General features: G+C 43.4%; 3 protein-coding genes and 1 pseudogene across 4 annotated transcripts; 2 read left to right on the plus strand and 2 right to left on the minus strand.

Annotated features, from left to right (window-relative positions):
- Positions 1-329: 329 nt before the first annotated feature.
- AKAP17A (A-kinase anchoring protein 17A) lies at positions 330-34,642 on the minus strand. 2 transcript variants are annotated; one of them, XM_077480792.1, is made up of 5 exons: positions 34,498-34,642; positions 30,037-30,811; positions 27,402-27,550; positions 11,893-12,133; positions 330-3,446 (listed from the first exon to the last, which is right to left on the minus strand). In XM_077480792.1, exons 2-5 carry the CDS (start codon positions 30,796-30,798, stop codon positions 2,607-2,609), a joined length of 1,992 nt encoding a protein of 663 aa, XP_077336918.1. In that variant the 5' UTR covers positions 30,799-30,811; positions 34,498-34,642; the 3' UTR covers positions 330-2,606. The 2 variants fall into 2 exon arrangements, with proteins under 2 accessions (XP_077336918.1, XP_077336919.1); XM_077480793.1 differs by having other exon boundaries at positions 34,486-34,578.
- A 39,046-nt stretch (positions 34,643-73,688) lies between these two features.
- On the plus strand, positions 73,689-133,686 carry LOC143982241 (acetylserotonin O-methyltransferase-like). The gene is made up of 8 exons (XM_077480795.1): positions 73,689-73,831; positions 91,162-91,336; positions 100,887-101,016; positions 105,454-105,522; positions 111,532-111,650; positions 113,488-113,628; positions 121,108-121,230; positions 133,365-133,686. The coding sequence occupies exons 1-8, from the start codon at positions 73,727-73,729 to the stop codon at positions 133,574-133,576; spliced, it is 1,074 nt and encodes a 357-aa protein (XP_077336921.1). The 5' UTR covers positions 73,689-73,726; the 3' UTR covers positions 133,577-133,686.
- Positions 133,687-162,063: 28,377 nt separating this feature from the next.
- LOC143982240 (acetylserotonin O-methyltransferase-like) lies at positions 162,064-242,032 on the plus strand. The gene is made up of 8 exons (XM_077480794.1): positions 162,064-162,192; positions 170,881-171,055; positions 189,239-189,368; positions 196,783-196,851; positions 227,788-227,906; positions 229,646-229,786; positions 232,584-232,706; positions 241,716-242,032. The coding sequence occupies exons 1-8, from the start codon at positions 162,088-162,090 to the stop codon at positions 241,925-241,927; spliced, it is 1,074 nt and encodes a 357-aa protein (XP_077336920.1). The 5' UTR covers positions 162,064-162,087; the 3' UTR covers positions 241,928-242,032.
- Positions 192,376-192,905, minus strand: LOC143982242 (mediator of RNA polymerase II transcription subunit 28 pseudogene; annotated as a pseudogene).
- Positions 242,033-288,358: the final 46,326 nt, after the last annotated feature.

Below are 288,358 nucleotides of genomic sequence, written 5' to 3' on the forward strand. Positions count from 1 at the left end.
TGTTCTCTAACTCCATGCCCAGGGCACGATACGAGCAGATCTTGCGGTTCTTGCACTTCAGTGACAATGAACTTTGTCGTCCACGTGGAGACCCTGAATACGATCGGCTCTACAAAATTCGGCCCCTCATAAACCACAAATCGGATGTGCAGGAAAAGTCAAATTTTGTATATGAATTCAGATGCCTATATCTCTGGGTCTACTGAGCACGTTGGAATGTTGTATTCGCCGAGGAAACCTCTACTTTTAGTTTATCTCGTCATATGCTCCGTTATAATTGCCCATGGTGGTGTTAGTTTGGTTGTAATTAAAACAGACAGGAGTCTCAATTTTTTAAAATCTGAAAAAGAAATACTTTATTACCTGGACCTGAAACTTTTTGCAGTCCTATATGGTCCCTACAACAGACTCCACAAGGAGTTTTACTTTATTTATTTTTAACAAACTGATATTTGAACCATACAGTTTCCTATTTAAAGGACAACTAAACCCAACGCGTGCTGCCCAACATAAAAAGCAATAATTAAAAAATAGATTATAAATAAATTTTCCATACTTGTTACACTTTGATACATTTAAGACAATCTGTCATAAATTAAAATATGTTTTGTTTTAGTAAGTATCCAAGTGCAGGTTTAAGGTAAGCACTACAAGGGTGTTTTTTTAGATGCTCGTTTCAATACATATTATTTCCAAGCTCAAAGTGGTTCTAAAGGCTGAAGGTTTGTGCGTTAAGGTCAAAAACCTTCAGTATGGCGTTCCCCCACAATACTTACCTGAGCTTGATGGCAATCCAGTGGTGTGCAAAAGTCACTGCTCTCCCAGGCCTCTGCCTCCCGATTGGCTGAGACAGACATCGGCTCCTGCTGCTGTCAATCACAGCTAGTGAGGAGGGAGTGGGGCCAAGCCCTGTTCTGTGCGTCTTATGGACACAGAGCGGGGCTTGGGAGTGAGCATGCACTAGTGCCCCCATAGCAAGCAGCTTGGGGACAACTTGGAGTAGGAGGGGTCAGGAGAGCCTGCGTTGAAAACTGAGAAGAGGAGGATCTGGGCTGCTCTGTGCAAAATCACTGCATGAAGTAGGAAAGTATGACATGTTTTTTATAATTAAAAAATATATCTCTTTAAAGCACACAAACTCATTTAAATATATGATTCAATATCCGTAAAGGACATAATCAACTTTGTGTGCACCAAATGCTTTTTCAAACCCAGATATCAATGACATTATCACTGGCCTGCACATACCTAGCGCAGACAGACGATTTTAAACAAAGACTGGTTTTCCAGAAGGACCATTCAGCAAAAGCCAGTCGCTGAACATATTAGCGGTACACATGCTCTATGTAAGTGTATGCAAATGTACGGTTCCTGATGAGCCAGACAAATTTCTTCTATACCCAGCTTAACATGTAGTAGTGATCAAACATATTTTTAGTCTGTAGTAGTCACAGAGGTTGGGTAAAGGAGTTTTTTGATCATTTAAGTACCAATGTCAAATGACTCCAGCCACAGGCAGCCTCTGAGCTATGCACTATATATTTTACACAATTGGACTTCTGTACAATCCTGCAAGATTAACCATTACTACATTTTTCTTGTGGCACTTAAACCACAGGGAGCCATTTGTTCAACCTGAATGCTCTTCCTCAATCACTCGCTGCTTCACTAGCTAGGCCGGTCATAGACATTGTATAGTATAAAGGTGGGGTGGGGGGGAGGAAGCCATCATCGCCGGTAAAAGGCAGTGTATCGCAAGCAGCCACTAGCGATAATCTCAAGTAAATTACGGCAGGCTGGTTATACTCAAGCTGATCGATCAACTTGGTACATTTAGCCTGCCCATGCACAGTTCGAATCTCAGCCGGTTCCTGCTGAACCGGCTGAGATTTGATCAGTCTATGGCCGGCCTTACTGAAAATCACCCATGCGGCTCTAGCCTTGGCTGCTCTGAAGATGTTCAAAAAATAAACTGTCCCTTAGTGGCTACAAGGTTCAGGCAGATCCTGCCCAGGTCTCATTAAATAAAAAGATCACCAAATTGGCAATCCTAATATTTACAGGATAATACAACGCAGTCAGAAGCTTGAAAGCCAGCATTTCACTTGTCTACCCCGCTGACCTATGGCAAAGCTAATGTGCTGACTGATATTACCCACTTTCCTGAAATCTGCTCAGAGGGTAACTCTGAAGCATAATATTTATTACAGGCTCTACAATGTCTGTCAGCATTGTATTATACAAAATTGTAAATACATGGTTCCAAATGGTTTTATGCTAAGAGGATAACGGAAACCCAACAGAAGCACTCTTTTATTTAATGATTCCCCATTGTTTGCTGTAGTTGGGCTATAATGTATTGTTGTGCAGTTTTCCAGGTCTTATTTTTTTTCAGTAGCTCTTTTTTATAGGCTAATGGTTGCTTTGGTTTACTGGCCCTTTAAAGGAAACCTAACAAATTGGGAAAAAAAAAAAAAAAAAAAAAAAAAAGATATTACAGTAGCATTATAAACTATGTACAGCTGGCTCTACAGACCACAGACTAAACATTTTAGAGTCTAAACTGGCCAACAGTTCTACATGCAGAAGACTGCTGCAGCTTGTATTTAGCTACTCCAAGAACCCCTATCTCTACTATACGATCTCCGATAATGCCTCTCCTGCCTATGACTGGGCTTCGACTTTAGATCTCGGCTTCTGTGTCTATGTTTCCGGCTACTGCTTCTTGTGTGTGGGCTGCAGTCTCTAGTGGAATGCTTCTTGTGGAGCTTCTTAGCTTTTTTATGATCGTCCTCTTCTCTACTTAAGTCTCGCTTCTGTTTTAATTTAGGCTTGTGTTCTCGGTCCTGAGAGCGTGAATGTCTTCTAGTTAGGTCTGACGCAAGATGAGCATACGGCTCGCCTTTGCTTTGGTGAGTTTCGACTTCTTTTAGCCATAAAGTGGGATCTTTACTCGCTGAATGATTATGTAGGATATTATTGCCGAGAATGCTGGTGAGAGAGTACAATGGTCTAGCTGGATTAACATCACTCATTTTACACTCCTGGGGTGCAGCGGCTTCCAGACAGACGCCATTTACCGTATGTACGTTGGAGTTTGCATAGTGAATGTGCGGCCTGAGTGACCCATATTCTGATAGGGTTCGTGTTGAGGTAGATGTGAAAGCATTTAAGTAGTCTCGGGGAAGATTTTCATTGGGTGCCAGGGGAGAACACTGAGGCTGCTGGGATTCCTCTAACTGAGATGCAGAACACACATTTCGGTTTAGGAAACTGCTCACAAGCTTCTCTCTCAGTTCTCTCTCTTTGCGGAATAAAATTAAGGTACGTTGCTTCTCCTCTTCCACTCGTCTTAGCTCTGTCTCCTGCTGCCGTCTTCTCTCTTCCAGCTGGAGAAGGCGATTCCTTTCTGCTTCCGTTTCCTCCTGTTCACGAATCTTTGCAGCCTGCAAAACAAAAAAGACAAATGTCTATACAATGCATTTGAAATACTCCAGCCAGCTCCTGTGCTTTATGTATAGAGAAAGAGAAATCCAGAAACCCGCAATTCCCACACAACTTTATTAGAGAGGATCGTCCACCCAACACCTGTTGCTGCCCTGCATCCTGTAATGACAGAAGCAACCACAGAGTGCGGTAGACAACGCAAGCAACACACACACACACACCTGAAAGAGTTGCATTCTCTGTAAGGACTTGTTTCCTGTATGCCCGTACATATGTTCCATGCATTCCCGTGTAGACCATCCCACTGATCTTTATTGGGACACAGCTGCTGTGTACCAATATGACATCCATGTGGGTGCATGTCCCCAAACTCACACTATCTGCATTTGGGACCTGCATCCACATAGATGTCATGCTGGGACACAGTAGCTGTGTCCCAATAAACATCAGTGGGACTGCCTGCACAGGAAAGCATCCCCATGTGGGAAAACATGGCCCTGCACAGGGATACAATATTGTATGGCCAGTGTGTACAAGGCTTCAAAAGCCGTTTAACATTTTTTTGGCCTCGTCTACGTAGTGCCGGTGTTCTGTCAAAATAGCCAATTCATTTAGATCTCCAATCAAATCACTTCCAGTTTACTGTAACCCATCAATAATTGGAGATTGACAACTTGCTGTTTTAACACAATACCAGCAACCACGTACACTACGGTACACGATATTATTAGCGGATATTGTTAGTCCGTTCCAATACAAACCAATAAAATGGCCGCCTCCGAGGTAGCGACAACTTTCTCGTTACCCACTGTTGTGTCAAAAAAACAAAACCTTTGTGTACTGGAGTGTAGATGGATGCCGGTGTTTTGTCAACACAGCAAGACATCAAAATCTCCAATTACTGATAGTTTTACATTAACCGGAACTGACGTGATTGGAGATCTCAATGAATTGGCTTTTTGACAATTGAACCAGAAGAGATATCATGACATTGCTCCAGTCCTTCTAGACCATAGAGATGAGTGGCCACCTTTCCTCTGCTCATCTCAGTTACCAGCCGCGACAACCGCTGGATCGGTTCTCATGGCTACCGGTCATCCAGGCAAGCCTGAGAACCAACAGGAAGCGGCTGGTGGGAGGCAACCGTCCTGCCACTTTTAAAAGTGATCCAGCAGTGATTCGCCGGCTAAAAAAAAAAAAAAAGTGGGGCAGTGGCAGCCATAACCCAGATTTTCCATTTCTGACCGAGGACCTCTTGTCTATGACCTGGTCAGCAAGTGGTTAATATACCAGAATTAAAAAACAGCTGCTAGTGTCACTTTAGGTTTCTATAAAAGCCATGGTTTCTGTAAATTAATTTTCTATTGGTTTTTGGGCCCTTCGGGCCTCTTAAAGCGACTCAAAATAATATCCTTATTCTCCAAAAATAATCCACACATACAATTCTTAATAGCCCCCATAATCCACTTTTCATTAAATCATTTCTTACAGTGTTTTTCTGCCTCCTTGTAATGCCATCCATGATTTCCCAAACCTCTCCTTTTCCCACCAAGTTCCATTTGTTTGGAACAAGCAACGCACATTTCACTGATGTACACGGTTTTATTAACACTACAAATCCCATAGTCCATCTTGGGTGCGAGCAAGAGGGTGGCTACATGTCTAATTACAGTATGACCATGGAGAATTCATGTAGTCGCCCTCTAACATGAAGTCAGAGCACAGCAGCAAAAAATAAATAAAAAAAAAATAGATAATTTTTAGCGTTATCGCCACCTTGTATAGCACATCAAGATCTCTACTGGAAATGCACTGTCTAAATGATTTGCTATTTTGTGGACAAAGCGGAGCTACAAGGAAACAATACCTCGTCAACAAGGGAGCCCACGGATTATGCTGCAAAGTGTGTCCGGATAAGTTTTGTAGGTGCCAGCTATTTTTAATTCTGTGCCAAATATTTTTGGAGTTTACTCACAAACACCAAAGCAATTTGCTACAGTAGGTTCGACACTTAAAATGTATTAAAAAAAATAAAATAAAAAAAACACTTGGAGAGTCACTTCACTGTATTTTTACATTCTATGCATTAAAGGTGAAAAACCTTCTATGCTGCGGCTCCCCCCAGACCCCCCTTTTACTTACCTGAGCTCGATCCAATCCAGCCACGAGCACAGCGGCTCCAGACGTTGTTGCTCTCCTCACTGGACAAATTGATAGCAGCAGGAGCCATTGGCTGCTGCCAAAGAAATCCTGTGACGCGAGGCAGAGTCCCACTGTCTGAGTCAATGGATACACCAGCTGGACTCGGGAGCGAGTATATATATATATATCTACATTATGATAAAGCAGCTTTGATTAAAGTGTTACTACACGCACAACAGTAAAATCGTTCTGTATATGCAGTAAAGCATGCTTGTTATACGCACTGTGGAACCAAAGGGGTTAATCCTCCACATTGTGTAAAAAGGCTGTTTGATCCTGTCTTCTCCAATCCTTCCCTTCTTTTACTGTCCTCAATCCTTCTCTTGATAGTACAGAGCATTGGGGGCACTCTGCACATGCTCAGGTTGGTGTTTATTGCGAGAGAGTATTTTTTTTGAGAGGTTGCATGTGATCAGCACAGGGCCAATCAGCACTGTCCAGACAAAGTCAGGGGGGTCATGCAGCCTCATGTCAGTCAGAGGAGAATGAAAACACCTCCTACAAGGTTTAACCAGTGCTCAGCGGGACACAGAGAAGTCATAAGACTTCTATATACTGCTGATGCGAAAAAGGCATTCAGCAGTTCATATTTACTAAAATAATTGCATTTCCATGTTCTGTGTACTGTGGGAGACCACATATAGTGAATGCAGGTTCTGGGCTTAGTAACACTTTAATTATTCCCCTTCCCAGCAGCTCATACTCGCATTTTTTGCTCCTTTGCTTCTCTGCTCAGCCGATTAGAGCTGAGAAAGCAGCTTTCTTAGCTTGAGCCGCAGTAGTCAGAGCTTACATAGGGATGAGAACTCTTTCTCCACTTCTCTAGGTAAATGTGTACATGTCAAGGCTTTTACACTTTTTGTAGATTAATTTATTTTCTCTGTACTGAAGAAATTGCTGCACCCAGCACTACACAATCATGTTTCCGCCCCCTCTGTCCCATTTACACTGTGCTCTTTCCACGCTGCAATAGCAATAAAAACCCAGACATGTGCTGCTGCAGCACCACCAGTTTGGGTATTTTTCTTTTTGTTTAATAGGAAAGTATGACAGTTCTGTTCATGTAGTGCGACTTTACAATCTCTGGCAATCGAATAGCATCAAAGTAAGTGCACGAACCTTGTGTCCAAAGTCACATGTTAGGGTTGGGGAATAGGGTTAGAGTTAGGGCACTTTCACACTGGGGCGATGGCAGTAAAGCGTCACTATTTTTAGATGCTTTAGGGCCACTAGCGGGGCACTTTTAACCCCCGCTAGCAGGCGAAAAAGGGTTAAAAGCGCCCACAAGCACCGCTGCAGAGAAGCTTTGCAGGCACTGGCCATTGATTTCAATGGACAGGGGTGCTTAAGGAGCGGTGTATACACCATTCCTAAAGCGCCTCGAAGATGCAGCTTGCAGGACTTTTTTTTAACGTTCCGCAAGCACACCGCTCCATTGTGAAAGAACTCTGGCTTTCATACTGGAGTGACAGGAGAGGCACTTTACAGGCGATATTTTTAGCACTATAGCGCATGTAAAGCACCTCGGTGTGAAAGTAGCCTTAGGGGTAAATCATTGGGGTTAGCAGTAATTGTTAGGGATAGCGTTCTAACCCTTAACAAATACCACCAACACCATCATTTAAGCCTAGCCCTTAGGCCCAACATTAAACCCTAACCCTAACCTTAAAACCCTTACCCCAACCCTAGCTTTTAACCCTAATCCTATCCCTTAAAATTAAACCCTAGTCCCAGCCCTTAACCCTAACACTAGCCCTTAACCCTAAAATTAAACCCTAACCCTAGCCCTTAACAATAGCCTTAAACCCTAGCCCTTAACCCCAACATTAAACAATAACCCTAGCCCTCGGTATTGCTGAAACTTGGCTTCATTCCTCACATGACTGGGCTATTAATATTCCTGGCTATGCATTCTTTCGGAAAGAGAGTAAAAAGGAAAGGTGGAGGGGTCTGTCTGTATGTGAGAAATAATCTCAAAGCGAGTGAGAAAGAGGACCTGGTGGGCGGAGAGTGTGATGAGTCTGAGGCATTATGGGTAGAACTGCATACAGATGCGCATAGTTCAAAGTTAATCGTTGGAGTTTGTTATAGACCACCCAATGTTAATGAGGAGGTGGAGACTCAGCTCCTTGCACAGATAGAAAGGGCTGCAAGGGCTGACACAGTGATAATAATGGGGGATTTTAACTACCCAGAAATTGACTGGGGTAATGGCACTGCTGGGACAGTTAAAGGGCAAAAATTTGTAAACCTATTACAGGACAATTTTATGGTACAGTTTATTGAGGCCCCCAACTAGGAATGATGCTCTGTTGGACCTGGTAATCTCAAACCATGCAGAACGTATTACTAATGTTCAGATAAAGGAACATCTGGGTAGCAGTGACCATAACATGATTTCATTTGATGTTAGCTGTAAGCAAAAATCACATACGGGTAAGATAAAAACACTTAATTTCAAGAGAGCAAATTTTCCAAGGATGAGGGCTGCTCTCCAGGACTTAGACTGGGAGAGAATATTGGCACCAATGGGCACAAAACAGAAATGGGAATTCTTCAAAAAGCTTGTTTGTGATCTCACGGCAAAGTATATTCCCATGGGCAATACGTTTAAAAGGTTAAAAATAAAGCTGATGTGGCTCACGGCCAAAGTTAAAAAAAGCTATAAACTATAAAAAAAAGAGCTTTCAAAAAATATAAAAATGAAGGAACACTAGTGTCATTTAAATGTTACAAGGAATATAACAGAATATGTAAAAAGGAAATCAAGGATGCAAAAATTCAAAATGAAAGATTGCAAAAGACAGTAGGACTAACCCCAAAAAATTCTTCAAATATATTAATAGTAAAAAGGTTAAGTCTGAGCATGTAGGCCCTTTGCAAAATAATCTGGAGTGGGTGACTGGGGACAAAGAGAAGGATAACTTAAATACTTTCTTCAGCTCTGTGTATACAAAGGAGCATGGGGGAGCTCATGTCCACAATGGGGGTGGTACTGACGCAGCCCCTAATCCACAATGGCTCATAAGTGATATGGTCCAGAAATATTTGGACAGAATAAAGGTGGATAAAGCACCAGGACCTGATGGCATCCACCCACGGATCCTAAAAGAATTGAGCTCTGTAATTTCAAAGCCATTGTATCAAATTTTTAGGGACTCATTAATGACAGGAATAGTTCCACTGGATTGGCGCAGGGCCAATGTGGTGCCTATATTTAAAAAGGGAACAAAGTCTTTACCAAGTAATTATAGACCCGTTAGTTTAACTTCTATAGTTGGGAAGATACTGGAGGGATTAATAAAAGACCACATAGACTAGTTCTTGCAGGAAAAAAATATTTTGAGCAACAGACAGCAGAAGTTGTCAGACAAACCTGATTTCTTTTTATGAGGTGGTACAGTAAGTAAAACCTTGGACAGAGGGGTGGCAGTGGACATGATATATTTGGATTTTGCAAAAGCGTTCGATACAGTTCCGCACACACGGCTCATGTGTAAGGTAAAGTCTACAGGTTTGGAAATATCAGTTTGTAGATGGATAGAAAACTGGCTAAAAGACAGAATTCAGAGAGTAGTGGTTAATGATTCTTACTCTGAATGGTCTAAGGTTATGAGTGGTGTACCCCAAGGTTCAGTGCTGGGACCCTTGCTTTTTAATATCTTTATAAATGATATTGGGTCTGGGATCAAGAGTAACATTTCCGTCTTTGCAGATGACACCAAGCTATGCAGTGCAATAACGTCCTTACAGGATGTCACCAATTTACAAGCCGACCTCAATGCTCGGTCTAATTGGGCGACTATGTGGCAGATGAGGTTTAATGTTGAGAAATGTAAGGTTATGCACTTGGGGGCTAAGACTATGCATGCATCATACACGCTAGGGGGAGTACAACTGGGTGAATCCACAGTGGAGAAGGATCTGGGGGTTTTGGTAGATCATAAGCTCAATAATAGCATGCAATGCCAAGCTGCGGTTTCCAAAGCGAGCAAAGTCCTTTCCTGTATTAAGAGAGGTTTGTACTCCAGAGAGAGAGATATCATTTTGCCCCTGTTCAAATCATTAGTAAGACCTCATCTGGAATATGCCTTTCAGTTTTGGGCACCAGTTCTCAAAAAGGATATCGGGGAACTGGAGAAAGTGCAGAGAAGGGCAACCAAACTGATAAGAGGCATGGAGCAACTCAGCTATGAGGAAAGATTAGAGGAACTGAATTTATTCACTCTTGATAAGAGGAGATTAAGGGGGGATTTGATCAACATGTACAAATATATAAAGGGGTCCATATAGGGAACTTGGTGTCGAGTTATTCACTTTAAAGTCAACAAAGAGGACAAGGGGGCACTCTTTACGTCTAGAGGAGAAGAGATTTCATCTCCAAATACGGAAAGGCTCCTGCACTACTTTGATGCTACTTGAGTGCCAGAGAGTGTAAAGCAGAACTGTTATACTTTCCTATTTGCCTAAAAAAACATTAAAAATGCAAAACACATCAAAATCGCAATATTGTAGTAATGAACATGTTAAGTGCAGTATTCACTTTCAATAGGCTGCCAATGCAACACAATGCAAGAAAAAAAAATAAAAAATAATAATAATAATAATAATAATAATAATAATAATAATAATATGTGCTAGCATGCATCCCATAGTACATTATGAAATCTTTCCTGAGAACGAAGCCCTCAAGTGGTGAGCAGTCACTGTTGATAGGGCTTCCATCTTCCCCCGGTCTTCCTTTTGGGATCACTAGCTCCAGTCCTTTGGCTGGCTGAGCCGCAATGACATCACTCCTGCACATGTGAGTAACGGTTTATGGCACAGAGCTCTGCATGGACGGCAGAGATATACCACACCTTCCAGTGTGAATATCTCTGAAACACTGCAATATTCACTGTACCTACAGGTAAGTCTCATAAGTTCAAAAGCAGAGTTTTCTACTGCTTTAATGTACTGCACAGCTTACCATTAGTGTGTTGTGCTGAACTGCAATGCAAGTGTATTGGGGGTACATGTGCCAGGCACATTGGGGTGCCATTCAACATGGCAAGCGCCGATCATGTACTGCCCCCATGCAAAGGTGTGAAGCCAGCCTAAACTGCAAAATGTCTTGTGTAACAATTATATCCTGTACACATTAAAGTGGTAGTAAAGTCTGTATTTTGACCTACAGGTATGCTTATAATAAAGCTTAACTGTGCAAAAAAAAAAAATGAATACCTCCTAAACTACACTGTTTAAGAGACACTCTATGGAGCAGCAGCTGGTGGCATCACTGGCACATGCGCTCTGAGGGAGCGGCGTACCTGTACTGTTCTTCAGAGCTTTATGCCACAGACGTGACTCCCATGCATGCGCATTCAAATGGCCGCAACCCACGAACCCGGAAGGAAGATCGAGGGAAGATGGAAGCCTTGGCATCAGCGACAGTGCACCGCTGGTGGGCATCGTTTCAAGGCAAGTCTTTCATAATGTGCTAGTATGCAATGCATACTAGCTCATGAAAAAAAATAAAAAATAAAAAAAAAAAGCACACACACACAAACATACAAGGTAAAGGTATAAAGTTTAACTAGAACTTTAAATAACATTTTCCAGCAAATGTAGAGATTTGTTTTAATAAAATGCATAAATTCCTAAGTACTGAATTCAATTAGGAGATAAATTATTCTGCTTTTGGTCAATTTAAATATATTTTTTTTTTATAGGCTTTAGTTTGAAACATGGTGCTTTTTTGTGTGCAAATCTTACTTTTATAAATTGAACATTTATTACGGGTGCATTTATGACACAGGCCTATCGCCCACTACTTGCATGCTTAGTGGAAGCCTCTCTAGACTAATGAAATGCATACCCATCTGTGCTAGAAAAGAGGGACAGGTGTGTCTGCAACTGGTAAACACACACACACATGTGTGTGTGTGTGTGTGTGTGTGTGTGTGTGTGTGTGTGTGTGTGTGTGTGTGTGTGTGTGTGTGTGTGTGTGTGTGTGTGTGTGTGTGTGTGTGTGTGTGTGTGTGTGTGTATTCTATACTAAAATGAAAAACATTTTTTTTTTTTTTTACATCAATACAGATTCCTTATTACCAGCAAAAAGTGCATCAAATCAGATTAATCATCATGAGCGGCTTTCATAGCATTGTACGATCTTAAAGACAATAGCCTGGCGATTGTAGAAGCAGACCACGAATTAGCCGGTTCTTTAAATCCATTATGTAAGAACAGAAACCACTCGCTCACCTTCACTCTGCTTAGAAGCTCTACAATTAACCTGATGGACTGCAAATTCCTCTGAGACAATAGGAGCTTTCTCTCTTCAAATCGGATTTTCTCCTGCAATCTCTTTTGCTCCTCCGCTTGCAGTTTTTGCAGCTTTTTCTTGTGTTTGCGAGCTTCTCGTTCTCGTTGTTTATCCTCCTTTCGTCTGATCTTCTCTTTACGCTTATTCTCCTTCTCAATCTCTTCTAGTTCTTTTTGTTTTCTAAAATGATCAATGTTAGTTATTGTCGCATAGTCATGGAAAACACACAAAAAAAAAAAAAAAAAAAGAAGAAGGTGTACATACTGAATATCTTCCCCTCTATGGGTAAAGCTCCTAATTTCTTTCATTCAGAAGCAATCAGCCCCCCCCCCCCTACACACACACACACACACACACACAAAACTCAGCTTATAGTAGGTACAATCCCAATAGAAAGAACCGCCACCTGCTCACGTCTGCACCCTGCATAAATACCAAGGGGGTTTAAACCAACAATACCTAGCAGATAATTTTACCAAATTAGGATACACACAGATCTCTCATATCCCAGCGTTTTCCCAACACTTTGTCTAGTACCATAAGGCTCAGTTCACATATTTGCAAACTGGATGTGTTTTGAACCTCATCCGATTAACATGACCTGCAAGAACATAGATTTCCATTGACAATATTCACATATATGCCCAAATTTAGAGTCCTGTGCATTTTTTTAGCACTGCGGTGCGGTTCAGGTGCGAATTCCATGCTCACCGAAATCTATGAGAACGCTTCTGTATCACAGGTGTGTTCAGGATTTCAGCACAGATTGCTCTCATTCTACAAAAAGTTGACACCCTTTGTCTACTATGTATCTGACCAACACTGAAATCGCAGCTGTGACAAAACTCCGGTCCTGAGCCTTGCAAATTTGCATCATAACGGCATCAAAAAATGCACCTGAACCGCAGAACACATATTTGAGGTAAAAGTGGACATACAATTCGCACCGGACATGTGAAAACCCTAAATAAAGAGAAACGTATTTTCCTTGGAACTATTGATCAGCATTAAAGCTGAACTCCATCTTTTGTTAGACTTTACAGCGTGACCCAAACAAACTATGTCCCTCACTAACATATGAGGCCGCAGGATGTACGGTATTCACTGTATGTAGCGGAGACTTCATACAGTATACTGCGCTGTGTTCCAGTCGAGGCTTCCTGTCTTATACCCAAAACACAGAAGAGTCTATCACAGCAGTGCTCAGCCATTCAGAGAAAGTGGTGTATTCTAGCAATGAATACAAAGCTTCCTCTGACTAAGTCAGAGAGGTGGGCTGATGATGTCACAGCCTCTGACCACTCAGAGGAAGCTTTGTATTTATTGTTAGAATACATTGCTTTCTCTGAATGGATGAGCATCGCTGTGTTCCGGGTAGAAGACAGGAAGCCTCAGCTTGAACCCAGGCCTCAGCTACATACAGTTTATACCGCACATCCAGCGGACTCACATTAGTCCCGCTGCGCCAAACAAACTTTGTAAAGTCTAACAAAAGAGGGAGTTCAGCTTTAAAGTGTAAACGATGGACAAAATATAAAATAAGTATGATGTAGTCTGTTAATCGCAATAACAAAGCAGTCAGGTTTTTTTTGTCCCCCCCAATTATCCATTTTCATTACCTGTTGATCCTGCTAGTAAGTCCGTTGTTTTCCAACTTACTATAAAAGACCAAGCTGTCCAGAAATAGTGGCAAACAGAGGGTTGAAGAAAATGAAATTTTCTGCTTTGAGACACAAGATTCATGCATTCCCTTCTGTCAGAACGGCGATCTGCCTTGTTTACATAGGCAGATCGCCATCCTGCTCGATGATCGGCGGGTGCCGGCGAACATCGAGTCTGCGGTACCTGCCACTGGGCTCACAGGACGAGCGAGCTGCCAGTGGCGCGCATGTACGTCCCCTATTCGGAAGAGCCGGATCACGAATATATACGCGATCTGGCGCAGAGGTACCGCCTAGAAGCAGTAAAACTCCTATGTGGTGGACCTTAAAGTGGAGTTGCCCCCCAAAAAATAAAACTATTTAAAATTCTTAAAAAAAAATCAAAAAAAAATAATTGGCAAAAAATTTTTTTACTCACCTCTAAATACCGGTTGCTAGGGGGTCCCTCGTAGTCTGCCTTCTTCATTGCCCGGGCTGGTGACATCACTTCCCCTCGCGCCGCACATTCACCTGGGACCTGTCACGTGTCCCAGGTGACTGTACGGCGTATCACGGCGCCCTGCGCCGCTCGCACATGCGCAGTGGGTGCCCGGCTGTGAAGCCACAGCCGGGTGCCCACAGTATGCATGACGGCGCCGTGAGCGGAGCGGGGAGCGAGGGGGGGGCTTCGTTCCCCCGCATCGCTGGAACCCGGGACAGGTAAGTGTCCGATTATTAAAAGCCAGCAGCTGCAGTATTTGTAGCTGCTGACTTTTAATTTTTTTTTTTTTAGGGGGTACCCCACTTTAAGTGGATTACCAATATGTACACCACTATATATGAACACAAATCTTTTCCATCTATAGGACTTTTCAGAAATTTCAATACAGAGCATGTCAAAATGGCAGAATTTTGGGCCACAGGTTGAACTCCCATGTTAAAAACAAAATAGTATTAATTATAGTAATCATAAGAATAGTAATCATTTACCAATGCTTTAGTAAGGTGGACTTAATTTTTTTTTTTGCCTCAGTTGAGTAACTCAGAAAACTCAACACTTAAAAAGTATAAAGAGTCCAGCAGGTATATATGTGTGTATAGAAGTATGGGAGGTACATTTAAGCCTGTTGCTTACAGTGTTCTTTGTTGGATTTGATGCTTTTATATATCTTTGTTTTCCCCAGCGTGTCACCACATTCCCAGTCCCTGAGCTCTGTATCATTTTAACTGAAGTAATCGTCCCCTAGAAAGTCTATGGGGACTTCTGTTGTCAGAAATTATCCTAACCACACAGACAACTTCTCATTCAAGCATAAGATTTCTTTAAATGCTTTTGATGCAATAAATCTCTTGCAGACAGGCAGGTCTTATGCACAATACATTTTCATAGGTTTGTTCGTTTTATTTTATTTTTTTTTAAGGTTTTTGGTCACCTGGTATACAGTTCAAGCTAGAAACATTTAGAACAGCTTTAATATTTTCTCAAAATTCTGCTGCAAGATCAGTTCTCACGCTTTCCTTCAGGACTGCAGAGAAAGATGCAATGTATCCGCCAAGATCTGGTTGTACTAAATCTAGTAATACACTAATGCCGGCCATACACGGTTCGAATTTCGAAAGAATTTTCTTTCGAAAATCATATCTAAGAATTTTCGTATGAATTTCGCACCATTAATGGGCTGCAGCAACAGCCAATTTTCGTACAGAAATAAAATTTGAGGAATCGGACATGTTGGAAATTTTTTGAAAAACAAACAATTTTCTAATCAATGATGGGAGAATCGTGCGAGAAATGTGATAAGAAAAGAAAATTTACAGAGAGAAAAGATGATTCCCGGCCAAGAAAAATCTTTTCTGTAGCAACACAAGGTGAAATTGAAGGCTTGGTCGGCCGAATTTCAAAAAATCAATGGTGGCAACAAAGAAAAAAAAAATAGAAATAAATTCTGATTTTGAAAAGAAAATTTGTTCGAAATTCGACCATGTATGGCCTGCATAAGCCCTTGTACACATGGTCAGAGATTCCGACGGAATGTGTCCCATCGGACCGTTTTGTCGGATAATCCGACTGTATGTGGTCTCTATCGGACGAGTATCCGACGGACCAAGTTTTCCAACTTGTCCGTAAAATTTTCAGACAAAATGCTCCGATCATGTGAGGTCTACTCCGACGGACAAAGTGCCATGCATGCTCAGAACAAATTCCTAGACCAAAGCTATTGGCTACTAGCCTGAACGTAGTCCCATCATAACTAAATAACATCATCAGGTTATGTATAGTCGGATTTTCCAACAACTTTGTCCGACCATGTGTATGCAACAGTTTCGGACAAAATCCGTCAGACAAAATCAAAAAGGATTTGGTTGTCAGAATGTGTCCGATCGTGTGTACAAGGGCTCATAGTATGTTCCTATATTGCAGGGCATGCACTGATGTGGTGTGGCGTTTTCAGAATTGGAGAGATAAAGGCAAGGTTTGAAAACGGCGCTGGTTTGAACTTGTGAGGCACAGTATGAATATCGTTAAATACAACTGATTTAAAGTTTTTTTTTTGGTTTTGTTTTTTAATATACATTGTGGAAAATTATTTAATCCCCTGCAGATTTTGTAAGTTTGCCCACTTACAAAGAAACAAAGGGTCTATAATTTTTATCAAAGGTGTATTGTAAACTAGAGACAAAATATCAACCACAAATCCAGAAAAAATAAAATAAAATAATAAATAAAAAAAACACACAGTAACCACTTGCCGACCGGCTCATGCCGATACACATCGGCTAAGTGGCACATTCCTGCGAATCGCCGTACGGGTAAGTTTTCCCCCCGTTAAGACCCGCCGGAAGCGTGCGCCCCCGCCTGCGATTGCAGGAACGAGCTAGAGCGGGGATTTGTGTGTATAAACACACAAATCCCCTGTTCTGTTAGGGGAGAGGAGAAATATGGTTTGTTCCTAGTAAGTAGGAACAACAATATGTCTCCTCCCCCAGTCAGTCCTATCCCCATACAGTTAGAAACACTAACTAGGGAACACATTTAACCCCTTGATCGCTCCCTAGTGTTTACCTCTTCCCTGCCAATGACATTTACACAATAATCAGTGCATATTTATAGCACTGACTAATCGCTGTATAAATGTCAATGGTTCCAAAAACATGTCAGAAGTGTCTGATCTGTCCCTCACAACGTCGCAGTACTGCAAAAAAAATAATAAAAATTCGCAGATCGCCACCATTACTAATACAATTTTTTTTTTTTCATAAAAATGCCATCAATCTTTCCCATAGTTTGTAGACACTAACTTTTGCACCAACCAATGTGTGCTCAATGTGATTTTTTTTTACCAAAAATATGTAGAAGAAAAATTATATTATACATATACAACACACACACAGAGATGAAGAAAAAAGTGTTTTAAAAAAAAAAATAAAAAAATTTGGGGATATTCATTATAGCAAAAATATATTGTTTTTTCCCCAAAATTGTCACTTTTTTTTTTATTTATAGCGCAAAAAATAAAAACAGAGGGAGGTGATCAAATACCAAAAGAAAGTCTCCCTGTTAGTAGAACACAAAAGCATTGCAGGAGGGATTCCCCCATCAACATTGACAGTGTTGATGAGGGAATGGAGCAATTTTCTTTCTTTCAATCCATGGTTAATGGAAAGAAAATTGCATAATCTATGGCCTGCCAATCAGAGCTGGAGCTGTTCAAACATTCTCCTTGTAAATTGCATAGCTCTGGCTCAGACTGCTGCAGTTCTTACAAAGAACACCCTAGGAGGATGATTTACTTCTTCTGCTTTCTTAAAACAACTAAAATGTAGGCCTTCCCATAACTTCAATGCACAAAGAGATTATTCAGCCAATTTAAAACATAAAAGTTTGGCCTTAACCTTTTGACACCCATGTAATACAGATATGCAGCTTCATAGAGGTGCGTCTTCTTCTGAGACACTACATATATGTGCATCAGTGTTTGTGCTGGAAACATGCTCCATAGTATGCTCCCAGCATGGAGACCAGCTGCCACCTACAGTTACTAGTCTCGTACCAACAATCGGGAGCATGACACATGACTGCTGCGAGTCAGTTGTACTTGCTTTCTCCTACACTATCATTTTCTCTTAGAAGAGAAGAACGTAAATATGAAATGTAATAAATTTATATATATATATATATATATATATATATATATATATATATATATATATATATACACACATACATATACACACACACCACACACACACACATATATATATATATATATATACACACATATATACATACATACATACACACACACCGACGGGGTGGAATTGACTAACTGCCACTTACATTACCAGTGACACCAATACACTGATCGAAGTTAACACTATACATTGTCATATTATTGACACTGACTGGGAAGGGGGTTAACATCTAGGGTGATCCAGGGGTTAAATGTGTGTTAAGTGTAGGGGTGTTGAAAATAATTGTGGAATTGATGAAATGAGATGCAGCCCTGAATGATTCTGCATCGATGCAGAGAGCGGCTGCATCGCGATTCCACAAATTACGTCATCTCGGCACGCCCAGTCCCTCCTGGGACTGCCCTGGCAATGAACTCTAAAGTAAAAAAAATAAAAATAAATCACTACCAGCCCTTCCGTTTATGGATCCCTCCTACTCTGTCAGGGTCAATGTAAACCAATGCCTAAATAAATTATCTCCATTCTTTCATGGCCAGTCATGTGACCTCCACCGACCGCTCTCCTCCTCCTCCTTCGGCTGTAGCTTTAGATCAGAGAAGGAGAGCAGTCATATGACCGGCCATGAAAGAACGGCTATAATAAGGTATTTAGAGGCACTGGTTTACATCGACACTTACACAGTAGGAAGGATCCATGAAATGATTATTTTTTAACGTTAGAGTACGCTGGCAGGGCTGTCCCAGGAGGATGGGGTCTCCTGGGAGTGCAGGGGGGCTGTGGAATGTAAAAGGGGGCTGTGCCATTTTGTATTTACTGTTCTGAATAAATACTGTTGTCTACTGTGTAGAGACATGCAGGGTTTTTTTGTTTAACAGCAGATGAAAAAAGAAAAAAAAAAAAAGAAAAGAGGGGGGGGGGGGGGGCTGGGGGGAGTTGACTGCTTGAAATTTTTTATTTTTTTTAATGCAAACCATGGGCAGCAATAGTGATGCATTGCGGAATCAAATCTAATCATTGACGAAAGCATGGCTTTGCGCATGGCAAGATAGGAAGTGTCTCCTCAGAGCTCCCGCTTTGGCCGCTCCATTCCACAGCTCTACCAACAGCCCTTTCAGCTCCTTCTCCTCCCGATGGGCACGTGCAGGTAGCAGACTGGAATGATCATGCAAGCAGAAACTGACTGACCTCCGCAGGGATATAGGACACTGCATAGAGGATATTGAGCACACTGTGGAGGACTCTGTCACTAAACTCAATGAGCATGAGGTGATCCTGCAGAAACACACTGTACAGATTCAGCAACTCTTCTAAGGTCTGGATGACCAAGAGAATAGAAACCGTCGCTACAATATCCGCATAAAGGGGTTGCCTGAATCAGTGGAAACCAAAGACCTAGCGACTGCAGCTACTGCAATATTCAATCAACTCCTAGGTCTGGCTAAAGATTCTGCAATTGAAATAGACGGTATTCACAGATACCCAAGTCCCCGCAATCCTAATCCAGCATTCGCGAGAGGTAATCTGCAGGAGCCACTTTAAAAATCAACGCCGACATCATGCAGGCAAAGTTGCAGGACTGCATTCTCTTTAATGAAACCCCGGTCATGCTGCTTACTGATCTCTCCAAGCAGACCGACTATGAAAAAAGCCCTTAAACTTGTTACAGATGCCTTGCAAGTCAAGAGGATGAAATACAGTTGGGGCTTCCCATTCCAACTCTCTGCATCTTACAATGGTAAATCTGCAATCTCCCGCACGCTTGTAGACCTGGCCAATTTCCTGGGAACTTTTCAACTGCCTCAAATTTCCATCCCCAATTGGCCCCCTTAAGGCTGCGGCTCCTGGTCTACTCTTGTCGACTGGATGGATGGAAATCTCAAGCAAAGAAGAAACACGCTCACTCCAATACATCCAAATCCCCGGCTGGCTGAGACCCTCAAGTTTAGCGCTGCTAATATAACGGTAAAATGCCGCTAAAACTAGCAGTGTTTTACCGTCAACGCCTGCCAGCTCCAGTGTGAAAGCAGCCTTAAAGTGGAGTTGCCCCCCAAAAAATAAAACCACTTAAAAATCTTAAAAAAAATCAAAAAAAAATAATTGGCAAAAAAAAAAATTTTTACTCACCTCTAAATACCGGTTGCTAGGGGGTCCCTCGTAGTCTGCCTTCTTCATTGCCCGGGCTGGTGACATCACTTCCCCTCGCGCCGCACATTCACCTGGGACCTGTCACGTGTCCCAGGTGACTGTACGGCGTATCACGGCGCCCTGCGCCGCTCGCGCATGCGCAGTGGGTGCCCGGCTGTGAAGCCACAGCCGGGTGCCCACAGTATGCATGACGGCGCCGCGAGCGGAGCGGGGAGCGAGGGGGGGGCTTCGTTCCCCCGCATCGCTGGAACCCGGGACAGGTAAGTGTCCGATTATTAAAAGCCAGCAGCTGCAGTATTTGTAGCTGCTGACTTTAAATTTTTTTTTTTTAGGGGATACCCCACTTTAAGTAATAAGTGATACAGCAAATTTCTTACATTTAAACATTTATTAAAACAAACCTCCAATCAGTTCACTTGTATAATTTAGATAAAAAACAAAACAAAAAAACTATTAAAAAAATATATACACAAAAACAGGTAATCAAAACTTTTGGACAAAAAATAAATAAATAAATTGGCTAACTTTACTTTTTTTTTGTTTAATTAGTGTATTTTTTCAAAAAAAAAAACTTGCGTTTGAAAGATCCCTGGGCAAATGCCGTGTGACATAAAATATTGCAACAGCCGCTATTTTATTCCCTAGGGTCTCTGCTAAAAAAAAATATATATATATATAATTTTTGGGGGTTCCAAGTGATTTTCTGGCAGAAAATACAGGATTTTTACTTGTAAGCAACAAGTGTCAGAAAAGATTTAGTCTTTAAAATGGTTAAACTCACACACAGAGCTCAGTTTTCATAAGTGTAAACACTGTATCTCTTTGCTCTTTTCTTGGCAGACTGCCCAGAGAGGAAACAAGTCACTTCACTGAAGACTCAGGCAACTTGCATTGACTTCTATTACAGAAGTCATTTGCAAGTTGCATACCGGCCTTTTTATCAGCACAATTAATTAAAAAAAAAAAAAAAAAAAAAAAAAACCGCCAAATATTGGCCGATATATCGGTCGACCTCTAGTATTGTCATACTCTTGTTCGAGTTTGCCGCTATTGGTCCTAGGGGAGTCAGCCCACATTATTTGTAATTACACATCTGTTATTGCACTTTTTATGTATAGTCTAGGGTGGGTAGCCCTGTATATGTGTTTACAGAGCCTTCATTGCCTCCGTTTTCAGTAATCGTTTTAGAGATATTTATACTGACCACTGCAATTTTTCTGCATGGTCACTAGAGGGAGTAGTTTCCCCTCCTTTGTGAGTACTGTCTTCCTTATTTACATTGCTCTGGCACAATACATCATTACAGTGGACTCCCTCGCACCATGATACCAAGCACACAGGCGGTTTTAATTGTTTATATGCCTGCCTTAGAATTGTGGTTCATGCGGCCATTTGTACTGCCTTCTGTACCCTTCTAATCCTTTCTTCCCTCCCTATTCTGCTCCCCCTCTCCTCCTTACCATCCTTTTACCTGCCCGAATTAGGTGTGCCAAGATGCAGTAAAGGTAAGCCCCAAAAAACACTGTATCTCCATACACTATGGACCATGGCATCCCCCATAGCCCTCCAGATATCCTCACTTAGCTGCCAAGGATTTAAATACCCCAGAGAAACAGACAGCTCTTATATCATTTTCACAAATCTGGTACTCAGATCTTACTGCTTGAGGAAAAGCACTTTCGTTCAAACTCTGTACTGTCCCCCCAAACAAGCATTTTAATACTTGGTAGCGTAGCACGAACCCCTCAGCCAGATCTAGGGGTGTCGCAATTGCATTCCACAGCTCCTTTACTCTAGAAATTTTAGATTCCTGTACTGACCGACCCCTTGGGCAGATATTTGTTTCTAAAGTTAAAATTAATGCAGACTATCTTTACAATTGCTGATATATATCATCCCAAATCGGGAACAGCTCAACTTCCTCTCCTTGTGACAGTGTGTTTGCATACTCCCAACTTTCTGAAATGGGAATGAGGGACACCTGTTGGCAAAAGTATGTAGGCATAGGACAGACCCCCCTGCCATGCCACCCCCAAATAGAGAATTGTACAAAAATAAATATATATATATATATATATATATATATATATATATATATATATATATATATATATATATTAGGGATGCACCGAATGGGTTTTTTGGTGCCGAAACCGATACCGAAAATGAAAAATACACTAGGCCGAAAACCGAAACCGAAACAGCACCGATACCGAAAATGACTGTTTTCAAAAAATATTTTTATACAGGAGATGGTCAGAGGCTGGGGACATGGTACAGGAGGTGGTCAGAGGCTGGGGACATGGTACAGGAGGTGGTCAGAGGCTGGGGACATGGTACAGGAGGTGGTCAGAGGCTGGGGACATGGTACAGGAGGTGGTCAGAGGCTGGGGACATGGTACAGGAGGTGGTCAGAGGCTGGGGACATGGTACAGGAGGTGGTCAGAGGCTGGGGACATGGTACAGGAGATGGTCAGAGACAGAGAACATGGTACAGGAGGTGGTCAGAGACTGGCGACACGGTACAGGAGGTGGTCAGAGACTGGCGACCTGATAAAAGAGATAAGTGCAGCCAGTGTTGCCCCCTGTGATGCAGCCAGTGTTGCCCCCTGTGATGCAGCCAGTGTTGCCCCCTGTGATGCAGCCAGTGTTGCCCCCTGTGATGCAGCCAGTGTTGCCCCCTCCCCACCCCTGGTGCCTCCCATGATGGGGGTGAATAGCGCAGGACTGATGCAGCCAGCGATGTCCCTCTGCAGTGAAGAGAGCCGTTTGGTTGAATAGAGCGCCGGGAACATCACAGCTTTAATTTCAATAGCTGTGTGTTCCCCGTCGTGCGCCATCACACACAGCCCCTCCCCCTTGTCCAGGCACTTTGATAGACAGATCACCCGTCCAATCTGGACAGGTGATCTGTCTATCAAAGTTCCCCGGACAAGGGGGAGGGGCTGTGTGTGACGGCGCACGACGGGGAACACACAGCTATTAGCTGTGATGTTCCCGGCGCTCTATTCAACCAAACGGCTCTCTTCACTGCAGAGGGAGGGACATCACTGGCTGCATCAGTCCTGCGCTATTCACCCCCATCATGGGAGGCACCAGGGGCGGGGGCGGGGTTCTGCCCCAGGCCCCGCCCCATTTTCGGCCGTTTTTCCCTTTCGGCAAATTGCCGAAAAGGGCATTTTCGGCCGATATGTTTCGGCGGCCGAAATTTCGGTGCATCCCTAATATATAAAAAATAAAGATCCTCTTCCTTTAAAGCATGTTATACAGCACAATGCTTGTGCTGTGTATTTTGGCCCCCTGTATCACCTGAAATACCCAGCTGACTCCGATATATCAGGGTTGCTGAGCCCCGACACCATTGTCAGCGTATATGCCTCCGTCATATGCTGCTATCTGCAGCTCTCCTGTCTCCACTGTCCTCCTCCCCCTTCCCCTCCCTGCCTGCCATCTCTCACTTTCGCTGATCTGCTCCTCTCCCCACTGCTTCAAAACTAACTGATCTGTACATCATCCCTCTGTCAGATAAAAAGCTGCATCCTAGTGCCTATGCTTTATATATTAAAAAAATTAAAATAAATAATAAATACATAATTTCTACCTATTTTAGCAGTATCTTCCAGCGATCACATGACTCCAGGCTCTCAGCTCCTCCCCGGCTAACTTCAGCAGGGAAATCTCGGCTCCACCTACTGGAGACATCACACGGGGAGAGCCGAGAGCCTGGAGTCACCTTATCGCTGTAAGAAACAGGTAAAAATCTTTTTTTTAATAAAGCACAGACACTAGGATGCAGCTTTTTATCTGACAGAGGGGGTGATATAAGGATGAGATAGATGGTGGCTTAACCACTTTAAGCCCATAAGTGCTTTTTTTACCACTACTATTCCTTTATACTGGCCTTTGTAATTTACAAATGTAGCAATTTAGACATTGGATGAAAAGTTTAGCACTGGGAAAAACACTTTTTGATAGTGTACCTTATATACAACTATGCAGATCAAACCAAAATGAGGGACAGATGAGGAGGAAAGAGGAGACTTTCAAATCAGGGACAGCCCCTCAAAATCAGGGACAGTTGGGAGTTATGCATTTGGAAGCTTTTGGGACCCTCAACTTGATGGGGGGGGGGAATTTGAATATTCCCCTTATACCAAGACTGGACTCTTCCACTGGTAAGACACACATTTCTCCTACCACAATAACTAAGATATGCTCTGTCTTTTCCAGTCTCTCCCTGGTAGATGGCTGGAGGGTACTTCATCCCACAAAACTACACGTTTTTCTCTTCACCACACGGTTCATATAGTAGAATCGATTATGTTTTCCTCTTATGGTCACTTTTGGATTTCAATCCTTCCTCCACTATTGGACTTAAAGTATGGTCTGATCACACTTCAGTGCATCTATCTTTGGGTAGGCTACCCCTCCCTACACGTAGACAAGCTTGGCGACAAAACGGCAATCTGCTCACAGCCTTAGCTAGCATGACTGCGATCTCTAAAGCTATTGGGGACCTCATACAAACCCATACTGCAGACACGACTCCCCCTATGATCAAATGGGAAGCTCTGAAATGCGTTTTGCGTGGAGTCTTCATCCAACATGGATCTCTGTTGAACCATGTCCGCACAATGGATATCAAACGCCTGTTTGCCCTCATCTCTTCTCTAGAGGCATCATATAAGTGCACTCTAGATCCTATAACCCTGGCAGAGCTATCCAACGCAAGAAGAGATCTCCTATGATTGCCGACAGAGCGCTCCTTGACAGCACATGACAAAGCGAGACGCCTGTAATATACTCAAGCCAATAAAAGGTGGCAAACACTTGGTACTGCTTATTCACCCGAGACAATAAAAGCTACACATTTCCCATATCCGCACCTCTACCAACAATAAACTTGCCCCCACCCCATGGAGCCTTGGCACTCCCCTCAAAGACTTGTCAGGAATTGCTAAATGCATAAAAGGACACTTTGCCCGAGATCCCACATAGCACTCTTGAATAACTAGAAAAGCCAATCACTACCTTGGATTTTCTATCTGTAATCAAGTGCCTTAAAAAAAAACTGGCAAAAGTTTGGGCCTGGATGGGTACACGCCCCGCTTTTATAAGACCCTCTTCTAGCCCCGATGATGGCACAGGTATTTAAGGAGATAGTTGAGACTCATCCTTTGCTGTCCCAGTTAATTCAAGCACAAATAGCAGTTATCCCCAAACCAGGAAAAGATCACACGAGTTGCAGCAACTATAGACTCATTTCAAGTCTGAATGTGGACCTAAAATTATTGCGAACGGTGTAGCCCCTTTACTTCCAAACCCGATACAGAGCGATCAAGTCAATTTTATCCCTGGTCGGGAGGCTAGGTATAACAAGAAAAAGACTCCAATTAATCTCATATGCACAACGTACAACACATCCTCACCTGTCTATTGGCTTGTGATGCAGAAAAAGCATTTGACAGGATGAAACCATCATCAGGTCACTGTATTCCAATCCCTTGGGGAGGGTCTCAGCCAATGGATAACAATCTGAAGTGTTCTAGATAAATAAATGGGACCAGACAAAGTTGTCTCTGGTCACCATTATTTGTCATAACTATAGAACATCTGGCACATGCCATACGCAACAATGATTCTATCCATGGCACACCCTCGGCTCAATGCAAGCTTTCTCTATTCGTGGATGATCTGCTGATATACGTCATGCAACCCCATATTAGTATTCCCTCCTTCTTACAAGAACTTCAGCGCTTCGGTTCTCACAGTAAACTGAGCCAAAACTGAAACTCTGAACATTTCTTTACCAGCTCCTACTCTAACCATGATCCAAAATAATTTCCCTTTTCACTGGCAGTCTAAATCAATTAAAATACCTGGGGACAGAAATACCAGATTTGCATAACTTAGTCCCTGAATTTCAGCCCTCTACTGACCAAAATCAGGCAATCCCTAGAATCATGGCACCATCTTAAGATACCATGGTTTGGTCCTCAAAATGGATATTCTCCCAAAATTATTATACTTATACCAGGCTCCCCCTGTGACTCTGCCGGCAGCCTTCTTCCAAGCACTGCGCTCCATGGCGATCAAATTTCTATGGCAACATCACCCCTCCAGACTAAGATACAAAGTGCTAAGCTCTTTGGGGGGGGGGGCGATTGGGTCTTCCGGACTTTGAAATCTATCACGCTTCAGCTAACTTTTCCAGATTACTCAAATGGTTTCCCCATCCAATGAGCAAACCCTCCACAGTGGTTGAACACGATATGGCACCAGTAGACCTCTGTGCACTACTATGGGGATATAATGCTAAATTCCGCACCATGTCAATGATCTCCCCGCTAACCTTAGCGGCATTATCAGTATGGTATCGTCGGTGGGACCTTTATCCCTCCTTCCGGGTTCAGCTAAATTGCAGAAGATGAACCTTCTCAGGTTCTTCATGTCAGCTGCACGACACCTCATTACTTTTGTTAAGTTTTGAAAAACTGAGGTGGTTCCCTCCCCTCCATAGGTGGATTGACATAATTAACGACATCATGCTCATTGAAGAGATGCAGGCAAGAGAAAAAGACAAAATAGGACAAACATCTTAAACTGTGGTAAGTCATGACCCATTAGTCTTCTTCTTCCCTGTTTTTGGATAGACTCTGCCTAAAGAGACCATCTCTCCAGGTGGATTAAAATATGTTGCAGTGGACTACATATAGTGAATGCTATAGCACGATTTCTCACCATAGAGTTGTTCAGCAGGTAGAATATTCTGCTGAAGATACATACTGTATCTATTAACCCCTCCCCTCCCTTTTCTCCTTCTTGACTTTCTTTTCTGTACTTGTCCCCCATGCACAACCTACCCAATTTAATTTACCAATTGTGATTTTGTGATTCACCATTCTTGGTGTATGTTATTTAACGTTACACATGTCCTTATGTGGTATGTGTTTACCACTATCCCCCCTCCCTCTTTTCTATTTTGTGTCCCTAACTGCTTGATTTGAAAATAATTCAACAGAAAAATATATTCAACCTAATTTATTTGTTAACAGGATAATAGTATCGAAAGACCAGTGAAGATGTGCACCTCTAGTAATGTGTGTTGCTTCACAGGGATAAGAGACAGATCATTTCCCCCATACAGAGCTTCTTGTTGATTGTGGACACAGGGCTCTGGGCTGTGATTGGACAAGCAGGTTCTGACCATGAATCAGTGCCCGGAACTGGCCGACAGGCTCACGCTGTGTAAAACCTGTGTAAACCCAGAAACAAGCAGCGACGTACCCGTACATTGCTTTGCCTGCACAGGCCGCCTGACCGCAGTACATTACGGGCGGTTCATAAGTGGTTAAACTAGTGCCTTTGCTGCCCACCTTCTGGCAAGAATGAAAGAGATAGGTGTAACATATGATAAAAGAATAAAACAGTTTCCTGTATTGCTAATGTTTTATTCATCTGACCCTTACCGTTCCTCTTCCTTTTGTTTTTCTTCAGCTTCCTTCTGTTTTCTCTTCTGCTCCTCTCTCCGCTGTTCAAGTTCTTGCAATTTCTGACGCTCAAGATGGCGCTTTTTAATAGACGTTTCAGTAAGATGCTTTGTTTTATCGAAGGAAACCTGCAAGTTGAAAAAGGTCAAAGATTTAGGAAAAATAATGTTTTGTTATCTCCATTTATTTTATTTTGAAGTGAAAAAGAACATTCTGTAAAATGAATTATGCCTGCTGACAAAGTATTTATATTTTAAACGGCAAGTAAAAGTACTGGAACTTTCGGTCAAGTACTTGCCAATACCGAGTACCATTACCTGGGATTTGTACAGGAATGTGGTGCGATTCCTGTACACCGACTTAAAAACTGCTCCTACAGGAGTTTTGCCTGTAGAAGCAGCTCAATAACGTTAAACTCTCCTAAACTGTGTACAAAAACGGTCTATATGACCGTTTAAAAAAAAAAAAAGAAAAATGAAAAAAAAAAAAAGCCCAGTATGCAAGGAGTCTAAATGGATGAGAAAAAAAAATAAGTGTATCTTGTAATTATCACATCAGACAGAATACATAACCCTGCGGTTTATTTCTAGACTTCCCTAATTTGGTGCCATTAAGCCAGATGATTGTTGGCTTTGTAATTAACAGCAGCCAGTGACACTTGGGACCGATGGCGGAGATACAAAAATACTTAGCAACTTCTCCCAAAGGAATGGCAAGTTGTTACAGACGTGAAGAGCTACATACACCACTGTATGTTCTATACTTTCAAATCTTTCCATGGTTCCACTCTATACATGGTGCAATATGATCTGTACGCCACACCTCTTCAGTCTATACATTTTGCTGTATTCCCCATACTCAACAACGTATTTATCTGCAATTTCTCTCAGAGTAACTAAACATACAAGACTGTGTTCACTATTAAAATTAACCTGTCCGTCAGTGTTAATTTTGTATTACAAATTTCAGTTTCGTTTTAGTTATAGTCTTGACTAAAAAGCCATTTTAGTTTTACTTACTTTTACTAGTCATCTGAATTGTTTGTCATATTTTAGTTGACCAAAATCTAACGGGTTTAGTTCAGTTGCAATGCATTATTTAAAGCATAGGTTACCCCAAAACATCATATTCCAGATATGTGCCTGCTGTACCAAGTTCTTGTATGATAAAGACTCATGTTCTCCTTGTATTGCTTCCTTTACGTCAAATCCCTGGTGTTCCTACCAGTCCCTCTGCTTTCCTATTAAGAACTGACCACATTAAGCAGGAGAACACACCGTGGTCAGTTCTCTAGCTATGCTGGGAACTGCAGTGTACTCTCCTCAAATGATCAGACTTGTCCCGACACCCCCCGATGCACAGCCATTCACCGGGAAGCTCAGTGTGCTGCTGCTTTTCCTCCCCCAGCTCTTATGCAGAGGAGAACAGAAGAAATGTGATAACGTGTGTGTGTGTAAAATATATATATATATATATATATATATATATATATATATAGTAAGGGATTTATAATGTATTTCTATATCTATACAAAAATATTTTGCCTTTCATTTCTATGTTAAACTGAATGGGTTGTTTTATAAGGCGATCATTTTCAATTCTCTAGAACTGCCAAACTCATATACTCCTGGAGTAAAAAAAAAAAAAAAATCTAATAACATGTTATTTATGATATTAAAGTGATACTAAAGTCTTTTTTTTTTCCTTTAAACATAACAAACATGTTATACTTACCTGCTCTGTGAAATGGTTTTGCACAGAGCAGCCCTGATCCTCCTCTTCTCGGGTCTCTCTTCTGTGTTCCTGGCCCCTCCCTCCTGTCCAATGCTATGGGGGGCACCCGAGCCACTGCTCCCTTTGTCCATTCAGACATGGAGCCATAGCTGAGCACCACCCCCTCCCTCTCCTGATTGGCTGACTTTGATTGACAGCAGCAGGAACCAATGGTACAGCTGCTGTGTCTCAGCCAATCAGGGAAGAGAGTCCCGCACCGCCGAGGCACTCGTGCACTTCGCTGGAGAGAGATGGGGTTCAGGAAAGTATTAGGGGGGCTGATATACAAAGAAGGATTATTATTGTAATGCATAGAGCGCATTAAGATGGAGACAGATTTACCCATTGTGATATATAACATCTTCATAAATAAAACCAAGTTTCACAAACAGAAATTATGCTTTTTGACAAACAGAAGTGCAACTTGAAAATATAACAAAAAAAAAAAACACTGTAAACTCTATTGGCTGTATTGCCATTGCACATATTACCTAAACACTGTATAATACCAACATGGGGGGGGGGGGGGGGGGGAGAGAAAAGCCTTTTTTTTTCCCCTTTCAGCAGCTTAGTACTTATTCTACTTATTATACCCCTACTTATTCTTATGTAGTAGTGCAGCGCTCCAACATCAAATTTCAGTTTCGTTTTGGCGAGTCTTTTGACTAAAATTACATTGTAATTACATAGTCGTATTTTAGTCAACTGCTAGCGACAAAAATATTTGGACGAAATTAACACTGCTGTGCACAGACATCTAAATTTTTCAATTGTATATTTATTATTACCAAGATTAATTGTGTGAACAAGCAAAGCCTGCTGTCCTGCTTCGAAAACTCACCTTTATATTACAAGCAATATGTTTGCCATCGTCCCCTTTATACATTAGCTTCATGCCACGCAAAACATTCATGGCCTTTATAAAACCCATATACTCCTTGTACTGTACATAAGCTTCAAAGTTTAAGTGTCCTCCAAAACTGAAGGTATGAAAGCTTCTACCCGTCATTTCTTCTCTGTAAGGGTCAAGCATGGGGATGTCTACATTCCTGATTTCTCCAAAGATGCTGAAGACCTTTATGAGGACTTCTTCACTTGGCTTCTCAGAGCCACAGTCTTTAACAGCAAACCACTTGCATGGAAGGCCTTCCAAATAGATTGTGTCTGGTCTCTCTCCTGGCATATTTTCATCCATGTCTCCTGCATCACGGAAGAAAGAGTCCCAGTCATGTCTGGTGGGGAAATCTATTTTATACTCGGCAGCTCTGACTTTCAAGATGTCGGAGAACCCACTCAGTTTTATACTCTTACCATCCAGAGCACTTATAAAAGCCTTCACCAATCCCTTATTCTCTACTTCCCCTTCAAAGCGGATGAAGTCCATGGTGCTTTTGGAGATTCGTAAAGTGGAAAATTGGTGGTTATTCACCATGCCTTTAAGACGCTCCATCACTTCCCAGTTTGAGATGGATTTTCCAGGTTGCTTTAGCTGAGGCAGTGCCACTCTGATAACAATCTTGGAGATGGGCTTTAGGTACAGCCCATGCGACCCACATAGTACGACAGCTTCAGAGGTATCATGCACTATGGTAGCAGCTGCCATAGTATTCACTTTCCTGTTGATTGATAAAAAATGTTTATGAACAGCACAAATCAATTTAGGCCATATCCTACACAATATGCATACTAAATTTTACCCATTGTCACCAGGCCTGAAAGAAACAGGACATCCACAATTTTGAAATTAAAAAGGAAATATTCCAATCAGGACACCCATGACAGCGACAGCTATCCAAGCCCTGGTTCACACCAGTGCAACTTGTCGTGCATCTTGAAAGTTCAAAAGTTGCATGACAAGTCGCATCGCATTACCGCAATGGAACTGTTCTAATTGGTGCGACTCAAGTTGCAGCGAATTAGAAAAAGGTTTCTGCTCAATTTTTGTGCAACTTGAATTGACTTCTGTTAATGAAGTTGCAATGAATGTCAGCAAGCCACACAGGATAGCCGGCTGCCAGAGTCATGTGACTTTGAAGCTGCATAGATGTAAAAGAGGATGTCACTTAACTTCCTTTTGTGTCTATGGGACAGCAAATAAAAGGTAAAAATCCCCAGCGGAACATGTACAACAGAAAAAGAAGCATGGTGGGGTTTTAACCATTCTCTACTTGATTCAAAATTGTAAAAAGTTTTGGCTTAAAACATATATAAAAGTAATGCATGAGACTATTCCACCTTGGGGAAAAAAGGGAAAATGTTTAAAACATGAAAAAGTATCTCTAGCCGCAATACTCCCCTTAACTTTGGTGCAGCTGCCCAACAATCCCCCCAATTCACCAGCTCAGCGTCACTCCTCTTCTGGGTTGCATGGCAACAAGCATTACTCAACTTATTTCCTGTAAATCCAGGGCGTGAAGACCCTTCCTGGATTCATGGAAGAATGCTACAGGAAGTGGCGTCACATCTTTACGCCACTCTTCTCTATGTAGCATTCAGGATCTGTCCATCTCCAGCGGAGGGGGGGGGGGAGGAACCGTCAATTACGTGACCAAAGACGTGCATAGTTGGGCTTTGACCCCTTGCTGCTGCAGTCTCCACCACTATGCAGCTGAGAACAAAGGTCATGTGATCACTTAAAAAATTATAATTTATATTTAAAAAAAATAAAAAAAAACACATATTTTGTCTTGCATTTCTATTTGCACGAAATGAATTGCTTTACAACAGGGGTAGTCAACCTTAAACATGTGGAGATCTACCTGAACAACATGGGAGAAGTCAAAGATCATCAGGCACAGTGTCGCCTCCTAACACCCGATTTAAACCTCTAATGCCTGTACTACCATGTCACAATCATGGGTTTAAATCCGGTGGTGAAGAGGCAACACCCCCTCACCACTTGTTAAACACGCTTGGATCGCTTTTCCGAGGAGCAGCTGTGCCTCCTGCACTTGTGAATGAGCCTGTAGTAGCATTCTACAATGACACCCTTAGGTTCACAGCTAAAGTTAGGGGGTGCTATAACCCTGCAGTTGAATTTACTGTCCCCAATCTCTACCCCCATCAGCTGCTAAGGCAGCAATCAAAAAGGTATACACATGCCACAACAGGAATTAAACACCCTGTTGCTTTTGGTGGGTGCTACTGCCTGCTAATCACGACTCATTCAAGTAAATGGAGCCACTCTGCAAGCGCCCTGCAACTCCATGCTTCTGTGGGGTCCAGGAGATTAAGGCAGGTGGTGAGAAAGCAACACAACACTGCCCGCTATAACCCCTTGTTTGCCGTATTGCACGAGGTTGCAAGATACTTGAAGAGGGGCCTCATTCACTTAACTGGGTCATGCTTAGCATGTGCTACACCCACCAACCATGACAGGGCGTATAACTCCTGCTGCGGCTGTGGCATGTACACCCCTGGCCAATGCAGCTAAAGGAGGTTCGGTTGGTGCGGGGGTGGTAAAAACACATCTTAACTATGGTGTTTTACCACCCCTCAAAATGCAAATGTGAACGAAAGCTTACTGTTCTGAGCCTCCTATAAGGCTGCTTTCACACTGATGTGGTGTATCTGCATTGTTGGCACAGGGCAGGGCATCTGCCACTTTCCTGGGTTAGCTGCGCTTTGCCATACACTTCTATTATATCCTGCTGGTGTGGTGCACTTTCTGAAAGTGCACAAAAACTCCTGCATTCAGAAAGTGCAGCAAACCCGCAGGATATAACAGAAGTCTACGGCTAAGTGCAGCAAACCCACAGGTACACTGCCCTGCACCCATGGTGTGGGTAACCCACAGTGTATCAGTGTGAAAGCAGCCCTATACTGTTATGCCTGGTGTATTCCTTCACATTGACCTGAAGATCTCTTCCTTCCTGCTGCTGGCACCACTCTGGAGACCACTAGCCGGGCGTGCAGTTGGCATCACTCTGCATGGGGCAGGAGCCGACACTACAGAGGAGACATCAGATTATGTGGCTCTTGCTCATTACTACAGCTCCAACTTTACAAGTAGTCCCTCTGCATGGCACTCTATTGGATGCTCCAGACTGCAATCTACTGGTAGGTGCAGGTTGCTGACTCCCCACATTACAAGGTAAAGGCTCACATATTTTAATAGGCCCTCAAGTGGTTTGTGCCATAATTTGTCAAACCCTGTCAGCGACTTATAAGTGTGGTGGACAATCTGACACTAACAGATACTGGGTGGGGACTAACTACCTACCATCTCTAGTGACATTAATACAGGAATAATAATATACACTGTAGTCACTGTACTAATAATACTGGCTGGGAAGGGGTTAACATCTAGGGCGATCAAAGGGGTTAGACGTGTCTGCGTAGCGCGTGCTACTTTTTACCAATAGATCGCTAAGTTTCTCATCTCTGCTTTGCATTTTGTTTTTGATTGCCAACACAAAGCTCTGGGATGTGAATACACAGCTGATCAGCAGGTCCGGGCTGTGAATCATTGGCCTGGACTTCTTGACAGCCTCCTGCTGTCTACAATCACTGCAGGTGACACGCATATGCGCGCCCTAAACCCAAAAGTAGGCAGCAACGCACAGGTGTACCGCTTTACATTGTGGGTGGGTGGGTGGGTGGGTGGGCAGGAAGCATAATAAAAAAAGGAAGGCTTTATTATCATGGGGCCAAAAATACAAAAGACAGCTCCACAAAAACAAAATAAAAACCTCATGTGGAGCTTCCAGTGACGAACGTAGAGATGTGGTCAGTGTGTTGTGGTTAGATGTATATGTGGGCTTGGGGCTCATTAGCACCAGTCTGCAAATGAAAACACACGCGGGTTGCTGTATGTTGCGTATGGGCGCTACAATGCACTGTGACAAGACATTGCACTTTTTTTTTTCTGGTAACTTTATTGACATATCACAAAATGACACCTCATTCAGTTCTATGCACCAAAGTAGGTTGGGGTGTGCGCTGCGGTGACGTGCCATGTGGCGGGTAAAAATGAAGACGTGATATTTTTGTACCCGACCTGTCTGATGTGAACCCGGCACAATTGTTCTCTATGGGCCTTGTGTTCAGCCCTGGGGTGAGCACTGATTTATATATAAATCCAGGAACATTTATAAAGGGAAAGGATTCCAGGGACATCCCTTACAAAGAACACAATGTCCCTGGAAATAAGTGTCACCTAAGAATGGGAGGGATCCCTGCACAGTCACAGATGGTCTGCAGCATTCACAATGTCCTGAAAGCATCTCATATGAGAACTTGATAGAGACGAACTGATCAGCGTCCACATATAACACATCTCCCTCCCTACCGAATACTGTACCTCCTCCGTCAGCCAGCTCCACAGACACCGCTCATACATCCAGCAAGGAAGAACAACGAGCCGCCGTGCATTGTGGGGAAAGGGGCGGGACCAAAGCGCCCCTTCACCATTTCCGGTGTAGTAGTCGTACGCCACAGTTTCCAGGGCGATAAAGCGCGTGTTTCGTCAGATTTGGCGACCCGTCATAATGTGTAACGAAAGTGACGTTTCGTCATTGCCATTGTAGTGTCATATTTTGCTGCCTATCACAGCATGCTACGGAAGTGACGTTGCCGCCAGAAATTGCGTACTGCGCATGCACAAAGCGTTCCAAACACTCGCGCCGTGCGTTCCAACATAGTTTCGGCAATACAGTTCAGCGAAACCATCACATAATGTTACGGAAGTGACGTTCCAGACAACACAAACACTGGGCCGTGCGTTACAACACTAATACTTCCCTTGTTACCTAGTATCATTTTTTACCAACCATGCTGAGCTACGTGCCGTGTTAGGTTCTGCATTGCTGGGACTTGTAGTGCCTATCCTGAGCTACATGCTTCAATGTTCAGTGTCCTCATCCCTATCCCCCTGCTTCAATGTTCAGTGTCCTTATCCCCAAGCTTCAATGTCCAGTGTCCTCATCCTTATCCCCGAGCTTCAATGTTCAGTGTCCTCATCCCTATCCCCGAGCTTCAATGTTCAGTGTTCTCATCCTTATCACCGAGCTTCAATGTTCAGTGTCCTCATCCTTATCCCCGAGCTTCAATGTTCAGTGTCCTCATCCTTATCCCCGAGCTTCAATGTTCAGTGTCTTCATCCCTATCCCCGAGCTTCAATGTTCAGTGTCCTCATCCCTATCCCCCTGCTTCAATGTTCAGTGTCCTCATCCTTATCCCCCAGCTTCAATGTTCAGTGTCCTCATCCATATCCCCCTGCTTCAATGTTCAGTGTCCTCATCCTTATCCCCTAGCTTCAATGTTCAGTTTCCTCATCCCTATCCCCCTGCTTCAATGTTCAGTGTCCTCATCCTTATCCCCCTGCTTCAATGTTTAGTGTCCTCATCCTTATCCCCCTGCTTCAATGTTCAGGGTCCTCATCCTTATCCCAGAGCTTCAATGTTCAGTGTCCTCATCCCTATCCCCGAGCTTCAATATTCAGTGTCCTCATCCCTATCCCCCTGCTTCAATGTTCAGTGTCCTCATCCTTATCCTCGAGCTTCAATGTTCAGTGACCTCATCCCTATCCCCCTGCTTCAATGTTCAGTGTCCTCATCCTTACCCCCTGCTTCAATGTTCAGTGTCCTCATCCTTATCCCCGAGCTTCAATGTTCAGTGTCCTCATCCCTATCCCCGAGCTTCAATGTTCAGTGTCCTCATCCCTATCCCCCTGCTTCAATGTTCAGTGTCCTCATCCTTATCCCCCAGCTTCAATGTTCAGTGTCCTCATCCATATCCCCCTGCTTCAATGTTCAGTGTCCTCATCCTTATCCCCTAGCTTCAATGTTCAGTTTCCTCATCCCTATCCCCCTGCTTCAATGTTCAGTGTCCTCATCCTTATCCCCCTGCTTCAATGTTTAGTGTCCTCATCCTTATCCCCCTGCTTCAATGTTCAGGGTCCTCATCCTTATCCCAGAGCTTCAATGTTCAGTGTCCTCATCCCTATCCCCGAGCTTCAATATTCAGTGTCCTCATCCCTATCCCCCTGCTTCAATGTTCAGTGTCCTCATCCTTATCCTCGAGCTTCAATGTTCAGTGACCTCATCCCTATCCCCCTGCTTCAATGTTCAGTGTCCTCATCCTTACCCCCTGCTTCAATGTTCAGTGTCCTCATCCTTATCCCCGAGCTTCAATGTTCAGTGTCCTCATCCCTATCCCGAGCTTCAATGTTCAGGGATAGGGATGAGGACACTGAACATTGAAGCTCGGGGATAAGGATGAGGACACTGAACATTGAAGCAGGGGGATAAGGATGAGGACACTGAACATTGAAGCAGGGGGATAAGGATGAGGACACTGAACATTGAAGCAGGGGGATAGGGATGAGGACACTGAACATTGAAGCTCGGGGATAAGGATGAGGACACTGAACATTGACGCTCGGGGATAGGGATGAGGACACTGAACATTGAAGCTCGGGGATAAGGACACTGAACATTGCAGCAGGGGGATAGGGATGAGGACACTGAACATTGAAGCATGTAGCTCAGGATAGGCACTACAAGTCCCAGCAATGCAGAACCTAACACGGCACGTAGCTCAGCATGGTTGGTAAAAAATGATACTAGGTAACAAGGGAAGTATTAGTGTTGTAACGCACGGCCCAGTGTTTGTGTTGTCTGTAACGTCACTTCCGTAACATTATGTGATGGTTTCGCTGAACTGTATTGCCGAAACTATGTTGTAACGCACGGCGCGAGTGTTTGGAACGCTTTGTGCATGCGCAGTACGCAATTTCTGGCGGCAACGTCACTTCCGTAGCATGCTGTGATAGGCAGCAAAATATTACACTACACCATCTTTCTACACTCCGCACTCACCCACAGTAGGGATACACTGAGAAGCGGGAAAGCAGACATCTTGTTACACCCACCGTAGTTTTGCATTTTACACTTATTTTTAAACGTAAACCGAGCTTTTATAGTGAAATACTGTACTTAGAACTCCGTCTAAAAGGTTAGATGTTGATTTTAAAAGCAGCGAACTTCTGTCAGATTAGCAAACCTGTGAGATCAGCAGGCTAACCGCTGCTTTTAAAAAGTAACATCTAAACAGTCAAACAGAGTTCTAAGTACTGTATTTCAGTATATAACCTCAGTTTACAGTTAAAAATAAGTGTAAAATGCAAAACTATGGTGGGTGTAACAAGATGTCCGCTTGCCCTTGTTTCACCAGATTAGGTGACACTGTCACGTCACATTCGGCTACCCATCACATTTTGCTACCCGCTGGATTGCGCATGTGCGACGCAGCCATATACATTCCAACACCATTGTAAGACCACTTTGCCACAGGGCCCCTCGCAGGCTCGCTTCGCTTGCCTTGCTTCGAGCACGGCCGTCTGGCATAATTATAATCTAACATCCACTTGGATGGTGGGGCTTGAACCTGAACTCAGGAGTGTGGCCACAAAATTCTGTGCAAGCGCAGATCGTTAAGTGTTGGAAAGCATATGGTGGCGTTGCGCATGCGCAGTCCAGCAGGTAGCCAAATGTGATGGGTCGCCATATATGATGAAACAACCGGAATGTGTAATGGAAGTGATGTTACATCGCCGCCATCTTGCTACACCCCACACTCGCCCACAGTAAGGCTAGAGCGGGAAAGGGGTGTTTCGTCAGATTAGGCGACCTGTCAGAATTGGTAATAGAAGTGACGTTCCGTCGCCGCCATCTTGATATACCAAGTGGACACCTTGTTAGACCCACCAGAGTTTTGCATTTTACACTTAGTTTTAACAGTAAAGTGAGTTTACACATTCTGAGGGGTAGAACACTGATGCATGGAACAGGTGTGCTATCAGAAAGCACAACCCATTAGAGTATGTAACGGAAGTGACTTTCTGGTGTGGCCATCTTGCTACACCCCGCAGTATTCCTATAGTCAGAAGGCAGCAAGCGGACATCTTTTTACACCCACTGAAGTCTTGCATTTCACAGTTAGTTTTACCAGTAAACTCAGCTTATATAGTCAAATACAGTATTTGGAAGTCCGTGTGACTATTTTGATGTGAAATTTTAAAAGCATCTGTCAGATTTCGTAAGAATGTGTAATGGAAGTGATGTCCCGTCGCCGCCATCTTGCTACACAACGCACTCCTCCAAAGTAAGGATATAGTGAGAAGGGGGCAAGCGGACATCTCTGTCTCCTGTTCATTCATCTGTAATAGTTTGGCCATTTTAGGGATTAACAGTCCTGCAAACTTTTTGTAATAAAGGGCCTTTGGGTCTGCCAGCAGTTTTTGGTAATAGGAAGAGAACAGCTGCAAAACCTCCTTGGGGTGAAAGGTGACATTACCTTTAGAGTCTCGCAGCTTGTAAGTGTGTGTGGTTGTATGGATTGCTTTAACTTTCTCGCAAAACATGGCTGAAGCTGAGTTGCTATGTAATAGGAAGCGAGCCTTGGACCATCGGAGGTTTTTTTCAGTTTGCTCCAAGAGAAGGGTATCTAGAGCACTTCTCTTATGGTTAATCTGACTCAGCAACTCTTGAGTAGGGGTTCGGCCATGTTGGTGATAAAGTCTCTCGTGAGGGAGCGAATGTCTCTGTGTCTGGCGTATAGTGGGTGATTATAGGAGGAGAAATGTGTCTCCTGAAGGAGAAGAACATCAGCTCCCAATAATTTGTAGGAACAAAAGTCCTTTCCCCATTTATGCGGAGAATTGAAGCCCTTCAGGTTATAAGTGATCACCTTAAGACCCATATCATTCCAATGAGATCAAGCCTTAATTTAAGGACAAGTCCAAGACGCGAGGTCAGCCAATGCTAATCTGTGCCAACTAGACCATTCATAGCCAATAGCCGAAATTGATGAGATGGGCAAATTATGGGCAAATTATCCTGTATCTTATCTACTTTAGAGTTCCATGCAAGTGAAATAATATGCATGACATGCACATGAAGTATAAAAAACAGAACAAAAAGAAACTGAAAAAATTAAAACATGCAGAACAGCCTGCAAAATGTTATAACTGTAGTCAATGCCAATATTTGGTAGTATATTAGCCATGGAGGTTAGGGGAGAACCCTTCCTTCTGACCAAGGGAACCATTTTAACACGGACCAAGTGGTCCAATACTCCAATCAAGTGGTGTAGTCCGTCTAGGTAGTCTTGCAACTGTTGTGGGACATGTACCGTAAATTGGACAGTCATAGGTAGACCGATTTGGTGGCATCAAACATCCACAACCAACTTGATTAGAGTAGGGTGCGACAGAACTTCCACACTGAGTGAAAACAAACAGCAAGTTACTGAGCATGCTGGCTGTAAGCATATGGTGACAGCTTTCGTGGGCCAGCAGAGAGAGATAATATGTAGAACTTAAAGAGGAAGTAAACCCTGATGGGTTTACTTCCTCTTTGATTCCCTTTAAAGGTAAAGCATAATGGACTACTATGCATCACATAGTAGCCCATTATGTGTCACTTACCTGACACAGGAGCCAGCGATGTCACCGCTGTCCCCTGTAGTTCCAAGCGTCCATCTTCTTGGTTGATCTCGCTGCTCCGGCGATGTGATTCGCCGGAGCAGCGATGACGTCACTCCCGTGCATGCGCACGGAGCCGACACTCTCGGCATATCGCCGCGATCTTCGGCTTACCCAGTGCGCCTGCACGTCGCTGTCTATGGTGCATGCGCCGTAGACAGCAGTGGCTGTCTTCAGGTAAATATCTCCTAAACTGTATAGGTTTAGGAGATATTTTTTTGGACCTACAGGTAAGCCTTAATCTAGGCTTACCTGTAGGTCAAAGTGGTTTGTAAGGGTTTACAACCACTTTAATGTTGGTTGCGACAATCTCTCCTAGGGAAGGGTGCATCCCAGATGGCAGATGGACATGGGGTAGATGGCATTCTTGGGTAGACAGTCACATCAAGAAGTCCCAGTTTCACTAAGAGGCCTTTGCCTTCTGGGATTGTGGTTACCGTATAGGTGGTGCCATTATGGGGAATTTGCAGTTTGAAGGGGAACCCCAGCGATAACAAATCCTAGCTTATTGGAGCACTGTTGTTATTTCCTTCATCCTCTGGTGCTTGTCCAAGGTGGTAGGTGAGATGTCTGGTAATATTTGCACTGTGATGCCCTCTAGCTGTATATGCAGCAGTAAAAATAAGTGTGAAATGCAAGACTCCGGTGGGTGTAAAAAGATGTCCCTTTGGAGACTTCAGATTCTAGGCTTACTGCGGACGAGTGCGGAGTGTACCAAGATGTCCAAGACGGAACGTCACTAAGATTGCATTTTCTAATGGGTAATTGCTTTCTAATAGAATGTTTCATCAGATTAAGCGACCCGTCAGAATTTGTAACGGAAGTGACGTTCTGTCGCTGCCATCTTGTTAAACCCCGCACTCGTCCACAGTAAGTATACAGTGAGAAGGCGGCAAACAGACATCTTGTTACACCCACCGGAGTCATGCATTTCACACTTATTTTTAACAGTAAACAGTTTATATAGTGAAATACAGTATTTAAAAATATGTCTGACTGTTTAGATGTTGAATTTTATAAGCATCGGCGAGCCTACTGATCTCACAGGTTTGCTAATCTGATAAAACAAAAACACTGCTGCTTTGAATAACCAACATCAAAACAGTGTGACAGATTTCAAAATTCAGATTTTCACTAAATAAGCTGAGTTTACTGTTAAAATTAAGTGTGAAATGCAAGACTCTTCTGAGTGTAACAAGATGTTCGCTTGCCGCCTTCTCACTGTATCCTTACTGTGGATGAGTGCGGGGTGTAGCAAGATGGCGGCGACGGAACGTCACTTCCCGTTATAAAATCTGATGGGTCACCTAATCTGACAAAATACTGGCCTGTAGACTACTAGGCGTGCTTACATCATTCACTCACTGAAAGCCAATTCTCCATTTTGATTGTGGGCTACGCTGTTGGAAATTGAACTAATATAACATGCATTTTATACGTAGACGTTTAATACGTTTCTGATAATGTGCTTTCAGTATTACACTAAAAGGAAAGTCTCATAGAATTTTTTTTTTTATTATGTGAACTGGCAAAGTGTGACTGGGATAGATATGAGTGCATCTTTCTGTAGCGGCCATAACCCTTTGTAGGGCAGCCTAGACTTATTGGGCTTACCGGTTACCTCTGCTTGGCTCGTTCTTCCACTTCTAGGGGTTCCCAGGGTTGATACCCAACAACCTGGATGCTGACACCAATAAAGTCCTTTTGAAAGGTTTTATTTTGCAGGGGTAACATGCAACAACACAGTCTCTTGTAGGAACAGAGGGCAAGGGTGAAGAACTCAGGCACCTTGAACTGCAGACATAACAAAGTCTCTAGTATCACCCAGAGAGTAGCCACTCGCAGCTGGGCACTTCAAGGCTGAACAGATCTCTAGCCAGAGATCGTGGCAATCAGCACGTTGATTCAGAACTTGTAAAATTCTCTGAACGTGAACAAGTTGTAACTGAAGGGGAACAGGAACCTTTTTCCTCAGTACCTGGAACGTTCTCTTGTTTCCTTGGTAGTACTGGAAAAACTAGACATGTGCAGAGTAAAATATTTCGTTTCAGAATTTCGTTTTCGTCCGAAAACTTAATTTATTTAGTTACTCCGGAAAATTGTTTTATTTATTTCGTTTTCGTTCAAAAATTTCATTCGTCCGAAAATCCACATGAATTACGTTCGAATCTGTCTTGGAAGGCTTATGGTGTCTGTCAATGTATAAAGAAGATTCGACGGAGCTAACTATATAGCATACTTTAGAACCCTATTAAAGTCTATGGGACTCCAACGTTCAAAATCTAAAGTGCTAATTTTAAAGGCTAATTTGCAAGTTACTGTCCTAAAAAGTGTTTGGGGACCCGGGTCCTGCCCCAGGGGACATGTATCAATGCAAAAAAAAGTTTTAAAAACGGCCGTTTTTTCGGGAGCAGTGATTTTAATAATGATTAAAGTGAAACAATAAAAGTGTAATATTCCTTTAAATTTCGTAGGGGGGGGTTGTCTATAGTATGCCTGTGAAGGGGCGCATGTTTCCCGTGCTTAGAATTGTCCCTGCACAAAGTGTCATTTATGCAGGAAAAAAAGTCCTTTAAAATCACTCGCGGCTATAATGAATTGTCGGCTCCGTAATACAGAGAACACTCATTGAAAGTCATTGATAAAAAAATAAATAAATAAATAAATAAAAAAAGCGTGGGGGTCCCCCAAATTCAATTACCAGGCCCTTCAGGTCTGGTATGGATATTAAGGGGAACCCTGCCTCAAATTTAAGAAAAAATTTGACGTGGGGTTCCCCCTAAATATCCATAACCAGACCCTTCAGGTCTGGTATGGATATTAAGGGGAACCCCGCGTCAAATTTTAAAAAAAATTGACGTGGAGTTCCCCCTAAAAATCCATACCAGACCCTTTATCCGAGCACGCAACCTGGCAGGCCGCAGGAAAAGAGGGGGGGACGAGAGAGCGGCCCCCCCTCCCTCCTGAACCGTACCAGGCCACATGCCCTCAACATTGGGAGGATGCTTTGGGGGTCTGTGACCCCTCAAAGCACCTTGTCCCCATGTTGATGAAGACAAGGGCCTCATCCCCACAACCCTGGCCGGTGGTTGTGGAGGTCTGCGGGCGGGGGGCTTATCAGAATCTGGAAGCCCCCTTTAACAAGGGGACCCCCAGATCCCGGCCCCCCCCCTGTTTGAAATGGTAAGGGGGTACAAAAGTACCCCTACCATTTCACAAAGAAAGTGTAAGAAATGGTTAAATAAAATAAACACACTTTTGAAAAATTCCTTTATTAAAAATAAAAAAATAAAAAAAAGATTCCAGCGGCGGTAATCCACTCTTGCTATCCAGCGACGGACGGTCATCTCTCCAGCGATGTCTCATCTCATCCAGCGCAGCGCAGCATCCTTCTGTCTCCTCCACGGAGACACTACAGGCATTCCGGCGGATGACGTTTCTTATATACGGAGGGCGGGGCCACCCGTCACCTGACCCCGCCCCCTCTGACGCAAGGGGAAACCCGGGGTTCCCTGTGACGTAGGGGTGACCCGCACCCCTCTGATGTAACACAGGCAGGTTTCCGTTACATCAGAGGGGGGGCGGGGTCACCCATACGTCACGGGGAACCCCGGGTTTCCCCTTGCGTCAGAGGGGGGCGGGGTCAGGTGACGGGTGGCCCCGCCCTCCGTATATAAGAAACGTCATCCGCCGGAATGCCTGCAGTGTCTCCGTGGAGGAGACAGAAGGATGCTGCGCTGCGCTGGATGAGATGAGACATCGCTGGAGAGATGACCGTCCGTCGCTGGATAGCAAGAGTGGATTACCGCCGCTGGAATCTTTTTTTTATTTTTTTATTTTTAATAAAGGAATTTTTCAAAAGTGTGTTTGTTTTATTTAACCATTTTTTACACTTTCTTTGTGAAATGGTAGGGGTACTTTTGTACCCCCTTACCATTTCAAACAGGGGGGGGGGGCGGGATCTGGGGGTCCCCTTGTTAAAGGGGGCTTCCAGATTCTGATAAGCCCCCCGCCCGCAGACCTCCACAACCACCGGCCAGGGTTGTGGGGATGAGGCCCTTGTCTTCATCAACATGGGGACAAGGTGCTTTGAGGGGTCACAGACCCCCAAAGCATCCTCCCAATGTTGAGGGCATGTGGCCTGGTACGGTTCAGGAGGGAGGGGGGGCCGCTCTCTCGTCCCCCCCTCTTTTCCTGCGGCCTGCCAGGTTGCGTGCTCGGATAAAGGGTCTGGTATGGATTTTTAGGGGGAACCCCACGTCAATTTTTTTTAAAATTTGATGCGGGGTTCCCCTTAATATCCATACCAGACCTGAAGGGTCTGGTTATGGATATTTAGGGGGAACCCCACATCAAATTTTTTCTTAAATTTGAGGCAGGGTTCCCCTTAATATCCATACCAGTCCTGAAGGGCCTGGTAATTGAATTTGGGGGACCCCCACGCTTTTTTATTTATTTATTTATTTATTTTTTTATCAATGACTTTCAATGAGTGTTCTCTGTATTACGGAGCCGACAATTCATTATAGCCGCGAGTGATTTTAAAGGACTTTTTTTCCTGCATAAATGACACTTTGTGCAGGGACAATTCTAAGCACGGGAAACATGCGCCCCTTCACAGGCATACTATAGACAACCCCCCCTCTACGAAATTTAAAGGAATATTACACTTTTATTGTTTCACTTTAATCATTATTAAAATCACTGCTCCCGAAAAAACGGCCGTTTTTAAAACTTTTTTTTGCATTGATACATGTCCCCTGGGGCAGGACCCAATCTCCTATTCTATATCGAACTGTTGTAACAACGAAAACTAACGAAAATAAAGCATTTATTTATGTCGGATTTTTGTTTTTTTCGGATTTTGTGCTTTCGTTATCGTTTGTCAAAACGAAAATAGCTGAAATTCGGACGAAAATGCGTTCGGACGAAAACGAATGCACATGTCTAGGAAAAACGTGGATTCGTCAATGTCCTTCCCAACTCAGTAACCAGGCACTTCTCAGGATGCCACTTGTCGGCCCTCCTCCAAAGAGTCCTCCCCAGTCACTTTCACAAGCTGTGGTGCCCCTCCAAACCGAGAGCACACCCGGACACCTTAAATCCTCCCTCAGTTACTGCTTCTCGGACGAGCCGGTTCCGAGACTTGGGAACAGACGGATCCCTATCCCAGACCAGGCGGGTCTATTGGGGGTAACCCATAGCAGCATGTTGTGGGATGTCGAACACCCCGTGACCAGAACCCCTCGCGGGGCTACCCCGGTCCTGGAAACAAGACCAGACCACACGGGCCTCACAAACTCTCCTCTCCCAAACACGTGACCTCAACATCTTAAGTACCACTCCTTCCCAGACTCCTCAGCGGGCCCCGGCACACCCACTGATTGGTTCAGAGAAAGCTGATACCCAAAGTGTCCAACCAGGCCTGGTTCTGGCCTGTCATGTGCACCTCACTGTCCACATGACCAAGCAGAACTTCTAACACAGCCCAGCCAAAATGATTTCAGAGTTAACCTACATAATTAACCCTCAGAACCCCTACTGTTCTGAGGCAAAAACTACATTTACACATGAATGATATTTTGTCCAAAATGTCATCCGCTACATTTCTTTAGTGGTATTGAGCAAATAGTTCCATTTTGGTGCAGTGACACTATAGAAAGAAGTGCACATTGAAGTGACAGGAAGTAAAGTTTGTATCTGTTCAGTGGGCACTTCCTATTATAGGGTGACAACTCTGGTTCCCTGTCTCTTGGATGTGCTCCTGCGTTGTCACATGAACTTCCAGTGATGGATACAAGTTGCCATTTAAAATACATTATTGGCCACCAACTGTTTTCCCTGTGCATTTCCCGCATTGCCCTTGCAATCTGCAATGGGTGTCAATGGCAAAGTTCAGGACACCTGAAAATGCAGGTCACATTTGCAGTGCAATTTGCCTGCATCGGATTGCATGGTACAGAGGTACCATGCACTCCTGCTGCAGTGCATTTCTAAAAGTAGTGTATGCATTACTTTCAGCATGGTGCAGTGTGATTTCAGCCCATTTGAAATTAGGCAATAACACATTCCTGTGTGATTTATAGTGTGAATGGGCCCTTAAATTGTAAAAAATGAACAAAGATCCCAGTGCAAAGAGAGCCTCTAATTGTAGCATAAAATAGAGACGCAATCCGCCATTAACCAGTCCCTGCCCAGTCTATAGCAGATTTATGGCCGGGCGGGCCTTTCGTCCCTCCAGGTGGACATATATGACGTCCTCCCCTTCTTTGCCGTGCACTTATTGGTGGTGACTGTTGAGCCATGTCCCTTGGAAACAATGCATCACCTATCAGGGTAAAGAGCCATGGAGGTTGACTCTTTACCATGTGATCCACTGTGTCCATTCACAGCTGATCACATGTGAGCAAATGGTGGTTATTAGCATTTCCTTTCCTCAGTGCTGTCACTGTCTGAGTAAAAGGAAAGCCGATAATCGTATTTCCTGTGACAGGGAATTTACACTGATAATCAGGGAACTGATCATCAGTTCTCTGCTAATCAGTGCAGCATATCAGTTCTGCCTCATCAGTGGCAATCAGTGTCACCCCACCAGTGGCCATCAGTGCAGCCTCATCAGTGGCTTTTAATGATGCCTCATCAGTGGCCATCAGTGCAGCCTCATCAGTAGTCATCAGTGCAGCATATCAGTGCCACCTTATCAGTGCCTATCAGTGCAGCCTCACCAGTGGCTATCAGTGCAGCCTCATCAGTGGCCATCAGTGCAGCCTCATCAGTGGCCATCAGTGCAGCCTATCAGTGTTGTTCAATGCAGCATATCAGTGCCCATCAGTGCAGTATATCAGTGATGCCTTATTAGTGCCACCTCATCAGTGGCCATCAGTTGCCGCCTTATTAGTGCCCAGCAGTGCAGCCTCATCTGTGCATGTCACTGAAGAAGAAAAATTACTTATTTACAAAATTCTATAAAGATAAACGAAGATGAAAATATTGCACAGGGAAGAATTGGTAGGTGAGGCTGCCAGATCACACACAGTGAGGATCTTCCGCTGTAGCGCAGCTTGGAGCTGAAATGCCAGCCACTGCTCCTGAACCAGCTCTTACAATAGAAATCACACTAGTTCAAATTCCCAGCATTGGACCAGTGTGTTGTCTATCATCGGTGCCAGTCAAGGAGGCGGAACTTTGTTTGACAGCGGGCAGCATTTCAGCTCCAAGCTGTGTCACAACGGAAGTTCCCATCTCCACCCAGTTCCTCCTGTGATCCCCGTGCAGTCTTTTTTGTTTTCATCTTCACCACAGTAGACAGTTAATGGCTGATCACTTCTGGCACAAGGGATGCAGCCTTTTTTATGGGGCATCAGAGTGGCCCGGGAGCAAATACCTCCATGCTCCCCTGCCCAGTCCGCCCTGGGTGGCAGTGCTCTCTCTAGTATGGTCTGAACACACCCCCCAAAGGAGAAGGTTCCCAGTCTCTGAGGCAAGGTCTTGTGCGATTAGCAGTCACTGTGGTCAGCTATAACAGGCTTCCATTCAGTTAGCAGCTCAGCCTTTTTCCAATACCACTGCTAACCTTTTTGATTTCCCCTTCCTTTCCTCTCAGCAGCCTCCATACACACTTATGCTTTGTTGCATTAGCCAATCACCATCCTCCAGGATTGATCCAGACCCAACTAAGATGGCTTTCTCCTGCACCGTGGTTTCCTTAATAATGGTTGCTGCACTTTTGCATTAAGGGATATTCTGTTTAACCCTGTCCACACCGTAGAAGGATAATACAGCTGAAACAAAGGAAGAAGTTCCACAGCAGTTATCAGCTATAGTCCAGGTTACAAGTATAACAAAAATCTTTCCACTTCCCTTAAATCCCACTCCCTGGTAGGGATGAGCTTTGAGTTCAATTTCAAACTCATGTTCGACTCGAACATTGCCTGTTCAGCGAACAGTGAACAATTTGGGGTATTCACGGCAAATTCGAAAAGCCACGGAACACCCTGTAGAAGTCTATGGGAGAAATCTAAAGTGCTAATTTTAAAGGCTAATATGCAAGTTATTGTCCTAAAAAGTGTTTGGGGACCTGGGTCCTGCCCCAGGGGACATGTATCAATGAAAAAAAAAGTTTTAAAAATGGCTGTTTTTTCGGGAGCAGTGATTTTAATAATGCTTAAAGTGAAACAATAAAAGTATAATATTCCTTTAAATTTCATACCTGGGGGGTGTCTATAGTATGCCTGTAAAGGGGCGCATGTTTCCCGTGCTTAGAACTGTCCCTGCACAAAGTGTCATTTCTGCAGGAAAAAAAGTCATTTAAAATCACTCTATAATAAATTGTCGGCTCCCCGTAATACAGAGAACAGTCATTGAAAGTCATTGATTAAATTTTTTTTAAAAAGTGTGTGGTTCCTCCAAATTCAATTACCAGGCCCTTCAGGTCTGGTATGGATATTAAGGGGAACCCCGCGTCAAATAAAAAAAAATGACTTGGGGTTCCCCCTAAATATCCATACCAGACCCTTCAGGTCTCCAGCCATACCACCAGCTCGGAGACAACCTCCTTCCTATAGTGCAACCATTACTGTATTCCAGCTAACCTTTCTACTGGAATACACGAGAGGGGCACATACTACCGATGATCCCCCCCTAACACTTCCACTCGTATGTTTTCTGACACCATCAAAGACCAAAAACACCACCACAGCCCACAAGGATAACACCTTAACCTTAAGGGCCCCTCCACACCCACAGGGCCCGCTGAATCCCATCTTGCAGACCAATCCCTCACAGGTCAATCCCCACTGCTGAGAGTTGAACCCCATCTCCTCTTAAATACAAGCCAACATTGGATTCCATCTCAACGTGTGGTATGACCATACCCCCATTCCTGGAAACAAATCTCCCCACCACCTTGTTAACTTTTATGCAAGCCTTGTTGAGTCTCGCTACTGATCGTGCCATGTGCCAAGCCTTCCGAGTAAAAATATTGGACCACAACAGCAACATGTCAGGAAAAGTCGTGCAGAGTTTCAAGAAGTCTGATTTCACATCCAAAATCATCTGCTCTCCTGGCCCCCCAAAAGACATAGGAATTCCCCATAATCCAGACAAGACGTTTTTGCACTCTATCTTAAATACAAAGGACAGAATACTACATAGCACCAACACTCTAACATTTTCACTGTACCACAGATGATGAACACAACAAACAAAATGAAAAAACACCCCTTTTTACCCCTTGTTCATAACCCTCCCCCCACTCAGCCAACAGATGCAGCCAAATGTATGTCTGAAATCTCTTCAATTCCCACCTACAAATTCTCTTCACTGCCGCCTCATCCAACCCATACCAGGCTGCCTCTTAGGCTGCCCGATGCATAAGGAGTGCAAGGAGAATTGTGTGTCATCCAAACCCGCTGCCTGAAGGCTTTTCCGAAAAACTGCAACGAACTGAAACTTCGACAAATATGCCCCATCTCCATGTATCAGGAATGGCCCTTCTAGGTCTGGTTGAACCGCCAAGAACTCCCGCACCACCCTTACCAGGCAAACCGGAGAACTCAGCCATGGAAACAGCTGCACACTCACTCTTTTTCCCTTTTGGTCCTTCTTTGATCTCCGAAGCAGTAACAAGATCCTTTCCTCCACACAATTCACGTCCCAGGCCATAAATCCACTTGATACTCCCTTAGACGGGCTTTACCAATTCCCCAACATGAAATGCCACAAGGAACGCCAATTAAAATCCCACCCGCAATAAAGAGACCTCATACTCTGATGTACACAAATCTAGCTGGCCACAAATTGCCTGAAGGTTAGCAAATGACACTGGATTCTTAGTATTCTTATGCCTATGCACCTTCCTATAACCCTTGACCACCTGACGTACCCAAAAATTCTTTGTGAAATCCACCATGCCCTGTAACTTGAAGAAAAAGGCCAGACCCACTAATTTCCATTCAATGGCAGACACCGACCCCCGCGTTCCATGTTTCGCGACATAAAATATAGAACTAGCAGTTTCATATCGACATCCCCTTGTACTACCCCCCGCCTGCTGAACCAAAACCAATCATTCCTGCCATACCTTGGCGTATGCATTCCATGTGGATTCGCTCAATGACCTTCTGATCCATCCCGCTGCGACTCCAAGGCAATCTCCCACAGCCAACCCGGGCAAGGAATCTCTTCCTTCTCTGTCGAAGGAGCCAACTCTCTGAACCTCTCCAACTGAAACCGAGATAAGGTGTCAGCCAGAGTGTTCTCAACACCTGGCAGATGAACAGCATATAGAAAGATTTTAAAAATTCAGGCATCGCAGCACCAAGTGGCGCAGCAGACTTATTACTGGCTGTGACTATACTGAGATGCGGTTGATCACCTGCACCACTCCTGTGTTGTCACCATTCAACCTAATTTTCAGGTTCCTACAAGACCCCCCCCCCCCCCCATATCTCCATAGCCAGCACCGCCGTTAAAAGTTCCAAAAGCACCATGTTTCGAGTCAAACCAGCTTCCACCCAGGACCTAGGGGAAGGTCCTGCGCTCCTTTGTCCCTTAAAAAATGCCCCATACCTGGTAGACCCAGGTCAACTCCAAGTCAAAATTACTCACCGGGCCAGGCATCCAGACTGATCAACCGTTGTATGCTTCCAAGAACGTGTGCAATACTTTTAAATCCTCACGATGCTCCATATTCAGCCTAATAAAATGGGTCGGGGACTTAATCCCAGCTGTCGCTGCAGCCATCCTCCGGCAGAAAACCCTCGCCATCGGGATAATGCGGCAGGCAAAATTCAACTTACCCAATAATGATTGAAGTGTCCTATGCTGCACCTTGTGCTGCCCCATGATCCCTCAAATTTCCAACTTGAGTGCCCCTATTTTGTCCTTGGGCAAGCGGCATTCCATGATGCCAGAATCCAACACTATACCCAAAAAACAAAGCTCTGTGGTCGGGCTCTCAGTCTTTTCCGCCACCAACAGAATACCCAACTTACCCATAACGTGCTTCAACATACACAGGAGAATCGCACACACATTGGACGAAGGTGGCCCCACACAAAGAAAATCGTCCCAAATAATAGATGACCGAATAAAAGCCCCACAAATCTCTAACCACCCATTCCAAAAATGAACTGAACATTTCAAACATGGTGCATGAAATGGAGCAGCTCATGGGCAGGCAGAGATCCACATAAAATTCCTCTTGCCAGCAGCACCCCAGCAACCAAAAACTGTCCGGATGAACAGGTAGCAAGCGAAAAGTGCAATCAATGCCAGCCTTTGCCATCAGCACCCTCTGCCCATATCTCCTCACCCACCAGCTGCGTCAAACAAGGTGTATGACACAGTGCAAGCTTCGGGGTCTATTGAATCATTAAAGTGGATGTAAAACCGATTTTTTTTATGTCATAATGTAGAGCATAAGATTTCCTATCATTTGAGCCCAGTCTTGCCACAAAGAGTTAATTCATCTCTGAGCAATCATCTTTTATTGTTCTGTCAGATAATTCTTGACAAACAGAGAAAAACTTTGTCAAATCATCCCCCTTGCTGTGAGTGACAGGTGATTTTCATATCTCTTGCACTAGCCTAAGAGACATGCATTATTTTTTAATCCCCACCCACTCCTTTCTTCTGCTGCTCTGCCAGAATTGGATGTCCCCCATTTCAGCATGATTTGGCATGCTGAAGTCATGTGGTTTATTTCCTGTCTTTTCACTGGATGTTAGAGATCATAGCAAAAATTCAGTGTAAGAAACACACAGGACAATATGCATATTGAAAAGGGGAGTGTAGAGGTGGGCGGGGAGTCTACTGACATCATGACTCCACCCACCGATCTCCAGACACCAGACCCACCCACAGAATCTGCAGTTTTTTGGGTCTCATAGCAGACAGAGGGGAGACATTTGACAAGTAAAGATACATGCAGGAGGCATGTATATCCTTCTAGATATTAGTAATGATGGGATAGGATGACATTGGGTTTACATCCACTTTATCTGAACCCCCTTTAGGGAAAGATAGTTGGTGAATAAGACGAAACTTGTTAGGTTCCTTCTTAGGCACCACCCTCAGAGGTGAAACGACCAAAGTCTGCAAAGGCTTCTCAGAGAATGGACCACCCATGCGCCCCAGTGCAACTTCCTTAGCCAATTTTTCTGAAACCACCCCCGGGTGATGTAAAGCTGATCTCAAATTCCTAGGCATAGGTGGGACATGTGGCAGGGAACATGGAATCCTGAAAGCCTCCGAGAAACCTGCGGCCAGGATTCTCGTGGCTTCCCGATCAGGGTATCTATTTAGAAAAGGTTGCATCCTTTCCCCCTTCACCGGGGTCATCCCTTTTGTGAGCAAACTCAGCGGCACGCTTACATTTTTTAAAGAATTGGGACAGGGGATGTGCGCTCCTGCATCAGATGTTTGAAATTACAGGACCCCCAAATTTACAGGAGCCCTCAATATACTGCCAGCAGATCCCCCATTTTTTTCCGGCCGACAGTCCTGAGGAAGGTGCACCCCAGGCCCACCTAGAAAAAAATTGTCCCGTGGCTCGATTCGAGGACATAAGCCGCATCCAAAGGCTGATGTCTTTGTGGTCCCATCTGAGCGATGGGCGGACAGTCCTACACTGCCTGAACTGTTTATCATACCTCAGCCACGCTGACCCCCCCATAAACCCAATGGGCATCACAGACAGCATCCATGTAGCAGAACAGAGCTGAACAATGTTTTGGGTTCATCTCCCCCATAACACTCACCATAATGGCAAACGCCTGTAACCAGTTAACAAACGACCAAGGAATCAACCTGTACCTCTGCTTCTCCTCATCCTCCTTCTTGGAGTCATCCAGCTTGACCGTATCCAGATTAAATTTTTTTCAGAGGAAGTATGGAGAAGATCTCCACATACTCACCCTTGCAAATTTTGTCCCAGACTTCTTGTTTAAAATGTGCCCCTAATGGCCCTTCAAAGCACACATACACTTTGCATTTTTCCACGTCCGCAATCCTCATCTCATCCTTGCTACCTGTGCCTTCCTGTGACACTGCATCTTCCCCAGCTTTGGAACTCACTGCTGCAGCTTCCGTTGGAGGCACGGGAGGCTCTGCCAGGGCTGCGGGGACCCCTGTGACCAGGGATGGTGTAGGGGGGGGGGGCTCCTGGTGTGGTGTGCAGCTCTAGGGGAGGGCCCAGGTGAGAAACGCTCCAGAGTTTTAGACCGCCGAGCCGGTGGGAACACCTCACTGCTGACTATCCCGATGCCTGGACATCGATCAGGGAAGACACCTGGCTATGAAGCCATTCAGGTCCTCGAGTCACGGCAGCCGCCTGCAATCGCGCTAGGATGGTGGGAATAATGTCTGAGGACAGCAGTGTGTGAAAACTTCTTCCTCCTCTCTGTCTCTTCCTCTGCTGCCTGGAAGTCCCCACCTCCTCCTTAAATAATACTCCACCCCCTCAGTCTTTCTCAAACCCTTCCAACCCCTTCCTGTTACTTCCTGCACTACTTTCTTCTTTTCTTTCCATTCCGGGCCTCACTGATTCAAGGGTACCACGCTCTCCCTCCTGCAGCCAGTTAACCCTGTGTAGCGGTACCCCCATAAATGCTGCTGAAATGTTGGATTATCTGTCATCCTGCCCTGCCCGGAATTCATTTCTCAAACACACAGAGACATAGAACAGTCCACATGCTTTGTTTTTTTTGTTTTTTTTATTGAGGGGATTGAACATGGATGGGGTAAGGAACATATGGAATGCCCAGGATAATTGGTAGAACTCACCTGCGACAACTATATACAGTCCAGTATATACTCTCCATTTCTCCTCCTGCATATCACTTCCTCTCTAATCTTCAGGTCTTACTCCTTCAGCACATTGCTAAACTCCAGGCACAGCTAGCACAAAGTAGTTAGGCCTGACACTGGCTCAGCCAGGCATTTAGTAATTGCCCTTTGCAGGCAGGGACCGCGGGCCCCTATAACCTATAGTGTAACAAAATAGAACGTTTCTGGTGTTAGCTGTCCTACACACAGCTACTGAGCCCAGTAAGCCATCTTCAGGCCCTGACAGCCCTCCTGGCTGCAGCTGCCTCTCTCCACTGCCCCATTTACCACAGTCCACCCTTCTGGTCCTGCACCCATCTCAAACTGCATTCTCCCAGTCCTCTCAGGTGTGCCTCCCCAGTCCTCCTGACTGTGCCTCACTCACCAGCCTTCTTGGCTGGGACCAGTTATCCTCCCTGGAGTCTCTCAGTAGTGCTCTCTCCCACTGTCCTCTCTGCTCTCTCATGTGTCTTCAGTCCAGGACCTCTTCATGCGTTCCTGAAGGTGGTTCTGACTGCACCCGAGCCCAGGCCCAAGGCCACCCACCCTCAGACTGGGGAGCTCCCTCCAAGGCCCCAATAGCCTCCACACTCTCTCACTCCAGCTCTTCTACCCGACAACTCCTCCAAAACTGGGCTGACCCTGGGTATTTAAGGAGGCCTATCCCCTGCCAATCCAAGTTGGGGATTGGTCAGGGCTCCTTAGAATACCCCAGGCAGCTCCACCTTTCCTCTACTCCTCTCTTTCCAGAGCATTCTAGAAGCCTCTGGAAAGAAGAGGGAGGTCTTAGTGATCCTGCCTTTGAGTCACCCAACTTCTACCCTGAGCAACTCCCAGCCCAGACCAAACACAAACAAACAGGCCTGGCTGCCTAAATTTACCTACACTAGCATCTCTCAAAAATCCCTACCTCTAGCACCTATCTAACTAAAGGGTGCTACACCTGTATGGTCCAGGAGGGAGACTCCCAGCCCCAGCCACCTTACAGTGAGCCAATCCTGAGGAGGAGGGGGGACAGGGGGAAGGGGGGGCCAAAATAGCCACCTGGTAGCAAGGGAGGCCTGAAGGGGAGGAGGAGAACCCCACAGGGCCGACCAACCCATGGAGCACCCGTACCCTGCATGGTGCCCTGGAAAGGGGGGGGGCAGCTACTTACCAGTCTCATGCATGTGATGCTCCACTGACAGATCCTCCTCCTCACCGATAGATCCTTCTCTGTGACATGAATTCCGACTCCCAATCAAAAACACTCCTACAAGGCATTTAACTCGCTAGCCTGCCCTGTTTCTGACCCAACACATAGCTAAAGATCTGTGTGTGCTCATTGGCGAGACTGGGGTGACTACTGGATGACTGAAGATCTCTGCAGGAAAAAGTCCCAAGAAAAAGGAAAAAAGACTATAGAACCACATGCCACAGCATAAACTAGGTCTTTACTCCTAAGACACTAGGCAAAAATGACCGGTTTGCCTATAGCAGAGAGGGGGTTAATACCAGCAAGGACTGCCCATAGGCAGTGCCAAGTTTCTTTTCTGACAAGTGTATTACTCCTATGGGTGGTATATGGTTCAGAATAAGAAGAGGCCATCAATGAACAAAAGAGAAATTCAAAAAAAGAAAGAAATGTTGAGACTTTATATGAGACCGTGACAATCCAGAACACAGGTCTCCATCCCTATTTATTTGAGAAAAAAAATTGGGGACAATTGGGGCAATTGGGACTTTATATGGAACACATCACTGGGCAGAATAAGTCATCAAATGTAGTTAAAATAGTATATTTATTTGCTGGTACCACATGAGAGCATAATGCAATAAATGATACAGACATAAAATCAATAAGTATGGTACAGGGTAGATAAAACATGATAATTTGGTCACATTATAGTAAAATAATAATATGTTAAACACTGTAACACATGATACATGACAGTAACATTCAGCACTACACCCAACATGTATGTACACAATCAAAATTATATTAGTATAAAGTTAATGGCTTGGACATTGAGGCCCCTTGGTAGATACATGATTGCTGTGACATAACATCAAATATAAATTCCCGACGCGTTTCGTGGAAGTTTGTCCACTCATCAGGAGCAGCTACATGGGGATCCCTATAATATAATATAATATAAGTTATTGTTAGTAATATCAAACTACAATAGGAAGAGAGGGGGCAAAATAACTGGTCTTAAAACTCTTACCTATGAGTATATTGTATACAAATAGTAAAGCATATGTGATAATATTCAAGATGATGGAGGGCATCAGGGGATGAGGAAAACATCCCCCCGGGAGCTGAGGAGGTAGCCAGAGGGCAGCAAGGCATGGCAAGCCAGCAATCACATATGAAAGTGAACGACAGAAGAGTTCCCCTTGCAACATTGTAGTGTAGCGTATGAACCCAAAAGGGTAACTGTAATAAATAATTTTGTATAATAGTGAGCGGATTAAGTAGTATACTAAAAAACCACAAGATGAAGGGTAAGTGTGAAAAAAAGTACAGAGAGAACAAATAAAAGGGCATATTGAAAGCACACCAAGTGTACAAATAGCCACAATGCAAGACAATTAGAAAATGTGGACAAATAATGAACCCACCAAAAACACTAGATGCCATATATAACCAGCAGTGAATAACCCAGGTGAAGAAAAAAGCATGTAGGATAGAAAATGAAAGTGTCAGAGTGCATAAGATACAGAATCCGTGAATACCTGGAGATGCCAAATACCAGCCAGCCATCAAGGTCCCCCCAACGTCACGCTGGGTCGTACTATAAGAGAGGAACCGCGCAGCAGCCACATGCAGGCGAATAGTGCCTACATATAGCAAGCTCCCGCCTCCGTCAATGAGCACGCCAGATCGACAACCAACACGTCAGCATGCGGCGTCAATGTGACGTGAAACGTGCCGGCGTAAGGAGCGTGGCGTCGACACGCAACGGGAAACCGCCTCGAACCCCGCAACCAGAAAGATCAAGGGAGTGGGGGACAATCCCAGTGCGTATCGCAGCTCCCGGGAATAGATGGAATCCACCCCCAGAAGTTGACCTAACAAAATTGCAATGAAACAAGGCTCACCCAATATAGAAAATGACATGTAACGGCACTAAGATGTAAGACACCAGCAATACATGGAGTAAGTAAGATAAATAGTGTGTGTTCCCATCCCTGTTTATTTGAAAAAAGAAAGAAATGTTGGGACTTTATATGAGACTGTGACCATCCAGTACACAGGTCTCATCCCTATTTATATGAGAAATAAAGGGGAAAAAATTGGGGACAATTGTGGCAATTGGGACTTTATATGGAACACATCACTGGGTAGAATAAGTCATCAAACGCAGTTAAAATAGTATATTTATTTGCTGGTATCACATGAGAGCATAATGCAATAAATGTTACAGACATAAAACCAATAAGTATGGTACAGGGTAGATAAAACATGATAATTTCGTCACATTATAGTAAAATAATAATATGTTAAACACTGTAACACATGCTACATGATAGTAACGTTCAGCACTACACCCAACATGTATGTACACAATCAAAATTATATTAGTATGAAGTTGATGGCTTAGACATTGAGGCCCCATGATTGCTGTGACATAACATCAAATATAAATGCTCAACGCGTTTCGTGGAAGTTTGTCCAGTCATCAAGAGCAGCTAAATGGGGATCCCTATAATATAATATAATATAATATAATATAAAGAGAAATTCATTTATTCTGGTCATTAGAATGAATGAATGCTGAAGCACAAAATTACAGTCTGTTTATTGTGCCACCTGCACAGTGTACACCTGAAGCTACCCCAATTGCTGGTGTTGTTCTGGTCCTATACCACAGGCAGCTGCAGCAGTTACAGTCAGTGTATTGTGCCCCCTGCACATTGTACACCTGAAGCTACCCCAATTGCTCGTGTTCTTCACATCCTATACCACAGGCAGGCAGCTGCAGTAATTACAGTCGGTGTACTGTATCATCTGCTCAGTGTGCACCTAAAGCTACCCCAATTGCTGGTGTTCTCATCTCCCTGCAGGCCATTAGTATGTCTGGAAGGCCAACAAGGAGAGGCAGACAGTCACTGGCCAATAAAAGAGGGCAAGCAGGCTCTGTGTCTAGAGGCAACAGTGCTGGTCGTGGACGCAGTGCATCGTCATCAGCACATGGCCATGGGACACGCTTGTCCTTCTTTTCGGCAGCTGGACGTGTTGAGCCGTAACATGCCGAAGACTTAGTAGAGTGGATGACCAAGCCCTCCTCATCCTCCTCATCCTCTCTCACACAGGCTCAGGGTACTCCTTCCCTAGACCCACCGTGTCCTCCTGAGGAGTCCCCTGAACTGTTTGAGCACAGTGTTGGGTACATGCTCCAGGAGGATGCCCAACCTTTTGAAGGCTCTGATGATGATACCCAGCTAGAGGAAGGCAGTAGCGTGAGCCCAAAGAGAGGGGATGCCCAAGAAGGACAGCAATCTGGCAGTCATGTTCCACCAGCTGCAGCATACGGCAAGGTTTGCTCCAGTGATGAGGAGGGAGGGGATGATGAGGTCACCGACTCCATGTGGGTGCCTGATAGGAGAGAGGAGGAGGAGGAGGCACATCTCCAATGAGGCAGGATGCCCTCCAGGGGCCAGCTTAAGAGCAGCACATCGACTGAATCACACCGCAGAGCTCCGCCTTTGCAGGGTGCTGCCTCTGCGCATCATTCCAAAAGTTCTTTGGTGTGGGCCTTTTTTGAGATGAGTGCATCAGATCGCACTGATGCTATTTGTAACATATGTTTCAAGCGTATCTCGCGTGGCCAAAACATCAGCCGCTTGGGCACCACATGCTTGACCAGACATATGCTGACCTGCCATGCAGTTCGTTGGCAAGCGTACCTTAAAGACCCACACCAAAGAACAAAGCGGACCTCTCCTTGCCCCTCATCAGCTGGGATCTCCAACCCCACTATACCTTCAGTCCTCTCTGAAACCTGCACTGAGAAAAATTAAGGTGTAGAATTGGGTGTGTTACAGCCAAGTACTTGCGGGCACTCTGCTAGCAGTACACTGACGTCTGATTGCAGCAGGCAAATTTCCCTGCCCCAGCTGCTGGACCATCGAAAGAAGTTCACTCCCAGCCATCCACATGCCCAGCAGTTGAATGCTAGCTTGGCTAAATTGCTAGCACTTTAACTGCTGTCTTTTCAGTTGGTAGACTCGGCCCCCTTCCATGAGTTTGTGCTGCGGTTCGTCAGTGCATATTAGCGCTGACTCATGGTCCAGCAGGCATGGACAGGGACGTTACCTATCTTTCACGGCGCATTGGGTGACTCTTCTGGCAGCTGGGAAGGATGCAGGACAAGGTTCAGTAGTGTTGGAGGTTGTTCCACCACCACGCCTCCAAAATGCTACTACTGGTTGTGACACACCTCTCTCCTCCACCCCCTCCTCTTGTTCGTCCTCCGTGGCCTCTTCCTGTTCTTTGTCCTCGGAACCAGCGGTGCTCCGTAGGCGTTCAAGGGGCTACGCAAGTACGCAGACAAAAAGATGCCATTCCGTGCTTGCGCTGGTGTGCTAGGGGGACAGGAGCCACACTGGGGTAGATATTCTGTTAGCTCTGCAGGGGCAGGCTGAGAGGTAGTTGACGCCACACCAGCTTAAACAAGTAATGGGGGTTTGCGACAATGGCACCAACCTCCTCTCCACCCTCCAACAGGGACAACTGACCCATGTGCCCTGTGTGGCTCACGTCCTTAACTTGGTGGTGCAGCGGTTCTTGGGCAGGTACCTGGGCATGCAAGATGTCCTGAGGCAGGCCAGGAAAGTCTGTGTGCATTTCTGCCGATCATATAATGCCAGTGCTTGGCTGGCTGAGCTCCAAAAGGAATTGAACCTGCCCAAGAACCGCCTTATCTGTGACATGCCCACCAGGTGGAACTCAACATTGGCCATGCTGCAGCGGCTGCACATGCAGCAGAGGGCCATCAATGAGTACCTGTGTGACTACGGCACCAGGACAGGGTCAGGGGAGCTTGTTTTTTCTTCCTCACTCCAGTGGGCCATGATCAGGGATGCATGCACTGTCCTGTCACCAGTTGAGGAGGCCACAAGGATGGTGAGCAGTGACAGTGCATGCATCAGTGACACAGTACCTCTTGTCCACCTGTTGGAGCACACGCTGCATGGAATAATGGACAGGGCACTTGAGGCAGAACAGAGGCAGGAAGAGGAGTACTTCCTTGCTTCTCAAGGCCCCCTTTATCCAGATAGTGTTCCTGCTGTTCCGCCGATCACACAGGAAGAGGAGGAGGAGGATTGTGTCAGCATGGAGGTGGAGTCTGGCACTCAGCATCAGCAGCAGTCTTTTAGGGATGATTTACAGTCCCAAGAAACCCGCTGACTTGTACGTGGCTGGAAGGAGGTGGCTGCGGATCATGTTGTCCTTAGTGACCCAGAGGACTCCGGACCGAATGCCTCAGCTAACCTATGCTGCATGGCCTCCCTGATCCTGCAAAGCCTGTGGAAGGATCCTCGTATTCCGCAGATCAAGGAGACTCTCCTTGATCCACGGTACAAGGGTAAGGTTGCGGACCTTATATTGCCGTGGCAGAGGGAGCAGAGGATGAGACATCTCCAGGAGGCCTCGCAGAAAGGTCTGTGCAACGCGTTCCCAGAGACTGGGAGGTTACAAATTCTTGGTCCTGGACCACGTGTTGCTAAGGCTTCGGTCAGTCACAGAAGGAGCGGTGGAGAAGGTGGCTGCCTGACTGATGCATTCAGACAATGTTTTAGTCCGCAGCCCCAAGGTATGATTGGTTCCAGCAACCATCGCCAGTGTCTGATTTACATGGTGCAGGAATACCTAGGGGTCAGATCAGACTTGGACACCTTTCCCACCGAAAATCCTCTGGGTTACTGGGTCTTGAGGATGGATCACTGGCCAGAGCTTGCACAGTATGCAATTGAGCTACTGGCCTGTCCTGCATCCAGCGTTCTTTCGTAACGCACATTCAGTGCTGCTGGAGGCTTTGTAACCGATCACAGTGTGCGCCTGTCCACCGACTCGGTTGATCGACTGACCTTCATAAAGATGAATCAGTCTTGGATCACCAGCAGCTACCAAGCACCTGAAGCTGATGTAACCGAATAATTTTTTTTGAAATGTCACATCCTTCAAGACTGCCTATGCTGATGCTGAGTGACTATCCTGTTATGCTGACTGACTATCCTCTTCCTCCTCAATGATCCTGCTGATAGCTTGGAAGAACATTTTTGGTTCTGGGCGCCGCCACCAGTGGCTAAGGCCCAATTTTTCAGCCCCTGTTTAACAGGGGCATGTAATTACAATTTTTGATGCAATACTTTGCAGCAGGGCTCATTCCTACACTCAAACCAGAGTATCTGTGAGGGGTTGCAGTGTCGTGGCACCAGCACCATTGCATAAGGCCCAATTTTTCAGCCCCTGATTAACAGGGGCGTGTAATTACAATTTTTGATGCAATATTTTGCTGAAAGGGTTCGTTGCTGCTCTCAAATACAATATTTGTGAGTGGTTGCAGTGTTGTGGCACCAGCACCAGTGCCTAAGGCCCAATTTTTCAGCCTCTGATTAACAGGGATGTGTAATTACAATTTTTGATGCAATACTTTGCAGCAGGGCTCATTCCTGCACTCCAACTAGAGTATATGGGAGAGGTTGCAGTGTCGTGGCACCAACACCAGAGCCTAAGGCCCAATTTTTCTGCCCCTGTTTAACAGGGGCGTGTAATTAAAATTTTTGATGCAATACTTTGCAGCAGGGCTCATTCCTGCGCTCCAACTAGAGTGTATCTGTGAGGGGTTGCAGTGTCGTGGCACCAGCACCAGTGGCTAAGGCCCAATTTTTCAGCCCCTGTTTAGCAGAGGCATGTAATTACAATTTTTGATGCAATACTTTGCAGCAGAGCTCATTCCTGCTCTCCAACTAAAGTTTCTGGAAGAGGTTGCAGTGTTGTGGCACCAGTGCCTAAGGCCCAATTTTTCAGCCCCTGTTTAACAGGTGCATCTAATTACAATTCTTGATATAATATTTCACAGCAGTGCCTACTGAGAGTAACTGTGAGGACTTACAGTGTTGTGGCACCAGCACCACAACCACAAAAGGCCCAATTTTTCTACCACTATTCAACAATGGCATGTAATTACAATTCTTAATATAACAGTTCACAGCAGGGCGTTCCAGCGCCCACCAAGAGTAACTTTAAGGACTTACAGTGTTGTGGCAACACGAACACCTTAGGCACAAATTTCTGCAGAGCATATAAGGTAGGCCCCCTACTTTCAAAATTCAACTTACAAATGTCTCCTACTTGCAAATGGAAGGAGACAACAGGAAGTGAGATGAAAAAAGACAGACGGCAAAACAATTATACAGGGGTGATAACCCTTCCCATGTTTTCCAAAAAGCTTAAAAATAGAATTTTTGACTGGAGCTACACTTTAAAAATGTACCAGTTCAAAATTACAAACAGATTCTACTTAACACAACAAACCTACGCAGTCCCTGTCTTGTTTGCACCGCCTGTATACTGCTGTTCTGAGTATATAGGGCCTGGGGGCCCCACGCCTTTCCTTTTTTTAATTTGGCTACGGGGTTCCCCTTAATATCCGTACAAGACCCAAAGGGGCTGGTAATGGGCAGGGGGGGGGGGCATCCATATTGCCGGAACCAGACATTACATTAAAACCGCAAGCAGTTTTAAATTACTTTTTTTTCCCATTAGAAACGTAATTTTGTGCAGGGACTGTTCTAAACCTGGGAAACATGTGCCACTTCACAGGTATACTATAGACACCCCCAGGCACGATATTTAACAGAAACGTTTTTATTGATCAAAGCAAAGCAGCATTACAACTTATGCACAGTTCTCAATACATTCATATTGAGCAGAGTTCGAACCTCAGTCTTAGTGTATGACAAGTAAGGGAAGAAGGAAGGTGTTACAATTAGACAGTAATAGAGTGGGCACTCAACCATGGATCCCAGATACCGCTAAATTTCTTGGGGCATTTCCGTCCCATATATGTAAGTTTATATAGTGGCAGCACTGAGTCCACCATCGAGTGCCACTGGGAAACTGTAGGGGGAGACGACTGCTTCCACATCTGCAGGAGTACTTTCCTAGCATAAAAACAGAGATAAAACAGTAGGAGACTTCTATGAGTATTCTGAACGACATTATCCGTTATGCCAAGGAGAAGCACCTTAGGATCCATGGGCACTGAGAGACCAGTAACAGCATTGATATCAGCAAGTATGTGTTGCCAATACCCCTGAATAATTGGGCACTCCCAGGTGACGTGGTAGAATGTACCAGTCGCCTGCTGACACTTAGGGCAAAGTTCCGACTGGGTGGGATAAATCCTAGCCAACCGTTGGGGAGTGTAGTAGGCTCTATGTAAAAATGTTAGTTGAATGAACCTATCTCTTGCGGAGATTACCCTTGGGAGGTAATTTTGAATAGCGGAGTCCCACTCCTCCTCAGAGAGGGACGGGATGTCCCCTCTCCAGACTAAAAGTAGGGGCGAATCCTCACCCGGGCGCTCACAGGTGAGGCGTAGATATATAGAAGAGAGAATCCTGTCCACCCCACGGGAGGCAAGAAACCTCTCCACCCCGTGAGGCTCAACCAGGACCCTCCCGGGGAATTGGGCCTGCGAGGCATGTTTCAGCTGGAGGTATCGGAACAACATCCAGGAGGGAAGATCATAGACCTCTCTAAGGTCTGGAAAGGGAATGAGAGTCCCATTAGGCATGATATGTGCAAGGTTGATTATTCCAAACCTGGACCATAGGCCAGGGTCTGGGATAGAGCCAAAATGCCGAAGTTTGGGGTTGCCCCATAGCGGTGTATGAGGGGAAACAGAGTCAGCGGCCTTAACAGTGGCAGCGACTCTGTCCCAAACTTGGATGGTAGTTCGCATTGGGATCGTTACATGGGGACTAGACTTAGATCCTCGGTAAACCAACCCCGCCAAAGCTGCGTGTGAGCCCAGGATCGCCGCCTCTAACGTAACCGCCGGGTTAGATTTAGGCAGAGAGAACCACCAGCGAACTGTGACTAACACCGCCGCCCAATAGTACCGCCGGAAACAGGGTAGCGACAGTCCCCCCAAGGACAATGGCATCTGCAACTTGGCCCTAGAGATCCTCGGAACCCTACCACCCCATACAAAGGAGGAAATCACCCCGTCCAACTTACGGAAGAAAGTGTTAGGTATCGGGACGGGGGTGTTACGGAACACATATAAAAATTTAGGGAGAAACATCATTTTAAGTAAATTGACCCTTCCTACCGGTGTCAAGGGCAACGTCTTCCAGATTTGACATTTCGCTAATAAGGCACTCAGGACTGGGTATAAGTTATCCGCCAGGAAATGGGAGAGGTCTCTGGAGATCTCAATCCCCAGGTATCGGAAACGGGAGACCAGCTGTAGAGGGGACGAGGAGGGCGGGGGGGGGGGGGGGTGTAGAATCGGAGAGCAAAAACAGACTGGATTTACCCCAGTTAATCCGGACCCCCGAGAATCTACCATACTCGTCAATTATGGATAAGGCCGACGTAAGCGAGTCCGAGGTATCCCCGAGGTACAATAAAGCGTCGTCCGCATAGAGCGAGACCCGCTTCAACAGGGGGCCTACCCTCAACCCCTCCACTCCCCCCGCAGAACGCAGGAGAATCGCCATGGGCTCAATGGCCAGGGCGAAGAGTCCCGGAGACAGGGGGCAGCCCTGCCTAGTGCCCCTACCAAGACGAATAGGGGAAGAAAGGACACCACCGGTGCGTATGCGGGCCCTAGGGGAGGCATACAGTTGTTGTATCCAGGCCACAAATTTAGGACCAAACCCGAAGCGGTCGAGGACCTGCCAGAGAAAGCCCCACTCCACGGAGTCGAAGGCCTTCTCCGCATCCAGAGAGGCCACCGCTCCCGCACCCTCCCCCTTCCCCACCCACGCTATATTCGTGAAAAGGCGGCGCAAATTAATATCAGTGCCTTTCCCGGGCATGAAACCAATTTGATCCCCATTGATTAGAGCCAGTATTACCGTGTTCAGCCTACCAGCCAGTATCTTCGCCAGTATCTTAGCATCGACGTTTAACAAAGATATCGGCCTGTAGGATGAACACAGCTCCGGATCCTTCCCTGGCTTTGGTATTAACACAATGACGGCCTCCGAGAAGGAGTCGGGAAGTACACCCATCTCCAAGGCCTTGGTGAGGTTAGCATGATAATAAGGGACCACCACTTCCATATTAGCTCTGTAAAACTCAGAGGGGAGTCCATCAGGACCTGGAGTCTTCCCCGCCTGAAGGGACTTAATTGCCTGCTGAACCTCGAGTACAGAAATAGGACTCTCCAGGGCCAACGCAGCCTCTCGGGTCAGGGCAGGGAAAGCCACCCGGTCCAGAAAGGAGGTAAATTGCCCCTGGGAGTACACCGCTTGGATTCATACAGATGGGTATAGTACTGCTCAAACCTAGCGTTAATTTGGGTAGGGTCAGAAAGGAGAGAACCATCAACCTCTCTAATGTTGGCTATGCAGGGGCTACCCGTCCGCTCCGCGGCCAGCCAAGCCAGCAACCTCCCCGGCTGTTCGCCTTGCTCGAAAATCCTTTGCGTCTGGGAGAGGAGGAAGCGACGTCAGGAAGCGGTGCGGAGTAACGCCAGCTCCCTATATGCGGTGAGCATATTCCCGTGAGAGCTCGGGCTAGGGGAGCGGGCGTAGCGGTCTTCTAGGGCTATTGCTTTACGCTCTACTTCCGATAGCGCTCCCAGGCAAGATATTTAAAGGAATATTTCACTTTTTTTATTACATTTTAAGCATCATTAAAATCAGTGCTCCCGAAAAAAAGGTCAGTTTTTAAAACTTTTCCGACAACAAATGTTCGATGGGAGCTTGTTGTCGGAAATTCCGACCGTGTGTAGGCTCCATCGGATATTTTCCACCGGAATTTCTGACAAACAAAATTTGAGATATGGATCTCAAATTTTTCGACAACAAAATCCGTTGTCGGAGATTCCGATCGTGTGTACACAATTCCGATGCACAAAATTCCACGCATGCTCGGAATCAAACAGAAGAGCCGCACTGGCTATTGAACTTCAATTTCCTCGGCTCATCATACGTCACCATGTTCTTGACATTCAGAATTTCCGACAACATTTGTGTGACCATGTGTATGCAAGACAAGTTTGAGCCAACATCCATCGGAAAAACAACATGGATTTTGTTGTCGGAATGTGCGATTGTGTGAACGCATTAGTGTGATGTTTATTGTTGCAGTCTGTACACCATTGGAGAGAATTCTCATTATTTCATGTACCCCTGGACACCCTTACCAGGACACGTTTAACTACTTGACCTTCAGAAGGTTTTACCCCCTTCAAGACCAGACCACCATGCTATTCAGCGCTGTGCAATTGCATTCGGAGTCCATGGAAGATTTGCCACAAGTTTTTAGAAAACGCCAAACAATATATATTTTTTAAACAAAGTTGCCTGTTTAATTATTATTTAAGATACTTATATAGTGCCGTCAATTTACGCAGCGCTTTACATATACATTGTATATTCACATCGGTCCCTACCCTCAAGGTGCTTACAATTTAAGGTCCCTAACTCACATTCATATACTAGGGCCAATTTAGACAGAAGCATGTCTTTGGAGTGTGGGAGCAAAGCAGAGTACCTGGAGGAAACCCACACAGGCACAGGGAAAACTCCTGTGCCTGCGTGGCAGGTAGTGTCATGGTTGGGATTCGAACCAGCGACCCTTTTTACTGCGAGGCGAGAGTGCTACCCACTACACCACTGTGCCACCTGATATGTCTCACACATGCCATGGGTATATGAGGAATTACACCCCAAAACACATTCTGCTACTTCTCTAAAGTATAAGAATACCACATGTGAGAGACTTATTGGCAGCCTAGCCACATACAGGGGCCCAACATCCAACGAGCACCTTCAGGCTTTCAAGGGGCGTTAAATACTCATTGGATTTCCAGACTCATTTTCGAAAGCCCTAAAATGGTAGGACAGTATAAACACACACCAAATTACCCCTTTTTGGAAAGTAGACACCCTAAAGTGTTTGCTGAGAGGCATGTTGAGTCTTTGGAAAATCTTATTTTTTGCCACGTTTTTGGAAAATGGAAAAAAAAAGAAAAAAATTTTTTTTTTCATTCAGCCTAATCGATGTGGATGAAGAAATTTCTGTCAGAAAAAAAGTGTAAAAAGTATATCCCGAGCATAGGAGCTACTGCCCCCCTGACCACCCCATGCTCCTAATGAGGGGCATTCACATTCTTTTTTTTAAGTGTGGATGGAGAAATCTCCCCCTACAGCCCTGCAGGCACTGACATTTGTATTCTGAGAGCAGCACACTAATGCTGTCAGAATACACAGAACAGTGCTGTAGCTGCAGTCAACAATAACAAACAGTAACAATAAAACATTAACTCAATAAACACACAACTTTTTTGTAATGTAGCTTTTCAGAAAATTTACTTTTCTAACCTCTCTCGTTCACATCACTGGGGCTCAAGTAAGTATTATGGGGCCATTGCACACAGAAGTTTTTTTTTACCTTCATGTATAGAATGCATGAAGGTAATAAACCTTGAGCCTTTAAGGATGCTTATGATGCTTAAACTGCAACAATAAAAATTAAAAATTCCTTTAAGCATAGAGCCGGGGGGGGGGGGGGGTCCCCTTAGTCTGCCTGTAAAGTGGTGCATTTGTAGCATGCAAAGAACATACTTAAATAAAGAAAAAAACAGCGTGGGGACCCCCCCCCAGTTCATACCAGGCCCTTTGGGTCTAGTATATATTTTAAGGGGATCCCCAAAATCCATACTAGACCCTTATCAGGGCATGAAGCCTGGCAGGTCAGGAAAGGGGGGGCGAGCGAGTTGCCCCTCCTCCCGAACCATACAAGGCCACATGCTCTGCCCCCCCACCCCAAAGCACCTTGTCTCCATGGGGCCTCATACCCACAACCATGGCCGGTGGTTGTGGGGGTCTGTGGGCAGGGGGCTTATCAGAATCTTGAAGCCCCATTTAACAAGGGGTCCCCCACATCCCAGCCCCCCCATGTTAATGAATATGGGGTACCCTACCCATTCACCAAAAAAGTGTCACAAAGTAATAAAAACACACAGACAGCTTTTGACAATTCCTTTATTTAAAAATAAAAAAATAGTGTCCCCTAAGTAAATACATCCATCAATCACGCTACCACACCCAAAAAAGAAAAAGAAAATAAAAGCCGCTCTTGCCGATATGAAGGCTGCCTGCCTTCTGCAGGCTAAGCCGTTTGACATTTCTTATATAGGGAAGGGGCGGGGCCACCTGGGTGTGTCACCTGGTATCACCGCCTTCTTCTGACATCATGGACCCAGCATGCATTGGTCCATGATGTTAAAAGGGGGGCAGGGCCCCCTGACAACATCAAAGCGCGGAGGAGGGTGGTATGGAATGGGGGGGACCCCACACCGTTTTTTTTTCAGCTGTTAGCAGGGAAACCCTGCCTCCCTCGCCCCATGCCTTAATAACCAACTTACATTGCACCTTGATTGGGCAAGGCTTGGGCACTGTGCAGCACCCAGTACATTCCAGGGTGTTTGGTGGGGCGAACACCTGGTGCAATGCAGTGTAAGCTGGTAGTTAATGAGCGGGGCCAGGGAGGCTGGCTACGATGTCCTTAACAACTGATGAGTCATTTGCTGTCAATGGGTTTCCCCGCTGACAGCTGAATAAAAAAAGGTGGTGGTTAAAACCCCCCAGTTAATACCAGGCCCTTTTTTGGGCATGCAACCTGCCCCCCCCTCCTAAACCATACCAGGCCACATGCCCTCAACATGGGGGGGTGGGTGCCACCCCAAAGCATCTTGTCCCTATGTTGATGGGTCTCTTCCTGACAACCCTGCACTGTGGTTGTCGAGGTCTGCAGACGGGGGGGGGGGGGGGCTTACTGAAATCTAACAAGGGGGCCCTGAGATCTCGGCCCCCCCCCATTTGAATGGGTATGGATATCTTTTAACCAAAAAAAGTGTGAAAAATAGGAGATGAGTTTTTGACAAATCCTTTATTAAAAAATAAAAAAAAACAATGTCCCTCAATGTAAATCCATCATCAATCATGCTGTCCGCCGTACCGCTGACCTGAAAAAAACAAAAAACTCACTGCTTTCTAGGCAGACCGCTGGCCAAATTAATCCTCCATGCTTATATAGGTAAGGGTGGGGCAACCTTGCTACGACATCTGGTGGCCCCGCACCCTTGTAATGTTACAGACCGGTGCATGCTGGGTCCATGACGTCAGAAGACGTAGCCAGGTGGCCTTCCCCTTCCCCATATACCCTTCCCTATATAAGAAATGTCAAACAGCTGAGCCTGTAGAAGGCATGCAGCCTTCATGTCGTTGAGATCGTCTTTTTTTTCGATGGCAGCGAGCAGCGTGTTTGACTGTAGATCTACATTGGGGGGGCACTATTTTTAATTTTTTTAATAAAGGAATTGTCAAAAAACTGTATTTGTGTTTTATTACTTTGTGACACTAGGTAGGGGTAATATTCACCCGACTCCCTTTCTCTTGCACCCTTTGGAATGCCCGCTATGTCTGTAACAAACTCGCCTCTCTCCATGATCTCTTTATCATTAACTAATTTAATCTATTTGCCATTACCAAAACCTGACTTGATGAATCCCATGGTGGTCTTTTTGGACTCACTCCCCCAAACCCAGTGGATACAAATGAGGGGGTGTTGGAATCCTTTTAGCCCCACATAGTATCTTTCAGGTACTTCATCCAACTCCCTCTCTGTCACTCTCCTCATTTGAGGCACACTGCATTTGTCTTTTCTCCCCAGTTTCTCTAAGGATAGCTGTGATCTACTGGCCCCCTGGACCAGTATCAACCTTTCTTGATGACTTCTCTGCCTGGCTACCCTACTTTCTCTGTTCTGAAATCCCCACTATCATTCTCAGAGGCTTCAACATCCCTGCTAATACTAAAACCCCTGCTACTTCCAAACTTCTCTAACCTCCTCCTTTGACCTGAAGCAATAGATACTTGCTTCTACAAACTCTGAAGGCAATACCCTTGACCTTGTTTTCTCAAACCTATGCACTCTGTGCAACCTCTCCAACTATCCTTACCTTCTCTCTGATTCTCTCTACCTTATTAGTTTCATTCTCTTGCTCTCTTCCACCTCCTCTCCCTCCGACCGCCTAACAGTTACCTGTAGAAACCTACACCATCTCAACCCTTCGCTTCTCTACTCTGCTACTGACTACCTCTATGAAAAAATCGCACCCTTGCCCTCCCCTGACCTAGCCACTTCTGTCTACAATATTTCACTTCTAGCCTCGCTAGGCACACTGCCCCCCCCTCACTATACACAGAATCAGGGCCCGTCCCCTTCAACCTTGGCAGACAGATGACACTAGAAGTCTGAAAAAACACAGCCGTGCTCTTGAACGCCTGTGGTGTGAGACGAAGTCTCAGAAAGATTTCAATCAGTATAAATCTGCACTTCAAAAATACAATTCCTGCCTCCTCACTGCCAAGCAGACCTATTTTATCTCCATCTCATTAACACCTTATCATGCTGTCCCCATCAACTCTTCTCTACCTTCAAATCTCTACTTCGTCCTCCACTGCCTCCACCCACCAACTCATTTACTGCCCAGTAGATCACCAATCACTTCAAACAGAAGATTGCTACAATTCTCAAAGAGATCTCTACTGTTTAGGTACCCTCCATGCTTTACACTTCATACCCACAGGTACAGTTATTACTTCCCTCTCTCAACCCCACCACTATGGATGAGGATGCTAAACAACTTGATAATGTCCATTTTACCACCTGCCCTCTGCATCCTGTTCCCTAGCAAATGCTACGATCACCCTCTGGCTCTATTCTACACTCACTAACCTACATTTTTGATCTCTCCCTCTCTTCTGGCATCTTCCCCAACTCTCTAAAACATGCACTTGTCAGCCCCATACTTAAAAAGCCTTCACTGGACCCAATCTTAACAACCTATGCCCCATCTCCTTGCTCCCCTTTTTATACAAACTTGAACGGCTGGTCTACAACTGACCACCTTGCTGAAAATAGCCTTCTTGATCCCCTCCAGTCTGGATTTCATCCTGAACACTCCACAGAAACTGCTCTCCTAAAACTAACAAAAGATCTACTAACGGCCAAAACCAATGGACACTATTCTGTACTCCTACTCCTGGACCTCTCTGCTGCCTTTGATATGGTTGACCACCCTCTCCTCCTCAAAAAACTCCACACCTTTGGTCTCTGTGACTGTACTCTTCGCTGCTTCTCTTTCTACTTAACCAACCACACCTTTAGCATTACTTACAATTCTACTTCCTCCTCTCCTCTTCCTTTCTCTGTTGGGATCCCCCAAAGTTCTGTTCTTGGACCTCTGCTATTTTCAATCTGCACTTCCTCCCTGGGTCAGCTGATAGCCTCCCATGGCTTCCAATATCACCTCTATGCTGACAACACCCGAATCTATTTCTCTACCCTTTAGCCCACTCCTTCAGTCTCCTCACGTGTCACTAATTTACTATCACATATATCAGTCTGTATGTCACACCACTTCCTCAAACTTAATCTATCCAAAACCAAACTTATCATTTTTCCTCCCAACGTGCCTCTTCCCCTGATCTCTCTGTCAAAATCGATGGCACAACTATAAGCCCATCCACACACACCAAGGTCCTAGGTGTAGCCCCGGACTCTGAACTCTCCTTTAAGCCCCACCTCCAATCACTTTCCAAATCCTGCCACCTCAACATCTCCAAAATACGCCCTTTCTAACCAATGACACAACAAAAATTCCCTTCCTGGTCATCTCTTCCCACGACTATTGTAATTCCCTTCTCATTGGCTTACCTCCATATAGTCTATCCCCCCTTCAATCCATCACGAATGCTGCTGCCAGACTCATCCACCTAACCAATCACTCGGTGTCTGCTACTCCTCTCTGTCAAGCCCTCCAATGGCTTCCAAAAATTAAATTCAAAATACTAACATCTACTTATAGATGGCTTTTAGGTGACTTTTTAGTCCCAAAGGTAAACATATATGTGCTGTCCCTTAAAGTTCACATAGAATATTATATAATAATTAGGGATGAGCTTCGAGCTCGAGTCAAACTCATGTTCGACTCGAACATTGCCTGTTCGCCTGTTCGTTCGCTGAACAGCGAACAGTTTGGAGTGTTTGCAGCAAATTCGAAAAGCTGCAGAACACCCTGTAAAAGTCTATGGGAGAAATCTAAAGTACTAATTTTAAAGGCTTATATGCAAGTTATTGTCATAAAAAGTGTTTGGGAACTGCCCCAGGGCACATGTATCAATGCAAAAAAAAGTTTTAAAAACGGCAGTTTTTTCGGGAGCAGTGATTTTAATAATGCTTAAAGTGACACAATAAAAGTGTAATATTCCTTTAAATTTCCTACCTGGGGGGTGTGTATAGTATGCCTGTAAAGGGGCACATGTTTCCCGTGCTTAGAACTGTCCCTGCACAAACAGTCATTGAAAGTCATTGATAAAAAAAAAAAAATGCATGGGGTTCCCCCCAAATATCCATACCAGACCAGGTCTGGTATGGATTTTAAGGGCAACTGCACGCCAAATTAAAAAAAAAAACATACAAGGCCACATGCCCTCAACATTGGGAGGATGGTTTGGGGGTCTGTGACCCCTCAAAGCACCATGTCCCCATGTTGATGGGAACAAGGGCTTCATCCCCACAACCTTGGCCGGTGGCTGTGGGGGTCTGTGAGTGGGGGGCTTATTAGAATCTGGAAGCCCCCTTTAACAAGGGGACCCTCAGATCCTGCCCCCCATTTGAAATGGTAGCGGTACATTGTACCCTAACATTTCACAAAGAAAGTGTAAAAAATTGTTAAAAAAGACACAGACACTGTTGGGATAAGTCCTTTATTAAAAATAAAAAAATGACAAAAAGATTCCAGCGGTGGTAATACACTCTTGGTATCCCACGATGGCTGATCATCTCTCCGAGGTCCAGTGATGGGTGATCTCTCTCGATGGTCAAGCGCAGTGCATCTTGTCTCCACCGGAGACACTGCGGGAATCCCAGCAGCCTGACAGGACTTAGATGAGGAGGATGGGGCCACCCGTCACCTGACCCTGCCCCCCCCTCTGACGCAAGGGGAAACACGGGCTTCCCCAGTGATGGGCAGGTGACCCCACCCCCCTCTGATGTAACGGAAACCTGACTGTTCTCTGTATTATGGGGAGCCGACAATTCATTATAGCCACGAGTGCTTTTAAATGACTTTTTTCCCTCCAGAAATTACACTTTATGCAGGGACAGTTCTAAGCACGGGAAACATGCGCCCATTTACAGGCATACTATACACACCCCCAGGTATGAAATTTAAAGGAATATTACACTTTTATTGTTTCACTTTAAGCATTATTAAAATCACTGCTCCTGAAAAAACTTCAGTTTTTAAAAGTTTTTTTTTGCATTGATACATGTCCGCTGGGGCAGGAGTCGGGTCACCAAACCCTTTTTAGGACAATAACTTGCATATTAGCCTTTAAAATGAGCACTTTTGATTTCAAACGTTCGAGTCCCATCGACTTTAATAGGGTTCTAAAGTTCACGTGAAATTTTAGGCCTGTTCGCAGGTTCTGGTGCGAACCGAACCAGGGGGTGTTCAGCTCATCCCCAATAATAATTAACGAAACATATATAAAGTGCATTAGTGTAAACAAATATGCAACAGAACCTCAGCATATAATTTATTATCCCAAACAATGAATAATGTGTACAAGTGTTAAATAAGTGAATGGCATTTAAATAAAAAAAACTAAAGTCCATGATAAATCGTCAAAAATTATTTGCTGTGGATGAAACACTACAATTCATGTGATCCTCCAAGTGTGCCCACATTTCCAAGTACTCAAGTTCCTCAAGTTCCTTATCAGAGATATGGGATCTTAAATTACAGGAGGTCAATTCAGCTCACAAACAACACATGTACAGTTTCCATCTCTTAACAGCTCCAATAAATCCAGGAATAGGCTGCCCCCAAAATTAGGTTGGGTGTGGAATCAAATGTCTAAGCCCGGCTTAGTTCTTTATAGTATTATATGTGCAGATAGAAAGCAGCTTATGATGACAGACCAAGCCACTGAATATCACACCAACATGAGCTCCTCCGAACTTGACAATCTAAAGCAATTGCTGGGTTATAGGGATGGCTTTTTAGTCTCAAAGGTAAGAATATATGTCTAAAATACTATTTTCTTTATATTTAGTATTTTTACTTTTGTACTTGACTGTTCATTGTTTGGTTGTAACTTTTACAGTATATATACATCCACTAAACAGCTCCATATTGCCTATTAGACATTCATTTTGCAGCAGAAGTCATGTGAACATTATTCCCCCTTTTAGAGAACTATTTGTTTAGTCATTGTTTCATCTGATCTAAGTACTGAGGTAATATGAGGCCTTCCAAAAATATTACTAAATTAAAAATGTATAAACTGGATACAGCCCATTAGGGGAAATTCAATAAAGCTGCTGTGCTACTTTTCTGGTGTGGATTGCTCTTGTTAATGTGTTGCACCTAATAAAAACAAAAATCTGTGACAATTCTGGTCCTGATAGCAACTTGTATGCCAAATTCAGGTAGTCCTAATTTGCTCCACTTCAGTGGCGGCCGGTCCATAATGAGTGCAGGCGGTGCCCCCCATAGTTTGCATGCAGTTTGCATGTGGGGCTCTGGTTTCATAGTTTTTTTTTACAGCCTGTGGCTCTAATTGGCTTGAAAAAAAGTTGGGAACCCACTTGTGACACTAGTGAATCAATATTAGCTATCAGTTTATGGCTTCTCCTCCCAGACCATCAGGACAGGAGGTGGATTTAAAGAAGACCTGGTTATCCAAGAGGAGAAGCTAGGGAAGCCATGATGTCATGACCCTGGAGGGGGGAGTTTGTTTGCCACCACCCCAAAAAAGTTTAGCACCTCCCACCACTGATCCACTTCTACATTGTGGTGCAACACCTGAGCCAAGTTCAAGATAAAATAGGACAGTTTGGGTGGAATTCAATAAAGCTGCTGCACACCTTTACTGGCATTAATCCCCATGGCTTCCAATACCATCTCTACACTGACGACACACAAATCTATTTCTCTGCCCCTCAGCTCACCCACTCCGTCTCTTCAAGTATCACTCATTTACTAACAAATATATCAGTCTGGATGTCACACCACTTCCTCAAACTTAATATATCCAGAACTGAACTTATAATTTTTCCTCCCCCATGTGCCCCTTCCCCGATCTCTCTGTCAAAATCGATGGCACAACTATAAGCCCATCCCCGCATGCCATGGTCCTAGGTGTAGTCCTGAACTCTGAACTCTCCTTAAGGCCCCACGTTAAATCACTGTCCAAATCTTGCCGCCTCAACCTCTACAACATCTCCAAAATATGCTCCTTTCCTTTCTAGCCAAGACACAACAAAGCTCTTAATTAATTCTCTGGTCAACTTTCGCCTCAACTACTGAAACTCCCATTCTATTGGCTTACCTCTACATACTCTATCCCCCCTTCAATCCATCATGAATGCTGTGCCTGCTACCAGACTCAGTAACCTTACCAATCACTCTGTCTGCTACTCCTCTCTGTCAATCCCTTCACTGGCTTCCACTTACTCAACTAATTGAATTCAAAATACTAACAACAACTTACAATATAAAGCCATCCACAGCTTAGTCCCCAGCTACATCATTTACCTAGTCCCAAAATACCAAACTAATAATTCTCTTCGTTCCTCTCAAGACCTCCTGCTCTCTAGCTCCCTCATCGCCTCCTCCCATACTCGCCTCCAGGACTTTTCCAGAGCCTCTCCAAACCTATGGATCTCCTTACCCCAATCTGTCCAATTATCTCCTACTCTTTTAGCTTTAAGATGATCACTAAAAAAGTCTCCTCTTCAGAGAAGCCTATCCTACCCTTACCTAACAACTGTATTTACATTTTCTCCAGCAGCTCCTCCCCCATAGTTATTACCATTTGTTTCACTCGACCCTCCCTTCTGGATTGTAAGCTCTAACAAGCAGGGCCCTCTGATCCCTCCTGTATTGAATTGTATTGTAACTGTACTGTCTGCCCTCATGTTGTAAAGCACTGCGCAAACTGTTGGCTCTATATAAATCCTGTATTATAATAATATTAATAGTAATAATAATCCCTCTTTTAGTAATGTATTGCAACAAATTCATAAAGAATCTGCAAAACTTTTGGTTCTGACCGGACTCCTGCACTAAATTCAGGCAGTTTTAAAATGTGTCACTTTTACATTATGGCTCAGTGAATGCGCCAAATAGAAAATGGCAGTTTTGTATGTCACAAAAGTGGCCTTAAGACCATCTCTGTTTTGGCAAAGAGACAGATTTTGCTAAAGTGTCTCACATGCATTTTAAAAGTGTTGCAGCATGTACTAAATTCAAGCACAAGTTCTAGACAGGTACCTGAATTTGGCACACTCTGCGCCTTTTTTACGATGCATGAGAGACTCAAAATCTGTCTGGCATCCTTTATGAATTCCAGGGACTGTTTCTTGTTGATACCCTATAGCATAAATGGCAAGTTAACATTTAAAGGGTAACTCCACTTTCATGGGAACAAAAATAGCAAATAAAAAAAAAGGTAATATAGCATATACAGTTGAGACACTAGTCATATTGTAATTGAATTTTATAAAAAAAAAAAAAAAAAATTATTTTCAATTTGCAGCTCTGTAATGTTCAGTAAAATGCAAAGCAATATGGCTACCCGCCCCCTAGAAACATCATTTCCTGATAGTGTGATTGGCTCATTGATTTTCCCAGAAGTCTACACTAAGATACAAATAACATATCAGGTACCCCCTGCAACAAAAATAAATAAATTTTGGTGAGATACTCCCAATAGAAAATCACATCTAAAGGGATCCTGCCATTTTCCTTATTAGATCCCTGCAGGTGCAGCAGCTGATTAGTGATTATGAAACCAATCAGATTAGATTCACTTACTGCATGAACACAGACAAACCCACTGGGTTTTTTTTCCGGATAGCAAAAGTTAAGCCTCATACACACGATAGGACTTTGTACAAACTTTCCCTTGGATTTTTGTACAAAGGGCGTCGGCCCTGAACTTGTATTGCATACACACAGCAGGACTTTTTCAGCCAACTTTCACCAAATCACATGGTTTTTCTGCTCTTTACCGCCACCTTTGGTCAACTTTTGTGTTGGCTGATCGTTTGCATTGGTTCTGAGCATGCCTGTTTGTACTTTGTACAAAAGTCCTATGGTTTTCTGTACACACGATCAGACTTTGCTCCATCGGACTTTTGTTGCCAGAAAGTTTGTCCGTTCGCACAGCCAACAAAAGTCAGATAAAAACCAAAAAAGTTTGTCCGATGGAGCGTACACACGGTCAGATGTTGCTCCGAAACAGCTAATTTGCATGTTTGTTGTCAAAAAGTCTGATCGTGTGTATGGGCCTTTAGAAATCTGCAACAAAGTTTGTTAAAATCTCTGCAATGTGCACACAGACCACACAGAGGGGAATGTTTTTCCTCTCAACAAAAGTAGAGTTACTCTTTAAGCTACTGGATATTAAATAATCAATTCTCCAAATTGCTCTTATTGCTGGGATTAAAATGAGCCCCTACAACAACATGTCATTTACATATGCTCACATTTCAATATATTATATTCTCTATCTTACATGGGTATATACTGAGGTACTATATACCATTTTATATCGGAGCAAACATTTCCCAGCACACTTATCAGCTAGCCTGGAAAACAGCAAACTGACCTTGTTCAAAAGTTCATGGTAAAAACTGAGGTTTTAATTGCACACATTTGCAAATATATGTGGAAGCCGCAGTGCCTCACCAAGGCTCCTTTGTACACTGCAGTCTTAACTCTAAATTTGAGAGTCTTCAAGTTGGAGCATATATATCATATATATACCATTTTATTTGATTGAACTATGGTATTGATGGGAAAAATGGGAAAAGAAAAATTGGTGGGGGTGGTGGTGATGGGGTGGGGATAGGCGTGGAGGCAGCTTTATCTGTTGGCAGATCACTCCGACCATCAAAGTTTGGGAAGGAAAGAAATTACAATATATTATATTATTGAGGTATTTAAGATCAGGTGGAAAATGTTGTAGGCCCAATTCACACTATGTGAGGTGACTGACCTTTTACTGCACTGTATTGCACAATTGTTTTCTGTGTGTCCCATTCACAACAAAGCCCAGCGATCTGCAATAAAATGTAGGCATGCTGTATTCTATCACAGAGCACCGCACAGGATGAAATGTCACTATACAGCAGTGTATCAGTTTTGTGCACTTCAAATAAAGTCTGTATCAAAAAAAGAGCTGTGTGATTCGCTGAATCATGCACCACACCACCCTGTACTGCATTCAGCATTGACAGCTCCAGGAGAGGTACACCTCTGAAGTTTAACTTAACTCTCCGGCAGCTGTCCATTCAGAGTGAACTGAGGAATAAAGGTGTAAAATAATACTGCGCTGTGAAAAGATGTGTTCTACCCAGCTGCCAACACTACTGAAGACTACACAGACTACACAGTGACATGCAAAAATTAAAACAAAAAAGTGTGGCGCTTAGGTGGCAACAAACCACATGAACCAATAAGGCACTAATTCAAGCAAAGAAAATTACATACACTTCGAAAAAAGGAAATATGTGTAAATTCCGTTATATATCAAGAGATCTAACTCCCAGGTGGAAGAGTGCATGAACCTCATGCACACAAAAGGTTAAAGTAAATAAAATGAATTTAACATATACAGTCCATCAAGTGAACGTCTAACAGTCCTTGAAATGTGTAATAGCAATCACAATTCCAAACTTGAGGTGACGTAAAAAAAGGTGAAATTCAACTTCTGATGTGTAGAATAATACCACCACCACCGTGATAAAGAAGGGGAGAGGAGGCTTACCAAATGACGTGGACTCAGAGGAAGGCTTACGCCTCTCGAGTCATATGGGCCTGTAGGTTAGCAAACCAGATAATCATACATCTAGTGTGTAATCTCCCGCAAGTCTTCAGGTCATGAAATCATCCGTAGCGATCCTCCTATAGTGCTCATCCCACAAAAATAGGGGGCTCAGGTATCAAAGACCATGGAAGTAGAAAACTAGCATAGCGTGATACCGTTTTAAGATCCAATTTATTAAAAAATAATAATAAAATTACACTCACATTTGGTTCAATCGTAATAACATAGTCAGAAAGTAGCGATGTCTGTAAGGGGGTCCATCCAACACGTTCCAACTAAACAGTCGTCCTCTGTTAATTGGATGTTAAAACGGTATCACGCTATGCTAGTTTTCTACTTCCATGGTCTTTGATACCTGAGCCCCCTATTTTCATGGGATGAGCACTATAGGAGGATCGCTACAGATGATTTCATGACCTGAAGACTTGCAGGAGATTACAAACTAGATGTATGATTATCTGGTTTGCTAACCTACAGGCCCATATGACTCGAGAGGCGTAAGCTTTCCTCTGATTCTTCCACGTCATTTGGTAAGCCTCCTCTCCCCTTCTTTATCACGGTGGTGGTGGTATTATTCTACACATCAGAAGTTGAATTTCACCTTTTTTTACGTCACCTCAAGTTTGGAATTGTGATTGATATTACACATTTCAAGGACTGTTAGACATTCAGAGTGAACTGGCCTGTAAAGATAAACAAAGACCCCCAGGCAAAATTAGTGGGGTAGGGGGATAACCTTGGTCAGGTTTATAGTAGGGTCTCTTATCCCATTGGAGTGATTTTCCATAAGTTTCTTTCAGAACAGGAAGTGATGTAAGTTCACCGAGTGTACAACAAACACGTGTTGTTCAGTAAAATTAGGTAGGTTTAGAACCTCTGTCATGCTATTATTACTCTCTTCCTATCTTGTTAACAATTGTTTTTGTTTCTATTTCTGCTGTCATGGGCTGTCATGGGCATATAAAGTGAGGTGAAATGTCATAAACAGGGTCAAAGGTGATCAAGGTTTTAATCTTTCCAACTCAATACAAAACAATGCCTAATATAGCATTGTATACAAATTTTACCACTACCGTTCCAGTACGTCGATGCATTGGAAGGGTGATCACTCTTTTAGGACTGATTACCTTCAGTGTATAAGAAGATTACTCCTACAGGTAGTGACCAGGGGCATCTGGCTCCTGGGACACAGTGAGAGCAACTGATATTACTGGCTTGAACATGCATCTGATCAAGCCAATTACACAGTAGGGAGGATTCCCCCATACACCTTGATTGGATGGGAGATCCATGCAGTTTTTTCAATCAGCCCACTGCTGATCAAAAAAAAAAAGATACTTGTATGGCCAACTAAAGCTCAATAACGCTGTCCATAGCTAGATAGAATTTTGAAAAAAAATTCTAATGCCCCGTACACACGAGCGGACTTTTCGACATCCAAAGTCCGAGGGACTGAGTCCGTCAGACTATTCGATCGTGTGTGGGCTGCAACGGACTTTAGCTTCGCTAAAGTCTGACGGACTTTAGAAATGAAGCATGCTTCAAATTTTCCCGACGGAACTCCGCCGGACCCGGTCCCCTTCGAAAAATCCGCTCGTGTGTATGCTACTCCGACGGACTAAAACCGACGCTAGGGCAGCTATTGGCTACTGGCTATGAACTTCCTTATTCGAATCCAGTCGTACGTCATCACGTTCGACTCCGTCGGAGTTTGGTGTGATGGTGTGTGTCCAAGTCCGTTCGGTCGAAAAGTCCGCCAGAACTCCGTCGGAACTCCGGCGGAACTCCTTTGGAGGTCTGTCGGACATAAGTCCTCTCGTGTGTACGGGGCATTAGGAAAGCCTAAAGAAAATTCTTAAAACATTCTCAGAATCAGAACATTCAAAGTCATTCAAAAGATTTTGTTTGCTTTTAACATTTGATTTTGGAATAAATTAACTTTACCGAATGAAAACCACATACACTGTTGGAAATTTGTGCGTTGGAGAAAAAATTTCCGACTTGCTCCTTTGTTTTCGCTTGTTGTTGCGTGCAAGAAAAAACACTGAATTGACTCAATAATGATCAGAAAAACAAAGTTTCTTAGAACATTGCTTCTCATAAGGATTTTTGTTAGAAATTCTACCCATCTATGGCCAAAAGTGGTTGTAAAGTGAGAAGATTTTTTGTCTTAATGCATTTTATGCATTAAGATAAAAAGCCTTCTGTCTGAAAGCCTTCCTTCAATTTTGGGGGGGGGGGGGGGGGTCACATCTTCAGATATCAGGGGTTCTAGCTGGGACTTGTAGTCCTTCACTTTTGGGCAGGCATCAGCATGGGTGGAGTCACATCAGCGGCCAGCGGTGGGAGGGGGGCGTTCACCTTCCTGGAGTTCCAGTGTGTCGGACTAGTGGTAGGCTGCGAGTGGCAAATTACACTTTATCTGGTGACAGGCTATGGGTGGCAAGTGGCACACTGCATCTGTTGGCAGGCTATGGATGGCATGTGTCACACGTTGCATCTGGTGGAAGGCTATGGGTGGAAAGTGGCACACTGCATCTGGTGGCAGGCTATGTGGCAAGTTGCCCTGCATCTGGTGGCTGGCTAAGGGTGACACACTGCATCTGGTGGCAGACTAAGAGTGGGAAGTGGCACACTGCATCTGGTGGTAGGATATGGGTGGAAAGTGGCACACTGCATCTGGTGGCAGGCTATGGGTGGAAAATGACAAACTGCATCTGGTGGCAAGTGACAAGCCACATCTGGAGGCAGGCAACAGTGGCACGCTGCATCTCGTGGCAGGCAGCAGTGGCAAGTGACAAGTTGCATTTGGTGGCAGGCAACGGTGGCATGCTGCATCATGTGGCACGTGACAAGCTCAGGGTTCCCACTGATTCTGCATTATGGTGATTAAAAACAATTTTATTATATATTACAATGTAGTAACAGAAATAATGTGACTTAATCATCCTGATACCCATAGGTGTGCACAGACTATTGCATTAGGGTTTGTACCCCAAAGCTCAAACACACATGAACGCCACCTGCTGTAACAGGAAGGGGCGCTGGTGGTGGGAGCCAGTTGATTGGGAGCATATCACTATACACCTTAAATACGGGTATAATGTGTTCCTAACCAGCGCACGCCAATGTACATCGGCAGAATGGCGTGGCTGGGCAAATGGGCGTACAGGTACGTCCCTTTAAATTTGCCGCCATGCCATCACGTGCGCATGCCAGCCGGGACCTCCGTGAGTTGGGTCGCGGCTCCCCTGAACTCGATCGCCACAGGAATACCCGCGATCGTCTCACGGGGAAGAAGAACGGGGAGATGCTAATGTTAACAAGCATCTCCCCATTCTGCCTAGTGTCACTGATCTCTGCTGTCTGTGATAGGGAGCAGAGATCAGTGACATGTTACACGTAGCCACACCCCTCCACAGTTAGAAACACACCCCAGGACACACTTAACCCTTACCCTGCCCCCTAGTGGTTAACCCCTTCACTGCCAGTGTAATTTACACAGGAATCAGTGCATTTGTACAGCACACTGATTGCTGTATAAATGACAATGGTCCCAAAAATGTGTCAAAAATGTCCAATGTGTCCGCCATAATGTTGCATTCATGATAAAATTGTAAATCGCCGCCATTACTAGTAAAAAAAATTATTCATAAAAATGCCATAAAACTATCCCCTATTTTTTAAACGCTATAACTTTTGCGCAAACCAATCAATAAACGCTTATTGCGATTTTGTTTTACCAAAAATATGTAGAAGAATACGTATCGGCCTAAACTGAGGAAAATATAATTTTTTTAAAATATTTTTGGGGGATATTTATTATAGCAAAATGTAAAAAATTATGCGTTTTTTTTTCAAAATTGTCCCTCTTTTTTTGATTATAGCGCAAAAAAAAAACACAGGGGTGCTAAAATACCACCAAAAGAAAGCTCTATTTGTGGGAAAATAAGGACGTCAATTTTGTTTGGGAACCACGTAGTACGACCACGCAATTGTCAGTTAAAGCAACACAGTGCCGTATCGCACTGACCGACAAAGTGCTCTGGTCAGGAAGGGGGTAAAATTCCTAGGCACACCCTAATCACCCTGTGCACATGCCTATGCTAACACCATATCAAGCATGGTTTCAGGATGATTTAGGTGCTAATACCAGCCATTTGCCTGACAAATCACAAAGCAGCTGTTTGCTGTGGGGCCACTCAACAGGAGTGCCAAAGAGGGACCCAAGAAGAGGTGGATCTGGGCTGCTCTGTGCAAAACCATTACACAGAGCAGGTACATATAACATGTTTGTTATTTGGAACAAAAAAAAGAGACTTTAGTGTGACTTTAAGTGTGTAGCTGTGGAAGCTCTCTGATGTAACAGTTGTATCGTTTTCCGCTATAAATAACCCATGGTCCTCCAGCTCGCCTGAAGGGCTCCCTCTTTCCAGAATTGATGTTAGGCTAGGTTCACACTACAGCAATCTGACTTTAGTCAAATTTTCAGTGAGATTATACAACGCTGTGGGGAAATCTGTCACCGGCTGTGTTCATCGAATGACTCATCAGTGTACCGGCTTGCTGCTGGTACCATGTGACCAATCACAGCAGGTCACATGTCAGTTGTAAACAATGGATGGCTTCCTTTCATGCCATCAATTGTGTACAATTATGTTGTTAGCTGTGATTGGTCAATGTGATTACATTGTACAGACAGCTAATCACGACAAAGCAAGCTGAATCAATCTGTTTTATTCAATATAATACTTGCTTACATACTTACCAACTGTCCTGAATTTCCTGGGACAGGGGGGCTCCACTGGGGGACAGTTGATGAGAAGGGGGCTCCACTGGGGGACACCTAATAAATGGAGTGACTCCGCTGGGAATGCCTGGTGTAAGGAGGGACTTCATTGAGAATTCCTGGTTTAAGGAGGGATGCTGCTGGGAATGCCTGGTGTAAGGAGGGACTCCGCTGGGATTGCCTGGTGTAAGGAGGGACTGCACTGGGATTGCAGGATGTAAGGATGGACTCTGCTGGGGGCACCTGATGCAAGGACGGACTTTGCTGGGGGCACCTGATGGCATCTGGTGGCAGGCGACGTGGCAGGTGACACGCTCAAGGGTCCCACTGTTTCTGGATTATGGTGAGTTGAATGATTTCATTCTATATTACAATGTAATAATAGTAATAATGCGCTTCAATCATCCTGACACCACAACAACCATGATGCTGGGATGATTGAAGCGCTAACACCAGGTTTTTTTTTCTTGCTATGTCACGCCTACAAATGCATGCCACACCCCCTCATTATAATAAGACTCCACCCACAGCCTATAGAGTTTTTTTACAATGTTGGCAACTATGCTTGCTTATAGCAATGAAATTCACAGAATTTTTTTTACTGTCAACAGTCAGTGTCCCTGATCACTGCCACACCAGTTATATGATGATGCTGTACTGCATTGGTGACTGTATATAGTAACCACTTAAGCCCCGAACCAATTTGCAGCCAAAGGACCAAGCCCCTTTTTACGATTCGGCACTGCGTCACGTTAACTGACAATTGCGCGGTCGTGCGACGTGGCTCCCAAATAAAATTGGCATCCTTTTTTTCCCACAAATAGAGCTTTCTTTAGAGCGACAATTTTGAAAAAAAAGCAATATTTTTTACTTTTTTCTATAATAAATATCCCCCCAAAAAATAAAAAAACATTTTTTTCCCTCAGTTTAGGCCGATACGTATTCTTTCACATATTTTTGGTAAAAGAAAATTGCAATTAGCGATTATTGATTGGTTTGCGCAAAAGTTATAGCGTTTACAAAATAGGGGATAGTTTTATAGCATTTTTATTAATATTTTTTTTTACTAGTAATGGCGGCGATCAGTGATTTTTATTGTGACTGCGACATTATGGCGGACACATCGGACATTTTTGACACATTTTTGGAACCATTGTCATTTATACAGCAATCAGTGCTATTTAAATGCACTGATTCCTGCGTAAATGACAGTGAAGGAGTTAACCACTAGGAGGCAGTGTAGGTGTTATGTATGACGTTATGTGTTTTTTTTATTGTAGGGGGCGTGGCCTGGCATGTGCGGTCACTGATCTATAAAAGGGAACAGACGATCGGTGACAGCCACACAGGGAAGCACGGGGAGAGGTTTGTTTACACAGACCTCTCCTCGTTCTTCAGCTCTGTGACCTGATCGCGGGACACCAGCAGTGATCAGGTTCGCTGGTCCCGCGGCCACGATCACGGAGCTTGTGCCCAGCCGTGCCATTCTGCCAACGTATATCGGCATGAGGCAGTCCTTAAGTGGTTAAAAAAAAAGAATTGTGAATTTTTTTTTTAATTCTTAATTTTCCAAACAATGATGACAAAAATTTAAAAAAACTTGCCATGACTCGTACTTTGTTCCTTGGACTGTCTACTTTCCAAAAAGGGGTCATTTAGGTGGGATTTGTACTGTCCTGATATTTTTGGGCCTCAAGTAATGAGACTGTCAGTACATCAGGAGTGATCAATTTTCAGATATATACCATAGTTTGTGCACTCTATACCTTTCCTATAGACTAAATAATATACACTGATTTGGGTTATTTTCAGCAAAGAAATGTAACAGAATACATTTTGGCCTAAATTTATGAAGAAAGATTAGTTATTTGCAATATTTTATAACAGAATTTATTTTTTGTTTTCTTTTTCAAAATGTTCAGTCTTTTTTTATTTATTTGGCAAACATTTTTAAAACTCAGTGGTGATTAAATGCCCCCAAAAGAAAGCTTGAGTTGTGTGAACAACATTATAACAATTTTGTTTGGGTACAGTGTTGCATGACCATACATTTGTCATTTAACAACTTGCCACCTGCCCACCGTTAAATGACAGCGGGGAGGTGCGGCTCTCCTTCTGGATGGCATATGACGTGACTAAGAACGGCCACTCTTACAAGACCGCGGGGCGCGCAACGCTACGATCGCAGCCGTGCCACGTTGCTAGGAGGCGGCGAGACCCGATCTCTGTAAAGAGCCGCACACGCGGCTCTTTAACCATGTGATCGGCTGTCAGGGCAGGACTTAGGGTGGTTGGGGCCCCTGGGCTTGAGTCACTTTCGGGCCCTACCGTCTATACATTACCGTATTTATCAGCGTATAACACGCACCGCAAGTTTAGGAGGGAATTTTAAGGAAAAAAACTTTTAGGAGGGAAGTTTAAGCGAAAAAAACTTACATTTAAATGCCCATCATGCAGCCTTATCAGTGTCCATCTGCATTGTAGCCTTGTCAGTGTCATTTGCAGCCTTGTCATTTGCAGCCTTGCCCCAGTGTCATTTGCAACCTTGTCATTGCAGTCTTGAAGTTTAAAAATGGCGCCGCCGAGATACAGAGTCCTCGGCTCGGCTCACAGTCACGCCCAGTCCCTGTGTTATGTCCATCATAGGGCGGGACTGTGAGCAGAGCCAAGTTGAGTACACTTGGCTATGTATCTCTGCGGGGCCCCCTATTGGGCGGGGCCCATGGGCTTGAGCCCAGTCAAGCCCAATGGTAAGTCCTGCCCTGTCGGCTGTGTCCAATCACAGTTGTTCACTTGTAAACATGGAGATGCCGGTAATTGGCGCTCCTCTCTTCATCATCAGTGCCCTGATTACAATAAAGCCCCCACAGTGCCAGCAATCAGTGCCCACAAGTGGCAGCATTCAGTGCCAATTATTGATGCCAGTCAATGCTGGCTATCAGTGCTGCCCATCAATGCCACACATCAATGCCCATCAGTACCCATAAGTGCCGCCCATCCGTGCTGGCTATTAGTGCCCACCAGGGCCGCCTATCTCTGCCCAGCAGTGCCACCTATCAGTGCCCACCAGTGCCACCCATCAGTGCCCACCAGTGCCGCCTATGAGTGCTCATCAGTGCCGCCTATCAGTGCCGCCTATCAGTGCCACCTATCAGTGCCCATAAATGCTGCATATTCATACCTCCTCATCAGTGCCACCTAGTCAGTGCCCATAAGTGCCACCTCTATAGTGCCCATAAGTGTCACCTCATCAGTGCCCCCTCATCAGCGCCCCCTTATCAGCGCCTGTCAATGAAGGAGAAAAATTACTTATATCCAAAATTTACTGACAGAAACTAAAAATAAAAAACCCAGTAGTGATTAAATACTACCAAAAGAAAGCTCTATCTGTGTGAAAAAAATTATAAACATTTCACATGGTTACAGTGTAGCATGATCGTGCAATTGTCGTTCAAAGTGTGACAGCAATGAAAGCTGAAAAATGGCCTGGGCAGGAAGGGGTGAAAGTGCCCTGTATTGAGGTGGTTAATGTGCGACCTTGCTAAAAGCTAAAAATTGGCCTGCGCAGGAAGGGGGTAAAAGTAACCAATATTGAAGTGGTTAATAAGGTCTACATATTCTATGGGCCAAAAGCACAATGGAATCGCATCAAAGTAGTACAGGAGCCTTGAGTCGCATTGATGTGAACGGCCACAATGTGATTTTCATTTTCATGAAAATCTATGTGACTAAAGTTGCATCTGAAATTACACTAGTGTGAGCAGAGCCTAATAAGGAGCATAACTGTGCAAGGAGCATAATACAACTTCCTCTAATTAAAGCATGTACTACTGTGTTTTTGTTTTGTTTCAATTTTTGGACTATTTCCTATACTATTTCCTATATTATTTCCTATACCATCGCTGAGCTGTCCTTTTGAAAAATACTAGCTGTCTGATTGCCGTGCTAATCCATTAGCTTCAGATGATTTAGCTTTAATTGATTTACTAAAGACAAATAGGCTGTTCACTTTAACCGCCCTAGCGGTAATCTCGAGTCTGGCTCGGGCTGGGATTTCAGTACCACGAGCGGTAACCCCGAGCCAGACTCGGGATCGCATAGCTGGATACAGGGAGGACACAGGGAGAAGTTACTTACCTTGTCCCCTGGATCCAGCGATGTCCTCCACGCTGTGTGATCGAGCTGTCCTCCGCTCGATTCACACAGTGCCCGAATGCCCCCGAGCTCCGTTCCCTACGACGTTACGGCGCACGGGAGCAGAGATCGGCGCCAAATTCAAAAAAGTAAAAACACACAAAACACACACAGTACTGTAATCTTACAGATTACAGTACTGTATAAAAAAATTACACATCCCCTTTGTCCCCAGTGGTCTGTCCAGTGCCCTGCATGCACTTTTATATTATAAATACTGTTTTTTCTGCCTGGAATTTGGAGATTGTCCATAGCACCCAAAAACTGTCCCTTTATGTCAAAAGTGATTTTAGACCAACTAGAAAACAGTGATAATAAATTAGAATCACTTGCAGAATTGAGCGATAGCGATTTGTGGGGAAATTCATAATCAAACACTAAATCTAATGACAGCGACAATTCTGCAAATTAGCAAATTTCAGTGTTTTTGGATTTGATTACATTATTGAATAATTTTTATTATTATTTATTATATCATAAACTTTATCATACCCGGGATGTCTGCTAGACTCTGGTTTGAACAGATATAAGAGAGTTATTCCTAAGAATTACAGGACTACAATATAAAACGCCAAATTTCCATGCAAAATAATTGTACCGCTTTCAGCACCTAAAACCAGAACTAATCATACCGCCAGGGAGGTTAAAGGGGAATTTGCATTTGTGGGGGAATTTTCCCTGAGCTTAGTGAATGTGGTGAAAATTCACTTTATATTGAATACCCAATCACATGCAAGGAAAATAATAAAAAACTGTTGTTTTTTTTTGCCTACACGTGATTGGGTGATGGAATTCAGCACAGATTCCTCACAATCACTAAGATTAAGGGAAAATGCCATTGCAAAGTAAACAGTTTATTTGTCTTTATTTGTAAAGCAAACCCCACGAGCTGGAATGAAATAAACTGATCAGTCACTTCAATCTTCGCCAGCAACTTTTTCAAGGTCAGTGACTCCAAAGGTCAAAGATAGTCATGCAACTAGCATTTTCACAAAATCAAAGACAGTCACCATCAGTAGAAGTTTCTTTAAAATTGACACTTAGAATGATTCTTACACATATCATTTAAGGCAATATGTACCTTATGTACAACCCTCTAGCTAGTGTGCTAGTAGTTTTTTGTTAGTGTTGGTAAATTAGTATGGCTGAAAGCCAGACTAGGTTGAATCTGGGTCAGGGTGAGTGACCCAGGGATGCTGGATGACTTATCAGGCAGTGCCTCTGGTACCTCCCCCTACTTGCTGGAACCTTGGAGAAGTTTCCAGAAAAATGGGAGGGAGGTTGGGAGGAGCTTCCTGAAGTATTGAGGAGGGCCACAGCCAATCCCCAGCAAAAGGGCTGGCAGGGGGTAGGCCCCTCTTTTATACTCAGGGTCAGCCTAGCAAGGGCAGTGGTGTTGGGTGGAATATTGGAGATAGAGTGCTGAGGAGGAGGTCTGAGGCTCTTTATTGTGCCCCCTAGTCTGGAGGGGGGTGACCTCGGTCCTGGGAGCTCAGGTGCTGGAGGGAACCTCTCAAAACACATGGAGTCCTGTCCTGGATGCACGGAAACAGCAGTGAGGACAATGGGAGAGGGTTAGCATGTCCAGGAAATCTCCAGTGAGAAATCAGTCAAGAGGGCTGGTGAGTGTGCAGTCTGGCAGGACTGTGGGAAATAGCCAGGAGGGTCAGGAAAGGGGAAGCTGCAGCCAGATGGGCTCGCATGGCCTGAAGAGGTGGTGCTGGGATCAGTAGCCACATGGATGGAAGCTAGAAACTGACTTTTGCTACACAACTAAGGGGCCCACGGTCCCTGCCTGTAAAGGGCCTTTGCTTATCTGATTGTTGTCTTTTCAGATCAATTGCCAGTGTGCCAGTTGAGTCTGTGATTTTAAATAAATATCCCCTAATAAATTTCAAAAGTTCAAAGTTGCTGGGCTTATGAGGATAACTTTCCTGCATGGTATTTATGAATGAGTCATTTTTAAACAATAATATCTTTAAGATACAAGATCAATCAATATAAACACAGACTAAAAATAGGAGATTTATTCACCAGACATGTATTCATGCAAAATAGTTATATATATATATATTCAACCATTACTATACTGCAGGTAAGTAAGTGATAAATAACGTGAAATATAATTAGACGTTCACTATGTCAATAGGGTGGAAACTATAAAAATTATAATGAAAAATTTAAGCTTAGAGATAAATCTACAAGACGGTTATTGACTCAAGAGGAATAATTATCCAACTGTATATAATAATCAATAAGAAAAAAATGAAGATAACACCAATATGACATAATAACCCTTTCCAAAATGGCTACTGGTCTGAAATGATGGTTACCAGAGTTTTAAAATGGCTGCCGTGGTTTCCAAGATGGCTTCTGCTTAAAGAGGAATTACTTCTTGCCCTCAGACTTTCAAAGTATATGGTGTCAAGGAATCTTCATGAATATGGAGATAGGAGTTGATGAATGGAGTGTGTGTATCTGTGCGTCTGAATGAGTGTCCCTCCATAACAGCTATCTTGATCCTATATGCCATTTTTGACAATAGGCTCATACAATTATAATACGCCTAGCCCAGGAGGTGTAACTTCTTTTCCATTGGTTGAAAGCTCTATTGATTACCTTTTTGTAGATTTATGTAATATCCCTTTCAACCATCAGGCATGTCCAAGGGCAGAAATACTTGTTCCGAAATATCTTCTAAGTAATATGTTCAATCTCATAATGTGTATCTGCTTGTATAGTGTTGATTGTATATGTCAGGGACGTGCAGTCAGGGGAGGCAGAGCCTCACCTGCCATGAGCATAAAAAAAAAAAAGATTCAGTTTGAGGGTTGTAGCTCAGCAACGACCCAAAATTTGAGGGGGGGGGGGGGGGTATGTAGCTGAAGTCATACCCCACCACTGGCCTAAATTTGGGGCTCCGATCATCTATGGTTCCGGAGATACGGAGCTCCTTGCACAGCCTCACAGAAGCTAAATCCAGAGCAGCCAGTTTAAATGCAAGCTGGCACACTCTGTTTTGCAGCAGACTGAGAGGTTGAGCTCACAGTGCCTCTCCTCCCTTCTTGTCAGAGGCGCTGAGCTTAATGGACAGCTTGGAGTCTTGGACCAATGGTAAAGTACCACTCATCTTAGTGGTATCATGTTTTTTTATCTAACCAACCAGAAAATTTAAATATCTTGGTTCTTTGGTTTCTAGCTTTCCAAATATAATATTGTTTATAATATTTAAGGATAGGTAATTCATTATAAGTTGGGAAATAGCTGAATTCATTGTGGACTTTTTTTCACCTTCCTCTCATGGGGCTCATGAAAAAAAAGAAATTAAACCTACATTATTATTTCTTCTCAACAGGTTTAACACTGTGCAAGGTGGGAGATCCCTATTCACCGCTGGCTCCTACGTGGGGTGCGCTACATATACTGTATATTTGCCCTACTTTTTAGACCGGGAATGAAAAAAAAATAACATTTTGTAAATGATCAGTACAAATACAGTAATACATGGTATATTTTCCTTTCAGACCATGTTTACAGCATGTGAGCTGGGAATTTTTGATTTACTACATGATGTTGGTGAGCCCTTGTCAGCAGTGGGCATTGCTTCTCATTTGTGTACTAACGTAGATGCTACAGATCGCTTACTCAGTACCTGTGCTGGAATGAAGCTCTTAAAAGTTGAAATGAAAAATTTGGAAGGTAAGATTTATGGATTTACCTTGTTCTTTTGTTTTGCAAACATACTATATATTGGCCTATTATGATTAGTTTTTACAACCAATTATTTTTTTAGTACTTTTATAAATATTGTAAGGATCTACTTGGGCTGCATTATGGGTCCCCTGGGTTTCAGTGTATCTGTCTTTTTACTGTGTTCTGCAGTTTAGGCCAGAGATTCCCAAACGTATTTGGTCTCAGAAAATAAAATACCCAGACCTCACTACCCCCCACCACCTATAAATCTAGAAAGACCGCGCAGCCCCCCCTTCCCCAAGGCACCCCCCATGTTGAGGGCACGTGGCCTGGTATGGCTCAGGAGGGGGGGGGCACTCGCTCGCCCCCCCCTTTCCTGGCTGGCCGGGTAGCGTGCTCGGACAAGGGTCTGATGTGGTCCTGGGGGGAACCCCCACGCCGATTTTTTTCGGCGTTGGGGTTCCACTTTAAGTCCATACCAGGTGGCGGGGCCAGCGATGTCTCCTTCGCGGGCCCCACCTACCTGGAGAGAAAAGTCCGTTCATTTCAAAAGTACGGCAGACTGGCATATTGTCGGCCGAAATGCAAGTCCGGCGGGAAGATTGGAGTGCAAAACTACTTTCTAAGTCCACCGTACTTTCGGGTCAAAAAAGTATGCCGGAGGCTACACACGGGGGGATTGTCCGGCGGACTTGAGTTTGCCAGACTTTTCCACCCAATTGTTTGATCGTGTGTACACGGCATTACAAGCACCTCATCAACCCGGTTTATGCAAAGCCTATGGGATACCTCATACAGAGTTAAAATGCAACAGCTCTAGACAGACAGGGCCGCTGCAAGGATTTTTGTCTACACAGGCAAAGGTGCATTTCGCCTCTTGTGACCCCTCCTCCCTCCACACAGGAGGCTTATGCATTCCATGCTGCCCCTCACTGGCTACGGACAGCTGAGGCAAACTTAAGCTTCATGTACACTAGCAGCTCCTAAACTTGAGTGAGCTTTTGGCGTTTTTTTTCCAACGCTCCTAAACTCAACTCCATAAAAGCCTAGGCATCAATGCACACATAGGCTTTTAGCCAAGGCCGTGGTAAATGTAGGCAGGGTTTACATGAAGCCTAAAAATTCTGACACTTTAAAAGCCTCTGCAGGTCTTCAGTTTAGAGTTACACAGGAGCTCTGGTACATGTGTAGCACTATGCTAACTGCAGGGAGACCTCAAGTATTACAAGTGGTACTAGCTAAAGTGGGGGGAGCTCTAAAATTCTTCTGTTTTTTTTTTATGCGTCTCTTTCACTTTTTTTTTTACATTTAATTATTGGTATCACATAATATCCCTAAATTCTAGCTTGGCCAAATTTCTAGCACTGCAACTGCTGCCTTTTCAGCTTTTAGACTCAGCCCCCTTTGCAGAATTTGTGGAATGTGCTGTACCACAGTGGCAGGTTCCACAATGCCATTTCTTTTCACGCAAGGCCATTCCAGCTCTCTACTGCCATGTGGAAGTGTCAGAAACCATGAACCATGAAAAACCAGCAGGATCTGGAGCCAGAAGGAATGTCAGCTAAGCAAATCTTTAACAGGAACACAGGAGAGCGTCTCTAGAGATGTGGCCATGGCGAAGGCAGAGATCATCTGGACTGGACGGCTTAAGTAGGCAGGACCGATGAGCAGGATATCACCAACAGGTGAGTCACTGTGGAGAAATAGGAGCTGGCAATTAGCTCCTATCCTAGCTGAGCCCAGCCCTGACAGGAAGGCAATGTTTTAGCCTTGTTGGACAGGGGGTTCAGCAGTAAGGTACATATTAACGGTGACTCATGGTCCAGCAGGCATGGGCAGGGACCATACCTTTCCTTCACGGCGCACTGGGTAACTCTGCTGGCAGCTGGGTAGGATGCAGGACAGGGTTCAGTGTTGGAGCTTGTTCCGCCACCATGCCTCCAAAAAGCTAGTGGTGATTCTGCCACAACATCTGTATGCTCCCCTCCCTCTTCTTCTTCTTCCTCTATGGTCTCTTCTGCAGAATTTTCCTCTGAACCAGCAGTGCTCCATTAGCGCTCAGGGAGCTATGCAAGCAGTCAGGCAACAAAGATGCCATGTGGTGCTTGAGTTGGTCTGCCTAGGGAACAGGAGTCACGCTGGAACAGAGATTCTGTCAGCTCTGCAGGGGCAGGCTCAGAGGTGGTTGACGCCATGCCAGCTTCAGCCAGGAATGGTTGAATGCGACAATGGCGTCAACCTTCTCTCCACCCTCCACTGTCGGGGACACTTGACCCAAGTTCCATGTTTTGCACACATCCTGAATTTGGCGGTGCAGCGTTTCTTGACCAGGTACCCAGGCTTACAAGATCTCCTGAGGCAGGCTAGAAAAGTCTGTGGTCATTTCCCCAGGTCATATAATGCCAGTGCTTAGCTGGCTGACATTCAAAGGGAATGGCACCTGCCCACCAACCGCCTCATTTATGACATACCCACTAGTGGCTGCACACACAGCAGAGGGCCATCAATGAGTACCTTTGCGAGTATGGCACTAGGACAGGGTCAGGGGATCTTAGTTTTTTTTTGCCATGCCAGTGGCTACTGATCAAGGATGCATGCACTGCCCTGTCACCATTTTAGGAGGCCACAAGGATGGTGAGCAGTGACAATGAATGCATCAGTGACACTGTCCCTCTAGTCTTCCTGCTGGAGCACACACTTTGTGGTATCATGGACAGGGCACTTGAGGCAGAACAGCAGGAGGAAGAGGAGGACTTCCTTTCCGCAAAACACACAGGAAGAAGAGAAGGAGGAGGACTGTGACAGCATGGATGTTGAGGAGAACATGCATCAGTCTTCAAGGGATGGTTTTCAGTCCCAAGAAACCCAAGGAGTTGTAGTGGCTGGAAGGAGGTAGTTACGGATAAATAATGTGATCCTTAGCGAACCAGAGGATTCAGAATACTATGCCATTGCAAACTTACGCTGCATGGCCTCCCTAATTCTGCAAAGCCTGCGAAAGAACCCTAGGATTCATGGTACCAAGGAGAGGGATCATTACTGGCTGGCAACCCTTCTTGATCCACGTTACAAAGGTAAGGTTGCAAAATTCATCCTGCCTTCACAGAGGGTGCAGAGGATGAAAAATCTTTAGGAAGACTTGAAGAAAAGTTTGTGTAACCCATTTCCAGACCCTGGGTGGTTACCATTTCCTGGTGCTGGACAATGTGTTTCCGAGGCTTTGTTCAGTCAGAGGAAGAGCGGTGAAGAGGGTGGCTGGCTGACCGATGCCTTTAAACAATTTTTCAGTCCTCAGTGACAAGGTCTGATAGGTTCCAGCAACCATAACCAGTGTCTGCATTATATGGTGCAGAAATATCTAGGGGCAAGAGCAGACTTGGAGACCTTTCCAACAGACCATCCACTGGGTTACTGGGTCTTTAGGATGGACCACTGGCCAGAACTTACTCAATATGCAATTGAAATTAGAAAATTTCCTCTATCACTTGTTCTGGGGACAGCTCTAAAGTTGTGGACTTCCCCCTCATTTTCTTTTTCTGTGACAATGGTTAAATGTACAAATAGAGGGGGTGCATCTCCCCAATGGGCACACAGACAGCATTTTTTAACTTGACATAGAGTGTACCCCTTCTCCCGCTAAAAAAATAGGTTTAACCTAGATATATGCTTTAAAACATATGAATAAAAAAATTTATTATATGGGCGCATTCAGTCCATATATCTTTATATCAAACTATTAAGCATTTGTGGCTATACTTATTGTATGGGTGACAGGAGTGCACTTATTTCTGCACCCCTGTGAGCCATATTTCGCTGTCTGGAGGATTCAGCCCACTGTTGGCTGCCATTGCAGAGCCAGTTCAGGCTCTGGAAAGATCCCGACTTTAAGGTTGGGATCCGCCCAGATGCCTGACCAGTAGCTGGCTCAGCCTCTCAGTGCAGCATTGAGATGCTGAGCCAGCTACTCTCACCTCCTCCACAGCCCGACACTCCAGTGAGCACTGGAGGGGCAGAACAGAGACTGACGGTCACTGCTCTCTGCTCAGTGAAGACAAAGAACCAAGGTAACAGCGGTCATGTGATCGTTCTGTTCTCAGTTTTAGAGCCAGTGAGGGACAACTGCAGCATCGCACTATTTTACCAGATTGCCAGCCTGATAGCTAGCTGTACAATGCCTTTACATAGTTACATAGTTACATAGTTACATAGTTAGTCAGGTTGAAAAAAGGCACAAGTCCATCCAGTTCAACCTTAAAAACAAATAAATAAAATAAAAAATAATCGTACAATCCAAATACCCAATTTTATGCCCACAATTGATCCAGAGGAAGGCGAAAAAAAACCCCAGCAGAGCATGCTCCAATTCGCTACAGCAGGGGAAAACAATTCCTTCCTGATCCCCCAAGAGGCAATCGGATTTTCCCTGGATCAACTTTACCTATGTTAGTACCCAGTTATATTATGTACATTCAGGAAAGTATCCAGGCCTTTCTTAAAGCAATCTACTGAGCTGGCCAGAACCACCTCTGGCGGGAGTCTATTCCACATTTTCACAGCTCTAACTGTGAAGAAACCTTTCCGTACTTGAAGATAAAATCTCTTTTCCTCTAGACGTAAAGAGTGCCCCCTTGTCCTCTGGGTTGACCGTACAGAGAACAACTCAACACCAAGTTCACTATATGGACCCCTAATATATTTGAACATGTTGATCATATCCCCCCTTATTCTCCTCTTCTCAAGAGTGAATAAATTCAGTTCCTCCAATCTTTCCTCATAGCTGAGTTCCTTCATGCCTCTTATCAGTTTGGTTGCCCTTCTCTGCACTTTCTCCAGTTCCCCGATATCCTTTTTGAGAACTGGTGCCCAAAACTGAACTGCATATTCCAGGTGAGGTCTTACTAATGATTTGAACAGGGGCAAAATGATATCTCTCTCTCTGGAGTCCATACCTCTCTTAATACAAGACAGGACTTTGCTCGCTTTGGAAACAGCAGCTTGGCATTGCATGCTATTATTGAGCTTATGATCTACCAAAACCCCCAGATCCTTCTCCACTATGGATCCCCCCAGTTGTACTCCCCCTAGCATGTATGATGCATGCATATTCTTAGCCCCCAAGTGCATAACTTTACATTTATCAACATTAAACCTCATCTGCCACATAGTCGCCCAATTAGACAGTGTATTGAGGTCGGCTTGTAAATTGGAGACATCCTGTAAGGATGTTATTCCACTGCATAGCTTGGTGTCATCTGCAAAGACAGAAATGTTACTTTTGATCCCAGACCCAATATCATTTATAAAGATGTTAAAAAGTAAGGGTCCCAGCACTGTACCTTGGGGTACACCACTGATAACCTTAGACCATTCAGAGTAAGAATCATTAACCACGACTCTCTGAATTCTGTCTTTTAGCCAATTTTCTATCCATTTACAAACTGATATTTCCAAACCTGTAGACTTTACCTTACACATGAGCCGTGTGTGGGGAACTGTATCGAACGCTTTTGCAAAATCCAAGTATACCACGTCCACCGCCACCCCTCTGTCCAAGGTTTTACTTACCTCCTCATAGAAAGAAATAAGATTTGTCTGACAACTTCTGTCTTTCATGAATCCATGTTGTCTGTTGCTTAACCACTTGCTTACTGGGCACTTAAACCCCCCTCAGTCCCAGAGCAATTTTCAGCTTTCAGCGCTGATGCACTTTGAATGACAATTGCGCGGTCATACAACACTGTACCCAAATGAAATTTTTATCATTTTTTTCCCACAAATAGAGCTTTCTTTTGGTGGTATTTAATTACAGCTCAGAGTTTTATTTTTTGCTAAACAAACAAAAAAAGATGCAAAAAAAAAAATCATGTTTAAAAGTTTGTTATAAAATTTTGCAAACGGGTAATTTTTCTCCTTCATTGACGTGCGCTGATGAGGCGGCACTGATAGGCTGCACTGGTGGGCACTGATGGGCTGCATTGGTGGGCACTGATAGGCTGCATTGGTGGGCACTGATAGGCTGCACTGGTGGGCACTGATAGGCATAGTTAAGGCAGCACCGATGGGCACAGATAAGGCTGCACTGATGGGCAAAGATGGGCACATAAGATGGCACAGATGGGTGGCACAGATGGGTGGCACGGATGGGTGGCATGGATGGGTGGCACGGATGGGCACTGATAGGTACCACTGATAGATGGGACTGATGGGCACTGATAGGTGGCACTGATAGGTGGCTCTGATAGGTGGCACTGCTGGGCACTGATAGGCGGCACTGCTGGGCACTGGTAGATGACACTGATGGGCACGGATATGTGGCATGGGTGCAGCACCTTTGTTAAGGCAGATTGTGGGCACTGCTGGGTGGCACTTTGGGCACTGCTGGGTGGCACTGCTGGGTGGCACTGTGGGCACTGCTGGGTGGCACTGTGGGCACTGCTGGGTGGCACTATGGGCACTGCTGGGTGGCACTGACGGGGGGCACTTACTTTTTTTATTGTTGCACTGGCAGGGGGCAGGTGGGCACTGACAGGGTTGCAGGTGGGCACTAGCAGTGCTGGCCATGATCGGGACTGATGTCCCGATCACGGCCGACAGTGATCGGCTTTTTTTTTTCTCCTCGCGCTGACAGCGCGAGGAGGAATAATAGCCGATTACCGGCTCCGTTATATCACATGATCAGCTGTCATTGGCTGACAGCTGATCACGTGATAAGGGGTCGGGATCGACCCCTTGCACGGATCGGTGATCAGGCGAGTCTTGTAGGGGGTGCGCAGGCCGCTCGTGCACGGGACTACGTCAATAGACGTAGTCCCGGAAAAGGAGATCCACGCTGTAGCCGTCAATTGACTATAGCGCGGATCTCAAGTGGTTAAAGTGTTTTTGTTCAGCAAGAACTCATCGATGTGGTCTTTTATTAAACGCTCCAGTATCTTCCCAGCTATAGAAGTTAAGCTAACAGGTCTATAGTTACTTGGTAAAAAATGTGATCCCTTTTTAAATATAGGCACCACGTTCGCCCTGCGCCAATCCAGTGGGACTATTCCCGTCATTAATGAGTCCCTAAAAATTAGATACAATGGCTCTGAAATTACAGAGCTCAATTCTTTTAGGATCCGTGGGTGGATGCCATCAGGGCCAGGTGCTTTATCCACCTTTATTCTGTCCAAATATTTCTGGACCATATCACTTTTGAGCCATTGTGGATCATTTGGGGCTGTGTCACTATCACCCCCATTATGGACATGTGCTCCCCCATGCTCTTTTGTGTACACAGAGCTGAAGAAAGTATTTAATAAATTAGCCTTCTCTTTGTCCCTAGTCACCCACTCTAGATTATTTTGTAAAGGGCCTACATGATCAGACTTGACCTTTTTACTATTAATATATTTGAAGAATTTTTGGGGGGTTGCCCTACTATCTTTTGCAATCTGTCGTTCGTTTTGAATTTTTGCATCCTTGATTTCCCTTTTACATATTCTGTTAAATTCTTTGTAACATTTAAATGACACTAGTGATCCTTCATTTTTATATTTTTTAAAAGCTCTTCTCTTATAGTTTATAGCTTTTTTTAACTTTGGCTGTGAGCCACATATGTTTTGTTTTTAGCCTTTTAAACTTATTGCCCATGGGAATATATAGCCTTTAGAACTATTTAGGGAAAAATGTAAGATGCAGTGGAAACAGTTGAATTGTCTTTGACCGTACAGTTCTTTATTAGAAAAGTTATATGTGATTGTATAATTAACATGAAGCATATTTACAAGTAGGAAAAAATAACATATCTACAAGTTGTTCATACATTAAAGTGTCTGTAAATGTTAATAAATAAATAAATAAATAACAAACAGGTTTATACTTATCATAGTACACATTGGCCCCAAATCTCCTTTTCTGGGGTCCTCCACCAGCACTTCTGGCTCCACCTCTCCACTGAGTGCCCCCATAGAAAGCTGCCTTCTATGGGGGCACTCATGCAGGCTCACTTCTGAGTCTCACTGTCTTCGTCTATTGACACAGAGAGCAGAACTCTGACCCGCCCCCACTCCCTCATCACTGGCAGGAAGTAAAGAAAAAAAATTGCTGCAGACGTGCACAGCGCTGGATCGAATTAGGCCTCAGGTAAATAAAAAGGAGGGGGGGGGCAAGGGGGGATACTAATACCTAAACATTTGTTACCTTAATGCAAAAAATGCATTAAGGTAAAAAATGTTTAGGCTTCATAACCGCTTTAATGTACATTTACTGTATCTATTTATTTAAAGCGGTTTTATAACCGCAGACACTTTTTTTTTGTTTTTAATACCCCTGTAAGGAAAAAGGCATAATGAGCTAGTATGCACCGCATATGAAATACTTACCTTAGAACAAGGCGTCGGTATCTCACCTTCCACGCCGAGGGAGATGACATGTTGCCTCGGAATGTATCGCGGCTCCAGCGCTGTGAGTGACTGGAGCCGCAATGTCGTCACTCCCGCGCATGCGTGTGGGAGACTTCTTTCCGGCAAGGTCCGGTGTCTGCCGGGCTTTCAGCCGAGAATCTCCTGTGTGAATGCGCTGCTGCAATCAGTGACTCGTTGCAAGGGAATATCCTGTACGGTTTAGGAGATATTTTTTTACCTACAGGTAAGCCTCATTATAGGCTTACCTGTTGGTAAAAGTAAAAAAATAGACTATACAACCACTTTAAAGGAGAACTATTGTTCATTTTTTTAATTTTATTTAGCTCCCCAGGGAACCAAGTGCATGTAGCACTTGTTGTCCCCTAAACACATGCGTCCGGTTCAAGGGGGGTTTCTAGAACATGGCAGAATGAGTTACAGGCATAAAGAATATCAAAATTTCAAGGTGGTACATTTGAGACTTTGAGAGCATGAATATTAATTGCAATACACCTGCGTTTTGCCTATGCAATGAAAAGCAACAGGTTCACTTTATTTTCAGACACGCCAGCAGCACACATTTATCTTTCCTTCACCCCCCCATGGCTCTGTTCAGCATCCAAGAAGAAAGGCATAATACTTCTGGCTATGGGGGAGCATACGACTTAAGCAGGTCATCATAGATGATTCATTTTTCCTTGTTCAAAGTGTCCAGCTGGTCGAATGGAAAAAAAAGAATCGATTCTTCCATCCACACGTGCCTTTGTAGTCTGACAGCGGGGAGGCCTCCCCACTGTCAGATTATACTGATAAGCACCACCAGTTCTAGCTAAAAAAGTTTGACAGGGCAGTAGTACAGGAGTCGTTTGGTAGATCAACTTCTTTACGAGTACCCTGCACCATACATTGATCAAAATTTGACCGGTCATTGATGCTTGCTGATTTTCTGTCACATAGGAGTTGTGGAGAACAAAATGAAAAAAAAAATAAAAATAAAAAAACCACAACCAGAAGTTCTAACCTTCCTATCTTTATCTACAATTATGTTATGTCTGGACTTTGACTTTAATGTGGCTGCAACTAAAACTATTTTATTTGCAGATATTTAGCTTCATGTATGACATGCCTGATAAGTGGATCCTAAAGAATTAACACTGTTTTATTTATTTTATTTTTAGCGTTTTATTCTAACACAGATGTTTCTTCAATATATCTGGTCAAATCAAGTCCAAAGTCCCTATATTACATGATGATGTACTACTCTAGCACCATGCATACATGTTGGCAATTCCTACCCCAAGCTGTAAGGTATGGTCTTTAAAGTGATTGTATAGTCCTTTCAATGTGTTAAGGTATAGCTTGTTATTAGCCACTTCAGCCCCAGAAGAATTTACCCCTTCCTGACCAGAGCACTTTTTGCGATTCGGCACTGGGTCGCTTTAACTGGGTCGCTTTAACTGTCCCTTTTTTCCCACAAATAAAGATTTCTTTTGGTGGTATTTGATCACCCCTGCGGTTTTTATTGTTTGCGCTATAAACAAAAAAAAACATTTTTTTTACTTTTTGCTATAATAAATATCCCCCAAAAATATATAAAAAAACATTTTTTTTCCTCAGTTTAGGCCGATACGTATTCTTCTACATATTTTTGGTAAAAAAAAATTGCAATAAACGTTTATTGGTTTTTATTGGTTTGCGCAAAAGTTATAGCATTTACAAAATAGGGGATAGTTTTATAGCATTTTTATTAATTTAATTTTTTTTTTTAAATGGTGGCGATCAGCGATTTTTATCATGACTGCAACATTATGGCGGACACATCGGACATTTTTTACACAATTTTGAGACCATTGTCATTTATACAGCAATCAGTGCTATACAAATACACTGAGCTTGCCGTGCCCGCTGGGCGACGTACAGGTACGTGATTCTGCCTGTACGAGCCCTTCTGCGACGTATATCGGCGTGAGGCGGTCGGCAAGCAGTTAAATAAGTACTGTATATGTGGCAGCTATAATTGCTCATTATACACGAGGTAGAGGCTGGGGGGGAGCCCATGTAATACTGCTACATCAATCAAAAGGCCACACGATGCTGACATTACTCTTCATTAAAAGCTTTATCCAACCAGAACAAACACATGGACAGTCCCTGCCTATTGACTACCCCTCTCTGAGGCATTTAACATTTACAGGTTTAATTGCAGAAATGGTCTGTCTCTACGATTAAGGCTCCATTCACATATATGTGAATTCGATGGGTTTTGAACAGCGTCAAATTCGCATGACATGTGCATCTAACTGTCTTTCTATGGGGCCATATGCGGTCCATACCAGGCCCCTTTGGGGCCAGGACAAAATGTATAAGAAAAATGGCCCTTATCTGAGCATGCAGCTTGGCAGGCCAGGAAAGAGGGAGAATGAGGGAGCGTTCCTCCCTCCCCGAACCATACCTTAAAATAGGGGGGTACATTGGGGCTCTAATGGGGCTTACAGATTCTGATAAGCCCCCTGCCCGCAGACCCCCACAACCACTGGCCAGGGAGGCCCTTGTTCTCATCAACATGGGGACAAGGTGTTTTGGGGTGGGGGGCAGAGCCCCCCCCCCTCCTCCTTGCCTGCCTGGCAGCATGCTCGGATAAGGCTCTGCTATGGATTTTGGAGGGGACCCCATGCCATTTTTTTTATTTTGGTGTGGAGGTTCCCCTCAAAAGCTATAATAATGTGGGGGAGGGGGACCCCACTCTGTTTTAAAAAAATAAATAAATTGGTGCCCTTTTTTTCACAATATTTTATTGTCGGCAATGTTTTTTTTTAGATTCAGCTATCAGCTGGGAAACCCGATGAGAGCTGATAAATCATCTGTTGTTGGATGCGACGGCTGTGTTCCAGGTCCACTCTTTAACAACCAGCTATTGTTAACCTCTTGCTTACTGGGCACTTAAACCCCCCTCCTGCCCAGACCAATTTTCAGGTTTTAGCGCTGTCAACCTTTGAACAACAATTGTGTGGTCATACAGCACTGTACCCAAATTACATTTTTATCATTTTTTTCCCACAAAGAGTTTTCTTTTGGTGGTATTTGATCACCTCTGGGTTTTTTTTTTTGTTAAAAAAATAAAAAAATACCAACATTAAAAAAAAAAAAATACAAAATTGTTTTATATTTTGTTATTACATTTTGCAAACTGGTAATTTTTCTCCTTCATTGAGGCACGCTGATGAGGCTGCACTGATGGGCTGCACTGATGGGCACCGATAGGCTGCATTGATGGGCACTGATAAGGTGGCACTGATGGACACTGATAGGTGGCACTGATGAGGTGACACTGGTGGGAATTGAAAGGTGGCATTGGTGGGCACTGAGAGGTGGCACTGATGGGTGGCACTGAAGGGCATTGATAGGTGACACTGAACGGCACTAATAGGTGGCACTGATAGGTGGCAATGATAGCTGGCACTGATAGGCACGGATAGGTGAGCTATTGTATTCTGACAGGTGGGAGACTTCCTCGCCATCAGAATACACTCATCAGCACTGCTGGCTATAGCCGGCGGTGCTCATCAAGAGAAAATTTTCAACAAGGCTGGTTGTACATAAGTCAATGAATAGATCAACTTGTTTACAACCTGCCTGCCCATACATGGATCGAAATTTGGCTGATCCCTGGCTGAACTGGCTGAATTTCAATCCATGTATGGTTGACCTAAATCACAGAGTGAGCATGCTCTCACCACAGAAGCTTCAGTGACCATTAATGCATACAGTGCTGTGAAAAGTATTTGCCTCCCCCTTTGTTAAATCATGAGTAAACTGTAATTAATCACATTTTTTGGAAAGCTGGGTTAAATTTCACTAGCCACATTCAGGCCTGATTACCGCTAGACCTATTGAATCAAGAAATCACTTAAATAGAAGTTGTGTGACAAAGTGAAGAATGCTAAAAGATCTGAAAATGCAACACATCAGGCAATGACCTAAAGACATTTAATACTATCCAAAGCTACCTCTGTACTGCCCTATACTTTACAAAGCTACCTCTGTACTGCCCTATACTATCCAGTGCTACCTCTGTATTGCCCTATACTATCCAAACCTGCCACTTTACTGCCCTATACTACCCAAACATTCCACTATACCACCCCATACTACCCTAACCTGCCACTATACTGCCCATTGAAATCAATGGGCAGCGTGGCTATACCTCTGGCAAAGTGCTGCATTAGCAGAGCTTTGCAGGTGGTTTTAACCCTTTCTCGGCCGCTAACAGGGGGTAAAAGCTCCCGCTAGCGGTCGAATAGCGATGCAAAATTGACGGTAAAGAGTCGCTAAAGATAGCGGCTCAATGCGGCACAATTAATTCATCAAGAAAGAAAGCCGATGCACCCACTGCCCCAGTGTGAAATGGGTCTCATCAGTGATTTTTCATTTGCAACATGTGACTTTTCTTGTTTATGTGGTCAATGACAAATTGTGCATGTACAAAGTAAAAATGCTTGCAACAGGCGTCTCCTACTGAGTATTTGTTCTAAATAATACAAATGGCAGCTGATTGTCAAGCCTGTAATCACAAGATACAGCAGCTTGTCACAATGGCTTCCTGTAAGCAGTTAGTTCTGGAAAGAACAAAGAAATGGTGGTAAACCAAATATCTTTCCTGATGAATTCATTGTGGGGTTTCATCACCTTTATCACTCAGTAAAGTAAAGCACATTATGTAATTAATACAACATACCAAATTATTGTATTATTGTATGTATATTTTATATGGAGTTTTAATATCATTCTTCTTAATAACAGCTCTTTAAAATATTTGTAAGTGGAATCTAAAAATAAGGGGTGCATTTATAAAAAAAAATAAAAAATCTCAAAGCTATTCAATATTTATCCTGTGAAACTGTATGCACATTCAGCCCATGTAAGTAGGGGCAAAATCAAATGTTAGTAAGCTATTATCTCTCCGGGTCAATTGTTCTTTATTCATACAGAATAGGGTGAATCAGAAAAATATAGCATTATGGCCATTAAATGTAGTTGATGATAATTTAAAACAAATTACTTATTTATTATGATTGCCAGCTCCATCTAGTGGCCATAATGCCGTATTTTTTTGATTCACTCTATGGAAAATATTCGACCTGGAAAGGAAATATCTCAGGACGATTTGTTTTTTGCCCTATTTTCACAGAATGAATGCACATGATAACATCTCTGTGAATTGTTTATAACTACATCCCTGAAGTTCAGATTTGGGCAATGGGCACTGAAAACCAAGATTTCTAAAAGATATGTAAATCATACTCAAACTGCCACATGTAAGTGTTTGCTAAAGCACCCTCACAATGTACACAGATCTGAAATGTACCATTGGCTATATTATTAGAGAACTGTTCTCTCTGTTCATATGCACTGTGCTATTGTAGTGGACACAATGCAGTCTGAACAATCCAGAGTGTGACTATTATTACAGTCTATGTAAACGATAAAGTTAAAGTAAAACACAGAATTCTGTATTTAAGTTTTATAACTTTCTTTAAATATAATGGGATAAACTTGGATATGCTGTTATTTTTTCTTTTCTAAAATAAAAGCACAAAGCTGTGTTCATTGGTTTAGGTACACTAAAAATACGCAATATTTTTAAAACGTTAGAGATTCTTGATAAATGAACATAAGTATAGGAAGTTTATATATATGCTAAACCAACTATTATATTATCAAATAATGTTGACTCTTCTATCTCAGAGAAGGAAAAAGCCAGTATGAAAGAGCTTTTGGAGTCTCTTCAAAGGAATTGTTCGAATCGATTTACAGGTAATGTGGTTATCAGAATTTGAATCAAGTAACAATCTCACACTTCCATGCAGAATATTGTCCTTCAAATATAGCTATTGTGTCAAACTCAGACTGCATTCATTTACACAACTTATCAAGGTTCTATGAATGTGGTTTTGTGATGTCTTCTTATGTAAATTTACAATTTGCATTTTAAAGTAAATGTCTATAATATACGTGTTTGGGGAATCTTTTAATAACACAATTAAGTGGAGCATGTTGAATCTTCAAATGCAGACTTTTGTAAACTGTTCAGACACTTTGGAGGTTATTTACGAAAGGAAAATCCACTTTGCACTACAAATGCAAACTACAAGCGCAAAGTGCACTTGAAATTGCACTGAAAGTGCAATTGGAAGTGCAGTTGTTGTATATCTGAGGGGGAAAAGCAAGGAAAATAAAAAACAGCATTTTAGCTTGCACACGATTGGACGAAAAAATCAGCAGAGCTTCCCCTTATTTCAGATCTACCCCTAAGATTTACAGCGACTGCACTTCCAAGTGCACTTTCAGTGCAATTTCAAGTGCACTTTGCACTTGTAGTTTGCCCTTGTAGTGCAAATTGTGCCCCTTGTCCCAACAGAAGTAAGGTGGGGGAGACAGTATCAATTCACAATCAACAATCGCTAACATTTAAGTCACATAGTAGTCCAAGGGCAGTGAAATTGAACCTCCCTGGATATATGAAGAAAAAGGAGATACTCCCTAAAATGGGATTTTTTTGGCAACAATGCTACCAAAATTGAGTAAAAACAAATATTTATTGGTACATATAAAAGGATCAATAACACATGTGATGATCATATAAAAACAAAGCAACTATGAATTTGATCCTTTACCACTATTGTACAGTATGTGTTCAAATTTCTATTTCTTTGTTGTCGTGTGTGTGTGTTTTTTTGCTGCCAACTATATGCTTTGCCTTCACGGAATGCCGTTTTGTCCCTCCAGTTTTCTGTCTTTAGTTGGTATAAGCTCTCTTAGCCCTTGTACACATGGTCGGAGAATCTGTCGGAATGAGTCTTATCGGACCGTGTCGTCAGATAATCCGACTGTGTGTGGTATGCATCGGACTGATTCCGTCCGAATCTCCGTCCGACCCAATTTTCCAACATGTTGGAAATATTTCCCGACCAACTGGGCCGGACGGACCTAATCCGATCATGTGTAGAGCATTTTCATCGGACCAAGTGCCACGCATGCTCAGGCCGCGTACACACGCGCGGACTGTTTGCCCAACCTTGTTCGTCAAACAGTTTCGGCAAACAGTCCGCTCAAAATTTGCATGAGCGGACTTACCCACACACGAGCGGACTGTTTCAACGAACTGTTTGCCAAACAGTCCGCTCAACTTTTGAAATGAACGGACTCGCCCACGTAAGGCGGAGGCAAATCCGCCCATTTCGAGCGCGTGTACAGGTAGGCGGGGCCCGCGAAGGAGACGTCGTGGGCTCCGCCGCCTGGAATGGGCTTAAAGGGGAACCCCAACGCCGAAAAAAATCGGCGTGGGGGTTCCCCCAAAGTCCACACCAAACCCTTGTCCGAGCACGCTACCCGGCCGGCCAGGAAAGGGGGGCGAGCGAGCGCGCCCCCCCTCCTGAGCCGTACCAGGCCGCGTGCCCTCAACATGGGGGGGTGCCTTGGGGAAGGGGGGGCCGCGCGGCCCCCCCACCCCAAAGCACCTTGTCCCCATGTTGATGAGGACAAGGGCCTCTTCCCGACAACCCTGGCCGTTGGTTGTCGGGGTCTGCGGGCGGGGGGCTTATCGGAATCCGGGAGCCCCCTTTAAGAAGGGGGCCCCCGGATACCGGCCCCCCACCCTATGTGAATGAGTATGGGGTACAATGTACCCCTACCCATTCACCTGTGAAATAAAGTACAAAAAAAAACACAACACAGGGAAAAAATATTTTATTGCACAGCTCCGGGGGTCTTCCGTCTTTGGGGGTCTTCTCGCCGGACTCCTCCGCTATGTGTGTGTAGCTCTTTTACTAGCGGAGGAGTCCGGCTTTCTTCCTCCCCGCCGCCGGCCTCTTCTCCCGACTTCGGGGGTCTTGTCCCCCTCTTCGGTTCTTCTGCCGGGCCACCGCGCCTTCTTGTAGCTCTTTTACAGGCGGTGGCCCGGTCTTCTGTCGCCGCTGCCTTCCGTTCTTCTGTCGCCGCCTTCGGTTCTTCTGCCGGGCCACCGCGCCTTCTTGTAGCTCTTTTACGGAATTTCCGAAAGACTTTGTCCGTCCAACTGTCCGCTGAAACTGTCCGCTGAAAGCCCACACACGAGCGGACTGTCCGCCCAAACACTGTTCAGCGGACAAGGTTGGGCGAACAGTCCGGCCGTGTGTACGCGGCCTCAGATCAAATTCCTACATCAAAGCTATTGGCTACTAGCCTGAATGTAGTCCCATCGTAACTAAATTACGTCATCACGTTCTGAAAGATCAGATTTTTCACCAACTTGGCCCGACCGTGTGTATGCAACAGTTTCGGACACAATCCGTCGGACTAAATCCGACGGGCAAAATCCGACGGATTAGGTTGGCAAAATCTCCGACCGTGTGTACGTGGGCTAACCATTTGGTCTATATGAGTTTTGATTACCTCTTCCTGTTTTCTAAATTTAGGTAGTTTCTTGAATGGCTCCAGTTTGGCATAAATGATATAAATATCCTTTTCCAATATGATGATCCTTTTTTGATATTCTTTTGTTAAAAGTTTCATCATCACCTTCCAACATTGTTGGAGGTTATTCTCCCATTTTTTTAAAAAAAATCATGTCAGTATTTTCAAGAGTGGAAAAAAATCTATATTCTTAATCCAAAAGGATTGATATGCCCTTGGATATAACGCTCAAAGCTCTCTATGTTTCAAAACATGGAAACCTTCCTTTCTACTAATCTTCTAATTTGAAAAAACATAGAAGCCATTTCTGACTCCTGTGCTTCTTTTTTGCAATGTTCTTTGTATTTCACCATAAAGGGTGTCAAATTCTTTGCCCCTAAACATGGTATAGTCTCAGACCCAACAATAGCCAACTGAATCTAATAACAAATAAAAAATGTAAATATTCTCAAAATTAACGTACTTCTGAGATGCTGGAAATGGAGAAAGCGGGGGGATGGGTATTTGCTACCCGTGAATAGATATAGACGTTTCCACCATGTCAGAACATGGTAAGTAGTTGCCACATCCCTGGATATATGAAGAAAAAGGAGATACCCCCTAAAATTGGATTTTAAGGGCAACAACACTACCAAAATTGAGTAAAAATAAATATTTATTGGTACATATAAAAGGATCAATCACACATGGGATTATCTTGAACAAACAAGGTAAGAACAAATGATAGAATCATTGCAGGCATACAATACTGTATAATATTACTTTATTTCTGCCACTATCATCCCTGGCGTCATTCAAACAATGACCTCTGAGCCCAGATATTCCTGGACTTCCCCCAGCCTTTTACTGGACAGTGAAATGAGAAGCATAGTGATGAGCTCTCTGCTTTCTCTTCCTATAAATAAATTATTTGGCTTCTTGTTCTGTCTATTCCTCTTATACTCCAATTCTTCTATGCAAGGAGTAGAAGAGGCTGATATGAGGTCAGATTCAGGTGCTAAAATTCAGCTTTATCACAAATTTGACACCAACATTCAACTCTTAACCTTGCTGTAGCGTAATCCTGAAAAATTAACACTTCACTTTGACTCTAAAACCTAACCTAACACTAAAGAGGAACTGCAGTGTGCTCACATCATTTGTAGTAAAAATATTTTTGCCATTGTGAAGCTTTGCTCCACCCACTTTTCATATTATTTTATAAATACTGCGATTCTGTACTTGCCAAATATGCTGCAGAAAATCTCCCTCCACCCAGTCTGGCTGCAACTATTTTAACGTGCCTGTTCACTTCCTGGATTTACACAGACACACAGAGACATACCTTAAGCTCTGCAGCTCTCATTGGCCCTCTTATGACTCACTCCCTCTCCCTTCCTGGCAAACTCTCACGAGAGTGAGAGAGAGAGAGAGAGCTGTGCATGATGTCATAAGCCAAGGCTTTTAACCAGACAAGAAACAGGAAGTGGGCTGTATAAGGTATTTACTGGCAGAAAAAAAAAACATTTTACTATCCAAAGTTAAAACAACAAGGGCATAAGATTTAATAGATGGAAACTTGAAAAAAATGACTGAAGTTCCACTTTAAGCTCATAAAAACGTATCCCTAACTCTAGTCCCAGCCTTAAACTTACTCCCTACATTAACCTTTAGAAATACATTAATACCTTTAGATCCATTCTTATCTTGACCTGCAGAAATCTTAATGATAATCTTCACTAGGAACTGCAATGATCCACTGTGTTATCGGTTCTGCAATGGATTTGAAAGAGGTTACATATCTGATGGGTTTACAGGGATGAGTAAAGTGGGTTGTGTATAGTACAATAGATAGTTTCTACTCCAACCAGTTGACCAGTGTTGACTCTTTGTATATGCTCATATTTGTTTAGCAATAGGCTTACCCGGGTTGACGTGTAGGAACAATGTACTAGAGGACATGTGAGGTACAGGTTGATGTAAAACATATATATGTATTGGAACAATATTGTATTGAGTGTTTTGAAGAGTAGATCTTTTGTAATTAAAGTAAAGAATAAAGACAACATTTATTTTTAACAATAGAGTATGTATGGATAAGTATAGTTCCTTAAATGTTCCCAATGGTCTGTTCCTCCTGTCATGGTGGTTTTCCAATTTCGTTTTTACTATAGCTTAAAGATGGAAGTGAAATTGAAATTAAAGTAGTGAAGTATTATTAGAATTCTATGATAATAGGTCCAGACTTCACAAGGGGTGGATGCTTAGTGTGACAAAGATCCCACCTTCCAGTCCGTGAAAGGGCTCAGCCACTTAGGCTCCAGATAATGTCCATGTCATAAATCCATGAGCAAAGCACACGTTTGCTCTACAGAAAACTTTCGGCCAGGCTATTGCGTTATATTCCTAATAAGCAGTGGCCTTGGTATTTGTGGGCACTGTTGAAAAAGTCATCCTCAAGGGAAGCACTGGAGTCATCCAAATCAATTCTCTCATCTTACCCTATTTGCTCCTCCCTCCCAGGGAACCTACTCTGTGTTTAAATTAGAGATTATAAGCCTGGAAGGCAACCAAGGTAATTATGAGAGGGGGAACTGAATGTGCCAAGCCATTATTAGGGAAACTTCAGGGTTTCTGCTGGGCCTACAGAGGTCAGTGACAACTTGTCTGTAAGCTCATTTACTGCTTGCTAAGAGTATGTTCACTTTAAGCTGGACACATGATTAAAAATGTATAAGCAATGCTCCAGTGAACATTGCCTTTTAAATATATCCAGAGATATAAATATCCAATGTTGTATGCAATTATTAACCCCTAAAAAGTTAAACTTAGCTCTGTCCTCTACTGGCTACTGAGCTCATGATGTCACCTATCTCATTATGTCTCTCAAAAGGAGGCTTGAGAACTGGAAGGAATTGAGGCCAAACTCCACTTTAAAATGTTGCTGCCTATATATTTGGTGCCCTTATCATTTTGATATGCAGTATTATTGAATAGAAAATTAAAATATGTATTGTATAGGCATCTTTTCATCATAATGAGTCTAGATTGCCCTGGCTTGTGGCAGGTCAACGTTAGTAAAATACTGTATAGTGTGCAAAAATAGCCAACAGTTAAAATAAAAATGTATCTCCTATTAAACTGTCTTTATAGCTACATGTTTTGTAGTATCAACATATAGTTTCAATATGTCTTACTCGAAAGGACATTGATGATATATATGCAAAGTGCAGTAATCCATAGCAATTACAGCGACCAATTAGAAATGATCTTTTGGTGACCTGGCTACAATTAGCCCTAATTTTTGGGTCACTATACTTTACACGCTATTGGCAGCAACTATCTGCATCTTTTCTGTGGTAAAAATGTATTCTTTAATTTAATATCAATTAGGTCAGAAGAGGAGATGCTGACTTTCATTTATTATATGGACTGCATATGGAATATGTTTGGAAAGGATGTGATCCAGGCATTTGACCTTTCTGAGTTCCACACCATCTGTGATCTTGGAGGTAACATTAAGCTTCTGGTTTATAAATTGTTGATATAGAGATTCTGCAATAGGCAATAGTCTATAATGAGTGTTTGCAGGTTGAGATAGAGTGGAAGAGTAGTCAATTAACTAAGCCAAAGATCAGTAATAAGTGGTACCAAAGATATGGACAGCAGCAGGAGCACAAGGAGCAAGATATTGGCTGCAAAAGAGCACAATAATTTGGTAAACAGGATGTTCAGAGAAATAGCTTAAATAGGAAGTTTTTAGGTGGAGCAAATAGTTTAGGATTCACCAGAAACAAGATATGAAGTATTGTTGTCCAAGGGATCAAGCAGGGAGCTGTCCAGCATTTCAAGTGGCACAGTAAGAAGAGTCACCCCCAACAGAGGCCATGGGTTCAGATCCGGATCCTGACAGGAGAATACTTGAGGTGAAGGGTTAAAGCGGAGGTTCACACAAAAATTGGACTTCCACTTTTCGGAACCCTCCCCCCCTCTGGTGTCACATTTAGTATCTTTCAGGGGGGAGGGGGTGCAGATACCTGTCTAAGACAGGTATTTGCACCCACTTCTGGGCATAGACCCCTTCCTGTCCCACCACACTGTCTGCTGGGATACACACGGGTCCCAGAGACAGCACAGATCATTTAGATTGCCCTCAAGGCTTCATTTCCTGATTCCCATAGTGAAGATGGCGGTGGCAGCATCCGAGGACCGACGGAGGGTTCTCAGGTGCCGACATCGCAGGACCCTGTGACAGGTGAGTGTCCTTATTTTAAAAGTCAGCAGCTGCAGTATTTGTAGCTGCTGACTTAAAAAAGAAAATTTGTGGGTCTCCCGCTTTAACATACTGCTCACATCCTGATCCTGAGAGGATTGAAACAGTTAAAAAAAATTATTCTAAGATCACTGCCCCTCACCAAGAATCTGCTGCTGCCTGTGATCTTTAACTAATCAACGATTAATTCATTATTTCCTCCTTCTTCCCTTTCTTCAGTTGTGAGTGGAAGGAGCAGGCTCTACCATGTAGTAGTACTGTTTACATTTGTGATCGCCATGATTGCTCATCATAGTGATTACAAGGTACAGAGCTGCTCAGATCAGCTCTGTACAGTGGCTCGGATCACAGCCCATAATGGGTATCCTGGCTGCCCAAAGGGGATTTCCGATTGTCTGTTAATAAGTGACACTGCAGAAATAAACATCCACAACTCACTATTTATAAACACATGTTGACAGTGAACTTGTTTAAAGTGGATGTAAACCTGATTCATGAAATTTGAACATATATCTGTAGTGTTTCCTTATCTGTCTCCAAAGCACTAAGTCCTGTGTTTTTGTGCTGCTCCGTTCTTCTGTTATCAGCAATCATGATAACTTCTGCCAAGTTCTCTGAGACAGGAGATAAAATCAGCCTGGAATGTGTGTCGTGGGAAGTTTCTATAAATAGATTAGCAGAGAGCTTGTCTTATAAAAGCACAGCTCATAAAGCATTTTCCTTCTTCTGTCAATGTGGGTGGGTGTGGGGGAGGGGGGTGCCTTTCCTCCAATCAGCTGTTACACAGAGTATGTCTGTTGAATGAGGAGATGAAAATTGTTAACCGATGTAAGAATTCTAAAGAATATAACAAGCTGAAGACAGCAGAAATACATGTAAAATTTATGTAGGGAGATTTGTTTCATCTCTGTGTATCATCTGATTCTGTTCACTTCATCTGGGTATATCTAAGGCTTTACATCCACTTTAAGAAAAGTTTAAGTAAACATCACAGAAAAGCAAGACAAACATGTTTTCATTCATTTTGATGGCTAAATAATCTACTTCACACTGAATATATACTTTACTTTTAATAGGATGTTCGGGAGCTTTTGCAAGAATATTTCTATCCACAAATAAAGGGGCTACAGTTACTATAATGGACCTACCAATGGTGGTACAAACAGCTAAGAAATATTTTGTACCCGAGAATGATCCACATATTTCTTTTCATGAAGGTATATTTTATTTTATGCTGTATTATGATATAAAAATGATAACAGAAAAACACATACATATACTGTATTTGATGAACGCTTCAACATTTTTTACACAATGTAAATTTTCAGGTTAGTGTTTTTTTCATGGTTGGTTATTTTGTTAGCATCACAATAATGATCTTCACTAAATTTCATGTTCAGAATGAATTAGCAAGGTTATTCATTCATTGATCATTCATCATAATTTGAACCTAGCTACAAATATAAACCAATTAAGTAAACAGCTGTTTTGCCCTGATTAGGTGATCCAAAAATGTCAACTTCATTTGAAGCAATAAAACGATATTTTGGGTACAGTTCCTTCTCTTTGAATGATAATTCACAGAAAAAAACATATTGCTCTATCTTTCTAAGAACATCTTTTTCTGAGTAAAGGGCATGTTTTGGGATTGTAAAAATATACTCCGAAAACATAACAGAACAGGATTATGATATATACAGTTGAAGAATACGCACACTGGAACAGGAAAAACCACTTGTAGCACTCCAAACATTTAAACACATAATAATGATGAAAAACTAAAATGTCCAAAATGACATAGCAACTCCCTTGCAATGTTTTCTACATTTGCAAAACAATATTTTTGATTAAAAAAAAAAAATTGTAATAAATACTTTGTAATTAATTTAAAAATTAATATATCATTTTGCACAGAGTAAGGCCCCATACACACGGGCGGATTGTCTGCCCAACTTAGTCCGCTGAACCGTGTTTCAGCGGACAATCCGCTCGTGTGTGGGCTTCAGCTGACTTTTTCAGCGGACAGTCTGACGGACTAAGTCTTTCGGAATTTCCGTAATTTTGTCCGTCCAAACTTGGTTTTGTCCGTCCAAACTTGGTTTCAGCGGACAGTCCGCTCGTGTGTAGGCAAGTTGGACGGACTAAGTATGGCGCATGCTCAGAAAGGATTTACACGGCAGAAGGTTGCTTTGCAGTGTATTGGACGTCGTTTTTCTAGTCCCGTCGTACGTGCTGTACACGTCATCGCGCAAGCTTTCAGCGGACTGTCTGTTCATCGTGTGTGGTCAAGTCCGTTCATTCAAATGTTGGACGGACTGTCTGTTGGATTGTCTGACAAACTTAGTTGGGCAGACAATCCGCCTGTGTGTACGCGGCCTAAGAGAGTTGTAACTCCAGTTTTTATTAGTGATAACGGTCATCAGGATAAATAGAAGGGGTGAATCTCCCTAACAAGGACAAAGGAATACGAATCTCTTGAAACTCTATGCAAAACTGAAAAAAAAAATGCCTTTAGTTATACTTTAAAGCTTATTTCCAAGCATAAATTAAATAATTAACATCCCACCCCTGCCTTACTAGGGAGTGATCTAATACTGGGTAATATTTACCCTAATCCACAGTCTTATGGTTTTGTTTCCAGCCAGTTTCAGTTGCATTGATCTGCCCCCTGAAGCTGCTTCTCTCGCTGGTCCCCGAGAAGTCTTCTCACCACCCTGAGATTTGTAGATATCCCGCTAGAGAAAGATATGTTTCTGCCTCATTTGTCTCCCTGCTTAAAAACTGTTGAGATAAATTATTACCCACATTGTTTTCAATTAGATGATAAACACATACATTTCTAAGCCCTTGTACACACGGTCAGACATTCCGACGGAAAATGTCTGATCGGACCATGTTGTCAGATAATCCGACCATGTGTGGGCTCCATCGGACTGTTTCCATCTGAATATCTGACCCACAGTTTTAGAGCTGGGCTATAAAATTTTTCGACAACATGGTCCGTTTGTAGAGAATTCCGATCGGACAAAGTGCCACGCATGCTCAGATGAAATTCCTAGACCAAAGCTATTTGCTACCAGCCTGAACGTAGTCCCGTCGTAACGAAATAACATCATCACGTTACGAATGATTGGATTTTCCGACAACTTTGTCCGACCGTGTGTATGCAACAAACGTTTCGGACAAAACCCGTCAGACAAAATCCGATAGATTTTGTTGTCGGAATGTTTGACCGTGTGTACAAGGGCATAGAGTTCATTATTAGGGATGGGTTCAGCCCGAACATCAGCATCGGCACCCGGCATGCACCAGTCCATGATGTCCAAAGGGGGCAGTTCCACTGGGTGACATAACTAGGTTGCTCCGCCCCTTACCTACTGTATATCAGAAATGTCAAAGCGGAGAGAGGAGGCATTCTACGGGAGGACTTCCAGGAGGTGGGAGCATTTTTAATTTTTTCTATTTTTTGGGTCTGGCGGGCAGCGTGATTGAAGAGGGACACTATTTTTTGATTTTTTATTAAAGGATTTGTCAACAAATTTTTGTTTTTATTACTTTTTGCCACTAATTTGGTGAATGGGTAGGGAGGGGAGGCTGGGATCTGGGGGCCCCTTTGTTAATGGAGGGCTTCCAGATTCTGATTAGCCACCTGCCTGCAGACCCCAGACAACCCCAGCCTGGCAGGCCACAGGAAAATGGGGGGGACAAGAGAGTGCCCACTCTCCTGAACTGTACCAGGCCACATGCCCTCAACATGGGGAGGGTGCTTTGGGGTAGCCCCCAAAAGCACCTTGTCCCCATGTTGATGGGGACAAGGGCCTCATCCCCACAACCCTTGCCCGGTGGTTTCGGCGGATTGTCTGTGGGTGGGGGGTTATCAGAATCTGAAAGCCCCATTTAACAAGGGTACCCCCAAATTCCCAGCATCCTCCCTGTGTGAAATGGTAACAGGGTACACATGGACCCCTACCATTTCACAAAAAAGTGTCAAAATGGTACAAATGACAAGATACGGCTTGGGACAAGTCCTTTATTAAAAAATAAAAATGTCCCACGAAATCCATTCATCTTCTCTCACTCTGCCAAGGGACCAAAAAAGAAAAAAAAAAAGGGAGGCTGGGATCTGGAGGTCCCCCCACACCATTTTGTTTTTTAATTTTGGCGTGGGGTTCCCCTTAAAATCCTTACCAGACCTGAAGGCATGTGGCTGCCTGGAAGGCCCAGGTTGGTCATTGAAAGCCTCAGCTGGGGGGGGGGGGAGCCTTGAAGGAAGACTGGAGAGTGCTAGACTGGGTTCAGTCTGGCCTGCCAGAAAATGCAGTCTGTCATAGTACCACAGTGAGGTACATAAATGTCATCTGCTGCAGATCCTGATCTCAGGGAATCCTGGACCTTCTTGAGCTCCCTAATATAAGTGCTCCTCATGTCACCAAATAGGGCCTTCAAATAGGGGATGTCTGCTGTGGGGATCCCTGGCTTCACAAATTCCAGCAATTGATCCAGCGCTGCCTTCTTCTTTGGTTTATTGTTATAAAAGGGATGGTTTACCTGCCACAGACAGGGCAGCTCCCTGTACATATCAATGAATATGGGGATAAAGTCCTCGTCGTTAAATAGATCCATTTTCTCTGCAAGACACAACACAAGACAAACCCTAATATCAGGCGAAACTCTCCTAATCTTGACCCAATATAGGCCTCAATCTATAAGCAGTATAGGCCATTGGTGCACCCCGAACCTCACGATCCCGGAGGAGATTAAAGGCCTCAATTATGGCCTTTATAGAGATGGTGGAAACGGTGGACATCTTCAAGAGGGCCAACCATGATGGAAAGTATGGGCCTTACCCAAACCCAAATGTGAGAAAGGCCAAGATCATGCCTCAAGTTGTGAAGAATCTGCACAGTAATTTTGGGCTACAGCGATCTGAGGAAACAATGGTCAGACCTCAAATTGAGGGAGCAGGATCAGTACAGAAGAATCAAGAGAGGGCTGCAAAAAATTAAGTATTTTGTTGTGTGTTCCTATTCTTCTTCTAAGGTCCCTTTCACACTGGGGTGCTTTGCAGGCTCTGCAGTGCTAAAAATAGCGCCTGCAAAGGGCCTTGAAACAGCTACTGCTGTGTCTCCAGTGTGAAAGCCCGAGGGCTTTCACACTAGAGCGGTGCACTTGCAGGACATTAAAGAAACTCCTGCAAGCAGCATCATTGGAGCGGTGAAGGAACACGGCTATACCGCTGGCAAAGCACAGATGCAGCGAGCTTTGCAGGTGGTTTTAACCCATTTTTGGCTGCTAGCTGGGGTTAAAACCGCCCGCTAGCGGCGGAATAGCACTACCAAAACTATGGTAAAGTGGCGCTAAAAATAGTGCCATTTTACCGCCGACACTGCTCCCACCCCAGTGTGAAAGAGGCCTTAACGTTCATACTGCTCTATGTGCTTTTCTTTACTGTTGCACATTTTAAAATGGCAACTTTCATGTTTATGGGCACAGTAATCGGTCGTAGGAAAATATCGTTCGTCCACTTATAAGATGTTTTAGGCAGATACAGGTTAACTACATTTGTTCATGCCTATTTGTATTAAAATAAGTTTGTTGTCTAGATGGGTTTGTAACTGTAACACTCAGCAGCTGTTTACATATCTGGACGCAGGAGCATTAGTGTGGGACACCAGAATCAAACTTTTTAGGGTGTCCCACACAGGTGCTCCAGTGGATACTATAGGGGTGTCTCCGTGTGTGATACTTTAACAAAAAAAGTAAGTATTCCAGCTTTAGAAAGGAAATTAAATGTTCTTCAGCATGTAACTCTGCCAGAACAGACAATTGTATTACACTTCCAAGCAATGTTTCATATTCCTATTTCAGCTCTCCGATATCTGTGTGCTAAGTATACCTTTTTTTTATTCAAATAGGTGAAAAAAAACTCGGGACGTCTGAGGACACCAGGGACCCCCCACTTCCAAAAGAAGGAAAAGTCACCAAAACACAAGCAGAGGATGAGGAGGGAGAGGTTTTGGAAGTGTGCAAAATTGTCACCACAACAGGTGAGTGTCTGAGACCACAGTTTCAGGTAAGATATCTGTTCCTGCATATTTATAATACATGGTGTGTTTTTATTTAGGTGATATAGATGTTGTGGAAGAGGAATCTCATTTCACCAGTGAAAGTGCCCAGATCCTCATCGGGGAGAGAATGGGGTGCAATCGCGATCATTGATGTTTTAGGGAGAATCTAATACACACAAAAATGTAACCCTTTTTTTTTCAGTGTGTTTTTGATTTAAAAATATTTTTTTAAAGTATTTTAAAAGCCAAATTTTGAAGATGCACACAGTGTGTCAACATCTCCTATCTGCCAACAGGGGATATCAATGTACACATTTTGTGGGTGCAACCCCTTCCTCGCTACTAAAGTGTCTGAAAGGAAGGGGTTGCACCTCCAAAACATGTCCATTGATCCCCCATGATGGGAGCTAGCACATGTTGACATTAGGCATGGGATCAGAAGGGAAATCCCCAGTTTGAATCCCAATTTGTGTGCATATTCAAAATTTGGCTTTTACAGGAGTGATATCACCTCATCTGATGAAGGCAATATCAACACAGTTTGGACATACTAATGTCTGATATTGCCTTCACTTTGTCAAAGTTGAACTTTGTAAGATTCTGAGTTCTGTATGTTATTGTTTTGAAACATGCCTGTTTAACCAAAAAAGGCTATTTCTAATTAATGTGACAAAAAATAATGTTATACACCAAAGATGTTGGTTTGTTCAAAAACCCTTTTCTAAATGCATATGTGAACGTGCTTTGAGTAAAATATGTTCTACTCAACAATGTGTGGCTTCTTCTTTCAATGATCAAAAGCAGTTTTTGGAGTAAAAGTTGGTATTTACAGTAGCAATGGGGGTTATTTACTAATGGCAACTCCACTTTGCACTACAAGTGCAGTTTCATGTGCACTTTTAAGTGCACTTGGAGTGCAAAGTGAATTTTCCTTTAGTAAATAACACCCACAGTGCTTTCTAATTTGCCACAATCATGTCATTATCATGACTCAACAAAATGAATTCAGGGTGCTGAAAATGATGAATTTTTTGTCAGTAATGCATTACATACATTAACAACAAACACAAGGTGTGTGTAGTAGACCCACAACACAATAATAGTTTGCTGAAGAAGAGATTGCCATCTCATGTATCAAATAAATTACATTTGGACTATTGAAGAAAATGTCCAAAAAGAAAAGCCTATTGGAGAACCTAGGAGACAGCTAAAAGAAACCCAGGCAGTAAATCAAAGGAAATCTTCTTTCAGTTTAAGTTAAAAAATTTAGGATAAAATGTTTCTTAAACAGTTTCTGGCATATTAATGCCCCCCTCACCTGCAAATTACTCGACATACTTCGTGGGCGTTTTGGGGGGGCAAGCCAGGACGGCCAGCTTCAAGGGCCGTCAGGGTTTCTTGTTAAAGTCTGGCCTCAGGCTCAACTGAGGCCACATAGTTCATTGAATTTCTCCTTAAATAGTTGTTTAGAATGCAGCATGCACGGATTATCTGGTTAGGTTTATATTCCGCCATCTTGATTGGCCTAAGGAATAGGAGGAACTGGCTGGCCATTATCCCAAAAGCGTTCTCCACCACTCTTCTGGCTCTGGCCAGATGGTAGTTATAAACCCTCTGGTCCAGGGTGAGGGTTCTCATGGCTTCAAAACGGTCGGCTGGTCAGAACAAACTAACAGAAAGCATGGAACTGAACATCAGATACGAGCAGACAAGAATGCACTGAAAATCAAATACATAATAGAAATACGAATCCACAGTCACAAACTGAAGAACAGTAACGATCGTAAAAGCAGGAGGCTGAAAAGCACGAAACGTCTGTCACCAAACTTCTACTAACACGAGATTAGCGGAAGGAGCCCAAAGGGTGGCGCACTTGGTATTGAACTTCCTCTTTCTAGTGCCGTCGTATGTATTGTACATCACTGCGTTCTTGGCGTTCGGAAATTCTGACAACTTTGTGCGACCATGTGTATGCAAGACAAGTTTGAGCCAACATCCGTCAGAAAAAGATCACATGGATTTTGTTGTCGGAATGTCTGATCGTGTGTATGCGGAATTACATGCTCTGTGTTGCAATGTATTGGGTAATTGCCTAACACTGGAAACCTTCAGATATCCAATTTTCTCAGGTCATTGCTAAAATGGATGCAAGTATGTCGATGAAGAAAATATTTTACTCTATACAAGATTCTAAAACCCCGATTTGATGCCAAATGGGACCTATGGTTTTTTTACATTTTACCTTCTACTGAACTAACTTGATGATGAATTTTAGTCAACTTGTTTACTGCATAACACATTTTGCCATATGGTAAACTCTTGTATTTTTCTTAATTTATCTTTATTGGTTTTAATGGATGACTATGATGGTGCCCGTTTCTAACTTTATATATGTTTGCACTGTGAATAATTTTTATATATTTTTTTCTTTGTAAAATGGCAGATATACTTTATACTGATATTTTGCATTTTTTATACTGCCTTTGTATGCAAAGGATGTCTGCTATAACATTTTGATATGTATTTTTCTGGATGCATTTAATAAAAGTTTGTATAAAAAAAATATGTTTTTTCTCCTTTGATATTATTTGACAATGTATTCTTTTTTTTTTTTTTTTTAAACTAAAGGAGATTTCTTTAAAGATGCCATTCCTGAGGCAGACCTGTTTATTTTGGCCAAGATTATCCATGACTGGACAGAAGAGAAATGCCTGCAGCTGTTGAAAAAGGTTTACCAGTCCTGCAGACCAGGTGGGTTCATAGTTTGTAAGAGGATGGCAGTTCATAAAGTGTTTTGTAACTGTTTTATGAACCACAATTGATAGAATAAAAAAGCCTGTCATTGCAAAACTAAAGTAAATATGGCTTTTAGAATAGAAAAATACCTTTTCTATTAAGAAGTTTCCTGCCAAAGCTGCTGGTATCTAAACTGATTACATGTCATATTGCATATCAAAGCAATTTCGGTAAAGGCAATAGCCCTTTCTGTAAAAAATAAAATAAAAAATAAATACTATTTACGGTGTCTCAATGATTTTAACAGCTGTACAGAATTAAAAAATATTTAAAAAAATAGGAGCCATTAATTTTTCAGTGTGCTATAGCTGCCAGTGACAGGAGAAGGTACAACCACAGAATGCCTTTCACCGATTCCCAATCACTTAAATGCAGGCTTGGCACACAGGATCGATTGTTCTGTTTAGCTTAGAAGATTACTTTATTTACAAACCACTCTGACCTCCCAGTTTCCTCTCCAAGTTGGGCAGGAACAGAACCAAGAACTATAGCAGGAAAGAATAATCATCGGGTCCTCCAGAAATATAAGAAGTAGGCAGGTGACTTGATCTAGCAGGCCGTAGCTATGACTGATGTATCTATTTTAGGTAGATCAGGCCTGTCACACTGATGCTTTATGGGTCATCTGCATCCCTCTCGCTCCTTCTCTGATGTCCTCAGTGGTTTAGGATTAAAAAAAAAATACAACCGCAGCTATTAAGTTACATTTCTTTATATAATCGTGCATCCTTCAGGAAATGCTAAGGAACCCTTTATCTAGGAATAAATATAGCAAGTTGCAATCTTGACTATAATGTTGAAACTGAAGTTTAGCTAAAAACTTTTTTTTTCTCTACAGCCTTAGTTACATTACTTACTGTAATGAAGTATAACCCATGATGTGCAAACTGTTGGATTCTTTAAATTTTTTCACCAAAGAGCTGCCCTGTCCTCTTCCTGCTGCTGACCTTCCGGCACTGTAGGGGTTAACAGCTTCAGGTCTCTGGGCTCAGCTGCACTACAGATGGTCTGATGCGGTCCGGACATGCTCCCTTCTGTCCTTTCCTCCACTGAGAAATGTTCTTTCCATAGTATAATGCCTGTAGCATGATCTGTGAATGGGGAGGCAATCCTGTGACAGCTGTTATCCCATGCAGTGCTGGGAGTTCATCAGCAGGAAAGAGACAGGGTAGTCCTACAGAAAAGATTTCTAAAGCTGGCCATACACAGGTTGAATTTTCGAAAGAACTTTCTTTTGAAAATCAGAAAGTTTGTACGTTTTGTGATCCGATGGTGCCACCATTGATTTTGAAATTCAATGTCACCTCATGTTCCTGATTTGTCATTGTTTTGCACGTTTGTCACACTTTAATGTTTCAGATCATCAAAAAAATTTAAATATTATTTATTATATAAATAGTGCAGCACTACTAACTCTCATGTGGTTATTTAAATGATTCTAAACACAGTGAAAAATACAGACATTAAATATCCATAAAAATAAAATATAAAAAAAGTTCACATATATATATATATATATATATATATATATATATATATATATATATATATATATATATATAATCAACTTCTATAATTTCTTGAATGCTGTGCATCAATATTCCACCGCTGTGCTTCCACCACACTTCACAGGTATTATAAACTGTGCCCACCTCCACCAGCTGTTATGCCTGCTCACCTCAACACTGAGCCACAAAATCTCTGAAATTGCTCCAACCGGCACAACGATATGGGGAATTTTCTGTCTCACAAATGTGAGAAATAGAAAAGTACACCCATCCACCACTGATCCCATAGTCAGCATCAAACCCTGCCTTTCATCTTGGGATATTATCTCACCCAGAAGATCGAGACTTGAGATGGTGTTAACCCCTTGTGATCTGGCTGTTTGGCGGTATCGTATTCAATTTATGTTCAAGTGGTTCAATTCACATAAGGCTTGAGAATCATAGTATGGATTTTTATTCTCACATAGACATTTGTGAATAAGTTCTAGAGTTAGACGTCCCTTTTTTTTTGTGTGTGTGTGTTTTTTTTAGCATTCAATAAATGCATTTTTTACTATATTTATGTATAGGTTGCCTTAGTGCACTGCTCTTTGTTTTTTATTAATTCTCCTCCATTTTTTTCCGAGTGGTAGACAGCTGCACAAAGGCACCAACATTTCACATCAACATTTGGACATGACTGGTTTTGAATTAAACTAAATTCATCTTGATGGGGACTGTTCATGGGAGCGCCCAAAGAATCATTTTTTGCTGCAATTGGTGGGCAGAGAGGCTGCAATGGGCACAGAGGCTGCAATTGGTGGGCAAAGATGCTACAGTGGTGGGCAAAGAGAGGCTGCATTTATGTGCAATGGTCAGGTCGCATTTATGTGCAATGGTCAGGTCGCATTTATGGCAATGGTCAGGTTGCATTTATGTGCAATGGTCAGGTCGCATTTATGGCAATGGTCAGGTAACATTTATGTGCAATGGTCAGGTCACATTTATGGCAATGGTCAGGCTGCATTTCATGGGCACTGGTAAATATTTTAGGACACCATTTGGTTCAGAATATTTTTTTTTCTTGTTTTCCTCCTCTAAAACCTAGGTGCGTCTTATGGAGCGAAAAATACGGTAATCTTTGGCATTAAAACCTGAAAGCTGATTGATTTCTATGTAGAGCTGCACCAGATTTTGCATGCTCCAGTTTTAGTAAATAACCTCCTGTATAAGCATTGGGTTAAAAGCCCCAACGAGTCAACAAAGAAAGACAGCTGGCTTCTTCATAAACCTCAGATATTTTTATTTTGCCATACCAGTGAGTACAAAGACAGTGGCAGGAGCATTTCCGTGATAAGCCTTGTTCACATAGTTACCACTTTGCCCTGTACACACGGTCGGACATTCTGACCACAAAATCCGTCAGATTCTTTCCGATGGATTTTGGCCGAAACTAGTCCTGCATATACACGGTCGCACAAACTTTCCGGAAAATCAGATCGTTCTGAACTAGATGACGTTCGTAAACGTACGATGGGACTACGTAGAGGCCAGTAGCCAATAGCTTTCGTCTCCAAATTTTTTCTGAGAATGCGTGGCACTTTGTGTGTCGGAATTCTCTACACACAATCAGAAAAGGTGTGATTGGATTTTGTTGTCGGAAAATTTTAGATCCAGCTCTCAAACTTTTTTCGTCAGAAATTCCGATAGAAAAAGTCCGATAGAGCCCAAACACGATCAAATTTCCAACCGCGTGTATAGGGCATTAAAGTGCTTAGATACGTTAGATACATTTTTATCGCTATTACATGATGCTCCATGGAAAAGTTCACTTACTCTCATTCTCAATGGTCTAGAGCAGTGATGACGAACCTTGCAACCTCAGATGTTTTGGAACTACATTTCCCATGATGCTCAACCGCACTGAAGAGTGCATGAGCATCATGGGAAATGTAGTTCGAAAACATCTGGGGTGCCAAGGTTCGCCATCACTGGTCTAGAGGTACATCCTACATATTGCTTATTGTATTTCTTGCACTCCACAGCATAGACAATGTTGCTCGTACCACAATTGATGTAATCACAAATGGAGAATTTCCATGCAGTGACACACAAAACAACTGTCCTGTGCTGACTAGAATGCCTAATACAAAAGCGACATGTATTATTGTAGCAAATATATCACCTCATGGTATTCAGCCAAGTTCTATGATGTCTATGAGACTCAAATAGACTACAGGACAAAATATTTTCTGGTGTTTTGGTACGGAGGCTAGAAAATCTACAGCCTGCCATAATTATTGGTGCCAAATCACTATCCATAGAAAGTATAGGTAAATGTTTGTATATAATATTTTTAATTTTATTGAATTCCAAAGAGACGTTGATAACAAATGTAACCAGACTCTTCTCCCTGGTAGTCACACAATTTTTTTACTACTTTTACCTCTCATACGGGCAGTATTCTCCAAAAGGGTCGGTCTATTTTTCTCCATGGCCAGACGAGCTGCTCTAGCAATATTCCATTTATCATATTGTCATGGCTCAAGCCTTGAAGCAAAAATATTGCATTCCTTATTGAAACCTTCTTTAGTTGTGCAGTTCCGTCTGGTCCAAATGAACTCTCCTATCGGAATAGATCATTTGGTGTGTGCAGGATGGCAACTAGAGGCCAGAAGTAACGAGTTGCCTGCACACTCCTTACGATATGTATGGGTTGTGGCAGTACCCTGGACAGTGTAATATGTTAAAGTTATGTCCAGGAAGTTGATACTAACATTATGACTGTCAAAACCAAATTCCAGATTAAAGCAGAGTTCCACCCAAATTTTTTTGGGGGGGGGAGTTTGTACCTTATTTTTAGTGGGACTTCCTGTCCCACTTCCTGTTCCACTTCCTCCTTCCTCTTTTTGGCTGCCTATACGGCTCCTCCTCTCACCCCTTGGGGCCCCTCCCTGCCAGCGATCTTCTGGGACACAACACAGGTCCCAGAAGATTAACTGGCTAATAGCAGAGTGCAGCGCGACTCGTGCATGCACAGTGTGCTCCCGGCTGTGAAGCCAGAAGCTGTCAAGGCCAGGTGCCCACAATTGCTATGACGGCGCCGAGGAGTGGAAGGGAGTTATTGTTGGCCAGAGACACAAACAAGGCACAGTCAGCAGTCAAAGGAGGAAATAATAAGCAGGTCATCTTTATATCAACCATACCATAGGATAGAACCTGCACAAAGGTTGGCATTGGAGAAGAGAAAACTCTCCTCCCACCAACCCATGTACAGGTTCCACAAGGATGATGAAAATTTAGCCCCCATCAAAGCCCCCCCTACACAGCAGATAAAAAACCCGGTCAAACATAAAATAATTACCAGTAAGAAGGAAATAAAGTCAACTGCCATAACCAAAAACTCTCTAAGACCTATATCATATATACTGTATTGTGTCAGATGGTATTTAAGAGCTTTAATTGCAAGGTCATGGGGAATACAGGAATACAATAATTAACATCCATTGTAAGCCACTGTTAACCATTTTATCACCTCTTGTATATGTGCCTGACGAGGTGTCTTTAGTGTATCCCAGCAGCCTTGCAGCCAATGGTTGAAGATATTGGTCTATCCAGTGGCCTAAGTTCTCAAAAAAGGAGCCAATACCTTCTACTATTGGTCTCCCTTGTACAGGAGTAGGGATGAGCTTTGAGTTCGAGTCAAACCCATGTTCGACTCAAACATCGTCTGTTCGGCCGTTCGACGAATTCCGAATGTTATGGGCCATTCGCGCCAAATTCGAATGGCGTGTCAAGGCCCATAATTCACTGAAGCATCGCAGTGCATTGCTGGCTGCTGATTGGCCAAGCATGCACTATGACCCACATGCTTTGGCCAATCACAGTACAGGAAAAACTGAGAGCCATAATTGGCCAAAGCCAGGGTGGCTATGGCCAATTATGTCTTAAGGGGTTTAGTACACGCCCAACACTATATAAGGCCGCCTACGTGGTGGCCTTGTGTGGTGTGTTGCGGTGGTGGTTAAAAACAGAGAGAGAGAAAGAGAGAGAGAGAGAGAGACAGAGAGACAGTGTCATTTAATTTGAGTTAGATAGAGTAGGCAGGCGAGTCAGTTAGCTTCAGTTACAGTGTGTAGAGGATATATATGCATCCCAGGTGTTGTATATATATATTTATACACTGTATTCAGTTTAACTAGATCCGTTCCTGTTATTCTCTTCATAATATACTGACAGGCAGGGAGCTGCAGCATTTTCACTTAGTGTACTGAGTCCTTTGCACAGTGTGCACCTAAAGCTTACCTGGATACAATTGCTGGTGTTCTCATACAAATACAGACAGGGAGCTGCAGTATTTTGTTCTAGTGTCCTTTGCACAGTGTGCACCTAAAGCTTACCTGAATACAATTTCTGGTGTTCTCATACAAATACAGGCTGGGAGTTGCAGTATTTTGTTTTAGTGTCCTTTTCACAGTGTGCACCTAAGGTTTACCTGAACACCATTGTCGGTGTCCTCATGCAAATACAGACAGGGAGCTGCAGTATTTTGTTTTAGTGTCCTTTGCATAGTGTGCACCTAAAGCTTCCCTGAATACAATTGCCGGCGTTCTCATACAAATACAGGCAGGGAGCTGCAGTATTTTGTTTTACTGTCCTTTACACAGTGTGCACCTAAAGCTCACCTGAATACAATTGCTGGTGTTCTCATACAAATACAGGCAGGGAGCTGCAGTATTTTGTTTTAGTGTCCTTTGCACAGTGTGCACCTAAAGCTTACCTGAATACAATTGCCGGCATTCTCATACAAATACAGGCAGGGAGCTGCAGTTTTTTTGTTTTAATGTCCTTTACACAGTGTGCACCTAAAGCTCACCTGAATACAATTGCTGGTGTTCCATACAAATACAGGCAGGGAGCTGCAGTATTTTGTTTTAGTGTCCTTTGCACAGTGTGCACCTAAAGCTCACCTGAATACAATTGCTGATGTTCTCATACAAATACAGGCAGGGAGCTGCAGTATTTTGTTTTAGTATCCTTTGCACAGTGTGCACCTAAAGCTCACCTAAATACAATTGCCGGTGTTCTCATACAAATGCAGGCAGGGAGCTGCAGTATTTTGTTTTAGTGTCCTTTGCACAGTGTGCACCTAAAGCTTACCTGAATACAATTGCCGGTGTTCTCACACAAATACAGACAGGGAGCTGCAGTATTTTGTTTTAGTGTCCTTTGCACAGTGTGCACCTAAAGCTTACCTGAATACAATTGCCGGTGTTCTCATACAAATACAGGCAGGGAGCTGCAGTATTTTGTTTTAGTGTCCTTTGCACAGTGTGCACCTAAAGCTCACCTGAATACAATTGCCGGCGTTCTCATACAAATACAGGCAGGGAGCTGCAGTATTTTGTTTTAGTGTCCTTTGCACAGTGTGCACCTAAAGCTTACCTGAATACAATTGCCGGTGTTCTCACACAAATACAGACAGGGAGCTGCAGTATTTTGTTTTAATGTCCTTTACACAGTGTGCACCTAAAGCTCACCTGAATACAATTGCCGGTGTTCTCATACAAATACAGGCAGGGAGCTGCAGTATATTGTTTTAGTGTCCTTTGCACAGTGTGCACCTAAAGCTTACCTGAATACAATTTCCGGCGTTCTCATACAAATACAGGCAGGGAGCTGCAGTATTTTGTTTTAATGTCCTTTACACAGTGTGCACCTAAAGCTCACCTGAATACAATTGCTGGTGTTCTCATACAAATACAGGCAGGGAGCTGCAGTATTTTGTTTTAGTGTCCTTTGCACAGTGTGCACCTAAAGCTTACCTGAATACAATTGCCGGTGTTCTCATACAAATACAGGCAGGGAGCTGCAGTATTTTGTTTTAGTGTCCTTTGCACAGTGTGCACCTAAAGCTTACCTGAATACAATTGCCAGCGTTCTCATACAAATACAGGCAGGGAGCTGCAGTATTTTTTTTTAATGTCCTTTACACAGTGTGCACCTAAAGCTCACCTGAATACAATTGCTGGTGTTCTCATACAAATACAGGCAGGGAGCTGCAGTATTTTGTTTTAGTGTCCTTTGCACAGTGTGCACCTAAAGCTTACCTGAATACAATTGCTGGTGTTCTCATACAAATACAGGCAGGGAGCTGCAGTATTTTGTTTTAATGTCCTTTACACAGTGTGCACCTAAAGCTCACCTGAATACAATTGCTGATGTTCTCATACAAATACGGGCAGGGAGCTGCAGTATTTTGTTTTAGTGTCCTTTGCACAGTGTGCACCTAAAGCTCACCTAAATACAATTGCCGGTGTTCTCATACAAATGCAGGCAGGGAGCTGCAGTATTTTGTTTTAGTGTCCTTTGCCCAGTGTGCACCTAAAGCTTACCTGAATACAATTGCTGGTGTTCTCACACAAATACAGACAGGGAGCTGCAGTATTTTGTTTTAGTGTCCTTTGCACAGTGTGCACCTAAAGCTTACCTGAATACAATTGCCGGTGTTCTCATACAAATACAGGCAGGGAGCTGCAGTATTTTGTTTTAGTGTCCTTTGCACAGTGTGCACCTAAAGCTTACCTAAATACAATTGCCGGTGTTCTCATACAAATACAGGCAGGGAGCTGCTGTATTTTGTTTTAGTGTTGTTTGCACAGTGTGCACCTAAAGCTTACCTGAATACAATTTCTGGTGTTCTCATACAAATAAAGGCAGGATGATGCAGTATTTTGTTTTAGTGTGCTTTGCACAGTGTGCACCTAAAGCTTACCTGAATACAATTGCCGGTGTTCTCATACAAATACAGGCAGGGAGCTGCAGTATTTTGTTTTAGTGTCCTTTGCACAGTGTGCACCTAAAGCTTACCTAAATACAATTGCCGGTGTTCTCATACAAATACAGGCAGGGAGCTGCTGTATTTTGTTTTAGTGTTGTTTGCACAGTGTGCACCTAAAGCTTACCTGAATACAATTTCTGGTGTTCTCATACAAATAAAGGCAGGATGATGCAGTATTTTGTTTTAGTGTGCTTTGCACAGTGTGCACCTAAAGCTTACCTGAATACAATTGCCGGTGTTCTCATACTAATAACACTACAGGCATGCAGTTGATTCTGCTAGCTTCAGTATAATCAGTATATATATATATATACATCCCAGCTTTGTGCAGCTACATCTCCCTGCAGGCCATTAGTATGTCTGGAAGGCCAACAAGGAGAGGCAGACAGTCATGAGCCAATAAAAGAGGGAAAGCAGGCTCTGTGTCTAGAGGCAACAGTGCTGGTCGTGGACACGATGCATCCTCATTAGCATGTGGCCCGTGGGACATGCTTGTCCTTTTTTCGGCAGCTGGCTATGTTGAGCCGCAACATGCTGAAGACTTGATAGAGTGGATGACCAAGCTGTCCTCACCCTCCTCATCCTCTCTCACCCAGGCTCAGGATACTTTGTCTGGCAAAGCAGCTGCCAACGCGGCCTCTTTCCTTGGCTCAATGGCATCAGTCACTCCTTCCCTAGCCCCACCATGTCCTCCTGAGGACTGTTTGAACACAGTGTTGGGTACATGCTCAAGGAGGATGCCCAGCATTTTGAAGGCTCTGATGATGGCACCCAGCTAGAGGAAGGCGGTAATGTGAGCCCAGAGAGAGGGGGTGCTCAAGAAGAACAGCAATCTGGCAGTCATGTTCCCCCAGCTGTAGCATACTGCCAGGTTTGCTCCAGTGATGAGGAGGGAGGGGATAATGAGGTCACTGATTCTACGTGGGTGCCTGATAGGAGGGAGGAGGAGGAGGCACATCTCCAACGAGGCAAGATGACCTCCAGGGGCCAGCTTAAGGGCAGCACACCGACTGCATCACACCGCATGTGCAGGGCGCTGCTGTCTCTGCACGTTATTCCAAAAGTTCTTTGGTGGGGGCCTTTTTTGAGACAAGTGCATCAGATCGCACCGCTGCTATTTGCAACATACGTCTCAAGCGTATCTCGCATGGCCAAAACATCAGCCGCTTGGGCACCACATGCTTGACCAGACATATGTCGACCTGCCATGCAGTTCATTGGCAAGCATACCTAAAAGACCCACACAAAAGAACAAATCAAACCTCTCCTTGCTCCTTATCAGCTGGGATCTCCAACCCCACTAGACCTTCAGTCCTCCCTGAAACCTGCACTGAGAGGAATGACAGTGTAGAATTAGGTGTGTCACAGCCAAGTACTTGCGGGCAATGTGCTATCGGTCCACCAACGTCAGATTGTACCAGGCAAATTTCCCTGCCCCAGCTGCTGCACCGCTGAAAGAAGTTCACTCCCAGCCATCCACATGCGCAGCGGTTTAATGCTAGCTTGGCTAAATTGCTAGCACTTCAACTGCTGCCTTTTCAGTTGGTAGACTCTGCCTCCTTCCGTGAGTTTATGGAATGTGTGGTTCCTCAGTGGCAGGTTCCCAAATGCCACTTTTTCTCATGGAAGGTGATTCCAGTTCTCTACCGGCATGTGGAAGGCAATGCCTTGGCCTTGCTGGACAGGGCAATCAGCGGTAAGGTGCATATTACCGCTGACTCATGGTCCAGCAGGCATAGACAGGGACCTTACCTATCTTTCACGGCTCATTGGGTGACTCTGCTTACAGCTGGGAAGGATGCAGGATAAGGTGCAGTAGTGTTGGAGGTTGTTCCGCCGCCAAAATTCTACTAGTGGTGATTCTGTCACACCTCTCTCATCCACCCCTCCTCTTCTTCTTCCTCCATGGCCTCTTCCTGTGCTTTGTCCTTGGAACCAGCAGTGCTCCGTAGGCGTTCAAGGGGCTACGCAAGTACGCAGGCAAAAAGATTCCATGCGGTGCTTGCCCTGGTATGCTTGGGGGACAGGAGCCACACTGGGGAAGATATGCTGTCAGCTCTGCAGGGGCAGGCTGAGAGGTGGTTGACACCACGCCAGCTTAAGTCAGGAATGGTGGTTTGCGACAATGGCACCAACCTCCTCTCCACCCTTAGACAGGGACAACTGACCCATCTGCCCTGTTTGGCTCACATCCCTAACTTGGTGGTGCAGCGGTTCTTGGGCAGGTACCCGGGCTTACAGGATGTCCTGAGGCAGGCCAGGAAAGTCTGTGTGCATTTCCGCCGGTCATATAATGCCAGTGCTCTGCTGGCTGACCTCCAAAAGGAATTTAACCTGCCCAAAAAGCCTAATCTATGACATGGCCACCAGGTGGAACTCAACGTCGGCCATGCTGCAGCAGCTGCACATGCAGCAGAGGGCCATCAATGAATATTTGTGCGACTATGGCACCAGGACAGGGTCAGGGGAGCTTGGTTTTTTCCCCACACCAGTGGGCCATGATCAGGGATGCATGCACTGTCCTGTCACCATTTGAGGAGGCCACGAGGATGGTGAGCAGTAACAGTGCATGCATTAGTGACACTGTCCCTATTGTCCACCTGTTGGTGCACATGCTGCGTGGAATAATGGACAGGGCACTTGAGGTAGAACAGAGGCAGGAAGAGGAGGACTTCCTTACCTCTCAAGGCATCCTTTATCCAGACAGTGTTCATGCTAGCCCGCCGATCACACAGGAAGAGGAGGAGGAGGAGGATTGTGTCAGCATGGAGGTGGAGCCTAGCACTCAGCATCAGCAGCAGTCAATTGTAAAATCAACAAGATCAAGATTTATTGGTAAATACAATTTCAACAGATCAGTAGTGACATAATGCCATATTAATTCCACAGGAATAACTACAAATACAATAGTACAAGGATGGTACAAGCATAGTACAAGGATCAATCAATAATAGGTCAATTTGATAATATGGGTTACATAGATGCAAGTTCACACCTATTATTGATTGATCTTTGTAACACTGTACCTGGCTATGGAATGAATATGTATACATATGTATACCTCCCAACTTTTTGAGATTGGAACTAGGGGCACCTTTTAGCAAGGTGTGTATAGGCAAAGGACACACCCCTGCCACACCTCTATGGATGGAGAATTAATAAAAAAAAAAAACATTTGTTAAAACCACAAGTGCATTTTTACCATTTCTATCCCTTTATACTGGCTTTTAAAATTCACAAATGCTACAATATATGAATTGGACGAAAAGGTTTAGTGCTGTAAAACACTTTTGTTTTATATATTGGAATATTTTTTATTTTTTGTACAGGTAGTTACATCAGATCAATGGGTGACAAATGAGGAGGAAAGAGGGGCAGAGGGACTTCCTCCGTATCAGGGACTGGTGGTAGCTATGCTTATTCTATTCCATTTAAAAAAAATTTTTGGCTTTAGATGTATTTTAATATGTAAGTGTTAATGCACAAAACAGGAGTGAAGGGGTCCCAAAAGGTTCAGGGCAGTTGACATGTAGGTACTAAACATATCAAAAACAACGAAAAGGGAAGGGGAATGTCTGTTACCACCAGCAGAGTCAAATGTTTCTGTTCTTTTCCTTGTCAGGTGTATATTTTCTTTTGCTATAAGCAACACACTTCTTTTCCTGTTTTATTTTATTTTTTTTAATTTATTTTTTTAATCAAACGTTCAATATTTATTATGTCATGTTAGTAATAAAAATTGTTTCATTTGTTGTATAAAGGAGGTGCGGTTCTGCTAATTGAACTCCTCTTAAATGAAGACAGAGGTGGCCCTCTGATTTCCCAGCTGTTCTCACTCAACATGTTATTATTGACAGAAGGCAAAGAGAGGACGCCATCTGAGTATAAAAAGCTCCTTACAGACTCTGGCTTCAGGGATATTCAAGTCAGTGCAACTGGAAAGATATATGAGGCCATAATGGGAAGAAAATAAGTCCAAGTGTTGATTTCCTGTTTGTAGTTACTGTTTGTTATGATTGAGCTGTAGTAATAATGCCGTTTTTTTGTGTTTTTTTAGTACTAATAAACGTGTTATAGTGTTAATGCTGATCTAAACTGTGTGTGTTAATCCTATATATCCTGCAAATGAGCATTCTGCACTCTGAAGAAGGGGGCACACCCTCGAAACATGGCAACTCGTAATATATTATATTACTCCACAATTAAACACTCCCCCATCCCTACTACTATGATGGCATTATGATGTTTCGTGCACCTCCATCCTTGGAACCTTACTCTTCCTTTGGCTCCATTCCTAAAAATGTACAGTATACCAGAGCTGCTCTAGCCACTTGATGGAGTGTTACCACGGTCTGCCATAGGAGTGTGCAGTATTTTTAGACCAACACAGATAATAAGGTCATTTTAGACAGGAGACAATTAGTCTTTCAGCATGTCTCCGGAGTGTGGGAGGAACTAAAGTAACCAGAAGAGATCTAGACAAACACAGGGAAAAACACGCAAACCCCATGCAGATGGTAGCCATGTTCTTTAAATGCCTGTAAACAGCGGGTCCTCTAGCAGGAAAATTTGTGCACACACATTTCTGTAGCAACTGCATCTAATTAGTGCCAAGACTTATATACTTTTATCCTGTAGAATACAACCAAAACAAATTCTCCAAAACCAACAAATTGTTGAAATTTGTTTGATGTGTAGGTAATATATATAATGTATATGTAGCGCTGGTATTTTTAATACCGATGCTACTATTTTTGTAAATTTAAGTTTGTCTGAAGCTGCAGTCTGGTTCAGGCTAATTATGCTAAAGTTCTGGCTTCTACACCAGTTTGGCTGGGTTGTGCTAATTTCCACTTGACCGTGGGTGTTGCTGTCACCACCGGTAAGTGTTGGAAATGCAACAAGCTAAATGTATTGGGTACCCCTTTTACTCAGAAACAGCTTGGCGGGAGTGGTTTACTCGCTGTGCATTCTGGGTAAGGGTACTTAAGGTACCAACACCATTTTCTGGGGTTTGTTTTTCCCGACCTCATGGCCCTCCTGGCCTGAGGTGTGTGCTGCCTTATTCAATGTCTCGGGGCTGGCTGGCCTGAGGCTCCGCAACTGAAAGGTAGGCCCAGAGGCTCTGGGGCCTACTAATCCAGAGATTATCCTGTGCTGTCTTGCCTGCGGGAAGAAGCCAAGCAACTGGAGGATCACGGAGAGGACTTTTCTGAGGAGGACCAAGTAATAAGGCTGGTGCCTCATGGAGAAGCCTGGAGACTCAGTTCGAGTATGCATCCTGAGTTGTCTACCACACAGTATCGCCGAGTCGGCTGAAAGAATCAGGTACTGTGGGGAAACTCTTTAATTTTGCAACCAAAAGCTTATTGTGCCTTCCTGTGGCAGAGGATTGCATAACAAGATTGCTAAACTTATCAAGTCTGTGGCAGAGACTTTGTTCGAGCATCTCACCAGCTTCTAGATCAGTGAGAGAGGCCTATCTGGTGATTTCTAGATCCAGCTTATGGGAATAGTTTGTCCTCTGGATCAAGGAAATACCTTCAACCGGCAAAACTACATAGGTACCTGAATTCCCCTTATCCTCTACCCCTCTATTGCAAAAGTGTGTGTTTTTGTTAAATAAACACCCAGAAAAAGGACTAAGTTTCGGAGCTGATATTCTTTGATCCACTCTACAATGGAACCCCTAAGACGGACACAGTGAGCTACAGTGAGAGTTAGTGCTACATATAGAAGTCTCCCAAATTTTATATTATTTCGGAGCATGCATATGCATGCTGCATGCAAGTGCAGACGCAATATAATATAGTTGGTTGCCGGATGGATAGCCAATCATTTTGTTGGTACTGTATAGCAATGTGTTAAGATTAGAGTCCTGAACAAAACCAGAGTGGATCATACATAAATGGGTAAGTAGCTAATCTTTGCAAAGACTACAAGTGAACTTGGAAGTGCAGTCACTCTAAATCTGAGGGGTAGATCTGAAATGAGTGGAAGCTCTGCTGATTTTATCATCCAATCATGTGCAATCTAAAATGCTGTTTTTTATTTTCCTTGCATGTCCCCCTCGGATCTACAGCGACTTGCAGTGCAAAGTGGATTTTCCTTTAGTAAATAACCCCCATTGTCAGTCATTTCACTCTCTTTCTAGGACACCTTTAAATCACTTGACTTCCAGCCTCATCTGCATGCAAATTACAGATGCATATCTGTTTCTCTCTTCCAACAATTTAAATAAATTCCCAGTTTCCCAAATACCCCTCAGCAATTTCTTCTCAGGTGACCTAATACCATCTAACATTTAGACTTTCCTACTTCTCAGGAGTGATGAATCAGCATGAAATGTCTGTCCTTGGTACTATAGAGGTGGGAGTAGAAATTAGTAATATATGTATAAATCATCATATTACACATAAGAGTCTAAGGCCTGATTCACACCTATGCATTTTTAGCGCTTTTTGCATTTTGCACTACAGAACGTGTTCCATAGGAAACCATGGTAAATGGACTGTAGTAAAAATCTGCAAAATGGAAAAATCAGTAAAAATGCATAGGTGTAAATCAGGCCTAAGGCTCGATTCACATCTATGCATGTTGCTTTTGAGCGTTTTTGCAGTGCTATTTGCGGTGCTTGCCACGTTTTTGGACACGTGTTTTTACCGCGATTTTGCTGCTTTTTGCTTTTTGCGTTTTTTTTTTATTATTATTTTTTTACACTGCAGTTGCTTAGCAACCAGATAAATACAGTGAAAAAAAAAAACGCAAAACGCAAATCGTGGCAAAATCGTGGCAAAACGCGGTACTTGCGTTTTTGATGCAGCTCCATTGACTTCTATTACATGCAAAACGCTGAATTTTTCATGAAAAAAAGTCCCCGACCCTTTCCAAAAACGCAGAGGCACAAAAATGCATTGATGTGAACATGTTCCATAGGAACCCATGTTAAAAAATTTGCCTGCATTTCTGCAAAATGCAAAATGCATCAAAAAACGTGCTAGTGTGAATCGAGCCTAACACAGAGATGACACAAAGGTAGAGATTTACTATGACTGGTGCACACAGAATCTGGTGCAGGTGTGCATGACAGCCAATCAGGTTTTCTTGTCAAAGCTTAAGGCCTGGTTCACACCTATGCATTTTTTAGCACAGTTTCAGTTTTGCAGAAACACATTACAGTCCATTTACTATGGTTTCCTATGAATGTAGTTCACATCTGTGCATTTTATGGAAAGGGCCAGGGATTGTTTTCTGGTTTTTGGTTCCATTATAGAGAAAATTGCAACAGAGTGCATTAAGGGAAGCCCCCTTGGACTTTATAGGGCAGAAAAAGATTAATAGAGAGTAAATATATATAAAAGGCACACAAGTGTCAACTGTACAAAAATAGACTTTTAAAAATAGACACAGTTCACTCTTAAGGACAATATATCAATGAGTTAATGTAAAATTTAAACATACAATCTGTATCGCCCAAAGCTAACAATCCCAATTGCTGCCTCAATTAAAATTGGGTTCAGTTTAGGATTAGTAGCTGCAATTTACACCCCGACATGCTTTGGAAAATCGCATTGAAATGTATCTTTCCTCCTTCAGGGGAGTTTATAATTGGGCAAATTATTCTTTTGTCTGAAGCACAAATGCATATATATATATATATATATATATATATATATATATATATATATATATATATATATATATATATACACATAGTGACATAGCAAAGACATCAAAACATGGTCTATAGCTTAGTATGACATTGTACAAAGTAACAGGGTATAAAGTACTTACATGTTTACTTGCACTCATGGGGTTTAATGGATTAAAACAAATAGAGAAGCACGTGTTTTTGGTTCCATAGACATCAGTGGATCAAAAATGTGTATTGAAAGAAGCAAAATACACCTAGAATATGCAAACTGCAACCTGCATAGGTGTGAATCAGGTCTTAGTGAACAAGCTAAAGTTAGAAGCTGATTGGTTACTATACACAGCTGCACCAGAATATGTGTACACCAATTTTAGTAAATCTCCCCCATAGTTCCAATACTTCCTAAAAATATCATAACAAGGTATAAGGAAACAGTAAGTGGAGATGGACTCTGCTATCCTCCTGCTCAGTAGGGATCAGTGGATCCGTCGCATGGCCCGGCCGTGTAAAAGAGACCTTATGCATATAACTGTCACCTTGACAAGAGCGAACAGTAATTTGAATTTCACTGATGTGATAGGGAAAATGAGGGGCTTAATCAACTTTATGTTACATGTTCCTATTAGGAATACAATACTGATACAAGCTAACATATTTTTGTAGATATACAATAATAGAATTTTTATATACAGCTTACCTGTAAAATCCTTTTCTTGAAAGTAAATCACGGGACACAGGAGCTTCATTTCATAGTGGGTTATATAGGCACCTCTGGTGATTGGACACTGGTTAACCCCCAATTAAGGAGAATTCCTCCCCTATATAACCCCTCCCATATGGAAGGGACCTCAGTTTTGTAGCAAAGCAATAAGAAACCACGTAAAACCCAAGAAGGGCGGGAGCCCTGTGTCCGGTGATGTACTTTCAAGAAAAGGATTTTACAGGTAAGCTGTATTTAAAAATCCTATTTTCTTGATCATACATCACGGGACACAGGAGCTTCATTACATAGTGGGATGTCCCAAAGCAATGCTCAGTTTGAGGGGAGGGAGACACAGATCAGAATCATAGACCGCCATGGACCAGAGGATCTAAACTGCAGCCTGCAGTACACTGCGCCCAAAGGCGATATCCTCTTGTCCTCTGACATCCACCTGATAAAATCTGGTGAATGTGTGGACCGATGACCAAGTTGCAGCCTTACAGATCTGAGCCAGGGAGGCCTGGTGATGCACTGCCCAAGAAGCACCTACAGCCCTAGTTGAGTGCGCTTTCACTTGAAAGGGAAGACTCTTCCCCTTTACACTATAGGCCTGAAAAATAAGTCCTTGAGAGAGTGGATTTTGATGCCGCCTGGCCCTTCCTAGGGCCTTCCGGCAAAATAAATAAGCAATCAGTTTTTCTTATCTGAGCAGTTGCCTGAAGATAGATACTGATTGCCCTTACCACATCTAAAGTGTGCAAAGACTCTTCTTCTGCGGACTGTGGATCCGGAAAAAAGGATGGTAGGATTACATCTTGATTCAAATGGAATCCTGAAACCACTTTAGGCAGAAAGGACCTATTAGGACGCATTACTACCCGGTCCTTATGAATAATTAGACAAGGTTCCTTGCTGGAGAGAGCTGCTAGTTCTGACACTCTTCTAGCCGAGGATATGGCTATCAAGAAAACCAATTTTTTTGTCAAAAGAACTAATGAAGCCTGATGCAAAGGTTCAAATGGTTGCCCCTGCAAAGCAGAGAGAACCAAATTCAGATCCCATGGGCATACCGGAGGTTTGACTGGCGGCCTTAACCGCATAGCCCCCTGGATGAAAGCCTGCACAAGGGAATGTGATGCAAGTGGCTTCTGGAAAAACACTGACAAGGCCGAAATCTGCACCTTGATAGTGCTTACGGCTAAATTCATTTCTAGGCCTGGCTGGAGGAAAGCCAAGATCCTGCTAATGACATCCTTTCTAGGATGCCATCCCCTGGGTTCACACCAGGAAACATATGCCTTCCAGATCTTGTTGTAAATAAGCCTGGAGGCCAGCTTTCTGGCACTGACCAGAGTAGAAAGGACTGGCTCCGAAAGCCCACGGTCTCTCAGAATGTGGGTCTCAGCAGCCAAACCGTCAAATTTAGACTGTGAAAGCAGGATGGTAAATAGGACCCTGCAAGAGTAGATCTGGCCGGAGAGGAAGGATCCATGGCCTGCCTACTGCCAACTTCAAGATCTCTGCGTACCAAGGTCGCCTGGGCCAAGCCTGGGCTACCAAAAGAACTGACTTTGTTTCCCTCTTGACTCTTCCCAGGAATCGTGACAGAAGCGGGAATGGTGGGAAGGCATAAATTAGATTGTACTGATCCCAGGGAACTGTCAAAGCATCTGACCTCTGAGCAAGTACATCTCTTGTCCTTGACACAAATTTGTCCAGTTTTCTGTTGAATTTGGATGCAAACAGATCTACGTCTGGAGTGCCCCATTTGTGACATATGATCCGAAATATGTCGGGGTGTAGAGCCCATTCTCCTGGGTATAACTGTTGGCGGCTTAGAAAGTCTGCTTGCCAATTTTCCACTCCTGGAATGAAGACTGCAGAAAGGCATGGAACCCAATCAAATACTTCTTACATGACAGCTCAGCTGCCCAATTTTTTAGCCATAGGGCCCTTCGCATGTGTACCAACAGGAGAGACAAACGAGATGCTTGTTGGACCGAATCCAAAATCTCATCAATCATAAAACACAGAATTTGAGGAATCTCTGCATAACTCTCCACTTCCTCACTGGGAAGGAGGCCAAGCATCTGCTTAACCTGTTCTTTGAGGAACTGACACAACCCCACAGTTGCGACTGTAGGCTGCACTACAGCGCCAGCCATGGAAAAGGAGGCTTTTAATAACGTTTCCAGCTTCTTATCAGGTGGATCCTTAAATACCTGAGCATTATCCAAACGACGGGTCAGGTTTCTATTCACACAAGAAACAGCCGCATCGACAGATGGGACCCCCCATTTCTTGGTGAAACTTTCCTCCAGAGGATAAAGCATAGAAAACCTTTAAGGAGGAGCAAACAGTTTATCGGGATGTCCCCAATTCTCATACAACAATTTATACGGAAGGCAAAAAGCAGTCTGTGGGATTTTCCTGACCCCCAGGGAAGAAACAGAGGATGTAGCGGCCTCAGCAGTGGGCATTCTGAATGTGGTACGCACCAACTAAGTATAATATTGAACCTATTTTCTGAGTGCCTGGGAGGAGGGGACTCTCTCCTCTTCCTCTTATTTATCCGACTTCTCTTGATCCCTATCCCATGATAGGAATCTCTCAGGTTTCAGGTGTCACCTGAAAGAGGAATCTCAGCAGAGGGAGGGAATCTACCCCTTTTTCTGCTATCTTTTAGGGAAGCTGAAATAAAATTCATGATTCTCCCTTCAAAACCCTCCAATGTAGTCTTAAGGGAGTCTTCAGTGACATACACTGGGGCTGAAACATTAGGAGAGGCTGCAAAACCTGACAGGGTCACTGACTCATCCTGTGAGGCTGGCTCCAGTCTTGCAGGGGGGATGGTAAACTACAGGCATTTTTAGGACCCCTAGACCTAGGCGGTGATTTACCAGTGCCCTTGTTACCCCCCCCCCCCCCCCCCGAGACCCTTTTACGATGAGACATAGTCCTAAGCTACAAAGCAGAGGTACTAGTACAAAAGTGCAATCACTGTTGTGCTCCAAGTCTCACAATAAATATATACACTTAAACTGTACAACCTGATGCTGAGTAGATGTCTTAGGTTTGCCTGGATCCAATCCATTAGGATGCTTACTGCCCACAGCTCCTGTGTCTTCCACTTGCAGCCCCCTGGCGCTCTGGGTTTTTTAAAATTGCCGCTTTGGCGCCTGCGCAGTAAGGTGCCGTGCACGCCGATGTGCATGGCCCGCAACCACACCCCCCCTTCATCCATTAGCATGGGAGCACGCTCAGCGCGCATGCACGAGGACCGCCGGTTGCCCAGGGGGGGAGAGGATCACCTACGGAGCCACGCGGGACCCCTAGACTACGTGGGAACCCTCTTTTACCTCTACTGTGGCAGAGACTGCAGCGGAGACGTGAGCCATCTGAAAAAACAGGCTTCACTGAGCGTGTGTATCCGAAAGGCATGTAAGTATGCATCAGGCTGCTCTTACTCCCTCTAGTGGTGGAAACCAGGAAACCAGGTAAGACATACAACTACTCACATGAAGAAATCCAAAACAGACAGATTCCAGCCTTCACCCATCACGGCGGGCAGAGTTGTGCCAACCTTCAGGATTTTTTGGGTTCCTTCTGAGAGGAACCTCTTACCTGGACCTTGTAAAAGACTCTGCCAGAAACTTTTGTGCTACTATGTAAATAGTACACCAAGTCTGGTTTTCCCAGAGCCCAGTCTTCCAACAGGAGAGGACTTACAGGCAAAACCTTGTTTCTTCGGATGACCAGGCCTGGGTACCATATCATCTTATATCGGCCCGAGCTATGGATCCGGTTATCATAGCCCTTAGACCCCCGCAGGGACCTGCACAGAGCTTTCTTCATAGCACATGTTTTACGTGACCAACCACCTTAGACACTGGCGAAAAAACTAAGGTGCCTCCCATATGGGAGGGGTTATATAGGGGAGGAATTCTCCTTAATTGGGGTTTAACCAGTGTCCAATCACCAGAGGTGCCTATATAACCCACTATGTAGTGAAGCTCCTGTGTCCCATGATGTATGATCAAGTAATACTAATACTTACAATCATGGTAAATTTTCAGATGCCTTGGTTCCTTCGGCTTCCTATGCGGGGGGCACATTCAAATCTGTGACCACTTGTAAGCCTTACGGGTTAGGGCTGCCTCCCCTTTGAGGGTGAATGAGGGACGATTTCTCAGCAGCATCCATAATCACCAGTGGGTGAATATTCTGCTTTTTTTATATGTCTTTTTAAAGAAGTCTCCGGATAAATGAGTCCATTTGGTGGAAAGGGTAAATATAAGGTGACTATTATAATATAATGAACATATAGGTAATTTTAATAATAATCCGATGTGCCTGTAGAAATATAAGAATCCCCTGAGGAAGACCATAACCCCAAAAGGTCAAAATGCATTGGGGTTTTTCAATTCTGTGGGTAGCATATTTTGATGCATATTCCCCATAACAAAAACAGTTTATGATACCATTTACTGTTCAGTTTGCTATCCAATCCAAGTTGTCTCGTATCATGTAAACCGGAGCTCATGTTTTAAAATTTGTATTGTGTAATCCATGTCCAAAGTTTTTTGTCAATAAAATCAATTTTTATGTAAAATCTCTCTTTTTGACTTACCTTTGCTGCTAAAAACCCCATGGGGAAACCTTAATGTGTTTTTTGCAGGAATGGGGCTTTTGGCCAGGGTTTGTATGTAAAATTGTAGAAACCCCAATATAGTTATGTAATATATTGTAATTGCATTATTCCAGCTTTCGGGCTAGAAAAACGTATCTGGTCTACTGTATATTGTTTCCATGAAGATAGGTTAGAACTAGGAAGTACTGTATAAACAAAATACAAACTCACGCACTGCCAAAATCATAATATAAAATACTAGAGAAATTTTAGCTGTCATGTGTTCCCACATCAAAACTTGAATGATATATTATGGTGCCACACGGCTATGCCAATAATTGGTAAAGTGAGATCAAAATGTATTGCAACATGGATTTCATTCATGGTTTGTCCTTTGTAATATTATTAAAATGAATATTTTACCAACATTTTTGTACTTATTTCAGGCCTTACAAATAGACATTCCAACTGCCTTTTTCCGCCAAGTAGACACACTTTTTACTAAATTCATATGGGCAAATAGTGATGGCCGAACGGTTCGCCCAGCGGTCGTTTCGCGGTGAATTTCGGCTGTTCGCGGTCCGCCCGTTCGGTGGACTATTGGCGCCGTTCGCCCGGCGGACTTCCGTGTTTACTGTGTAAAAGAACTTTGACCTATGATGACACATCCATCATGGGGTACAGGACAGCCAATTGAGACATTACAGCACATGGACACTTGGACATTCCCCCTAACTTATAAATACACCCGATCCGGCGGCCATTTTACATTCTTTCTTCTGTCACTATAGGGAGAGGTTGCTGTATGGAGCAGGGAGAGATTGCAGTGACCCAAATCGCTAGCTATTTGGTACACAAAAGTTCTTTTCAGGACTGGTATAGGTGTTAGGTGTATATAGGTTTGCTGTGCTACTGATTGTTGCAGCAGGCTGAGTGTCTTTTGTCAGTTTAGAGAAAGGGACAGGACGGTGTGTCTGCTGTAGGGACAGTCAGTTTAGTCATCATTAGCTGTTACTATCAGGTCCACAAAAGTGCTCTTCCAGTTATTGTTCCAGTAGCCTCTGTTTTGTCGGTTTATATAGGGACAGGCAGGAAGCAGTGAGTGAGGCAGTGAGGGTCAGTTTAATCAGTAGCTGTTACTATATTAGCTCCACAAAGGTTATTTTCAGGACTGGTATCAGTGGAATGGTAATAGGCTTGTACACGTATAATATTTTCTTCCAAATATAGAAAGAATATTATACTTGACTGCTGCCCTTCTGCTGCAGTCTGCTAATCATTCACAACCTACTTGTTCCACAAAGCTCCTTATAAGGACTGGTAACTTGGTCTGTCTAGGGTGCTACAGTACATAGGGTTGAGTGAGGTACAGTTTGCCATTCTATAAGGAATGGTATAGGTCCACAGTACATAGGGTTGAGGTGCACTTCTGCTGACCGCTGCCCTATACTGCAGCAGTCCTTCATCGGTATAGGGACTGACGTACAGTCTGCTAATCACTCACACACAACCTACTTGTTCCACAAAGGTCCTTATAGGGCTGGTAAGGTATAGGGTGCTACAGTACATAGGGTTGAGTGAGGTACAGTCTGCCATTCTATAAGGACTGGTATAGGTCCACAATACATAGGGTTGAGGTGCACTACTGCTGACCGCTGCCCTATACTGCAGCAGTCTTTCATCGGTATAGGGACTGACGTACAGTCTGCTAATCACTCACACACAACCTACTTGTTCCACAAAGGTCCTTATAAGGAATGGTAACTTGGTCTGTCTAGGGTGCTACAGTACATAGGGTTGAGTGAGGTACAGTCTGCCATTCTATAAGGACTGGCATAGGTCCACAGTACATAGAGTTGAGGTGCACTACTGCTGACCGCTGCCCTATACTGCAGCAGTCCTTCATCGGTATAGGGACTGACGTACAGTCTGCTAATCACTCACACACAACCTACTTGTTCCACAAAGGTCCTTATAAGGACTGGTAAGGTATAGGGTACTACAGTACATAGGGTTGAGTGAGGTACAGTCTGCCATTCTGTAAGGACTGGTATAGGTCCACAGTACATAGGGTTGAGGTGCACTACTGCTGACCACTGCCCTATACTGCAGCAGTCCTTCATCGGTATAGGGACTGACGTACAGTCTGCTAATCACTCACACACAACCTACTTGTTCCACAAAGGTCCTTATAAGGAATGGTAACTTGGTCTGTCTAGGGTGCTACAGTACATAGGGTAGAGTGAGGTACAGTCTGCCATTCTATAAGGACTGGTATAGGTCCACAGTACATAGGGTTGAGGTGCACTACTGCTGACCGCTGCCCTATACTGCAGCAGTCCTTCATCGGTATAGGGACTGACATACAGTCTGCTAATCACTCACACACAACCTACTTGTTCCACAAAGGTCCTTATAAGGACTGGTAAGGTATAGGGTACTACAGTACATAGGGTTGAGTGAGGTACAGTCTGCCATTCTATAAGGACTGGTATAGGTCCACAGTACATAGGGTTGAGGTGCACTACTGCTGACTGCTGCCCTATACTGCAGCAGCCCTTCATTGGTATAGGGACTGACGTACAGTCTGCTAATCACTCACACACAACCAACTTGTTCCACAAAGGTCCTTATAAGGACTGGTAACTTGGTCTGTCTAGGGTGCTACAGTACATAGGGTTGAGTGAGGTACAGTCTGCCATTCTATAAGGACTGGTATAGGTCCACAGTACATAGGGTTGAGGTGCACTACTGCTGACCGCTGCCCTATACTGCAGCAGTCCTTCATCGGTATAGGGACTGACGTACAGTCTGCTAATCACTCACACACAACCTACTTGTTCCACAAAGGTCCTTATAAGGACTGGTAAGGTATAGGGTACTACAGTACATAGGGTTGAGTGAGGTACAGTCTGCCATTCTATAAGGACTGGTATAGGTCCACAATACATAGGGTTGAGGTGCACTACTGCTGACTGCTGCCCTATACTGCAGCAGTCCTTCATCGGTATAGGGACTGACGTACAGTCTGCTAATCACTCACACACAACCAACTTGTTCCACAAAGGTCCTTATAAGGACTGGTAACTTGGTCTTTCTAGGGTGCTACAGTTCATAGGGTTGAGTGAGGTACAGTCTGCCATTCTATAAGGACTGGTATAGGTCCACAGCACATAGGGTTGAGGTGCACTACTGCTGACTGCTGCCCTATACTGCAGCAGTCCTTCATCGGTATAGGGACTGACGTACAGTCTGCTAATAACTCACACACAACCTACTTGGTCCACAAAGGTCCTTATAAGGACTGGTAACTTGGTCTGTCTAGGGTGCTACAGTACATAGGGTTGAGTGAGGTACAGTCTGCCATTCTATAAGGACTGGTATAGGTCCACAGTACATAGGGTTGAGGTGCACTACTGCTGACTGCTGCCCTATACTGCAGCAGTCCTTCATCGGTATAGGGACTGACGTACAGTCTGCTAATAACTCACACACAACCTACTTGGTCCACAAAGGTCCTTATAAGGACTGGTAACTTGGTCTGTCTAGGGTGCTACAGTACATAGGGTTGAGTGAGGTACAGTCTGCCATTCTATAAGGACTGGTATAGGTCCACAGTACATAGAGTCGAGGTGCACTACTGCTGACTGCTGCCCTATACTGCAGCAGTCCTTCATCGGTATAGGGACTGAGAGTTTTGTCACAGGATCATTTAAAAAATGACAGGCAGAGGAAGAGGCAGGCCCTTCAACAGGGGTGGTAGGGGTAGGACAGGAGCAACAGGCTTGAGTCAAAGTGGGAAGTTGCAGAAGGTGTGTTCAATTACTTTAAAGGACGCACCAGACTTGGTTGAGTGGCTCGCTCAGCCTTACTCTTCTGCACCCTCCTCATCCTCTCGATATCTACACCCTCTTCTTCACTCTCTGCTATTTGCACCCCCAAAGACACTACCACCAACAACACCACCACCACCACATACCTTCCGCTTGAGTCACAGGAATTATTTTCCGATCCATATCAAGACATTTCTGATGCGCAGCCACTCTTGGTATTGGATCAGGAAGAGGAGGCAGCAACAACCGCTACTCAGCAGTTGGACGACAGTACCCAGATCAGCCCAAGGAGGAGGTTGGTCCCCGGTGTTGCTGCCTACTCCGAGATCTCTACTTATAGCGGTGGGGAAGGTGACGTCGATGATGATGTGTCTAGTGATGTCACGTGGGTGCCCACAAGAGAGGAAGAGGAGGGGAGTTCAGAGGGAGATATGGACGAGCAGATAGGGAGGAGAAGCAGGAATAACTTACATTGCACAGGAGGGACAAAGCAGACTGAAAATGTATCAGGAGCGAGTCATCGACCATGTACGGTCACATCTGGCGCTCCCAGGACACCGGCACATGGCTCCGCAGTTTGGGCTTTTTTTAACGTGTCCGCTGCTGACAATAGTGTTGCCATCTGCAATCTTTGCAGTCAACGCATTAGTCGCGGTAAGCCCAACACTCACCTAGGGACGACCGCCTTAAGAAGGCACATGAGCAGCCATCACCGAGCCAAGTGGGAGCAACGGAACACACAAAGCCACACTCCAGGCTCTCACAGTCCAGCCTCGTCTTCTACTTCTCCTTCTCCTCTCTCCTCACAATTGTCCTCCACTCCACCCTCCATCACGCCAAGCTCACGTTTTCTGCAAAAAGGCAGGCTTCCGTGTGCCTAATGTTCGAGCTTAAAAAAATGATGACGCCGGATAACCCTCTTGCCCAACGGTTGACAGCTGGCTTGTCAGAACTCATAGCCCGCCAACTACTGCCATATAAACTGGTGGATTCGGAGGCCTTTCGCAAATTTGTGGCCATTGGAACACCACAATGGAAGGTCCCAGGAAGGAAGTATTTCCAAACACAAGCAGGAAAGGTATATCACTTTTACTGCCCACTGGGTGAACCTTCTGACGGCCGTCAAGCATGTAACCCGTGGCACCCGTGTAGATTTGGTTTTACTGCCACGGATTGCATGCAGGTCTGACTCTTCTTCTCCTCCTCCTACTCCATCCTCCTCCCTCTCCTCCTCAGCTGACTCCTCCTTTTCCGCTGCTAGCGTCTCTTATGCTGCGCCGCCCAAGCTCCCCAGAACCTATTCGACATGCCAGGTGAGACGTTGCCATGCCGTGCTGCGCCTGTTGTGCCTGGAAGCCAAGAGCCACACTGACCCGGCACTCCTTTCAGCTTTGCGTTCACAGGCAGATCAGTGGCTAACACCGCTCAATTTGACAGTTGGTAAAGTGGTGTGTGACAACGGTGCCAATCTGCTTAGCGCATTGAAACAGGGCAAAATCACGCACGTGCCATGCATGGCACACGTCTTAAACTTGGTCGTGCAGCAATTCCTTGTCAAATACCCTGGGGTCCAGGACATCTTGCGGCAGGCAAGGAAAATCTCGGCCCATTTCAGAGGATCTTACACGGCCATGGCTCGCCTTGCTGACATTCAGCGGCGACACAATCTGCCGGTCAGACGTCTTATTTGCGATTGCCCGACGCGGTGGAACTCAACCTTCTATATGCTTGATAGACTGCTCCAGCAGAAACGTGCAGTTAACGTCTACCTGTATGAACTTTGCGGCAGAACCGGTTCTGGGGTGCTGTGGTTTTTTTCACCGCACCAGTGGCTGCTCATTCGCGACGCATGCAGACTTCTGCGCCCATTTGAGGAGATCACCCAACTGGTCAGTCACAGCCATGGCACCATCAGTGACATGGTACCTTATGCCTTCTTTATGGAGCGTGCATTGCGTCGTGTCATTGATCAAGCTGTGGAGGAGCAGGACCAGGAAGATGAGGAAGTCGCAGTGCTGGATGAATTCCCAGGGGGGCTACTCTATCTGAGACAAGTCAACAACAGGAGTCTGAAGAGGAGCCAGAGGAGGATGGTGACGGGGCGGATGAGGAGGAGCAAGAAGAGCATGCTTTAAACCTTTCTGGGATCCCTGTTGTGCGTGGATGGGGAGAGGAGAATGAAGAGGACGACATTATCCTGGATGATGAGCAGGAGCCAGGCCACCACACCGCTTCCACTTTAGTGCAAATGGGGGCCTTCATGCTCCAGTGTTTTAATAGGGACCCCCATATAAAAAGCATAAGGGTCAAGGACCAGTACTGGGTGGCAACGTACTTAGACCCCCGGTACAAACACAAAATGGCGGAAATGTTACCGCCGTCACAGAGGGCTGGCAGAATGGAGCACTTCCAGGCCTTGCTTCGAGAAATGCTGCATTCTGCCTTTGCGTGCGCTGGCAGAGGAGCAATTCCCACTCCCAGAGAAGGAGTTGCGGGTACCAATCCAACAGCGCCTGCAAGAGGAGGCCGGTTTGAAGATGTGTTGGTGACTTTGGATAGGAGGTCATTCTTTCAGCTGACCCATCGACAGGTGTCATCCGGATCCAGCATCAGGGAACGCCTAGACCGTCAGGTGTCCGACTACATCGGGTTAACGGCCAATGTGGACGCTCTGAGGAGTGATGAACCCCTGGACTACTGGGTGGGCAGGCTTGACCTCTGGCCAGAGCTTGCCCAATTTGCAATCGAACTGTTGGCTTGCCCCTCATCCAGTGTCCTGTCAGAAAGGACATTTAGCGCAGCAGGGGGGATCGTGACCGATAAGCGTACCCGCCTAGCTCACGACAGTGTTAACTCTCACATTTCTAAAAATGAATGAGGCATGGATCTCGGAGGAATTCAACACATGTGACCAGTAGACCATATATATGTCTATAAACAATTTTTTTAATCGAGCACAGAGACCTTCTTTCTTCATTTGGCTCACTTTCTTGTCCAAAAAAAGCACACCGTACTATATGCCCGTACCCTCCTCTTTGAAGAGGTTGAGCGGTGTCATATTTCTACTGGGGCTGCTTATTATGAGGGGCTCCCACCATCCCTGTGCTGACATCCTCCTGGGGCTGTACATCTGCTGTGCATATTATGAGGGGCTCCCACCATCCCTGTGCTGTGCTGACTTCCTCCTGGGGCTGTACCTCTGCTGTGCATATTTTGAGGTGCTCCCACCATCCCTGTGCTATGCTCATTATGAGGGGCTCCCACCATCCCTGTGCTGTGCTGACTTACTCCTGGGGCTGCTTATTATGAGGGGCTCCTACCATCCCTGTGCTATGCTGACATCCTCCTAGGGCTGCTTATTATGAGGGGCTCCCACCATCCCTGTGCTATGCTGACATCCTCCTGGGACTGCTTATTATGAGGGGTTCCCACCATCCCTGTGCTATGCTCACATCCTCTTGGGGCTGCTTATTATGAGGGGCTCCCACCATCCCTGTGCTATGCTTATTATGAGGGGCTCCCACCATCCCTGTGCTATGCTCATTATGAGGGGCTCCCACCATCCCTGTGCTATGCTCATTATGAGGGGCTCCCACCATCCCTGTGCTATGCTGACTTCCTCCTGGGGCTGCTTACGGTGCAGGTGTCAGTGCTGTATATCACGGTGCTGATGTCAGTACTCTCTATCACGGTGCTGCTGTCAGTGCTGTATATCTCGGTGCTGATGTTAGTGCTTTATGTCATGCTGCTGATGTCAGTGCTCTCTATCACGGTGCTGTTGTCAGATGACTCTATCACGGTGCAAGTGTCATTGCTGTATGTCACGGTGCTGCTGTCAGTGCTGTATATCACGGTGCTGGTGTGAGTGCTTTATGTCGCGCTGCTGATGTCAGTGCTCTCTATCACGGTGCTGCTGTCAGTGCTGTATATCACGGTGCTGGTGTGAGTGCTTTATGTCATGCTGCTGATGTCAGTTCTCTCTATCACAGTGCTGCTGTCAGTGCTGTATATCACGGTGCTGGTGTGAGTGCTTTATGTCACGCTGCTGATGTCAGTGCTCTCTATCACGGTGCTGCTGTCAGTGCTGTATATCACGGTGCTGGTGTGAGTGCTTTATGTCACGCTGCTGATGTCAGTGCTCTCTATCACGGTGCTGTTGTCAGATAACTCGATCACCAGCAGCGTGACATACAGCAATGACACCTGCATCGTGATAATCTTCTGCACCCTCTTCTTTGCCTACCCTGGTCCCTGACCTTCCCTCTCCTCCATTGCCTTCATGCACTCCACAGTCCTGAATTGTCACAACAATTTCCCATATAAAAAAAAGAATGCTTGTAGTTGTCGATCCCAGATTCACCTCATACATGTGTTATGTCATTGGCCATGTGGTGGGACTATGTTTGCACAGCTATTAATTATTTTGTGGCTGCAAATTTGACCTGTAGGTTTGCGAAGTTCGCCTCCCATTGAAGTCAATGGGGCCTGCAGCCATGTTCGCGGTCCGCGTTCGCGAAGCGTCCCGTCGGAAGTTCGTCCATCACTAGTCCCCACCCAAGCCAATTACATTTTTATAATTTTTCCCCAAAAAATAGAGCTTTCTTTTGGTGGTATTTGATCACCTCTGCGGTTTTTATTTTTTGCGCTATAAACAAAAAAAAGAGCGACAAGTTTGAAAAAAACATAATATTTTTTACTTTTTGCTATAATAAATACCCCAAATTAACCACTTCCCGACCAGCGCACGACGATGTACGTCGACAGCATGGCACGGGCAGGCATATTGGCGTACATGTACGTCCAATATTCGTTGCCGCCGTGCCATCGGGAGCGCGCCGCCGGCAGCGCGCTCCCGCGCTGGTCGGGACCTCCGTGAGTCCGGTCGCGGGACCCGCGGACTCGATCGCCGCGGGCATCCCCGCGATCGTCTCACGGAGAGGCGGAATGGAGGAAATGCTGTATAAACAACATTTTCTCATTCTGCCTAGCAACTAGTGATGCTGATCTCTGCTCCATGTGATTGGAGCAGAGATCAGTGTACACTAAATGAAAGCCCAACCCCCCCACAGTTAGTAACACACCCCTAGGAACACTTAACCCCTACACTGCCACCCACAGGTTAACCCTTTCACTGCCAGTGTCATTTACACAGGAATCACTGCATTTATATAGCAGTGATTACTGTATAAATGACAATGGTCCCAAAAATGTGTCAAAAATGTCCGATGGGTCCCCGACAATGTCGCAGTCACAATAAAAATCGCAGATCGCCGCCATTACTAGTAAAAAAAAAAATAATAAAAAATTATTAATAAAAATGCTATAAAACTATCCCTATTTTGTAAACGCTATAACTTTTGCGCAAACCAATCAATAATCGCTTATTGCGATTTTTTTTACCAAAAATATGTAGAAGAATACGTATCGGCCTAAATTGAGGGAAAAAAATGTTTTTTTATATATTTTTGGGGGATATTTATTATAACAAAAAGTAAAAAATAATGCGTTTTTTTCAAAATTGTCGCTCTATTTTTGTTTTAATAAAAATAAAAACCGCAGGGGTGATCAAATACCACCAAAAGAAAGCTCTATTTGTGGGAAAAAAAGGACGTCAATTTTGTTTGGGAGCCACGTCGTACGACCGCGCAATTGTCAGTTAAAGCGACGCAGTGCCGAATCGCAAAAAAGTGGTCTGGTCTTTGACCAGCAAATTGGTCCGGTCTGAAAGTGGTTAAAAAAAGAAAATAATGTTTTCCCTCAGTTTAAGCCGATATGTATTCTTTTACATATTTGTGGTAAAAAAAAAAATCGCACAAGTGTACATTTTGGTTGGTTTGCGCAAAAGTTATTGCTCCTACAAAATAGGTTATTAGGTTATTGATTTATGGCATTTTTATTTTTATTAGTAGACATTTTCACATAGGGGTGTACACACTTTTGTTGTCAGTAGTTTAGACATTAATGGCTGTGTGTTGAGTTATTTTGAGGGGACAGCAAATTTACACTGTTATACAAGCTGTACACTCACTACTTTACATTGTAGCAAAGTGTAATTTCTTCAGTGTTGTCACATGAAAAGATATTATTAAATATTAAAAAAAATGTGAGGGGTGTACTCACTTTTGTGAGATACTAACTATATATATATATATATATATATATATATATATATATATATATATATATATATATATATATATATATATATATATATATATATATATATATATATATATATATATTGTTATAGCAGCAGCACTAAAAATATTTAGGGCATAATTGCTGTTCCTCCATTCTGCATTGTCGGCATTCCATCTCTGCATCAGCAGTGGTTCCCTTTTTTTTGTTTTACTTTTTACATTCATTTTTATTTTTATTTTTGCAGCAGCAGCAGTAAATCAAAATCTCCACAATTGCTACACTCTTAATTTCTTTTTTGCTCCCAAGCACTATATTTCCATCCCAGTTACAGTGTTCAGGCACCACCAACACCCAAGGTCCAACTTTTCTGCAGCCGGTGCATGTAATTTCAAATTTGTTTCTAATTTTTAACAGAAGGCCCCCAAAACCCTTACCAGGCCCTTTGAGTCTGCTATAGATTTAGAGAGAAACTCCATGCCACATAAAAAAAAAAAAAGAAAAGAAAATGGCGTGGGGTCTGGTATGGATTTTGCTCTTCAGTCTGATATGGAATTTAAGGGAAACCCCATGCCAAAAAAAAAAAAAAATGATGTGGGGTCCTCCCTAATATCCATACCAGAACCTTATCAAGCGAGTGCCCCCACCCCCTGAACAATACCAGGCCACTGACAAGTTGGGGAACTCTCAGAATCTGGAAGCCCCCTTTAACAAAGGGGCCGCCAAATCCCCCAGTCCCCCACTTATGTGAATGGGTTTTGGGTACATCATACCCCTATCCATTCACCAAAAAAAAATCAAAAAGTAATAACCACAGAAAACTGTTTTTGACAAATCTTTTATTAACCACTTCACCCCTTCATGACCAGGCCATTTTTGCGATACGGCACTGCGTTGCTTTAACTGACACTTGCCGCTGTACCCAAACAAAATTTGTGTATTTTTTTTCCCACAAATAGAGCTTTCTTTTGGTGGTATTTGAGTACCTCTGTATTTTTTTTATTTTTTTTTGTGCTTTCAACAAAAAAAGACAGACAATTTTGAAAACAAACAATATTTTTTACTTTCTGTTATAAAACACATCCAATACATTTAAAAAAAAAATATCAAATTTCTTCATCAATTTAGGCCAATATTTATTCTGCTACATATTTTTAGTAAAAAAAAATCCCAATAAGCCAATATTGATTGGTTTGAGCAAAAGTTATCACGGTTACAATATATACTTTTTACATTCATTTTTATTTTTATTTTTGCAGCAGCAGCAGTAAATCAAAATCTCCACAATTGCTACACTCTTAATTTCTTTTTTGCTCCCAAGCACTATATTTCCATCCCAGTTACAGTGTTCAGGCACCACCAACACCCAAGGTCCAACTTTTCTGCAGCCGGTGCATGTAATTTCAAATTTGTTTCTAATTTTTAACAGAAGGCCCCCAAAACCCTTACCAGGCCCTTTGAGTCTGCTATAGATTTAGAGAGAAACTCCATGCCACATAAAAAAAAAAAAGAAAAGAAAATGGCGTGGGGTCTGGTATGGATTTTGCTCTTCAGTCTGATATGGAATTTAAGGGAAACCCCATGCCAAAAAAAAAAAAAAATGATGTGGGGTCCTCCCTAATATCCATACCAGAACCTTATCAAGCGAGTGCCCCCACCCCCTGAACAATACCAGGCCACTGACAAGTTGGGGAACTCTCAGAATCTGGAAGCCCCCTTTAACAAAGGGGCCGCCAAATCCCCCAGTCCCCCACTTATGTGAATGGGTTTTGGGTACATCATACCCCTATCCATTCACCAAAAAAAATCAAAAAGTAATAACCACAGAAAACTGTTTTTGACAAATCTTTTATTAACCACTTCACCCCTTCATGACCAGGCCATTTTTGCGATACGGCACTGCGTTGCTTTAACTGACACTTGCCGCTGTACCCAAACAAAATTTGTGTATTTTTTTTCCCACAAATAGAGCTTTCTTTTGGTGGTATTTGAGTACCTCTGTATTTTTTTTATTTTTTTTTGTGCTTTCAACAAAAAAAGACAGACAATTTTGAAAACAAACAATATTTTTTACTTTCTGTTATAAAACACATCCAATACATTTAAAAAAAAAATATCAAATTTCTTCATCAATTTAGGCCAATATTTATTCTGCTACATATTTTTAGTAAAAAAAAATCCCAATAAGCCAATATTGATTGGTTTGAGCAAAAGTTATCACGGTTACAATATATTTGTACTAGTAAAGACAGCAATCAACGATCTTTAGTGGGACTGTGACATTGTGGTGGATGAATTGGACACATGCCACGTACACATGATCACACGAGCAAAAGAGCTAGCAGAAGATAGTGGAGGAGTCCGGCGAGAAGACCCCCGAAGACGGACAGAAGACCCCCGGAAGCTGTGCAATAAACTATTTTAACCCTTGTGTGTTGTGTTTTTTTTAACTTTTATTTACAGGTGAATGGGTAGGGGTACATTGTACCCCATACTCATTCACATAGGGTGGGGGGCCGGGATCCGGGGGCCCGCAGACCCCGACAACCAATGGCCAGGGTTGTCGGGAAGAGGCCCTTGTCCTCATCAACATGGGGACAAGGTGCTTTGGGGTGGGGGTGCCGCGCGGCCCCCCCTTCCCCAAGGCACCCCCCCATGTTGAGGGCACGCGGCCTGGTACGGCTCGGGGGGGCGCTCGCTTGTCCCCCCCTTTCCTGACCAGCCGGGTAGCCTGCTCGGACAAGGGTCTGATGTGGACCTGGGGGGGAGCCCCACGCCGATTTTTTCGGCGTTGGGGTTCCCTTTTAAGTCCATACCAGGTGACGGGCCAGCGACGCCTCCTTCGCTGGCCCCAGCTACCTGGAGACACGCTCAAAATGAGCTGACTTTCCTCCGCGTGTGTGGGCGAGTCCGTTCATTTCAAAGGTACGGCGGATAGTCCGGCGGACTTAGTACGCCGTATTAGCCTGCTGAAAAAGTGCCGTGTGTGGGCAAGTAGCCCGTTCGGAAAGTCCAGCGGACAGTCCGACGGGAAGTCCGCCAGACTAAGTCCGCCGGATAGTTGTGTGTACGAGGCATAAGTGACACTTTCTGAGAACCAGTGACACCAATACAGTGATCAGTGCTAAAAAAATGCACTGTCACTGTTTAAATGACAGTGGCAGGGAAGGGGTTAACATCAGGGACAATCGAAGGGTTCAGTGTGCTCCTAGGGAGTGATTTCTAACTGTGTGGGATGCACTAGAGGAGAGAGAGAGATGAGTTCCTGATTAGCAGGAAGACAAAATCTTTCTCTTCCTCTCTGACAGAACGGCGGGCTGCCTTGTTTACATCTGCCTCTCCAGCGAATGATCAGCAGGTTCTTTGGCAATCACGGCTGCAGAACAGTCTGATTGGACAAAGTGGGAGCCAATCAAAGCGGAAGAGGGTCGCTGGTGACACGCGCCCACGCCCCAGACCCCGAGGCGGAAACAACATACAGGTACTGTACATTGTTTTGCACAGCCAGGCTGCCCTGCCACAGTAAATGTGCACTGGGAGGTCCGGAAGTAGTAAAAAAAAAATAGTGTCCATTGATATCCATCGTCAATCACGACACCCGCCAGACCCGAAAAATAGATTAAAAAAACGCCTGGAGGGCTACCTGCCGTATGCCTGCTCAGTGTTTTGACAGTTATTACATAGGTGAGGGGCGGGGCCACCCAGATAGGTCACCCAGTAGCACCGCCCCTTCTGACATCACCTGACGTCCCAATAGAGAGAGTGGAGGAAATAGAAATTGGTGAAGACTTGAGTCCAAAGTGTAGGTCTTGGCGACAAACACCACGGATGGAATTGAATGTCAGTTGTGCAAATCCATTGTTGTAATCACCACGTGCGAAGGAAACCACATAGTGTAAATCAGCTAAAAGGACCAATGGCACCAATACAGTGATCAGTGCTAAAAAAAATGCACTGTCACTGTTTAATGACAGTGGCAGGGAAGGGGTTAACATCAGGACAATCAAAAAAAAAATAATGTCCCTTGATGTATATCTATCGTCAATCACGACACCCGCCACACCCGAAAAATAGATACAAATTTCTCCGCCTCTTGGGAGGCTACCTGCCGTATGCCTGCTCAGCGCTTTGACAGTTCTTATATAGGTGAGGGGTGGGGCCACCCAGATAGATCACCCAGTAGCACCGCCCCTTCTGACAGCACATGACGTCCCAATAGAGAGTGGAGGAAATAGGAATTGGTGAAGACTTGAGTCCAAAGTGTATGCCTTGGCGACAAACACCACGGATGGAATTGAATGTCAGTTGTGCAAATCCATTGTTGTAATTACCACGTGCGAAGGAAACCACATAGTGTAAATCCGCTAAAAGTTTAATATACATACAGGGTACAGGTTTTCTAACATGATAAAAATGAATATGCGCATAAAAACACAAATTCCAGGCTGTACAGCAAAGATTCCAAATCTGGGGTGGCGTGACAGTGTTGCGTGTGTAGGCTCGGCCCAAGTCTAGGGTGGCGTGACAGTATCGCGTGCGTAGGCTCGGCCCTTCAAGTCTGGGGTAGTGGAACAGTGTCACGCGCGTAGGCCAAGCCTACGCATGCGACACTGTCACATCACCCCAGACTTGGAATCTTGGAATCCATGTGGATGTCTGCAATATATGGTCCTTACTGAATTCATACACCTTGGAGAGTGAGTCAGTCCGACATACTGCAACCAAGTGATGCAAACTGGATTATCCCTTAAGTGTTTACAACAGGTGAATTGGACTCTGTAGTGGAGTCCTTAACACTTTGGACTTTGAAGTATTCACAAATTCATATTTCCTTCTATTGGGACTTTTTGTTGATACTACTCCTTAGTCTTTCCATATAGAATCTCTATGCACAATGTATGATCCCATTTGATAATTTTACCTCACAATCTTTGAGTAACTCTTGATTCCTATTTTGATTTGCAGATGCTATACTTTTCCTTGCTGGCGTCCTTGTGGATGCATGGTAGAACGCCCTGAGAGTCCCCTTGCCTGCGTTGGAGGGATGTTATGCAACAGCCCGTCAAATAGAATTAAAGTTGGTCTAAATGACTGTCAGGTCACCTGAGACCAGGTGACAGATGTACTCCGTAGGATTCGGAAGTGCACCGCTAGGTAGTGTACCTTAGGACTGACTGCTGCAGATTGTACCCAAGGATATGGAGGACACAGGTCTACAGGATCACTAACACAGATCCCAATGGGAGCTGGAGCATAGATTCCCCAGGGCGCGGAGTCTAAGCGCCAGCGGGTGTTCACCAGAGCCTCCAGTGGTGAGGATGGACTTCGCTGCAGTCTGGCTCCAGGTCGTGGCCCCTAGGGTCTCACAGCTCACGCTCACATTAGACTACAGGAGAAGGAAGCAGGCTGGAACGACAAGGATAGTAAGGGGATACGGCAGAGGTCAGGGCAGCTAGCAGACAGGAACAACAAAGTACACGCCAAAGGTTTAGGGTCACAGGCAGACAGGGATGGTCGGGAACATGCAAAAGGTCAAGGTCACAAGCAGACAGGAATCGTTGAGAACAAGCCAAGGTCGCTAACAGTGTCAAACGTAGAGCACACAGCAAGCAGGAAACAGGAATCCAAACACACAATAGTTAATCAGCACCGCTGGCTTGCAGTGCACAGGTTAATATAGGGTTCCCTGATAGGGCCTGGGGTGGAGCCGCGCTTAGAGGAGAGGTTATAAAAACCACCAGGTGGAAGTGGCTGGCCTCTTAGTCTGAACACATGAGGGGAGGTAAGCAAACAGAGGAAGATCACTGCATAACCATGACAATGACCTTCTATGCACAGTGCCTTGAAAAAATATTTGTACCCCTTAACATTTTCCACATTTTGTCATGTTACAACCAAAAACGTAAATGTACTTTATTGGGATTTTATGTGATAGACCAACACAAAGTGGCACATAATTGTGAAGTGGAAGGAAAATGATAACTGTTTTTCAAATATTTTTATAAATACATTTCTGAAAAGAGTGCCATGCATTTGTATTCAGCCCCCTGAGTCAATACTTTGTAGAACCACCTTTCGCTGTCACTACAACTGCAAACCTTTTTGCGGATGTCTCTACCAGCTTTGCACATCTAGAGAGTCAAATATTTGCCCATTTGTCATGCAAAATAGCTCAAGTTCTATCAAATTGGATGGAGAGCATCTGTGATCAACAATTTTCAAGTCTTGCCGCAGATTCTCAATTGGATTTAGGTCTGAACGTTGACTGGGCTATTCTAACACATGAATATGCTTTGATCGAAACCATTCCATTGTAGCTCTAGCTGTATGTTTAGGGTCATTGTCCTGCTGGAGGGTGAGCCTCCACCCCAGTCTCAAGTCTTTTGCAGGTTTTCTTCTAAGATTGCCCTGTATTTAACTCCATCCATCTTCCCATCAACTCTGTCCCTGCTGAAGAAAAGCATGATGTGTTCAGGACATTATGCAGTGTTAGTTTCCTGCCACACACAGCGTTTTGCTTTTAAGCCAAAAAAGTAAAATTTTGGTCTCATCGACCAGAGCACCTTCTTCCACATGTTTACTGTGTCCCCCACATGGCTTTTTGCAAACTGAAAACGGGACTTCTTATGGCTTTCTTTCAACAATGGCTTTCTTCTTGCCCCTCTTCCATAAAGGCCAGATTTGTGGAGTGTGTGACTAATGCTGCATACACACGATCGGACTGTACACCGGACAATTCGACCGTGTATGGAACTCGGCTTTCCGGTGGACAATCCGCGGACAATCCGCTCGTCTGTGTGCTAGTCCGCCGGACTTTTCAAATGAATGGACTTGCCCACACCCGAAGTAAAGTCCATTCATTTTGAATGTGACTTCAGGTGCGATGGGACTAAAGAAGGAAGTCAATGTCGCCGCCTCTATGGGCGAGATTGACACCTTGCTAGCCCCGTCGCCTGTTATGGATTTTAATGGGAACCCCTATGCCAAAAAAACAGACCCTTATCCGAGCACACAGCCCGGCCTCTCCTGAACCCCCCCTCCTGAACCGTACCAGGCAGCTTGCCCTCAACATGGGGGGTAGGTGCTTTGGGGAAGGGGGGCCCTGCGGCCCCCCACCCAAAGCCCCTTGTCCCCATGTTGACGAGGACAAGGGCCTCTTCAAGACAACTCAGTCTGTTGGTTGTCGGGGTCTGCGGACGTGGGGCTTACCGGAATCTGGGAGCCCCCTTTAATAAGGGGGCCCCCAGATCCCGGCCCCCACCCTATGTGAATGAGTATGCGGTACATCGTACCCTTACCCATTCACCTGGGGGGAAAAGTGTAAATAAAAATACATACAACACAGGTTTTTAAAGTCGTTTATTAGGCAGCTCCGGGGGTCTTCTTCCAACTTTGGGGTCTTCTCACCGGGCTCCTCCTATCTTCTGCTCTTTTGCCACTCTTTTACTAGCGGAGTAGCCCGGCTTTCACATTCGTCGACCGGGGGTCTTCTTCTGGCTTCGGGGGTCTTCTTCCGACTTCTCCGCACTTTCCAGCATCTAATAAACTACTTTAAAAACCTGTGTTGTGTGTTTTTTGATTTACACTTTCCCCCCCAGGTAAATGGGTAGGGGGTCAGATGTACCCCATACTCATTCACATAGGGTGGGGGCCGGGATCTGGGGGCCCCCTTATTAAAGGGGGCTCCCGGATTCCGATAAGCCCCCCGCCCGCAGACCCCAACAACCAATGGCCAGGGTTTGTAGAGAAGAGGCCCTTGTCCTCATCAACATGGGGACAAGGTGCTTTGGGGTGGGGGGCTGCAGGGCCTCTTTCCAAAAAGCACCCACCCCCCATATTGAGGGCCTGGCACGGTTCAGGAGGGGGGGGGGCTCGCTCATCCCCATCCCCTTTTCTGACCGGCCGGGCTGAGTGCTTGGATAAGGGTCTGGTATGGACTTTGGGGAGACCCCCACACCATTTTTCAGTGTAGGGGTTACCCTTAAAACCCATACCAGGCAACGGGGCACACAAGGTGTCAATCTCGCCAATGGAGGCAGCAACATTGACTCTTTCTTCGCTAGTCCCGTTGTACCTGAAGTCACGTTCAAAATGAATGGACTTTACTACATGTGTGGGCAAGTCCGTTCATTTGGAAAGTCCGGGGAACCTCCGCGGAAAGTCCGGCGGATTGTCCGCCAGACCTAGTCTGCCAGAAAAGTCAGTTTGTGTGCGGTTGTGTGTGGGCAAGTCTGCTCCTTTGGAAAGTCCAGCAGACCTCTGCTGAAAAGTCAGCCGGATAGTCTGATCGTGTGTACGCGGCATTATCGTTGTCCTGTAGACAGATTCTCCCACCTGATCTGTGGATCGCTGCAGTTCCTCCAGAGTTACCATGGGCCTCTTGGCTTCTTCTCTGATTAATGCTCCCCTAGCCTGGCCTGTCAGTTTTGGTGGATAGCCATGTCTTGGTAGGTTTGCAGTTGTGCCATACTCTTTCCATTTTCAGATGATGGAGTGAACAGTGCTCCGTGAGATGTTCAAAGCTTGAAATACTTTTTCATATAATCTAACCCTGTTTTAAACCTCTCCACAACTTTTCCCTGACCTGTCTGGTGTGTTCCTTGGCCTTCATGGTGCTGTTTGTTCACAAAGGTTCTCTAGCAAACCTCTGAGGGCTTCACAGAACAATATTAATACTGAGATTAAATTGCACACAGGGGGACTCTATTTATTAGGTTGCTTCTGAGTAAAAAGGGCTGAATACAAATGCACACCACACTTTTCAGATATTTATTTGTTAAAGAACAAACATTTATAATTTTCCTTCCACTTCACAACTATATGCCATTTTGTGTTGGTCTATCACATAAAATCCAAATTAAATACATTTATGTTTTTGGTTGTAACATGAAAAATGTTCAAGTATAAGTACTGATAACAGCCTATACTCTGTACATGTTTTATGTGTATATGAACTATGATTTTTTATGCAATGATCTGTACTGCTTGTTATACAATATATCTATATTTTCGAAGTACAAATGCCCACTACTTCCCCCGAGGAAGGAATACAGTCCTGAAACATGTTGTTATCCATCAAAAGAACTCATGTGGGCTGACTGTTTTTTCCACGTTTTGCAGTCCTCTGGGTGTATTTGAATTTGCCAGAGTATTATTAGTACTGCTTTAGGATGTTTTGATAATGCACAATTGTTATAATGTCATTTTATTAGGACATTATGTCCTTTTTACTGGATGTTTCTTATACAAATTTGCTACATTTTTGTGGGTGAAACACTGCAATTCATGTGATCCTCCAAATGTGCCCATGTTTCCAAGTACTCAAGCTCCTTATCAGAGACATGGGATCTTTTAAATTATAGGAGATCAATGCAGCTCATGATAACCACATCTACAGTCTCCACCTCTTAACAGCTTCAATAAATCCGGGAATAGGCTGCCCCCAAAATTAGGTCATGTGTGGAATCAACTGTCTAAGCCTGGCTTAGTTCTTTATAGTATTATATATGCAGATGACAAGCAGCTTATGATGACAGACCAAGCCACTGAATATCACACCAACATGAACTCCTCCGATCTTGACTATCCAAAGCAATTGCTGGATTATAAGGATGGCTTTTTAGCTTCAAAGGTAAGAATATACCTTTTTTATACTAAATAAATACTGTTTGCTTTATATTTAGTATTCCTACTTTGGTTCATTGTTCATTGTTTGTGACTTTTATATATGCATCCACTGAACAGCTCCATATTGCCTATTAGAGATTCATTTTACAGCAGAAATCATGTGAACATTATTTCCCCTTTTTAGAGAACTATTTGTTTAGTCATTGTTTTATCTGATCTAAGTACCAAGGTAATATGAGGTAATATGAGGTAATGGCCTTCCAAAAATATTACTAAATTTAAAATGTATAAACTGGACACAGCCCATTAGGGGAAATTCAATAAAGCTGCTGTTCTACTTTTCTGGTGTGGATTGCTCTTGTTAATGTGTTGCACCTAATAAAAACAAACATCTGTGACAATTCTGGTTCTGATAGCGACTTGTGTGCCAAATTCAGGTAGTCCTAATTTCTTTCACTTCTACATTGTGGTGCAAGACCTGAGCCAAATTGAAGATAGAATAGGGACAGTTTGGGGGGAATTCAATAAAGCTGCTGTAAACCTTTTCTGGGATAAATCCTTCTTGTTACTGTATGGCAACAAAGTCATAAAACATCTGCAAAACTTTTGGTTCTGACAGCGACTCCTGCACCAAATTCAGGTAGTTTTAAAATGTGTCACTTTTAAATTATGGCAGAGTGAATGCGCCAAATTCAAACAAAATGTGGACAGTTTGTATCTCACAAAAGTGGTGTTAAGACCAACTCTCTTTTGGCATAAGGAGAGACAGATTTTACGTAAGTGTCTCGCATGCATTCAAAAAGTGTTGCAGCGTGTACTAAATTCAAGCAAAAGTTCTAGACAGCTACATGAATTTGGCACACTCTGTGTCACTTTTACAATTCATGCAAAACACTTTTGCAAAATCTGTCCTGAATTTCAGGAACTGCTTCTTGTTGATACTCTATAGCAGGTATCTTCAAACTATGGCTCTCCAGCTGTTGCAGAACTACACGTCCCATGAGGCGTTGTAAATCTCTGACATTCACAGACATGACTAGGCATGAAGGGAATTGTAGTTCCTGAACAACTGGAGGGCCATAGTTTGGAGACCCCTGCCCTATGGCATAAATGTCAAGGTAAAATGTAAGCTACTTGGTATTACATAATCAATTATCTGAATTGTTCCTATTGCTGGTATTAAAATTAGCCCCTACAACAACATGTCATTTACACATATGCCCACGTTTCTTTTTAACATTCTCTATCTTACATTGGTATATGCTGAGGTACTATATACCATTTTACAAAAAGGCAAACATTTGCCAAAACACTTACCAGCCTGCAAAACAACAAACTGACCCTGTGTAACCACTTAAGCACCGGACCAATTTGCAGCCAAAGGACCAAGCACCTTTTTGCGATTCGGCACTGCGTCGCTTTAACTGACAATTGTGCGACGTGGCTCTCAAACAAAATTGGCGTCCTTTTTTTCCCCACAAATAGAGCTTTCTTTTGGTGGTATTTGATCACCTTTGCGTTTTTTATTTTTTGCGCTATAAACAAAAATAGAGCGACAATTTTGAAAAAAATTCAATATTTTTTACTTTTTGCTATAATAAATATTTCCCAAAAATATAAAAAAAAAAAAAAAATTCTCAGTTTAGGCCGATATATATTCTTCTACATATTTTTGGTAAAAAAAAAATCGCAATTAGCGATTGATTGGTTTGCGCAAAAGTTATTACAAAATAGGGGATAGTTTTATAGCATTTTTATTATTTTTTTTTTTTTACTAGTAATGGCGGCGATCAGTGATTTTTATTGTGACTGCGACATTATGGCGGACACATCAGACATTCTTGACACATTTTTGGGACCATTGTCATTTATACAGCAATCAGTGCTATTTAAATGCACCGATTACTGTGTAAATGACACTGGCAGTGAAGGAGTAATCCATAAGGGGGGAGGGGTTATGTATGATGTTATGTTTTTTTTATTATAGGGGGCGTGGCCTGGCATGTGATGTCACTGATCGTCTTTCCCTATAACAGGGAACAGACGATCGGTGACAGCCACAGTAGGAAGCACAGGGAGAGGTTTGTTTACACAAACCTCTCCTCGTTCTTGAGCTCTGTGACCCGATCGCGGCACACCAGCGGCGATCGGGTCTGCTGGTCCCGCAGCCACGGTCACGGAGTTCAGGAGCTGGGCACTTAAAGAGCCATGTACAGGTACATGATTGTACCCAGCCGTGCCATTCTTCCGACGTATATGTGCAGGAGGTGGTCCTTAACCACCTCAATACAGTGCAGTTACACCCCCTTCCTGACCAGACCAATTTTCAGCTTTCAGCGCTCTCACAGTTTGAATGACAATTACTCAGTCATCCAACACTGTATCCATATGAAACTTGCGTCCTTTTTTCCACACAAATAGAGCTTTCTTTTAGTGGTATTTAATCACTAGTGGTTTTTTTATTTTTTGTGCTATAAATAAAATAAAACGTAAATTTTGTGAAAAAAATGCATTTTTCTTGGTTTCTGTCATACATTTTTGCTAATCATTAATTTTTCTTCATAAATTTTGGCTAAAATTTATACTGCTACATATCTTTGGTAAAAATAACCCACATTAGTATATATTATTTGGTCTTTGTGAAAGTTATAGAGTCTACAAACTATGGTGCCAATCACTGAAAATTGATCACTTCTGATGAGGCCTTCAGTACATCAGGTGTATCTCATTTCTTGAGACACTAACAAGTCAGGAAAGTACAAATACCCCCCAAATTACCCCTTTTTACAAAGTAGACATTCCAAGGTATTAAGTAAGTAGCATGGTGAGTTTTTTTAAGTTGTCATTTTTTCCCACAATTCTTTGCAAAATGAAGATTTTTTTTTTTTTTTTACTAAATTGTCATATTATCAGGTTATTTCTCACACACAGCATATGCATACAACAAATTACACCCCAAAATACATTCTGCTACTCTTCCCGAGTACGGCGATACCACATGTGTGAGACTTTTACACAGCCTGGCCACATACAGAGCACCAACATTGATGTAGTACCTTCAGACGTTCTACGAGCAAAAATGACGCATCTCATTTCTCAACCACCTATTACACTTTTGAAGTCCCTGGAGTACCAGGACAATGGAATTTCCCATAAAATGACCCCATTTTGGAAAGCAGACACCCCAACGTATAATCTGTGAGGCATAATGAGTCTTTTGAATGGTTCATTTTTTTCCAGAAGTTTTTGGAATATGTGGAAAAAAATTAAAACACATTTTTTTTACACAAAATTGTCAATTTATAAGATATTTCTAACACATAGCATGTATATAGCAAAAATTACACCCCAAAATACATTCTGCTACTCCTCCCGAGTATGGCGATACCACATGTGTAGGACTTTTACACAGCCTGGCCACATAGAGAGGCCGAACATTGAAGTAGTACGTTCAGGCGTTCTAGGAGCATAAATGACACATCTCATTTCATTCCTACCCATCACACTTTTGAAGGTCCTGGACCACCAGGACAGTGAAATTACCCACAAAATGACCCCATTTTGGAAAGCAAACACCCCAACGTATATTCTATGAGACATGGGCTGCAAATAGGTACTCGGGTACTCTGATGGCCTGGTGACAGGTACTCGGGTACTTTGATGGCCTGGTGACAGGTACTCGGGTACTCTGATGGCCTGGTGACAGGTACTCGGGTACTCTGATGGCCTGGTGACAAGTACTCAGGTACTCTGATGGCCTGGTGACAGGTACTCTGATGGTTTGGTGACTGGTATTTGGGTACTCTGAAGGGCGGTGACAGGTACTCATATGGACTTTGACAGGTACTCGGGTACTCAGATGAACTGTGACAGGTACTCGGGTACTCAGATGGACTGTGACAGGTACTCGGGTACCCTGATGGACTGTGACAGGTACTCGGGTACCCTGATGGACTGTGACAGGTACTCGGGTACCCTGATGGACTGTGACAGGTACTCGGGTACTCTAATGGACTGTGACAGGTACTCGGGTACTCTAATGGACTGTGACAGGTACTCGGTACTCTAATGGACTGTGACAGGTACTCGGTACTCTAATGGACTGTGACAGGTACTCGGGTACTCTGATGGACGGTGACAGGTACTCGGGTACTCTGATGGACGGTGACAGGTACTCAGGTACTCTGATGGCCTGGTGACAAGTACTCAGGTACTCTGATGGCCTGGTGACTGGTATTTGGGTACTCTGAAGGGCGGTGACAGGTACTCATATGGACTGTGACAGGTACTCGGGTACTCAGATGGACTGTGACAGGTACTCGGGTACTCAGATGGGCTGTGACAGGTACTCGGGTACCCTGATGTGCCGTGACAGGTACTCGGGTACCCTGATGTGCCGTGACAGGTACTCGGGTACCCTGATGTGCCGTGACAGGTACTCGGGTACCCTGATGTGCCGCGACAGGTACTCGGGTACTCTGATCTGCCGTGACAGGTACTCGGGTACTCAGATAGGCCGGGACAGGTACTCGGGTACTCAGATGGGCCGGGACAGGTACTCGGGTACTCAGATGGGCCGGGACAGGTACTCGGGTACTCAGATGGGCCGGGACAGGTACTCGGGTACTCTGATGAGCCGGGACAGGTACTCGGGTACTCTGATGGGCCGGGACAGGTACTCGGGTACTCTGATGGGCCGGGACAGGTACTCGGGTACTCAGATGGGCTGGGACAGGTACTCGGGTACTCAGATGGGCTGGGACAGGTACTCGGGTACTCTGATGGGCTGGGACAGGTACTCTGATGGACTGTGATTGACAGGTACTATGAGGGGTGGTGACAGGTCCTCTTTATTGGGGGGGGGGGCAATCAGTGTGATTGGTGTACACTGTATGCGGTAACGAGATGTTACCGCAATCTCCTCCTCACACACGATCGGTGTGTGAGGAGGAGAACCCGGTAACATCCTGTTACCGCGGTTTGTTTACATTTTAGTGATCGGCTGTGAAAGGATCACAGCCGATCACGTGGGTAAACAGCCGGCCAATGGCTGTTTACCAGCGTCGGTGACGAGCAGTGTTCCCGGGGAACACGCCGCCACCGACATGCACGCGCAGCGCGCTCGCGATCGCGCGCATGCGCCGTGCACGTTCGGGGTGTGACCATCTGTGATCGGCCGTGACTTCATCACGGCCGATCACGTGGTAAACAGCCATAACGAATGGCTGTTCACCCCCTTCGGTGGCGAGCGGTGTCTCCGTGACACGCCGCCACCGAAGAAACAGGGATGCGCGCGCACGATCGCGCGCATTCCCTGTTTAAACGGGAGGACGTCATATGACGTCCTCCCGCCACAATAGGTGCGCCGCCTGGCCGTCATTTGACGGCCGTCGGTCGGCAACCAGTTAAGCAGTTAACAGTTCATGGTTTTAGTAGCCCACATTTGCAAATATATGTAGAGTTGCAGTGCTTCGCCAAGGCTCCTCTGTATACTGCAGTCCTACCTCTATATTTGAGAGTCTCCAAGTTGTAGCACAATGATTCAGATCAAACACATTTTAATACTACAGATAATACTACAGATAACCTGCGTAAATCCAAGATTCCGTTTTTAAATTATTATTTTGTTTATTAAGGGAAAAAAGCTGTTCAAACCTGCCTGGCCCTATGTGAAAAAGTAATTGCCCCCTCCAATGCTGAATCATAAAGGAGCTGTGAGTAACCACAATTTTTGGGGAAAAAAAATTAATAAATAATTAATAATAAATAATCAATTTCATTTGCTACACCCAGGTCTGATTACTGCCACACCTGTTGAATCAAGAAATCACATAAATAGAAGCTATTGAAAAAGTGAAGCACGCTAACAGATCACAAAAAGCCACACATCATGCCAAAATCTAAAAAAATCAAGAACAGATTAGAAACAAAGTAATGTACATGTATCAGTCTAGGAAAGGCTTCAAAGTCATTTCAAAGGCTTTGAAACTCCAGTAAACCAAAGGGAGAGCCATTATCCACAAATAGAGATAACTTGTAACAGTGGTGAACCTCCCCAGGAGTGGCCGGCCTACAAAAATGTCTCCAAGAGCATGACAGCGACTTATCCAGGAGGTCATGAAAGAACCCAGAACAACATCTAAAGAACTGCAGGCCTCACTTGCCTCAGGTAAGATCAGTGTACATGATTCAACAATAAGAAAGAGACTGGGTAAAAATGGCATCCATGGGAGAGTTCCAAGGCCAAAGCCACTGCTGAACAAAAATAACCCAAAGGAGGTTATTTTACGAAAGGAAAATCCACTGAAAGTGCACTTGGAAGTAAAGTCACTGTAGATCCGAGGGGGGCATGCAAGGAAAATAAACAGCATTTTAGCTTGCACGTGATTGTCATAAAATCAGCAGAGCTTCCACTCATTTCAGATCTACCCCTTAGATTTAGAGCAATCACAGCAGATCACATGATAGTTGTAAACAATGGGTGGCTTCCTTTCATGCCATCCATTGTGTACAATTGTGTTAGCTGTGATTGGTCAATGTGATCACATGGTATAGACAGGACCCATCTGTACCATGTGATTAGCACATGCCAATCACAGCTAATCACAACAAAACAAACTGAATGAATCAGTTTCATTCAGTAGAATGCTTGCTTACAGCAATTAAATTCATTGCTATAAGCAATCATTGTGTAAAGAAAAAAAAATCCTGATCACTTCCCCAGAGTAGTACTGTGTTACTATGGTAACATGGTAACATTATGTTACTCTGGTCACAGTGATAAAAAAATATATAAAAAAAGAAAACAAATGTAATAAAAAATAAAAAACTGAATTTTTTTTTTCTACAGTCACCAGTCAGTGAACCTGATCACTGCCACACAAGTTATATGAGTACACTGTACTGCACAGGTGAAAGTGTGTAAAAAAAACATTTTCCAAAAAACGAAGACAAAAAATTCCACCTTCAAAAAACTTGCCATGCCTCTTACAAAATACCTTGGGTTATCTACTTTCATAAGAGTTTCTTTTGGGGATATTTGTATTGTTCTAACATTTTGGGCCTCAAATAATATATACTTATTTACATTATTTTCACCAAAGAAATGTAGCAGAAAACATTTTGGCCTACATTTTTGAAGAGAGTATTTATTTGCAGAAACTATTTTCTTTTTCAAAATTTTCATTTTCTTTTTTGTTTAGTAAAAAAAAGTACCCAGTGGTGATTAAGTACCACCAAAAGAAAGCTCTAGTTGTGTTAACAAAGTTATAAAAATGTATTTTGGGTATAGTGTTGCATGACCGCACACTTGTCATTCAAAATGCGACTGCGCATGAAGGGGGTAAAAGTGGCCAGTATTAAAGTGGTTAATAAAGCCAAAAGCACACTGAAATCACATCAAAGTAGTACAGGAACCTTTTCCAAAATCACACTGTGCTGAGTCTCATTGATGTGAACGGGTACAATATGATCTTTTTCATGCAAATCTGTGCGACTAAAGTCGCATCTGAAATTGCACTAGTGTGAGCTGGGCAGGCTGCCTCACCCGAGCCCTTAAATAGTTAGGCTATGGTAACACTGAACTCTTTAAGGGCTCAGGTGAGGCGGCCCGCTCGTCTATTGAGAAAGCCTAATCAGAGGGCAATACGTGTGTAGAGATCAGGAGCCGAGCTAGTGAGGTCATGCAGCCACAGTGGTGAGCAGGACTATACAGAGCTGGTTTTAATTGAATATCTTGTAAGTATTTTTTAATTAGGGGCATTTTAATGTTGCAAACAGAGAGCACTATGTATCCTCTATTTGTTGCATGAATGTGGAGCCATATCCTATCAGGAATACTGAGTAATAACACTGGTATGGAGGAAGGAAAAAATCAGTGGGGCAGTGTATATATGAGAGATCTTTCTTGCGATCTCCCTGGCAGGCTACTCATTTGAAAGTGGATACAGAGTAGCTGGTCAGATATGGAAGAGATTAGACCAGTGATGGCGAACCTTGAAACCCCAGGTGTTTTACACTTTAGGTAGGTGACATAATTATCTTTTATACACTACTGTGTTTTTGTTTTGTTTCAATTTGTGTACTATTTTCTATACTCAGAAAATATGTAGACTGCCGTCGCTGAGCTGTCCCTTTGAGTGTGATTGTCAGGCCGATCCATTAGCTTCAGTCCTTTAGAGTCACTGAAGTTGATTTACAAAAGGCGATTAGGCTGTTCACTTTGCAGGGGAATTTGCATTTGCAAGGGAATTTTCCCTGAGCATAGTGAATGTTGTGGAAATTCACTTTGCAATGATTACCCAATGACCTGCAAGGAATTATTTTTTTTTGCTTGCATGTGATTGGATGATGGAATTCAACATAGATTCCTCACAATCACTAAGCTTAAGGGACAATGTCATTGCAAAGTAAACAGTTTATTTTTCTTTACTAAAACAAACTGAGCTGGAATAGAATAAGCAGATCGGGAGTTCCAGGATTCTTCAGTCTTTACCAGCAACCTTTTCAAGATCAGACACAATTGGCATTTTCACAAGATCATCAAAGGCAGACACCATCTCTATCAGAAATATCATTAATGACTATTGTATACCATATATTTGCCTTACCTTTTTAGAACTGGAATGACAAAAACAATATTTTGTAAATGATCAGTACAAATACAGTAATACATTGTGCATTTTCCTTTTAGACCATGTTTACAGCATGTGAGCTGGGAATTTTTGACTTACTACATGATGTTGGTGAGCCCTTGTCAGCAGCGGGCGTTGCTTCTCATTTGTGTACTAATGTAGATGCTACAGATCGCTTACTCAGTGCCTGTGCTGGAATGAAGCTCTTAAAAGTTGAAATGAAAAACGTGGAAGGTAAGATTTATGGATTTATCTTGTCCTTTTGTTTATTAAAACATACTATATATTGGCCTATTATGATTCATTTTTACAACTAAAGTATTGTGAAGGGGTTTCACTTAAAAAGACTTAATTGTTGCCAACATCCCCAAAAAAGTAGATTCTACAGGGAAAGAGTATTATATTTTATTATAGATTGTTATTTGTTTACTTTCTCCTGAAAGATATGTCCCTGATGAAGGGATCAATACTGAAATCCTGAAATGTGTTTCGGCAGAACCACAAAGGAGACCAACAGTTCTCAACCATATCAAATGTATTGTTGTTTCTTTTAATCACATGTCCTAATTGGTGATGTATACACCTATTACTTTTTAATATTATCTCAATAAATTGTGATTATATATATATATATATATATATATATATATATATATATATATATAATCACAATTTATTGAGATAATATTAAAAAGTAATAGGTGTATACATCACCAATTAGGACATGTGATTAAAAGAAACAACAATACATTTGATATGGTTGAGAACTGTTGGTCTCCTTTGTGGTTCTGCCGAAACACATTTCAGGATTTCAGTATTGATCCCTTCATCAGGGACATATCTTTCAGGAGAAAGTAAACAAATAACAATCTATAATAAAATATAATAGCTCAGCGAAGCTGGCTCCCCTACAATCAGCACAAATAAAAACTCAAGTGTGTTTGACATTTGTGCTGCTTTTTATTTTTAAGATATTAGCAATTGTTTCCAGACTGACATCACCTAGCCCCCCTACAACAGCCAAATGCCACAAAACTGGTCTCGTTGGTTAGCGCTACATTTGTGCTGTTTTGTGCTGCTAAAATGTATATTCTATCTTTAATCTTTTTGCGTTATTGATTTATTAAAGGTCACCAAAGGTCACTCAGCCCCCCTACAACACCCAAATGACACGAAACTGGACTCGTTGCTTAGCGCTATGTTTGTGCTGCTAAAATTTCCGTTCTATCTTTTATAGTTTTTACGCTATTAATAATTAAAGGTTACTCAGCCCCCCTACAATATCCAAATGACACAAAAACTGGTCTCGTTGGTTAGTGCTACGTTTGTGCTGCTAAAATTCTTATTTGTGCTGTTATGGTTTTTAAGTTATAACAGTTTTTTTTTTTTTTCAAACCCCACTCACCTTGCCCACCCTACAATCAGCACAAATAAAAACTCAAGCGTGTTTCTTTAGTGCTACGTTTGTGCTGTAAAAATGTACATTTGTGCTGCTTTTATTTTTAAGATATTTTTCCAGACTATGACATCACCTAGCCCCCCCTACAACAGCCAAATGCCACAAAACTGGTCTCGTTGGTTAGTGCCTCTCCATACCCTCAAAGCTATCTGAATACCATCCTGCAACCCCAGCGCCCACAAATCGATTCCCACCACATTGAGGTGTACCCCATCACCCCAAAGGTATCCCTAAGTATCCGTTTCTAGTTCCAACTAGACATGTGCAGAGTAAAATATTTCGTTTCGGAATTTCGTTTTCGTCTGAAAACTTAATTTATTTAGTTACTCCCGAAATTCGTTTTTATTTATTTCGTTTTTCGTTCAAAAATTGCATTCGTCCGAAAATCCACATGAATTACGGTCGAATCTGTCTTGGAAGGCTTATGGTGTCTGTCGAATGTATAAAGAAGATTCGACGGAGCTAACTATATAGCATACTTTAGAACCCTATTAAAGTCTATGGGACTCCAACGTTCAAAATCTAAAGTGCTAATTTTAAAGGCTAATTTGCAAGTTACTGTCCTAAAAAGTGTTTGGGGACCCGGGTCCTGCCCCAGGGGACATGTATCAATGCAAAAAAAAGTTTTAAAAACGGCCGTTTTTTCGGGAGCAGTGATTTTAATAATGATTAAAGTGAAACAATAAAAGTGTAATATTCCTTTAAATTTCGTAGGGGGGGGTTGTCTATAGTATGCCTGTGAAGGGGCGCATGTTTCTCGTGCTTAGAATTGTCCCTGCACAAAGTGTCATTTATGCAGGAAAAAAAGTCCTTTAAAATCACTCGCAGCTATAATGAATTGTCGGCTCCCGTAATACAGAGAACACTCATTGAAAGTCATTGATAAAAAAATAAATAAATAAATAAATAAAAAAAAAAGCGTGGGGGTCCCCCAAATTCAATTACCAGGCCCTTCAGGTCTGGTATGGATATTAAGGAGAACCCTGCCTCAAATTTAAGAAAAAATTTGACGTGGGGTTCCCCCTAAATATCCATAACCAGACCCTTCAGGTCTGGTATGGATATTAAGGGGAACCCCGCGTCAAATTAAAAAAAAAAATTGACGTGGGGTTCCCCCTAAAAATCCATACCAGACCCTTTATCCGAGCACGCAACCTGGCAGGCCGCAGGAAAAGAGGGGGGGACGAGAAAGCGGCCCCCCCTCCCTCCTGAACCGTACCAGGCCACATGCCCTCAACATTGGGAGGATGCTTTGGGGGTCCGTGACCCCTCAAAGCACCTTGTCCCCATGTTGATGAGGACAAGGGCCTCATCCCCACAACCCTGGCCGGTGGTTGTGGAGGTCTGCGGGCGGGGGGCTTATCAGAATCTGGAAGCCCCCTTTAACAAGGGGACCCCCAGATCCCGGCCCCCCCCCCTGTTTGAAATGGTAAGGGGGTACAAAAGTACCCCTACCATTTCACAAAGAAAGTGTAAAAAATGTTTAAATAAAACAAACACACTTTTTAAAAATTCCTTTATTAAAAATAAAAAAAGATTCCAGCGGCGGTAATCCACTCTTGCTATCCAGCGACGGACGGTCAGCTCTCCATCGATGTCTAATGTCATCCAGCGCAGCGCAGCATCCTTCTTCTGTCTCCTCCACGGAGACACTGGAGGCATTCCGGCGCTGACGTTTCTTATATACGGAGGGCGGGGCCACCCGTCACCTGACCCCGCCCCCCTCTGACGCAAGGGGAAACCCGGGGTTCCCCGTGACGTATGGGTGACCCCGCCCCCCTCTGATGTAACGGAAACCTGCCTGTGTTACATCAGAGGGGTGCGGGTCACCCCTACGTCACAGGGAACCCCGGGTTTCCCCTTGCGTCAGAGGGGGGCGGGGTCAGGTGACGGGTGGCCCCGCCCACCCTATATAAGAAACGTCAAGCCGCCGGAATGTCTGTAGTGTCTCCTCCACGGAGACAGAAGAAGGATGCTGCGCTGCGCTGGATGACATTAGACATCGATGGAGAGCTGACCGTCCGTCGCTGGATAGCAAGAGTGGATTACCGCCGCTGGAATCTTTTTTTTATTTTTAATAAAGGAATTTTTCAAAAGTGTGTTTGTTTTATTTAACCATTTTTTACACTTTCTTTGTGAAATGGTAGGGGTACTTTTGTACCCCCTTACCATTTCAAACAGGGGGGGGGCCGGGATCTGGGGGTCCCCTTGTTAAAGGGGGCTTCCAGATTCTGATAAGCCCCCCGCCCGCAGACCTCCACAACCACCGGCCAGGGTTGTGGGGATGAGGCCCTTGTCCTCATCAACATGGGGACAAGGTGCTTTGAGGGGTCACGGACCCCCAAAGCATCCTCCCAATGTTGAGGGCATGTGGCCTGGTACGGTTCAGGAGGGAGGGGGGGCCGCTCTCTCGTCCCCCCCCTCTTTTCCTGCGGCCTGCCAGGTTGCGTGCTCGGATAAAGGGTCTGGTATGGATTTTTAGGGGGAACCCCATGTCAAATTTTTTTTAAATTTGATGCGGGGTTCCCCTTAATATCCATACCAGACCTGAAGGGTCTGGTTATGGATATTTAGGGGGAACCCCACGTCAAATTTTTTCTTAAATTTGAGGCAGGGTTCCCCTTAATATCCATACCAGACCTGAAGGGCCTGGAAATTGAATTTGGGGGACCCCCACGCTTTTTTTTTTATTTATTTATTTATTTATTTTTTTATCAATGACTTTCAATGAGTGTTCTCTGTATTACGGGAGCCGACAATTCATTATAGCTGCGAGTGATTTTAAAGGACTTTTTTTCCTGCATAAATGACACTTTGTGCAGGGACAATTCTAAGCACGGGAAACATGCGCCCCTTCACAGGCATACTATAGACAACCCCCCCCTACGAAATTTAAAGGAATATTACACTTTTATTGTTTCACTTTAATCATTATTAAAATCACTGCTCCCGAAAAAACGGCCGTTTTTAAAACTTTTTTTTGCATTGATACATGTCCCCTGGGGCAGGACCCGGGTCCCCAAACACTTTTTAGGACAGTAACTTGCAGAATCTTTTCTCTCTGTCAAATCTTTTTTCTCTGTCGAATATTTTCTCTATATAATCTTGGACTAATAGAGGTAAGGTTAAGCACATTCGACCACAGGTTCTATAGACAGATTGTTATCGTCAGAGTCATGTCGAATCTCCTATTCTATATCGAACTGTTGTAACAATGAAAACGAAAATAAAGCATTTATTTATGTCGGATCTTTCGTTTTTCGGATTTTGTGCTTTCGTTATCGTTTGTCAAAACGAAAACGAAAATAGCTGAAATTCGGACGAAAATGCATTCGGACGAAAACGAATGCACATGTCTAGTTCCAACTGCCAGATAACCAGGCCCCCATTGCTAACTACAAATCTGCCTACCTCCCTGTTGACCTTCCTGCAGGTTTTATTGAGCCGCTCCACCGACTTAGCCAAATGCTAAGTCGTCTGAGCATTGATGTCGGACCACACGATAAACATATCCATTAAGGCCATGAGGCACCACAGGAAATCAAACTTGACATCACAAATGATGTCCAACATGGACCTCAGTCATAAACCATTGCTGCCGACATGTAGCACCAGAACATTCGGCGGTCTATCCAGTCCTGCAAAGTGATGCACTTCCGGTACCACCCTGATCAACAGCATGCCCGGTACCCCCAACGAGCGGACGCAAGCTTCCTGCCTAGAAATGCCTGGTTGCCTACTATTGGGCCTAACGTCTGCTCGCCTGGCCCCCCAAAACACATAGGAGTGGCCCAGAATCCAGGCAAGGCCCATCACGCCACCTGAAAGAGAAGAAACAACACCACAAATAACACCAAACCAGCACGCAAAGACAGGCTTACCAACACAGAACACTCACAAAATGAACTAGCCCTCCCTAATCAGACAACCGATGAGGATGAACATATAGCTGGAACCTCTTCGATTCCCACCTACCAATACGCTTGGCCACTTCCACTTCCGCTTCTGTTGGAATGAGTGCGAGATGAATTCTTTCTCCTCCAAACCCAATGCCCTTAAACATTTACAGAAAATGGATATGAATTAAATTCTGGACAAGGGAGACCAATCTGCATGTAACAAAAAGGACACAGTCATATCCGGGTGCACTGTGAGAAACTGACAGCACCCACCGCACACAAGGGCAAAGCTGGCACAGCAAAAATCTGAACCCTTCTACCCCTCCCAGCCTGATCCGTTTTGGACCATCGCAAAAGCAGGGATACCCTGTCCTACCCACAGGTGACCTCCCAATCTAACATACCCCCATGGACCCTCTTGGAAGGGCTGACTAGTTCGCTAATCCAAAAAGCTACGGATTGTAGAGAGAGAAGGCCAATATAAACAGAGACCTTGTAGGCTGAGGAACACAGCGAAACCAACTGGGCTAAAACATTTTTGCAGAATATCAAATGAAACAGGGCGCCTGGAATCCCTGCGCTTCTGAGACCTACATTACCCCTTTACAGCCTGTTGGACCCAAAACTCTTTTGTGAAATCACGACAGCCCTGCAATTTCAAGAAAAATGCTAATCTTGACAATTTCCGCCCCATGACTGACACCAACACCCCCTCAAGGTTTCATGAAACAAGGTAAAGGACCAGCAACCTCACCTCTGGGCCCTCTTGCTCCACCTAAGCCTGCTGCAGCAAAGACAACCTCTCTTGCCATAATTATAGGCTGCCCACGTCAGGTCACGCACTGACCATCTGATCCATCTGGAGACAACCCCAAGGCAATCCTCCACAATCATTTGGGACAAGGGACCCTGCGTTGCTCCACTGCCAGTGCTAACTCTTGGAACCTGCCCCACTGAAAGCGAGACAATGCGTCAGCTAAGCCGTTCTCAACTCCTGGGAGGTAAACGGCATAAAGAAAAACATTTAACTGTAGACAAAGGTAACACGAGGTGCTGAAGAAGTCGGACCACGGGTAGCGACAAGGCTGTGACATGGTTGATGACCTGTACCACCCCAAGACTGTCACAGTGAAAACACACTTTAAGGTCCTTCTTGGGCACGACCCCCAGGGGCGACAGCTCCAAATCCGCTAAAGGCTGCGAGGGTAAAGGGCCACCCATGCTCCCCAATGAAAGTTCCTTCCACAATTTCTCAGAAACCATTGCGGGATGTTGCAAGGCCGAACGCGAGTTCTGGGACACTGGTGAAACAGAGGTCAGGGAACAAGGTAAAATCAAGAAAACACTGCGCTACCTAAAACAAAATAGAAAAATAGCTGCTAACACAACAACTAGATAAGATTGTTTCAAAGGTAAATGGATATATATGGTGTAGTGCTTTAAAGTGACTAAAACAATAACATAACTGAACAAATGGCAGTGCTATCGTGTGCAAAAAAGTGACAGACTAGTAGTCAATATTATGGCACACTAGATAGTGGCAAGTAATGGCAACAGCTCTTATGACACACTGAATAGTGACAGGTACTGGCAACCAATCTTGTGATAAGAGGATGTCAGAGAAAATGGTAAACAATGGAAAGGGTGACTGGTGTAATAACACTGAAATCACATATTATATATATATATATATATAAACACAAAACTAAAATAAACAAAAATTAAACATTACAACATTGAAGCAAAAAACACAAAGTCCATTGAGGATCGTGCCAAAAGTCCCAAAAAAGTTTGCACACTCTTCAAACGACCAAAAAACAAAGTGTCTGGCAATCAGCATGACAAGACCACCACCAGTGAAGATGTGAGCTTACCAGATAGCTCAGACCCACCAGAGTGTACGTTCTGTGAGTCAATAGAGCTTAGAATGTCAGCAGACAACCAAAAAATGATCCCTGCAGATGTGTCCCAAAACTTTTGGAGAAAGGTTAAACTCAGCTTAGGTAAGTAACGTCAGGATAAAACCGATATGTAGAAAAGGATAGAGAAGACCATATAGTATAATTCCATATGACAAAAGGAAATTTAATAAACGGTATTACACTTACATTAAAGTGTTTAAAGCGCTTGTATAAAACAAAAGGTGGCGGCAGTGGAGTCCTGGGAACAAGGTATGCGAAAGCCTTCGGGGGAAACCCACCCCTAAAAACAGAGCAGCTTCCCAATCTGGATATCCTTTCCATCCTCACTAACATCATCCCTTTTGTTAACGGACTCGCCGGCACAGCCCTTCCCCTGCTTGAAGCAGCAGGACAAGGGATACAAACCTCTGCAGCCGGAGAGCTTGTGCTGGCAACGGCAAGCCCCCCAAACTTGCAGGAGTCCTCATTATACTGTCAGTAGACACCTCTTTTCTTTGCAGCTGGTCGTCCGGGGGTAGATGTGCCACCAGCCTGTCCTGGAAAAAGATTAGGGGTCTGTGTTGAGGTCATAAGTCGCATTCACAAACTAATTTCCTTGTGGTCCCACCGCAAGGATGGACGGATAGATCTCTGCTGCTGGAACTGCTAGTCTTACCTCAACCATGCGGATACCCCATAGACCCTGTAAGCCTCCCTGATGGTGTCAAGATAACAGAAGAGCGCTGAACAATGTTCCAGATTCTTCTCCCCAACTACACTTGCCATAATGGCAAAAGCCTGCAGCCAATTAGGTAAAGTCCATGGGATCAGCCTGTACAGCTGTAAATCTTCATCATCCTTTTTGCTCTCCTCTGGCTTGACCCTATCCAGATTTTTCCAGGGGTAGCAGAGAGAATATCCCCACATACTCACCCTTCCAAATTTTTTTTGCAGAATTCCGGCCTCAGGTGCACATCCAGAGGCCCCTCAAAACAAACGTAAACCTCACATTTCACAGAGACGGCCAATCTGACTGAATCCTGTTTGGTAACAGCCTCCCCTGACGACTCAGCCTTGTCCCTCAACACCAACTTGTGCCCCACCACAAACTGTCCTGCTTCACAATTTTCCCCCCAAGGCTCTGCCCCTGCTGACTCGCCAGCAGGGGCAGAACCCGCCTGTTCCTGATCCTGATGCCGGACAGGCCAGGGAGAGACACAGACACCCCCAGAAGCCCTACCCCCAACGATGAAGGGGATTCCTTCCAGGAGCACCAACGGTGGGCGCAGCCGATTGCTTTGCAGGTAGTCCTGAAGGGGCCCACATGGGACTCCCAATGTGGCACCGAGCTCTGGGGGAGGAGACCGGAGAGAAGCGATCCAGGGGCCGAGCTCGTACAGACTCCTGTCCCTGACCCGGAGGCTTGATCTCTCAGGATAGATGAGAGCTGCTCCTGTAGCCACTCTGCTCCTCTGGATGCTGCCTCCACCCTGAGCTGGGAAAGCAGCCTGTCTGCCATCTCATCCAGCAACCGCAGGGGATCCAAGTTACTACCCGTGCTGTGAGATCCTCTGGACGTGGGGTTTCAGCAACTATAGCACACAATATCTATATAGTATAATATAACCAAAGCGGGACAAAAGTTTATTTTTGTGGCACAAACCAGCAGAAATGCTGCACAAATGAATGGTATGTTTTTATTCAGCAACATAGGGTGCAAAGTGGCTTACATTAAATTGAATGTTTAATATCTCAGAAGCCAAACCAGCACAAACGCTCATTTTTGCGGCACAAATCAGCATAAATGCAGCACAAATGAATGGTATGTTTTTATTCAGGTTTTACAAACATGGGGTGCCAACTTCATACAGCTCAAATGTAGCACTAAGCAACGAGACTAGTTTTGTGTCATTTGGGTGTTGTAGGGGGGCTGAGTAATCTTTGGTGCCCTTTAATAAATAAATCATTAACGCAAAAACGATAAAAGTCAGAAAGGAAACTTAAACAGCACAAATGTAGCACTAAAGAAACACACTTACGTTTTTTTTTTGTGCTGATTGTAGGGTGGGCAAAGTGAGTGTGGTTTGAAAAAAAACTTAACTTAAAAACCATAACAGCACAAATAAAAATTTTAGTAGCACAAATCAGCACAAATGTAGTACTAATCAACGAGACCAGTTTTGTGTCATTTGGGTATGTAGGGGCACTGAGTGACCTTTGGTGACCTTTAATAAATCATTAATAACGCAAAGACGATAAAAGAACGGAAATTTTAGCAGCATAAACGTAGCGCTAACCAACGAGACCAGTTTTGTGGAATTTGGCTGTTGTAGGGGGGCTAGGTGATGTCATAGTCTGGAAAAAACAATTGCTAAAATCTTAAAAATAAAAGCAGCACAAATGTAAATTTTTACGGCACAAAACAGCACAAACAGGGGGGCCAGCTTCGCTGAGCTTCTTAGGAAAGCATCGATATATCTATCCAGATTTTCTGTAATACTGCCTCTACCCGAAATGATGAATCTCCCGGGTGGGAAGTTGGTTTCCTTATGGATTTTTCGCAAGCAATATAGGGTAGGAATTTTAGGATTCTTGGTAAAAACAAATTCCCAGATGTCTTTGTTAATATCGCTATTGAGGAAGGCGTCATCATTGAGCGAATAGAATTTATCATAGAATTTTTCAACAGTATTCTTTGTAATTTGTCTGTACCAAGATTCTTTTTGGAGGATCTTTGTGCATATTGATTTATATTGTATGTTTGTCATAATGACTATATTTCCCCCTTGTCCGCAGGTTTGATAGTGAGATAGTATTGGGCACCCAAGGAATGTAGAGCTGCACAGCCATTTCTTTCATTTGTTAAATTCTTTTTGTGCTTGTATTTGTTTTATGTCAGCGGTCACAAAGTTCACAAAAGCAGCCAAATTAGGATTGTCAGACAAGGGGGGGAAATCTGTCATATTTTTTTCTTGAAAATAGTTGTATTTGTTTGTGGTTCTGTTTTAGTATCAATATGTTGTTGTAGAAGAGTCTCGATGTCCACCGTATCAGATTTCTCCAGCAAATTAAGTAGCTCATCCAGTGCTTCATCAATCTGTGAAGGGTCTATAGGTTTAGTCTCTTTGTAATATAGACTTTTAAAGAGAAGTCTTCTAGCAAATAGGTGAACATCTTTTATAACTTCAAATGTGTCAATGTCTGAGCTTGGACACAAATTAAGACCTTTACTTAGAAGTGATTTTTCAGCTGTGGATAATGTATAGTCCGAGAGATTGATGACGCTGTGAATATCCAAGTCATCGCAGTCTTCCTGACTATGGGTTAATTTAACTAAGTGTCTCTGATTGGGACGGGGAAAATCCCCTTCTTGACTTCTATTAGTGATTGAGGAATCGTGTGAGGTGTTTGAACCGCCACCCGAAGTCCTAGAGGAGCAAGTGTTATGTCCACCACATGTGTTACCTTTACCCAGGTAGGGAACAGTTCCAAAAGTTGGAAGTATAGAGTGCTGTTGTATCAGTGTTTATTCAATTACATTTGTTTCTTTTGCGTTAGATCATCTTGTGATCTAGACCATTTCATCTTTTGAGATCTCCTATCATCATAATGTGACTTCTGTGAGAAAGGGGAAGCAGAAGAGGAGTTAAAAGTAGAATTAGTTCCTTGAACATTCTGATTAAGATTCCTTTGTCTATTACCCACAGGGCCGTCTTTAAGGCAGGGCAAAAGGGGCAGCTGCCCTGGGCCCAAAGCAGCTGCCTCATACTTGCCAACTATCCCAGTTTAAATTTCCTTGTCTCTTGAAGTTTTAGCCCTGTTGTGTACAGATGACTCACCTGCAGACTCTGTGTTTACATGTAAATAACTGGCATTCATATGTAAATAGCAGCAGCATTACTAAGCAAAGAGATGTGGCCATCTGCATTGATATGTAAATAAAGGTAGCATTCATATGTATATCATGCTTCCCTGCAGTGAGAAGATGATGTGCTGTAACCTCTAGCAATCAGTGAGCAGTATTACTGTACAGTAATCACTAGCAACTAATTAACAAGCAGAAATCATTTGCTGTAACCTCTAGCAACTAATCAGTAAAAGATAATGTGAGCTGTAACTTCTAGCAACCAGTCAGTAAGCAGTAATGATATGCTGTAACCTCTGGCAACCAATCACAATTGCTGCCTGATCTGATACAGTAAACTGATTTTAAGTCCAGCTTCTATTTATTGTATGTCTCAGAGCAGGTGGAGAGTAAAATTGCATGGGAGGGGGCCCCCCAATTTTTTTTTGCCTGGGGTCCAATCAATATTAAAGACGGCCCTGATTACCCATATTGCCTGATCTATTGCCTTGATGCCACTTATAGAATTTTCCCTCTTGGAAGGCCCTCTTGTCTGTCCAAAATGTATTTTCTTTTGTTGCTAAAGTGTCACAGGTGATAGAATCCAAGTGATTTTTGATTCTTTCCTCCTGTTCTTTAAAGTTAGCTGCACTTTTTAGATTATATGTGGTGCGACCTGTCACAACCTATTAGTAGCAGCAGCAAGCCTCCATCCCTAATATGTGTTCAACATTCGAAAAATTAGAGAAATGGGACTTTAAATGAGGCGTGTCGTTGAATGAATACTTTGATTAAAATTATTTATTAAGTACAAACCTTATCACAAAAAGTGTCAATCTGAAATACAGGATACAATTTACTATAGTACACTTCTTTAAATAAATTTGTTCAGATATAGTAATTTTTCAGAATACAATACAACATCATTAACAATGCAAATGCATAGACATACTCATCCATTCATAAAACCAATAAATATAAGCAATTGCTCATAGTAAGCCAAAATGATCTGGGCATCAGTTGGATATATACTCCGCACGTTTCATGGCTCTTGCCAATCATCAGGAGTAAAAATGCTCTGAAATTAAATCAAGAATATCTATAAATATGGGATAACCTTTAAACGGATAACCATCTCTCAAGAAAAGGGGGGGGGGGCTATAACTTACTGTCTAGCCCAAAGGTGATGCAAAACATCTGTCCAGGGGATGCAGAGGACGGGAATATCGATCTCCCTCTGGGCTGAGGTGAGGAATCGCACCCAAATTGAGGATAGCAGCTGTGTAAAGCCCAGGTGACCATGTCACAACCATAGTGTATGATGTATGCTTACCAGGCCGTACTGTTCAGGAATATAGAGATAAGAACTTGTGAAATGTATTTGCTATTAATGGGACAAATCCATACTTGTAGGTGAATAAAATTAATGAATGATATGCAATAATATAAAATGTAATAATTTAACTACAGTAGGAGAGAATGTGCAATATGTACCCACTGTAGGTAACCCTACAACAAACCCACCATATAAAGGTGAGCTGAAGAATGTAAATAAACCTTAGTTACCTTGTATATAGATCTATGGCTGCAGATATGCCTGGAGTCCTGCTTATGTGGATGGTCAAAGTGAAATGGTCAGCTGGCTAACACAGACAGCTTAACCACTTGCCGCCTGCCCTATTACAGATTGACGGCGGCAAAGTGGTTTCATAATCCTAACCGGACGTCATATGACGTGATTAGGATTATGAGCCGCTGCGCGCCCCCGGGGGCGCGCATCGCGGCGATCGTTGTTGCGGGGTGTCAGTCTGACACCCGGCAACTACGATCTCGGTAAAGAGTCTCCGACGGAGACTCTTTACCATGTGATCAGCCGTGTCCAATCACGGCTGATCACAGTGTAAATGGGAAGAGCCAGTGATCGGCTTTCCCTCACTCGCGTCTGTCAGACGCGAGTAGAGGAGAGCCGATCGGCTGCTCCTCTGACAGGGGGGGTCTGTGCTGATCGATTATCAGCACAGCCCCCCCGAGGATGCCCACACTGGACCACCAGGGACACCACTAGACCACCAGGGAAAAGGTAATAAAAATGCATAATCCTCCCTAGACCACCAGGGTGCCAGTCAGCACAATGGGTGCCAATCAGTGCCCATAATGGATGCCAATCAGTGGCCACAATGGGCATCACTGATTGGCATGCATTATTGTTTGGCACTGATTGGCATCCATTACTATAACACCGATGCCGCCTATGAGTGCCCACCTCTGCCGCCTATGAGTGCCCACCTGTGCCGCCTGAGTGCCCACCTGTGCCGCCTATCCATGCCCACCTGTGCCGCCTATCCATGCCCATCCGTGCCGCCCATCCGTGCCGCCCATCCGTGCCAGCTATCAGTGCCAATTTGTGCCACCTATCAATGTCCGTCCGTGTCGCCCATCCGTGTCGCCCATCCGTGTCGCCCATCCGTGTCGCCCATCAGTGCCGCCTATCAGTGCCACTTCATTGGTGCCACATTGGTGCCCATCAGTGCCACCTTATCAGTGCCCATCAGTGTAGCCCCATCAGTGCCCATCAGTGAAGGAGAAAACGTACTTATTTACAAAGTTTTGAAACTGAAACAAAAAAAAACATTTTTTTTTTCAAAATTTTCGGTATTTTTTTATTTGTAGCGCAAAAAATAAAAATCGTAGAGGTGATCAAATACCACCAAAAGAAAGCTCTATTTGTGGGAAAAAAATGATAAAAATTTCATTTGGGTACGGTGTAGAATGACCGCGCAATTGTCATTCAAAGTGCGATAGCGCTGAAAGCTCAAAATTGGTCTGGGCAGGAAGGTGTTTAAGTGCCCTGTATTGAAGTGGTTAAATCCCCAGCAAAGGGCGGGTCCCCACAAACGTCAGGAAGCTCCAATTGGTGGAGAGGAGAGTAAAACGGCTCCATGCTCAGGTGTTAAAATCACAGAGCAGAGCAAACAATCATGACGCCGATGCACAGAAGGCAGGACCCCACCCCTTTAAAGGTTATCCCATATTTATAGATATTCTTGATTTAATTTCAGAGCATTTTTACTCCTGATGATTGGCAAGAGCCATGAAACGTGCGTTGAGTATATATCCAACTGATGCCCAGATCATTTTGGCTTACTATGAGCAATTGCTTATATTGGTTTTATGAATGGATGAGTATGTCTATACATTTGCATTGTTAATGATGTTGTATTGTATTCTGTAAAATAACTGTATATCTGAACAAATGTATTAAAGAAGTGTACCATAGTAAATTGTGTCCTGTATTTCAGATGGACACTTTTTGTGATAAGCTTTGTACTTAATAAATAATTTTAATCAAAGTATTCATTCAGCGACACGCCTCATTTAAAGTCCCATTTCCCTCATATTACGAATGTTGCACTTTTTAGATGTTGTAATTTGGAATATAATTGATCAATATCTTTGTCAATGTTGATCATACTTTTGCGATATTCCTCATTCAAAAAAATAAGAGAAGTGCCCCTGGGTGCAGACTGTATGATAATTTTAATATAACAGGTGGTTAGAAGTATAACTCACATTTCAGTAGTAAGTATAAGGCATAGTACGGCCCCATGCAATGGGGATCATCAGTGGAGTCAATCCCTGGGATGGATTAGCTGTCCCTGTGTTCGTCTCCAAAGCCAGAGTGAATAGTTTTCCTTATGTAATGATACATCCTGGCAACTATAGTACGGCCGCAACAAGAGGGAAAAAGAGCATGATGTAGAGGTATTTAAAAACTTTTAAAAACATGAAAACACAGATAAAAAAAATGGGCTGCTATCTAGAATAGAGGCAAACCAATGTTACAATAATGTTAAAAGTGGATATATTATATAAGATTAGCAAAAGATTACTTACAATATCAGGCAGGATAAAAACCCATCATTGCTAGACATTAATAAATAGGAAAAAATAAATAAAAAACATGAAAATAGTGTCACTTGGAATGGAAAACGGGAAAGAGGAAATGGTGATGTGTGAGTACATAATGTATAAAACGGATTTGGAACATATATGGCACAGGGGAAATTACAGATAAAATGATTTTAATATAGTAAAGGGAATGGGAAAGGGGGATAATGTTCATGATTGAAAGAATAATGTGTATGTGAGATGACAAAAATGGGGGAGAAACTTAGGTGAAAATAAATATGGAAAATTCCAAAAAGAAAGGGGGGGGGGGGAGAAAAAAAGAGAGGGAGGTTAGAAAATACTGAAAACAAATGTAAAAAAATTGAATGTAAAAAAAGAAAATATTTGAATATTTTTTCCTCCCCTTTCTTTTCCAAGTTTTCCATTTCCATGTACATTAAAATATTAGCGGTGCAATAGTGCAGTATCTGGATGATTGGTGAGTGATCTTCCCCCTTTCTGTCTCCAATGATGCTCATTCCCTGTCCATGGTTTCATATAATCAGACCCTTATTATGTTTTATTATAGATTATTTGTTTAATTTCTCCTGAAAGAAAATTCCCTGATGAAGGGATCAATACTGAAATCTTGAAAAGCATCGGGTGAACCACAAAGGAGACCAACAATTCTCAACCATATCAACTGTATTTTTTTTCTTTTAATCTTATGTCCTAATTGGTGATGTATGCACCTATTACTTTTTAATATTAACTCAATACATTTTGTTAAATTTTCTATATATCCCTTTCATGACTACGCCTATTTTTGACATTTGGTGTTTAAAAGTTAAAATCCATATTTTTTTGCTAGAAAATTACTTGGAACGCCCAAATATTATATATATTTTTTTAGTAGACTCTAGAGAATAAAATGGTGATTGTTGCAATATTTTATGTCACGCGGTATTTGCGCAGCGGTGTTTTAAACTCAACTTTTTGGGATAAGGGACACTTTCATGAATTTTTAAAAAAACAAAACAGTAAAATTTGCCCATTTTTTTTGCATAATGTGAAAGATGTTACGCAGAGTAAATAGATACCAAACATGTCACACTTTATAATTTCACACACTCGTGGAGTGACGACAAACTACGGTACCTAAAAATCTCAATAGGCGACACTTTAAAAAAAAAATTCTGGTTACCAGGTTAGAGTTACAGAGGAGGTCTAGTGCTAGAATTATTGCTCTCACGATCGCAGCGATTCCTCACATGTGTGATTTGAACACCGCTTACGGCTTCATTCCAGTCCCTCCCTAGCCACTGGAAGCGGCGGATTCTTCATCGGTGCTCCCGATTGAACGGGGGCCCTAGTAAGAGCGGCGGGAGGGGGGGGACATCCCATCCCGCTCCTCCGGCTTAACAGCCGAGCGGCTTTTACCCGCATCGGTTGTTATGGCTGGAAAGCCAATCGCCCGCTGTAAAAATCAGTACCGGGATGATGCCTGCAGGTGTGGGCATCATCCCGGTATAACCCCCGGAAGCCGAGTACGCACATCTGTGTACGCTCGGCGGCAAGGGGATATATTTTGATCTCTTTATCAAGTTGCCTCAAAAGTCCCATGTTCCTGGGGGGTACTCTTTCCATGTAGAATTTACAACTACAGTAAAACCTTGGATTGTGAGCATAATTAGTTCCAGAAACATGCTTGTAATCCAAAGCACTTGTATATCAAAGCAAATTTACCCATAAGAAATAATGGAAACTCAAATGATTTGTTCCGCAACCATTATTTCATAGGTCCTTCATTTTATATTCCATATCAAAAAATTATAGCAATGTGACCAGGTTGTGTAACCATAAAATGTCCATCCACAAATGGAAACCTCCATAAGGGGATTAGAAGCAAAATGCAACAGGAGCTACAGATTATAAAAGAGAAGAGTAGCACCTCTAAGTGTAGCAATATGTTGCTAAATGTTGTACCTTCATTAACTGTAACAGGCAGGTAAGTACTGGGGGGGGGGGGGTCAAGGGGGATTCTAATGCCTAAAAATGTTTACCTTAATGCAAAGAATGCATTAAGGTAAAAAATATTTAGGCATTATAAACACTTTGATGTACATTTTATTTAGCTATTTATTTAAAGCGTAACTCCAATTTTGTAGAAACCATTTCCCTCTGGGTAATCTATGGACATTGCAAGGATTTTAACAAGCTGTCGCAGATTCCTAACTTTTGTTATTCTGAAGAAATCTCTCTGTGTCCATGAGGTAAAGTTATTTTAAAGGGAGTGATTTCCTAATTATCAATTAGCTGTGCATCTGCAGGGCTCTAATGGGGAAAGCTGCTAGGCCTACATCCCTTTAGATGTGATTTCCTATTGGGATTATCTCACCAAAAAATGAAATTTTTGGTGCAGGGGATGCTGAAATCTGATTTGTATCTTGGTGCAGATTTCTGGGAAAATCAGTGAGTCACACAAGCAGGAAATCATGTTTCTGAAAATGACAGAGCTGCAGATTGAAAGGGAAAGGCAATTTTTAATAACATTCAATTACAATACAACTTGTGCTCCATTTGTATACGCTGTATTTGTTCTTTATTTGCTATTTTTTTCATCTTTATCTAAAAGTATGTTACAGTATCTCGCAAAAGTGAGTACACCCCTCACATTTTTGTAAATATTTTATCATATCTTTTCATGTGACAACACTGAAGAAATTACGCTTTGCTACAATGTAAAGTAGTGAGTGTACAGCTTGTGTAACAGCATACATTTGCTGTCCCCTCAAAATAACTCAACACACAGCCATTAATGTCTAAACCGCTGGCAACAAATGTGTGTACACCCCTAAGGGAAAATGTCCAAACTGGTCCAAAGTGTCAATATATTGTGTAGCCACCATTATTTTCCAGCACTGCCTTAACCCTCTTGGGCATGGAGTTCACCAGAGCTTCACAGGTTACCACTGGAGTCCTCTTCCAGTCCTCCATGGCGACTTCACTGAGCTGGTGGATGTTGGAGACCTTGCGCTCCTCCACCTTGTGCTCCTCCACCTTGCATTTGAGGATGCCCCATATTTACATTTTACATTTTCAATTAGGGGTGTACTCACTTTTGTTGCCAGAGGTTTAGACATTAACGGCTGTGTTGAGGTATTTTGAGGGGATGGCACATTTACACTGTTATACAAGCTGTACGCTCACTACTTTACATTGTAGCAACGTGTCATTTTTTCAGTGTTGTCACATGAAAAGATAGAGTGAGGGGTGTACTCACTTTTGTGAGATACTGTGTCTGGACGTTGTCTTTAATGTGGCTGCAACTAAAGCGATTATATTTGCAGATATTTAGTGCATGTGTGGCATGCCTTGATAAGTGGATCTTAAAGATTAACACTGTTTTATTTATTTTATTTTTAGCATATTATTCTAACACAGATGTTTCTTCAGTATATCTGGTCAAATCAAGTCCAAAGTCCCTATATCACATGATGATGTACTACTCTAACACCATGTATACATGCTGGCAATTCCTACCTCAAGCTATAAGGTATAGTCTTGAAAGTGATTGTGTAGTTCTTTCAACGTGTTAAGGTATAGCTTGTTATTAAATAAGTACTGTACATGTGGCAGCTATAATTGCTCATTATATACAATGTAGAGGATGAGGGGAGCCCATTACTGCTAATCAAAAGGCCACATAATTCTGACATTACTCTTCATTAAAAGCTTGATTCAACCACAACAAACACATGGACCGTCCCTGCCTATTGACTGCCTCACTCTGAGGCATTTAACATTTACAGGCTTAATCACAGAGATGGTCTAGCTCTACGATTAAGGCTCCATTCACATATATGTGAATTGGATAAGTTTTGAACCACATCCGATTTACAAGACATGTCAATCAAACCAGCTTTCTATCAAGCCGGTAGATATGTTCAGCCCCCCTGACTCAATACTTTGTAATACCACCTTTCATTGCAATTACAGCTACAAGTCTTCTTGGGTATGTCTCTACCAGCTTTGCACATCTAGGGAGTGAAATTTTTGCTCCTTCTTCTTTACAAAATAGCTTAAGCTCTGTCAGATTGGATGGAGAGCATCTGTGAACAGCAATCTTCAAGGCCAAAGATTCTAAATTGGATTTAGGTCTGGACTTTGACTGGGCCGTTCTAACACATGAATATGCTTTGATCGCAACCATTGCATTGTAGCTCTGGCAGTATGTTTAGGGTCGTTGTCCTCCTGGAAGGTGATCCTCTGCCCCAGTCTCAGTCTTTTGCAGACTCTAACATGTTTTTTTTTCTAATGCCGTGTACACACGATCGGACTATCTGATGGACTTAGTCCAGCGGACAACCCGCCGGACTTTGCAGCGGAGGTCCGCCAGACTTTCTGAACGAGCGGACTTGCCCACACATGCCCACACACAACAGGACTTTTCTGGCTGACTAGGTCCAGCGGACAATCCGCCAGACTATGGTGGGAGTCCGCCGGACTTTTGAAATGAATAGACTTCATTTTGAACGTGGCTTCACATAGTCGGGACTAGCGAAGGAAGTCAATGCCGCCACCTCCATCGGCAAGACTGACACCTCGCTAGCCCCATCACCTGGTATGGATTTAAAGGGGAACCCCTACGCCGAAAAACGGCGTGGGGGTCCCCCCAAAGTCCATACCAGACCCTTATCCAAGCAGGCAGCCTGGCCCGTCAGGAAAGGGGGTGGGGACGAGCAAGCACCCCCCCTTTCCTGAACTGTACCAGGTTGCTTGCCCTCAACATGGGGGGTGCTTTAGGGAAGGGGGGCCCTGTGCTCCCCCTACCCCAAAGCACCTTGTCCCCATGTTGAGGACAATTTAATAAGAGGGCCTCCAGATACTTACCCCCCCCACATTATGTGAATGAGTATGGGGTATGATGTAAAAGTGTAAATAAAAAAACACAACGCAAGTTTTTTAAATTAGACAGCTCCAGTGGTCTTCTCTTCTTCCGTCTTGGGGGGGGGGTCTTCTCGCCGGACTTCTCCGCTATCTTCTGCTCTTTTGCTAGCTCTTTTACTAGCGGAGGAGCCCGGCTTTCTTCTTTGTCGCTGCCGCCGTCCGGGGGTCTTCTTCTGGGTCTTGTCCCGCTCTTTGGTTCTTCTTGCCGGGCCTCCACTATCTTCTTATAGCTCTTTTACTAGCATTGGCCCTGTCTTCTGTCACCGCCGCCGCTTTCTTCTCTTCTTCTCTTCTTCCTTGCGATGTTAACACGACGCTCTCTGGCTGCAATGGCAGGGACTCGGCGGACAATTTTGAGTCAAAACTTCTTTCTAAGTCCGCCGGACTTTTGGGTAGAAAGTCCGCCGGAGCCCACACATGGGCAGATTGTCCGGCGGACTCTGGTCCGCCGGATAGTCTGATCGTGTGTACGCGGCATATGATTGCCTTTTATTTGGCTCCATCCATCTTCCCATCAACTTTGACCAGCTTCACTGTTCCTGCTAAAGAAAAGCATCCCCACAACATGATGCTGCCACCACCATGTGTCACAGTGGGAATGGTGTGTTCAGGGTGTTGTGCAGTGTTAGTTTTCATGTCACATAGTGATTTGCTTTTAGGCAAAAAAGTTCAATTTTGGTCTCATCTGACCAGAGCACTGTCTTCCACATGTTTGCTGTGTCCCCCACATGGCTTCTTGAAAACTGCAATGGCTTTCTTTTTTCCACTCTTCCATAAAGGCCATATTTGTGGAGTGCACAACTAATTGTTGTCCTTAGCACAGATTATTCCACCTGAGCTGTGGATCTCTGGAGCTCCTCCAGAGTTACCATAGACCTCTTGGCTGCTTCTCTGATTGATGCTCTCCTTGCCTGGCCTGCCAGTTTAAGTCGACTGCCATGTCTTGGTAGCTTTGCAGTTATGTCATACTCTGATGTACTGACCAGTGCTCAGTGAGATGTTCAACGCTTGGGATATTTAAAAAAAATACTATTATCTTTTATTTCTCACCAAAACAGTGTAAACATACTTAAGCTTATGTTTTTGCAGTTTTTGCAGTAACAAAAAAAGGAAAAAAAAGAGAAAACATTTTCTAGTCCTTAAAGAGGAAGTAAACCCTGATGGGTTTACTTCCTCTTTCATTCCCTGCAAAGGCAAAGCATAATGGACTACTATGCATCGCATAGTAGTCCATTATGTGTCACTTACCTGACACAGGAGCCAGCGATGTCACCGCTGTCCCCTGTAGTCCGGCGCATCCATCTTTTCGGTGGGGTCTCGCAGCTCCGCCGCTGTCATGCGCACGCGAGCCGACACGCGCGGCAGCTCCATTGTTGGAAATGCCGCGCTCAGTGCGCCTGCGCGCCGCTGTCTACGGCGCATGCGCCATAGACAGCGGTGCCTGTCTTCGGTCAAATATCTCCTAAACCTATACGGTTTAGGAGATATTTCTTGGACCTACAGGTAAGCCTTAATCTAGGCTTACCTGTAGGTCAAAGTGGTTTGTAAGGGTTTACAACCACTTTAATGAACACCTTGTGTAGAAATGCATCAGAGTGAGCTCTACACTGATGTCATGTCTGCTTCATAGGAACTGGGATGTTGGCTAAAACTTGCTTCGGGTAAGCAAGTGGTCCCTGGGTCATCTCATATTTGTCTTATTTTGGCCCCCATTAATGTCTTCCAGAACCTGTTGCCAGGTGTGCAGTTTAGTGCTTCTGGATGAGTCCTTCCTTTCTCTGTAGCTCACTTCTCAGTTCTGTCACATCCTCTTTAATAAGTTGTTCTGGCTTTTGTACAGAAAGTTATGATCTTTTTTGCATGAAAAAACATTCTGTTTGCCTGGCAACATCCAGGAACTTCTGAATGCATTGATCAACACCAGTACGAATCTCTTCCTGATCTGTCCCATCCCCATAGTCCTGACACACGAGAGAAGCAAAGCAGGCCTCAAATGAGGACTCCAGCTCATCCACCAGCGTGCTGTTCCTGGGGTTCTTCGCCCCAGGCGAGGTGGACAGGAGCCCAGAGGCGTCCCTGGCTGCATAGGAGGAAGAGGACCGGGTGGCTGAACGGAGAACATTCTGCTCAGGGAGGATGTCATGACACCCAGCGGGATATTTTTTTATAACCTAACCCTGCTTCAAACTTCTCCATAACTTTATGCCTGACTTGTCTGGTGTGTTCCTTGGCCTTCGTGATGCTGTTTATTCACCAACATTTTCTAACAAACCTATGAGGGCTTCACAGAACAGCTGTATTTATACTGGGATTAAATTACACACAGGTGGACTCTATGTACTAATTAGGTGACTTCTGAAGGCAATTGATTCCACTAAATTTTAGTTAGAGGTAGACTAAAGGGAGCTGAATACAAATGCACACCACACTTTTCACATATTTATTTGTAAAATAAAAAGAGAAAACCATTCATCATTTTCCTTCCACTTCACAATTATGTGCCACTTTGTGTTCCTCTATTGCATAAAATCACAATAAAATGTTTTTGGTTGTAACATGTCAAAATGTGGAAATTTTAAGAAACTGTAGCTTTGTAAAGAATAAAGAAAAGGTGGTAAAAAAAATAAATTATAAGGTAAACTGAATACTGAAGGAAATCAAAAGTAAAGAACATTATGTAATTAATACAAAGTACCAAATTATTGTATTCATTTTTTAGATTTTTTGGATAGCTGTGCTGTGAGAAAATATCATTCTTCTTAATTATTGCACAGCTCTTTAAAAGATTTGTAAGTGGAAGCTAAGAATAAGGGGTGTATTTATAAATAAAAAAAATCCCACAGCTATTCGCTATTCATCCTGTGAAACTGTATGCACATTCTGTCCATGCAATTGGGGGGAAAATTTAATTTTAGTAAGCTATTATCTGTTCAGGGCAATTGTTGTTTAGTCATACAGAATAGAGTGAATCAGAAAAATACAGCATTATGGCCACTAGATGGAGCTGATAATAAATTCACAAAAACAAATTACTTATTGCTACGGCTATACTCAACTTAAAGCCATTAGCTGTGACTAGGCAACAATTCAAACTTCTGCAGGTCACCACTGCCACAAAGAAAATTATAGCCAAGGCATGGAAAACCCCTAACCTTAGCATTGCGGAAACTAAGAGTAGAATAACCATGATACTAGCCAATTTTGAAGCAATCCTGGTACATAGGGTAAGAAAATATGAGAGCCTGTGGAAACCCTAGATGGATCATTACCTCCCTGTTGACTTTGACAACACACTACTATCCCCCTGACTATTATAGTTAATCAGATTTCCCCTTTAAGACTCTCCACATTCTACCACCCCCCCCCCCCCCCCCCCCGGGCCGGCCCTAGTGTCCCTCCTTGCCTTTATGATTCTACCCTTTCTCTCTGCTTAACCCCTGTTTACCCAATATTTCTTTATCTTTCTTACAGACCCCTTCTTCCCACTAGTTTCTATTTACCAGCCTTAAGTTCTAGGATGTTACACTGTTGCCTATAACCTTTTGCATCTATATGAAGTTTGATAGTCCTCCTGTATATATCCCTTCACTTACCCTATTTCTATGTGGGTTGCGTCCCTGTCATCGCACAGTATTATTGTACATCCTGTCTTACCCCCTCTACCGTTGGGATTTTTCCTTTTTAGTTCTTTACCTCTATATACTTATTCTATTCTTCAATAAAATGTTTGAACAAGGAAAAACAAATGACTTATTTACAATAATGCTATAATGGCCATAATGCTGTATTTTCCTGATCCACTCTATGGAAAACATTTGACCCGGAAATAAAAAATCTCAGGAACATTTGTTTTTGCCCCATTTGCACAAAATTAATGCACACTACTGCATCTCTGTGAATTTTTTATAACTCTATTCCTAAGGCTTTGTTCAGATTTGAGTACTGAAAACCAAGATTTTTACAAGGTAGCTTCACTGCAAGAACAAGATTTCCCTGCAAGCCATCTATCCCGATACTACAGTGCCTTGCAAGAGTATTCACCACTCTTGGCTTTTTACCTATTTTGTTACATTACAGCCTTTAGTTCAATGTTTTTTAATCTGAATTATACGTGATGGATCCGAACACAATAGTCTAAGTTGGTGAAGTAAAATTAGAAAAATATATACATAAAACTATTTTTTTAGAAATAAAAAAACTGATAATTGGCATGTATGTATGTATTCACCCCCTTTGTTATGAAGCCCCATAAAAAAGCTCTGGTGCAACCAATTACCTTCAGAAGTCACATAATTAGTGAAACAATGTCCTCCTGTGTGCAATCTAAGTGTCACATGATCTGTCATTACATGTACACACCTTTTTGAAAGGTCCCAGAGGCTGCAACACCCAAACAAGAGGCACCACTAACCAAACACTGCCACGAAGACCAAGGAACTCTTCAAACAAGTAAGGGACAATGTTGTTAAGTACAAGTCAGGGTTAGGTTATTAAAAAAAAAATCTAAATCTTTGATCCCTAGGTGCACCATCAAATGTATCATAACCATATGGCAAAGAACATGGCACAACAGCAAATCTGCCAAGAGATGGCCGCACACCAAAACTCATGGACTGGGCAAGGAGGGCATTAATAAGAGGCAGCACAGAGACCTAAGGTGACCCTGGAGGAGCTGCACAGCAGAGACTGGAATATCTGTACATAGGACGACAATAAGCCGTATGCTCTATAGAGTTGGGCTTTATGGCAGAGTAGCCAGAAGAAAGCCATTACTTTCAGCAAAAAACAAAATGGCATGTTTTGAGTTTGCGAAAAGGCATATGGGAGACCCCCAAAATGTATGGAGGAAGGTGCTCTGGTCTGATGAGACTAAAATTTAACTTTTTGGCCATCAAAGAAAACGCTATGTCTGGCGCAAAACCCAGCACATCACCCAAAGAACACCATTTCCACAGTGAAACATGGTGGTGGCAGCATCATGCTGTGGGGATGTTTTTCAGCAGATGGGACTGGGAAACTGGTCAGAGTTGAGGGAAAGATGGATGGTGCTAAATACAGGGATATTCTTGAGCAAAACCTGTACTGCACTATATGTGATTTGAGGCTAGTACGGGGGTTCACCTTCCAGGAGAACAATGACCCCAAAAACACTGCTAAAGCGACACTTGAGTGGTTTAAGGGGAAACATGTAAATGTGTTGGAATGGCCTATTCAAAGCCTGGACCTCAATCCAATAGAAAATCTGTGGTCAGACTTAAAGATTGCTGTTCACAAGTGCAAACCTTCCTACTTGAAGGAGCTGGAACAGTTTTGCAAGGAGGCATGGGCACAAATGTTATTTTGTCAAATTCGTTGTTTGCTTTACATTAAAACAAAAAAAAAATCTTCAAAGTTGTGGACGTTCTGTAAATTTAATGATGCAAATCCTTAAAAAATCCATTGTTAATTCCAGCTTGTGAGGCAACAAAACATGAAAAATGCCAAGGTGGGTGAATACTTTTGCATGGAACTGTATATGTAAATTGTCTTCAAACTTGTGGGATGGGGGGAGAGAAGTGAAGGGAGTGTAAGGGGTGAGTATGGATGGGCGCAACAAAAAAAGAAGAAAAAAATTGTATTCAAACTGCCACATGCAAGAGTTTGCTAGAGCACCCTCACAGCATACACAGATCTTAAATGTACCATTGGCTATTTTGGAGAACTGTTTTCTCTGTTCATATGCACTGTATGCAGTGTAGTAGACAATCAGTTTGAAGTTAAAATAAAGTACAGAATTCTGTATTTAAGTTTTATAACTTTCTTTAAATATAAGGAGATAAACTTGGATATGCTGTTACATTTTTTTTTCCAAAATAAAATCACAAAGCTATTCATTGGTTTTGGTACACTAAAAATGTGCAATATGTTTAAAACGTTAGAGATTCTTGATAAATGAACATAAGTATAAGAAGTTTAAATATATATATGCTAAACCAACTATTACAGTATATTATCAAATTATGTTGATTCTTCTATCTCAGGGAAGGAAAAAGCCAGTATGAAAGAGCTTTTGGAGTCTCTTCAAAGGACTTGTTCAAAGCTGTTTACAGGTAATGTGGTTGTCAGAAGTTGAATCAAGTAACAATCTCACACTTCAATGCAGAATATTGTCCTTCAAACTCAGACTGCATTCACTCAAATTTTCAAGGTTCTATGAATGTGGTTTTGCAATGTTTTCTTATGTAAATTTACAATTTGCATTATAAAGCAGTAAATGTCTATAATATACTTGTTTGGGGATTTTTTTTTAATAACACAAGTAAGCAGAGCATTTCAAATCTCCAAGTGCAGACTTTGTAAACTGTTCATACACTTTGTCCCAAAAGAGATAACATGGAGGAGGCAGTGTCAATTTACAATCAACAGACACTGAAGTTTAGGTCACATAGAAGTCCAAGGGATCTGTCATATAGTCTAGGGCCTCTGTTGCCCAATCTTTGGCCTGTTGAAATTCATTGAATGGCCCTTTGGGACTTCTGCAAACAGCATTGTATTTTTTGGTGCTTACTTAACCACTTTCAGACCGGACCAATTTGCTGGTCAAAGACCAGACCACTTTTTGCGATTCGGCACTGCGTCGCTTTAACTGACAATTGCGCGGTCGTGCGACGTGGCTCCCAAACAAAATTGACGTCCTTTTTTTCCCACAAATAGAGCTTTCTTTTGGTGGTATTTGATCACCCCTGCGGTTTTTATTTTTTGCGCTATAAACAAAAATAGAGCGACAATTTTGAAAAAAACACATTATTTTTTACTTTTTGTTATAATAAATATCCCCCAAAAATATATAAAAAAACATTTTTTTCCCTCAATTTAGGCCGATACGTATTCTTCTACATATTTTTGGTAAAAAAAATCGCAATAAGCGATTATTGATTGGTTTGCGCAAAAGTTATAGCGTTTACAAAATAGGGATAGTTTTATAGCATTTTTATTAATATTTTTTTTTTTTACTAGTAATGGCGGCGATCTGCGATTTTTTATTGTGACTGCGACATTGTCGGGGACCCATCGGACATTTTTGACACATTTTTGGGACCATTGTCATTTATACAGTAATCACTGCTATATAAATGCAGTGATTCCTGTGTAAATGACACTGGCAGTGAAAGGGTTAACCTGTGGGTGGCAGTGTAGGGGTTAAGTGTTCCTAGGGGTGTGTTACTAACTGTGGGGGGGTTGGGCTTTCATTTAGTGTACACTGATCTCTGCTCCAATCACATGGAGCAGAGATCAGCGTCACTAGTTGCTAGGCAGAATGGGAAAATGTTGTTTATACAGCATTTCCTCCATTCGGCCGCTCCGTGAGACGATCGCGGGGATGCCCGCGGCGATCGAGTCCGCGGGTCCCGTGACCGGACTCACGGGGGTCCCGAGCAGCGCGGGAGCGCGCCGGCGGCGGCGCGCTCCCGATGGCACGGCGGCAACGAATATTGGACGTACATGTACGCCAATATGCCTGCCCGTGCCATTCTGTCGACGTACATCGTCGTGCGCTGGTCGGGAAGTGGTTAAAGTATAACTTAAGGCAACTTTTTTTTTTAGTTTTGGATAGGATTAGAACATCAGCCAGTTTTTATTGCTGCCTGTGCCCCTCTCTATTTGTCCTGTTTACCACTACCAGCGAAAGTGAAAGTAAAAGAAAAACACAAATGTTGGGTTGTCCCTAGAACAGGAATATTGGGGATATCTTCCAGTGGGGACACTAATTCTGATGACAACCAGGGATTCCTTCACTTTAGCGGGATTGTCTCTCACTTCCTGTTTTGGCTATGGGACAGGCAGTGAAGGAAAATGTCCCCAATGGGACAGCGATGAGACATAGATGGAAAAACAATAAACATTACATGGGTTATAACACTCCCCTAGTTTGGCTTGCACAGGCGGTACCCGGGTTACAAACAAGATAGGGTCTGTAGGTTTGTTCTTAAGTTGAATCTGTAAGTCAGAACAGGTACATTTTTAAGTGTAGCTCCAGCCCAAAAAAATATTTTTGAGCTTTTTGGATAGCATAGGGTAGGGTCAACACCCCGGTAATGTTTTTTCTGTTGTCTGTGCCCCTGTTCAGATTATTTCACTTCCCTTTCTGTCCCAATGACAATTAGGTTTTGAAAATGTTGGGCTGTTGCGGAAACAAGCCATGGTAATAAAGCTTCAGTGAAGGTACCTTTTTCCCATAATAACTCTTACAGGAGTGAATTTCCCTAACTAGGGGTAGATTTTGTCTCACTTCCTGTTGTCCCCCGCCATTTGTAAGTAGGAGTCGTTTGTAAGTCAGATGTTTGTAACTAGGGGACCGCCTGTGGTAGTTAAATGGATTTATTTCTGTCACACTACTGTTTTTTTTTTGTACCCCTTATAATCATATATTTGATTAAATGTGGCACAAATAATTTTTTAAGGGAGGTGTAAGGCACACAAATGATAAAGTATTGATTTGTAAAGGGACTGTAAAAGCAGTGATCTCCAGCAGTCCTTTGCAATGTGTCTCCAGTTTATAATTGTCTCCTGAAGCATGTTCATCATTTGCAACAACTCCTATTGCAAAATATAAAATAAAAAAAACTGTGCACAGGTTTGTGCAAAATAATAAAAGTAGTATACAGTATGTGTAACGTGCTAATTACTAATATTATCCTTTTAAACCATTATCCAATATTGGCAATCTATACAGTGCTAGTAATATTCACAGAAAAAAACTTTGGATCATAAAGAAGACTATGGGGGTGATTTACAAAAGCCGCGCGCCATCAGTAGAGGTGCACGGCGAGGTGCAACACACATTTCCATATTTAGGAAATGGAATGCAATCTGTGCGCCACTATGGACATGGCATCTCCAAATCAATATTGACAAAAGATGGAGGTGCCAATATTGTGGGGTGATGTGAGGAAGTTTAGTAACTGGCCAAGTAACAAATATGCCCAAAATAGAATGAGAAGGTAACTTTTTCAGAAGTTTCAGAGAAAGCCTGCTGCGCCTGCAAGTACGTTTTAGAACTGCGTGAGATCAGTGTAAGCAATGCGCATGCACAATTGGCTGTTGCGCTTGTTCACATGCGTTTTGTTCACTGCATGGCCAAAATCTTAGTTAATGTTATGTCCTTGGATTTCCATAGGTTAACTTTTGCTTTTAAAGGGGAACTCCACACTCCATTCTCCAATGCTCTTGTCTCCCCCATCTAACCCCTTGGATTTCCATGGGCTAACTTTTGCTTTAAAGGTAAACTCCACACTCCACTCTATTCTCAAAAGGCAGTGAGCCGCCTTCATCAATCAAAACCACATCATTTTTCAGAGCCTACAACATTGCCAGCAAAGAAAGGGGCGAGAACAGTGATCGCTCAACCCCCTCCTTAACCATAGAAGGCCACATGCACTCAACATAGCTGGCTGCCTTTAGGGCATGTTGGGCTCAGCCCAATACCAACCACAAAGCATCTTGTACACACTAGTTTAAAGGGGTTTTCTACATTCTGTAAAGCCCCCTGTCTGCAGCCCCCCACAAACCCAGCCTAGGGTTGTGTGGAAGAGGCCCTGGTCCCCCTGAATATGGGAACAAGGTGGTTGGCTTTTGGGGTGCCTGAGCCCCTCCTTAAGCAATTTTGCATTTTTAAAGCCACGTCTCCTTGTTTTGTTTTTGGGGTTGTCCAAATTGGTGACATTGATATATGTCCCTCAGGGTGGGACCCATACCCATTTTAAGGCCAATAACTAGAATATAAGCCAGCCAAGTGGGGACTCGCAAACTTAACAAGTCAGTTCCCATAGACTGCAATGATATTTGTTGTAGAACTTTTGCCCATGTTAGACTTTGTTTGCCCCTCTGAACCCGGGGGGTGTTTGTCCCATCTGTAATTTTGTAGCATGCTGGATCATGTGCTTAATTTTGGACAGGGGGTGGCTTATTTTGTGCTAGCTGCATTTGGGTTGTTCTGGACATGCTCAGGTACTTTGTTTTCTCGCTGTGGCTTTTGGTGTGTGAAATGCATTTGTGGTGTTCTGGGCATGCTCAGGGACTTTGTTTTTTTTTTGTGTGAACAGCACTTGGATTTTTCTGGGCATGCTCAGAGAGTGTGTTTTTTGGGTTAGTAATTTAAGGACATCCTTAAGAGGTGTACCCCCCATGGGTGTAGCATAAGGGGTTGCAGGGGTCACAATCGCAAACCCCACCCCTAGCTTCAGGGGTTCCCTGCAACCTCCCTGTCATATTATCATATCCTCCACAAAGTCCAACTCCGATCTGCCTTTGGGTCCCACGCCCATGCTCCAGTACTGGGCTTCTACTTCTCTGTTCCCATTGGCTGGTGAGAAGCTGTGAGCCATTTCCTGAATGGAGAGAAGCACGAGGTGAGAACAGCCCAGGATGGGGAGTGTCTGTTCTGTTTGCTGGCAACATAGAATGGTAACCAAGCTCAGTGGAGCGTGCCGTCCTGTATCCACGATGGGACCGATGTCACTGGTGAGGTATGACACTGCTCAGTGTCTCCTAGTCACAGATGGGATTCACTGTACCCCCACCTGGGGATGACTACTTACCCCACTTCCCCGACAACTGGGGTAAAGTCACCCACCTCCGGGAGGTGACCTTCTCCGAGCACCTGCCAACACTGACAGATAATCCTTCAGAATTTGCTAAAACAAATCCCTTAACACCTCTTCAGGGGGCCCCTGAAGGGCTACAGGCTCCAGATTTTTTGTCACATGGCTTTGCCCTCCCAGAACTAAGTTGCCCCCCCAAAGCCTCCTGACCACCCCCTCCACCCTACATGCTATGCCCGGCTGCTGAGCTCCTTTCCCATTACAGCACCCTATACTGTTCCACCTCCGCAGGGCTGAAATCACATTCCTTTACACCAGATAGCCATGATCTGCACAGGGTGTAAGTATCTGCCTACTGCAACTACACTTCCATTCCGACCAGAGAATTTCACAGGTCAGAAGAGAAACATAAAAGCCAGACTGACAGACTGTATAAAGGAATGTAATTTCAGCCCTGTGTAGTGTGGGGGTGTGGGGAAGCTGTATACAGTGCTGGAATGGGAAAGGAGCTCTGCCAAGTAAACCTGCCAGGGGTCCCCGTCCTCTGATTCTCCAGTGGTGATCCCTTGCTTCTGATTCTCCAGCATTAATCTTTGTCCTCTGATGTAAAGAGGAACTCTGGGAACTCAAAACTTTTAGGCTCCATGCACACTGGAGCTCATAAATGCAGTTTTTTTGGAGTTTGGGCGTTTTTTTAAAAGCCCATTAACTTCACTCTATGTTATCCTATGTGTCCATGCACACATGGACGTTGTTGGACATTTATCAGCAGTGGAGTTTATGGGCTGTTTTCTGAACACCATAAGGAGCAGTACCGGTAAAAGGTGTTAAAACGAGGGTTAACGCTGTAAAAAGCGTTAAGCCTCTATTCAAAATCAATGGTTCCCTATGGGAGCCCAGTGATTTGAATAGAAGTCGCACCAGAAGTTGGATCATCATGATCCAACTTGCGGTGCGATTTGTGTGCAAAGGATGAAGGGGAATCCCCACCAAAATTAAAAAAACAAAATGGCATGGGGTTCCCCCTCGGATGATACCAGACCCTTCAGTCTGGTATGGATTTTAAGGAGAATCCCCTTCGCTGAAAAAACAGCGTGGGTTCCCCCCAAAAATCCATACCAGACACTTATCCGAGCACGCAGCCCGACCGGTCAGGAAAGGGAGTGGGGATGGGCAAATGCCCCCTTGAACCATACCAGGCCGCATGCCCTCAACATGGGGACAAGGTGCTTTGGGGTGGGGGGGGGCGCAGGCCCCCCTGCCCCAAAGCACCAACCCCATGTTGAGGGCATGCAACCTGGTACGGCTCAGGAGGGGGGCGCTCGCTCACCCCCCACCCCCTTTCCTGACCGGCCAGGCTGCATGTTCTGATAAGGGTCTGGTATGGAATTTTAGGGGGGACCCCACTCTGTTTTTTCATCGAAGGAGGTTCCCCTTAAAATCCATACCAAACCAAAGGGTCTGGTATCGTCCGAGGGGGAACCCAAGGCCAATTTTTTTTTTTTTCATTTTGGCGGGGTTCCCATTCATCCTCATCACACAAGTCATGCCACAGGTCGGATCATGTTGATCTGACTTCTTGTTTCGACTTCTATTCAAATCAATGAGCTCCCATAGGGAACCACTGATTTTGAATAAAGGCAGAGAAGCGCTGCTAAAAGCTAGCGCTGCCGAACATGCATTAATGGCAATGCAAAACACTGATAAAATCAAGTTTTTCAACCAGCGTTTTCTGTCAGCAATCTGGCATCCAGAAACAGCTTTTTTGAGCTCCAGTGTACATGGAGACTTAAGCCACTTTAAGTATCTTGGCATGCAGTGGATGTATCTGCACGCACGTTGGAAGTAGTAGGGGGGGGGGTCCAGGTCAACTTTTTCATCGGGGCCCACAAGCTTCAAGCTATGCCTCTGGTACCCACTTTGAAGTTCTGTCTCTACATTGGGTGAACTTGCATTTTGTGTGTTTCATGGACTGTGCATGTGTTTTCAATTGCCTCATTAGCACACATACCTATGTTATATAAAGCTTGCAGATAGCATTCTTTACCTTGTCTGTGCTGCATTATTTTGCAAAATCTTCCTCAAGCTGTTGACTAATAAATGTTTAAAATGTTTAAATCCTTAAGAGACTGTCCATTTGTGGGTGCAGTCCTTTTAACGCCTGTTAATTTCCTCTGCAAAATGGTCAGACCTCAAAATTATATTCTGTTAGTGTCTCTAATTAACATACACGTGTTTTTTGCTTTCCTTGACCAATACAATTTGCAGCAAATATTTATGTTTTATGTGCTTTGTTAATAATTTGTTTTGCAGATGCAAGCTCAATCTAAATAATGGATTTCACATTCTCCCCCCTAAACAATTTTCATGCAACAGATTTCCCAGCTACAGCTTAAAGAGGAAGTAAACCCTGATGGGTTTACTTCCTCTTTAATTCCCTGCAAAGGTAAAGCATAATGGACTACGAAGTCACTGCTGTCCCCTGTAATCCGGCGCATACATCTTCTCGGTGGGTCTCGCTGCTCCGCCGCTGTCATTTGGCGAAGCCGCAAAGAGGTCACTCCCGCGCATGCGTACGGGAGCCGCCACTCACGGCATATCGCCGTTGACTGCGCCACGCTCAGTGCGCCTGCGCACCGCTGTCTACAGCGCATGTGCTGTAGACAGTGGTGCCTGTCTTTCGGCAAATATCTCCTAAACCGTGTAGGTTTAGGAGATATTTCTTGGACCTACAGGTAAGCCTTAATCTAGGCTTACCTGTAGGTCAAAGTGTGTTGCAAGGGTTTACAACCACTCTAACTAGGCTGATTGGCATGGCAAAACAAAAAAGTTGTGATTTGTCTAAAAGCTACTTTTCTGGTGCCTTCATGGTAGCATGTGCTGCCATGGATAGAGAGGTAAGTATTCAATCTTCCATTTTAGCACAGTGGTTCTCAGCCTCAGTCCTCAAGTACCCCCAACAGGACATGTTCTGGGAATTTATCTTAGCTAAAATAGCAAGCCATTGACTCTGATTTAAGGCACCTGTGCAAGATGAAGGTAAACCTGCAAACATGGCCTGTTGGGGGTACTTGAGGACATGGTTGAGAACCACTGATTTAGAACACTGGGCTAAAATCTAGCTCAAGAAAATCCTATTCTAATTGTGGGCATTTTAGGGAAACCAAGTGAGTGTTAGAACCCCTGTTTGTCTTTTTTTAGGTTGGGCTTTGTGTCCCTTTTCTAAAAACTTAGAATGCAGAGGGATTAGATCGCCAAGCAAAAATAAGAAAGGATTTAATTTAGTTTAACTTTCCAAACACCAGTTGCCTTTCACTATAAACATTTGTTAGTCCAGCCCTGGAAAGCTCCTCCCACCCCCAGATAGGTATGACGTCAAAAATCCCGCCAAAAAGACTCAAAAAGTTAGCGTAATTGAACAGATCCAAAAAACATATGTGAAGAAGGGGTTAACATAAAAAACACACTGACACTACCTTTGTTTTGTCATATAGGATTGGTATTGTGGATCCTGCATCACTATAAGGACGGGCCCGTTGCTAGGGAACATAAATAAGAATCACACGATCTAGATATCGATTGGTGCTAGTGCAGGGATTAGTTATATTACAGCGGCAATCGCCAATTGCGCATGTGCAATTCGGTGGCGTTGACCAGGCAACAGGGATGCTGTAGTGATGCCATGGAGACGCATGATGCAGACACACCCGGCTCAACACAGATCAGCACCAATGTGCGGGTAAATGTTTGCAGGTACGCTCCGACAACAGCAGTCATCGCCGGCCACGCATGAGTGATGCGCCGGCAGTGACTAAGCAACAGGGGACGCTGCAGTGCCGGGGCCACCAAATGTCATGGAACTGGATGACAATGGCTGGCCCTGCCCAGCAAGGCAGATTGAATCCAATCCAGGGAGGTCAGGAGAAGTGAATGTGAGGAACGTGAGTGATGCAAGAAGAGAAAACCAAGAAGTGAAAGAACAAAAGTAAGAGAGAAAAACGAAAGGAAGCAAGGAGGGATTGAGACCAAGGAATTTGGATAACTAAAAGATGGTTGAAAATAGATGAGAAAGTCAAGAAAAAGAATGCAGAGAGCCAAAGAAAAAGGAAAAGGGGACAACAATAGTCATGAAAATAAAAATAACAATAAAAAAGTAAAAATACAAATAAATATAAAAATACAAATAAAAATAAGTAGAAATATAAATAAATATAAATACGAATAAAAATACAAATAAAAATAAATGTAAAAAGGGAGGGAGAAAAAGGAAAGGGGAGAAAAGAAAAGGGGCAAAGGGGAAAAAAGAGAAAAAAAGAGAAAAGAAGCAGAGAAGGAAAGAAAAGAAAAGAAAAAAGGGGAAGAGAAAGTGAAGAGTGGGGGAAGAACAAATGGGGGGGGTAGGGAAAAGGGGTAAAGAAATGGGAGGGAGGAAAGTGTTCACAAAGTGTTCTGTTCCATCTATGTGCAATTACGGGCCACGTTTTGAGTTCATATGCCAATGTGTTGTTGGCTGTAGAATATGTAAATTTCCTTAATGGCTTGTCTGATATGGTCAGACTCACAGTTGAATGTGTGGATGAAGAATAGTCGATCCAAAGGCCCAGAGGACTTGGTGCGAGTGGTCCCAATCTTGGTTAGTGCATGGTCAAGAACTTCTACAGGGTACACTCTTTCCCAGAGTTGCTGTAGTTTGTCATCTTCATCAGAACAAACACGTACTAATCTCATAAACTGAGATATTGGCAGACTATTGGGAAGATGTTTGGGATGTGCACTATGATAGTGCAAGAGTGTATTCCTGTTAGTGGGTTTCGTGAAGAGAGATGTAACCAGAGAGCCCTGATAGTGATCATTACATCTAAGAAAGAAATGCTACATGGTGAAATTTCAGGCGTGAACACAACCCCTGTAAAGGTACTGTTCAAAAAAATCAACAAAGTCAAAGAACCGAGCGTCCTCGTCGGTCCAAATAAGGAAAGTGTCATTGATGTACCTAAACCAACATTTAATATGGTTGTTAAATGCATCAGATGGATAAATGTAACATTCCTTAAGTAGGCCTACAAAGAGATTGGCAAAAGATCTGGCCGCTGAACTCCCCATGGCTGTACCATGGATCTGTGCGTACTTGGTGCCCTAGAATGAAAAATAGTTGTTTGTAAGCGAAAAATTGAGACATTCAGTGCAAAACTCTTTGGGTATGGGTGTTGATTCCATGTCAGTCAAAACATATCTGACTGCCTGCAGTCCAGCATCATTGGGTATGCATGTGTACAGGGATCCTGTGTCCATGGTTGCAAGTTTCCATCCTTCACCAAAGTCCATTAATGTACTAAGTTTCTCTAAGAAGTCATTTGTATCTCTAATGTAGGCTGGTAACTTTTTTTTACCAAAGGTTGTAGGAGATGGTCAATTAGCTGAGCCAGAGGTTGGGTGATTGACCCTGTGCCAATAGATCTAAATTTCTGAGGGTTCTTTCCTTTGTGGATTTTTGGTAGGCTGTAAATGACTGGACAGCGGGTGTGTTCATTGTATAAAAATTTTACAGTATTGTCAGAAAACCAGCCGTTCAATTTCCCAATGTACGGGATTCTGTACAACATAACTTGTTGCGTCTAACAGCATGGCAGTATGGACGCCACTTTGTGCCGATCCTTGGTGTGCTGGCAAATATCTACACTATGTGAGATGTGCAACTGCTGTGTGCGCGGAGGTATGTACCCGTGGCACATATCTGGTTACTGGAAGCGGTGGCCATCACACAGGAATGACATTATACCCTTCCAGGAAGTTGCTTGTACTGCTGCTAATTTCTTCCCACCACCATGCCCCGCTCACTGTTCTCTGAGGAAGAGATGGATGACCCTGATTTGCAAATTAAGATAATTTTTTATTTTTACATGGGGTGGTGTTTGTGTGGGTCATGTGTCTGTCTAAATGATTTGGCCTCAAAACACACACCTACTTCCTGTGTACAGATTCACTCCTGGGCCAATGTATATTGCTTCCTGCTTCAGTGTATATGTGTGTGTATATGTATAGATGTGTATAGATGTGTGTGTGTGTGTATATGTATATATATATATGTATGTAGGTTCTTGTGTCCATCAGCAGAGAGAAGTTGGGTAGATGCTACACTCCCCATTTTGGAGGCATAATAATGGTCTAGCAGAGAGGCCTTCAAACTATGGCCCTGCAGTTGTTCAGGAACTAGAATTCCCATCATGCCTAGTCATGTCTGTGAATGCCAGAGTTTTACATTGCTCATGGCATGTGTAGTTCAGCTGGAGAGCCATAGTTTGAAGATTCCAGATCACTCTAGCATGTCTTGAAAAAAGTAACTATTGAAGGAAAACACCTGGGGCTGCTCCAAGCATGCCCCTGGTTTAGAAAGGAAGTAATCACGGTACCTATAGATAAAACAGGGGATTGTAACAAAATTAACAGTTTATTTAAGAAAAAGACATGATTAAAAGCAATTGTACATAAATTGATAAACAGTTAATTACAACCGTACATGTTAAATACAAATGGTTCCAAAGGAATAGGTGAACCCCATTGGTAGTAAAGGGAGCTGAGATGTATGTCTTGACATGGTGGGCTACATGTTTAGCAACTGTAGTCGCTTGCTCAGGAGAAGTCAATTACACGATCTATAAGGTAAGTACATTCTCATAGTTACATATTCAAAAATCATTTAAATATTTAATGACAAAAAATAAAAATAAACAACACTATATGCAGTAGAATACACATAGTATGAATGTTGAGGTTCCTATTTGTTTGTGTTACTTACCAATGGGGACTAGCAAAGCACAAAGCAGCACCTGTTGAGGCACCTGCAGGTAATCCCCCCCACGGCGGACACAGGAGACACTTGAGGGCATGAATATTCTGATTTTAAAGAGGAATAGAAAACATAATAATAAAGGTAGTCGCCCGTAGGCAGCTACAACAAAGTGATAGTCCATTGGAAACAGGGTGGGGAACCATAGATAGAAGATAAAGAATAATAAAAAATGAAGGGGGGAAGAAGATATAAAGGGAGAGAAGGAGGGAAGAGAAAGTGAAAGGAAGAAAGGGGAAGGTAAAAGGGGAAAAAAAGTGGAGGGACAGATAAGACGGGGAGGAAAGAAAAGGAGGGGGGTAGGAAGGAGGGGGAAAGGAGGAAAGAAAAAGGGGAGGGGGAAAAGAGGAGAAGCAGAGTGGGGTTGGAAAGAGGAGAATAAGGGGGGAAAAGGGGGGGTAGGAGAGGAAGAGGGTAGGTGGGGGGGAGGGAAAGCAAATGGGGAGGGGAGAGACCAGAGAAGGCAGAGAAAAGAGAGAGAAAAATAGGGTAAGAAAAAAAGGAAAATTAGGAATGGAAAGACCAAGAAAGAAAGGAGTAAAAAAGGGAAGGGGGGTATGGGAGAGGGAAAAGTTTGTGGGAGGAGGGAAGAGGAGGGGGGAGGGAAAGGAAAGACAAGTGGAGTGCAAGAAGGACCGAGATAGAGAAGGGGAATGAGTAAATGGTCCAATCCCACCTAATATGTAAATATAGTGTAAAAAAACCCCGGGGGTCACAAGCAGAGGGCTGATGGCAGTATCATTCCATCAGTGCAAGGCTAAATATTCTGTTGGGTAGAGGCTGTATTCAATATTCCAGTTGGATCTAATGATAGCCAAATCGGAGCCCCTGGAAAAATAAACATATATATGCATGAGAGGAAGGTTCTTGCACTGAACTGAGCGCTTCTTCCAGCACAGAGTAGGATGTGTGGGGTTTTGAGTCTGCAACAGCAACCCTCACCACTTGAGAGGTGCTGCCGATAGGTATGCATACTTCCCATCACAGTAGGTAGTTAGGCTGATAAAGTGAACCTTACCATGAGTAGACTTGAGTGTTGAGTGCCCCTGGGTTACAGCCATCTAGATGAAGACACTGTAAGCACCCTTAAGTAGCTCCAACCCAGCCCACGCCATTTGGCTAGCTAAATGCTGGTGTATGACGTCATCAGGGCCGTCTCTCCCTACTGTGCATGCACGATTTACCCTCACACGTGTGACCAATTGGGGAGGCAGCTTGGATTGCCATCGCCCATGGTAGGAGGGTGGGAGAGAACAATCTTTGCAGGCGAGATCCTACAATTATTTCTGAATCACGTTTTATGTTGGTATAGGTTTATTGATAATCTTTTAGTAATTTGGACCGGAACTTGCGTGATTGAGTGATTGCTGATTGAATTTGTTGATCATTTGTTGATCATTTGAACATTAACCAATTCAATTCACATTTTACCTTCAGTTATGACCATAACACCATTCCCTTCCTTGACTTAAGGATCATCAAGGACCCTACTGGCCAAATAGGAACAGATCTATATTGCAAGCCCTCGACAGGTAACACTCTGCTCCATGCTTCGAGTGCACATGCCCGCCCCCTGGTACACAGCACACCCTATGCTCAATACCATAGTCTACACCGCAATTGCACAGAGGACAGGGATTTTTACACTCAGGTGTCTACGCGAGCGCCTATTAGCACGGGGCTAAACTCAGACTAATCTCAGAAAGACCTTTAAGGCTCTTGCATGGACTAGATCATCGCATTTGTATGGCCCCCCTCGTGTAAAACAACCAGAAACCATTAAAATGGTCACTAAATTCTCTGATTGTTTGGAAAATAAAAGTGTCATGGCACAACTACATTTCAAATTTGGCACTTAAGATGGTCATGCACTATACAATCTGATTGGCCAATCTCTGTACAACGCGATATTTAAGCTAAAAAGTGATGGGAAGAAGCACTTGAACAATTTAAAATATAACAAAATTGATGTCCTTTTTTTTCCCAAAAATTGAGCTTTCTTTTGGTGGTATTTGATCACCCCTGCGGTTTTTATATTTTGCACTATAAACAAAAACAGAGTGACAATTTTGAAAAAAACGCATAATTTTTTACTTTTTGCTATAATAAATATCCCCCAAAAATATATAAAAACAATTGTTTTCCTCAGTTTAGACCGATACGTATTCTTCTACATATTTTTGGTAAAAAAACGTGAAATTTATAGCGTTTACAAAATGGGGGATAGTTTTATGGCATTTTTATTAATACTTTTTTTTACTAGTAATGTTGGTGATCAGTGATTTTTATTGTGACTGTAACATTATGGCGGACACATCGGACATTTTTGACACATTTTTGGGACCATTGTCATTTATAGAGCAATCAGTGCTATACAAATGCATTGATTCCTGTGTAAATGACACTGGCAGTGAAGGGGTTAACCAGGGGGTGGCAGTGTATGGGTAAAGTGTGTCCTAGGGGGCATGCTACTAACTGTGGGGGGCGTGGTTGTGTTAGTGAACACTGATCTCTGCTCCATCACTGATTGCAATGTATGGTCACCTTTATGTGTTTAAATATTGTTTATTTCGTTTTCCACATTTACAAAAAGACAGTAAAAAATATTCCTTATACATACTTTTAGAAATCACTTTGTTTAACATTCATGTTATTTCAATATTTTCATCATTCACATAAAAACAGACAGTAAAAACAAATACACATTGGGTACCCGACCGGATCGATCCTAAATATCCCGAGAAGGGAAGAAGGAAAAAAAAAAAGAAAAAAAAAAAACCCCCCCATCCTCCTCTCCTCATGTGTTCAAAATTGTCCTTTTGTGATTTTATCTTGCCCTTATTGTTACCCCCTCCCACGTGACGCTTTTTCTTAATTCCAATTTGTGATTTGTGTAAGGTGGGGATTCCTCTCCTTCCATCCCCACTCCCTTCTACAAAAAAAAAAAACACCCAAACAAACAAACCCCCTAAAGGATCCTAAAACAAGGGGTCCCCCCATCTCCTCCCCTCACAAAAAAAAAAAAAAGGGGGGATTTTTTCCTTTTCTTTTCCTTCCTCCCCTCTTACCTCTTCCTTCCCTTGTAAAAAAAACATATAAGGGGTTATGAAGTATATGCATCCAACCTCCCTCCCCTAGACGCCCACTCCATCCCCCATAATTCCAAGATATATTGAGGATTTTCTAAATTCCAACCAGTTCCTCCAAGTCGCCTGGAATCTAATTTCGGCTCCCCTTTGAAGGTATATTAATTCTTCCATAATCCTCAATCTATCTATTTCCCTAAACCAATCTCTTATCCCTGGTGTTTCCTTTACTTTCCAGTATCTCGGGATCAGTACTTTCGCTGCATTCAGCAAAAATGTAGTTAACCACTTGACCACTGGGCACTTAAACACCCTTAATAACCAGACCAATTTTCAGCTTTCGGTGCTCTCGCATTTTGAATGACAATTACTCAGTCATGCAACACTGGACCTATATGAAATTTTTGTCCTTTTTTTCACACAAATAGAGCTTTCTTTTGGTGGTATTTAATCACCGCTGGGTTTTTTTTTTTTGTGCTATAAAAGAAAAAATACCGAAAATTCTGTAAAAAAACGAATTTTTCTTTGTTTCTGTTAGAAAATTTAGCAGATTAGAAATTTTTTCTTCATAAATTTTGGCCAAAATTTATACTACTACATATCTTTGGTAAAAATAAGTACAAATTGGTGGATATTATTTGGTCTTTGTGAAAGTTATAGAGTCCACAAGCTATGGTGCCAATATCTGAAAATTGATCACACCTGAAGTACTGACGGCCTATTTCAATTCTTGAGACCCTAACATGCCAGAAAAGTACAAATACCCCCCAAATGACCCCTTTTTGGAAAGAAGACATTCCAAGGTATTTAGTAAGAGGCATGATGAGTTTTTTGAAGTTGTCATTTTTTCCCACAATTCTTTGCAAAATCAAGATTCTTTTTACTTTTTTCACAAAATTGTCATATTATCAGGTTATTTCTCACACACAGCATATGCATACCACAAATTACACCCCAAAACACATTCTGCTATTACTCCCGAGTATGGTGATACCACATGTGTGAGACTTTTACACAGCGTGGCCACATACAGAGGCCCAACATGCAGGGAGCGCCATCAGGCGTTCTGGAGCACCCAGGACAATTCTGACATTTCTCTCCTACATGTAAAAATCATCATTTATTTGCTAGAAAATTACATAGAACTCCAAAACATTATATATGTTTTTTTAGCAAACACCCTGGAGAATACAATGGTGGTCTTTGCAACTTTTTATCTCGCACGGTATTTGCGCAGTAATTTTTCGAATGCTTTTTTTTGGAAAAAAAACTGTTTTGTGCTTAAAAAAAAAAAAACACAGTAAAGTTAGCCCAATTTTTGCATAATGTGAAAGATGAAGTTACGCTGAGTAAATAGATACCTAATATGTCACTCTTCAAAATTGCACACGCTCGTGGAATGGCGGCAAACGTCGCTACTTAAAAATCCCCATAGGCGACGATTTACATTTTTTTTACTGGTTATATGTTTTGAGTTACAGAGGAGGTCTAGGGCTAGAATTATTTCTCTCGCTCTAACGTTCGCAGCGATACCTCACATGTGTGGTTTGAACACCGTTTTCATATGTGGGCGGGACTTACGCATGCGTTCGCTTCTGCATGCGAGCACATGGGGACAGGGGCGCTTTAAAAAAAACATTTTTTTTTTATTGTTCATTTTACTTTATTTATTTTAGTTTGACATTTTTTTCCCCAAAAATAATTTTTTTGATCACTTTTATTCCTATTACAAGGAATGTAAACATCCCTTGTAATAGGAATATGGCATGACAGGTCCTCTTTACAGTGAGATGTGGGGTCAATAAGACCCACATCTCACCTCTAAGCTGGGAAGCCTGAAAAAAAAAAAAGATTCTGGCTTTGATCGTATTAGCGATTCGGTAGAAGCACCGGAGGGCGGAGGGCGGCGGGAGATGTCTATGGCTGGGTATTGCAGGGTATCACCGACTATGGCTGGGTATCTCAGAGCATGGTGTTGCAGAGTACTGCGTTGCAGAGCATTGCAGGGTATTGGCGGGTGTTGCAGAGCATTGCAGAGTGTTGCAGGGTATTGGCGGGTGTTGCAGAGCATTGCAGAGTGTTGCAGGGTATCGGCGGGGGTTGCAGAGCATTGCAGAGTGTTGCAGGGTATCGGCGGGGGTTGCAGAGCATTGCAGAGTGTTGCAGGGTATCGGCGGGGGTTGCAGAGCATTGCAGAGTGTTGCAGGGTATTGGCGGGTGTTGCAGAGTGTTGCAGGGTATTGCAGAGCGTTGCGGAGTGTTGCAGGGCATTGCGGAGTGTTGCAGGGCATTGCAGAGTGTTGCAGGGCATTGCGGAGTGTTGCAGGGCATTGCGGAGTGTTGCAGGGCAATGCAGAGTGTTGCAGGGAATTGCAGAGTATTTGCAGGGAATTGCAGAGTATTTGCAGGGAATTGCAGAGTATTTGCAGGGAATTGCAGAGTATTTGCAGGGAATTGCAGAGTATTTGCAGGGAATTGCAGAGTAATGCAGAGTATTTGCAGGGAATTGCAGAGTAATGCAGAGTATTTGCAGGGATTTGAGGGGTTAATTTTCGGTGAGCAGCGATGTGGGCACTGCAGATGCAGCCCACATCGCTGCTGACACCGATCTCTTTCCCCTCCGCTGTACCGATCGGTACAGAGAGGGGGAGGGAGGAACCGGCGTCATAACATGACGCCGGCTTGTTTACAAGTGATCACTCCGTCATTTGACGGAGCGATCACGTGGTAAACGGCCGCGATGAGCGGCCGTTTACCGTGATTCGTGATGCGCCGGGTCCACTGGACCCAGCGGTCACGGATGCTCTCGTGTGCGCGCCCCAGGGGGCGCGCGAGAGCAGAATTCTAGGAGGCCGTTAATTAACGGCCTCTTAGAGTTAAACAACCGCCCTGATGCCGTTAATCGGCAATGGGCGGTTGTTAAGTGGTTAATGCTCTTCTGTATTTTTCCCTGGGGCCCTCGGTCGCGTGAAACAGACATTTCCAGGGATCCAGTTCTATTTCCTTCCCATCGATCTCTTTAATTAAGCCCACCACTTTTTCCCAATATAACTGGATTGCACTACATTGCCACCATATATGGGCGTGAGTTCCCTCCCTCCCACACTCTCTCCAACAGAGGGGTGATAGGTCTTGGTTAATCTTATGCATTTTCGATGGAACATAATACCATCTAACCAATAATTTATAATTCATTTCTTGGATCTTTGTATCTATTGAAGTGGAGTGGGTATAGTCTATAACTTTCCCTTTCAGTTTTTCTGGGATTGATTGATTCAATTCCCCTTCCCATCTCCCAAAAGCAGGTATCGCCTCATCCTCCATCAAAGATATTAAGGTCCTATATATTTTAGAAATCCCCTGTCTGCCCGCTCCTCCTCGGTCAATCAATTTCTCCCAAGGATTTAAGTTGTCACCAGAGCGGAGAGGTTTTGGAAGGGACTCAACAAAATGTTGGAGTTGTCTGTATCTCCATCCATCCCATGGTGTTCTACCATATTTCTCTCGTATCTCCACTAATGAGCATAAGCTATTTACTTTTATCACATCCCTTAATCTTAATATGTCCCTATGAGTCCACTTCAGGAACATTTTATTTTCTTTCCCCGGGGGTAAATAGTTATTTCCTGACAAGGGCATTAGAGGGCTATTATTATTTTGTCCTTCTGTACCTTTAAGTACCCCGTCCCATGTTCTTAATGTTTCCATTGTAATCGGGGATATTCCTCTAGAGAGACCCCTAAACTTCATTGGAATCCAAATGGTCTGACTCAGGGCAACATTACTCATATTATCTTCCAGTGGTACCCACTTTTTATATGGAGCATTATAAACCCAATCCAGAATCCTCCTCATTACCGCTGCTGAATGGTATTTTTGAAAATCTGGGAGGGATACCCCTCCCTTATCCTTGGGTCTATTCATTATCTTATAAGAAACGTGGCTTCCTCTTTTGTTCCATATAAATTTCTGAATCAGGGATTTAATAATTTTAAAGTAGGCCCCTGGAATATTTATCGGGAGGCTCTGGAAGATATATAGAGCCTTTGGAAGAATCATCATTTTAATTACGTTTATCCTGCCAAACCATGACAGTCTATGTGCGGGGTATCCTTTAAGATCTTGTTTAATTTTATTTAAAAGGGGGAGATAGTTATCTTGATATAAATCTGTAACTGATGTCGATAAGTATACTAAGTATTTCAGGCCCCTCTCTTTCCACACAAAGGGGAAAAGAGCTCTAAGTTCTCTTCTCTCCTTTGGGGAAGTATAGACATTTAATATCTCAGTTTTCTCTCTATTGATCTTAAAGTTCGAGACGTTCCCGTATTCCTCCAGCTCCTGCAGAATCCTAGGAAGGGACTGTTTGGGGTTCGTTATATAGAGCATAATATCATCTGCAAATGCAGATATCTTATGCTCATTCTCTGAGACCTTTATTCCCTCAATGCCATGGTTCGCTCTTATAGATGCCAAAAGAGGTTCTAGAGAGAATACAAAAAGTAAGGGAGATAGTGGGCATCCCTGACGTGTACCATTATAAAGCCCAAAAGAGTTTGATAGGGTCCCATTCACCTGAATCTGAGCTGTAGGGTTAGAGTATAAGGCCTCTATCCACCTCAGCATTCTTGGGCCTAAACCAAATTTATATAGTGTCTGCAGCATATATTCCCATTCTAACCTATCAAAGGCCTTTTCCGCATCGACCGATAGGAAAAGGGAAGACTGCTTCCTCTTCTTAACTTCCTGCATTAAGAGGGTTGTCCTCAATATATTATCCCTCGCCTCCCTTCCAGGTACAAAACCTGCCTGGTCTCCTTCTATACATTCTGGCATATGCTGTTTCAGCCTCTCGGCTAAAATCCTTGCATAGATTTTTACATCCTCATTAATCAGAGAAATAGGTCTAAAGCTAGAGCATAATGTTGGATCTTTCCCTTCCTTTGCTAATATAGTTATAAAGGCCCCCAGAGCTTCCTTCCGTATCTCCCTTCCTTCCCCAATTGAATTCATATACTGATGGAAATAAGGTGTCAATGGTCCCAGAAACTTTTTAAAGTATAATGACGTGTATCCATCGGGCCCTGGGCTCTTCCCATTCTTACTATCCTTAATTGCTCTCTCTATTTCCTCCTTAGAGATATCCCTATCGAGCATACCAGCATCCTCCTCTGCTATCCTCGGTAGATCTACCTTTCGGAGATATTGTTCAATTTTTTCCCTTCTCTTTTGTTTATCCTTGGGGTCCTGGTTGCCATTTACTTTATACAATAGTTGGTAATATTCTGAGAAGATGTTACTGATGTCTCTTGTTGCATATTTCATTACCCCCTTCTTATCTTTAATTTTTGCAATATAATTAAAATTTCTTCTAGGTTTAATTACCCCTGCCAGGATTCTCCCCGGTTTATTACCAAATTCATATTGTCTTTTAGCGGACTTTAAAAAGGCCTGCCTGGTTTCCTGTTCCAGTATATCTCTCAGTGCCTCCCTTTTTCCCATAAGTTCATCCATTATTTTGTGGTCATTTAACCCTTTATGTAACTGTTCCAACTCCTGGATTTCCTGTAAGATCAGTGATTTTCGCATTGACCTTATTTTCCTCCTCTTAGCTGCTTCTGCTATCAATCTCCCTCTCATATATACCTTGTGGGTCTCCCACAACAAAGTTGGTGTAATATTCTCTACATTATTTTCTTTAAAAAATAAGTTCATATCTCTTTCCAAAGCCTCAAATATTTTATGGTCATGCAAGAGGGATTCATCCAGCCTCCATACTCTTTGTCTAATCGGTATATCCTCCAGGTCCAGAACAGCCATAACGGGGGCATGATCTGAAAGAGTTATTGATTTTACTTCTACTTCCTTTAACCCCTCCAGAAGCTGATGGTCTAAGAGGATATAATCGATTCTTGAGTAAGAGTGATGTACCTGGGAATAATAGGTAAAATCCTTTCCCCCTGGATGCGCAATTCTCCACACCTCCACTAGTTGCTGTCTATGTAATTTTTGTTTAATTATCTTTAGGTATTTACCTTCTGAGCGTAGGGATGGGGGTTGGGCATCCAGGGTTGGATCGAATACAAAGTTAAGGTCCCCTGCCATAATCACCCCCCCCTCCTTAAAACATTCTAATTTATTCAACACTTTCCCAAAGAAAGGGCAGGGGAGATAATTAGGGCAGTAGATACTAACCAACGTATACATTTTATTATAAATTAAACCTTTGATAAATAGATACCTCCCTTCAGAATCCGATTCCATAGCCTTTAAAATAAAAGGGGTATTTCTGTCAAACCCAATAGCAATTCCTCTTGCCCTTTTACTAGAGGAGTATCCATGAAACCAAGTTGGATAATTTTTAGACTTCAGGCCTCTATTATGGGACCATTTAAGATGAGTTTCTTGTAGAAAAGCAATATTTGATGACCATTTTTTCAGTTCCTGCAGAATCTGATACCTCTTATTGGGACTATTTAACCCTCTAACATTATATGTAACAATCTTCAACGGGGCCATCTTTCATGGAGATCGGTTATAGTCCACCATAGACATTCCATCGTGAAATCAGAAACAGAAATAAACGTATATTTTTTACCTAAATCGATCCAGTCAGTACACCCTTCATTAATAAATGTGAAACAACATATTCTCCCCCCCCGATATTTTCCTCCCTCCCTTCCCACCCCGCCACCCTTTACACATTGAATATCAATGTTACCGTCCTCCAGGCTAGTGCCTATTTACCAGACCCCAGCCCTGGTTGGACCTTCCTTGAGGGAGTATAAGTGCCCGCGTGAGCCCCCGAGCCTCACCCCCTCTTGGAGGTGGTCTCGGGGGGGGCACGCAGGCACCGCCCCGCCCCCGGCACATACCTCCCCTCCTTGCGAGCCTACTCAGAATCATCCTTGCCTAGAACCTTTATTTTTCCCTATTTCTTTCTTTCTTCCTTCTCCTCCTTTCCCTCTTCCCCCACTCCCTTTCTTCTCTTCCCCTTTCCTTTCTCTTCCCCTTTACTTCCCCTATTCTTTCCTATCAGCCTGTTAATATTTATTTACCCCAATTTTTGCCTCTTCCACCCCCCTCTCCTCCCCCCTAATCCAACAAAGGAGAAAGAAAGAGGAAAAAGAGGAGAAGGGGCCCTACACTCTGTTCCAAGGTTGTTCTCTTAATTTCGTCCAGTCTAGGGGTTTTTTCTCCCAGTTTTCTAAATTAACGCAGGGTATATTCAGTTTATTGCAAAATTATTTCAAGTCCTCTGGGAATCTTAAGATGGCTGATATCCCTTGGTTTTTAGCTATTAGGCATGCGGGGAAGCCCCATCTATAAGTGATCTTCTTCTCTTGTAGTTGATTTATTAGGGGTTTCAATGCCCTTCTCCGGCTCAGTGTCTCTTGTGAGAGGTCAGAAAAAAAAAGCAACGTAGCTCCCTCATATTTAATAGTTTCAGAACTTCTTGCATCTTGCTGAATTTGTTGTTTTATTTCATATTGAGTAAACCTCACAATCACATCTCTCTCCATCTCGGGTCTTGACTTCTCTTTTGTTTGAATTCTGTGTATTCTATCGAAAGCTATATTAGATGTTACTTCTTTTTTCATTATTTTATTAAAGACTTCTCGAAGCACAGTCTCCAACTCAGTGTTTTTCACGGATTCTGGTAGGCCACGGATTCTTAAATTATTACGCCTGTTCCTATTTCCCTGGTCTTCTAATTTATATCTAATATTTCTCATTTCTATCCAATCCATATCCGCCCTTTTTTGTAGTTCCGAAATAGCTTTTTTATGATCTTCTAGTTGTATTTCCGATTCTTCTACCCTTTTTAATACGTTGTGGATATCTGCACGGGTTGCCTTTAATTCTCCCTTAATCATCCCCTCCAAATGTGACATCATTTCTGCCATGTCCTGTTTAGTAGGGAGTGATTGGGGATTGATTCCTTCTTTTTCTGGTTCCCACATCTTTCCTAATTCTTTTTGTTGGTGTCGTTCTTTCAAGCTTTTCTGTGGAGTTATACCTTCCTCTATATTAGGTTTTTTACTAATCTGTTCTTCACGGGCAGGTGATGTTCCTTCTCCCCTTTCAGCCTCTCTTTCTTCCCTCTGATCTACTCTACCCTGGGCCATATAAGTTTTTATAGAATTCCCTTTCCCGCTTTCTGTTTGTCCCGCTTTGGCTCCCCTCCTTACCATTATCCCTTCTTCCCCCCTTCCCCTTCGATTTAATCTTTCAAATTTACGTAACTAAGCGTAACTAAGCATTAATATTATTTAGCTCTATTACCAGCCTAGTCTCCCCCAGATTATAGCTCCTCCTGGGGAGCAGACACTCTTTCTTTGTTTGTTCCCTTCTTCTTTTCCCCTTCCCTCTCCGCTTCCCCCAATATATTTGTATACAAATCCGTTTTCAACTACAATACATCATCAGTATTATGCAATTGTTTTTCTTTTTTCTTTCTTTTTTTTTTTTTTTTTTCCTTTTTTTTCTTCCCTCCCTTCTTTTATATAATTTTTCCAAAACTATATATTATATATATATTGTATATCCTCACTCTTAAATGAAAAAGGGTAGAGAGGGGATTTCCTTCCTTTTTGAGTTAAATGCAAAAAGTGCAAGAAAGATGCACAGAGTGCAAAAAAGTGCTAAAGGTAATGAAATTGCCAAAAAGTGCAAAAGACACAAAAGCGCAAAAAGTGCTAAAGATTAAAAGTGCTAAAAAAAAAAAAAAAAAAAAATGTAATGGATAAATAAGTGCAATTAATGCAGGTGCAGAAAAAAAAAAAGGGAAGAAAAAAAAAAAAAGGGGGGGGGAGGGAAGACTACAAAAAGCGCAGAAAGTGCAAAAATGCCAGAGAGTGCATAAAGTGCAAAAGTTGCAAAAATATTCCCAAAAAAAAAAAAAAAGAAAACATTTTTTAAGGGAAGGGAGGGGAGATGGAGTACTCCCAACAACAGGGGTATGGTCACCTTTAAAGATTAAGATCTGAAAATATTAATTTATTGGGTTTAGAAACACTTCTCTGTTCTTTGTAATGCATTGAAAAATTTGGGTAAGAAAAGAAAAAAAAACATTTCAAAGATATATTAGAAGTGATAGGAATGAGATTAGCATCAAAAGGGTTAATTAACTGAGTACACCTACTAATTGCCTAACAAGATGCATCCAATGAGATGAAATTAACCAATTGTATTGGATGTGCACTATTATCAATGAGAAAACCGCAGTTACCCTAGCGGCAGTTGCAGTTTGCATATGCGGATATTTATTATCATTATTTGCGCTTTAATATGCGCTGGTTCGCACTTTCAATTACTGACTTTTCCGGCGCACTAATTAATGTATGAACTGGTGCATTATCCAATATCGGCAATCTAGACCGTGTTAGTAATATTCACAGAAAAAAACTTTGTATCATAAAGAAGACTTTTAAAAAGCAAAAACACCAAACAAAAGGTGAAAAAAATTGCAATAGTCCCACATTCAAGTGTGTGATCTGTGATTTTTTTTTTTTAAAAAGCAAAGACAAAAACCCCAAAAAATCTTCAAAATCATTAATGTGTCAAAAATTCCTCTCAATAGTCAAATCATTTATATTAAATCGCATACTGTATATGCCCAATTCCATGCATGGTCTCAAAAAGATTTCTAAGTGCAACTTAAGATTACGCTTTTCCTCTTCTTGTATACTACCACCACACCAAGTGAAAAATTTGCCACCACTTATGATGGAGATCACTCACTGATAATAATGGCTGGTAATGGTAAACCAGCAAACAGATGTTTTCTCTTACAGGGAAGATTAATTATAGATCTGCAGATAATTGCGCCCTGTCATGGAAAACCCCTGTTTGCTGGTTTACCATCACCAGCCATTATTGTCGGTTAGTGATATCGATCATAAGTGGTGGCAGATTCTTCACTTGGTGTGGTGGTAGTATACAAAAGGAAAAGCACATTATTAAGTTGCACTTAGAAATCTTTTTTGAGACCACGCATGAAATTGGACATATATGTGATTTAATAGGAATGATTGGATTATTGAGAGGAATTTCATACATTAATGAGTTTGAAGGTTTTTGTGGTTTTTGTTTTTCGTCTTTGCTTTAAAAAAAATAAATTCACAGATCACACACTTGAATATGGGACTATTACTATTTTTTCACTTTTTATTTGGTGTTTTTGTTTTTTTATGACATAAGGGGGTTATTTACAAAAGGCAAATCCACTTTGCACTGCAAGTGCACTTGAAAGTGTACTGAAAGTGTACTGAAAGTGCACTTGGACGTGCAGTCACTTTAAATCTAAGGGGTAGATCTGAAATGAGGGGAAGTTCTGCTGATGTTATCATCCAATCATGTGCAAGCTAAAATGATTTTTATTTTCCTCGCCTGTCCCCCTTTTGGATCTACAGCAACTTTACTTTCAAGTGCACTTGCAGTGCAAAGTGGATTTTCCTTTAGTAAATAACCCCCAAAGTTTTTCTTCCCTGTGAATATTACTAGCACTGCCTAGATTGCCAATATTGGATAATGGTATATAAGGATAGTATTAGTATTTAGCGCATGTTACACATATACTACTTTTATTATTTTGCACACGCCTGTGCACAGCACTGTCTTTTTTATATAATCTTTTGGTTGAGGTGGCTCAATCAGATAGCAGCAGGATACTGCTGCAAATACTGGTATGATCTTGGCGTAGTTACCTCTATTACTGTTAACTAGGAATGGGCAAACGCATCGTCCCAAGCATGAGTTTGGGCCGAACATTGGATGTACACCCATACGGAGAACACCGGAATTATCAGAGTGTTTGACCGTTTGTTCGGCCCACTGAATGACCACAATGCACTGCTCCATCACACAGTGCATTAAAATCCTTGATTGGCTGAAGCAATGAAAGTGAAAAATGAAAAAAATTAGAGCACCGTCAGAGGCATTATTGGATGTTGTCATGATGACTCTATCCAATCATGGCTCATTGCTCTTAGTCCTGACCCACACTATAAAACTATTCTTTCAATAGGGGCTACTTTTAGTGTAAATCGGTGTGGAGAGAGGTAGAACAGGGCTCTGTTCAATGCTACTAGACAGTGTGCTATAGTTTGCTATTCCGATTCTATTGTCAGTGTAGACTCTCAGTTTGGTGTAAATCTAGTGATAGTTCAGTCAGTGTGAGTGTAATGACCACCATTCATCTTTACATTAATGTGAATCTAGTGATAGTTCAGTCAGTGTGAGTGTAGTGACCATTTAACACAGTATATTTCAGTGCATTACTGCAAGTTTAACGCCATATATTTAAGTGCATTATGTGCCATTTAACGCAGTATATTTCAGTGCATTACTGCAAGTTTAACACTGTATATTTCAGTGAGTTGCCTTCTGTTTAAGGCAGTATAGTTCAGTTTGTTACTGCAAGTTGATTGCCATATATTTCAGTGCGTTACTGCAAATTTAACGCTGTATATTTCAGTGTGTTACGTGCCATTTAACGCAGTATATTTCTGTGCATTAGTGCATGTTTAACACAATATATACTTCAGTGCGTTACTGCAAGTTTAACGCTGTATATTTATGTGTGTTGCTCTCCATTTAATGCAGTATATTTCAGTGCGTTTCTGCAAGTTTAACAACGTATATTTCAGTGTCTTACGTGCTGTTTAAAGCGGTTTTGTACAGAAAATTGCAAGTTCATCTTATTCAAAAGGCTTTGGAACATAGATGCAGTTATGACCATTGAAATAAAATAATATGCAGTATTTACCTTTTACTTCCGGGCTCTCCTCCCGCGGGAGTAGGCGTGTTTATCGGCTTCGCAATGGTCCCTGGAAACTTTTTTAGCTATTTCCCAGGAATCCGTGGGGGACACAGTCATGCCGAAATCTCGTGAGATTTCGGAAGGAGGACGCTGGTCACGTGACGAGGGTGTGTCCGAAATTGCCATTTTGAAAGTGGGCAGGCAGCTCTATCTGCCATTACCACTATAGCACACGAGGCAAGAGGAAGGAAAACAAAGAGGACACTCAATGAGCATGTGCGAGATGGAGCGGTGGATGCTGGGAGCTCAGCGTCATCGCATCCAGGAAGTAAATGCCTGTGGGCTTCAAACGCCCACAGTGAAAATGGAAACCACCGGACTGCTTTTTTTAAAGTTTTCCTTAGCAATGAAATCGTCACACCAGGGGTTAAAAAGACGCCGATCGTGACTGCAAAGACACCGTAGGAATCGCCCACCAGTGACACAGGTAAAAAAAAAAAACTGGCAGCGGAATCCCGCTTTAACACAATATATTGCTGTGCGTTAGTGCATGTTTAACACTCTATATTTCTGTGCGTTACTGCAAGTTTAATGCTGTATATATTTCAGTGCGTTACGTGCCATTTAGCGCAGTATAGTTCAGTGCGTTACTGTAAGTTTAACATTGTATATTTCAGTGCTTTACCTTCCGTTTAACGCAGTATAGTTCAGTGCATTACTGCAAGTTAAAACCATATATATTTAGTGCGTTACATGCCATTTAACACAATGGGGATTCACTTTGCATTACAAGTGCAAACTACACTTGAAATTGCACTGAAAGTGCATTTGGAAATGCAGTCGCTGTAAATCCAAGGGGTAGATCTGAAATGAGTGGAAGCTCTACTGATTTTATCATCCAATCATGTGCAAGCTAAAATGCTGTTTTTTATTTTCCTTGCATGTCCCCTTCGGATCTACAGCGACTGCACTTCCAAGTGCACTTTCAGTGCAATTTCAAGTGCACTTTGCACTTGTAGTGCAAAGTGAATTTGCCTTTTGTAAATAACCCCCTATATATTTCTGTGTGTTAGTGCACGTTTAACACAGTATATTTCAGGGCCTTACTGCAAGTTTAATGCTGTATATTTCTGTGCATTACCTTCCATTTAAAGCAGTATAGCTAAGTACGTTACTGCAAGTTTAACGCCATATATTTCAGTGCATTACATACCATTTAACGCAGTATATTTCTGTGTGTTAGTGCACATTTAATGCAGTATACTTCAGTACGTTACTGCATGTTTTACGCTGTATATTTCAGTGCGTTACTGCAAGTTTAACGCTGTGTATTTTACTGCGTCACATGCCATTTAATGCAGTATATTTCTGAGTGTTGGTGCACGTTTAACGCTGTATATTTCTGTGCATTACCTTGCGTTTAACACCGTATAGTTCAGTGGATTACTTCAAGTTTAACGCAGTATATTTCAATGTGTTACGTGCCTTTTAACGCAGAATATTTCTGAGCGTTAGTGCACGTTTTACGTAATATAGTTCAGTGCATTCCTGCACGTTTAACGCAGTATATTTCAGTGCATTACTGCAAGTTTAACGCCACATATTTCAGTGTGTTGCATACCATTTAACGCAGTATATTTCTGTGCGTTAGTGCACGTTTTATGCAATATATTTCCGTGCATTACTGCAAGTTTAATGCCGTATATTTTAGTACGTTATTATCCGTTTAATGCAGTATATTTTTGTGCGTTAGTGCTTGTGCAACGCAGTATATTTCAGTGCATTAGTGCAAGTTTAATGCCATATATTTCATTGCGTTACATGTCATTTAACGCAGTACAGTTCTGTGCGTTTGACGCAGTATATTACAGTGTTTCAGTGCAGTTTTACTGCATCATAATAAAGTGTATCAGTGGAGTGTGTCTGTGTAACGAGTACTCAAGTTAAAGTGCACGAAGCACCATTTTTCATTGATTAAAGTGCATCCATGTACACATTTACACATCTTTATTGCATTTTGTTAATAAGCACCCCCATCATTTCTGGGAAGACAACAAGGAGAGGCAGATGTTCCCATGGCACTTTGAGGGGGCCAGCAGCATATGTGTCCACAGGAAAAGGTGGATATGATCAGTCCTCAGGCAGGGCATCATTTCCTCAGTTTAGTGATCCAGCAACAGCATGCAGAGGAGGTGGTGGACTAGCTTACTAAATCATCCTCATCCTCCATCACCCAAACAGAGATTAGTGTGCAGTCCACCTCAGCTGCCAGAGTGGCTAAACCTTCCTCCTTGTCCCCAGCTATTCCTGCCATAGCCCAAGCATAAGGCATGGAGGAGTCAGCTGAGTTATTTGAACACAGCATCAGTCACTTGCTCCTTGACAGCTTTTACTTGATTCAGCTGTTGGTTCTGAGGTTGAGAAAGGCAGGAACATGAACCTACGGAGAGGGAAGAACACTGGTATACAAATTGCCAGTCCTGTTCCCCCAACCACAGCATATTGCCAAGTTGTCTCCTGCGGTAATGGGGATGGAGGAGATGATGATGAAGTCCCTAATGTGACTTGTGTGCTGGATAGAGCAGAGGAGGAAAGTGAGGGTAAGGCACAACCCCAACGAGGCAGCCATCATGGAATAGTAGAGAGCAGCCACCCTATCCCATCACATTGTGGAACTGTTACCTCCCGGCCCACTTCCCACTGCTTAGACAGCCTTTTTTAGCACATGTGCAGCTGATCGCAATTTGCAAACTTTGTCTCAAGCACATCAAGCGTGGCAAAGACACCAGCCAATTAGGTACCACATACTTGACAAGGCATTTAAACACCCACCACTCAACCTGTTGTCAAGAGCACCTGAAAGCCACACAAAAGGTGTGCAATTCTGTTCCTCCTCCTTACCCACCTCAGTCTACCCCGCTATACCTCATGACCTCTCAGCAGCCTCCACTGACAGGGATGGAGGTATAGTGCAGCGTGTTCCAGGTCCTTGCAGCACATCTGCCAGTAGCACACCACCAGCTATAGACTATAGCCGGCAAATTTCTCTGCCCCATCTGCTGCAGCAAAAAAGAAATAGTCACTGCCACTCACATGCCCAGCTGCTGGCTCTACAACTTCTGCCTTTCAGTCTGGTGGAATCTGCCCATTTCTGTGATTTTACAGAATGTGCTGTACCACAAGGCAGGTTCTCAGTTACTGTTTCTTTTCAGGTAAGGCCTTTCCAGCTCTGTATCATCACCTAGAAGGCAATGTTGTGGCATCGTTGGGCAAGGCAGTCAGCCGCAAAGTCCACGTTACTGCTGACACGTGGTCCAGCAAGCATGGTCAGGGACGATATATTGTGTTCACAGAACACTGGGTAACTCAGCTTGCAACACGGAAGGATGCAGGATAAGGCTCAGTGCTGCAGCTTGTTGTGCCCCCACGTTTCCATACAGCTAGTGGTGATGATTCAAGATTTGTCAGCTCTACCCCTCCTCCTCCATGCCCTCCTCTACTAAATTGTCCTATGAACCACAAGTACCCCCTAAGCATTCAAGGGGCTATTCAATGAGTCAGGCTAAAAGGTGCCATGCAGGGTGTCTAGGGGACAGGAACCACACCGGAGCAGGGATTCTTGCAGCTCAGCAGGGGCAGGCTCAAATGTGATTCACGCCATGCCAGCTGGAGTCAGGAATAATGGCACAAACTTCCTGTCCACCCTTAGACAGGGAAAGTTGACACATGTGCCATGCCTGGTACATGTCCTCAGTTTTGTGGCACAGCGTTGCCTAAATAAGTACCCAGGGTTGGAAGGTCTGCTAGAGCAATCCAGAAGACTCTGTAGCTATTTCAGGCGGTCATACACAGCCAGTGCTCGGTTGGCTGAAATGCAGCGGGAATTCACCCTGCCCGTAAACCGCCTGATTTGTGACATACCTACCAGGTGGAACTCGGCTTTGGCAATGCTGCACATGCAATAGAGGGCCATCAACTAGTACCTGTGTAAGTGCAGGATTCAGGAACACGGGAACACAGGTCAGGGGAACAATGCCAAGGCAGTAAGGGATAGCATGCACAAGGTTTAAATACACTTCCTGCAATCAGCATCAGGTGATGACTGATTGCATGAGATGTCAGCTTCTGACTGCTGAGACACCCGCTGGTGGACACAGGAACTGCAGCCTATAGAACTGGGAGCCACAGTGCCACCAGCAGGTGAATCCTTTCCTGACAAACACCCAAAGACTAATTTTTCTGCACCTGTTTGACAGGTGCATATTGCAATTTTTGACAGCAAGGCCAATTCTTGCTTTCAAGAGTACCTCTATAAGGTTATGATGTGAAGGTGCCACCGGCACTAAAAGACCAATTTTTCCGCACCTGTTACTTCTATCCAAAGTCTGTGGAAGAGACACCAGAATTTATCCAAAAAATCCATATAAAAGAGTTAAAATAAAAATGCATCTCCTATTAAAATGGTTTTAAGGTTACATGTTTTGTGTGTGTGTGTATATGTGTATATATGTATGAATATATATATATATTTATTTTCAATATGTCTTACTCAAAAAACAAAAAGAAAGGACATTGATGATATATATGCAAAGTGCAGTAATCTATAACAACTACACCAACCAATTACAAATGATCTTTTGGTGGCCTGGTTACCCTATTTTTTGGGTTCCTATACTTTACATGCTATTGGCAGCAAATATCTAACTTTTCTGTAGTAAAAACGTATGCTTTCATTTAATATCAATTAGGTCAGAAGAGGAGATGGTGGCTTTCATGTATCATATGGACTCCATATGGAATATATGTGGAAAGGATGTGATCCAGGCGTTTGACCTTTCTGAGTTTCACACCATCTGTGATCTTGGAGGTAACATTAAGATTTTGATTTATAAATTGATGATGTTCAGATTCTGAAACCCAAATAAGCAGAAAAAGAGCCACAATTAGAATAGTCTGAATTAAATCTGCCAAATGTAGGTTACAAGACACATGACAGCAGTCAGCCTTGAAATGTATTTTCTTTTTCTTAAACTAAAGTTTACTTTAACTACTTGAGTAGCAGCCCGTATTACCCCTTCAATAAAAGGCCATCTTTCAGTTTCCAGTGCTATGGTAGTTTGACAATTACTCCATGCAACACTGTAACCCAAATTAATTTTATATAATCTTTTGAGACCGCTACTGTAGAGCTTTCTTTTGCTGGTATTTACCAACCCCTTGTTTTTTTACTGTATAAAGGGAAAAAAAGGACCCTGTATTTATCGTATCTGGTATCCCACAGTACACAGAACATGGCAGTTACTTTAGTAAATATAAATTTATAAATACCTTTTCTCATCAGCAGTATAAAGCAGTCTTGTGACTTCTATCAGTGTCCAGCCAAGCACTGACTTGTAGGAGAAGTTTTCTAACTGTCCTATGAGACTGCAACACCCCTGACCTTCTGGACAGTGCTGATTGGCCCTGTGATCACATGCCTCCTCCCAAGAAACATAAAACCTCTCTAGAAATACACACCAAACTGAGCATGTGCAGCCTGACTCCATAGACCCTGTGTTATCAGGAAATTATTAGGGGACAGTGGAATGAGGGGAGGATCAGAAAATATAGGGTCGAACAGCCTTTTTACACAATGCAGAGGATTAACCCCTTAGGTTCCACAGTGAGTATAACAAGCATGCTTTACTTTATATACAGACTGATTTTACTATAGTGAGTTTAATAACATTTTAATTTCTGTTCTGTAACATATGCCAGGATGGACCAAAACCCCCCCAAACAGCCCATTTTTGGAAGTAGACACCACAAGGTGGACTGTTGCTGACATCATTAAGTCCATAGACCTGAAACAGTCCACTGCTAGACCAAGGGGTAGTGCTGTTTCCATAGGAATGAAGGGACAGATGACTATAAGCTTTCTCCTCACCTCTAGACAAAACAAGCAGTTGACCTGTGCAGTGCGAGCACAGACCCACTACATGGGAAAAAATGTTTTGCCTATAGCCAGAAGTCAGTAGCTAAAGCAGTAGAAAGGTTCACATAGTAACTAGCCAGGGAAGTATACAAGCAGGTCCCCCTGGCAGGTGACGCAGACTCATCCAAGGTGTGGATTCTCAGGACTAACTGGTCTTCACCAGAGCACCTGGTGGTGGAGATGGGCTTTGGGAGGAGGAGCAAGAAGTTTAAGATTCACCAGAAACGTGAAATAAAGTATGGATCTCCAAGGAATCAGGCAGGGAGCTGTCCATTATTTCAAGTGGCACAGTAAGAAGAGCAACCACCAGGCTAAACAGAGGTGCTCATCACAATGTATACAAGGTACAGAGCTACTCAGATGAACTCTGTACAGTGGCTCAAATCACAGCCCATAATGGGTGCCCAAGGGTGATTTTCGATTGTTAATAAGTGGCACTACAGAAACAAACATCCACAACTCACCATTTATAAACATATGATGGTAGTGAACTTGTTTAAGAAATTTTAAAGTAAAAATCACAGAAACTCCTTGACAAACATGTTTTTGTTTATTTTGATGGCTAAATCTACTTCACACTGAATATATCCTTTACTTTTAACTCATGTATCAACAAAAATTTTGTTTAACAGGATGTTCGGGAGCTTTTGCAAGAATATTTCTATCCAAAAATCAAGGGGCTACAGTTACTATAATGGACCTACCAATGGTGGTACAAACAGCTAAGAAACATTTTGTAACTGATAATGATCCACATATATCTTTTCAAGAAGGTATATTTTATGTTATCCTGTAATATGATATAAAAATAACAGAAAAATACATAAATATGTTTGATGAAAGCACCAACATTTTTTGCACATTGTAAAATTTCAGGTTTGTGTTGTTTTCATGGTTAGTTATTTTTTTAGCATCACAATAATCTTCACTTGTCAATAATAGCAGCTAAATTTCATGATCAGGGTCAATTAGCAAGGTTATTGATCATTCATCATAATTTTAACATTGCCATAAATGTAAACCAATTCAGTAAACAACTGTTTTGCCCTGATTTGGTGATCTAAAAATGTCAATTTGCTTTGAGGCAATAAAAAGGGATTTCAGGTACAGTTTCCTCTCTTTGAATTATAATTCACAGAAAAAACATATTGCATTATCTTTCTTGCAACATCCTTTTCTGAATAAAGGGCATGTTTTGGGAATGTAAAAATATACTTAGAAATCATAACAGAACAGGATCATGATACACATAGTTGAAAAATATACACACTGGAACAGGAAAAACAACTAGCAGCACTTCAAACATTCAAACACATAATCACGAAAAAGTTAAATCTCCAAAACTACATAGAAACTCCCTGGCAATGTTTCTACATTTACAAATCAATATTTATAGTTCAAAATGAAAAATTATGAAATAACTATTTTGTAATTCATTAAAAATGAATATCTGATTTTGAATAGAGAAAAGGACAATTATAACCCTAGTTTTTTTTTTTTTTTTGCCATCTGTGTTCTATTGGGGAGATTTTCTTTTACCAAAACCAAAGGCCGCGTACACACGCGGGGACTGTTCGCTCAACTTTGTTCGTCAAACAGTTTCAGCGGACAGTCCGCTCAAAATTAGCATGGACGGACTTGCCCACACACGACGAACGAACAGTCCGCTGAAACCGTGCGCGATGACGTGAACGGCACGTACGACGGGACTAGAAAACGACGTCCTATACACTGCAATGCAACCTTCGGCGTGTAAATTCTTTCTGAGCATGCGCGAGACTTAGTTTGACGAACAAGCCTACACACGGGCAGACTGTCCGCTCAAACCAAGTTTCAGCGGACAGTTTTTCGGAATTTCCGAAAAACTTTGTTCGTCAGACTGTCCGCTGAAACTGTCCGCTGAAAGCCCACACACGAGCGGACTGTCCGCCGAAACACTGTTCAGCGGACAAAGTTGAGCGAACAGTCCCCGCGTGTGTACGCGGCCAAAGAAGTGAGAGGAAATCCCTCCAAAATGAGGCAATCCCTGGTTGTCAGCAGTCACAAAAACAACTGTTCCTATTAGAATTTCCTTCACTTTCACTCTAAGCCCTTGTACACATGGTCGAACATTCTGACAACCAAATCCGTTGTATTTTGTCTGACGGATCTTGTCCGAAATTGTTGCATACACACGGTCGGATAAAGTTGTCGAAAAATCCGATCTTTCAGAACGTGATGATGTAATTTTGTTACGATGGGACTATGTTCAGGCTAGTAGCCAATAGCTTTGATGTAGGAATTTGATCTGAGCATGCGTGGCACTTTGTCCGATCGGAATTCTCTACACATGATTGGAGTATGTCCGATCGGAGCAGTTTGTCGGAAAATATTTTCAGCAAGTTGGAAAATTTGGTCCAACGGATATTCCGGCGGAAACAGTCCGATGCATACCACACACAGTCGGAATATCCGACAAAATGGTCCGATAGGACACATTCCGACGGAATCTCTGACCGTGTGTACAAGGGCTTATGCCACGTACACACAACTGGAAATTCAGCCAGCAAAAGACCGATGAGACCTTTTGGTCAGAAAATGCGACCGTGTGTATGCTCCATCTGACTCTTGCTGGTGGAATTCCCGCCAGCAAAAGACTGAGAGCAGGTTCTCAATTTTTCGGTCGGAAAAAGTTCCTATCTGAAAATGTGTTCGTCTGTATGCAATTCGGACGCTCAAAAAATCATGCATGCTCGCAAACAATTCGACACATGCTCGGAAGCATTGAACTTAATTTTCTCGGCCTGTCATAGTGTTGTACGTCACCGCGTTCTTGACGGTCGAAAGTTCCGAGAACTTTTGTTTGACCGTGTGTATGCAAGACGAGCTTGAGCGGAATTCCGTTGGAAAAACCATCCAAGTTTTTTCAGACGGAAATTCCAATCGTGAAATAAAAACCTGACAAGAATACTTATCTCTTCCAACTCTATCCATAACTGAAAAAATGCCTTTAGTTATACTTTAAAGCTTATATCTCTAGGCTTAAATTTAAAAAATGAACATTCCACCCCTGCTTTAGCTAATAAAGAATATATTGTTCATTTTACCAGGGAGTGATCTAATGCAGGGGAATATTTACCCTAATCCACAGTCTTGCGGTCTTGTTTCTAGCATGTTTCAGTTGTAACAACCAGCTCCCTGAAGCTGCTTCTCTCGCTGGTCCCTAAGAAGTCTTCTCACCACCCTAAGATTTGTAGATACCCCACTAGAGGAAGATATGTTTCTGCCTCATTTGTCTCCCTACTTAAAAACTGTTGAGATAAATTATTGCCCACAAAGGGATTGTATTGTTTTCAATTAGCTGGTCAACTCATAGATTTCTAAGCCCTTGTACACACAGTCGGACATTCCGACAACAAAATCCATCGGATTTTGTCCGACGGATTTTGTCTGAAACTTGTGTTGCATACACACGGTCGGACAATGTATTTTTCTGGATACATTTAAAAAAGTTTGTATCCAAAAAATAAAATAAAAAATGTCTATATTCTGCTTTGTTAATATTTGACAATGTGTTTTTTTTAACTAAAGGAGATTTCTTTAAAGATGACATTCCTGAGGCAGACCTATATATTTTGGCCAGGATTATCCATGACTGGACAGAAGAGAAATGCCTGCAGCTGCTGAAAAAGATTTACCAGTCCTGCAGACCTGGTAAGTTCATCGTTTGTATAAGGATGTGAATTCGTGAACCATAATTTATAGAATAAAATGTGCTGTCATTACAAAACTAAAGTAAATATGGGTTTACCTTTTCTATTAAGAAGATTCCTGCCAAAGCTACTGGTATCTAAATTGATTACATATCATATTGCACATCAAAGCTATTTCAGTAAAAGCCCAGTAAAAAGAAAATACTATTCATGGTGTCTCAATGATTTTAACTGCTGTACAGAATTTAAAAATATTTCAAAAAATAGGAGCCGTTCATTTTTCTCAGTGTGCTATAGCTGTCAGTGACAGGAGAAGGTACAACCACAGAATGCCTTTCACCGATTCCCAATCGCTTAAATGCAGGTTTGGCACATAGGATCGATTGTTCTGTTTAGCTTAGAAGATTACTTTATTTACAAACCGCTCTAACCTCCCAGTTTCCACTCCAAGTTGAACAGGGACAGAGCCAAGAATTATAGCAGGAAGGAATAATCATCGGGTACTCCAGAAATATAAGAAGTTGGTAGGTGACTTGATCTACCAGACCGTAGCTATAACTGATTCATCTATTTTAGATTTTTGTAGATCAGGCCTGTCACATTGGTGCTTTATGGGTCATCTGCATCCCTCTCACTCCTTCTTTGCTGTCCTCAGTGGTTTAGGATTTAAAAAAAAAAAAATACAACCCCAGCTGTTAAGTTACAATTCCTTTTTTATAATTGTGCATCCTTCGGAAAATGCTTTATGGGACCCTTTATCTAGGAATTAATATAGCAAGTTGCAATTTTGACTATAGTGTTGAAACTTAAGTTTAGCCATACACATTTTTTTGGGGGGATGAGCCCGATGTAAGTTCGAACATCGGGTGTTCGCCGAATAGCAAACAATTTTGGGTGTTTGCGGCAAATTCGAAAGCCGCGGAAACACCCTTTAAAACTCTATGGGAGAAATCAAAAGTGCTAATTTTAAAGGCTTATATGCTTGGTATTGTCATAAAAAGTGTTTGGGGACTAGGGTCCTGCCCCAGGAGACATGTAACAATGCAAAAAAGTTTTAAACGTTTTTTTGTCGGGAGCAGGGATTTTAATAATGCTTGGGGGGACCCCTACGCAATTTTCTTTTAAAATTTTGGTTCGGGGTTCCCCTCAATATTCATACCAGACCCGAAGGGCCTGGTATGGATTTTTGGGGGGACCCCCATGCCGTTTTTTTTTTCGTTTCAAATAGTTTATTGAAATGGTTCAAATATAAACATAACAAGTACAAAGTACATTACAATCATGAAGTATAGTATTACAAGTGCAAAGAGTAGTGGTATATGATTCAGTGTAATCTTCAGTAGTATATTGAGGAATAAGAGCTAAAAATACTTAAGGTCCGAGCAAAACCCCATGCCGTTTCTTTCAATGACTTTTATCTGTAGTGTCAAGACCCGACAATTCATTATAGCCACGAGTAGTTTTAGATTACTTTTTTTCCTTTAGAAATTTCATTTTAGGCAGCTTCACAGGCATACTATAGACACCCCCCAGGTACGAAATTGAAAGGAATATTTCCCTTTAATTTCACTTTAAGCATTATTAAAATCACTAAAAACAGCAAAAAAATGAAAATAACTTGCATATTGACCATTAAAATTAGCACTTTTTATTTTTCACATTCGTGTCCCATAGACTTTAACGGTATTTGTGAGTTCGAACAAATTTTTTGCCTGTTCGCATGTTCTGCTGCAAACCAAACTGGGGAGGTGGTCGGCTCATCCCTACATTTTTTTTTTCTCTACAGCTTTAGTTAAATTACTTACTATAATGAAGTATAACCCACGATGTGCAAGCTGTTGGTAAAAATGTTCAAAAAGGGCTGCCTTGTCCTCTTCCTGTTGCTGAACTTCCTGTAATGTAGGGGTTAACAGCTACAGGTCCCTGGACTCAGCTGCACTACACATGGTCTGATGGGGACACGCCCCCCTCCTGCCCTCTCCTCCACTGAGAATTTATTTCACTGAGTATAATGCCTGTAACATGATCTGTGAATGGGAGAGGCACTCCTGTGACTGGTCAGACTTATCCCCAATCATGGATCATGTTACTTTTCTCAATGGATGAAAGGGCAGAAGGAGGCGTGTCCCCATCAGATCATATGTAGTGCAGCTGAGCCCAGACACCCACAATTGTTATCCCATGCAGTGCTGGGAGTTCATCAGCAGGAAAGAGATGGCAGTCCTGCAGTAAAGATTTCTTAAGAATTCAGCAGCCTCAACATCATGGGATAAACTTCATTGCAGGTAAGTAGTGTAACTAAAGTTGTAGAGAAAAAATGTTTTAAACTAAGCTTCACCTGTAGGTTCTGAAGTCCCATAAACCTTTTTAGGCATTAATCTCGTTCATCCATGTCTTTATGGACATTGCTTTGTGCACTGGTGTGCAGCAATTATGTTGGAACAGGAAGGGGCCATCCCCAAACTGTTCCCACAAATTTGGAAGCATGAAATTGTCCAAAATGTCTTTGTATCCTTGTGGACAGCCTTCCCAGAAGAGTTAAAGCTCTTATAGCTGCAAAGGGTGGGCTAACTCAATAATGAATCTTGCAGACTAAGACCAGGATGCGATTAAAGTTCATGTGCGTGTTAAGGCCCGCGTTCCAATACTTTTGGTAACATAGTGTGTATATACTGTATACTATATATAGACAGGCTGATGTTGTCAGCAGTGACTTGTACAAGACAGGGACACTCAGGAGCAGTTCAAGCAATTTATCCTGTACTTTAATTTGGCAAGGCAGCAAACAGTTTCAGTGCAGGAGGGCTTTGTAAAGCAAGTCTATAGCATAACATAAACAAAGCACTGTGCTAATAACTCCAAATGATCAAGAGATAATTTTTGCTTTCTCTTTTTCTGTGGGCACTGTCAGGGCCATCTTTAGTGCAGGGCAAATGTAGCAGCTGCCCTGGGCCCTGTCATTATTGTGGGGCCCAAAGCAGCTGCTCCCTGAGCCTGCAAATTGTTTTCCCGGTGTAACCGATGAGCCGATTCCAGGGGTGAACTGACTGTTTGAACACTGTTTGCGGCCAGCAGAGTGCCCCATAAGAGGCTCTTAGTTTCTTTATATTGGGTTGCCATGCCATCTGGTGGGAACAATGGAGAGCCAGCCGTCTCCTTCCAACCTGCCCCACTACCACTACTAGCCCAGACTCCTGCGGTCCCTGCCTGTGTTCATTATGGCAGTCTTGTGGCCAGCGATGGGCCAGACTCTTTGGATGGTGCACATGGATGGGAATTGCGGGGTAAAGGCTGCTGGACTTGCATTACAGGTGGCTGTCTGAGGTGTGTGGGAAGATGGTGATCTGCAGGTGAGATGTGTGCTTTTCAGAGAGGGAGAGTCGCACCCCAGTGGAGCTGGTGAGTGCCACGCAACCCCCATCATGCCATGTGTACACGCAGCCTACATCTGTCACCACCCATCATATGCCTTTATTGTGTACAGTCACCCCCAGGGCTCTGTCCCCCTCCTGTCAACAGCGGGCTCTGTCTTATCATTGCTTGTTCTTCCCCCCTCCCTGGGTTGCTCCTAGCTGCAGGAGCCCGTGTGGCCCTCCTGTCCTGTCATCAGTATAGCTGAGCGATTTCCCCTCCCACCGCTGCACAGGCAACTGTGGTCTCTAAATGGCTGTCCTATGACAGAGGAGAAGTGCAGTTGAGGGATCTCTGTGTACTCACAATCCGCTTACCACCCTCCACCTCCTCTTGTCAACAGCTGACTATGTCTAATCACTGCTTGTTCTTCCCCCTCCCTCTGTCTAAGCAGAACAAGCAGCCAATCAGAAGAGACTTGAGGGGAATGATGGGACATGTAGTCCCAAGGAATGAACTTTTCACTGAAGTCCATAGTTCCTGACTATACCTTGCTTTTAATGAAGGAGGGAGCAAGATTTGCCCAGGCAAAAATTTACCAGGATAGTCCAGTGTTCTGGGGAGTTAGTGAGAGGAACGTGTGCTACAGAGAGACTGATCTGCTGAAAAACAAGCAAGCAATATGTTGGGGAGACTGCAAGAGCGAGAGGACCATGTTGCTGAGCTACTGCCAGGCTACAAACCTTGCTGCACTGCCTACTGTAGTCATCACAGGCAACCCCAGAATCCTGATTGAAGGGACCACTGCTGCTGTGTCGCTGGATCTGGTAAGAGTGCTTTGCAGGCAGGCTACTTGCTACCACCACTAGAGAATGAGCCATTAGGAACTACCTAATCTACCTTATAGCTGTGGTACCAGTAGCAAAACTCTCAGGATCGCAAAGGTCGCACTTGCAATTGGGCCCTGGCGTTTTGCCCACGTGGGGAGCTCCAGATGGCAGGAAAGGGCCTGCTGAAGAACATGCCAGGCACAGACCCCCCTACCTCAGCAGTGATCAAGTGGCTCCCACTGGAGTACTGATCATCCCTGAGGCAAAGCCTGCTGTGAAGCTCTTAGTGATAATGTGGGATTCAGGGAGGGTTGCAGGAAAGAAATTCGCTTGATTTCCCCATCAATACAGTCAGTGTTGATGGGGGGGTACCTCCTGCGGAGCCATTCTTTTCTTCTAACCGATGCCTGCTGAACTTGCTGAGATTCGAACCGTCTATGGCCGGCTTTAGTCAGGCTGCAGAGCAGAATGGACAGAGGTATGTGCCGTGACGGCTACTGAGTGGAGATAGTAGATCTCTTGGGAAGCACATGATGCCTTTTCAATGCTAGAAGATTCCTGCTGGAAATATCCACTAGTGTTCTGCTAGCAAAGAAATGGTTAATCATATACTTCCAACACAGATCTGAAAGGGTTAATCATGCACTTTAAACTGGGATCTCATCTGCCAGCAATGAAAAGGTTAATTGTGTCCAGTTAAGCCATAATGATGTGCTGTAACCTCTAGCAACCTATCAGTTAGCACTAATGATGTGCAGTAACTTCTAGCAACCAATCAGTGAGCAGTAAGGATGCTAGCAACCACTCAGTAACAGAAATGATGTGCTGTAGCCTCTAGCAACTAGTCAGTAGTAATGATATGCTGCATCCTCTGGCAAGTAATCTCAATCGCTGCCTGATCTTCTGTAGTAAACGGATTTTAGGTCTAGCTGCTCTCAGAGCAGGTGGAGAGCGAAATTGCATGGTGGGGGCCAGCGGGGGGGGGGGGGGAGAAAATGTTTGCCCATGGTCCAATCAGTATTAAATACAGCCATGGGCACTGTTTAACTAAAGATATAATTTTTGGTTGTTTAAATATGTTTAAAAAGTCAACAATTTCCATGGGGTGCCAATTGACCTATCTGTGCCATGTGGTCAGTTGTGACCAATCACAGCTAATCACAACAAAAAAACTGAATGAAGACTGTCTATATTCCAAAAAGGGATCGTTTGGGGAATATCTGTACTCTCCTGACATTTTTGGGCCTCAAGAAATGAGATAGGCCATCAGTACATCAGGATTGATCAATTTTCAGATGCATACAGTCTATAGTTTGTACACTGTATGACTTTCCTACCGACTAAATAATATACACTGATTTGATTTATTTTCACCAAAGAACATAGCAGAATACATTTTGGCCTAAGTTCATGAAGAAAGAATATTTGCAAAATTTTATAACAGAAACAAAGAAAACGTGTTTTCCTTCACATATACGTCAGCAGAATGACACGGCTGGGCACAAGCACGTAGCTGTACGTTGCTCTTTAAGTGCCCAGCCGTGGGACGGGAGCGTGCCATCGGCGTCCGCTCCTGACCCAGTCCTGAGCTCCATAACCGTGAGCTCCATGGCCGCAGGACCAGTGGACCCGATCGCCGCTGGTGTCCCGCGATCGGGTCACAGAGCTGAAGAATGAGGAGAGGTCTGTGTAAACAAACCTCTCCCCGTGCTTCCTAGTGTGGCTGTCAATCATCTGTTCCCTTTTATAGGGAAAGACGATCAGTGATGTCACATGTCAGGCCACACCCCCTACAATAAAAAAAAACATAACGTCATACATAACCCCTACACTGCCCCCTAGTGGTTAACTCCTTCACTGCCAGTGTCATTTACACAGGAATCAGTGCATTTAAATAATGCTGTATAAATGACAATGGTCCAAAAATGTGTCAAAAATGTCCGATGTGTCTGCCATAATGTCGCAGTCAAAATAAAAATCACTGATCGCCACCATTACTAGTAAAAAAAAAGATTAATAAAAATGCCATAAAACTATCCCCTATTTTGTAAACGCTATAACTTTTGTACAAACCATTCAATAATCACTAATTGCATTTTTTTTTTTTTTACCAAAAATATGTAGAAGAATACATATCTGCCTAAACTGAGGAAGAAAATGTTTTTTATATATTTTTTGGGGATATTTATTATACCAAAAAGTAAAAAATATTGCATTTTTTTCAAAAATGCCGAATCGCAAAAAGGGGCTTGGTCCTTTGGCTGCAAATTGGTCCGGGGCTTAAGTGGTTAAACTAGTGGTAATTGAATACCACCAAAGAAAGCACTATTTTTGTGAACAAAATTATATAAAAAATAAAAATGTAGTTTGGGTACAGTGTTGCATGACTGCGCAATTGTCATTTAAAGTGCGACGATGCTTAAAGCTGAAAATTGGCCTGTTGGCCTGGGCAGGAAGGGGGTAAAAGTGCCTGGCATTGAAGTAGTTAACATTCTTACCCAGCACTTGCCATTTACAACCTTTAACCTCTTGGCGGCAGCCACACACAAATGTGTGGCCTCTCTGCAGGAGCACTTTGGCGCAGAACAGCCGCATATTTGCATGCCGTAGTGCAAATACAGCTGCGCTAAGAGTGCAGTTACTGGTGACTAAAGGAAAGATGCTTGCGATTGGGAGTTTTCCGATCATGTGACCACTGTGACAGCCAATCACAGGCGGTCACATGATCATAAACCCCGCCCGCCTCCTGCCAGGGGTTAATGCTGCTGACTCCTGCTGTCCCAGTGCTGCTTCCCTGAACTTCTAGTCTTTACAGGAAAGGGATACCAGTGGACAGTGCAGTCCAGAGCCAGTCTGTTAGCTTGGAGAAGGAAGGGGCGAGGAAGAGGGAATAGCGGGGGGGTGTCCTGCCCTCCTAGGCTTTGAAGCTGTGTTTCTATTGATGCCCACAGTGTAGGGAGACACAACTCTATTCCCAGCATGCAAGGGTGGTAGCTGAGCCAGAGGTTGGTGGTTGTGGGGGTCTGCAGGCGGGGGTCTTATCAAAAACTGGAAGTCCCCTTTAACAAGGAGGACCCCAGACCCCCACCCTATGTTTATGAGTATTTCACACTGCCCGAGGGCCCCAGCCGCTAGGGGGCCCCATCAGGGTTGCCAGCCTCAGTAAATGTCCCTTACCGACATCCTTTTGGTCTAAAAATCCTGAGATTATAGCTGCCCCACCTCTCCAGTACCTTCTCAGCCAATAGAAACATGTCTGTGTATACTGTGTGTACATGTATGTGTATACTGTGTGATTGTATACTGTGTGGCCCCATAATCTCTGATTTCCTGGGGGCCCCATAATCTCCTATTGCCCGGGGGCCCCATGAGTTGTCAGTCCGCCCTTGTCAGTATCTTAGTTACTCTCACCCCCTCCAGAATATGCAGAATATAGCTGGGTCTGCCAGCTGAAGCCACAATCCGACCAAACCATGTGCACCTGCTGGAATCGCCATACCTCCCACCATTTTGAGATGGGAATGAGGGACACCTACTAGCAAACGTATGTAGGGATAGGACACTCCCCCTGCCACACCCCCTTAAAGGAGAATTAACCAAAAACAAAAAGGTTAATTAAATGTACAAGGGCTTTTTTTACCACTGCTATTCCTTTATATTGGCTTTTAAAATTTACAAATGCAGCAATTTAGAATTTAGATGAAAGGTTTAGCACTGGGAAACACTTTTTGAAAGATAAAAAGTGCATTTTATATACAGACCAAAATGAGGGACAGATGAGGAGGAATGAGGGACAGCAGGACATTGCTCCAAATCAAGGACAGTCCCTCCAAATCAGGGATAGTTGGGAGCTATGGAATCACAACACAGGAGGCTGACAAGTTCTCTCTCTCTTTGCTCTCCTGTCTGTGTGGAGGGGGAGGGAGGGGGAAACTGTGAGCACACACTCTGCTCTATGTGAAAAGCTGCAGCCAGCAACCTCGGCAGTGAGTGAATGGACGCCCTAGTTCTGGGCCTGGTCGACCTAGGCCAAAATGCAGCACTGGGCAGTGGAACTTTGTTCTGAAAGAGGAACTGTCCCTCCCTACCAAATACATTTTCTGGCTTTAGATGCATATTAATATGTGAGTGTTAATGCACAAAAAAGGGGTGAAGGGGTCCCAAAGAATCAGGGTAGTTGACATGTAGGTACAAAACATATCAAAACCAATGAAAAAGGAAGGGGAATGTCTGTTACCACCAGCTGAGTCCATTGTCTCTGTTTTCCTTATCTGCACTACAACAGGTACAGCAGAACCTTGGTTATTAAGTAACGCAGTTAACAAGCGTTTTGAAAGACAAACTTTTTTTTTTAAATTCTGACTCGGTTTGCGAGTGATGTCTCGCAAAACGAGTAGAATTCAAGCTAATGTGGTGAGCAGTACCGCATTTGGCCAGAGGTGCGGGGGCGCTGGTGACACTCGGAATGGTTCGGAGCCGTTCGGATATACTGAGAATCACTTGGAAATACTCAAACACTTTGTTTCCGAGCCTTTGCGATGGTTTCTGAGTTCATCCAAGCTGTACCCGAGTATTTCCAAGGCTCCCCCCACCTCTGGCCACATGGGGTATTGCATGCGGAACAAATTATCTTTGTTTCCGTTGACTTCGATGCTTTGGATTACAAGCATTCTCCTGGAACGGATTATGCTCGTAATCCAAGGTTCCACTGTAGTATATTTTCTCTTGCTACAAAAAACACACTTCTTTCTCTGTTTTTTTGTTAATCAAATGTTCAATATTTTACATGTCATATTAGTAATAAAAATGGTTCCATCTGTTCTTTAAAGGAGGTGCGGTTCTGCTGATTGAAGTCCTCTTAAATGAAGACAGAAGTGGCCCTCTGACTTCCCAGCTGTACTCGCTGAACATGTTGATACAGTCAGAAGGAAAAGAGAGGATGCCATCTGAGTTTAAAAAGCTCCTTACAGACTCTGGCTTCAGGGATATTCAAGTCAGTGCAACTGGAAAGATATATGAGGCCATAATGGGAAGAAAATGAGTTCAAGTGTCTATTTCCTGTTTGTAGTTACTGTTTGTTATAACCGAGCTGTAGTAATAATGCAAAAAAAATGTTGGCACTAATAAACATGTTTATGTTACAGTATTAATGCTGATCTTGATTGTGTTTTTTTTTCTTTTATATCCTGAAAATGAGCATGCTGCAATTATAGGATTTTTTTCTGGATAGCTGGGAAACAGTGTCCACTAGATGTCAGCAGAGGTTCATTCTGTACTTAGACGCCAATACAGAAGAGACTATCTAGGAGAGCTTTTGTTTTCAGGATAAGGAGCGTGTTAAAGAAAAATGTCCCTGTTCTCAGTTTGTACATACATGTACAATGACAATACATGCCCACTGATATAAAGCTAGTGTAAAACCAAAAACAATCACATTGTCAAATATCTATCTGTTTTGGATTTAGCAGGGAGGGGTTAGAGCCTCTCTCATGTTTTATTGTTAAATAAACATGAATTTAGGTGTAGCCAAAATGTATTTCTTCTTTTTATATGATAGTAACAGAGATAACTACCGTAATTGCCCTACTAATTACCCTATCACCCTCACTGTTAGCCCTAATTCACAAATGAAAGAATCAAAAAAACAAACTGGAATCTTCTACTATTTATTATTACACAAGAGATTAAGATAATAGGGATTTTAATAAAAGGTAAAATCAATCACCTAAAGCCGTAGTAAAGTCTACTTTGTGATTTTTACCTACAGGTAAGTCTATAATAAGGCGTACCTATAGGTAAAATAAATAACTTCACCCTGGATGCAGCCAGTGCATGCTCGCTGAAGGTCCAGCATACCGTGCTTTGTGCAAGAACCGACGTCATCGCACAGCCGGAGACCGCAAACCTGGAAGAAACACCGGGGGAAAATGGAAGCCCTCTCAGCGGTAACAGCGCACCGCTGGAGGGCTTCATTCTAAGGGAAGTATTTCATAATGTGCTAGTATGTCATGCATACTAGCACATTATGCAAATGCCTTACAGGTGTGTTTTTTTTTCTTAACTGCCACTTTAAATATATGCATAGTTGCATGTAGAACAAAATACTAATGCATAAAGTACACTCAGACCAACATACATGTTTCCATATACCACATATGAGAGAGAGGAAAAATGTCAATAAATGGAACAAATTCTCAGAGGCCGCATTAAAGTATATGTAAACTTTGATTTAGGACTGCTGTCTATTTATTTTTATTTTTTTAAGCCTGCACCTCTGTTAGCCTATGTGCCCATGCACTCATAGATGTTTACATGCTAAAAAACCCCCAAAAAACTATCACCGGTGCGTTTAGAAGGGGAGCTTTAGAGCAAAAAAAATGCATGCTGCTCATAAATGCATCTAGACATGTTTAGCGTTTGAGCATTCATTCCAATGGCCAGAATAAATGAATAGTCTGGCCAAAGGAATCCATTAATGCTCAAACAGTTGACACAGTTAAACGCGTGTGTAAAACACAGATTTTGGTGAACTTTTAGGGAGCTTCTTCCTGTCAGGAGTAAAACACACAATCACTTCCAGCATTTAGAAATCTGCCACAGTCATATATAACAGTCCATTAAGGCACCTTTAGGACATATATCAGGAATGCTTAGCCAATGCAGTCCTCCATATACAACTGTACAGAAAACGCACAGTAGGGCACACCTGCCTAGTGCATTACCAGAGATTTCATGTTGTAAATGTGGAAGATGACAGAATGGGTATTTACAAAGGTAAAGGGTACAAAAGCATTAAAGCCACAAGACATTGAGAAGTGCAGCAATGGCATAGCCCATCAAACGACTCCGCAAGGCTGGAGAGCTGATGCGTTTCACGAGGAGTGCTAAGCTGAGCTCTGAAGAAGGGGGCACGTCCTTGCAACACGGCAGCTTGTAATATATTATATTACTCCACAGTTAATCACTCCCCCATCCCTACTACTATGACTGCATTACGATGTTTGCTGCACCTTTACCCTTAGAACCTTACTCTTTCAATGGCTCCATGCCGAAAATGTATATCAGAGCTGTGCTAGCAACTTGATGTCGAGTGTTACCAGGGTCTGCCATAGGAGGCTGAAATTGGTATTTTTAGCCCAACACATACTGTATAATAGGGTCATTTTAGACAGAAGACAATTAGCCTTTCAACATGTCTTTGGAGTGTGGGAGGAACAAAAGTAACCAGAGGAAATCCATGCAAGCATAGAGAGAAATATGCAAACTCCATGCAGATGTTCTCCAAGCTCCATAAATGTCTTCTGTAAAGGGCCATTTAGCAGGAAAATTTGTGCACACACATTTCTGTAGCAACTACATCTAATGAGTGCCCAGACTTCTATACTTTTGTCCTGTAGAATACAACCAAAACGAATTCTCCAAAACCAACAAATTGTTGACATTTGTTTGATATGTAGGTAATATATATAATATATAGAAGTCTCCCAAATTTTATATTATTTCAGAGCATTCATAGGCATGCTGCGTCCAAGTGCAGAAGACATTGAATATACAGTATCTGGTTGCTGAATGGATAGCCAATCTTATTGCTGGTACTGTATAGCAATGTGTCAAGAGTCCTGAACAAAATAAGGGTTGATCATACATACTGTAAGTGGGCAAGTAGTTAATCTTTGCAAAGACAATAGTAGTCCGGGCATCCTCAGGCAGTATCAAAGTATATGAGGGGGAAACATGGGAGTCCAGAAGTATGCATACACAATCAATGTAAAAAGCATCAAGGTTGTACAAAACAGTGTAAAAAATCCTGCACAAAATAAATCAATAAATCCTGTTCGCTGCTATGTGCATAACCAGAAAAAACATGTTAACAATAATAAAAACTGTGCTTGGATCTCTCACACATCCCACACTCTCATATTAATGGAAATAAATTAAACTGTATATAATATATGGCGTTGCACTCCAATATAAGTTACATATTACATCATATTCTATCAGGACATACTCTACATAAATGTATACATATCCTAATCGACCAACCGTGAGTACAAAAACCTATATAAAGTATTAAAATAAGAATACATGAGTATACATCCCATTAAGTGCTGGTGAACTATACGTGAAATCAGGTCCTTATTGTCTTAAACTTAAGTGACACTATATATGCACAGTTCACAGTGATGTACAATCCTATTAAATCTTCTTAATCCACTCCACTTGCTCTGTGATTCACACCAGTGTTTAACCCCTTCATCGGTTGTGCTCTCATCTGGGACCATGAACCACATAAGTTATGGTCTATTAGCGCCTTTGTCCCTCCAGAGGGGACCACAAGGAATCCTCCCAGATATCAGAAACAGATGAAGCTTCCTTTTCCTCTTATTTACTCCTCCACTCAGCCATAAACATGCAGAAAAAAAAAACCCTGTACATAGTGTTTATCCTTAAAACCACATATCTTTATTAAAATGCAACAACTCCATGAATAAAATTCACATTCTCATGGTGCTTGCAATGCACCAGACCGTAAACACATATAGCTGCATATGACATCACTATATCCACCAGTAACAAATCTCCAGGGTGTAACAAGGTTTACCACAAATGTCCTCTGTATCCTGCACAAGCATCATGACATCAAGCCCCTTCTTTACGCGGTATGCCACAGGGTCACTGGCTTCCCCAAGGGGATACGGAAAAAAGGTGAAAAATACTGTGCTGTGACAATCAAATTTCAAACGTAAAAAGCAGCAAACCTTACCAAAAGCGGTTAAATATAAAGTGCATATAGAGAAAAAATTATGCGCTAACAGATAATAAACCAATACGTTATCTAAATAAAATAATGTAACTTGTGCCAACTTAGTGACAGAAACACTATAATAAACTAAATACAATTAAGTGCATCAGTACCTTCTAACTTATTGAAATATAACATAAGCCAACTTAGTGATAAAATCTCAATAAAGTGAAAAAATTATAATAAAGTGCACAGGTGCATAATATTATAAGTTCATATAGATTGTTCATATAAATTGTGAGGAGAAAAAGTCCATATGAAAGAGTGATTAGTTCCACATATTCAAGTGTTCACACTCTATGGTGCCCCAAAAGAAACCTTGCCAGTACCGCCACCTGTAATGAGGCTTGCCAAAATATGTAGACCTGAATAGGCATAAGCCTCACAAGTCACCATAGGCTTTGTAATGAAGGCAGGCTCCTACTTCAAATGTATCACCAATGTTCCCCTTATTCTGGTTAAAAGCAGAGTGGTGGGCGGGAGTGGGATGGTCATCAAAACTCCATATTGGTCATATGCAATAAATCATATGAAAACTTGCATAGTGCAGTAACGTTAAGGAGTATTTAATAAGTTTGAATAGAATTAAAACACTCACATTTTAAAAGACAAAAACAAGCCTTTAAATTAAATCGCATAAAAAGCGCAATGCGATTTATCTCTATATTACCACTTCCTGATTCCCATACCCAAGATGGCGGCGGCAGCACCCGAGAGACGATCGAAAGATCGGCTTCGGGTGCCGACATCGCGGGCGCGCTGGACAGGTAAGTGTCACTATTTTAACAGTCAGCAGCTGCAGTATTTGTAGCTGCTGGCTTTAAAAAAAAAAAAAAAAACGCGGACTCCCGGCGGACTCCCGCTTTAAGTTTAACTTTAAGTTAGCTATAATACGTATAACTAAAGGTGTGACCAATGCATCAACAGTATTTATTTCCTTGTTTACGTTTTTTCGATAGGCCACCTTGAACTCAACTAATTTCCTGAACGATAAATGTCCACTGCTTTGTGACTGGACGCTACTTGTATATCAAGACATCACTTGTATATCAAGTCAAAATGTATTTAAAAATGTTTCTTGTCTTACAAAACACTCTCAAACCAGGTTACTCTCAAACCAAGGCTTTACAGTAATTAAATACTTATCTCCTTGTAAACAGTGTGGTTCAACAGCTATGTGAGAGTAAGCTATCCAACCACACCGCTGAGCAGCCAATGCTCAGATTTGAATAGGATTAAGTCCTATTTGTACTTGGTCATCTGGGGGAATTTGATGAGTATTTATCTTGAACTTTACTAAACAGGTGCAGAGTAGGATTAAAAAAAATGGTGTGCATACAGTACAGATCAATTTCAAAGCAATTACGAAGCTGCACAACTAGGGAGGGACTCATAAATGTAATGTCTCTTCAAATGTATAAGGACACTAGGTGGCAGTACAGTACAGTCCCTATAAGACTCTGTAGCCATAGACACTAGAGAATGACCACTGCTTCAGTAAAGAGTACAGTACATAAACAGGTAATTGCATTTAGCCTCTGGGACAGCATCTCTCACAATCAAGTATAGGATAGGTTTGGCTACACAGGAATCTCTGGCACCACAGGTGAGAAACTGGAGGAGTGCCCTGGCTGGTACTACAGGTGGATGGCTGGAGATGCAGGGTCACCCTATTTGTAGTCGAATAATCTGCAGCAGTGATCCCTGCAGTGGCTGAGTCTTCCATAGAAGAGGAAGAATGCTTATTGGGCCCTTGTGTGGCTGCCCTGATTTTGGGACTAACATTGGATAACTGCACATCTGCCTGCAAATCATGTGCCTAGCCAATTCTGCCTGATCATGTCCAGGAGCCCTGGGGTTTGTGGGAACTTGAGGGATTGTGGGAACCCAAGGGATTGTGGCAAAGACTTCCTAGTTCTACAATATAATATTATGGTGCTGCGCTGCTTCACCAAAAATTAGTAAACTGCAATCAAAATAAGAAATAAGATAAATTGAAAAATACAGCAGGTCTACAATGACATATATAACACATTAACCCATCTATTCAGTGTTGCACCAGTATACACAAGACAATCTGTGACAAATAAAGTCCAAATATAAAAACATGACCTTGTGTTAAATAATCCTAAACTTTGTGAAAGTGCAGCTCCAGTGCTGAAAATCACCAGAAAAAGGACAATCACACATGCTCCACTGCTAGGTGATTAGTACCCTCACCTCCAGATCTCCTGATGAAATCACGTAGAATGTGACGCAACTTGTTGGGCGAAGCCGAGTGATATCATTATGTATCAAAACTGTATGTGGAGTTTCCAGAGCAATTTGCAACATTGTGATCTCTTTACTCGAATGTAGTATTGCCTATAATTATATGTGAGTGTAATTTACTGTAATGAAAAGGCTTGATTTTAAACTACTATACTATGGAGGTTTTTGTTGTATTTTAAGCCTATTGTAGTGAACGAGTGGACCCCCTCCTCCCCTTAAAGAGGAATACATATATATCAGGCTGGAAGTATTCAAACCCATTAGAGTGACATCTCACCCATTTGTTATCCCTGGCGTGAAGTGTCCTAAGCACATTATGACTTACAGTATGTTAAGGTGGGTCATAATCTGGAAGTCGCTTTTTTTTTATATTTGGACTTGCGTCGCATACTGTTTGATGCATCTTCTATTGCAGCACTGGAGTCATAGTTCCATAAAAGTTTACCTTTATTAACACAAGATCACATTTTTATGTTTGAGCTTGTCATTTGTTGTCTTGGATTTACTAGTACAACACTGAAGGGATAGGTTCAGAAGAGGTTAATATGTGTTAATGTGTTATATATGTTATTGTAGATCTATAATTGTAATTTATGTCTTTTATGAATATATTTTGAGATCACTTTACCAATTATTGGCGTAGCTGTGTGACACCATAATATATCATTCATGTTTTGATGTGGGAACACATGACAGTTGTCAATGGCAGCTAAAATTTCTCTAGTATTTTATATTGTAATTTTGGCAGTGTGTGAGTTTTATTTTGTTTATACTTCCAATTTCTAACATATCTTTATGGAAACAATATAGATCAGATATAAGATTTTCTAGCCTGAAAGCTGGAAACATGCAATTACAGTATATTACGTAACTATAATAAGGCTCCTTCCGATACAATTTGTGCACATGCATGTCCCCAGGGGATCCGACTACCGCAGACATCAGGTGGCGCCTCCTTAAATAGCCTGGGGAATTAACACGCGCCATTTTGTTGTAGGACTGTCATTTTGCCATAGTCTCAATAGCGCTGCAAACACAGTTTAACATACACCGTTGACCCGAAGGCTCACTATACTTCTATAGCCCACAGAGTTAGCTCTGGGTAAAAGACCATTTTTGTTTCCATGTGGATTTTAAGTGTGAGATGTTTTTATGCTAAATGCAATAAAATACTACACTATAATACTACTCTGGGGCTCCATGGGGTGAGAAATTCCCCATATAGGACGGCCCACCCAGCCATCCAGGATTGGTACAGAGGAGCTCTTTGCGGAGATCACTGTGAAGGCTCTGTGAGATTGGAATGATATGACAGGCTAATTTTTCTCTTTGCTCTGGTGAATGCGTAGTGATGGTGGAATCTGCTCGCTGTGGGTGCACTTCTTCAAACTGCATTAAGAAGCACTTTACTGAATGTTTTCACTGAATAACACCGTGGATACTTAGACAGCAGAAATAGTCTATGTTTATGATTTTTTGGTATTTTTATTGCTCTATGAACTTTTTTGCACTTTATATTTATTTATATATCTTTAAACATTGTATACACACATGCATGTAATTGTATGATATATTGTGTATACACTTTGGATTACCCCATATCTCATATGTGTTGTATTTAAACACTAAGCTAATTTTTTGAACGCTGCACTATTTTTTGTTTTTGTGGTGGTTTTGTCACCGTTTTACACCAGCTGCTTTCAATCTCCGAGTGCTCACTGTTCTTTGCCTAATGATTTTTAGTTATATGCATAAGAGTGGAAAAGGCCAAGGGTAGTATCCATTTCTCCACAGTTTCCAATGAAACACGACTAAGTCTTTCAATCACAGCTGTGTTAGCAATTTTTGGCACTTGCTTGTTGTTTTAATTATTACTTATTGTTCTGATTATTTATTATTGTTCTAGTGAAATTTTTATGAAGTATTGGAACTATGTGTTATCTCTGTGTTAGACTCGTACAGTATCTCACAAAAGTGAGTACAGCCCCTCACATTTTTGTAAATATTTTATTATATTTTTTATATTTATTATATTTTTTCATGTGACAACACTGAAGAAATGTCACTTTGCTACAATGTGAAGTAGTGAGTGTACTGCTTGTATAACAGTGTAAATTTGGTGTCCCCACAAAATAACTCAACACACAGCCATTAATGTATAAACCACTGGCAACAAAAGCGAGTACACCAAATTGGGCCCAATTAGCCATTTTTCCTCCCCAGTGTCATGTGACTTGTTAGTGTTACAAGGTCTCAGTTGTGCATGGGGATCAGTTGTGTTAAATGTGGTGTTATCGCTCTCACTCTCTCATACTGGTCACTGGAAATTCAACATGGCACCTCATGGCAAAGAACTCTCTGAGCAGGGCTCAAAATTTCAAGTCCTGAGCTACTAACCAATGCAGGCTGCATGGCTGCGTGTGTCCACCGTGCAGCCTTGTGCCAACTAATACAGCTTTGTGTCCACCATGCAGCCTTGTTCCCACTGCGCACCAATGCAGCCTTGTTCCCACCAAATCAACCTTGTTCCCACCAATGCAGCCTTGTGCCCAGTGCCGACCATGCAGCCTTGCGCCAACTAATATAGCTTTGTGTCCACCATGCAGCCTTGTTCCCACTGCGCACCAATGCAGCCTTGTTCCCACCAAATCAACCTTGTTCCCACCAATGCAGCCTTGTGCCTAGTTCCCACCAATGCAGCCTTGTGCCCAGTGCCCACCAATGCAGCCTTGTGCCCACCTTTATGCCTGTGTCCACTATGCAGTCTTGTGTCCACCAATGCATTCTTTTGCCCACTATGCAGCCTTGTGCCCACCATTCAGCCCATGTCCACTATGCATCTTTTTGCCCACAAATGCCTCCATTTGCCCACCAATGCATCCTTGTGCCCACCAATGCAGCATTGTGCCCACCATTGCAGCTTTGTGTCCACCATGCAGCCTTGTGCCCACCAACGTAGTTTTGTGTCCACCATGCAGCCTTGTGCCTACCATGCAGCCTTGTGTCAATCATGCAGCCTTGTGCCCACCATGCAGCCTTATGCCCACCAAAGCAGTCTTGGGTCCCCCATTCAGCCTGTGCCCACTATGCAGCCTACCTATGTAGGGAAAGAGAGGAATAGGAGAGCCGCCCAGGTGTTCAGAGTGCAGCGCAGGGAACACATTGACAACAGCTTTCATTTCAATTGCCGTGTTCACACAGCGCAATAGCTAACTTAAAGTTAAACTTAAAGCGGGAGTCCGCCGGGAGTCCGCGTTTTTTTTTTTTTAAAGCCAGCAGCTACAAATACTGCAGCTGCTGACTTTTAAAATAGTGACACTTACCTGTCCAGCGCGCCCGCGATGTCGGTACCCGAAGCCGATCTCTCGATCGTATCTCGGGTGCTCCCGCCGCCATCTTGGGTATGGGAATCAGGAAGTGGAGCCTTTCGGCTTCATTTCCCGGTTCCCTACTGTGCATGCGCGAGTCACGCTGCACAATAAGGATGGACCCGCTGCCTCTGGGATCTGTGTGTTTCCCAGCAGGCAGCGGGGGACTTTCGGAAAGGGGCGTAATCTACGCCCCTTTCCGCAGAGAGCTATTCCGGAAGTGGGTGCAGATACCTGTACTGTACAGGTACCTGCACCCCCCTCCCCCCTGAAAGGTGCCAATTGTGGCGCCGGAGGGGGGGAGGATTCCAATGAGTGGAAGGTCGACTTTAGGGTGGACTTCCGCTTTAAGGTAAAACATTTATATTTACTTTGGATAGAGTAAAGCTGGATTAGAACGTGTCCGTTTTTCTTGCTGTCTGTGCCCCCATTAGGGAGATCCCCCCTCACTTTTTGTCCTGTTTACCATTATAAAAAAAAGTGAAAGTAAATGAAAATCCCAAATTTAGGGTTGTCCTCAGAAAAATCTCCTCTCTTCAATCAGCTCACAGAGCTCTCCTCACTGAGCTCTGGCAGAAGTCGTTTCAGCTGTCCGCCCCCCTGTTTTCTCAAAGCTTAGCCAAGCTTAATAAATTGAATTGAATGAATTGATGCAGAGAAGGCTGCAGATAAACAGGTACAACTTATGTTATATTATGTGATGCCTGATGAAGGTGCGTGCATGCTCCGAACGCGTGCACGCTATTAGCATTGTTACAACATGATCTGGACCCCTACAGACTGACGATCCTCCGCTGCTCCTTGCCAACCTCAGCCTGGGACACTGGAATCCACCGGCGCCACCAGACGGGACTGCACAGAGCAACAGGATCACCTTCTTTGGAGCCAGATCGCCCACTATATTTGCCCACCCGGACTTCACCATTAAGAAGTGCCTGTTTTTAACCATCACAGAGTGAATGCATTTTGACTACAATCAATAAAACGTGTAATTTACTACTGCACTTAGGTTGGCGCTGCTTGCTTCTTCTTTTTGTACAACTTATGTTGGAAGATTTGTTTCATCTCTATGTATCACATGAGTCCAGTCACTTCAGTGGGTATATGGAAGAGTTTACAACCATTTTAAAGACAGCGTCATCCTGTATTACACAGTTACACCACTGCCTAATGTCACTATCCAATGTTATTGTATGTGGCACTTGTGAAGGCTAGGCTTGTGTATGCCTGATTACTCGCCCTGCTAATAAGCCTACATTACTTAATGCACAACAAAATATTCCAGAAAAATAAAATGGAAGCATTGCTTAATCTTGTTATCTTGTTATTTTTTCTTATGAGAAAACACGTTAGAATTGTTTACAAAATGATTATCATTACAGCTCAATATTACATGATTATGAGCCTTTTTAATCTTAATATGTTATATTTATGGGTTTGTTGCTATAGTCATATTTAGAGTGATTATTTTGAACAGATTATGCAGTCATCTCAAATTGCAGTTAAAACTTAATTTGAAATTGAATAAATTCTTTTCTCTCAAAGAAATGTGACAGTAATGGCATTAAAGACTTATGACTCACTGAGTTACATGACAAGTCGTATTATTGTTATAAAACATGTCATTAGTTGATGCACATTTGTTGTGCTATGAAAAGGTCAAAATAAGAGATTCTTTATCTACTTATTGCTAGCAGTCTTTCTGTTCCCATTTAATACCGGTTTAGAAATCTGATGAGCTGAATAACATAATTGCTATGGATCACAAAGTCTGCAGAAACACATAAAATACCCCCATCCAGCATTCACCAAGATAATCAGCAGAATTTTAAACTCCCAACATCATGTATTAGCTGAATTTCTGAAAAAATATTTTTCTAAGCTAAACTGCACTTTGCCCCAGGAATCATTAGCATTGTGACTGCTGGTGCTTGGTGATTGATTGATCCAGGGCTGTTACATTGAAGAGAGTCTCAGCTCTATGTAAGCTCTGAATAGAGTGACTTGGAGTTCACAAAGGACTCACTTTCCTTCATCCTGATAGTAGGACACAGTGGTAGGGACATGAAGAAGAATTGAGAATACGAGGGTAGCACACCCCATGTTGGGGCTGCAGATGAACAGGGGTCATTTGTTTTCTCGTTTAAGGACACAAATTGTTTTTGGGCTTCAAGCCAATAAGATACACCATCCCTATTGTGTATATATTCACTGGATATTTATGCTTGCATTTATCATTTGTTTTGGGTTAGGAGATTTCTCTATTGACTTTTTATTGCGTTGTTTGGTATAAGTTATATATTCAGGATAACGTGGCACTTTATGGTTAAATGTGAATTCATAGAACATTTAAAGCATAAAATTTAAAAGGGAAATTCTTGGAATACCAAATTGTAACCTTGAGTTATCGTATAACAGGCCCATCTGTCTGCTACCTTTCTCTGTCACACAATGCCCCTAATCGTCCCCCACTTAAACGCATAGGGGCACCACTTAATTGCAAAGAAGACTAAGTGACCAACTTTGTTGTCATGTACCTGACCGGAGACTGAAATTACGAGGCTAGCCCCTCTTGTATTTCCAGCCTAGGTCCCACTAAAGTTGGAACAGAGAGTAACAAGGGACAGGAGGAACACGAGTGCCAACAGGTGTTCATAGTGCTTTCAGCAGGTGATGCTGTTCCAGGCAGGCTGGCAGAACATCCGGTCAGGAACAGTAAATGTGCATGGAGATCCAGCCGGAAGTTAAAGGTGCACGCCACATGGTTAGAGCTCCCAGCATACTTGAGACAGGAACTCACTATGAGCAAAGCTGATACAGATGACAGCCAGGTGGGCAACTCATGGTCAGGAACAGAGCAGAGGTCAGGAGCAGGCAATAAGGTAGAATCAGGATCCAAGTTACAGATCAGGGGCAAGCCAGGTGAGCAACATGGAACAAGCAGAGTAGTAGGGAATAGCTGAAAGATCAGGCAGCACTTAAACATGAGCAGGAACATCCTTAAATAGGCCACCTGGTGTCAACATGCACTGAGCGCAGTGTTGTGCACATGTGTGTGCCTGTTTACAATTCTACTAAGGATTCTGCGTGCATGCAAATTTCTGCAAGCCAAATGTCTGATAGCCATTCTCTGACAATTAAAGACTGGATGACCAGCATTCATTATGGAGTATTTGCCCTGAAGGACTGCAAGCGATGAATGGACTGTCTTAAATGGAAATCCTGCCAACAATTTCTTGCAGAATAAAACTGCAGACAAGTATTTTAGCCAAACATTCTGTGCATATGTAAGTCCTAAGCGTTATACTTATTAGATAGAATCTTCCAAAGCAACCCCAGCTAAAACAAAGAGCCCAAGGGAAATCTGACAGCCTTAATGCAGGTCAGCCTTACTGCCTGTGGAGTTAAACCTCATGGACAGGTGCCTCATTTCTCCTCTGACACATCAATAGCCACGTGAACATGTGAGACTTCTTAGGGAAGATTCCTAGAGTATAGCTCAGTAACCTTTCTGGCAGAACAAACACCCTAACAGGATGAACTCAATCCAAAAATACCTCTAATCACAGTCAGAGAATAACAGAATGTCTGGGAACCTTGTGGCAACCTCTTTGAACCCAGGAACAGAACTTACAGAGATGTAGACTGAGGAAGTGACAATAATGTGGTCCATTTTTGGAAACAACTCAATAGTGCCTGCTGAGTCTGAGTAATACTTTGGCCTTGGAGTTTTCTGGCCGCAGAGTGTTTGGTGAGGACTCTCTCCCCCCCCCCCCCCCCCCCATGCACCTTTAACCTGGAGAGGGAACAGGGGAAGGAGAATGTTTCTGCCTTTGACCACCCAAAGCAGCAAGCTTCCTGGAGAACCTAAAAGCTCTAACCCTGCTTAAGCAGAAGACAATCCTTTTTTTGTACATATATGGGTGTCCCAGAAGTAGCCACACCTGCAAAAGGCTCAGCCACCTAAAACCCCTGGGTCTTCAGTGAACTGCACCAGAGGAACTATGTCTAGTGTCCTTTGGACCTGAAGAAGGTGACCGTGAGTCCTCCCCCACTGTGCTCCCATATCCCTGCCTTTTTAAAGGCATATTGGCTGCTGAAAACAATAATTGGACTTGTGCTAATAAAAAGCAATCCCAAGCAGTAGAGAGAATACTGTGTTACAAGCAACAGTATACTGGTTACCTTCAGGAGACTTCACCCAGCTGCCAGGGCCTTGCCCCTGCTGGAGTAATAACTTAACTCAAGAGCTGAAGGAGCCTATACTCTATAGCCTATGCAGGGACTAGATGGTACTGCATTTCCATGTTTCTTTCTGCTCTGCTGCCTCACATGCTGGCCCTTTAACATATATCTGACTAAACACATTCGGCCGCTGATTGTAAATGGCGAACTGGAGTATGCTCCATAAAAATAAAAATAAACTCTATCAGGGGCAGCCTAAGTAAAACAGCGATTAACAAACACAGCAGAAACAACTTAATTGATCACATGCAGGCAGGTGTTTCAATGTGATTCCAGTAAAAGCATATTATAATAAAAAATAGCAACCCCTGCAGCAGTCTTTCCAAGCATCCAGCCCGACAAGGTACGGGCTCAGGCCATCTCATAGCCCTTGGTACACCAATGCCCTCATGCAGGGGAAACCAGAACACTCTAAAATAACAGACAGCATAAAACAAGGTGACCCTCTTTTAAAGGCACCAACAGGCTACAATAGAACACTCACCATTCTTATCACAGGATCCTCTCATAAGCGAACACGGATCCAACCTTCACCTATCATGAAAGAATATGTCACTCTGCACCCTAAGGGACTTGATCCCCCTTTCTCAGGGTCCACTACCCTGAACCTGTAAAGCCCCCCACTTGAAACACCTTGGTCAGTTATTACTGTGCAAGGTTTTGTATAGACAGGATCCAATTCTATTTCCCTCATAGCAGGGCCTTGGTACAATCCATCTAAGGGTTACAGCCATAGAAATGGATCTGGATAACACCAGGTTAAAACATATTTCAGTCATTTATTGCTGTCTGTGTCCAGTGAGTACAGTGAGAGGGAATCTCCCAATGACCAGATTCTAGCTCTTACAAACTTTTTAAAATAAAATGTTTTTTTTTTACTGGAGTTGGGCTTAAACTCTCCAGTATCTACTGAAATATCAGTTCCAGGTAGACTGGCCATTTATAGAAAGACCATCAACTATTTTTGCTGTGTGTAAAAATAAAAGCAAGAAATACATGTAAAATTCACTTTTAAAATCTTTTAATATTTGTTGATTTTGTTTAACAAAGCATGCACCTATGCTATTAAAGTTATACTATACAATGTCCATACTCTTCTGAAATAGTCCATGCACATACACTACTAAATGACTGTGTAACCATTTCTTAAAGTGCTTTTCTGCTTCCTTGTAACTTTCTTGGTGAGCTGCTGAACCTCTCCATCTTTGGCACTGATACAGTGTGTCTTGGCACTCGGAGCACTGAGAGACCTCCAGGAAAACTTCAGATTTGCAGCTTGAAAAAAATGGTCTACACCAACCCAGAATGGGAAGAATCACCAAGCCAATACACCACGCCTGCTCCCACCACTCCTTGACTGTTTTCCCGGGCCCTTCACATCCTGGCATTTTTCAGATCTAGTACGGCCTTGGGAAGAAGCACTCGTGCTGGCAAGATGACTACAGCTGTTAAGCTGAAGTTTTCCTGTCACTCCATGAGGAGGACAGCAATAAAAAATCCCTGCCGGTATCCTAGGAATCGGTAAGAACAATTATGTACCATGCAGACCAATCGCTCGCACTCTCTGATAAGGCTGTTTTAGCAGCAGATATCAAAAACTAGTTCACTGCTGCTGTATAGATCTCAAAGCAGATCTATTAGTAAGTAAGTAAGGGAAGGGAAGTAGAGGGACAGCGCTATTACCAGGCTTGAAGACATAACGCTGACCCGTTCAAAGCATGTTATTTCAATGAACCTGCATATTGAAGACCGCCATAAAAAGGGGCAGAAGAAACAACATTAGAGTTACAGGGGTACCAGAAAGAATCACTACAGGACAGATCAAACCTGCCCTACAGAAAAATATTTAGAGATTCCTTGAAAGGGACACCAACATTCATATAGATTTTGACAGGCCACACAGATCTCTGCGTTCAAGAAGCACAGACTTGGCCCTACCACGTGATATTATATGTTGTCTCCCTAACTACAACCTAAAAAAGGTTTAATGTTTAATGAAAACACCATCAAGTTGTTCAAAGGTTTATCACCCATAACGCTGAAACACAGAAGGGCACTGAGACATCTTCTAGAAGTGCTCAAAGAAAATGGCATTATTTACAGATGTGGTTTCCCATTTGCACTACAGACCACCTTCAGTGGGAAATCTCACCTGCTCAGATAGCTGGAATAGCTTAATGATTTTTGTAATGCACTTCAAATACTCTTTTTACTGAAGTTCCAGAGTGGTACCAAGACTTTAAATTGCCACTACCTATTTCCAGCCCACCAGCTTCAGCCCGTAACTCACCCAAGAAGACACCCTATAAAAAAGACCATCTGTACCTAGATCCAGCTCTGCCTTTTTCGAAGTCCAAACTTCCTAAGGCCAGAGAAGTGACCTGACTTTCTTTCCTCCAGGAGATAGCCTAATTAGACATATCTCTATCTACCCGGGGATCTGTTGAAATATTTGGAACATTACACCATTTGACGTTCCTCCTCTTCTGTAATAAGTTTATAACTGTTTTGTTTGAAGAATAAGCTGTTTAGAACGTATTCTACATCTCTTATAGTTTAGGTAGGAGTGAGAACATACCCTACTAACTCATGCCGGACATTTCACTATATGACTTATCTGTTTTATTTCCTTTGGTCGTTTGATATGTCAGTTCTAGATTTGATAAAAATTAAGATACCTGTAGTTTGATCAATTCATCAGCACAGGATTTAGTTCAAATCTTGCTCACTTAGTTTTACTTTTTTTCAAATTCTTTATTTATATAAGAGAATGAAGTATCCATGAGAACATAATACAACAAAAAGTGCTATGTCACACCTAATATAAAGACGATCCAAAATGACAAGGTAATATAGTATAAAGCTAGATCGCAGAAATGCAAAGTAGTTTAACATCACTATTTCCCATAATATTTTCTCACTTCCAAAAATGAGGTGGTAACTATCAACATTACGCTCGAGTTTGCACAGGCGGACACTTTGAATTTTTTGAGAAAAGGAAACTAAGGTACAGAAGCATAGGGTCATCCAAGTTTTTTCTGAAACAAAAAAAAGATAAAGATGGAAGAGGAAAGAAAGAAGGGGGAAAAGAGGGGGGAGGGTGCCAGGGTGATGAGGTGTGTGGGTGCAACAGTACGAAGGACAGGAGGACCTCAATCCTCAGGGCAGCCCCCCAGGAGGGACTTCCCTTCATCTGAATATACAAACATATTCCAGTATGCCCATGTTTTCGCATATCATTCTCTTCTATTTTGGGCAGTAAGTACCAGGTCTTCCAGTGTATTAATACGCCTGACCTTATTAATCCACATGGCAATGAAAAGAGGATTGGGGTCAGAGGGGGTTATTTACCAAAGGCAAATCCAGTTTGCACTATAAGTGCACTTGGATGTTCAGTCACTGTAGATTGCTTTGGATCTGAGGGTAAGCTCTGCAATGAGGGGAAGCGCTGCTGATTTTTATCATCCAACCATGTGCAAGCAAAAATGCTGTTTTTTATTTTCCTTGCATGTCCACCTCAGATCTACAGTGACTGCACTTCCAAATGCACTTGTAGTGCAAAGTGGATTTGCCATTGGCAAATAACCCCCAGAGTAACACAAGCTTTGGTGGCATTAATCAAGTGATGGAGAACTGATTTCTTGTATGTCTGAAGTGGTATTTGTTAGCAGAAGAGAAAGAAGAAGGCAGGATCCCACGAAATTTGAAAGTCTGTAAATTGTTGCTCCTCTGACCAATACTGTTGAAGTTTCAGACAAGACCAGAAGATGTGAAGGAAAGTTCCCTTTTCTTCTCCAGACCTTCAGCATCGATCTGAGGCCTCTGGAAAGTATTTGCATAGAGCCGATGAGGTAAGGTACCAGCGCATCAATACATTTTTGTAGTTGGATTCCTGCGTGCGCATACATATGGATGATTTCAGGGAAAGATGGGTGATGTTTTGACGCTGGACAGCTGTGAAAGTCTTATTGAGATCTCTTTCCCATTTGCTAAGGCTTGGCGCGATAAAAGTATTTTTACTTTTTATATATAGCTTTGGAGTTGTTGAATCCCAATAGTTATTGTTTAACGAGAACGTCCCAATCTATTGTCCTTTCATTTTTGTGATTTCTTGCTACTGCTTCTTATAGTGTGAATTACCTTGGAATGCTTGGTTATTTCTGTGTGCCAAAAGCTTTGTCACCCATCTTTAATTGTTTTTTTTTTTTTTTACATCAGATTTTATATTGCTACCTGAACATTTATTGCCTATAGACGTTACCACATATTCTGTTATACTTAGTATAAGTGTATGCTACCATCTGATACTATAATGGCTTAAACATCATTGGGCAAAAGTCCTTTTATCGTTTCTCACAATGTTAAAGGTCTTAATATACCTGAAAAAAGATCATTTTTATTACGAGAACTTAAAAAAAAAAAAAAAACTAGTAATGTATTTATACAAGAAACATATTTTAAGACTCAAAACATTCCAAAAATGTCTGATAATTATTTTACTAAAGCTTTTGACGTGACAAATCCTCTAGCGAAGATGAAAGGGGTCACCATTCTATTAAGTAACAGACCAATTAATAGACCCTGATAGCAGATATATTTTCCTTCAGGGCTCCTGGAAAGACAAACCCATGACCTTAGATAATGTCTACTTCCCCAACTCAGCACATATTTCATTCTGTAATTGCATTATAGATGAGCTAAAATGGTTTGCATCAGGGTGTTTAATCTTAGGGGGAGACTTCAATATTCCTTTGAACCCACTCCCTGTATTTCTTACAAGGTCCTTAAAATAATTAAATGTTTACCTTATTCCCTTTTACTAGTTGACACCCGGAAAGCCCTACATCCGAGGGATAAAGATTTAACTTTTTACTCTCCCCTCATGCCTGTTATTCACAGAGATTAAATCTTCATCTCACAAAAAGATATTCCCAACCTACGGGATGCAAAAATTGGTATACAGCCACTTTCGGATCACACGGTGATCTCTTTGCTTTTGGATAGGAAAGAGCGTACAGCAAGACCATATACTTGGTGGATGAATCCCTCTTTGATTACTGACCCTGAGATTTATAAGTCAATAGACAAGACCATTGACACATACTTTTTCCTCAACACCTCCACAGAGCTTTTACCGCTAACCATTTGTGAGGCATATAAATGTGTGTGTGATCAGCGGCGAACTAATTAAGTGGGTATCCAGACGCAAAAAAAAGAAGACAATCTCTGACCTATCAGCTACTGTAAGATTGGTAGATTAGAGACACTATATGAACTTTCTCTTTCTACCCAATCAGCAATAGAGATACTTGAGGCAAGGGTGGTTTTGCAGAATTTGATAGATAAACAATCCAAATGTGCACTATACATTTTTTGTATTAAAAATTCAGGAGGCAACCTTGAACCACTGACAAAATCCCCAAAAGGTTTCATGAATTCTACTCTAATTTACACAATCTACCTAAGCAACCCAAACCTAGCCATTTAAAGGGAGAAAGACAACAAATCTTAACAGACTTTTTAAGACAGAGTGGCATGCCGACACTCTCACAACAAGATAGCAAAATGTTAGAAAACGACTTCTCGGAAGTGGAATTAATCTCTGATAAGATAATTTTACCCCAAATAATAAATATGGAATTGCATGTTGCTGTTTAGAAGCTATGCATACATACATACATACAGGCAAATAGAACGTTCTTACTTGAAAGAAGAAACTTTTGAACTTCTGAAAGCTACTGCTTGTATGCAGCCACTGCTATTATAACTCTTGTCTTCTGCGTCTAAATAGCATTTTATTTCCACCCTCACTCAGTCTCTGTGGCCATAATCCCACGAGTTTGCATTAGTTCCTAAAGCCAAACCTCATTTTGGTTCTGGTTTTACCATGGCAACCATGTATAGTGAATAGGAGCCGATCCTGCTGCTGCATTACTCCATAATTGAGGCTTAGCCTCAACATGGAGAAGGAGTATCACGGGATCTTGGGGCAGACACCGACCTAAGGAAATGATGCAGCCCCAGCATGTACACACCATTTCATGGCACAAAGAGCTTGACGGAAAAGCAGGACTACAGTACCAGCGCATGCGCCGATGGGGTCATTACAAACAAAACACAGAAATCAAGCAGGTAGGAAACCATGCACACAGTACAATAGCTTGCAATGATTAAATTAAACGTCATTGAATGGGTTGAGAACCACTTTAAGAAGTTAAAGCAAGGGAAGAGCCAAGGCCTGGACGGCCTCACTTTTCAATACTATAAATACTTTTTAGACAGATTAAAATGCCCACTTTTGCAGTCCCTAAACTCACTGATCAGCTGACTACAGGTTCCTGAAACCTTCCTGGCTGCCCACATCACAGTTATACTGAAAACTAACAAAGATCCTGTGGATTGTTCTAAGTACAGGCCAATGTCATGCCTCAATATTGACTTAAAGCTTTTGGCCAAATTAGTACCCAACTGATGTAGGCCTTTGTTAATAAAACATATTGGCCCGGAACAATGGGCCTTATGCCCGGCAGGGAGGCCAGGGACAATATCATTAAGGCAACTAATCTAGTCCACAAGGCAAAGGAGGTAAATCTTGAGGGCCTTCTGTCCACGCATGCGAAGAAGGTCTTTAATAGGGTTGCCTGGGATTATATGCTTATCACCTGTTCGCACGTAGGTTTAAATCAGAAGATGGTCTCTTGGATCTCCTCCCTATACCAATCCCCTTTGGCACAAATTAAGAGAAATAAGACACTATCTGAAAAGGTTTTCATCAAAAATGCGACAAGACGGGTGCCCTTTATCTCCCTTACTATTTATCTTGACTTTAGAACCCTTGTTCCGCACAATTTGTCAAAATAAGTCGATCCAGACAAGAATTTTCTTGTATTTCTTGGAGAGAATACAAAATTTCAGCTTATGCTAATGATCTGCTATTCTTCGTAACGAATCCACACACATCGATATCAAATTTACTACAAATTTTTCGGAGTTTTTGGTTATATTTCCAATTTCAAAATAAATGATAATAAATTGTACGCACTTAACCTTATCTAACCACCAGAGACTTTTAAAAATACACAAAACAATAGCACTTTCAAATGGAAGAAGGCTGCTCTGAAATACCTGGGGGTCTGGCTTACCCCTTCTCTAGGCGGTCTATACACCCAAAATTATAATCCTCTTCTTAAAAATAAAGAACTGACCTTAAAAAATGGAACTCCAAAAACCTTTCCTGGTTTTGCAAAACAGCCATATTAAAAATGACGATCCTTCCTAGATTACTTTATTGTTTACACGCACTTCCCATTAAGCTGATAGTTATTTCAATTGATTACAACAAGCACCAAGGAATTTTGTCTGGGCCCAGAGAAAACTCCACATCCAGTTCCACCTAATAACCAGATCCAAAGCTGCCAAAGGAATGGGTCTATCGGACTTTAAATTATATCCTTGAGGAAGTCACATAACCAGTGATGAAACGCATAGGGTGGAGCCAGTGACATCACTTCTGATGTCTCCGAGACACTGAAATATTGCATTGAGGAGGAGATTTACCATCCCAAGGACTGTTTTCTATATCCGTTTTGGCAAGCATTGCAAATATAAGTGTTCTTATTCTTATTAAAAGACATAATTGTGAAAGACATGCATGCCTATTCTTTCATATCTCGAGTACAAAAAACATTGAGTGGAACCACACCAGATTATTAACATACAAAAGGCGCAATATAACCTGTAGTGGGTTGAAATCTGAGGGCAGCAGACATTGCACACAGAGGTGTTTGGTGATGGTGTTCTGACAGGGGGCGTGGCTACCGCGCTGCTGGATGGACGTCTGCTAACACAGCTCCGCTCCAGCAACGGGAACCGAACAACTTACTGACAACATCGCTGACCCGAAAGCCCTTTACCAAGCTCCGGGTACCGTTGCGGGATGTCCAGAAAGCGGAGGGGAGCGGTAGCTCCGAAGAAACTAGATGATTTTTTCTGACGGGAGGGCCACGATCCATGGCAAAATGGCGCCGGCCCCTACACTCAGGCGGCCTCCTCCTTGGACAGCTCTGCAGCATCCAGCCCTGGGAATCAAGAGACGGACTCCCGTTGGTCTCCGGATGCCTCCACGCCACTCTCCCACAGTCCGGCTAAATCTAAGCCAAGGATGGCTTCAGACATCACCCAGATGAGCGCAGGTCGGGACCCATTAGAAGACACGAGGGAGCTGATTGACCCCTTCACTGCCTTCCCCACCACGACAAGCCTATCTCTGATACAATGCTGAAGGAGATGCTTCTCTCCCTCCGCATCTCTATGCATAATGACATGCTGCAATGCCTTAATAACTTTAAGACTGAGGAAGGAGAGTTGGGCACGAGAGTTGACCATATTGAAAGTAAAATGAGGGAATTCGCCACATCACATAATACCCTGATTGACGCACATAGCGATCAAGCCGAGGAAGTCGCATGGCTTAAGGCTAAAGTTGCAGACCTGGAAGACAGGTCGCAAAGAAATAATATAAAGTTAAGGGGGGTCCCGGAGATTGTCCTCCCCACACAACTCCAGCAATATGCCCAGGACCTGATGAAGGCCTTTCTCCCCTCCCTGCCTCAAGCAGAAATGCAAATAGATCGCATTCATAGACTGCCAAAGCCTACTTTTCTCCCTGATAACATTCCATGTGATGTTTTGATGAGAGTCCATTTTTTCCAAATGAAAGAGCAACTTTCAGAATATGCTCACATCCAACTATTCACGGACCTCTCACAGTTTACCATGCAGAAGCGCAAATCCCTTCTGTCTGTGACTAAAGCCTTACGCAACCATAACATCCCATACCATTGGGGATACCCCGTGAAGCTAACAGTCACCCACGAGGGCAAAACCACTGTCGTTACCTCTATTGAAGAGGGTCTCACACTGTTACGCTCACTGGACATTCTCCCTGCCCAGACATCTGAGGGCACCTTTCCCTCCTCAAGTGAGCACCTACAGCTGGAGTGGCAAAAGGTAGAACACAAGAAAAAGCACAAGCAACGCCAGTCTTGACTGCACGTTAGTATGATGCGACTATATCTTTATATGATAATATTCCTGTTGCACTGAGGACCCCACTCAGTGTTTCTGTTCTCTTCCCCCCACCCCCCCCAAAGATATGGGCAGGTGCTCTGCCTTCGAATGCAGGATTGCACTTATCTTTTTACAGAACTGTGTTTAGTTTTTTTTTGGTTTTATTTGCTCTCCCCTCTGTACCCCCTCTACTCCCCTCCTAGAAGGTCTGGTCTTTCCGTACAACTCCAAGCTCATCACTCTGGAAGAGTATCTTCAAGCAACACCTGGAGACCTACATGAGGTACCCTCATTATCTTTCTTTAGTGCTTATCTATGGCTATTAATATAGTCTCATTTAATGTTAATGGTCTCAACCATCCTGCCAAAAGGATTTCTCTTTGGAAAGAAGCTATCAAATTACGAGCGGATGTTCTCTGCATCCAAGAGACCCACTTTGCTGCTGACTGCACACCCCAAATCCATCACAAAAATTTTCCACATGTTTTCTTGGCCTCAGGCCCCACGAAACAGAGGGGTGTACTTATCGCCGTCAAGGACTCAGTTGCCTTCACCATGAAGGAACTACATGCTGACCCTGATGGTCGCTACATTATTCTTCTCTGTGAACTTAATAACAAACCCTATACTATGGTGAACCTGTAGGCACCCAATTCTCATCAACTGCGTTTCCTGAAGCGCCTGCACAGTAAAATATCTGCCATCAAATGGGGCTCCTTGGTAGTATGTGGGGATCATAACCTGTCACCAGATTACTATATGGACACTACCTCCACAGCAAGACGACCACCGCCTTCCCTTCAATCTCTTCTCCATGCAGAGGACATGTATGATGTCTGGAGATGTCAGCATGCAAATGAACGCGATTATCCCTACCATTCTTCTAGGCACAACTCATACTCTAGAATTGACCTGATTCTGGTTGACAAACTTCTTCTGCAGGCAGTGTCCTCCTCCACCATACATGATATCACGTGGTCTGACCACGCCCCTGTCTCTATCAATGTGGTGAAGGGGCACGCTCCAGGCCCTGCATATATTTGAAGGGCTAACTCTCGTATTTTTCAAAGTCGTTTGCACTCCGCTAGCATAGCTAACAACCTTTCAGAATTCTTCTCTTTAAATAACCAATCGGTCTCTGACCCAATGATGTTGTGGTGTGCGCACAAGGCATACATAAGAGGAGTAATATTACAAATCTGTGCAAGGGAGAAAAGGCAGAGGACGCAAAAACGTAACCAACTTCTCACTAAGTTTAAATCACTGGAGACGCTTAATAAAAATAGTGCTACTTTACATCTAGCTCAAAATCTTGCCCAATATCGCTCTGATCTCAGGCTCCTATTAATAGAACAATATGACAAACACGTCAGATCTCTCAAACTATCCCACTATGCCTCGGGCGACCGGGCAGGTAAATTCCTCGCTCAAAGGCTTAGAGCTGCAAGGCTCAAATCTAAAATCTCATATCTTATCCACCCTCCAGATAATAGAAAACTCTACAACCCCAAAGAAATAGCAAACTCCTTTCGCTGAATGCTATGCTTCACTTTACAACCTAGAAAAATACCCCAACACCCCGCAACCGAATGAGCAGAATATACAAGAGTTTTTAGCAAAACTTAATCTGCCCTCCCTTACCCCAGACCAACTTGACTCTTTGAATTCCCCTATTACGGAGCCTGAGATCAGGAAACTCATAAAGACCCTCCCATTGGGAAAGTCTCCGGGCCCAGACGGGCTTCCCAATGATTACTATAGGTCCTTCCAAGACAATCTTATACCAACACTTCAAAATGTTTATTCAGCCGCAATGTCCTCTGCCTCGTTTCCCTCAGAAATGCTCAAGGCTTATGTGGTTACAATCCCGAAACAAGGAAAAGAAACTACATTACCAGCCAATTTTAGACCGATTTCTTTGCTTAATTCTGATGTTAATTTGTATGCAAAAATCCTTGCCCATAGACTGCTCCCGATACTTCCCGTGCTGGTCAAATCTGACCAGACGGGCTTTACTCCGGGCAGAGTCTCTGACGCCACAAGGAGAGTCATTAGCATAATGCAATATGCAAAGACCTGTCGGGTGCCTTCTCTGCTCCTCTCTTTGGATGCGGAGAAGGCATTCGACAGGATCCATTGGGGCTACATGAGACTAACCCTACAAAAATTTGGATTCTCGGGCCCTATATACTCGGCTATAATGGCCCTCTACTCGTCCCCTTGCGCCCAGGTCTATACGTCTAACATGTTGTCCACCACGTTTACTATATCCAACGGTACGAGACAGGGAAGCCCCCTGTCCCCCACCATTTTTAATCTACTCATTGAACCCCTTGCAGAAAGAATTAGGACTCACCCCCATATTTCTGGATTTGACCTTCCAAATAGCTCACATATTATAATTCTTTTCGCGGATGATATTATCCTGTTTCTAACTTCACCACAAACCTCCCTTTTCCACACGCATATCACGCTTGCAGAATTTCGCAATATATCTTATTATAAGGTCAACTGTACAAAATCTCTCATTCTCCAACTTGGCCTCCCCCCCCCTCTCTGTCAGTTACTACAGAAAACCTTCCCCTATACCTGGAGAAAGGATAGTATAACATACCTTGGCCTAAAACTAACTGATCTTAACGCTTAGCGGATGCCAACTACATACCTCTCATAGACAAACTCAACAGCGAAGCCAAACGTTTAGCCAAAAATGAATTGACTTGGTCGGGCAGGCTTGCTACATTTAAAATGCTACTTTTCCCTCAAGTGCTGTATGTCTTCCGGACCCTGTCAATTCCCGTAAATATGAAGTATATCAAAGTTTTAAATTCTTTACTAACAAAGTTCATTTGGAAAACTGCGAGACCTAGATGTGCAAAAGTTTTACTAATCAAACATAGATCAGCAGGGGGAATGGGTCTAGTTGACATACAGGACTACTATAAGGCTTCCATCCTCACTCAACTTAAAAATTGGTTCAACCAATGCCCAGACATTCTCTGGTACAGTATTGAACAAGCTCTAAGCCCAACTAAGAATCTCAAACATCTCTTGCTCATAGATGCTCTACAACCAATTCCCATTCATAAACTACCTCCTACTCTCCAGGCCTCACTGGCTGCCTGGAGAGATCTTCAGAAAGTCTCTCTTCCATCCTCTAGTCTAATTGCCATCCCAATACTCTTATCGACTCTTCAACAGGCTATTCCTAATCTCTCAATTATGGGCTGGCAGGAAAAGGGTATTCAACTTATCACTGACTTATATGATGAGAACTCCCTTATCCCATTTGATGTCCTTCAACTCCGATTTAACTTATCAACATCAGATAAATACAAATATAATCAAATTTATCACTTCCTTAGGTCCATCAAATCGCCCATCATTTGAGTTCCAAAAGAGGTTTGGCAGTTCTATAATACTGTCCCCTCACCTTGTAAAGGTATCTCCTTATTCTACAACCTATTCCAACAAAAATTGGACTTTGTTAAATCGCCCTCTTATGAAAAATTGGAAGCTGACCTTAAAACAACTTTTACCACTTTGCAGTGGAAGGAGGCTTTCAAATGGATATATAGAGCCTCAAAATGCATTAACCATTGGGAACTGTCTCAAAAGATAGCCCTTAGATGGTACCTTACCCCATATAGAATTGCTAAATTTGGCGGGGGGATTTACTTCATATTTTCTGGGACTGCCCCTTCCTTAAAGATAGCTGGCTTAACGCCAAGCTGCTGATTGAACGTATCTCAGGCAGATCAGTCCCTCTAACTCCCCAAATGTGCCTGTTATTCCTCCCAATACAAGACATCTCACATACTAGCTCCAGACTAATACATACTATGTTTAGCTCCATCCACTGGACCATTGCCTTTAACTGGCGCTCATCAGTTGTCCCTTGGCCCCAGGTTCTTAACCGTATGGCTAATATTAAGCTTTCAGAGAGAATTTGACACCATGCATATATACCAAAATAAATGGAATCTATGGGAAGCTTCTCTATTGATGTAATTTTACCAATGTAATTCCCTTAACTTTCTCAAGTATTTATGTAAACTTTTATCCTCCACCAACACCCCTGGGACTCCTACTCCAATGTGTGTATCCTGTCGCTAAAAATGTTATCAACTAAGCAATATTGTATGATCACCTTATACCTTTACTTGTACAATTCATTCTACTGTCAATTTTTGTATCTTGACCTTTTTTTATAATAAAAACCGTTTGTAAACAAAAAGAATTGCTAAATTTGGTAAAAATGGTTCCCCGCTGTGCTGGAGGAAGTGTGGAGAGGTAGGTAACTTGCTCCATATGTTTTTGACATGTAAAAATCTTACTAGCTACTGGAATTCTGTCTTCCGCTCGCTCTCCAGCATCACGGGAATTATCACACCCCCTAACCCTAACTTGGCAATATTAAATATAGGTATAGACTCCTTCCCGCCGGAGTTCAGAGTAGTGGTCACACACATACTCCTGGTAGCCAGATCCCTGATAACAAGACATTGGAAAATGGACAAATCACCTGCTGTGGCTGAAGTGTTCACTACTACTCAGACCCATTATGTATATGAGTCACTGCTAGCTACAGCGGGAGGAAATAAAAAACACTTTGACAATAAATGGAAAATTTGGACAACTTGATACAAAGCTATTGACTCATTATTAACATACCCTCTAATTAGATCAGTATACCCCTCATCCGGACCAGACCTGATCACCTACACCCTCCCCTCCCCTCCCTGATTCCCTTCTCTTCCTTTTCTTGCTCCATATTACTGCCTTCTTGTTTACACACTCTCCGTTAGTGTATTTTTACAGTTAATAGTGGTATGGTTTTAGGACTCCTTTAGTTGAGTCCTCTACAGCTCCAAGGGAGTTAGATCTACAAGGTTGCAAAATTTTAGCTATTAAGCACGGATATACATCCTAATACTCGTGATGGGTGGATTTTTCCACAATATGTACTTGTTAGTTTACCCATTCTAGTGTACAAATATCCCTACACTGCTTTTTTTGTGTCTTCCCTATCCCTGCTAATATGTTTGACTTTTTGTGGATGTCGAAATCTGCAATTTGCAAGAAAATTTTACTCTTTTTTATGTTTCTTTTTGTATGTTTATATCTCAATAAAAACTATTTAAACAGTGATGGTGTTCTGACACTCTGTTTGCTGCTCTATGGATGGACTTTTATTTTCCACCTACATTGTATTGACTGATTTCCACACCAAAGAGAATATTTGTATTTCAGTTTTTTGTTTCACTATTACACAACTTGTTCTTGGAGATTATCCAGGATCCTCATGATATACACAGTATGTAAGCACTGTTATCTCACTGTTCAAGTTATATTTATAACATTTCATTTTTTGTTTTTGGAAGCCTTTCTGATTCATAATTGATTTAAGGCTCTTGTCTGTATAGTCTGGACAGCACACCATTTTCTTATGTAGAAATTATACTACTTTGTAACTCACTTAGCCAGGATCATAGATTGCCATTTTCATCAGGAGAACAACGATTGGTTTGAAATTGAAGACTCCTCTATCCCCCTCTCCATTAAATGTTTACAGTGGATTGATCCATAAGTTCTCGGTATTAGATGGGTTGAAAAATGTTCCAGAACCCTTGAAACCTGTAGTGAACAACCCTGAATTACTGAAAAGGGAGGGGAAACTGGAGGGGCTGGAGGGTAACCAACCCCCGGGACTTTTAAACGGTACCCTGGTAGAGGCAGTCACATGCCCAAAGTAGAATACACAAATTTTATTTTGAAATACAAACAGATATTAAAAACACTAATAGAGAAAGTATATATACAAATGTCAGATACTAATGTACAGAGCAGGTACAGGATCACAGGTGACCACACATGTTACCAATCTATACATAAAGGTGCTGCAATTTTCAACATGTTTCGCTCCCTTGAGCTTCCTCAGGATAACGTGGCGTAGGTTTATTGATGATATTTTTTTTATTTGGACAGGCACTGAAACGGATTTGGTTACCTTTGTGGACTTATTGGGGGTTAATTCCTTCAATTTAAAATTCACTATGGAGAAGAGTCTCTCCAGAATAACCTTTTTAGACATACAAATTTCTGTGAATTCCAAAGGTGAAATCCAATCCACCCTCTATCACAAATCTTCTGCGGCGAACTCTCTGCTGCACGCATCGAGCTCGCACTCGGCCCCCCTGATATCGAGTATCCCCTACGGCCAATATCGGCCTTAAACGTAACTGCAGCGATCATAATGATTTTGAATACGAAGCTAAGAAGCTTCGATTGCGCCTACGTCAAAGAAGCTATAGCAACAAATGCCTCAAACGTTCATATCTATAGGCAAAGAAACAGGATCGGGCGACCCTGATACACGGCCAGAAACCAACTAGAACTGCCCCTGGAGTCATAACCACGTTCAATTGCCAGCATTCCCAAATACAGAACATTCTTCAAAGGTATTGGTACCTGTTGAAGAGTGACCCAATACCAGCTAAGCACCTCCCGGATTACCCTGGGGTTACTTATAGAAGATCACGTTCATTAAAAGATTCTTTAGTCCGCAGTCATTTCACCCCTCCATCTGTGGTAGTGAAAAAACGAAAGGGATGTGAGCCCTGCCACAAATGTGGCTTTTGCAGGTATTTATACGCCTCAGAATCTATCCTATTACCTAATGGGCGTGTATTTAAACCACAATTTACAGTCACCTGCCAGTCCATTGGTATAGTTTATATTATGGTATGCCAATGCAAGCCTTCTACATAGGCAAAACAAAGCGTCCATTTTTCCATCGTATCAGGGACCATGTGTCCCTGGTATGCGGGAAAAAAATGGAGACTTCCATCAGCCATCATTTTGGACTCTACCATCAGTTTAATGACAAACTCATGCATTTCTTTGCGTTGGAACATGTACCCCCGGGGGATCGGGGAGGTGACTATAACCGAACTTTACTGCAACGAGAAGCACGTTGGATATTCAACCTGGGGGCCACACGGTCCCCAGGGTTGAATGATACATTTAGTTTTAAGCCTTTTTTGTAAGGGAGGTTATTTATTTTTATTTATTTTTGTGGCCGCACTACCTTGTGGGTATCTTTATGCTCATTCTATTATTTCTTTCTTTTTTTATTAATTTTTTTGTATACCATTAATTTTAAGGATTAGCCCCATGCTTGAGCTGACCAATATTATCATTTAATTATTATTTCAATGTAATTCTACATGCACTTTAAAAATAGATTTTTGCTGCAGTGTTCTTACGGTTGCCCCTTTAAGACGATCTGTACGGGCGCCCGGGGGCAATTTTCGCTAAATACAGCCTACTAATCAATGCGGCTGTTGCAAATTGCCCCCTTGTAAATGAGGATTCACCCGCCCGTATGCTCAACCCCACTAGGTTTCCCTCTGTCCATCTAGGATCTGGAGGAACGAAGGGCGGATATGATTGCATTTTCCCGCCCTCCTTCCTCTTTTGTCTGGCCTCTCACCCCGCCCGTCTGTTCGGCGGGGTGTATGCCATCATCCAAGATGGCCGCTACGCGAGACTGACATAAGTCACATCGCTCGCGCATGCGCAGTACTAGATCTGTGCTTTGCGCTGGGCGGAACCCTCGATTGACACACCCGCAGCCCGGCGGTGACGTCAGATGCCGCCGGGCTGGAGACATGGATTATAAACCGAGCAAGTGTCATTGCCTGATTGGCAATTGACGGTGAAGGACCTCCCGTTACTTTGATCATTCTGGGTCTAACAGCGGTTCAGCGCTGCAGCGCTTCTGACATTGTTATACCAAGGTACATTGCTGTCTGTCCAGGTTTTTCCAGGGGGACTATGTACTTGCTATAAGTCCTGACTAATTTTGATCTGATTTGGTCTTGCTGACCATATTATCTTATCCTTTCTGTTTTTGTCATTGATTTATACAGGCAATTTTGATACTCAAAGGATTTTGCTCAAAGTCAGTCTGGCAATACCCACATATTTAAAGGCATTTCGCCCTAGCTAGCCCGCATTGATTCTAGCACATCCTACCGTTATCACTTCTCAGGTATGTTTCTGTACAGGCAATGTCTGATCAATCAGATATTGGCTTTACATTTAAATTAATATCCTTTGCTCACTACCATCATTTCATGCCTCTGCAGATTGCTTGGGACTGCTGATTCTCCTCTGCGGCTTTTTCCTTCTTTGCCGCCCCTATCTTTTTGGGTGTGATCAATGTCAATTATTGAATTTACATAAACTTTGAGCTATGACCCACATGGTAAGACGGCCACTGCTTTACTTTTATTATTTTTCTATATAAATTATTATTTTTACCATCATGTAAAATGTACTTATTGATAGTTTGTGATTTTGAACAACTGTTCATACTTATGCCTTATGCTCAAACATTTTTCTTCTCTTATAATCTGTTATAACTGTCTCTTTTTTAGTCAAAATTTTGACTTATATCAATAGGTATTGAATATAAACATACTTTGCCTGAAATGTTTGAATATATCTGCAATTTATTTATTTTTCAATTTATTTTCCAGTTTTTAACGCTAGCTGCATTATCCTGAGGAAGCTCAAGGGAGCGAAACATGTTGAAAATTGCAGCATCTTTATGTATAGATTGGTAACATGTGTGGTCACCTGTGATCCTGTACCTGCTCTGTACATTAGTAACTGACATTTGTATTTATACTTTTTCTATTAGTGTTTTTTTAATATCTGTTTGTATTTCAAAATAAAATTTGTGTATTCTACTTTGGGCATGTGACTGTTCTGCCTCTACCAGGGTACCGTTTAAAAGTCCTGGGGGTTGGTTACCCTCCAGCCCCTCCAGTTTCCCCTCCCTTTTCTTTAAATACTTGTATTTTGGCATGTGGTACCCCCCTATAACGATCACTTCATCTATGTAACCTTTTTTGCTAACCCTGAATTACTGTTATTTACATAGAATGGAAACTCCAATAAGCCACCATGTTCGCTTATTCCATGGCTTTAGTTTGCACACTATAACATTTATCGCTCTAGAACATAGAACAGAAAGTGTATGGCCCAAGCAGGGGCGGACTGACAACTAATGGGGTCCCCGGGCAATAGAAGCTCATGGGGCCCCCTTGGGCGCCACACCTTGCCAGGGAGACAAGGGGGGGAGCACACAGGGGGAAACTGGAGGGAGAGCGCACACACACTCACACAAACACAGGGAGACACACACACACAGGTGGACACTCACACACCACACACAGGGGGACACACTCTCACACAGGGAGACACACACATGGGGACACTCACACACACACCACACACAGGGACACACACACACAGGGGGATACACTCACACACACACACACACAGGGACACACTCACACACATACACACACAGGGGGATACACTCTCACACACACACACACACACACACACACACACAGGGGGATACACTCTCACACACACACACACACACACACACAGGGGGATACACTCTCACCCACACACACGGGAATACACACCACACAGGGACACACACACACACACTCATACACATACGGGGACACTCACACACATACGGGAACACTCACACACACACACATACGGGGACACTCACACACACACACACATACGGGGACACTCACACACACACATGGGGACACTCACACACACACACACATACGGGGACACTCACACACACACATATACGGGGACACTCACACACACACACATACATACGGGGACACTCACACACATATACGGGGACACTCACACACACACACACACACACACACATATATACAGGGACACTCACACTCACACACATACGGGGACACTCACACACATACGGGGACACTCACACACATACGGGGACACTCACACACATATGGGGACACTCACACACATACGGGGACACTCACACACACACACACGGGGACACTCACACACATACACATACGGGGACACTCACACACATACGGGGACACTCACACACATACGGGGACACTCACACACATACGGGAACACTCACACACTTACGGGGACACACACACACAGGAGGGCACACACAGGGGAGGACACACACAGGGGAGGACACACACACACACACAGGGGAGGACACACACACACACACACAGGGGAGGACACACACACACACACGGGGAGGACACACACAGGGGGGACACTGGGTTGGGGGGATCCGGGGCCCCATGCATCTGTACCGCCACCCCCCCATCACTTGTGGCAGGCCCAGGCTTCACTTACCGGCGGATGCCGATAATACTTTTAACGGCGCAGCTCCCCGCTGGCCCCTGCACTCTTCTGCTGTGCCCGTATCTCATGCCGATTACAATGTGGCTAACTCTGCGCTGCTCCCCGCCGGCCCCTCCTTCCCTCCCGTCCGTCCCAGGTGCTTGTACTGTATGCGTTGTGACATCACCTGGGACGGACGGGAGGGAAGGAGGGGCCGACGGGGAGCAGCGCGCCGTATTGTAATCGGCATGATCGCGGCATGTGATACGGGCACAGCCGCTTCAAGTGGCCGAGACTGGGCCCCTAATGACCTCGGGCCCTTGGGCGGCGCCCGAGTGACCGACTGGTCAGTTCCCCCCTGGGCCCAAGAACATATTCTCACTGATATTAGAGGAGGAAGTAATGATCAAACACTTCTACAGCTAGAAGCTCTTGGATTCATTCTTTAAAAGTCACAGGCTATCCTGGATTAAATGAAATGCTAAGCTATAAACCTTTTTTATAAAAATTGCTATATTGTTGTCTTATGGGGTTCCTTTTTGTCCTTCCCATTCTCTAAAATGCCCCCCCCCCCCTTTTCCCTTCCCTCTTTCTCTCCTCTCTTCCCCTCCCTGCCGTCTTTCCCCAACCTATTTTTAGGTCTTTGTGATTTCATCTAGGGTTACGTCACCACCATCGTTTTTGCCCCTCTCTCTCTCCCCCAGTCTTTGGTCATGAAGTCCGATTGGCAATATAACTACAAAATTAAAAAACTTAATAATATTAATATATTGCTAAGTTTTGTAAGTTGATTTCTTTTTTTATATACTATTTTTTTTTGGAGAATTATTTCTATTTTTGTGATATTGAAAATAATCTACTATTGTATTATCTTAGCTGGTCCATGAATGCCCCCTATGGTCGCCCTAGCTCCTAACAGGTTTTCTTGATGCTGGCAGACCCTTTGACCCATATGGTGTTTTGACTAGAGTACACTATATCTTAAGAGATCAGGGTAGGCAATGGCGTTGTCAAAATGAATGCGCACATATATGTAAGAATCATCTTTTTTTTAAATTGTCTTCAGTTTTAGTAAATCAACCCCAATGTGCCTTATTTGATGGGACTGCCCACATATTAAGACCTTTTGGACCAACGGCTTCCCTGTATTTCACTTCTTTCTAGTATTTACTGATTTCAGTAATATTTAGAAATATCATTCATTTTAATGGTACTGGAAAACCAAAGGCATCACAACATTTTAGAAAACGGTAAGGCATAAATCTAGTGCGCTATAAATAAAAGAGGATCATCTTTGACATTTCAGTCTGTCACCTGTCACATAAGCTCAATTCCAAATACTCACTTTTAACAAACATTATACTAGGTAGAAAGAGACAGGAAGAGTCAGATAAGAATGATAAACTCTTATCATCTTGACTTTTCTTTATATCATACAAATTCATTTAAAAACTCTTTACTTATAATTTTTGACATGTTATTCATTTTTACACACTGTGTGGCAGCACGCAGGTAAAGTCACCTGGTTGTATCCAGGATGGGAAATATGTGTGCCCTAGATTCAGGCTTTATGCAGACCTTTACAATTAGAGGGGAAGAGTTAATGAGCCCAGCTGAAGTAAGTGGGCTCATTAAGACCTCTACAAAAAACCCCAGCATGCTTAGGGAGATGCTCCATCCTGGAACCAGTTTTGTGTTGTATAGACTGGGGAGTGTGATATCTGTTCTGTGCAGTGAGTTAACGCCTGTGTGGCAACCCTCTACAACAGAGACAGGGACTGGTGCAGCACAAGGCTACACTCAGTTGTTAGACAGGGAATCTAAGTGTGTAGTTAGAGGTCAAGCTGACCAGGATTTATTTTCATGTTTTATTTTTTGTTTGGCTGTTATATGTATCACTGCATGTAGCATAAATAAACTGCATCTTTTGTTTTTTGCACCTACAACGCTGTCTGCTGTGCCTGATTTTGTGTTGTGAACCCATCCAGGGGGTCACACACACCCGCTGCCGAGCTAACCCCTCACAGTTGGTGGAGAATTTTGGCAGTTTTTTTCAATTTTTTTAAAGGCCAGCATGGAGGAGATACTGAGACAGCTGGCTCTAGCAAATGCAAACCAGCAGCAAGCAAATGCAAATCAGCAGCAAACAAATGCGGCTTTACAAAAGAGCCTTGCAGCTCAGCAGAAAGCTCACCTGCAGAGTCTGGAAGCTCAGCAACAAGCCCAGCAGCGATCTGAAGCCCGCTTCATAGACCTGTTGCAGAAGCAAGAGCAGAATTTTCAACAGAAAATAGAGACATTAATACAGCAACGTCCGCAGACCAATGAAGCAAGTGGTTACAATAATACCGCATCCTTTGGTGTGAACTGGGGAATCGCAGAAAGCTTATTATGACCTAGAGCCTGACCAAGCAAAATACTATGTGGTGCTAAAAACAGAAATATTGGCACGGCTGGGTGTCACCCTGGCCGTCCGGGCTCAGCGTGTGCATAATTGGACTTTTCAGGTTGGAAAACCCCCCAGGTCTCAAATGTATGATCTCATTCACCTGAGCAGGAAGTGGCTGCAGCCAGAGACTTTGACCGCACCAAACATTGTGGAACGTGTGGTTATGGATCGTTTCCTGAGAGCTCTTCCTGCTGCCATCCAAAAATGGGTAAGCCATGGAGACCCAGAAAATGCAGATAAACTTGTGGATCTGGTTGAGAGGTACTTGGCTACAGAGAACCTGACCACCTCTTCCAGGGACTCACGGACTTTCCACCCTAAGACCAGATCGATCCCAGTGGCGGGTAAGATGACTCCAAGGGGTGAGGGTGGAGAGAGTGAGAGGGTGGGAGTTCTACCTAAGGTCTGGCGGGAGCAGCCCAGGAAGCCCATGCTGCAAGAGACAGCGAAAAAGATTATTTGCTACCGCTGCCGGCAAGAGGGACATATTGCAGCCAATTGCCCCGTTGTGGATGAGCCTATGCAATGTGACTTTATAAGGGAGAGACGTCAGTCGCTGTTTGCGACAGTTGCATGCACTGCCATTCGGGGACCTGAGAAACATTTATGTAAAATGTGTATTAATGGTAGAAATGTTGATGTGTTGCTGGATTCAGGTAGCCTGGTAACATTGATAAAAGCTGAATTAGTTACTACAGAGGTCTCTGGGAAGAACAGGGTGGCTGTTATTTGTGTGCATGGGGACACCCGAGAGTATCCTGTAACTTCAGTGTTTTTTGAGACCCCCAAAGGTAACCTCTCTCATCAGGTGGGGTTAGTGTCTCACTTACCACATGATGCTATTGTGGGAAGGGATTTTCCAAAATTCTGGGAACTCTGGGATTGTCCTGAGCCCCCCACTGGTGCCCCTATAAACCAGGAAGATGACCAGAATTCCTCTGGGAGTGGTGAGGACTCTCCTGAATTTCCCTTGTCGGTATTGGCGGGGGAAACTCGAGAAACTGGGGGGGAGCCAACATCCTCAGATGAAAACATGCCGTCTGTGGAGTTTTCGGATCTTGAGGTTCACAGGGAAAATTTTGCCACAGAACAGTTAAAAGACCCCACCCTAATAAAGGCACGGGAAAATGTGGTGAAAATAGATGGCGAGTTAGTGAACCCAGATAAGACTTGCACTTATCCTTACTTCACTATGGAAAGGGACCTGCTGTATCGAGTGGCTCAAAGGGCAGAAGAAACCATTGAGCAACTTGTAGTGCCCAAACCTTACAGGAAGTTGGTGTTAGAATTGGCTCATGGGCACATTCTGGGAGGTCATCTGGGGACAGAGAAAACCAAAGAGAGTGTATTGCAGAGATTCTATTGGCCTGGGGTCATGAAGGAAATAGAAAATTATTGTTCCTCCTGCCCTGTGTGTCAGAAGTCGGCACCTATGCCACATTTCCGTAACCCGCTGGTACCTCTTCCTATCATTGAGGTCCCCTTTGAAAGGATCGCAATGGATTTGGTAGGTCCGATAATGAAGTCCGCCAGGGGGCATCAGTACATTTTGGTTATATTGGACTATGCCACCCGTTATCCGGAAGCAATTCCTCTCCGAAATACCTCGGCCAAAACCATAGCCAAAGAGCTATCTCTTGTTTTTAGCCGTGTGGGTATTTGTAAGGAACTGCTTACGGACCAAGGTACACCCTTTATGTCCCGGGTTATGAAAGAATTATGCAAGTTGTACAAAGTGACGCAATTGCGTACATCTGTGTATCACCCCCAAACAGATGGGTTGGTTGAAAGATTCAACAAAACCCTTAAACAAATGTTAAAGAAGGTGGTGGATAGAGATGGAAAGAATTGGGACTGTCTAATACCCTATCTAATGTTTGCCATTAGGGAGGTACCCCAATCCTCTACGGGTTTCTCACCCTTCGAGTTGCTCTATGGGAGACACCCAAGAGGGCTGCTGGATATCGCCAAGGAAACTTGGGAAAATGAGCGTTCTCCTCACAGGAGCGTGATTGAGCATGTCGCCCTGATGCAAGATAGAATTGCACAGGTAATGCCAATTGTAAAGGAACATTTAACCCAAGCGCAGTTAGCACAGCAGAGAGTGTACAACCGTGGGGCCAAGACCCGTACTTTTTCCCCGGGGGATAGGGTCTTGGTGCTAGTCCCTACGGTTGAAAGCAAATTTCTGGCCAAATGGCAAGGTCCATATGAAGTAATTGAAAAAATTAGTGAGGTGAACTACAGAGTTAGACAGCCAGGAAGGCGAAAGCCGGAGCAGATCTATCACGTCAATCTGCTGAAAGCCTGGAGGGATAGGGAATCCCTAGTCGCAGAGACTTTGTCACAAGTACAGCCTGATTGCTTAGTTCCTGAGGTTGGAATAGCAGACACCTTATCGAAACCCCAACAACAGGAGGTTAAAGAGTTTGTACTTCGTAACAAAGAGATTTTCTCTGAGCTTCCGGGACAAACATCTGGCGTAGAGCATGACATTATCACCCCGCCAGGAGAAAGGGTAAAACTAAAACCTTATAGAATACCAGAGGCCCGACGGGAGGCAATACGTGGGGAGGTTCAAAGGATGTTGGAATTGGGTGTGATAGAGGAGTCCCAGAGTGACTGGTCCAGTCCTATCGTACTAGTGCCCAAACGTGATGGAAGCTGGCGGTTTTGTAACGATTTTCGACAATTAAATAAAGTTACAAAATTTGACACCTACCCCATGCCGCGTATAGATGAGTTGATTGACCGGCTGGGAACAGCCCGATATATGACAACTCTTGATCTCACCAAAGGCTATTGGCAAATTCCCCTGGCCGAGTTGGCCAAGGACAAAACTGCGTTTGTAACCCCAGATGGGGCATTCCAATATAAGAGAATGCCGTTTGGGTTACAGAATGCACCGGCAACATTCCAGCGGAAAATGGATAAGATTCTGAGGCCCCATCAGAAATATGCTGCAGCTTACCTGGATGATGTGATTATCCATAGCACAGACTGGGTCTCACATTTGCCGAAAGTACAAGCAGTCCTAGACTCTATCCGGGAAGCTGGGTTTACGGCCAATCCAAAGAAGTGTACCATTGGACAGGAGGAGGCCAAATATCTTGGGTACACTATTGGGAGGGGGGTGATAAAACCCCAAGTCAATAAACTCGAGGCCATACAGAGTTGGCCACGTCCCAACAGCAAGAAACAGGTACGAGCCTTTCTGGGAATCGCTGGCTATTATCGACGATTCATTCCCCATTTTGCTTCTCAGGCTGTGCCCCTCACCAACCTGACAAAAGGGAAAGAGTCTGTCATGGTTAAATGGTCCCCAGAGGCTGAAGAAGCATTTCAGTCCTTAAAAACAGCCTTATGTAGCCAGCCAGTGTTGTACTCACCGGACTTCTCTAAGGACTTTGTTGTACAAACTGATGCATCAGACGTTGGGTTAGGAGCAGTGTTATCCCAGGTCTGGAACGGGGAAGAGCACCCAGTCATTTACCTCAGCAGGAAGTTGAAGTCCCATGAGGTAAATTACGCCACGATTGAGAAGGAATGTTTAGCAGTGAAGTGGGCTCTAGATTCCCTTCGGTACTATCTGCTAGGTAGGCACTTTGACCTGGTGACTGATCACGCTCCTTTAAAGTGGATGGCTCAGAACAAGGAGACCAATAGAAGGGTAAATAGGTGGTTCCTGGCCCTACAAGAATTTAACTTTACAGTTAAGCATTGCCCTGGTGTTAAAATGGGGAATGTGGATGCTTTGTCTCGGATACATGCGTGTCTGACTGCTTGTGTTACAACCCCAAGGTTGAAACAAGAGGGGGGGGGGTATGTGGCAGCACGCAGGTAAAGTCACCTGGTTGTATCCATATGTGTGCCCTAGATTCAGGCTTTATGCAGACCTTTACAATTAGAGGGGAAGAGTTAATGAGCCCAGCTGAAGTAAGTGGGCTCATTAAGACCTCTACAAAAAACCCCAGCATGCTTAGGGAGATGCTCCATCCTGGAACCAGTTTTGTGTTGTATAGACTGGGGAGTGTGATATCTGTTCTGTGCGGTGAGTTAACGCCTGTGTGGCAACCCTCTACAACAGAGACAGGGACTGGTGCAGCACAAGGCTGCACTCAGTTGTTAGACAGGGAATCTAAGTGTGTAGTTAGAGGTCAAGCTGACCAGGATTTATTTTCATGTTTTATTTTTTGTTTGGCTGTTATATGTATCACTGCATGTAGCATAAATAAACTGCATCTTTTGTTTTTTGCACCTACAACGCTGTCTGCTGTGCCTGATTTTGTGTTGTGAACCCATCCAGGGGGTCACACACACCCGCTGCCGAGCTAACCCCTCACAACTGAAAAAAGGTTAGTAAGTGGTGTGGCCAGCAGATTGATAAAAAAAAAGCACCAAATAAATTGTATTTTTACACAGGTAGAAATAGGTAGTTTTGGAAAGAATGAAGAAAGGTCAAACCCTCTGTCAAGTGTTTATTGATGTCTGTGTCCCTATGGGAGAGAATCTCTACTCTCTTTTTCCTGCTAACAATTGTTAACAAAGAAAGTGAGGGAAAATTCCCAAATTTCAGCATAGTCCCCAAAATAAGCATTCTAAGGAAATCTTATCTGGGGACAGCTCTCTAAGATAGAAATTCATCTGACTTTGGGAGATTTCTTCTAATGTCTGTTGTATCTCTGGGGCAGGAAGTAGAGGGAAATTCCCTCAATAGTGTAAAGGAAACAAAAAATAGGATTTTTATATACAGCTTACCTGTAAAATCCTTTTCTTGAGAGTACATCACGGGACACAGGAGCTCATTACATAGTGGGATGTCCCAAAGCAATGCTCAGTTTGAGGGGAGGGAGACACAGTTCATAATTATAGACCACCATGGGCTGGAGGACCTAAACTGTAGCCTGCAGTATACTGCGCCCAAAGGCGATATCCTCTTGCCCTCTGACATCCACCTGATAAAATCTGGTGAATGTGTGGACTGATGACCAAGTTGCAGCCTTACAGATCTGAGCCAGGGAGGCCTGGTGATGCGCTGCCCAAGAAGCACTTACAGCCCTAGTAGAGTGCGCTTTCACTTGAAAAGGAGGGATTTTCCTTTTAATACTATAGGCCTGAGAAATAATCTGTCTAATCCACCTTGAGAGAGTGGATTTTGATGCCGCCTGGCCCTTCCTAGGGCCTTCCAGCAAAATAAATAAGCAAACAGTTTTCCTTATCTGAGCCGTTGCTTGAAGATAGATACTGATTGCCCTAACCACATCCAAAGTGTGCAAAGATTCTTCTTCTGCGGACTGTGGGTCCGGAAAAAAGGATGGTAGGATTACATCTTGATTCAAATGGGATCCCGAAACCACCTTAGGTAGAAAGGACCTGTTGGGGCGCATGACCACCCGGTCCTTATGAACAATTAGATACGGCTCTTTGCTGGAGAGAGCTGCTAGTTCTGACACTCTTCTAGCCGTGGAAATGTCTACCAAGAAAACCAATTTTTGGGTCAAAAGAACTATGAAGCCAGATGCAAAGGTTCAAAAGGTTGCCCCTGCAAAGCCGAGAGAACCAAATTCAGATCCCATGGGCATACCGGAGGTTTGACTGGCGGCCTTATCCACATAGCCCCCTGGATGAAAGCCCGCACCAGGGAATGCGAGGCAAGTGGCTTCTGAAAAAACACTGACAAGGCCGAAATCTGCACCTTGATAGTGCTTACGGCCAAATTAATTTCTAGGCCTGACTGGAGAAAGGCCAAGATCCTGCTAATGACATACTTTCTAGGATGCCATTCCCTGAGTTCACACCAGGAAACATATGCCCTCCAGATTTTGGAGTAAATAAGCCTGGAGGCCTGCTTTCTGGCATTAACCAGAGTAGAAAGGACTGGCCCCGAAAGCCCACGGTCTCTCAGAATGTGGGTCTCAGCAGCCAAACCGTCAAATTCAGTGTAAAGCAGGATGGTAAATTGGACCCTGTGAGAGCAGATCTGGCCGGAGAGAGGGAGGATCCATGGCCTGCCTACTGCCAACTTCATGATCTCTGCGTATTATGGTCGCCTGGGCCAAGCCGGGGCTACCAAAAGAACTGATTTTGTCTCCCTCTTGACTCTTCCCAGGAACCGCGACAGAAGCGGGTACGGGGGGAAGGCATAAATCAGATTGTACTGATCCCAGGGAACTGTCAGAGCATCTGACCCCTGAGCAAGTGTATCTCTTGTTCTTGACACAAATTTGTCCAGTTTTTTGTTGAACCTGGACGCAAACAGATCTATGTCTGGAGTACCCCACCTGCGACATATGTCCAAAAACACGTCGGGGTGCAGAGCCCATTCTCCTGGGCACAACTGCTGGCGGCTCAGAAAATCCGCCTGCCAATTTTCCACTCCTGGAATGAAGACTGCAAAAAGGCATGGAACATGCTTTTCTGCCCAGACAAGTATGCGATTCACCTCCTTTTGCGCAACCAGACTCCTGGTACCGCCCTGGGGATTGATATAGGCCACTGCTGTGGCAGTGTCGGACTGAACCCGAACAGGGAGACCCCGTAGTCTGGAAGAGCACTTTATGAGAGCCATATAAACTGCCCGGATCTCCAAGACATTTATGGGCAATAGCTTCTCGATCGCAGACCATTTGCCCTCCGAGCACGTCTCCTCTAACACTGCTCCCCAGCCTGTCAGGCTGGCATCTGTCGTAATAACCTTCCATGGAAGAGGAAGAAAGGTTTTGCCTTTCAGCAAATTCTCGGTTTGTAACCACCAGACGAGACTCTTGCGTGTCCCTGGGGATAGACGCATAGGAAGATCCAAGGATTGGGGCTTCCTGTTCCAAGCCGCAATGATGCATCTTTGCAGAGGCCTAGAGTGGAACTGGGCAAATGGAATGGCCTCGAAAGAAGGCGATCATTTTCCCTAACAGTCTCATGCACAACCGAATGGGGTAAGATCTCCTGCCCAGAATTAGGCACACCAGATCCCCGATGGCCAAGGCTTTTGGCCTTGGTAGAAACACCTTGCCCTGAGCGGTGTCGATAAACATACCCAGGTATTCCAACCTGGTAGCAGGCTGTAGGGACGACTTTTCTAGGTTTATAATCCAACCTAGGCGTTCCAGGTGTTCTAGTGTTCTGGAAACACTGTGGTTCAGGAACGCTACTGTTTTCTCCATGAGAAGCAAGTCGTCTAGATAAGCCATGACGGCTATACCCTGAGCTCTAAGGTTTGCCAAGAGAGGGTCCAGAATCTTTGTGAAGACTCGAGGGGCCGTAGCGAGCCCGAACGGCAAGGCCACAAATTGAAAATGGCGCCGCTCTACCACAAACCTTAGATACTTTTGGTGTGCGGGAAAAATTGGCACATGGAGATATGCATCCTTGATGTCTATTGATGCCATAAACTCTCCCCCTTGCAGGGAGGAGACCACAGTGCGAATTGACTGCATTCGGAAGGACCGGATGCGTAAAAAACGGTTCAGATCCAGGATAGGTCTGACACTTCCATTTGGCTTCGGAACGGTGAAGAGATTCGAGTAAAACCCTGAACCCTGTTCTTTTGGGTCCACTTCTATTATCACCCCTTGAGATAGTAAGTGATCTAAGGCCAGAAATAGCGGTTTTTGCTTTACTGGATCCCTGGGGATCCTTGACCTTAGAAAGCGAGAAGGTGGAATCTCCTGAAACTCTAGCATGTAGCCCAGAGATACCGAAGAGATCACCCACTTGTCCCGGATCTCTTCCCGACAGGCTTCCGCAAACTGCCGAAGCCTTCCCCCCACTCGGCCGAGCGGGGGCGCCCCTTCACAAGGAAGCTTTTGGGCTCTGCTTGTCAGGCTTTCGCCCCCGAGTCTTTTTCTGTCCCTGGGCCCGGCCCTGAGCCTTTCCTGTAGAGGAGGGTTGAGAAGGCCGTCGCCACTGCTGAGACCTTGATGCTCCGGGAGAGAGAGAATGCCTAAATGATGGACGTTTGCTCTTTTTGACTGGGAGGAGAGTAGATTTACCCCCTGAAATTTTTTGGACGAATTTGTCTAATTCTTCTCCAAACAGACGTTCCCCTTTAAACGGGAACCCAATCAAATGCTTCTTGCATGATAGCTCAGCTGCCCAATTCTTTAGCCATAGGGCCCTTTGCATGTGTACCAACAGGAGAGACAAACGAGATGCTTGTTGGACAGAATCCAAAATCGTATCAATCATGAAACACAGAATTTGAGGTATTTCTGCATAATTCTCCACTTCCTCACTGGGAAGGAGGCCAAGCATCTGCTTAACCTGTTCCTTGAGGAACTGACACAACCCCACGGCTGCGACTGTAGGTTGCACTACCGCGCCATTCATGGAAAAGGAGGCTTTTAATAATGTTTCCAACCTCTTATCTGTTGGATTTTTAAATACCTGAGCATTATCCAAGGGACAGGTCAGGTTTTTATTCACACAAGAAACAGCCGCATCGACAGATGGGACCCCCCATTTCTTGGTGAAACTTTCCTCCAGAGGATAATGTATAGAAAACCTTTTAGGAGGAGTAAACAGTTTATCAGGATGTCCCCAATCCTCATACATCAATTTATCCATTAAGGGATGAATTGGAAAGGAAAAAGCAGTCTGTGGGACTTTCCTGACTCCTAGGGAAGAAACAGAGGACGTAGCGACTTCAGCAGCAGGCATTCTGAATGTGGTACGCACCAAATCAGTATAATACTGCACCTGTTTTCTGAGCGCCTGGGAGGAGGGGACTCTCCCCTCTTCCTCTGATTCCTCCGACTGCTCAAGATCCCTGTCCCAAGATAGGGATCTCTCCTCATTGTCAGAAGAATCATCTGAAAGAGGAATCTCAGCAGAGGGAGGGGATCTACCCCTTTTCCTGCTATCTTTCAGGGAAGCAGAAATAAAATTCATGATTCTCCCTTCAAAACCCTCCAATGTAGCCCTAAGGGAGTCCTCAGTGACGTATACCGGGGCTGAGACATTAGGAGATGCTGCAAAACCTGACAGGGGCACTGACTCATCCTGTGAGGCTGGCTCCAGTCTTGCAGGGGGGGATGGTAACTTACAGGCATTTTTAGAACCCCTGGACCTAGGCAGTGATTTACCAGTGCCCTTGTTACCTCCCCCTGAGACCCTCTTACGAGGAGACATAGTCCTACGCTACAAAGAAGAGGTACTAGTATAAAGTGCAATCACTGTTGTGCTTAAAGTCTCACAATAAATATATATGCTTAATACTGCACAACCTGATGCTGAGTAGGTGTCTAGGTTTGCCTGGATCCAGGGGCGGACTGACCAGTCGGTCACTCGGGCGCCGCCCGAGGGCCCGAGGTCATTAGGGGCCTGGTCTCGGCCACTTGAAGCGGCTGTGCCCCACCGGCCCCTCCTTCCCTCCCGTCCGTCCCAGGTGATGTCACAACGCATACAGTACAAGCGCCTGGGACGGACGGGAGGGAAGGAGGGGCCCGCGGGGAGCAGCGCGGAGTTAGCCGTATTGTAATCGGCGTTAGATACGGGCACAGCAGAAGAGTGCAGGGGCCGGCGGGGAGCTGCGCCGTTAAAAGTATTATCGGCATCCGCCGGTAAGTGAAGCCTGGGCCTGCCACAAGTGATGGGGGGGTGGTGGTACAGATGCATGGGGCCCCGGATCCCCCCAACCCAGTGTCCCCCCTGTATGTGTCCTCCCCGTGTGTGTCCTCCCCTGTGTGTGTGTGTGTCCTCCCCTGTGTGTGTGTGTGTGTCCTCCCCTGTGTGTGTGTGCGTCCTCCCCCGTGTGTGTGTCCTCCCCTGTGTGTGTGTCCTCCCCTGTGTGTGTCCTCCCCTGTGTGTGTGTCCCCGTATGTGTGTGAGTGTTCCCGTATGTGTGTGAGTGTCCCCGTATGTGTGTGAGTGTCCCCGTATGTGTGTGTGTGAGTGTCCCCGTATGTGTGTGAGTGTCCCCGTGTGTGTGTGTGTGTGAGTGTCCCCGTATGTGTGTGAGTGTGTGTGTGAGTGTCCCCGTATATGTGTGTGTGTGTGTGTCCCTGTATATGTGTGTGAGTGTCCCCGTATGTGTGTGTGTGTGTGTGTGTGTGAGTGTTCCCATGTGTGTGTGTTTGTGAGTGTCCCCATGTGTGTGTGTTTGTAAGTGTCCCCATATGTGTGTGTGTGTGAGTGTCCCCGTATGTGTGTGTGTGTGTGTGTTCCCGTATGTGTGTGTGAGTGTTCCTGTATGTGTGTGAGTGTCCCCGTATGTGTGTGAGTGTGTGTGTGTGTGTCCCTGTGTGGTGTGTATCCCCGTGTGTGTGTGTGAGAGTGTATCCCCCTGTGTGTGTGTGTGTGTGCGTGTGTGTGTGTGTGAGAGTGTATCCCCCTGTGTGTGTGTGTGTGTGTGTGTGTGTGTGTGTGTGAGTGTGTGTCCCTGTGTGTGTGTGTGTTTGAGAGAGTGTGTCCTCCTGTCTGTGGTGTGTGAGTGTGTGTCCCCCCTGTGTGAGTGCCCCCCCCCCTGTGTGAGTGTCCCCCCCCTTGTGTGAGTGCCCCCCCTGTGTGTGTGTGTGTGAGTGTATCCCCCTGTGTATGTGTGTGTGTGAGTGTATCCCCCTGTGTGTGTGTGTGTGTGTGAGTGTATCCCCCTGTGTGTGTGTGTGTGTGAGTGTATCCCCCTGTGTGTGTGTGTGTGAGAGTGTGTCCCCCTGTGTGTGTGTGTGTGAGAGTGTGTCCCCCCTGTGTGTGTGTGTGTGTGTGTGTGTGTGTGTGTGTGTGTGTGAGAGTGTGTCCTCCCCCCCTGTGTGAGTGTGCGTGTCCCCCTGTGTGTGTGTGTGTGAGTGTATCCCCCTGTGTGTGCCCCCCCCCCCCGTGTGTGGTGTGTGTGTGAGTGTCCCCGTATGTGTGTGAGTGTCCCCGTATGTGTGTGTGTGTGTGAGTGTCCCCGTATGTGTGTGAGTGTCCCCGTATGTGTGTGAGTGTCCCCGTGTGTGTGTGAGTGTCCCCGTATGTGTGTGAGTGTCCCCGTGTGTGTGTGGATGAGTATCCCCGTATGTGTGTGAGTGTGTGTGTGAGTGTCCCCGTATATGT

This window comes from Lithobates pipiens, unplaced genomic scaffold (genome assembly GCF_037356315.1).
Source record: "Lithobates pipiens isolate NorthernLeopardFrog02 unplaced genomic scaffold, aLitPip1_a1.2 Scaffold_16, whole genome shotgun sequence".
Taxonomy (NCBI): domain Eukaryota; kingdom Metazoa; phylum Chordata; class Amphibia; order Anura; family Ranidae; genus Lithobates; species Lithobates pipiens.

Bases quoted from the DNA above. Each gene is read 5' to 3' on its own strand.
- AKAP17A (XM_077480792.1), bottom strand. From the start codon at position 30,798: ATGGCAGCTGCTACCATAGTGCATGATACCTCTGAAGCTGTCGTACTA. The intron at 12,134-27,401 runs GTAAGGGTCAGA...TGATCATTTTAG, and splicing joins AAACAAAAGGAAGAGGAACG to AAAACAAAAAGAACTAGAAG. The intron at 3,447-11,892 runs GTGAGCGAGTGG...TTTGTTTTGCAG, and splicing joins AGCTTCTAAGCAGAGTGAAG to GCTGCAAAGATTCGTGAACA.
- LOC143982241 (XM_077480795.1), top strand. From the start codon at position 73,727: ATGATGACAGACCAAGCCACTGAATATCACACCAACATGAGCTCCTCC. The intron at 73,832-91,161 runs GTAAGAATATAT...TTTTCCTTTCAG, and splicing joins ATGGCTTTTTAGTCTCAAAG to ACCATGTTTACAGCATGTGA. The intron at 91,337-100,886 runs GTAAGATTTATG...TTTTATTTTTAG, and splicing joins TGAAATGAAAAATTTGGAAG to CGTTTTATTCTAACACAGAT.
- LOC143982240 (XM_077480794.1), top strand. From the start codon at position 162,088: ATGATGACAGACCAAGCCACTGAATATCACACCAACATGAACTCCTCC. The intron at 171,056-189,238 runs GTAAGATTTATG...TTTTATTTTTAG, and splicing joins TGAAATGAAAAACGTGGAAG to CATATTATTCTAACACAGAT. The intron at 232,707-241,715 runs GTAAGTTCATCG...TGTTCTTTAAAG, and splicing joins TTACCAGTCCTGCAGACCTG to GAGGTGCGGTTCTGCTGATT.